Genomic DNA, 237,460 nt, shown 5'->3' on the forward strand with positions numbered 1-237,460 from the left:
GGTCGTGCTTTCACTGGCCGTGACTACCCTGTTGGATTTGAAGATTGGTCCAGCAAGTGTAGAGATTTGTTGGGATGGATACCTGACTCAGAAACCGAAACGAAGCACGGTGGTTTGTTGATGACGTCTCTGATCCACCAAGCGACGATGCCGTTGGGTGATGGGCTGCCTGTGTATGCATACATTCAAAGAGCACGCATACATGCTCTGATCCTGTTAGGGGGGCTTATTTTACCGGACACCACAGGGTGCAAGGTCCCCTTTATGTGGTTAAATGCCTTAGACGATCCGTAAGATGTGGCTAATATCAGTTGGGGTAGTGCTGCGTTAGCATACCTGTATCATTATTTGTGCGAGGCTTCTGTAGGCAGACAGAGAAGAGATGTGGGTGGACCTATGGTTCTCTTGCAGCTGTGGGCCTGGGAAAGAATGCCTACATTGAGGCCAGCCTTCTTGATATCGCCTATGCACACGCCGTATACCCCGTGCGGAGCCAAGTAATGTTTTTGTTTAAATTAACTCACATAATTATGTGTTTTGTTGATAACTTTTGACATTAATATTATGTATAGGTGGCACGGAGTTACTGAAATTGGAAATGCGCCCCGACATTCAGTAGCTCATTATCGTGATCAGTTATCACTGATCCGTCCTGGCCAGGTGAAATTTATTTGTGTTGTCTTAATTAATGAATTTACTTACTATAGTATGAAATTAATTGTGTTTTTTATTTTATTTGTTTGTAGTTTCTGTGGACACCCTATGCAGACTGTATCCTCCCTGAGTACTGCATTGATTCGACTGCATCCTACTTGTGCGATACTTATTTGGTGTGCTGGTCATTTGTCGAGGCACACGAGGCTGGACGCGTTTGTCGACAATTTAACCGCTACCAGCGTATTCCTCAGTACTGTGATAGGATGCTACATAGCTCCGGCCATTTGAGTAAAAGTCATCGCCGTGGGAGGAAGGGCGCTGATTGGGCTAAGGTACATAAGTTCTTCATTGATGAATGGGACTTGCGCCACGACAGGTTCCAAGCAACTTTTGACCACGCAACGGCGACACTAGATGGTCGCATTAATCCGGGTTATATGGCGTGGTACAATAGGATCACCGTGTCGTACCTAGTTCAACCTGGGACACAGTCAACTGACGGGATGAACGAGGCAGCCTCTTCTAATTTATTGGCGGTATGTGATGTTTTTGTATATAAAAACGTCTTTAGTTTAAAGTTTGTATTGCTCCACGTGGTATGATGTCATTTGTATTTTTGTTATCTAGGTTGAGACCCTTCAGGGGATATGGCATTTGACCTCTGAGCATGACACAAACCCTCGGTTCAGGCAGATTCGAGACATGGCTGCTTCGGCACTTCGTGCGATGAACCATGCTGATGCGATGGAGTATCCATCTTCTCAACGGCAAAATGTGGTCGTGCCGCCACGCCCACCAACTTCTCTTCGTCATGGACTGCCGGGTGTCCGGACGGGTGGGCACGGGATTACACGACAGCATAGGTTGGCGCAGCAGCAGCAACCGCAACCTGAGTATGCGGTACCAGAGCCCTTGAGTCCGGAGTACGATCCCCCAGGATGGTCTCAATTGAGTGGTGCAAGCATTGAGCCCTCGCAATGGGGAGCACGCGCGTCATGTGATTCATTCTTTGGAGGTGTGTCTGATTGGGATGCATCTCAACAAGGACGTGACACGTACTTTCAGAATTATCAATTTATGGATCGTGTGGGGGAAGAAGAGGGTCAGGAAGAAGAGGGTCCGGAAGAAGAGGGAGGGGAAGAAGAGGGTCAGAAAGAAGAGGGTCCGGAAGAAGAGGGCGGGGAGGAACATGACGAAGTAATATTCCGACCACCGACCGCGGGATCCTCACGATCATCAAGTACGATTGGCCGGGCTATGCAGAATGTATTCAGGGGCTTCTCAACAAGGAAGAACAAAGGGAAGGCTCCGACAAAGTTCACGCCTCCATCTAGATAGATTTCGGTCATATGTCAGTATTTGTGTCTATTGAAACAGGTTGTGGTTGATTATTTTTTATGTGATGCAAAATAGGATCAAGCTCCATGTTTTCTATGGTTGAATGAACAGTATTATGATTTTGATAAACAAATATAAACGAATATCAACATATGACCGAGCGAAGTATTATGATTTTGATAAATCAGTATTATGATTTTGATATAAAATTCGGTTACAAATATAAACGAATACCAAATATAAACCGTATTATGAAACAAATATAAAATTTTGAAACATAAAATCGCCCGATCGGGCATTTTAGGCACGTAAATCGCCCGACCGGGCGAAGTTTCTGGACTAAACAGTGCTGAACGAAATTGCTTTTGTGACGCATAACTATTATGCGTCTTTACTTGGTGACGCATAACTCTTATGCGTCGTTACTTGGTAACGCATAAGTGTTATGCGTCGTTTATTGGTGACGCATAATGCTTATGCGTCACCAAGTGAATTTCGTTTCTGCACTGAATTCACATTTTTGAACATTTTTTCCGGGTTGTGTGTGGCTTTTTGAAACACATAATGTTACAAAATTTTTAGTCTAGACATAATAAAACACATCATAAATGTCGACAACATCTCACAAATGTTGATACATACATAACATCTCAAATACACAAGTTCAGATGCAAATGGCTACCATGACTTTACTGAACGGCACCGGCTGAGCAATTTCTTCGGTCATGCCCCTCTATCCCGCAATTTCTGCAACGACGGGGAGCTCTCGGTTCATCCTCCTCCTGGACATCCATTTGATTAAGTATCCTCCTTCTTCTAACTCGGCCACGCGTTCTAGGAATCAACTGCTGAGGGGTGATGCACAATTTCCATGAAGGTGCAACCCAATACTCTTCATGTCTTGGTGCATCAAATGAAACTTCACTATAGTACTGTGATCTCCATGTACCTAGGTAGTACTTCTCATCTATGAGGTCAATCATAACATGACCTCTGTCTCTAGCAACCGCACAAGCATGCGAACAAGGGATTCTCCACATCTGCCACTTACCACAACTGCAACTCGATTCCAAATACCTGACTATTTGAACATTGTTGCCCTTTGACACTCCTTGTACGATTCTTCCTCGAGTTCGGACATGGTACTTCCCTAGATCTCGGTCAATGACAGTGATGTAATGTTTTCGCCCCTTTGAGTCATTCTTAGCAAGTCTGTCCCTCGCCCATGGGGTTAATTCACCTTCGGTGTGTTCTATTGTTGTCTTCTTCTCCGCCCACCATTTTACCGTCCTCCAAAATGTCAAATCAACCAACGCTCTAATCGGCAACTCTCTCACACCCCTCAAGACGTTATTGTAGCACTCCGACATGTTTGTGGTGGCCACCCCCCACCTAAGTCCACCATCGTAGCACAGTGACCAACATTCTTTTGTAATCCTATTCAGCATTCGAACCGCACCACTGTTGACATCATATAGTGCTCGACGTCTTCTGGCAAATTTACGTTCCTGAGAACTGACCCCCAACTTCCATATAATGGCCTTCACATTGGGGCCCTTGTGCTTCTTTAACACATTTGCCCTCACATGAAGCAAACAAAATTTGTGGTGTATCTGCGGGGCCCTAGTCATGATTTCAGACTCCATTGCATTCAAGAGTCCTTTATGCCTATCTGATATAATGCACACCTCCCTCTCGTATTTCACTACATGAGTTCTGACATGATCCAAAAACCACGACCAACTGTCATTGATTTCTTCATCCACCACAGCATATGCAATAGGCAAGCATGTCTTGTTAGCATCAAAACCACAAGCAACAAGCAACTTACCTTTAAATCTTCCTCGAAGGTGAGTCCCGTCCACTGTTAACACCGGTGCGGCCTTCTGGAACGCATGTATTGCAGGCCCAAATGCCCAGAAAACATAGTTGAACACCATTGTACGCCTCTGACTCAACAGATCGTTATGCTTCCACTCAACAATTGTGCCCATATTCTGTGACTGGAGTTCAAACATGTAGCTTGGCAACTGCCTAAACGACTCCTCCCATCCACCGTATACAAACTCTATAGCCTTTCTCTTTGCATACCACGCCTTCTTATAACTGATTAACACACCAAATCTGTCTTGAATATCAGCTATTATTGAGAAGACCTTGAAATCGGCACATTGTCGCACATGATGTCGAATCAACAGAGCTATCATTGGGGCTGAAAAGTTAGCATGATCTCTATTAGCACGATGGCCTATACAGGTATGTCGATTCTTCCACTTCCTAACTTCCCACATATCGTCTTGCGACCTTTGTGTAACTGAAACCTCCCACTTACATTCCCTCGCCTTTTCAGCGTCGGTGGTGCTGATGATGCCTGCCCCTGTGACTGTCGTTCCTGCTGGAAATTTGCATACAGCATGCCACCTTCTTAATTTGCTCTCGACAACCTTAAACTGTTTTTCATTCCATAAACTCCACATAGTTATAGCAGTTTTCACGTGTAGCTTGGAATCAAATTTTGTTCCCAACACAATCCGATGCGGCTCATTCTCATTCCAATACAAAAGGCTGTGTTCATTACCTCCCACATCATCCGATACTCCAGAAGGATGACTTGGTAATTCACGAAAGAATCTAAACCCATTAGGATTGTATTCCGGAAGTGGTTGTTCACCTTGCATAACAGGTTTACATGGTACTATCTCATCATCAGAACTAGCACCGACATCATCAGCACCATCACCATCACTGAGATCGGGGTCTGGATCTGTCTCGGATAGTGGCCTTGGCTCATCAAGATCATCTGCAGCATCTACCTCATCATTCAATCCAACACCAACATCAGCAACATCTACAACATCTCTCTGCTCATTCATTTGGTCCACCCTCGCAGATGATCCAATACCACACTCAAAACTCATTTGTTCAAACCTCGCAGATGCTCCAATACCATAATCAACAACTGGTGGGATTTCTTCACTCCTCACAGGTGAATACTCAACAAATAATTCAATACACCCACTTGAATTTTGAGCATTGTTGAACATAAACATTACACTATCATCATTGCGAATCACAGAACATGTATAACTCATACCGGAACCATAGACTATACATTGTCTCCATAATAATTCAATTGTGTGTTGGTTCATATCTATTCCCATCGCATCACAAATCATTGCTACCAACTCATAATAGGAAACACCTGAATTTAATATAATGGAGCTCCTCGCACGAGGTGGGTCATAACCAATACCCATATGTGGTAGTTGAACTACTCTACCACCCCAATACAAACTCACAAATACTTGCATGATTTCTGCATCAAAAACATATAAACCAACGACAATTATGGACATTTTCCTACAAGCCCTAATTTGTATAAATTGGGTAAAACTAACAAATGAAAGCACAATAAACATGAATAATGATGAATGTAGCTAAATTGATGAACAAATTACCGGATCTTATGGAAAAATCGCCGGAAATCGCCAGAAATCGTCGGAAATCGCCGAGATAGAGGAATTGAAAGTGTATGAAGGTGCGTTCTGTGATCTGCGTGTGACTGGAGGCAGATAAAAGCCGCCTTAACGACGCATAACCAATGTGCGTCGTTCATGAGCGACGCACAACCCTTATGCGTCGTTAAGCGACGCATAATCCTTATGCGTCATTAATTAACGACGCATAATGGTTATGCGTTTCATTAAGAACGACGCACAATCATTATGCGTCACTCCCTCAATTAGAATGAATCTATTCTCCTTCATTAAATTGGAATTCCATTACTCTCTTAGCACAAAAGAAGAAAGACCTCATTGTATTAGTTAGTTGAAAATTTTATTATAAATTAATTATTTTATTAACTTTTCAATTCCAAATTAATTTATTTAATACAAAATTCATCCAAGCGAAGTGGAGACTGTAGAGGAGATAAGGCATTCTTGTGTGAAAGACACAAATTTATCGTCAAGTTTTTTTACAGTTTGTTTTTTGCGATCAGTTCACGATTGCATGGCCAAATCATCTCCGATTACACAAATATTCTGTAGAGATTTCCCAAACTCATTGTAGTTCTTGGTAATCCGATTAGAATTGAACACTCATTGTAATTTCTCTTTTATATACTAAGAACATTTCATTCTTAATGTCTTGTTTTTTTTATAGTTCTCTTTAGTCTTGATCGATAGTATCCGCATTATATTTCTATAGTAAAATAATTTTCAAAGTTCATCCCATGAATTTTCCCAATATTGGTATTTTTCACGTCAATCTTAGTACCTTTATTTTTTTGTTGCATCACTTGGTATTCTCTAGTCCGTCCCTTCACTTATATTGGGGCATATATTCCCTTCGTCTAAGGCTGATATAATCCCTTCGCTTAAATTTGGGCATAAGATGCATGTATCTATCTGTAAGAAGCGGGCATTCTAATTCAACTTTAGGCATTTTCACCTATTTACACAATTAGTAACCTACCATATCAATAAAAGTACATTATTCATAAAATATAGTAATTGATAAGAAAAAAAATCATTTTTTTGATTAGCCAACAAGTGCGCCCTCTCTGAAAGCACTGACAAGAACAGAAGTAAAAGGTCCCGTGTGTACCTAAATTAAGTCACAAGTACTAAAATGTGCATGAAAATGAAATTCACCATGTATAAAAACGAGGCAAATGATTCCCATCATTGTACTACTACAAACAGGAGAGAGAGAGAGAGAGAGAGAGAGAGAGAGTCTCTATTGTTATTATACCGGAAGCGCAACATCGACAACAAAATATAACTACATTGATTCCGCCCATTTAAGTGAGGTGCATTAACTAGGATAAATTCTGCTGCTTTTTTTTCCGATTGATCTAAAGAGGATGGTAGGGCACACAGCCCAACGCAGCGCTCAAATTGTTAACCACATCGTTGCATCTCGTTAGAAGACTAAGCATCTGTTGCGAGATATCACCCGGCGCCATTTTCAGAGCCGGCGGTCTGATCCCTCCTTGCTCCGGAACAGGGAGCTGTCTGAATGGAGGTGCAAAAGTATTGCTGGACTGAGGATTAATATTTGGCAAATCCTTACTAGTTGAATGTATAGAAGAACTACCCGCTCCAAAACTAGCGATCTTGTTTATATTATTTTCATTTAACGGGAGACTGCTATCGTCCCCTCCCAACACAAACTTAACTCGGGCACTTTTAACAGCATCTCCATTCCCAGCCTCGTCTCCGCTGGGCTTCTTCAGGCATGACCTGAACTGCTCAGAAGCCGTTTTGGCCACCACCGGCCTTTGCTCAGTATCTTCTTTGTTCTGATGAGGCGCCTTGACCGGTTCTGACTCTGCCCCCTCACCATCCACTTCACGGATGTAGCATCTGACATTCGCACTTCCTAACAAGTTGCTACTTCCAACAGCAAACTTCAAAGCAGCCTGTGCATCTATCTTGTGTTGGTAGACCAAGCGGCACATGTATGACTTCCAGAAAACTCTCGTGGCGGACTGGTCCAGAGGCCCGAAACGGGCGAATTTCGCCTTCAGCTGGGGAATGGATGGAAGTGCCGCATCAGCCGGAAACTTCATCATGAGCATAGTTGGAGTCGCAGATCTTGTCATCTGCCCTGCTGCTGTCCTTCTGTTCGATTCTTGTTTCGCGGCCCTTATTTGTGGAGCAGAATCTCTCGCATCCCCAAACTGGGATTCAGAAGACCTCTGGATAATAACCTTTTTTTCCAGTGTCAATGATTTGGAGCTATCCATCTTCTTTCTCTTGGACTCCAGAGACTCATCCAACTCCTTTTTCTCCACTGTCAATGATTTATTAGAGCTATCCATCTTCTTTCTCTTTGACTCCAAAAACTCGTCCAACTCCTTTTTCTCAACCGTTAATGATTTGGAGCTATCCATCTTCTTTTTCTTAGACTCCAAAGACTCATCCAACTCCTTTTTCTCCACTGTCAATGATTTGGAGCTATCTATTTTATTTCTCTTAGACTCCAAAGACTCATTCAACTTCTTTCTTTTTACGCCTTGCGAGACACGGAGCTTCATTTTCTGGACATCATCTGGACGGTCATGTTTCTTTCCACCTTTGGTTGGATCATCGAGTCTTACTGAAGGTCTCACAATCTTGTCAGCAACCGCAGGCATTGGCACAGGTAATCTACTAGGATTACCTTCACTTCCCTCAATCTCTGCTGGTGGCACTACAACCAAGCTCTTCTGATACACAAGGGATCGGTATTTTAAGAAAACCTGCTTGATGACAGCTTGGCAACTCTTCTGCTCCCCATGAAAGGGATTGCAGGCAACAGCACGTAGATCCCTCACAAACATTTGAAGCTCTATTTTCACAAAGTCATCTGCTTGCTGTGATTGAGATGATGATAAGCCCACAGCTGCATCTATGTTCTGGTCATCCGGTCCACTGTTTTCAGAGGGATGAACACGGGCTGGCATTCCAGAGACATTCTCTGTAATGTTACGGACTGCGAGAGGTAACTCCTGACGTTCCCCACCAGTATCAGGGTTAATTACTTTCCTTTTCTCTTTCTTTACGCGGATTGCATTGTTATCTGTGGATTTCCCAGCGGGACGCTTTAGAAACTCAACTTTTTTGGTGCCACCTTCAACATCTTTCCTGGAACTATCAGAAGGTTTCATATAAATTGGTGCCTGCTGACTTATAGGTTGATGTCGATACTCAGTAGAACAAGATTCGGATGGCTGGTGCATGTGGTCTCTCACGCTAGAGTACTGTCTATTTACAGAGAATGGACGAGGGAAGTGACCCACCTGGCTTGAACTTGCTTTCTTGCTCTTCAATGGAATAGATTCCTCCTGTCGTCTAGAAAGATACTTGTCTTTCTCCACTTGACCTTTTGCTTTTGCAGGCTTCACAGAGATTTCCTTTTTACCAAGTATTTCAGCAAACACCAGTCGGCCACTCAAAGGAGCTGCAATATTGAACCAACAAGATCAATGAGAAGGAAAAGACAAATGGAAACACTTGAAAAAGAAAATGATCAGACAAAGGGACAAAAGTATAAGATGGTTTTATATATGTCGAACAAGGGCATCAACAAACTTCTACTCTGAAATTGTATACATAAAGCAAGCAATATTGGAAGAGAAAAACGGTACCAAACTAGCAACCAATACCAAAGATAAGGATAGTAAACAATAATAATCAAATCTCTTTTAACAATGTCAACTAGCATATCCCTACCGAGCACAATTAGTAATACAGTGATAATAGAGTGGGTTAGGTTAAACGTTTGAACATGTACAAACTTGCTGAATTACATTTCTAGAGGAAATTGGTCATACTGCTGGTACAAGAGGAAAGCTATTATTAAATTGACACAAAAACAACCATGCAATCGGAGAATGGTTTACAAGGATATTATTGTCTTTAACCCCAAGCAAGCACATTCTAAAGCACCATAAAAGAGCATTAAGGTAATGTGTTGTCCAATCGATTGCAATGAATCACTCCATCTCAAGATTATGATAGCTAGAATCAGTTCAGATTTCAGTGGTACATATCCATCCATACAATGGTTTTTTAATTTCCTATTCTTTGGCCAGCTTCAGTAGTTTCCTTTTAACGAAATATAAAGCTGGCTAAAAAAGCATAGTACCTCTGACGATTTCTTTTAGACAAATTCAGGATATTAACAAATTTCCGGCAGTTACAATTACATATACTTATAATACCCTTATTTAGTTTAGTGTTATCCTTCTCCTTAGTCATTGCTGCTGTTTCCACCACTGGAACTGCCATACCCTGATTTTTTACACTAATATTAGTACAACTATCATCACTTTCATCATTCTTTTAATTATAAATTGCATCTATAATGTTTTTATATGACTAATGAAAAATAAATGGCAATTCCAAAAGCTTATGACGCCATATACAACAATGCCTTTAACACTTCAATTCCGTCTGTTCATCAAGAAGTAGTTCAAGTGCCAAGCATGAGCACACAAAATATTCATTAGTCTTAGCATGTTACACATCAGTTTAGCAGACTTAGCACTCTGCTTCTTGATTATAAAACTAAAGACACCAGCTTAGCTTGAAAGGCCCCTAACCCCCTCTAGGACAAAGCATCCAAGTAATGTAGGGAATAGAGATTTGGCTGGGGTCATATCAGACATACTGGAGCAATTAAGAAGCAAAGGCTGTGAAATTACTATTATGAAACAGGATTTCCCTATAGCAAACCAAAGACAGGCTTGATCAGGATCAGGTGGTTAATAATTAGCAAACAATTTTTTGTACTACGATTCAGTAAGGTATATCTGAATCAAACCCCGAAAACGAAGGGACGGTGTGTAAGGAGGACAGTTGAAGAAGAATGAAGGAATCGCGCTGCATTTCAGCATCCACCTTCATCAACAACAATCCATAAAACAAACAATTATTATTATTAAATAAAAGTAGAAAGACTTGAAAAAATAGAAGGATTTTTTTTCAATATTCTTACTCCCTTCACAATCAATCATATGGGTGATCATTGGGCTAACTGGAGGCTTAACCTATTTGGTGGTGGCATATGGCAGTTTTGGTTATTACTGAGCATGCTCTTCCGTTGTTCAGTGAGAATGAAGAGGTAAAATGTAATGAAGAGGAAAAGGGGAGCAGCACATTTAGCAAATGAGAGAGTAGTAGCTAATCTATTCAGTCAAGGAAAACAATTAACAATCAAGGAAAGTTCAATATTTAGTTAGTACAGTTTACAATGTCCAAAAACACCAAACACTGATAAAAATTAAAATCATACACCATAAATACACCAAATGTAGAAAACCTAATCGTGCAAGTGATGACTACCATGAAAGATTAATTATATTGACTAGTCGGCCTAACAAAATGCTTCATCTAGTGCACTTCCAGTTCGAGTTACTTTCACTTGAGAAGAAATGGTACATTTTCCCAAGTAGCTATTAATTTAACTTCTCTATTTACAGAGAAACTTCAACAAAGAAAAGTATTACAGTACTACAAAGCATAACCCACTTTGAAGTTTGGCCCTATGAGATAAAGGTTTCTCTATTTAAGCTTGTCCACAATAAGAAGGAAGCAATCATTAATATTTTTTGGTGAGACAGCTGCAATCATTAATATTTTTTGGTGAGACAGCTGCAATCATTTTCTCATATTATGACATGAGAAATCAACATTTTTATTAGTATTCTGCACCACAAGTGAAAAATATTAGAAACTAAGATAATAAAACTAATTTCTTTAATGCAACAATCAAGTTTGTCTTAGTGTCCAACTGAAACTCAAATGCATTTGCGCAAGTTCTTTTTCCCCTAAAAGTACACCTTATTATCTCCTTAGGTGGTCGAAAATTCATCTCATCCACAGGCCAAGGATAAGATTACAACTAGTTCTATGAACAATTCATATTCACCCTTAAAGCTAGTAGCTATAAACACAAAGTAAAACACCTCATGCCTCTGAACTAAAAGTAGACTCATTAGATAGTACTCCCTCTGCCCCTTAAATATATGAACTATTTCCATTTTATTTCGTCCCTTAAAATTATGCACTTTCTATTTTAGAATTTTTTTTTCCTTTCTAATGAGATGAGATCCATTCTCCACTAACTATTATCAATCACTTTCTCTTTCTATCTCTCTCTTACTTTACCAATTGTGCATCAAAACCCATGCCCCTTCAGAGGTTCATAATTTTAAGGGATGGAGGGAGCACTTGTCAAACAAAAGGAAGCAATGCTCATTGCTCAATTCACAGCCTATGTAAGACTATGATCACAAAGGTTTTCCAGCATATAGATTCATGTAATACTCCATATATCAATATTTAGAGAGAAAAGTGCAACTCCAATACAAGCAAGATATAGTAGATGGAAAAGGCGTCATGCAAATGATTGTGCAAAGTACTAGGCAAAGGAGATATTCCTATTTTATATCTCATTATCACTTCTATTACCCATTATATAGTTATCACTTCTAATACCTGGATGTGAAAACAACATGAAAGCTACAAGATGAAAACATTTTACAGCATGCTAACTAACTCGACAAAATAAATATCATCTCTGTTCAAAATAAAACTGAGGAATTTCTCTATGCTCATTCACAAAAGACAGTGGAGACCAAAAACAAAGTCATTACAATGTTTTGCTTATGTGCCATGCCCGGAAGCAGCAGAGAGCCAAAAGCATGTATATGACGCATCAGGCAGTATTTGTTTTCACCATTACCATTAGCTACCTTCTTCTGTGAACATGAATGGGATTCTATATATTTTCTTTATTCTTTGTAGCATGTCATTATTTATTTTTTGAAACCGTATCAATTCTATTCTAGTTCATGAGATCAATAACTGTTGATAAAAAAAATTATCTCTACAATTGTTTTTGAGATTTTTAGCAGCAGACATGAAAGTAACATAGACAAAGAATGGGTCATGACATATAGCACCACAAATTTATAAATGACATCACACCATGGCATATTCTAAGAAGTTCACCACGAACACTACCTGTAGATGGATCCATGGTCGCAGGGGCAGTGGGACAAGAAGGGCGGAGCGGTTGAGTTCCAAAAGCCTGAGCATATGTCTCATCAAAATCCTCAAAACGCATCTTTCTAACAGCAAGAGCCAGTGCCTTCTGCTTGATAAAATCGACGGAAAAGCGCTCGTCACTCATGGGATTCAAGGCTACTTGATGCACGAAAGAAACTATGTCACTGGGTCGAAAACTATCATGGGCTTTACTTATCTGGCTCAAGCTATAAACCCCTGCTTCAGAATCGCCATTGTCCACAACAACATATCCCTCTACACTAGATGGCGAGAACTGATTTTTGCAGCGGCAGGCTAAACCCAAACTACTTCTTGTGGCTATCTCATCTGCAGCTTCCTCCACCGCCTTTAAGAATGACCGGGATGTAGTTTGCATCGACTTCTCTGCGAAATTCTCCTCAAATGGAATCAACTCCGCCGGATCAAACCACCCATAGCTGCTGTCCCCAAAAAACGCCACCAACACGTGGCCTTCTTGCTTGCCTCTCCGGACAGAACGTGGAACAAGTGCCTCATTATATATGTGGCCCGGCCACCACGGGTGGGATTTTACCTTCCCCCACACCATATCTCCGATTTGGAACCCATGTCCAACCGCTTCGTCATTTCCTTTAGCTGCGAACTTGTCGGATGCGGATAAAATAGAATCGTAATCCTCAGCTGCACTCGTATTCTTCCTATGTTCCAGTTTCCCGCTCTGCAGAATGCTTTTTTCACTGCCCCCGAGCAATCTACAAACGGAAGAACTAGGTTTATTTTCACCTCCTCCGCTACCGTTGAACCTGAATTCATCATTCTCAATCGCAACTCTAGAATCACTCACATTAGTGATAAACCTAGCTTCATCTGATTCATCGTAGCCAACTCGACCAGCTTCGACATTCGAAACCACTGCGCCAAATTCGAAAGCTCCGGAGGAAGAAATTTCGCTCGCTGAACCGGCGATTTTTTCTTCTTCGACGGTGTCTCTTCCCCGTTGTAGCGGCGGTACCACCCGGGCGTCGTTGCTGGAACTCATGAGCGACATCATCTCAGCCGCCTGCAAACGCTTCGAAGCCGAAACACTGAATAATAGTTTAAAGGAGAAATCACTAAAAACATATCTCAATCCAGAGAAAATGGCAAGTGACTACGAATTGGCGAGAAGCATGAACCCTAGAGAAGAAGATGAGGAGTTGAGCGTCCCCTTCTACTGAATCTGATACTGTGGGTTTTGAGCGCGTGGTTGCGCGCGTACAACGATGTGCTTTTTACGGTTTCCAGAGTTTAGAAATGGATGCATACATGTTTCACGTTTAAAAATAGAGTAGATAATTAGCTCTAATGTACTCTAAAATTAATTCTATTTTTTATTTTTGGGTAAAATTTATATATCTTTATGTTTATACTAAAATAAACATAAATTATTTTTTTAAAATTTTATGAGAAAAAAATATAATATAGAAAATATTTTTTTAAATTTGAGTTCAGTATTAATGGTTGAAAATGCTCTAATTCATATTCTCATTTTTTCATTTTAGCTTATAAAAATTAATCCATATCCATTTCTGATAAAAGTATTTTGACATATTTGTCCACTTTTCTCTTTCTCCCGTTTATTAATTATGAATTTATATTTTCTTAAGTTATTTGCATATAAATATATAATTTTCTCTCAAATTCTATTATATTTAAATCTTTGCAGCAAAAAAAGGCGATTCCTTGAGTTTATTTTTCTCCAAAATTAATTTTCTCTAAACTGAATAGCAAAAGCAATATTAAAACATCTTTTGAATAGAAAAGATAACTTGTTCTTAAATACACAACTTCGAAACAATATAGAATTTCTAAAACTTTTGAGATTTTGTGAGTTTTTACCACTTAAGTTGGGAGTAATACAAGTGACAAAATTTCATGTTGTTTACGGTATTTAGCCTAACTATTGCACCCAAATATCAGCTACATTACAATAGCTATCTTGAAATAATGTTTCAGAACAGGCTCCATTAGCCATAAGTTCAGACATGACTTCGCACCTGTATATACTCAGCAGCAACCCACTTGCAACGCCCGGATAAATGTTCTAAGCTAATAAACAAAGTGTTGTCTCACGGAGGAACTTTTCTAGGGTGGTTATCGAGCAAATGAGCCCCAGCATTTTCAACTTCTGAAGACCCTAGTTTTAAACTCTTGGAGCTGCAGCAAATACAAAGCAAGAAAGAAAATCAAGATATGAGAAACTTTAAAGACGAGTATGGAAAACGTGTAGATAACAAATGGTTTATCCTACCTCCACCAATCGTAGCTTCAGGAAGCCGTTCAATGGAATATTGGTGCTTTGTAATGTACATAATTGGCACACCAGGGATCTGAAAATCGACCAATCTCATCACCAAATCGCTAATATACGAGACATATCAATGTAGTAAATAGAATATTTTCTTAGTCCTGCACATGAGTTGAACTTTATCATACCTTACGGATTCTTCTCTTCAGGTCCCGATCACAGGTTGCAACAATGTAGCACTTGTGCTGTTTCATTGGCCATGATGGCAATCAATTAGTTTGTTTGCCATAAAAAACTCACAAAACATTAAATACAATTTGACAACAGCAAAATTCAGAAAATATCATTTTAGCAATTTTTCCAATGCATATAGTAGAAAATGTTGAAACAAGAAAGACCTTCAAGTCTAAATATCAGCTGAATATATTTTTTACCTGTGTAACCCTGTCAACAAGACAGTCATCAGCATAAGTTCCTTTGTGTATGCAGGGAAGCCTTTCAAATCGAGGATCCTTTGCAATTCTGTTGATACAAGAAAGAAAAACAAACAAAATTAACCAAACTTAGTAGAGGAAACAAGCCAATTCCAGCATACATGATATTCATCATACTGTAACAATGTTTTTAAGTCGGTGAATCGAACCGCGTCGCCAGAGGACCGATATATCGACTCAGCCGATATATCGGGCGACTTAGTCGATATATCGATAGTAAGTCGGGCGACTCACCAGACAAGTCGTCCAGGTCCCTCAAGACCGATATATATCGATATATCGGGCGACTTGCCTTTTACACATGTAAAATATGCAATATATACTTCAAATTACAACAGGAAAAAACACAGCATCATATTGTTCAATGATTTAGTCATGTTCAACGATTTGCATGATAACAACTAACAAGCAATTAAGCAAACTCAAAGCACAGCATCATCCACTTGGAAAGCCCCTGCAGCTGAACCTCCACCACCCTCTTCATCCACCTACCTGTCCGCCTGGCCCAATCTGGAGTGAAGCCCATTAAGTCGTCCTCGACTCGATCAGGCGACTAATCGGTCGAGTCGCGCGATATATCGGACGACTCGAATGTTAGTCGCCTAAGTCGCATCTGGGTGTGTATCGACCCTTGGCCTACCGATACAGGCGATATATCGCGATATATCGGACGACTTACAAACATTGTACTGTAACACACTTGCCACAAAATAGATATTGGGTATTTTGTGGGAGACCTTTGGGAGAAGAAGTAAATGCTCTGAGCACTTGCATTATTACTAATACTCATATTGCATTAATGTAGACTATCAGCTTAGGCTCACAAGCATTCTAGTACTCTCAACATCAGTGTGATAGAAGCATGAACTTAAACCTTCGAACAGAAGTTATATAACTTATAAACTATCCAAGATAAAGATAATTAAATTGGGTTAAAGAACATGCCTCAAAGCAACTCGGTATTTCTGACCTAGCTTCTCAAGCTCGGCCATAACACAATCTGTAATGCAAGGAGTGCCTACAGCGAGGAAGATGAGGCAAGTCATTAATACAAATACGCAACAGATAAGTGTACAAATAAGTTTGTGCAAAGAATGCTAGCATAACCTACATTTTGCGTACAAGCAGTCCATCATTGCTTTTTCCAAATCTAACTGCAACATATTTGGACAATCAATAAGAATAAGACAATAAACAGTCAGAACCTATAGTCTATCTATATTTAAATAATTGATAAACTAATATCCCTATATATAACATAAGACAATTTAGGTAGATTTTATTCTTTTTTCCAGCACACATGGAAAGGAGATGAGCAGAGAAGGATCGAGAAGGTTAAACGAATGAAGGTGGAAGAAGATTCCCTTAGAGAAGGTAGTTAAACTGTTGTGCAGCAAGGTTGTAAATGTTGATCATATTTGTAGTTAGATAGTTGTATATCAACTCTATGAAAGAGATCATGGACACTCGTTAAGATGTTTTCTTCTTCTACAATTCTTCGTTCTCATTTTCCCAAATCTGCAATTACTTGTTCTTTTCCATGTTAAGTCTCGACCAGAATCTCTCTGGCAACCATGGAATATCATTTAACTTCTCCATCCCAATCTAAATTCAATAGCCAGATAAAGGAACATCACAGAATTTCAAACTCCATAAATATCTCACAATACTTGTAACCTTGTTTTTTCATCCCACTTCTTTAGCGAAGTGTCACATTCACGCAGGCGAAAATAAAAAACAATGAAATCTAGAAACTGGCAGCACTCACTTTATTTTGGATGGAGAAATTAATGAAGTTAGTATCGACCAATACTCGGTATGGCGGCCCTAAAGCAGTATTGTGCTTGAAGTAAAGCGATGATGAAACTTGCGGCCTGCATCAAATACCAATTTGATATCAAATTCAATACCAATATCTAAACTGGACTAACGAACCCAGTATAATATGCATAAACACGGTTAACAGCACAATAGCAAAGTTCAAAATATGAAATTTAAGTTAGGAAATATGGAACTCACACATTACGGGGGAGTTTCTCCTTGGTCAAGTCTTTCCTGTTAGGGTTCAAGACATCCTCCTTGTACCTGCAATAACAAGTATAGGAATTGAAAATTAACAAAACATGAATTCACGAAAATATAGCTTTAACTGTGAATCGAGTAGGGAGGGATTTACTGTTTAATTGCTTTATGGGTGACGATTTTCTTCATGACAGCAAACTTAGGAGATTTCTTCGCTTTTCCCATCTTCAGTTGTGATTTGCAGGCGCTGGAGCCTGGAGATAAATTTGTTGTTGTGGTTTCTGCAAATAAAACCCTAAACCCCTAAACTGGAACTCATAAATTCGCAATTTAGACGGAAACTGTGCAATAGACCCACTTACATGGGCCGAATCGGTGTCCATTAATTTTGTTATGTTTTGAGGTGATAACTGTGAAAATCAGAAAATAGTATCTTTCCCAATTACTATAAAATACTTAAATTTATTTTAATAAAAAATTCATATTAAACTAGTAATTTTAATTTTAATTTAATTTAAAAAAATATTTTCTATCCGCTACTTTTTTTACTCACAAAATTTTAAAAAATAATTTGTAATTATTTCAGTATAAACTCAAAAATGAAATAAATTTTAAGAGTAGCATTGGGATTAATTGCCTATTACATTTTGAATTTTAGAATACCATTGAAGATGGTCTAAAAGTTTTTATTGATGAATATTTTTATATTTCATCAATAATATTAATTTATGAAATCACGAAGTTCGTAATTATATAAATTAGTGTCACACTCGTGAGATGCTCGATCAATTTTATTTTATTCGCACTAATTTTAAATTGTTAATTAGATAAAATTGAAAATATGAATACCCAACATAAATTTTATGCAGACAAAATGGTAATACAAATACAACATATAAATTTTATTTTGAGAATTATAATTAAATTATGTAAATAAAATTAATATTATAAATGTAATTTTTATTATAATTTTGTTTCATTTCATCGATCACTACGCTTATTTCATTTTATACAATAAATAGTCAGAATCACGAGTCTATAACAATTCGATAACACATTCAATATTACAAAATATTCTGCTCTTCTTCTTCGTGCAACTTTCTTGTCACATCACTTTCTCCTTCCACCCTAGTCCCTCCACTTTATTGTTGACAAACTACCTCTTGTAGGTTTCCTAGTTGGTCTGCCAGTCGTGGAGGGGTTGTAGCAAATGAATTGAGAAGCTAGAATGTGGTGGCAGATGACTAAGCATTTTTCTTGAAAAAGCTTTGAAACAATGAAATGACTTCGTACCTTAAACTCGTATACACCAACAAACTTGATGTCGAGTCGAGAACCGTTCAACACAATGGTAAAAATGGAGGCTAAGAAGTTACTCCCTCCGTCCACGAATAAGAGTCACGTTTTGTCATTTTAGTTTGTCCGTGAATAAGATTCTCGGTTCACTTTTACCATAAATGGTAATAGGTTCTCACCTTCCACTAACTCATTTCACTCATATTTCATTTAAAACTAATATATACAAATTGAACCCCTATTGCACTAACTTTTTTCCACCACTTTTCTTAACATTTCTAAAACCTGTGCCGCCAATAAATGAGACTCCTAATAGCGAAGAAGAGAGTATAATACAATTCTACAAATGAGAGAACAAAGAAATGTTTTGAGTTGTCATGTGATTATCAATAACCTAATTACTAGTACTATTATTATTTGTCAAAGTATAACATTTTGTACTTTCCGTTCATTGAAAATATGGAAATTTTTTATTGTAAGAAATGGTTTTTTTTATTTAAATGGAATCAGTTATCTACTAATAATATTGTAATTATTTTTTTTCTTTTTTAGTCTTTAATTTAATTAATTGTATATTATAACATGCATTACCGTTTTACAAGTTCATATTTTAAAAGGACAAAGAAAGTATCCGTAGCAAATAATTTAAATAAGAAAATTAGTAAAGTTAATTGACCTTCAAATTCACAAACTCTAATCTAATTAAATATTTCTCATGCACTTAAATTTTGTGACACCAGATTTAATATCTTCCATTAACTTAAAATTTGGTCAGAAAAAGTGGTACTATCAACTTATCTTTTATTGTAAATTTCCCATAAGTTGATAAATTATTGAGAAATTTACATAAATCCTAAGTTGATAATTATTACGATCAAATTTAAAATTTCTGAAAAATACTTTTAATATTTTGATCAAAATTTGTAATTTTAGGGATCAATACTTCTAGTATAAGCACAATTTCTGATCTATTTTACACATGTGTTACTCTACTCAACATCAAATAGAAGACATGTGGATCACCTTGTTTCACTAGTTGTCAGTTAAAAAGAAAAAGAGAAAAATTTAAGAAAAGGAAATTTCTCCCTACAAAACAATACTCTCGTCTCTGCAATGATCATTCGATACATACACACACACATTGAAACCACCGATATCGGTCGTTCCTCCCTAGCCGCCGTGGCACCTGCATCCGTCGTGGCGTCTAACCGGCCATCATCACCATCTTCCCCCTAATCTACTATCTTCTTAGCCATTTTGAGATAAAAAAATAAGAGTGAGCTAGTTTCTGATGGGCAATTGGGAGTAAATACCCTCCCTTTCACACCACAAAATTCACACCACACTACACAATTCTCATCTATATTCTCTCATTTCTATTCTCATCTATATTCTCTCATCACCATTCTCAATCTTTCTTCCACTCATAAAACATAACAATGTCCGGCCAAGGCGATCACCCTCCGGGCTCCCACGGTTGTAACCCCGATTGGTTCGGTTCACAACCGTTTCCTAGTCCGAAAACGGAATATTCGGCCCCTCCTCAAACCCAAAGTTTGGGCGTTCCAGGTGGCTACCGGCCTTACCCGATCAACGATCAAGATGCCCCCGAAGGGCTATACGGGTGGACACCCGAACCTAGACCGAGGTCGACCGCCCCCTCCCAAACTCCGACTCCTCCTACTCGCGGTATCCGCACAGCGTACACTCCGGCGGAGATGGAGCAATTGTTCAAGGCGTTCTTGTCAATCTCCGAAGATCCGGAGGTTGGCACGAACCAATCCGGTGATCACTTTTGGTGGCGCATTTATCGCCGGTACAATGAAAACCGACCGGAGGGAACAATCGAGCGCAACGAGAGTATGGTGCGCAACGCCATCTACAGAGCCAACGAAGAAATCCAAAAGTTCCAGGGGTATTACCTCCAGGAAGAGCGGTCGGCGGGAAGCGGCCGGAGCGAGGTCGACATCATCAGTTCCGCCATTTCGACCTACCAATCCATGAACTACAAGGCGTTCAAGTACCTCAACATTTGGCAGGAGACGCGGTCGCATCCGAAGTATAGGGGAGGCGTAACATCCTCCTCTAGCGGCTCCTCCAAACGGTCAAGGTCGGTATCCCTATCCGACGCCGGCTCCGAAGACGTGGTTAGCCAACTCGCCAGAGCTAACTTGGGTAGCCCCGACGCCGGCTCGAGCGGTTCCCAACGCCGACCGCAAGGAAGGAAGAAGGCGGCGGCCAACCCCCGTTGCGCCGCGACTCCATCCGGCGATGCTCCTGAACCCGCTCCCGTGCCCTATGCGCCACCTCCACCCCCACCAACTCGTTGTGGGCGATTTTGGCCCAACTCAATATGGCCGATAGGTCAACTATGACCCCATCGCAACTTCGATCGCACGAGGCCATGATATTGGGCCTCCAAAAATAATTGGGGGTAGTGCCGCCGGATGAATAGTCTTCCACGAGGGTATTTTTAGCTTTAATTATGTAATTTTTATTTTTTAGTATTTTAATTATGTAATTTTTAATTTTTAGGATTTTAATTATGTACTTTTTATTTTTAGGATTTTAATTATGTCTTTTTTATTTTATTTGTAATTTGTAATATTATTTCATTTTTTTAATTAATTTTAATATTATGGAAATGTTTTTATTTAAATTGAATAATAGAATGGTGGGACCCTTGTGCTCGTCCTTGCGGAAGAGCACAGTTGTGGGTGTTGTGCTCTTGCCTAAGAGTAGATAGAAATAGTGGCGCTGGGCCCATAACCGTGCTCATTGGCAAGAGCACGGTTGTGGGTGCTCTAAGGGCATGAATAACGCGGAAGGCCGGGCTGCAAATCGCGAGTCCCGGCCCGTCCTGCGCGTAAGAAAGGGGCGACTTGCGGCCTGGGCCGGTCCCGGGGCCGCGTTTGTGGCCTAGTGACGGTCACGGGGTCTGGCCCGGCCCCGCGTTAGCTGGTACGGGACGTGACGGAGGAAGCAATTTTTGCCAAAAATTGGAAGAGGAAGAAGAGGGAGGAAGAGGGAGGAGAGGAAGAAGAGGGAGAGGGAGATGGGTGACGGAGCCCAATTTTCTGATTTCTTGTGCAATTCGACGAGGAAGAAGAGGGAGGGGGAGAGGAAGAAGAGGGAGGAAGAGGAAGAAGAGGGGCGACAGATCCAATTCTCTAATTTTTCATTTTTTTGCATTTTCTTGCATTTTTTAATGTTTTAATATTTAGTTTTTTTTGCATTTTTTTGTTATAATTTTTTTTTTCACATTTTTTATGTTATAATTTTTGTTTTTTTGCATTTGTACTTTTTTTCTAGAACTTGTAATTTCTTTTTTCAAATGAACAATTTATTTTCCCGGTTTCAATTGTTCAGCGTATTGCATTTACGAGTCAAATAGGTTGAAGTTGTGAATAGTGTCAATTATTAGTTGCGGCCTGCAGGGTTAGAGCAGTTGAGGCCTGGGCCGCAACTGTAAAGGAATGATGACGTGGAGGGGACTTGAGGCCGGAAATGGGGACGAAGTTATTTATGCTCTAAGGCCCACTTCATTTCAATGGCCTAAAACTTGGCACCAAGATTTTTATGATAGCGACAGTGTGTGCAGTGTGCACCACCTTAAATATCTTCCATTTATTCAACTAGCAATATTGCCCAATGTTTATTATTCAAATCCTTATTTATATATTAAAATCACAGATATTTAGAGTATATTTTCAAACAAATTTATAGAATCTGATCCAAATAATCAAGAAGTTGACTAATCAGGTGAATGTTCAGATAGACGAGTCCTGATTTTTCTCCGCTTATAACCATTGGGCCATTGGCCAAGAAATGTGGTGAAAACAAGGCCGGCTGCTATCACTATATGTGTTGAAACTTGAAACAATCAATTTTCAATTTTCAAATTATCCGAAATCACAACACCTCCTTTTCCAGCAATGAATCTCCACTTCAATCAAACAAAATTCTCTCTCTCGTATATTCGCATCGCATAATTAAATACTGATCGCCAAATGCCAGCTTTAAACCATAAATAAATTTCAAACTTCAAAATCCATTGATTCTCAACCCTCAAATTTCCCCCCAATTCCGCGGTATGACGCTCCTCATTCACTCGCCCGAAATTTCATTACTCGCCGGAAGTGGACTGCCTGGCAGAATCACTCCGCCAATCAGAAGAAGAAACCGCAAGCTTTCCGTATCTTCGGGCATTAAGGATTTGGAAAAGAAAGAGGTTTCGAAATTGAGGAGGGGCGGCTACGGATACGAGGATTGTTTGCTGTGGTTGTACGGGCAGGTGAAGCAGGACGAGACGGTGTCGTTCTCGGTGAGCGAGACCACGGATGAGGAAGGGAAAAAGCAGGATTATTATGTGAATGCGGGTTACGCGATTAGAACTATCCGAGAAGAGTTTCCGGAGCTTTTCTACCGAGAACTAAGCTTTGATATATACAGGTATATATGAATTTATTGATTTTCCTATTTTCAGTAATTATAGCATTTGGATGCATTTGTGGTCGTTCTTTTAGACGATTACAGTGCATTTTATAGTTTATGATTGTGTTGTAAGTGTAGTGTGAATGATTGTGCTAATGCAATAGTTTGTGAATTAATTTACTGATTGAGTTGTTGCTAGTTTTGAATTACAATGAATTGATCATGTAGCTCACCTCTCCATGAAAAAATTGTGATTTGAGATGATTCTTGCAGAGAAACAATGAAGGAGAGGATTAGAATTGTTTTTGGTGTATTATGCGTGCAAATTTGCAACCAGGGTTCAAGTGTTGTAGTGATTTTGGAGTTGGTTGATGTACCAACTTCAGTAAAGGGTTTGATATCATATAAGTTACGTTGAGTGAAGGGGTGACATGCATACTCTATAGGTGTTCGTTTTTTCGACAATGCTCAGCTAGTAATGATCAAAATCTTCTGTTGATTACATTCACTCGGAACTGTTACTGTTACCTACTATACAAAATAGATACTCCGTAATTCTTTTGGAAGTTCTTGGTACTGATTGATCGAAATGATAAGATTAATTTATTACTTAGTAAAATAAAATGTCACAAAATGTTTATGCTTATATTGTACCATTGCTGCAGTTCAAATAGTTCAATATGCAAGACTACTTTTTGCACATTGGTTTAAGTCTGAGTGAATGATTTATGTGTAACATGCTTGTTTTCTGAGGCTATATAATCATTTGAAAAAGAACAACACAGAGAAATTTTAACGTTGAATAACTTTTGGTTAGTCTCGTTTGAGCAATGAAAATTGTTCCACAGATGGAATTCCTTAATCTTTGGTTTCTAATTATGTCTTAATATAGGGATGACATTGTCTTCAAGGATCCACTCAACACCTTTTCCGGCATTGAGAATTATAAGTCCATCTTCTGGGCTCTAAGACTTAACGGAAGGATTTTTTTCAAGGCCTTGTGGGTCGACATTGTAAGCGTGTGGCAGCCTGTGGAGAACCTGATAATGGTCCGTTGGACTGTCCATGGCATCCCACGAGTACCGTGGGAGAGTCATAGCAGATTTGATGGTACCTCTGAGTACAAGCTTGATAAGGACGGGAAGATCTATAAGCACAAAGTTCACAACATTGCGTTGAACGGACCTCAGAAGTTTCAAGTAATTGGTGTGGAGCAGTTGATTCAATCAATAGGTTGCCCCTCCACCCCAAAGCCTACTTATTTTAAACTTCAATCTCCTCCAGCGACAAATATTGTGCCCCTTGTGAAATTGTCTGCTGTTAAATGCTACTTAGCTTCTCTTCTAACCAGACTTAAATCTGAGGTCAAGTCATGATGCACTATGCAGTACCCTCTGGTCCGAGCATTGCAGGCAGGATTGGATTTTGTGGAATTGTAAGTGTTGATAGGAACTCGAGTTTGTGCAGTAAATATCCATTCTGTATAGGCTCACCACCATCAAGTAAATATAATGACCACCTAGCAGTGTGTGTTTGCGGCTTTTGCCCAAGTTTGTACATAGCTTCTGAGCTTGAATCAATGTATCTCAGAAATCAGAATAGTAGTAGCATCTTTTTCCTCAGCTGAATTCTGGATATAGGTCTGTTTGCATTGTGAGTTTTAACTCCTGAGTAATGATCAACTGAAATGGTGAAGAAGAATATGATATTGGAAATTTTAAAATTGGATACGCATTTACCAGCAGACTGCCAAGTCAGAAATTCAGTATTGCGATTTTTTTTAATAACAAGAAGAGGGCATCGCCCTAAAGTTCGAACACCGCCCCTACACTGGGCACATACGGCCATCACCATGGGTATACCCAGCCGGTCATTCAATAACAAATTCATCGCCTCAATCGGCGCCTCATCAAACACCACTAGCCTAGGTTGCACGTTCACACCCAAATTTGCCATAAAGTCTGCAACTTGATTGCTTTCCCTAAACACATGAGCAATCTTCACATTCCACTCTCTTTGCACGATACCTTTTATACTTTTGCACGATACCTTTTATACTTCTAGCGAGTGATAAAGCGCTGAAATCCGATTTCATGTCATTAAGCACATGAACAACTGTCATATTATCGCTTTCCACAAGTATATTTCTAAGCCCTCGTTGCCACGCCAACTTAAGCCCATCATATATTGTCCACAATTCAGTTTGCACTACTGAGCACATTCCCAGGTGCCTTGTGTAACCCAACATGTCACGACCGCATTTTCTAAGGATAGAAAACACGGTTGATCGCGACTAGGGGCGGGGGTATAAGAAGCGGGAAAGAAATAAGGGAAAATAAAATCAAACATTGGTTGCGAGACATGACTAATTAAGTGCTGATACATAGAAGAAAGATACTCGATCATGAAGACTCGAGTAATTATTTGTAAAAAAAATTTCAAAATATCAGAGTTTTGAACAAAATAGACCTGAGTCTTTTAAGATGCACAACGGAAGCAAATGAACGCGGTTCCATGTATGAAGACATGAACCTCCGAGAGTCGAGATCTGACTGAATTAAATTTCTTGTCTCAATAGCACTTCCTCCACCACTTCGCTGCTTAAACTGCACATTTAGAAATATATGCAGGGCTGAGTACAAAAAGTACTCAGTGAACACATTGCCGAAAATTACACATATACATTTGAAAATATTGTCAAGCCATTATCACAGTAACACTCGGGGGTGTTATTGAAAAAGACCCGAGCTTACTAAAAATATTCACATTGGACTGCAGTCCCTTTTTCCTGTACTTAGCCATATCTGATCACATTGTGCCGTCGAGATGGTGTTCTCGCACGGTCACCTTCTCTGCCCATCATGTCAGAGGTATTCTTGTGCCGGGAAGGTGGCCACCTTCCACGGTCACCTGCTCTGCCCAACATGTCAGAGGTAACTTGTGTACACTAGTCCGAGCGGGGACACCACCCTCACTGGGACCCGAATTCGACTTATATCATCATTCATAATTCACTTGGCCTTAGCCAAACAGATAGGCATCATACAAAAACATTTATGGCAAGGACAACATCACTTGAAACAACAGCGAACATAGGTTCGAGTTTTCATAACATATCACCTCAAAATAATTTGCATTTTTATCCACATTCGTATGTAGGATAAGAAAGTTCACCTTGATCGTTTAGTTTCCTTAACTTGGATCTTTCGCTCCGACTTTACTTGCGGACGTACCCTTTTGAAAATATCACAATACAATAATACACTAATTAGACTCAAGGACAAAACTACTTAAATTAGAATGCATGCACCCTCATTAAAGTCTTTTATCTCGTTTCTCGATTTTCGCGTATTTTTTATTATTCGGCGGCCGCCCAAGGCGTCGCTTGAGACGCCGTTCAGCCGCTTACGCTCATGATTCCTCCGTTGGCTCCTCGTATTTCCCTCCACGATATCGAAATAAAATCCTCAAAATAATTTAAAAGTGCACAATTAAATTATCGCAACCATTTCCTCTCGAACTATATTTATTTCGGACTTAGAATAAAATTATTTATCCTTCGAAATATTCCGGGATTAATTAAATAATTTTGTCACGATTAAATATCGGCCCAAATATTTATTTAAAAGCCCAAGACTTAATTATTTCCCCACCTTATATCTCCAATTTAATTAAGAAGCCCCAACAAAATAAAAAGAGCCCAAACAAAACATTTAATTAATGAGGCCCAAATCAATTAAATGGTGCCCAAATCAAATAAATCATCCTATTTGCTTTATAAGGCCCGATTTTTTTTTAACAAACAAAGGCCCAATTCAAAAGAAAAAAAAGTAAGTGAGCCCAAATATACTCCACCCTTCCACCACACGTATCATCTACTCTCTCTCTCACCTAATCCCTATTCACCTTCTCCCTCAATTGCACACCAAATTTCCCCAAAATAGAACTTCCGTCGCCTCACCCAACTTCACACCTCACGACGTCGACCAGCCATCCCTCCGGCGCCACCATCGCATCGCAGTCGGCATGTTTTCCTCCACGTCGTCCCTCTCTTCACCGCGCTGCCGCCGCTGCCACGAATCCGCCGTCGCGGATCCGCCGCCGTCCGGGTCGCCGCGGCTGCCCTCGTGGCCTCGCCGTCGCCGGTGGTCTCGAGGCAGCCCCTCGGCCTTAAAGCTAAGTTCTTTTACTCCCTTTCATTATTTAGTATTTTGTTGAGAATTTGGGCAGTAGCTATGTAGAGATGGAGGGCTTGAAAATTACTACTGTGTTACTGGAATGTGTTCATTATATTGGGAATTTCAACTGCTACTTGTTCTAAGAGTTGCTACAACCATGATTCTATCTTCAAAAAAAATATGCATATGCTTGTACGTAAATTTAAAGGAAAAGAAGGGTTTGGGATTCACCTTTTTGATGTGGAATAAAGGGTTGTTCGATTGTAGTGTTTGACTCTACGATTGTGTGAAATTCTCCTTCCTCGACTCCTCTATCCTCTATCCACGTTGGGTGTGTAGAGAGAATTTAGATGGTGATGGGGTGAGTGAAAGAAGGTGATATGCCTAAATGATTAGGCATACTTAAGGATTAAGGATGGCAAGTGGCGTGGGCAGCAAGTTGCTAACATTCCTATCTCTAATTAAATGTAGCATTAAATGCTCTGTTGAAAAAAAAACGATCCACTGGATCTGTTCTCTCTCTTTTTTTTATATTTTATTTATTTATTAAAGTAATTATTTAAGTATTTATTCACTTGTTCATTTAATTTGGTGTAGGTATGATCGGTTCAAGTTTGTGGTTGTCCGCATTAAAGTTCCCGATTTTTACTAGAACGCAGGATGTATAGATTAAATTTTGTTGGACTTTTGTTGGATGTATCGGACATCAAAATTTTGATTTTGGGATCTTATTTATTTATTTATTTATTTAAATTTATTATATTCATATAGGTGTATTATATATTTGCGTGTTTTATTTACTTGCCCAACGTCAAAACAAACAACAACAAAAATCTATCGTAGCTCGGAGTTAAACGCATAAAAGTTACTTATATAGATAATCAAGTTAATAATATAGTTTATAATAATATTGGCTTAGCGGGTCGTTACACAACACCCACTGTCCAGCTGAATCACGCAATACCCCTCCTGAAGCCGCACGTTCAGAATCATATTTCACAGCTCCATCACAATTTAATTTACACAACCCATCCGGGGGAGCATGCCATTGTACATGCTTCAACACCTTATTTATCGATTTGGCTAGCATTAGTTCATTACCATGGACCGATCTCACCCAAGCTCTACATTGTGCAATTGTGTTGTACGATGACACAATCTCTCCTTAGAACACTAGCTGATTTCTATTTTTCCATAACCTCCAACAAATCATACTGAAAATAGTGCTCCAACATATCTCACTAGCAATATCATAACATTTCAAATTATCCATCAACCAATTATCCAAATTCATCGTAAGAAACTGATTTAATTTACCTCGAGGGACGATAGTATTGCGATTTTTATCTGGTGACATTTTCTGAAAAATGTTGTAAGCTTTTTCTATGCATATCTTAAAGAGATTTGATCATTTAATCATTAGTCTTATAACCTTAATTTTGTCGTTGAGAAGAGATGGTGCAATAGATTTATTAGTTGAATATTTGAATAGTATAGAGGCTGGCACTGAAATAATACCCATGTGAACTGTTGGAGCTCACCAATCAAGATCATCCGCAACGCATCTCGCGGGCGTCTCGGTCTCGTCTCTGAGAGACAAGACGGCCGCGAGACAACGTTGCAGCCTTCCGTCCCGGTCCCGTCTCGCCGAGCGTCTCGTCCCGGAGGGACGGTTCGCGCGACAGCTCGCCACGCGCCAGTGCTACGTGGCACGCGCTGGCGCTAGGCGTGACGCCCACTCATCGGCCCGGGAATGGGCGTCGTCACGCTGACGCAATAAATCATTTTTTTAAAATTCAATTTTAATAATAAAAAAAATATAACGGTAATATTACCGTTTTTTACCATTGAACGGTAATTTTTTCTTTATTTTTTATTTTTTCTTTTTCTTTTTATTCTATAAATACTCTTCTTTCATTCTCATTTATACACACAAACACACATCTATTCTTCTCAAATCATCTCTCTTTCCTCTCTAATTTTCATCTCAAAACATTATTCTTCTCCCAAATTTAAATAATTTATGGATCCATTTGAGAAAATGCGTCGCATAATGGAAGAATCGCTAGCAGAAGATCGACGTTGGGAGGAGGAGGAAGCCGCGGCGCCTCCAAGGCGATCCCGGACTTACATCCATCGTAACCGGGAGGAAGCCGCCGCAAGGTTGGTACGCGACTACTTTTGTGACACCCGGTATGGAGAGAGACCTACTTCCGTTGCCGTTTTCGCATGCGGAAACGACTATTTATGCACATCGCAAATACGTTGGCAGCCCGGGAAGAGTTCTTCCAAGAAGGGTTCGACGCCGTTGACCGTCCCAGTCACACGACGCTGCAGAAATGTACTGCAGCAATCCGTCAGCTTGCTACTGGACAAATGGCCGATGATGTTCGACGAATACCTGCACATTGGGGAAAGCACTGGGAGAATGTGTCTGATAAACTTCTGCAAATGCATCCGGGCAACCTTCACCGACGAATTTCTCCGGAGGCCAAGCACGACAGATTGTCAGTTTCTGCTCCGACTTCACGAAGAAGTGCACGGATTCCCCGGGATGCTTGACAGCTTCGATTGCATGAATTGGCAATGGAAGAATTGCCTTGTGACGTGGAGGGGGTCATACACGAGCGGCCACAAAGACACCCACCCCACCGTTATACTTGAGGTCGTTGCCGACTACCGGCTATTGATTTGGCATGCGTATTTCACTGTCCCCGGATCGAACAACGACGTCAACGTGCTCAACCAATCCGACCTCTTCACCGAAATTTTGAATGGTAAAGCGCAGGCCATCAACTTTATCGCTAACAACCGACAGTATAAAATGGGGTACTATCTTGCCGACGACATCTACCCGAAGTGGACAACCTTCGTGAAGACGTTCAACCGGCCGGTGAACAAAAAACAGGCTCTTTTTGCGCAGAAGCAAGAGGCTGCTCGCAAGGATGTGGAGAGAGCGTTCGGTGTTCTCCAAGCTCGTTTCAACATTATCAAAGCCCCGATTCGTATGTGGTTTATGGAGAATATGGTCGACATCATGTATACGTGCATAATCTTGCACAACATGATTGTCGCCGACGAAGGACCTGATGCGGGAAATTGGTTCGACCCTGAAACCCCGGGAAGCTCTACCACAAGTAGTCCGCCTCGCAGTGGAGTGCATCTGTCTATGCAAGATCGGTTGTCTATTCGGGCAAGGACACGTGATTCTACCGCCCACGCCCAACTCCAAGATGATCTAATGGAGCTCCTTTGGGCAAACTTTGGCAACCAGTAGAGTGCGCGGAAGAAATTAAATTATGTATTTTAATATTTTTTAAAGATTTTAATTATGTGTTTTTAATTTTTTTTGAATTTTAAGTTGTAATTTTATTTTATTTTATTTAATGAAGTGTGTTTTTATTAATTGAATTTGTTGGAAATAAAAATAAAAAATAAAATTGAATGAATAGTTAAGGGATGAGATGGTTAAGAGACGGTTAAGAAATGGAGGGTTGCAGACGCTGTCTCTTAGTTAAGAGATGAGATGAAAAGTACAGTGAGACCTATGAATAGTGAAGAGATGAGACGGTTAAAAGACTGATAAGAGATAGCGTTGCAGATGGCCTAAATATTGTATGCACAATCTTATAGTTACAGACAATATAAAACATGCCAATATAAGAGGAAGGAACATCATTTTTGGTCCACGAACTTTGCCTAAGTATCATTTTAGGTCCGTGAACTTTGAAAATATCATTTTAGGTCCGTGAACTTTGAGTTAGTATCATTTGAGGTACTTTTTACTATTTCCAAGTTTTTTTGGATGAAAATACCCTCAATACCTTAAAGTGTATATATTTTTAATAAATTTATCATATACTCATAATTTTTTATAAATATCTTTACAATATATTTTTGACAAATTTTCTAAATATAATTTGACCTTAAATATTATCACTTAATTTTGTGACATGCAAGTAAAATTGCTTCTTCAATTTTTTATATTAATTTTTTTTAAAATTGAATAAAGAACTTTTCTTTAATAATAAAAAATTGTATAAAAAATTTGTCAACCTTTTGCCCCAATGTATTTGTGAGTTGGAGAGATTGATAAGGCTAATTTCATGCATAGGTCTAGGGCTTTAATTCGTGAATTTCTGGGTCTAACACACGTTTTAAGCCAGGTGTATGAAGATTTTCGCCAGATCCAGCAAAGGAGGGAGACAGTTGCATGGACCTAGGAAGAAGGCGAAAAAGTGGACATTATGCGGAAAAATTGCTCGACGGAGGAAGCCTCGGAGTTGAAGGGTAGAATAGAGATTTCTACGAAGACTCTAGAAGGTTATGTCCGCGTCTATAAAAGGGAGAAGCATGCACGCTGGAGGGATCTTCTCGGTTGGAGACCTCGCCAACAGCCTGTAGCTTAGTTCACTTTTTCTCACACTTGGGTTCTTTGGAAGTTCAGGGCGATCTTGGGGTTCACTTCTAGCTTACATACTCTTCAATCTGGTTGTAACACCGTCCTTCTTGAGGGCGAAGAAACAATTTATTTTCCGTTTTCGTTTCTGCTGCATTCACCGAGCTTCGCTGTTCGAAGCTCGGACCTCTTTGTTTTCTGGATATTTCGCTGTTTTTTTATGCAAGTTTCGTTTTCGTTTATGCCGATTGTGTTAATCTATGTTTGTTGATTATGTTTACTTGAATTCTGAGTTGGGTTGTTGGAGTTGGTTGTTTTCGAGGTTGTTTTCTGGATTATTGTAGGTTCGAGGTTGGATCTGGGAGAATGGAGTTTGTTTGTGGATGAATCGTTTTTTTTACTTGCTGATGTTGTATGGTTTTTTGTGATTGTTGGTATTTGGAGTTGATTTGAGCAGATCTGTGAGAATCGGAGCTATGGAGTTGATTGTGCTGGGTGTTGAGTTCGGATGGCTTGGATACGGAGTGGATTAAGCATTCGACGTGAATCTGAGTCGTGTTGGTTTAATTTTATGCCTAGCTTACGAGTTTTCGTTTCATCTCGTTTAGTTTATGTAGATCTGATGTACTTCCGATTCGTAGCAAGTTTCCGGCGTCCCGATTTCTATATTCTGTTCGAATCTAGGAGTGTGCTCTGTTTTCTTCATTTACGTTTCCGAGCTGGTTAGGAAACTGCATGAGTTTGTTAGTTGCAGCTTTTACCGTACTTGCTTTATTTGAATGACATGGTCCCCACTTTTTAATTCTCTCTGCCTAGTCATATTTAGTTAGTCATTTACACGGTCTAGTGAGTAATTGTTTCTTTCGGTGATGATGTCTGATTTGATAAGTGTTCGGTGTCCTAGGTCTAGCATTTAAATTCCGTGCCTAGGTCTAGTGGTAGTTTAAGCCTCAACCCTTTTGCGTGGCAGCAGCCGCTTGTTTCCAGAGTCTCTAAGCACTACTTCACGAATCCATCTTCGTGGGATCGACCCCACTTCCCTATACTAATTTAATAGTAAATTTGGGTTGAGGGATTAATTTTTGAAGGAGAGTCGAGTGTGTTCAACGACAAAAATACTCTGTGTCCCTTGAGTTCCTGGACCTAGTGATCCAGTGGATTTAAGAAGCGCGGTGTATTGACCGAGCAATTGCATTGGTTTTTCCCTGCATGCACAACAAAAAAAGCACACTAAGAACTGCAAAAGAACTTCAAATGGTGCCGTTGCCGGGGATGAATGGCGTGCTTAGTGTCAGTGTTCAGAGTCTGTGGTGTAAATAGTTTTGATTTGTTTCCTTTCTCTTTTGTTTGTAGTTTATGAGCAGAGGCTCAGGATCTACCTACTGGAGCAACTCGTCTGGAAGGAAGCACGGCCAGTTTAATTGGCGGGTTAAGGATACAGCCTCTACTGTGACCACCAGATCAGGGTTCACCACAGGAGATCCGTTTCCGAGTGAATTCACTAGCGACGACTCTTGGACGTCGTCAGGACGCGAAGATCCAGAATCTCCACCCGAATCAGAAACAGAGTCAGAAACAGGGGAAACAGAGAAGATAATCATGGCGCAGGTAGTTGATCCAGATCCAGAGATCGGCTCTCTCACTGCCCATTTAGATGGAGAGCCAGCACAGGCCATAGTGATGAATCCACGCCAGAGAACTATTGAGATCAAGACAAACGTGCTCGGCATCTTGCCGACGTTCTCTGGGCGTAGAAATGAGTGTCCGTATGAATTCTTAAATGAATTCAGTAAGTTGTGTGGTATTCAGAAGAGGCCGAATGATGCAACAGAGGAGGATTATCGCCTACGTGCGATTCCGTTTACCTTGAAGGGGGAAGATAACACGTGGTTATTAAGGTTGCCCCCGGATTCTATCCGCACATGGAGGGATTTCAAATTGGAGTTCCTAGATTATTTCTTCCCATCCAACAAAACGAATGCACTGAAGAAAGAAATATTAGAGTGTAAGCAGGATTACGACGAATCCTTGAGTCAGTTTCAAATTGGAGTTCCTAGATTATTTCTTCCCATCCAACAAAACGAATGCACTGAAGAAAGAAATATTAGAGTGTAAGCAGGATTACGACGAATCCTTGAGTCAGTATTGGTCGAGATTTAAGGGGTTATTGGATGCATGCCCGAACCACCGAATGATAGAGGCTGAGACCTACTCTCTGTTTTACGAATGAGCGACTCCTGAGTCAAATGACTTAATGAATTCCTCGAGTGGGGGGAATTTCACAAGAAAGAGGGGAAGTGAAGCAAGGGAAATCCTGGGGAAGTTGATCGACGCCAAGAAGGCGTACGATAACCCTAGGAATGCTGTGAGAAGAGGGTCGGTGCATGCCATAAAAGAGCAAGAAGATGATAAAGTGGAGGCAAGGATTGATAGGCTCGAGAAGGCTCTTTTGAACGCAATTGAGAAGGCGAATCCACTGACTTCACAAGGGAAGGAGAAATCTCCTGGTCTAGGAGATAGTCAAATTCAGCAATATTACTCTTGACGTTGAAAATTTGCATGCTATAGATGTTATTAACCCCTTGGTCCAGGAATATCTTGAGACAGAGTTAATGCAGGAACAGATCGAGAATTCTGAGATGAGTCATGCCATTGATATAGAAGTAGCCAGTTGGTGTCAAGCAATGAACACAAATGAGTTATCAGATGAGGAACTAGCGGAAGCAATCCTGGAATTCTGTGCAAATCCGGACCTAGCTAGGTCAAGGAAGACACCTTATGTGGCGAGCATGAACAGTTCTACTGAGTCTAAGAAGGGAATGACAACAGAAAAAAATCCCTTGCCCCAGGAAAAAGATGTTCCCAAGAAAGAATTGAAAACACTTCCACCTGGACTCAAGTATGCTTATCTGGAGGAGGACGAAAACTTCCCGGTGATTATTAACAGCAGCTTGACCGAGGGACAAGAAGAGGAACTGCTGAATGTAATCAGGAGAAACAAGAAAGCCATTGGGTGGACGCTCTCTGACTTGGTTGGAATCAGTCCAGATATGTGCATGCATCACATTCGTTTAGAAGAAGGAATAAAGGCCTGTAGGGATCCGCAACGCAAGTTGAATCCGAACATGAGGGAAGAAGTGCTAAGGGAAGTATTGAAGCTGCTATCCCTAGGAATCATATATTCCATACCAGACAGTGAATGGGTTAGTCCCGTACATATGGTACCAAAGAAGTCAGGAATACAGGTAGTTAAGAACGATAAGAATGAGTTAGTCCCCACTCGACTTGTTACTGGGTGGAGGATGTGTATCGACTACTGGAAGCTGAACGAGGCTACTAAGAAGGATCACTTCCCGTTACCTTTCATTGACCAGATGTTGGAGAGACTGGCGGGTAAGCAATATTTCTGTTTCCTGGACGGATATAGTGGGTATTTTCAAATATATGTGGATCCCGAGGATCAAGAGAAGACAACTTTCACGTGTCCCTTTGGAACGTATGCTTATAGGAGGATGTCGTTTGGTCTCTGCAATGCACCAGGGACTTTTCAGCGGTGTATGATGAGTATTTTCTCGGATCTCCTAGAGGATTGCATTGAGATTTTCATGGACGACTTCACGGTGTACGGGAATTCATTTGACTCGTGTTTGACGAGTTTGGATATAGTGCTGAGGAGGTGCCAGGAAAAGCATTTGGTTTTGAATTTCGAGAAATGCCACTTTATGGTCCCTGAAGGAATTGTCCTAGGGCATGTGGTATCGGAAAGAGGCATACAAGTAGATCAAGCAAAAAATCAATGTCATCTCAAAACTGCCTTACCCGACGAATCAGAAAGAGGTGAGAGGATTCCTAGGGCATGCAGGATTTTATAGGAGGTTTATAAAGGATTTCGCAAAGATTGCTCAACCACTCACTCACTTATTGCATAACGACGTGGAGTTTGTGTTCGATGAGGAGTGCAAAAAGGCTTTTCAGTTGTTGAAAGATAGACTAGTATATGCCCCCATTGTTAGCGCGCTTGACTGGAATCTACCCTTTGAAATTATGTGTGACGCAAGCGACTATGCCGTGGGAGCGGTGCTAGGTCAAAGAATTAATGGAAAAAGCTATGTGATCTTTTATGCATCCAAAACACTGAATCAAGCTCAGAAGAATTATGACACCACCGAAAAAGAAATGCTGGCGGTAGTATACTCATTTGAAAAATTTCGCCCGTACTTGCTGGGGTCGAAGGTGATCGTTTTCACAGACCACACAGCTATTAAGTACTTGCTGGCGAAGAAGGAGTCTAAACCAAGATTAATCCGTTGGATATTACTTTTACAAGAATTTGATTGGGAAGTTAAGGACAAGAAAGGAACTGAGAATAAGGTGGCTGACCACCTAAGTCGTATTTTTCAAGGGGAGACCGAGGAAGCAATTCCAGATGCATTCCCCGAGGAACATTTGTATTATCTGGAAGAATTTCCTAGACCCATCAATTGGGAAAAGCTCATGGCATTAATAGGTCTAGGGGATACCGAGAAAGGGAAATGTCAGACAAATACTGAGCCATGGTTCGCGGACCTGGCAAATTACTTAGTCACTGGAGAGGTGCCCAGTTCCCAAGTAATCTCCCGGGCCCAGAAGATGAAATTGAAGAGCGAGGCTAAGTACTATTTCTGGGATGACCCGTATTTGTGGCGAATGGGAGCCGATCAAGTAATCCGGAGATGTATCCCGGAGTGGGAACAAAGGGACGTGCTGAATCATTGCCATGCCCTAGCGTGTGGAGGTCACTTTGGACCTAGGAAGACCGCAAGGAAGGTGTTGGACAGTGGGTTTTACTGGCCTACGTTGAATAAGGATGCTTTTGAATTCTGTCAGAACTGTGTGAGGTGTCAACAGACCGGGGGAATCTCCAGGAAAGACGAAATGCCACAAGTTTCGATAATTGTATGTGAGATCTTCGATGTCTGGGGGATGGACTTCATGGGTCCATTTCCGTCTTCATACGGGAACACCTACATACTTGTGGCAGTGGATTATGTTTCGAAGTGGATAGAGGCAAAAGCAACCACATCGTGTGAAGCTAAAGAGGTAGCGAAGTTCCTTAGAGCTAATATTTTCAACAGGTACGGAGTGCCCAGAGCTATAATATCTGACAATGGGACGCATTTCCGCAACCGGACTATTGAAGCTCTAATGAGAAAGTACGGAGTTCACCATCGCCTTTCCACACCATATCATCCTCAGTCCAACAGCCAAGCAGAAATATCAAACAGAGAAATCAAGGCGATCCTGGAAAAGACGGTGAATCCGTCGTGGAAAGACTGGAGCAAGAGAATTGATGATGCATTATGGGCATATAGAACAGCATATAAAACGCCCATTGGAATGTCTCCTTACAGGTTAGTATTCGGCAAGATGTGTCACTTGCCGGTGGAAATTGAGCACAGGGCATACTGGGCGGTCAAGGAGATTAATATGAATCTTCAAGCTTGTGAGGGAGAGAAGAAACTGCAGCTCCAGGAGTTGGAAGAATTACGACTTGAGTCTTACGAGTCAGCAATGTGGTACAAGGAAAAGACCAAGTTGTGGCATGATAAAAATCTCCGGACCAAGGAATTGCAAGCTGGGCAGAAGGTTCTCCTGTTCCAGTCCCGGCTCAAGTTAATGCCCGGAAAGTTAAAGTCCAAATGGATTGGGCCATACACTGTTGTGAGTCTGCGTGCAAATGGAGCAGTAGAGATCCAAGGAAGTTCTTCAAACTCTACTCCCTTCCTTGTCAATGGTCATCGTCTGAAGGTGTTTAGGGATGCCTCGGAGATGTGTGTAGTGGACGAAGTGCCGCTACACGCATTTCTTGATATCCGCAAACGGGTCTAGGAAGGAAGTGTTCTTAAAGATTTCCTGGGTCGAGTGAGTGAAAAGTTTTTATACCCTGACCCGGGGAATCTTGAGAACACTTGAAAGAAATTTGTAAATATTTAATCGCTTTTCGTAAATCAAGAAAAACCCAAACAAAACAGAAAACATAATCTTCCAAAAATATTTTCGAAATGCCAGACTCTTTAGGAATGTTTTTGATACTGTCATACCCTAGAACCGAGGAGTCTGGCGTTTCAGTTTTTTTAATGTTTTTTCCTAAGTACGGTTTTGCAGAAGGAATTTGCTAGGGCAAGGAGTTGAGAAGCAAAATTTTTGAGAGAGAGTTGGCACCGGTTCGAATTTCAAAGGACACCTTTATGGGAAGGCGTACGGTCGCTTGCGTCATATCTGCAACCGCCTGCAAACCATCCTCTCCTATACCTATCGGTTGATAACCGTGTTCTCTTTTCATTTTTCCTTACTCACTCTCTCTCTACATACAAAATTCCCCAAAATTTCTCTCTAGGTTTTCTTTCTCTAACCCTAATCAAAGAAATTTCTGTCCAAGTTTTTGTCAAAGATTTCTACAGAATTCTTCATGGATAACAAGCGGAGTACCGGAAACACTTCAGGATCCGCCGATTCAAGTGCGGCGGCGTATATGGCGGATATACTACAAAAATTTGGGGGGCCAGAAAAGGCGATGGAGGCGTTTGCCATGTTCGCGGCAGTAATGGGGAAATCTGCACCAGCCGTTTCTACATCTGCCGTATCACAACCAGAAACTTCAGGGGTCTCAACACCCAAACCGGTGGCTGCCGCAGAACCCACCACCGCTGTACCAGAAGAAGCCGTCACTGTTCAAGAACCAACCGCCACAGACACTCGCGAAGAAGAAGCAGATCTGACCGCGGGGTTGGAGTTGTTGGCCGTAAGTGAGCCTAGGTTAGGCTCTGTCACTGAGGAGGTAAATCCTGTGTTTGCCGCCGTAGATTTTGTTGAGAGAAACACCCTGCCTGAATCTATGGGGGTGGATCTTTCTACTGTTACTGATAGCCGTACACAGGGGGAAACCCTTGTTTTGAAAGAGTTTACAGAGGGGGAAACCCCTATTTCGGAGGAGTTCATCGAGGGGGAAACCCCAGAAGTGGTTGAGGGCGCCGAAGCCCAATTTGTTAAGAGATGTCCGGTTGGGGTAGAAACCCCTATTTACATCGAGGGGGCAACCCCATTGATTGAGAAGAAAGTTGACCTCGCATCTGGCGAGGCACAGGAACCCGTCAACGACGGGATGACTCTAATGGTGGATCTGACTGATGTCCCCGATGAGACCGGTTTACCGGTAAACGCAAGGGAAGCAAGGGAAGCAAGGAGGCAGGCTCGTTGGAGTCTGCTTGATGAGATAGATGAAACCGTCCAGCAGACGGAGGAGGACATGCTGGGTCGAGAGGCCACAGCACCTGAGCAGGCAGATTCTCCCAGACCTGGCGATGGGGAGAGCGACGAGGAGGAGCGCCGACAAGCGGTCGAGAGGAAGAGGAAAGGTAAGCAGATTGCTCCTTCCTCAACCAAGAAAGCAAAAAGGAAGTCAGCTGACCACTCTCCCTCTCCACCTGCTAAAGTACCGTCCGATGCCGAGTCGGAAAGCCCTAATGAGTCCAGTGACTCCGAGGAAGAACAAGAAGTGGAGCTCAATTTTGAGCCGAAAGAAATTTGGATCACTAAGGAACTGCTGAACGCGATGGGAAAGTTTGAGGACCCAAAACGTACAACAATATATGCAGAGAAGAGTACCGTGGGGAAACATGCCAAATCTGGGAAGATGTACGATTCGGCCGAGCTTAAGGGGTCTCAAGCAATGACGAGTTTCGGGGGTATATAGAGGCAATCGGTTTTGACTGGTTGCTAAAGCATAGCACCTTTGAGGTTCCGATAGACGTGGCATGAGAATTTTTCTCGACTTTCCGTTTTAAATCCACCACCGATTTGGATGCCGATTCCATTAACTTCAGGCTCTTCAATGAAGAGCATGTGATGAGCATCAGGGAGTGGACTCTACGGATGGGTCTGCTGACGCGTATAGAAGATGACGAAGGATTATGGAATGAGAGAATGGTTGGCCCACCAAAGCTCACGCTAGGTTTCAAAGCGCAAAGCGCATGGGAGTTCTTGACTCACCCGAGGGTGGGTCAATTTAAAACTAGTTGTTCGAAGGCTCACCATATTGAAGACAGGGTTCTGAGGTTCGCCCAAACCTTCATCAACTACAATCTGATGGGCACAGCCAACACCGCCTTGACAACCGCCGACTTATACTTTACCTGGTGCATGGCCACGGGTGTGCGTGTTCACTTGGGCTACTGGTTAGCTCAAGCCTGCCACCAAGTAACTATCAATCCCTCCCGGCATCTATACACATGCCACCTTCTAGGAGCTTATCTGCAGCGCAATGTGATTATGAAGATCCACAAGGCTTGCCGGGAAGTGAAGATGTGTCTACCCCCCGAGGTTTTCAATATGGAGTACTTCTTCAACAAGGGACTGTTAATCACGCACAAGAGCGATGTCTGTTTTTACGAAGTTGGTAAGTCGGAGGCCCAGGTCAAACAGGAACAAGAGGTGGCGGGTGTGAAGGACGTTGCTGATGCAGGTGATGCCAAGAAGCCGGTTGTGGAGGTGGACGCAATGAGAAAGGAAGTCAGTTGGATGAGATCCGAGATTCAAAAGGTGATGGAAGGGATTGTGGCCCTGCGGGGTAGAGGGAAGGACAGTGGTGAAGCTGAGAGCGTAAGGAAGGAAGTTGCCGGAGTACGAACGGAAATGGAAGAATTGAGAACGGAGGTTCAGACGGTCAGGGAGGAAATGGTGGCCCTCAAGGGGCACGTTTCTGATCTGGTGGTAATGTCGTCCCGATGTACTGAGAAGATGACGGAGGGTGTCGCGTTGATAATGAGAATGATGAAGTGGTTTCGCGAGAAGTTCCCGGACACACCAATATTACTTCCTGGACCTAGTGGCGGACACAGGGTGCCAAGTCCGGGAGATCTATCTATCCGGAAGCAGCCACAAGTTACCAAGCCTCTAATCACCCCGTCCTCTACTAGACCCATGACCTTGAAGAAGACCATACTCGGTCAAACTGACGAAAGGAAGGAGAAGCCGGAATCACCGGCAAGAAAGAAAGCTAAAGTGACCCAACAGGCCGTGCCGCCCAAGTCTGGCTCCCGAGGGGGCCAGACCCCGAATTAATTTCCCCAACCCAAGTAACTTTTACTTTTCGTCTTTTATTGCTTTCTGTTTCTGTTTTTTTTGTTTGTTTTAATGTTCTGTGCCAGCATGCTTGTTCTGTACATATGTGTTGCTACTTTCCTCACTTAGCCCAATTTCTGGTCTAAGTGTGAGAAGGGGTTGAGCTGTTTTGCATGTTTGGTTTTGGTTGTTGTGCTTTCTCCCACTTAGCCCGGTGTACGGTCTAAGTGTGAGAAGTTGTTGTTTTGGCATGTTGTTTGTTTGTTCGGTGTTCTGTTTTATATGTTTGTACTTCCCTATTTCCCCCCTTCACTAGGATAGCTTGGGGACAAGCTTGAGTGAAGTGGGATGGGGAGGGAATAGGTGCAGTTTGTGACTGTGAGTCTTATAGTTTTTTTAGTTTTGTCTGTGTGTTACGTGTTGCATGAGCTAGTGGATACAATAAGGCAGAAACATTCCCTTAGTAAGAGCGATTGAAGATAGGATACACGTCAACTTTGATGCCCTCTTCCTTATTAAACTAAAAGCGGTTTGGATGAAGTGAGGACGATAGAGGATACCTTAGATGACCTAGCTGTGCAACTTTACTATAAAGAGAGTTATAAGCCTAAACAATTTGAGCTAACTTGTAAAAAAATGGGCAGCCACTTGATGCTTAGGGAGTAGAGTATAAAGGTAAAAAAAAGAGAAAATGAGGTATAAGCTGGACGAAGTCCAGGGAAAAAAAAAAGAAAAAGAGGTATAAGATGGACGAAGTCCAGGGAAAAAAAAAGAAAATGAGGTATAAGCTGGACGAAGTCCAGGGAAAAAACTGGTGGTATAAGCTGGACGAAGTCCAGGGGGAAAATAAAAAGAGGAAAAAGAAGCTTAATTATCTAAGGGCAGGAAGTAAAAATTATCTGACCGAGGAAATATTTGCCTAACCCAGAAAAGAGGAGAGATGATAAAAAGGAGAAACTCTCATAACCCAACGCATCAGTGGTGTGTCATTGACTTAAGAGTGAATCGATCCTAACGTCCCTGGTGAGGAATGAGTGATCGAGCGAACCTAACCGCTAGGAAATCCATATGTTTCTTGACAAACTGACGAACCGTTTGGGTTGACGAAGGAAGAAGGAGGATTTGGAGACTATAGACGATCAGAGAGAACTTAAGTTTGTGGGGACAGTCGCCTAAAAGTTGAAACTAGTGCATGTTTATGTGTGTGTTTTGTGTTCTTTGTGTGTAATTTTCTTTTCCGAGTCTGTAAGTTTTCTAGGTCTAGGTTTTTGTTTTTGTTAGATCTTGTTTGTAGAGTCGTTCTTGGGAACCGTGCATTGAAATTCGCCTTATTTCATTTTCTTGTCTTTCATACTTGAGGACAAGCATGGTTTAAGTGTGAGCAGTTTGATAAGGCTAATTTCATGCATAGGTCTAGGGCTTTAATTCGTGAATTTCTGGGTCTAACACACGTTTTAAGCCAGGTGTGTGAAGATTTTCGCCAGGTCCAGCAAAGGAGGGAGACAGTTGCATGGACCTAGGAAGAAGGCGAAAAAGTGGACATTATGCGGAAAAATTGCTCGACGGAGGAAGCCTCGGAGTTGAAGGGTAGAATAGAGATTTCTACGAAGACTCTAGAAGGTTATGTTCGCGTCTATAAAAGGGAGAAGCATGCACGCTGGAGGGATCTTCTCGGTTGGAGACCTCGCCAACAGCCTGTAGCTTAGTTCACTTTTTCACACACTTGGGTTCTTTCGTGGGAAGTTCAGGGCGATCTTGGGGTTCACTTCTAGCTTACATACTCTTCAATCTGGTTGTAACACCGTCCTTCTTGAGGGCGAAGAAACAATTTATTTTCCGTTTTCGTTTCTGCTGCATTCACCGAGCTTCGCTGTTCGAAGCTCGGACCTCTTCGTTTTCTGGATATTTCGCTGTTTTTTTTATGCAAGTTTCATTTTCGTTTATGCCGATTGTGTTGATTTATGTTTGTTGATTATGTTTACTTGAATTCTGAGTTGGGTTGTTGGAGTTGGTTGTTTTCGAGGTTGTTTTCTGGATTATTGCAGGTTCGAGGTTGGATCTGGGAGAATGGAGTTTGTTTGTGGATGAATAGTTTTTTTTTACTTGCTGATGTTGTAGGGTTGTCTGTGATTGTTGGTATTTGGAGTTGATTTGAGCAGATCTGTGAGAATCGGAGCTATGGAGTTGATTGTGCTGGGTGTTGAGTTCGGATGGCTTGGATCCGGAGTGGATTAAGCATTCGACGTGAATCTGAGTCGTGTTGGTTTAATTTTATGCCTAGCTTACGAGTTTTCGTTTCATCTCATTTAGTTTATGTAGATCTGATGTACTTCCGATTCGTAGCAAGTTTCCGGCGTCCCGATTTCTATATTCTGTTCGAATCTAGGAGTGTGCTCTGTTTTCTTCATTTACGTTTCTGAGCTGGTTAGGAAACTGCATGAGTTTGTTAGTTGCAGCTTTTACCGTACTTGCTTTATTTGAATGTCATGGTCCCCACTTTTTAATTCTCTCTGCCTAGTCATATTTAGTTAGTCATTTACACGGTCTAGTGAGTAATTGTTTCTTTCGGTGATGATGTCTGATTTGATAAGTGTTCGGTGTCCTAGGTCTAGCATTTAAATTCCGTGCCTAGGTCTAGTGGTAGTTTAAGCCTCAACCCTTTTGCGTGGCAGCAGCCGCTTGTTTCCAGAGTCTCTAAGCACTACTTCACGAATCCATCTTCGTGGGATCGACCCCACTTCCCTATACTAATTTAATAGTAAATTTGGGTTGAGGGATTAATTTTTGAAGGAGAGTCGAGTGTGTTCAACGACAAAAATACTCTGTGTCCCTTGAGTTCCTGGACCTAGTGATCCAGTGGATTTAAGAAGCGCGGTGTATTGACCGAGCAATTGCATTGGTTTTTCCCTGCATGCACAACAAAAAAAACACACTAAGAACTGCAAAAGAACTTCAGAGATCATGGGTCTGGTAAAACTGTAAATAAGTTGAGAAAGTGTGGATGAAAGATAAGTTATATAAAAATGACAAATAAATTACTCCATTTTGTGATTGAACTGGCAGCTTGAACACCATTAGACATAAGATCTCATTTATGTCAAATCGACCCCAACTTTTCCAAATATTGTGCAAGTAGACTTTCACATAGTTGAAAGTTGAATATAGCATAAGTGAAATTCGATCAAGAATTTGCCATTTTACCACTTCTGTATCAATTCATAGTTGGAGAAATTAACAAAAGTGTTGTTGGAATAAGGAAATCAATTAATTGGAGAACAAGAAGGCAAATGATGAAGTTATGGCAAGAATAAAGAAGGAAAACAATTAAAGATTATGGAAAATCAAATACAGAGGATATTAGTATAATTAAAATATATTTTCCATGTATAGCTAGAATTAGAGCCTATAAAAGGTTGTGTAACCATTGAGATAATTAATTCAAGTCATTCACAATGTAGTCTTTAAAGTTCTCCTCGTTTTTTACTTTCTGCAATAATCTTTTATTTTCCGCATTTTACTTTTCAACATGGTATCAGAGCAGGTTCGATCATATGGATCGATCACTGTCTCTATATAAAAAATAAAAAAATCCAAAAAACCCTAAACAAGCCTTCATCATTCCTTTCCGAAAAAACCTTTTCTTTTGCTCATTTTAAACCCTTTTTTTTGCTCATTCCTTTCCGAAAACCAGCCAAACCAAGCCAAAGCCCTTTCAAACACAGCCATGAATCAGCCCCAAAAATCTGTCCAGTTATATAGTTAAAACCATCCAAATATCCAGCCAAGAAACCTACAAACAAAGAAGATGGCGCTACGAGGAGGAGAGAATGAAGAGAATGAGGATGCTGGAAGAACAACCACAGGAAAATCCAACGCTGATCCTCGAGAAAGAGTGAGGAATCATCCGGCTGAGAGGGCGAGAACTTGACCAACCGGACAGCTCGTAATAGAAACACCCTTGGAGCAAATGACGGAGGAATTGGCGTAAGGGCACCAAGAAGATTGATGAAAAGAAAAGAGAAAGCACCCCGTCACTGTAGAGTATTAGTTCCCGAGAAGAGCGAGGCAATGATCAAGCAGAAACCAAAAGGAGTCTAATGACCAAGAGCTGGCCAGAGAGATGCCCGCCTTGATGAAAGAGTCTGTGGGTGAAACCTCAGGCTCGAAGACGTTGAGAATGCCGAGTAGGCTGAGTTGGCTAGAGATGTCGCCGCCAAGAATAGTTGTCCACAAACTGTGTGGTCATGTGCGGTCAGGTGGTCACTAATGGAGTAGCGACGCATAGCCGAAAATAGAGGAGTCCCTGATTTGTACGGTTGAGGGGGAGAGGAAGTATCTGACCGAACAATCTCTCTCCAAATTTATGGAAATAGGAAACTCAAATCTCTTTTGAGAGACCAAATATCCGTTCACAGCATGCATGTGTCGGCTTCAAGTAGAATCCGTCACAGGGGGAAGACTGTCACCGGAAAGCTGAGACTATGGAAATAGTCATCGAAAAGAGGACCAACGATGGTAGATAATCAGTTGGATGGGGAAGAGAACAACCGTGAAAGGAGAAGCTCAACACCCTAGCAGCTATTGGTGTGGCTGCGTTTGTTATTACTATGGGGAATGCAGCAACCAAGGAAGATGGGGAATTAATCAGTAAAATATTTGGAGCAATTGGGAAGGTTTGGACAACCTAGGAGAAGCTCAACGGACTGAGTGTCGTAAGAACCAGATCAATGAAGAAGAGTAAAGATGACTCCTAGATATGAGCAAAAACTGTCTAGATTAGCTCCTCGACATGAGTCAAAACTGTCTGATGGCTCCTAGATATGAGCAAAAACTGTCTGAATTAGCTCCTCGACAAGAGTCAAAACTGTCTGAATTAGCTCCTCGACAAGAGTCAAAACGGTCAGAATTAGCTCATCGACACGAGTAAAAACTGTCCGAATGAGCTACTCGACACGAGTAAAAACTGCCAGTCAGAAAAAAAAATGAAGTGGCTCCTGGATACGAGCTAAAACTATCTAAGATGACTCCTTGACACGAGTTAAAACTGCCAACCAAAAATTGAAGCTCCTTGGCACGAGTTAAAACTGTCTAAATTGGCTCCTTGACATGAGTTAAAAATGTCAGCAGATATTTGAAGAACTCCTTGAAACGAGTTTAAACTTTCAATGATGAATGAAGAGCTCCTTGAAACGAGTTTAAACTTTCAATGAAAAAAAAAATAACTCTTTGATACGAGTATAAACTATCAATGATGAATTGAAGAAGCTCTAGGATACGAGCATAAACTGTCAATGAAAATTGAAGAACTCTGAAATACGAGTATAAACTATTTATCAAACTAAAGATCGTGCAAGTTAAGTGTCGAAAAACTCAATACTTAACTTGAGGGGGAGTGTTGAAATAATGAAATCAATTAATTGGAGAACAAGAAGGCAAATGATGAAGTTATGGCAAGAATAACGAGGAAAGCAATTAAAGATTATGGAAAATCAAATACAAAGGATATTAGTATAATTAGAATATATTTTCCATGTATAGCTAGAATTAGAGCCTATAAAAGGTTATGTAACCATTGAGATAATTAATTCAAGATATTCACAATGTATTCTTTAAAGTTCTCCTCGTTTTTTACTTTCTGCAATAATCTTTTATTTTTCACATTTTATTTTTCACATTTTATTTTTCAACAAGTGTAACAAAGTAAAAACCAAAAAAGTGTCTCCGTTTGACCATTTTGATAAAGTGAATACATAACATTGCTTACTTACTTCAGAATGCAAATTTGTATACCTAAAAAGAAATGAAAATTCTTAAAGTCGACATCATTAAAAGGCACAAATGTCTGGAAAATAATTAGGGAAATGAGCACACAGCCTTTAGTTTATGTTGGTGATAATCAAAATTTGGGATCTCTACCATGTCCAACATTTTTTTTTTTACTTTTTGTCTTGTATATTTACACTTTTTTGGCTTTCCTTTGCGTTACGTCCCCACATATTGGGATACTTGTCTGCTACTTTTGCTCTTTTTATTTACACTTGTTTAATTTTTGTTAAATTTGTCAATCTAGCGAAAACAACAGAACAATCACAAGTATTGGAAGTCCATGTGCGTCGATTCCAACTAAAAAAATCGTCATGGATGCTAGATTTTATTCGTTTTAATACAACTTCACAGCAATAGCAGACAAAATAATATGAATTTGGACTCAGAGTATCTCCAACTATTTACCCAAAACTCAAACTTATTTTAATATAAATGTTAAATCACATAGTGATTTTATTTTCAATTATATACACCAATTAAAAGTATATTCTCCACTCACTTACTTCTTATATTGGCAAAATCGGAAAATGTGATTTAGATTTGTTCTAGTGTAAAGGTTTTTTTAAGAGGATCAATAATGGTTCCACGTCTATTCTATAGTGACCTTAAACACTCGAGCTATTCGTTAGATGGAATGCGTCTTATTCATTGAGTTGCACTTCATCGTCACTTTTTAAAAATACTATACGAGTAGAAAATAATGATATGCTCTTATGAGGGTCATTTTTTAAATTCAATTTCTCATCAACTTTTTTATACAATCAAATAAAAACTTATACAAAATGTATTTATATTCTTTTAATATAGAACTAAAATTAAAATGAGCAAAGTGTTTGAGATTAATAACGTTTGAAGAACATCACTAATTTAAATTTGTCAAATTAATTTAATACTAAAAGAATATATACTATATGCTATTATCATTACTAAATCACAATATAAATGATTTATCATCGAATTTCAAGAGTCGACATGCCAGCGAAAGATATACTACATGTTTATACTAGAATATTACCATCACTTATAATATGACGTGTACCAGTGTAAGTTTTGTGATGGATATCAAAAGCTTATTTAAATGTTTGAAGATGATGAATGTCACTGTCTCAAGCATGGTCCATGCCTTATTCAGCTGGCAACTAACCTTCTTAAAAATAAATACTGAATTAATAATGAGTTTGTCCTTACAGTATAATAGTAGAATACTAATGACAAAAACCAAGTACTGCTCCCATTTTTTCATTTCCGTCCATCCCTCAAAATTTGTCTCATTTCACTTTTTACCATTTTTTATAATGAACCTCATATCCCACCGACTCATTCCTACTCAAATTTTATTATAAAACTAATATATAAAAGTATGACCCACAATCCACTAACTTTTTCAACTAACTTTCCATTACATTTCTTAAAACCCGTGCCGGGTCAAAGTGAGACAATATTTGAGGGACGGATGTAGTATTATTTTGTTGAGTTACGATATTTTGTCGAGGACCCATACTTGTTTATAATCAATTTTAGACCTTCCGGGCTTGTTATAGTAAAGACTATCATTTTCAGGTTGTTCTCTATCTATATTCCAAATGCATTAGTTCGGCAGTATTTAAAAGTACTACTACTACTCCCCCGTCCCATATTACTTGCACATTTCATTTTAGGCCGTAAATTTGAGATTGATTTTTTAGTGTAATTAAAGTAGAATTTAAAGGGTAACGAGACATCACTTAATAAATGACCTCTTAACTTAATGTAACATATTAATTAAATACATTAATTCTAACTTCAACTAGAAATAGTGTAAGTAGTTTGTGACGACTGAAACCACTTTATACTGTTAATTACATCCAACACATGCTTGGTATGGCCCACTCACTAAGGTTGCCTCTTTCAATCATATCATAAGCTTTATATATGTTCTTAGGACAAACTCATGTCAAAAGAAAAAAAAATCTTTCGAAATGACTTATTGTTCGTGGCAGGCCACTTTCAGAAAACCTTATTCTCCTACTACTAATTAATTATATTAGAGGAAACCTATAAAATCACCTAGTTTGAACAATTTGTCTCACAACTTTCAAAATTATGAAGTTTCAAAAATTCTCAATTGTTCCATTTGACCAAATTTGTGCTACTATAGTGTTTAGTTTTTTAAGCTCAAAACAACATCAATTAGTCGTCCATATTGACATATTAATACACATTTATGTTTATATCCATTGACAACACTAAAATTTTACATAAGTGCACCATTTAGCAACGAATTTGTATTCAACAAAACTATCATGGGATAATCAAGAAAGTTTTGAAACTACTTAATTTATCATTTAAAATTTTAAAGGTGCGAGACAGAATTAAATTTGTCAAAATATCATGATTTATGAGGCAATTAAGTCTTTGTCGAGAATTGAACATTACGTGCACGGTTGCATAATTGCATTTCTTGAGAAAATTCCATCCTCGCCGAGGAGACAAGAAATAAAAATTAGTTGGACGAAACTCAAACATCTAAGTTAAAGAGAACAAAAAAAGGGAAAACGAGAAGCTAGAGTGCCAAACAATTATTCTCAAAAGCAACAACATATGGTATAGATGAGGGAGAAATCAAGAAAATATGTTCAAACATTGATACTCCATATTCTTCAAACATGTTAGATAATCAAGATTGCAATTTACCAAACTAGTGTTACACTGATTTGTGACAAGCCATGTGTTGTTGATGAAAAATCTATTATTTCCCCACATAGTATAAAATACAGTACCATAGTTGCAAAGTTTCCAATATTAAGAATTCCCACATTTTTCCACTCAAAAATTATAGTTTAAAAAACCACTACTTTCTCCATTCCTCTTCCCAAAACTCCTGGTAAATAAGTTCCCATTTCACCATGGAAAACTCCAAGCCACTAGCAACAGAGAGTTTCTCTTACAGTTGGTTAGTAGACAGACAACAACACTCTCTTGATGTCCTAACTGAGATCACCACACCCCAAAAACCATGTGAAAAAGATCAAAACTTCAACTTTGATGTTTCTTTGACAACATTCCATGCTTCCCTTGTTCATGCTGATGAAATATTTGCAGATGGGCAGCTCATGCCGGTCTACGCCTTGGAAAAAACTCCGGATTATGTCCCTCCGTCGCCTCTTCCCTCGTGTCAATTTGATCATGGAGGCAAGAAGCAGTCTTGTTTGGTTGAGAAGTGGAGGAGAACATCAAAGAGGATCTTGCACAAGTGTTTTGGATTCATTAGGCCGTTGTACAAAAGCTCGAGGAACAATAGTAGAGTCGATGATCTCGAGAGGAAGGTTTGTGAGGTTGAGAGGTGGACTAATTCTCTGCAGGCATCACCAAGGCCTAGCTATGACTCTGCTCTCATGAAGGCGAGGAGTTGGGTCGCTTCCCCACAAGCCTCGCCTAGATTGATCCCGTCTCGTGCTAGTAGTGCTTGGTGCGGTGATGAAAGCTCCATCCGCGAAGCAATTCTCTACTGTAAAAGATCAATAGGTAGTTGAGCTATTAAGTCCAACTGATTTTTAGTTTTCTTGTTTTTTTTGTATAGAAGTTCTTATAGTCTTGAACTAGGACTAATGATTTGAATATTTTAAAAAATTTCAGAAAAGTAGAGAGAATTGTCATCAGCACAGAGAAGAAAACAGGAATCAAACTCAAGAAATGTAGCCCTTTTCCTTTAGCCTCATGGTGTATTATTTAGTGTTCTATCTTTAGTAGGAAAAAAAAAGGGTGTGACAATTTTTGGAATTCCACTCAGGGCATTGTGCAATCTTTCAATCCTTGTGTTGTAAAATGAAAATTTCTCCACACTGTATATATAACTATCTGTTATCTGTCATGGAAAAAACAAGCATGTATGCACTTCTTTGATGAGCATATTATGTTTATTTTCGCCTTCATCTATTCGTTGCGATGAATGATTCATCGGAGAAGAATTCAAACGGGTTCGTTGTTGCAGAAGAAGATACCTTTGGCATCTTGTTAGCAAGATGCTTGGTTTTGTTAGGATGAGGTTACAAAGGGGGCCTCACATGATCCCATTTCTCCCTTTTTTGTTCCTTTGTGGTAAATTGTTTATTAATTTTCTGAGGTGTTTCAAAACAAAATTGATGCTTGGTCCACAACTATTTGGAATTTGATCCTTACAGTAAAAGACATTATCACATACTATTGCATTAGTTCTACCAGATTAAGATTTGTCTTAAATACTTCTGTTCCTATTATTACAAAAACAAACACATGCTGCCCATTTTAACAGTGTATGATGAGCTTCACCAATCATCAGAAAACACCAAACATTTACTCAAGAAGATTCATTGCCAACAAAATCCCACTATTTGCATTAACCTGCTATGATCAATTACAATTTACAGGGGTGATGCCTAATTCCTGTCAAGTTTGAACATTTTATGGACCATGAACTAAAGGATCTCAAATTGTACAAGCAACCGAAACCTAACACTTTTTTTTGGGAACAGCCGGGGACATGGAGGCTCCATCGGGGCAACATACTGCTAATGATAGACCATAAAACAACAACATATTTTTGTTTCTATCTGCACTTTTTTCTGTGTTTGCATAACCATTCCCTTCATTTGTGAAACAGTGCAATCTTGATTCGCTAACGTCTAAAACTTCAAGTTTCAAACACATCTCAATACCATCCCAAGATTGTGGGGGACCAGCCCCTTAAGACATCCTCCTATTCTTGTCTTAGCTCTTAACCAACCACGTGTATTTGGCGTTACTCCCATTTGAATTCACCAGAAGAACATGATGTGAAAAGGGCAAGGCTTGTGAATTGGTTGAAACCATGTAAGACATCAACTTGTCATAGACTTCTGGTAAGTTACTATTGTTGTCACCAGTTTTTATATTTTTAAAGGCAAATAAATTGTGGTAAAGAATGATTATTATTGGAAATATGTTAAGGAAACATAATAGAAGACTATGTAAATAGAGATGAACAGACAAAATCAGGACAAGAATGCAAGTTTTTAAGAGTTCATCATTTGGAAAAGCAAAGTCTGTTGGCAGGACTAGAAGGCTTAGAAACATCGCTATATATAGCATCAAGCATGTCGGAGAAGTCGGCTTTTAGCTCTTGTTTTTTACTTGAAAGGACAATACATAAAAGAGGAAGTCCTGCTTTTGCCGTTATGCAGTGCTGATTGTTAGGTCCAACGCTTTATCATCCTATATTCAAAAGAGAAATGAGGAGTGTTCAAAATGAAGTGAAAGCTTTGTAACAATGATATGAAAAGGATGCATGAGAGAGTTGAGTAAAACTAATAACATCCCTCTCTTTCTCTCTCACTAACAAACACAAACACAAACACAAACAAACAAACAAACGGATGATTTATAATGGAAAATCTTCATGCCAGGTGAAATTGTGGCTCCTGTTTCAATATTTGTGTAATGATGTTGTCAGCATTCAAGAAGTTGGTTGATTGTTTGTGACTGGGAAAGTTAAGATAATTTATGAAAGAACAATAAATAGTTGAAGAATGTTTGTTGTGACTGGGAAAATAAGATTATAGTAGTATATAAAACAGCAAAACATACTAAATTACATAAATGTCGGAGAAGTCGGCTTTTAGCTCTTGTTTTTTACTTGAAAGGACAATACATAAAAGAGGAAGTCCTGCTTTTGCCGTTATGCAGTGCTGATTGTTAGGTCCAACGCTTTATCATCCTATATTCAAAAGAGAAATGAGGAGTGTTCAAAATGAAGTGAAAGCTTTGTAACAATGATATGAAAAGGATGCATGAGAGAGTTGAGTAAAACTAATAACATCCCTCTCTTTCTCTCTCACTAACAAACACAAACACAAACACAAACAAACAAACAAACGGATGATTTATAATGGAAAATCTTCATGCCAGGTGAAATTGTGGCTCCTGTTTCAATATTTGTGTAATGATGTTGTCAGCATTCAAGAAGTTGGTTGATTGTTTGTGACTGGGAAAGTTAAGATAATTTATGAAAGAACAATAAATAGTTGAAGAATGTTTGTTGTGACTGGGAAAATAAGATTATAGTAGTATATAAAACAGCAAAACATACTAAATTACATAAATGTCGGAGAAGTCGGCTTTTAGCTCTTGTTTTTTACTTGAAAGGACAATACATAAAAGAGGAAGTCCTGCTTTTGCCGTTATGCAGTGCTGATTGTTAGGTCCAACGCTTTATCATCCTATATTCAAAAGAGAAATGAGGAGTGTTCAAAATGAAGTGAAAGCTTTGTAACAATGATATGAAAAGGATGCATGAGAGAGTTGAGTAAAACTAATAACATCCCTCTCTTTCTCTCTCACTAACAAACACAAACACAAACACAAACAAACAAACAAACGGATGATTTATAATGGAAAATCTTCATGCCAGGTGAAATTGTGGCTCCTGTTTCAATATTTGTGTAATGATGTTGTCAGCATTCAAGAAGTTGGTTGATTGTTTGTGACTGGGAAAGTTAAGATAATTTATGAAAGAACAATAAATAGTTGAAGAATGTTTGTTGTGACTGGGAAAATAAGATTATAGTAGTATATAAAACAGCAAAACATACTAAATTACATAAATGTCAGAAGTGGGATTTGAACCCACGCCCTCTCACGAAGACCAGAACTTGAGTCTGGCGCCTTAGACCACTCGGCCATCCTGACCTTTTGTTTTATTTCTTGTTACATTTTTATTATTTGCAAGTATTAAACTTCTAATTGATTTAAAAATCTATGCTTCTTAATCCTATTAAGTTTGTTTGATGCAACTCATACAACCGAATTTATTGGAAGGATAAAACGGCAACCAATAGAAATTCAATATGGGATGGTTAAACTAGAAACGAAAGGTACTTCTATAAATACAATACTATAAAAGATAGTTCTCCAACAAATAATAATCATACAATGACCTAGATTCACCAATGTCAGTCTGTTTGTTTTTTATGATAGTTGACCAATTTTGATTTGAGATGGTTGATTTATTAACTAAATGGTTTAATTGTACATAACTTGTTGTATAATCATGGAGTCTTTTTAGATTGAACATTTTATGTGTTTTGGAAATTTAAATTTCATTTTTAATTTGGAGACTTATAGTTATATATTAGTAATAAATTTATAATTGCTTATTTTTAAGAATAAATTAATTAAATAAAAGAGCAAAGGCCAAAACTAGTCCTGAACATATGCAAATTTTACGATTTTGGCCTTATACTTTATCTTTTGATTTTTTGCATCCAAACGTTTCAACTCAGATCACAATTGGTTCTACAGTAACAGTTCTGTCAATTTTTACATGGTCAACAGTTTTAACCCGATTTTGACCGATTAAAGCTGTTAACGGCGAATCAGGACTGTTCCGTTTGAAATCGAGGGTTGTGATTTCGTTTCGGGGCTGTTCAGGTTGGTTTCGGAGCTGTTCGGGGTTGTTTCGGGCTGTTGAGTGGTGACTATAGGCTGCCGAATGACGACGAGCAGCGGTGGGAGAGACATTCCACGGACGGCGTGACAACCCTGCGACGCGGCGGCTGGTGTGCGCGACGTCAGCGATTCCAGACCGAGGAGACAACAACGACGGTGATATCCGGTTTGAGGAGCCGTCGAGGTGGTGACGGAACGACAATGGCAAGTTATGGAGTGAGGATCGAAGGAGACCGACGACAATTGTGTTTCTGAAATTGAGGATCTATCAATTTGGGGATTTCTTCGAATTGGGGGTACGATGTAGCCTGGGTACAATCGCCGGCTGGAATCCGCAGGGGTGTGTCTGGCGGCGTCGACGGAACCGCATTGGTGAGGGGTCGGCGACGGGATGGAGAATTTGAGGGTGAATTGGAATGATGATTCTTACCGAGTTAAAAATCATATTTAAAGCTTTAATCAGTTAAAATCAGATTTAAACTGTTGACCGTTTAATTCATTTTGCAATTATTCATCCGTATGAAAATTAAATTATGAATGTTAATTGTTTTGCAATTATCTGTCTATTTTTTGGTGAAATCTATACTAATCTAAAGTGCAAGTTTGATGAAAAGTCCTTAATACCTTTTTGGAGGGAAAATGGAAAGATGAGATGTCTTCTATTCAAGAATAATTTTTTAAGGCAAAAACAATTGGACAAATAATAGCCCAATAAAATGCTAACTTCTTGAAGAAGTGTTAAAACACATTTAAATAGTGCACTACCGTTAAATTTTTTTTATAATTAAGTTATTAAATTTATATATTAATTAGCCTTTATTTGAGTTAAATTGGAATTGTGCTAGAGAGTTTAGTTTGTCTTCCATTTATTTAGGTTTAAATTGAGATTTAATCATTTATTGCAATACTTTTTAATATAAAGAGTAGTGTAAATTCTCACATTATTCAAAACAAACAAGATGCATAAAATATTATCGTTATTTTAAGTGATAGTAGTAATTTACTTTTTATATGTATATGTGGCGGGAAGTAAGAAATTTATTCTTTCCAATATAAAAAAATCATTTAGTCTTTGGAAATGTATATCAAGTTATGCTATGGTCTAAAATTAAAAAAAAGAAATAAACAGTCAACTAAAATGTGATTATTGGATAATACAAATTTTCTAACTTGACTTGTCAAAGAAGTTTTAAATTTATATGATTTAAATTATTCATATATTTAATGTGGATATGTTTAATATTCCATATATTTTTTTCAAATTAATTTTTTATAAATTAAGCTATTAAATTTATATATTAATTTACCTTTTATTTGGATTAATGACTTGCATAGCACTTTCAATAAACATCTCTACTCACACATATTTTCTTTATTTGTATATCTTATTCTAATTAATTCATACTCTTTGATCATTAGACACACATCTTATTTTTGTCATTAATTTTATTGTTTTTACTTCACTTAGATTATAAATTAAAATTGCATAAATGTTTCATTCACTGGGGAGTAGTAAATTCTTCATTTTGAGTGAGACAAGATAAGTACATTTCTGTTTTTTTAAATCTCCATATTTCTTTCAATTCTTATTTTTTATATATTTATTATTTTTTATATTCATTATTTGAAACTCTTATGTCCCGTGTATAGCTCGGGTGTTATAGTAGTAGAAAATAATGTGACACTTGATATTAAATATGTGGATAAAACGACGGTTGACAAAACAACAATAACGATTTAGTGGCCAATTTGGAACTTCTTTGGCATGTCAACTTGGATCTTGTTTAGCGGGCCTTATTGGAAGCCCACTCTAGAAATGAACCCAGCAAAGAATATGGCCCGCTTAGTATTTTTATTACATCACCCGACGAATACAGAGATGTGTAAATTCCAGGTCAGATAAAACTTTTTATTTATTTATTTATTTCCGCTCTCTCAGATCTACCAGCGTGCCTCAAAACCCCTTAATCAAATCGAAAATTCAATTCAATCTTGTCAAATTCCCCCCTAAGAATTTTATCCTCAAATTTTGCCAAATTCCAAATCTAGGTGAAGGGGAAAGAGGGAAATCGAGATTTTGGCGCGTAAATCTCGATGCCGATGTGGAGCTCGGTGGCGAATTTGAAGGAAAGTTTGAGTAAAATCGCACTGGATGTCCACGATGACGACGACGATGAAGAGCTTTCTATGTACACTCCTCCGCGGGCCGATCATTCCGACAAGGCCAGTTCAGGTTCGGAGCGGAGAGTTTCGCACATTTCCAGTGCACCGACTCATTCACCGATCGTCAATGGATTCGATTCCCCGTCTAATCACGAGGTATCTCCGATTCATTAGTTTGATCTCACTTTGGATGCTTTCGTGTGTGTGTGTGTGTGTGTGTTTGAACGGGGATGGTTAATGTGTATCTACTTCTAAATTTCATCTATAAGGATGTTTCTCTATCACCTGAAGTTACTGATGCATGCGCTTAGTATACCGGCTTTAACGGGATGTTTTTGTTAATTGAATAAAAAATGCATTTACTTATGGTGAAGGCAGCAATGTTGTTCTAACGTAGTCAGTTTGTGGAATGAGTAATTTATATTTATCTGAACATATCTATGTTGTCCTGAAAGATGCAAGGAGTGTTCTCATTGGTCTTGATCAAATGATACAAGTCATTTATTTGGGCACCTTGGACTTTTTTTTCCTATTCTGCTTCTTTGTTCTGAACAAATGCTAGTCCTAATAAGCGTCCGTTATTTTATCAGATCGAGCTGTACAAAACAAAAATTAAGAAGCTTCAGGAATCTGAGTCTGAAATAAAGGCTCTATCAGTTAATTATGCAGCTTTATTAAAGGAAAAAGAGGTATAGTCATCTTCTGCTATCAAATTATCTTCAAATTTGTTTCTCTATAGAAAGTATTGTTGAGAGATATTTAGAGTTCTATACAACGGGGCTTGATTTTATGTGCTATTGCCATCAAATTTTTGATGGTTATTGATGGATCAATTATAGTTTTATTGAACGTCATAGTAAAAGTGAGTTGTTGCCAGTTTTAGCCTGCTATCGATCTTGTTATTATCACATACATCCTGAAATTAGAAAATTCAGTAGACTTCTTGTCGCTTTCTCGCAAATGAACTCATATAAAATAAGTCAAGGTATGTCACGAGTGGTTGGATTCTTTTGTCGCTATGTCCAGGGCTTTCAAGTTTGATTGCCTCTTATGCATTCTTGATTTTGTTCTTGGCAGGATCAGATTTTGAGATTGGCTGAAGAAAATGGCTCACTTAAACAGAATCTCCTTAGTACAAATGGTACACCTAGAACTGTTCTTAAGGTGAGGAGACTACTTGAAGCTGATCATATTTCAGTTTATGAATTTTAGCATAATATCTGGATCCAATCGGACGTGGCTGTTCTTTTATGTCTTTTTTGTTCAGTTATTATTTATTATCTCATTGGCTCATTTGAATAAGTCTGGATCCGGCTTCTGTCTAGAAACATATCCTTTACTCGTGGAGATAAAAACCAATGCTGATATGATATTAGGCATTCTGAAAGCTGTTCTGGATACTAAAAACACTGCCTACCTTGTGTATATATACTATACCCTCCGTCCCGGCTAAGATGACACATTTCTTAGTCGGCACGGGATTTTAGGAGTTGTTGGTTAATGTGTTTAATTGGAGTGAGAAAATGTGAGTGTAAGTATTAAATGGAGAGAGAAAGAGAGTTGAATATTTATTTGGGAATAGAAAAAGTGGTTGGGTGTATTGATTGAAGAGAGAAAGTTTTCAAAAATAGAAATGTGTCATCTTGTTTGGGACAAACTAAAAAAGGAAACTGTATCATCTTAAGTGGGACGGAGGGAGTAGTTAGCTATAGGAGTTGAGCTGTGAGAAGAAAGACCATGTGATGACAGCTTAGATTGTGTAAATTTCCATCAAACTTCTTTGAGAGCAGTTTTTACTTGAATGTTGTTTGTTATTTGATTTTCTACTTTAACATCTCAGGGTAATGGTGATATTTCCCCTAATCGGTTTGGTAAAGCTGCAACAAAAAGTCGTGGTAATGGTATTGTGGCAAAGCATGATGGATTAAACAATGGGACAACTTCATCCAATTCAAGGGTAGGAGAACCATTCTTTTTCCCCAGTTAAGGAGGCTACTTTCCTTTCTCTGATGCTTGGCATTTGTTTGCTTCATAACTCCCAGTTTCGTACTCAATGTTAGGAATTAGTGGCAATCTAGTCTCTTGTTGTGTCTAGAAGTTTTGAATTCTAATGTGTTGCTCTTCACTAAATCAATGCAGCGAGTGAAAGCTTTTCTATTTCCTTGTAGGAACTCTCAGATGCAATGGAAGACAAAATTAGATCCTTGACCGCGATGCAAGCAACTCATGAATCTCAAATGAAACAAATGATGATGGAACTCAATAAAGAACGTGGCAAGCTGGCCAGCGTCCAGCTGAGGTTACAAGGTACAGATCTACTACTGGAGGATCTTGTTTTGGAGCAATGCACCATTGAATATTTGATTGAGTTATTTATTCTATTTCTAGAGGAGCAAAAGTTGAATGGATCGTTTCAGCAGGACTTGAGCTCGTTAAAAGATGAAAAAGATAAAGTGAGTGTTTATAGTTACCCTTTTTGCTATTGTGGTGCTGCTGGCCACCGGGTATCACTTAAAATAGTTGACAAAGTTAATATATTCGAAGTTATTTGAATGCTATTCAAAATATTATGTAAAATATTGTTTTTGATTTTATCAAGAAGTACTGTTTGATTATTGTTTTTTTTTTGGTGTGTGGTTTGATATGTACTGAAAATTGGAACCTCTTAATCATGTATTACTGTTAATGAAAGTTATTGACATTTTCAAAATTCTTAGATGTATTTTAGATTTTGGATATTATGGTATAGGTAATAACCTATTTTACTCCACTGTAATTAGAAAATTTCCATTAGGAATCTTTTGTGGTTATCTTGTTTCGGCCCTGTAGATCGTAATCTTACCCATTTCTACTTTTTTCCTTTATATATTTCAGATGTCGAGAGAGATAAACAGAACACAAGACGAGTTAAATCAGAAGATATCAGAGATAGGAAGGTTACAAATGGACTTGCAGAGAAGAGAACCAAACAACAGTGTAGAGAAGTTGAAAAACATTATTGCTTCTTTGGAGGAAGATAACAGAAATATTAAGGTCTATATCTTCCTACGGTTTTCCAATTATTCTTTCCAGTAATTGTTTTGCATGCTTCATGTGTGTTTTCAATTGTCCTTGTGTGTGGGTTTTGTTTAGTATAGTTATATATGTGTGGTTGTGTACACATTCACAAGCATTTTCACACAGACATTGAACCTTACCAATTTTTCATGGTAGAAAGAAAAAGCAGAGTGTGAGGCTGCGTTAAATGCAATTCGTTCTTCTCCAGTTCGCGAAGAGAAACCTGATGGCCTGCATCTTTCAAATAAACATTCAAATAGCATGAATGAGGTATACAGCATTGTATTGTCCGATGAACATCCCTTTTTCGTATATTGATTCATTACTCCCATGCTCAGTTATCTTTCATCCAAATAACACTTACTTATGAACATTAATCCCACACGTTGCAGTTTACTCATGCATGTTGATTAGTTGAATATTCATGCAATATGGCTTTACATGGATATCCATGTAATTTTTAAACTGTACAAGTTACAATGCCTTAGTCTAACCAATAAAGTCTCTGCAGGGATTGCTGGAGAATGAGAAAATGCAGAAGTATTTGCATAAATTAGAAAATGACCTTAAGGAAGCACGGATGCAAAAGGACAAAGCCTTGCACGAATTGACTCGTCTCAAGCAACATTTGTTGGAAAAGGTTTTTCCCATCTTCAAATTCTCTATAGGCTGACCATTATAAATAATGATCATTAGTACCACTCATGAAATTGTTGTTTTGTTATAAAAAATGTCTGCTACAATCTCTCTGACTTCACCCACTTGCAGGAATCCGAGGAATCAGAGAAAATGGATGAGGACAGTAAGATTATTGAGGAACTGCGAGGAATCAATGAAAAACAAAGGCTTCAGATTTCACGTTTGGAGAATGCTCTGAAACAAGCAATCTCTAGACAAGAAGTAAAACTGTCCAACAATAGTGAACTTATCAAGGCCAAAGAAGTTATAGACGATCTTAATAGAAAATTGACTAACTGTTACAACACAATAGATGCCAAGAATGTGGAAGTTCTAAATCTGCAAACTGCTCTTGGGCAATATTATGCTGAAATTGAGGCTAAGGTAAGCTCTTTCTCATTGGTGATAGAATATGGGGCTGTTCGGTTTGCAAGATTGTATCTCGAGATTAAATATGTAGTGTGTTCGGTTCATTAGATTGAATCCCATAACTCAATCCTAGATGGATAATCATGTGATAATTAGTCAAAGCCAACCCCCTCCAACTAAAATAATCTCACAACTTAATCCTAGATTATATCTTGGTACTATTTTATCTACCAAACCGAACATCACCTATGAGTAAGGGGAACATCATACATGATTCTTATTTTATGGATATCTGTTTTCCAGGAGCGTCTTGGCGAAGAGTTGTCAGTCACAAAAGAGGAATCAGCTAGACTTATCATGCAGTTAAAGGTTTAGTTTCTTAGCTTTGTTGTAATAGTATTAACATTTGTGTTTGAAACTCATTTTCTTTGAGTTATAAATGTTTATGCACTAGTCTTTTCTGGATTTATAATTCAGGCCGCCCTTGTAAATTCTTAAGTCTTCCGTTGATATGATTCCAGGAAGCAAACCAACTAGCAGAAGCATCAAAGAGGGAGGGGGAGGAACTTTTGGGAAAGCTTTCACAAGCTGATATTGTGATTGCTGAAGGAAAGAACAGAGTTAGGAAGCTTGAGGAAGATAATGAAAAACTCCGCAGAGCTCTTGAGCAAAGCATGACAAGATTAAATAGGATGTCTGTGGACTCCGATTTTCTTGTTGACAGGTGAAACTCTCATTCCCAGAGGATGCTCAATACTAGATTTTTGCTCTATTACTGGAGCACTAGCTTTTAAGAGTGGTAATAATATACTGTTACAACTGATGGTGTCATCTGCAGGCGCATTGTAATCAAATTACTTGTGACATACTTCCAGAGAAACCACAGTAAAGAGGTGCGTCTGCTTCATAAACTCCTGCCTTTCCAAAATATTAAGTGGGGCTCACTGTGAGAGAGTAAAGTTGTCCCAATGATAGCTTTAAAATTCCTAGTTTGTCCCCCTATTTATTGAGGTGTATTTCATGCTAAGACAGAAACAAACTGCTGTCAAACAAATCTTGATTTATATTTGATTGATCTTCTCCAGGTTCTTGATCTAATGTGTCGCATGCTGGGATTTTCTGATGAAGAAAAACAAAGAATCGGTGTTGCTCAGCAAAGGCCTGGCAAAAGTGTAGTTCGGGGTGTATTTGGCCTTCCAGGTCGGCTTGTTGGGGGCATCCTTGGCGGCGGTGCCCCTGAACCTCATTCAGCTATGACATCTGATAACCAGGTATTTTTTCTTATCCTCTGCGTTTACACTCTCCCCCTTATGTACCTAGTTGATATGCGAACATAGTTTTCTGATGTTGTCAATCTCTGATGAGTAATAGTTTTTTTGTAAAATATTGCTGGAAAAATCTCTCTTCCAGTCATTTGCAGATTTGTGGGTGGACTTTCTTCTCACGGAGACGGAAAGGGAAAAGAGGGAGTCTGCCAATAATTCAAATCAAGATCAAAACTCTACAGGAACCACACCCCCGTATCCCAACCCAAACCAAGTTCCCACATTATCTCACAGCAACTTGGGACGGGAACTTTCAGATTCGGAATTTTCAACAGTTCCTCTCACTTCATCAGAAAACAGTTTGCAAGGTTCGAGATTACCACCGAGATACTGATTATTAATGTAAGTTCGACTGTAAATACCCAAAATTTTCCACCAGCCTAAAATTTTCCAGCCGTGATATGCCTAAATGTTCTTTCAATTCTTTGTCTAACTTTGTGAAAACAAAGAGAAGCAGCATCCCTTGGGAGCGTGTATGTACGTGCATTTTAATAATCCCTGTATGAAGAAAGCTACACACACTTGAAACTTTTTGTAGACGAGATGGCACATATTTAGATAGATTTGCTAAAGAATATTACAATTTGCGTGAATTGTATATAAGCGCTATACAGAAACATAACACATCATTGTTCACTCTGCAACCCTTTTTTATTCCATGTAACAGCTCATTTATTGGATTCCAAGGTTCTACTCATGAATTTTTACACTAATAGTAGCATTTTGTCATCTCAATGACAAATCCATTAACGAAAGAAACATTAACTTAAATACTTGTAACGTTGTACACAAAATTCAACAATTTTGGTTCAAACGAACCTCAACTTTTGAAGAATGCAAATTGAGACTGGAAGCCATAAGGAAAAGCAAAAACCATATGCTCTAATTTCACCATGTTACTATGTCATGAATCTCCCTAAGCTCGTTTCTTGGCTAGTGCTATCTTGGGTATCTTGCTCAAGATTTTGTGGTTGAACACAGCATATGGCTTTCGGATCCCGTACATCGCTTTCTGTCTATATGGATCAACCCTATCAGCGTACTTCTCGTACAAAACAGGCAGAGTGTGCAACGAAACAAATACTATGAAAAATAAGAGATGACAAGGAAAGTCAGGATGGACGAATCAATACAGCCTGTTTATTTTTAGGTAAATAAAGGTGAAAGAGTTCTTACTTATGTAAGACAATGTCAAGAAGCTGCAGCAGCTGCCAACAATCGAGAAAAACCAAAGACCAAATACAACCTGATAATGAATTAAGGCCACAGACTCAACTAAGTAAACAGGGGGGGAAGAAATGCAGCAGTGTGGAAACCAGAAAGAACACAATTACAAATTTTGAGGCACAAACAATGATCCTTTAAAGGCTAACTAAATTAAAATCTGAAATTTAATGGCAAGATTCATCATCACAAGTTTGCAATTAAGTTTCTACACTAATTTCATTATAATTTACTTATACATAGCAAATGATATATGATCAAGACTAAAGATTAGCGCCCATGCCGGGGAAGATAATTCCTAAGGGACCAAGGTTCGATCACCAGCACAGGGGTAAATGTAAAACCATGAGAAAGTTATTTCACTCTAGGACTTGGAGATGCACAAAGAGAGAGGTCCAGTATCCAATTAATATTACCGTTAGGAATTTCTTAAGATGCCTGCCAGATGAGATTTCTCTCAACTCTGCGAATACATGATTGATCTCAGAAACGAGACCTGAGGCAATCTCCACAAACGGTTCCTGGGGGAGGCGAACTTCTGGAATATGGGGAGACAACCTGCAGACACATAAGAGATAAATCCATGTAACTGAGCACGGCATTTTCAGAGTAAGAACTAACAGCAAGACTGTTTCATGAGCTCACTTGTTGATGAAAACTGATGCATTAGACCATAAGAACGAAAGAGACAGCACGAGGATTCCAATGTGACAGACCAGAGTGAGTAAATGGTACTCAAGGAACTCGAAAAACACCCAGACTGCTGTTGCTACACCAAGCAGCAAGGCTGATATGTTCTTGTTCCTCCACAAGAACACATCAGCAGCTACAAAATAAATCACCATAAATTTGTTAGGTTTTATAAAAACACTAATCAAAATTGTATACACCATGAAAGGTCAAAAAATAACTCGAAAGCATAACGATGAACCTAAACTAAAATCTACACAATTATCAGAAAGTAATTTTCTAAATCAATCTAATCTCTACTTTGCACCAGAAGTAAATCATTAACAGCCATGGTGAAAGGCAAATCACAGAAATGCAACATCGATCTCAAATTGACCAAATAAAACCTAGCAAATTTTTGAAGCCTGATTGCAAATACACCTTAACATTGCATCAAACTCTAAAAGATAATTGCGAACTCTCATAATCAACAACAACACCTACGCATATAAAATCTCAGCATAACTCACCATATGCACATAAAAAACAATCAGCGAAAACATACAAAAAATTAAAAAAAATCACAGGAAATAATCTACAATAGGAAAAGGCAAAGCAGATAGAGGGGTGAACTAGTGAGCGCGTGATACGTACACATGCCACCACCAAAAACCTCGTGGACCGGCTTTTCGCGGCGGAACTCATGATTCTCCTTGGCGGAAGATTCCGATGCTATGTTGTCATCATCGTGGTCCGAGTCAGATGACGATGAAGAAGAACTCGTGTGGACGTCGCCGTCGCCGTGAACCCTATCGGAGATTTTATCAGTGAACGACTCAGTTCTAGGATCCGATATCTCCTCCTGTTCCGCCATCGCCGATCCAAATTCCTAAATCAAACAAATACTATTACTGAATATCGAAAATCCGAACGGTAGCAATGCGGGAATGATTGTTGATCGTGTGGATTTCAATTTATGTATGAAAGGTCGAGTTCGGAGTTAGACCACATGGAAGAACTAATCAGGAGTTTAACTCATTCAACTCCTTTAATTTGTATTTTAATGTATTCGTTTTTAATTTTCTTTGGGCAAATATTAAAAAAAATCAAGTGTGAGCAAATTCTCGCCTATTCCATAACTTTCAAAAATTGCCAATTAAATCATAATTTTGACAATTTTGTAAACTTTTACATAAACGCGCTGAAAGTATGACATGGAATAAATAATTAAACGATGTCGTCCCACTCCAGATTTACGTTTTTTTCCAAAAAAATAATGGATGAAATTGTGTTCCTTCCTTCATCTTAGCGATTGTTAAAGTAATGATCTAATATGGTTCAAATCATGTTCAAATTGCTCAATCATGTTTCCTACAAAAAAAAAATATATGGTTGAAATCGCATTCTCGTTGTTCATGTCACATTTAATTTGTTATTTCTAAAAGTTATGGGATAGACCATAATAGGATCAATTTTTTTTTCTCTTTGACTTTTTAATTTTTATATTTTTGTACTCGTCTCCTTGTCTGCCATTAGAAATTTAGAAGTCCTAGTATGCTATTTTGATGCGTCCACATGTAAGATTAATAATCCACTTTACTATAAATAATAAATAGATCAATTAACTAACATTTTTATCTATATTTATATTTAAAACTCGTGTCAAACAAACTAGAATTTCCAATCGTGTATTTATATTCTTGGGAATGGGTTGTGGTTGAGATGGTTGGATCGCTGGCTGGGCCAGATATCAATCTATTACAAATTTTAATTGGCCTACCATATTTTGGGCTAAGATTGACTAATAATAAATTCTATAGATATCTATACCTACAAGTAATACACTTTAAGATAGCAGTCAAGGATTATTACACAAGTATGAAATATTTATGTAAACCGTTTTCGATTCAGAATAGGAAGAATTATAGGACAAGAAAAGATATATTTTCCCTCATTATATATACTACCAGTCCTTGTAAACGAGGGCTGCATTGCATACTTGTCTCGGTTCAAGATGTCAGTAGTAGACGGTATGGATTTGTTCGCAAATATCCCACTGAGAAATCACCATAGATATTCTCTCGAGACTCCCCATAGGCAGCATCATCAAGGCCAAATTCTATTGGTTATTTTAGTGTAATTGGATTAACTTGATTGATCAATATTGTTATACTGAGACATCATATATAAATTTGGAAGTGTGGAGTGCACGCTTGTTTGAATTCATTATGATTAGACGGGGTTCGGGGGCAGCGCCCCCGAGTAGCGAGGTCCAAGGGGCGGCAGCCCCTGGCTGGGGTCAAGCTATGTAGAATTTTTTTTTATTTCGATTAAAGTTGTTGTGTAGAAAATTCATCAGGAAATATAATTTCTGATAGTCGAAAGACTGATTTGCAATTTTCGAAACTCCTTAAAACTGTAAAATCAGTTAAGAAAAACTAAGAGACGCAATGTTTCGTTTCAGGCCTCTTCTTATTGATCTTTTTTGGTTCAAAGTTTGATCGAGGATTAACATACGAAACTTCTAAAAACCTGAATTGTATCCGATCAAATATTGGTAGAACCACCAAATTGATTTGATCTGAAAGTGTTGTTCACGCCTTTCAGTATATCTATTTGTTCCCGTTTCAGTAAATCTCCCCAACAAATTCGTGGGCAAGGAATTCCGTGACGTCATCGAGAGCCCCGACTTCCATCTCTCCGAACCCCAACCGCACCTCCTCGTGATTCCGAACAACACCACTTCTTCATCCACATCTTGGCACGCTAATTTCTTGAAGTTGAAGGATGATACAATCGCCCCTAAGATGGTGGCCATCGACTTGTCCGTCCCCGGCTACACACCCCTGCTACTTAGCTTCGTCAACGGTTTGATCTTGCTATTGGAGGACCACGATGAACTCCCCCTTCATCATCTCTCCAATATGCAATCCCATCACCCGCGAATATGTCACACTTCCTAATCCTCCTCCTCCAGAGTATCAGAGCATCTACAACGCATCTCGCGAGCGTCTCGGTTGCAGCCTTCCGTCCCGGTCCCGTCTCGTCCCGGAGGGACGGCTCGCGCGACAGCTCGCTACGCGCCAGCGCCACGTGGCGCGCGCTGGCGCTAGGCGTGACGCCCACTCGCCGGCCCGCGAGTGGGCGTCGTCACGCTGAGGCAATAAATCATTTTTTTTAAAAAAATCGATTTTAATAAAAAAAAATTATAACGGTAATGTTACCGTTTTTTACCTTTGAACGGTAATTTTTTTTATTTTTTATTCTATAAATACTCTTCTTTCATTCTCATTTATACACACAAACACACATCTATTCTTCTCAAATCATCTCTCTTTCCTCTCTAATTTTCATCTCAAAACATTATTCTTCTCCCAAATTTAAATCATTTATGGATCCATTTGAGCAAATGCGTCATATAATGGATGAATCGCTAGCAGAAGATCGACGTCGGGAGGAGGAGGAAGCCGTGGCGCCTCCAAGGCGATCCCGGACTTACATCCATCGTAACCGGGAGGAAGCCGCTGCAAGGTTGGTACGCGACTACTTTTGTGACAACCCGGTATGGGGAGAGACCTACTTCCGTCGCTGTTTCCACATGCGGAAACGACTATTTATGCACATCGCAAATACGCTGGAAGCCCGGGAAGAGTTCTTCCAAGAAGGGTTCGACGCTGCAGCAATCCGTCATCTTGCTACTAGACAAACGGCGGATGTGTTCGACGAATACCTGCATATTGGGGAAAGCACTGGGAGAATGTGTCTGATAAACTTCTGCAAAGGCGACTGATGTGTAATTTTCGAGTTCAAATATCAAGTGCAAGATCACACAAGTTTAATAAAAATAATTCTAATATTACAACGATACTGCAAGAATACAGCGTCGAATGTAGTACTTCGAGTGTCGATCCACAGGGAAGGCAAAGATTATTTAATTCTAAAGTAAACAAAACACATACTAAAGAAGATTTCGATTTGAAGATTTTTTATTTCAAAATCATGCAAAAACAAACAAAGGAACTAAAACGAGAAAGATGTATCAAGAGATGAGATTGTTACTCCAAACATTTGTAGACAACAAGAGGATTTATCTTATATATTCGATTCTATCTCATAACATTAGGGACAAATAAAAGTAAACTAAGGTGTAGACACTAAACATGCTAAACACAAATGGTCAAAGAATAGCTAAACACATATTCTTAGAACCAATTCCACAATTCTAAAAATCCTACGGAAGCGCTAGATTCATAGAACCGTTTCAATTATGCTCAACATCCATTATCAATTTGTCATCTAAACGAGTTCAAATGATAATTCAATACTACTTTGGTCTATCTTATTTCAAGCTAAAGAGGCATCAAAATAAGAAAGTAAAACTATCACAAAAGATGCACCTTGAGGGATAATTTCATTCAATGTACAAGTAGCAAAGACGATCATGAAATAGAAACGAACATTGGATAAATCACGAAATTTATTTGTCTAACAACAAGTTTGGAGCAACACTGGAGTTCTTAGCCTATCATAATTAAACTAGGAACAAAGATAATGGAGATGAAAATCCTTGAAACCATGGAGCTTGGAGATGATGATTTCTCCCAAATCTTCAATAGCAATACGTCACTTTCCCCTTTCACTATTTTCTTCAAGTTTCCAAAATCACTCTAGGAGTCGTGCCTTCCAATTACCCAAATCAATCTCCTCAATTTTTAATCAATTGAATTCCTCCCAGATCGTCTATCTCCTTCTCTCGATTTTTCTCCTCCAGCACCGTCTACCCCCCTCTCTACACACGTCGTACTCTTTCTTTCTTCCAAGCAAAAACCGCTCCAAAAACTGCCGAGTTGCAGTTACAGATGAACCACCCGGGCGGGTGGATTTTGAAACTGAACAAATCACCCGGCCGGGTGATAGGAATTTCATCTTCTCTGGACTCTTTATGCTTTACGAATCTCCGACCGGGTGATTTGTTGGTGTAAAATTCACCCGGGCGGGTGGTTTCCATTGGAGTCTCCACGCAATGAAGAAGCGACCCGAGCGGGTGTTGGAATGTCCACCCGGGCGGGTAAGTAGCTTTGTTGAGTACAACGGCAGATAATGATTCATTTCGGAGCATTGGGCGTCATTTCCGGCTGGTCTCCGACAATCTGATGTCCTCCGCGCTCATCCTCAATGATTGTGGGATATGTATCTAGAGGTGAGATGGGGGAGACACAGAGCCTTTTTTACTTGGCCACTGAGAGGAATTTTGTGATGTGGACTGCTGTTATCTCTGGTTAAGGCTGCAGAGATGTGAGGATGCTTTTGCTTTGTTTCGTGAGTATGCAGCAGTGGATGCGACGACTCCAGATGGGGTGATCCTCGTCAGCATGCTTGTTGCATGTGCTGTGCAAGCTGGAGTTGATCCTGGGAAACAAATTCATGGGAAATATGTAGCACTTGGGGGAAAAATATAGAAAATATGCTTCGCATCAGCGATCGGGCAGCCTTCACCGACGAATTTCTCCGGAGGCCAAGCACGGTAGATTGTCAGTTTCTGCTCCGACTTCACGAAGAAGTGCACGGATTCCCCGGGATGATTGGCAGCGTCGATTGCATGCATTGGCAATGGAAGAATTGCCATGTGGCGTGGAGGGGGTCATACACGAGCGGCCACAAAGGCACCCACCCCACCGTTATACTCGAGGTCGTTGCCGACTACCTGCTATGGATTTGGCATGCGTATTTCGGGGTCCCCGGATCGAACAACGACGTCAACGTGCTCAACTAATCCGACCTCTTCACCGAAGTTTTGAATGGTAAAGCGCCGGCCATCAACTTTATCACTAACAAACGGCAGTATAAAATGGGGTACTATCTTGCCGACGACATCTACCCGAAGTGGCCTACCTTCGTGAAGACGTTCAACAGACCAGTGAACGAAAAACAGACTCTTTTTTAGCAGAAGCAAGAGGCTGCTCGCAAGGATGTGGAGAGAGCGTTCGGGGTTCTCCAAGCTCACTTCAACATTATCAAAGCTCCGGCTCATACGTGGTTTATGGAGAATATGGTCGACATGTATACATGTATAATCTTGCACAACATGATTGTCGCCGACGAATGACCTGAGGCGGGAAATTGGTTCGACCCTGAAACCCCGGGAAGCTCTACCGCAAGTAGTCCGCCTCGCAGTGGAGTGCATCCGTCTATGCAAGATCGATTGTCTATTCGGGCAAAGACACGTGATTCTACCGCCCACGCCAACTCCAAGATGATCTAATGGAGCACATTTGGGCAAACTTTGGCAACCAGTAGAGTGCGCGGAAGAAATTAAATTATGTATTTTTATAATTTTTTAGGATTTTAATTATGTGTTTTTTATTTTTTTTTAGAATTTTAAGTTGTAATTTTATTTTATTTTATTTAATGAAGTGTGTTTTTATTAATTGAATTTGTTTGAAATAAAAATAAAAAATGAAATTGAATTAATAGTTAATGGATGAGATGGTTAAGAGACGGTTAAGATATGGAGGGTTGCAGGTGATGTCTCTTAGTTAAGAGATGGGATGAAAAGGACAGTGTGGCCCATAAATAGTGAAGAGATGAGACGGTTAAGAGACAGCGTTGCGGATGACCTCACTACTCCCGAAACAGTAGTTTTGGACTCGGGGTGACTAGAAGGACCCGCCAATATAAGGTGGTTCGGATTGTCCAGCTTCATAGTAAAGAGTATGAATGTCAAATATACATTCTGGGACTGGGAAATGGAGGACCAATATTGCGGGGACCCCACCTGTGAAGTAAAAGGCCGTGTGTTCGTTCGTGGGTGAGAATCTTCACTGGCTAGTATGGAGTGAGAATAATGAGGATGAGGAGGTTTCTACGTTTGATCTTGAAACAGAAGTCTTTACCAGTTTGCCTGCTCCTCCTCGTTGGCACGACCTTACTAGTCATAGGAACCTCTATGTTTTTTTATGATTGCTTGTGTTTGTGCGATGATTCGTGGTCGACATCAAATGTTCAAATTGTGATTTGGTTGATGAGGGATGGCAAATCTTGGACTAAGGATTTTTCCATATATAAAACTTGCCACTATAAGCGTATATTTGGTTGTCTTTACCCCATTCAAAGTGTTGGAAAACGGTGACTTAATTATGTGGGACCGTACAATTGCGTGTATATTTTGCTACCCCAGCAAGACCAAATATCTCAAAGATTACACTAATTTTTTTAATCCATGTTTTGATTTCCAAAGCATTACGCTTCTTTATACCCCAAGTTTTCTTCCGCTCAAGACATTGCTCATGCAGGAGGATGTTCACTCCTTTTAATTTTTTTGTTACATATTTCGATTTGTACTTTTTTTATTACTACTAGTTAAGTTTATTTGCCATTTTAATCATTTGATAAATGTTCTCATTTCAACAAATCTCGACATCTTGTAATGTGTAGATGTTTCTGATTGTTGTTTCAATGTTTGTGTATTCGAACAAGCTTATGTTTCACAAGATTGAATATAATTAGGATTAATCAATTATATGTCCACAAAAGTAAAACCATGAAATACCAAATCATTGGAAAAGATGAAAATTATGAAAAGATGAAAATTGTGAATCATCTAAATGGCCTAGATGGTTTCTCCAAGACAGCAGAAAAGAAGACCTCTCTGTCATCATTCTTATCAAACTTAGGCACCACAATCCACTCATGTCTCTTATACCTCATCATCCCAAACACCCCTAAATACTCATCCAAATCCTCCTTCAAACAAAAGAAGCTATCAATCCACAGCAATCCCCCTGGCCTCAGCACCCTATCCCAATCATACACCACAAACTCCAGCAGCACCAGATCAATCCACCCATCCAGAAACCGAGTGGTGTGGATCAGATCCAGCGTGTTGTCGAAGAACGGCAGCCTCTGATTCACCGTCACGTACAACGGGACCAGCCCCCGCAGCGCGATCATCTCATTGAATGGAGCGCCAAGATTGACCGTAGCAGTCACTATAGTCACATTGTGCTCCCTCATCCGCGCTGCAAACGTCCCCGTCCCCACGCTGAAATCGAGCCCTATCCTTATCTCGCCGCGCTTCAATTCAAGAACATCGGAGATCATGAAATCCGAAGTCAGATTAACGTTAGGATTCTGGTACACTGGGTTGATCCACCTTGGAGATTCATGATCAACCAAATTGAAACACTCTGCACATTTGAAGAACCCCTTTTTTGTGACATTGCTAGCCAAGCATGTGAAGTTCTTGCAGCGGTAACCGCCCCATCGCACGTTCCGGTCGTCCGGAAGCTTCCAGAGGGACTCGTTCATCGGGAGCGGCCGCGTGTAGATCTGAGGAGCACGGGCGTAGCAGCGCCTCCGGGGCAGGGGATCGCAGCCGTGGATCATGAGTTTTTGAGCTAGTTTCCAGTCGTCGTTGCACACGTCGCCTATGTCGTAATCCATGTAGGATTCCAGCTCATCTCTCGCGGCAAAGCACCCGTGGCCGATGCTCGTGAACGTGCCATTGGCTCCCATGAAGTTCTGTTTCCCAAGCCTGTTGGGCTTGACCAGGATGTATTTCCTGATCTCCTCTGTCAGGAAATGGTCAGCAGGCGCGAACTGCGCAGTTCGCGCCTCCTGATCCGGATCCCTATCCAGGGATGGGGAGACAGACAGGGAGTCGCGGACGGACTCAATTAGGCCAAGCACGTCGGCCAAAAGAGGCGCGTGCTTGGAGCGCAGGGGCGTGTCGTGTGGCAGGACGCGCATTTGGTCGAGCTCGTGCCGGAGCTTGTGGATGACTAGGTTGAGAGTCTGCGTGATCTCTTGCTCGTTGACGTGGGACGGGAAGAAGGCGGCGTGGGTGCTGGAGGCGTCGGGGCGGAGGAAGGATTTGAGAGAGTAGGCTTTGGAGAAGGTGGCAATGCAGACTGCGGCGGCGAGGATCGATAAATAGAGGATCAGTTTGTTGATTGATTTGAATAGTTTTGGAGCCATCTTGATTTGTAGTTGTAGGAGAGATTGAGAATCTTGGTAATGTACAATCAAGGATCTAGCAAAGCTACAACTATGATATGATTACTGATGAGTCCGCGAATTTCCGATGTTAGTAAATGCAGGAAAATACAGATCACGACACAGAGAATTTTACGTGGTTCGATTTACTGAGGTAAATCTACATCCACGGGGAGAAATGGGGGCAGGTTTGTATTGCTTGATCTGAGAATTACAGCTTACAACACAGACTTGCTATATGATTATTTTCTCTCTAGAGAGCTTTACAGAAGTTAACAGAAGATCCCTTATCTATCTGACCTAGGTTCTATTTATATTTTGAACCAAGATCGTGGGATGCAGCATTTATTAGGTAGTGGATGTCGTGGAGATCGTGGCGACCTTGCATGAGTCCACTATCCTGCCTGAGTTAATGACTGCTTGACACCACTAAATAGATCGTGGGTGTAGTGGAGGTCGTGGAGGCCTTTCATGAGTCCACTAACTCCTAGTTCGGTCGAATGCTGAGACCGAACTACTGAATTATTGCCGAGCAGCTTTTGCCGATCTGAGAGTAGAGCTTGATGCCGACCTGAGAGCAGAGCTTGATTAGTTGGCTTTTACCGAGCTATAGGCTAGGGCCGAACTCTTAGGTTGTGCCGAACTGAACTCTTTCTTGGGCTTTGGGCTAGCCGAGCTGTCCCTGCTATTGGGCTTGTTTAGTTCGTACTCCATCAATTACAATTTACAAAACAGGAGACATTCATGAAATTAACACAGCAAAGAGAATCTAGAGTACTTGTTGATATGGTCACTGAAAAGATAGTTAAATTTGTGGAAAGAATCATCAAGTGTTAACTAAGAAATAGATGGGGATCAGAGTATGAATGAAGTAACTTGACATTAAAATTATTAAGTAGTAGCAATATTAGTAGTATTTAAAATCTTGGGATTAGACTCGCTACAGTGTAGGAGTTGATACCAAGCATTCCAATGGTAAAGTAGTCTACATTATCCGATCTATACTTCTGCCTAAAAAATATTGATATTTTAGAATTATCAAACTGTTACTGAATACTATGATGTGTCATTACATATTCGAAAAATCATAGCATTATAACAATAATCGATTTCATTATGTAAATTGAATCCACAACATTATTAAAAAAAATTACTCTGTATATACAATAAACCAAATTGTAGACTTTAAAAAAACAAACAAATTGTTAACTTACCATACAACTCTATGATGATAGTAATGTGAATTTACATACACGGTGAATTTTAATGTTTGTTTTTATAATAATAATAATAATAATAATAATTATTATTATTATTGTTGTTGTTATTATTATTATTAGTAGTAGTAGTAGTATTATAATGCTAAATTGCATATATGGTGATTTTTAACATAAAATAGAAAAACTAATACACAATTTGAAATATCAATAATACTAGTATAGTGGAGTACTATCTAAGACTAGTACTCCTTCCGTCCCACATAATTTGGGATACTTTGACCGGGCACGAGTTTTAAGAAATACTCCATCCGTCCCGCACTACTCGCACATTTCCTTTTGGGCACGGAGATTAAGGAATGAGTGATAGACAAAGTCAACAATTACGGCTGTAGATATAAATTGTTACTAAAAATGGAAAGAGTGCAAATAACTTGGGACGCCCAGAAAGGAAATAAGTGCAAGTAGTGCGGGACGGAGGGAGTATAATGAAAAGTGAGTTGAAAAAGTTAGTGAGGCGTGAGTCCTACTTTTATATATTAGTTTTATAATTAAATGTGAGGAGGAATGAGTTAGTGGAATGTGGGTTCCACTATAAAAAATGGTAAAAGTGAAATGGGTCAAATTATGTGGGACGGTCCAAAATGGAAAACTGAGTCAAATGATGTGGGATGGAGGGAGTATTAATCAAGTAAAATACTATGCACGTGCTGAGTAGGACAATGCGAGTATGGTCAAAAGTTGCTTTTATATGAAGTTAATTCAAGTTGACCACCCACTTTTTCAGTCTATTAAGTTCACATTAATTGTCATACCCATTTGAATTCTCATTTCTCGTTATTAACAAATACTAATAAATAAAAACATAAAGATTAATCTAATTAAAATAACTTACTTAATCTAGATTAATCTCATTAAAATAACTTACTTAATCTAGATTATTTCGTAAATTAAGTTGTGAAAAATTACGTTTACTTTATATGTTTCTGCTTCACATGCCTCATGCCTCATGCCTCCTTCCCCGCAGTGGCGGATCCAGGACCCGAAAATGGCGGGGGCGGAACTTATAGTTAAATATTAAATATTTAATTTAATATTATTTTTAATAATAAAATAAATAAATATTATATTAATATTTAAGTAGCACTAGCTTCATTAATAAAATATAAACATGCTTCAGCTTGCAAATATGTATTATTCATTTTAAAATAAAAATATATATAAATATAAACATGCTTTAGCTTGCAAATATGTATTATTCATTTTAAAATATAAAATTATTGTAAATATATGTACATTTTAAATCATTGTAAATATTATATACAAAAGTGATATAAGTAGAGCACTAAATATTTATATTTCAAAAATATTTAAAATGTTTATTTTGTTACATAGAGAATAATTAAGATGCATGGATCAAATTATAAGTACTATAGGATAAAAAAGACTTTAAAAAAAGATTAAAAATGATTTTAACTAAAGAATAAATATAACAACATAATATATGCAACTTAGTAAAAGTTTAGATTACATAAAGTATTTAAAGGTATTATTTTGATAATAAGAAGAAATATGAATGGATAAAATAAAAAATGAAAAAAAATATGTTTTTGTTGAGGATTGAACCCTAGACATCTTAGTTAAAAATCCAACAAACAAACCATTGAACTACTACATTTTATATGACACTTATTGAAAATAAAAATATTTCTACCTTCTACGGAGGGGGCGAATATGCTATTTTCGGCTTGATTCAATGAAAAATTTAGGCTCTCCGGACGGTCGGGTAGGGGCGACCGCCCCCACCTGGATCCGCCACTGCTTCCCCGTGTCGGCAAAATTCTTCACAATCAACAGACAACAAAGGAAAATGGACGATCCAAAGCAATTATACTGAAACTCATCTATGTAACAACGAGCCTTCAAGATTGATAAACTAGGTTTATCTCTCTCTTATCATGATTAAAATTTGTTTTATCTACATATAGTATTAACAAAAAAAGGGGAGTAGTAAAACGTTTTAACAACTCCACTAATATAACAAGGAGTATATTTTCATACTGTATTTTGTAATTGGAGAACACAAATAAAATTACAATCCATTAATTCACGACTAACAATAAAAATTACAAAAAAGTAACCCCCAAATATATGAGATTAGAAACCGACCGATTAACGCCAAAATACCCAAATCAACCCCTCCGCCCGTCGGAGTAGAGCGAGAGCGGCACCACCTCCTGCAGCGGCGTCGAGAGCGGCGTCGGGAGCGGCGAACTCCGGCACACCGGGCACGACGCGTTGAGCTTCAGCCACGCATCCACGCACATCACGTGGAAGCAGTGCCTGCAATCCGGCAGCATCCGCAGCATCTCCGATTCCCTGTACTCCGACAAGCAAATCGAGCACACGCCGTCGTCCGCCGCCGCGCCGCTCTTCCTCGTGAAGACGAATCTCGGATACGAGTTAATGACGGCCTGATCGAGGCCGACGACGGCGTTCTGGCCCTCGTTCTCGTCTTCCTCGCCGACGAAGATGATCCTAGGCAGGTAGACGCTGTTATCAGCGGAGCGGCTGCGGCGGCGGGCGGCGGCGGAGCGGTAGCAGATGTAGGAGGCGAGGAGGAAGGTGGAGAAGAGGACAAGGAAGCCTAGGGCGAGGGCGATCGCGTAGCCGATGCCGATGGATGTGAGGTTCTGAGAGAAGGAGAGCTTGGCGTTGGCGGCGGCTAGGGGCGGCGGAGGGGCGGTGGACATTGGGAGAGGCGGAGGGTGGAGGAGGAAGCGATGGCCATTTGAATGAAGGGGAAATTGTAGAGAGAGGGAGAGAGAGAGGGTGGGTGAGGGTGCTGAGCTGCACCATTTAATACACAGAGCAACTCACATTTAATTGCGGATGAATGAATTGATGGCGATGCTCTTCTAACATTTTTTTTATTAATTCATTTTTAGGGTCGTTTATTTAATCAAAAGTAAAGGAATTTGGAAATTTTGGAGCAATTCATTTAATAAGGATTGACAAAAGGTCGTTTGAGATACTGTATTCATTAAATTAAATTAAATTGCCTACCGTTTTAATAATATGAACTATACGACGAATGGAATGCATTAATAATTAGAGATCTATCTTCAAGCTATTAATCTATCAATTCTTAAAAGTTTATTCCCTAAAAAATATAACGACCATATATTTCATCGTGTTGAAGAATCGGGTTCTGGATTGGGATGTGACATGATTCGAAATTTCAAGCTAAAATAGACATTTTGATTGTAATGTAATATAGTACTATTATAGTATATGAAAAGATTAGCAGAACGCCAGTGTGATATTTCAACATTTAAATTTCAGACAGCCTGTTTGTGTGAGCATATACACGATGATATAAGGAAGTCCCTATTGGCTATCTAAATGTGTATTTTCAGTAAATTGTGTGAATTAATCTCATGTCTAATAAAAATTAGAATCCGAAACATTTTTTTAATATAGTACTGTATTAATTATGAGGGTACTGCAAATCATTGAAATAGATTCTTAATAAATTTATATATTAGCAATACTTTCTCCGCAAATCCAATCTCATCAATACTATCTTAACTTTGTCATATATAAATTTAAACAAATAAAACAAATGTATTTTTGTCCTGATTTCATCAAGTCAAAGGCGTCTACATTTATGAATAACTATTCCACTCGATGCTCTTTTTAACTTTTAAATGACTGTTTTTTCGTAAAAACTAATATCGAACAGTCAAATCCTTCAAATCAGTGTATTAAAAGCAATTTTCAATTATTCATACCAAATTTAAATTCATTTAGGTCATGTTTGGTTGACGGGAAAGTAAAGTTGGCAAGGAAAATGATTCCTGGAAAAATGAATTCCGAGAATATGATTTCTAGTAACTTTACTTTCCCGTGTTTGTAAAATATCAAGATTTGAAAGTATAAACTAAAAATATACTTATCATTTTTTATTTATAAAAAATAATAATACATATTATTTAATAAATTATTAATTACAAATGATAATAATATATTATTTTATTTATTATTACGATGGATAGTTTAAATATGGGTTATACATCATAATATATAATAATATAATAATAAAAAAGATTATTATTATTATTATTATTATTATTATTATTATATTTACTTAATTTTTAATTGAATAAATTTTATAATTTAAAATTTCACTACAATTTTATTGTTAATTACTAATTTATAAATTAATAATTATTATATTATTATATAATTATAATTATATTTAATTATTTAATAAATTGTTATTATTATTATTATGATAATAAAAATAAAAATAAATATTAACAATATAGTTATAATTATGATAATTTGAATTATAGTTATTTATTATCCTGAAATTAAGTATGGTTTATACTTTTAAATTATTTTTAAAACATTGTAATAGATGATGATGATGATGATGATGATGATGATGATGATGATGATGATGATGATGATGATGATGATGATGATGATGAATTGTACTATATTGCATTAAATATGTAAGAATCCTAAAACTGAGAAAAAGAATACCTAAGAAAAGTTAGGATTCAGAATCCTGGAAAGTTGTACTAACTTTCCTTGTTTCATGATTTTGATTACTTTCCCAATTTGATTAAAAACGGAAACAAACACAGGAATTTAAAATTTAAGGAATCAGATTACTTTCCCAGACAAATATTTATATTAAACTCAAACATGGAGCTTTTTTACTTACAAAATTTTAAAAAATATATTTAAATTTATTTTAGTGTAAACGTTATTTTACTCAAAAATCAAAACATGACTTAATTTTAGAGAACCATTGGAACTAACTACCTACTCCATTTTCATTTTTAGTGTACCATTGACAATTTTTAAGTTGAAGACTTGGGTCAATATTTAAAAGAGAACAAATTGTGGAATAAATTACGAAGGTTGATTATATTTTGGTCGGTCGCATATTTAAAAAGAGTAAACTATTTTAATAATCTCTGATTTTATCGAAAAATGCATTAATAGTCCACGAAATTTTTTTATAGCTTTTTTATACTATAAGTCTAAAATAACCTTAGACACCACTACTATGAATATTTAACATTTAAGGGTATTTTAGACCTTTCTACTCTACAATCATTACTTGATATCACCTCTATCTCTCTCATGTTCATCTTCCTTACCATAAAGAAAGCTAATTGACATCAATGTCTATCTTGATTTTTAATTCTTTTTTCATTTTACCTGAACTAATTATGATTTATTAACAGGACTAAGCTCATCAAGTTTTACGAACAATGCCGACAACTCGCTTTCTCAAGTTAATTCATAGTCAAAATCAGATCACGTATTGCAAAATATTAGTTGGTTCAAAAAAAATAATTAACGATTTTAGCTTTGGCAATTTTAAACTATTGGACACATATTTTGCATTGTTTGTAAATTTTTCGTGATTACACTCTCGAACAAAATTAAAATTACTTGGTAATCGAGCATGGATATATTTTCAAGCCATACAAATTCCCAAATCAGCTGTTGTTCAATACAAAATTTCCCTTCTCCTTAGCGGCGGAGAACAGCGCCTCTGGCCGCCGATCAACAACACCGGAGCTGCTCAGCATGCGGTGCGCGCCAATTTCAGAGCCATGGTGCATGAATTTACCGGGATCACCACGCCACCCTTCAACACCTCCTCTTTCCATAGGAGCAGCCTCGATTTATTTGGCTCTAGATCTGCCCACTTCGTGCAGCTGCCGCCCCTCACCCTCACCCCTTCTTCTCCACCACCAACACCACCGCCTCCACCTCCCAAATCTCTTCAACATCCCAAACCAAAACCAAAACCAAAACATTCTCACATATCTCCTCCAATTAAACCTCAAAATCAAAACATTATCAGTGACAATAGTAATATGCACAAATAAAGCATCTCGATTACACTTCAACTTATGCATATAGAAAAGTTAACATGAAATTAAAGAAAATGGGATAAGAAAGAGTCAGATGATGGATGAGTCAGCTAAAACATGCACAACTGAAAAGGTAATTTTGTGCTCGACCGAAAATGCCGTCCGTGGCATTTAGGGGATTTTTCAAATTGAAAGGGGTAAAAAAGACTGATAGGTACCAAAATTAGGGACCAAAAATGCTATAAAAAATTTTAGGGACTATTGGTGTATTTTACGACAAAATCAGAGACTATTAGCGTAGTTCACTTTTTAAAAAAATAAAACTATAAATTACCAAATTTGAATATTTTGTAATTATGGTGAAATCAAGATTGGTATCCAACCAAAATATACATGTGCACAAAACGACGAGATGACAAAATAACATTCTTTGGTAACATTATACCAAATAAATCACTAAGTTTAATTAAATTTTGGTTGACTACACACTTTTAAAATCACAATTATCAATTTTTTCTTAATTTGGGAAAAATCGAGACTATGTTAGTCAGAAATATCTGCGCAGGAAAAACGACGTCGTCGCACTCACGCTAAGACTCACTTCTCTTTCTTCTCTATCGATAGTGTCGGTTGGTAGAGAACATAGTGTTTTGAGGTAAAAGAGACAAGCCGCTTGCACAAGCGAGTGAGAACAAAATTCAATTTTATTTGGAATAATAGAATGGGAAGAATATTAATCCCTCTATCCCACTTTCATAGTCCTAGTTTTTCATATTAGTCCGTCTCATATTAGGAGTACCAATTAGAATCTTTCATAGTAATGAATAGACTTCACATTCTACCAACTTCATTCCACTTACATTTTATTACTCTCTTAGTCTCTCATTTTTTGTTTACTTTTATCATTTTCGTCTGTTCCCCATTTACTTTCCACTTTCGCTTCCTATCATAAATATTAATTAGGCCACACATTTTACTAACTCATTTAACTCATATTTTATTATATAATTACTCCATATATAAAAATGAGACTCACATTGCACTAATCTTTTTCACTCATTTTTCTTTATTTTTCTTAAAGCCCGTGCACAACACAAAGTGGACTAAAAATAGAGGAGGAAGGAAGTACAAAAATAATGCTATTAAATGAGGCAAACATTCCACTATCTTTTCACATTAAAATTCATGCACAATTCATCCGGAATTGCTAAAATAGAGACGAAGCCAAAAATGCAATCGCGTATAAGATAACTAAAGTTTGATCTTCCTTTTGCATTTATGGTGCTGAATCTCTCTGCTTGTAACGTTGATGCTCACATTGCTTCTCAAAAATCGCCCAATCGATTTTCCCGCCAACCCGCGTATCGCTGCTTACATTCACCAGACCCGACCCGATATCCGCATCCAGATCCGGCTGCGACATGATCTGATCCGCCATGATCACCACCGTCGCGCGACTCCCCGACCGCCACGCCGCGGTAGAACAGCGTCGTCGTCACGTTCCCGTACTCGATCGACGCGAAGTTCGGATTCTTCACCCACACGTCGGCGATCAGAGTCACGTTGCTGATCAGCCGGGAGATTCCGACGGTGACGTTTCCGATTCGGAAGATCGGGCAGCGGAGCCTGAACACGGTCGAGCCTAGGATCACGGCGACGGTGGCTAGAATGAGGACGGCCGCGGAGGCGAAGACGGAGCATTTGATGAGGCGGAATTTGCCTGCTGCGGCGGTGATTCTCTTCTGTTCGTCATCGGCGGCTGCGAGTGCTGGCGATTGCTCGGAATTCATCATCTTTGCTTGAAATTAGAGGTATTTTCTGTGTAATTGAATCGATCTGTGTGCCTCTGTTTAAGGTGGAATTGCTTGCAAACAATGTTTTAATCACACATTTTATCATTGTTTGGAAGTATGGTGTGATTCAAAAAATTGCTTAATTTGTGCAAAAAAGGGCATACATCGCACCTTCTGTTATTTAATGGGGAATGAACTTGTAACTAAAAGAGGCAGAAAAAAAGCTAGGTGTTGAACATTCAACTCATCTATTGCATAAGTTTTGGCAGTTAAGGTTGTGGAAATTGTTTGGTTTTCACTTTTCTGCCCAATGCTGCAATTTTAAGAGCATCCACAACCGTGCTCTTGCCAGCGAGCACAGTTGTGGGCCCGGACCCACTTTTTCTGCCTGCTCTCTTGCAAGAGCACAACACTCACAGTTGTGCTCTTCCGCAAGGACGAGCACAATTCAATTTAAAATTCAATTAAACAAAAACATTTCCATAGTATTAAAATTCATTAAAAACCTTAATAATATTACAAATGACAAATAAAATAACGACGACATAATTAAAATTCTAAAAATTAAAAATTACATAATTAAAATACTAAAAATTACATAATTAGACTCCTCAAAATTAAAAATTACATAATTAAAATCCTAAAATTTGAGATTGAGAGAGTTGTTTGGTATAATGTCATTTTTTTGTGTTTGAAATGAGACTATTTATAGATGAAAGTATGAATTTTGGGTAAAAATAATGAAAAAAATAAATTAAAAGTGTGGAAAAAATGGATATATTCTATTAGGAAGTGGGAAAATATTTTTTTTATTAATTTTGAATTTTTCAGATTTTTTCGATTTTTAAAAAAAAATTAAAAAAATGATAAATCAACGGGCCAATCAGAGCATGCCACGTCGACGCCTCGTGCTCTTGCCGCTGGTACGGACGTGCTCTTAGCTAAGAGCACGTCCGTGCCAGCGGCGGAGCTCGTCCTTGCCAGCGGCACGGACGGACGGACGCCGTCCGTCCACTGTTGTGGATGCTCTAATGCCATGATACATGTTTTAAGGGTTTCCACTTTTCTGCCAAATGCTATTTATTTTGGTCACAATAGCTATTTATTTTCATTTTCACAATGTAGTTACAGATGCAAATGCAAATGAAGGTGTATGCATGTAGGTTAGGAACGTGTACTGCCGCATCAACATTTTGCGCGCCAAATATTTTTTGTGAGATACTCCAATTTTATTATCAAAATATAAACGATTGATATAGTAGTAAATGATAACGGTGGAACAATTTTGGATAAACGCTTCCAATAATGACATTTTTTACCTTTTATCCTATACTATGACCAAATGGTCTTTAATTTCATTTTCGACATTTTACCCTGTACTTTAGACATTTTGGTCTTTGATTTCATAACATTCGTATTCTTTATTCATTAGGTCTTTGATTTCATAACATTTGTATTCTGACCTTTTTTGTAGTTATTTAATTTTTTTTAGAGGACTTTTTTATTCAACTTTTTTAGTATGATCAATAATACTTCTCCACTAACTAACTATCGAAACTTCTCTCTGTTCAATAAAGAAAAAACATCTTACTTTGTTTAAACACTATTGAATTCCCCTGTTCGACCTTTTCTTTTATAACGTCTAATTATTTTTCAGTGTTGCCTTAGAATCTGTAGTATATATATAACTTTTCAACGATTACAAATTTTACATAATGTTTTCCCAAAACAATGCATTTCCCTTGATTGGATTGACATTTGAGATGAAGAGGTAAACGTTGTTTTATTTTAAATGATCATCAAATTCACGAAAACGTAACTGCGAACGTTTCAGCTTAAGTTTTGTTTTGCCTAATAAGACGCATTCTTAAGGATATAATGGGTCGGATCGAAAATTACAGAAGATTATTAGCAACACTATTTTATAACACGAAGGAGAGTAGCTTTATTTTGTAATACAAGACAACATTCATATGATAATCACAATACACAGCTTAATACATATACTTATCCAAATTGGGTAGAGAATAGTTAATTAAGTAGAAGGGCGGGTTGCAATAAACATTCTAAACGCAGTCCTTGAGAGACGGCAATTTCATCTCACCCTTGTGCGTGAGCGGAATCGTGAAATTCCCAAACACGGGAAGATCCACGACTATTCCGATCTCGACGGTGTAATCCACGTCCCAATCGGCGCCGATGTCCTTGATCAAGCTCACCAACACACTGTGCGGAACCTTCATCCCCACCTCAAGGATCGTCTTGTCGTTCCCCTTCAGCGATCCCGGATCCGGTATGTTCCCCGACGCGATAACCCTACAAATCAACATTCCTCTAAATCAATCGATTCCACGCGATTTTAATTTAATTTAATTTAATTTAATTACCTGTCGACGCTTTTGAGAGTGTAGGTGATTTCGCCGACGGGAACGGAGACGCCGTAGGGATTGACGACGGTGACCTTCGCGAGATAGGTGATGCCGTCGCGGCCGACGTGCTTCAGATCTACGTCGTCCACGGACGCCGACGGCTTCTCTATGTCCGCCACCTTATCGGCGACGAAATCCTTTGCCTTGTCCACGTATTGCATCGCTGCTGTTTGATTATGGTGATGAGAGACAAGTTTTGGTTGAGGTGATTTTATGAACGTCGGGATGAAGTACTAATTATAGAGAGTTGTTTGCAGATTGGTTATGAACGCTGATGAATCCGCGAATTATTGATGTTAATAAATGCTGGTAGAGAATGAAGATTATGACACAAAGAATTTACGTGGTTCGATTTACTGAAGTAAATCTACGTCCACGGGAAAAAGGGAGGGCAAGATTGTATTGCTTGATCTGTTTTCTACAGCTTACAAATACAAACTTGCTATTTGCTATATGGTGTTTTATCTCTAGAGAGCTTAACCCTTTTCTATCAGATCTAAGTTCTATTTATACATTGAACTAGGATCGTGGTTTGCAGCCCCACTAACAAGATCGTGGGTGAGCAATAACTGCTCAATAACTGCTTCATACCACTAAATAGATCGTGGGTATAGTGGAGGTCGTGGAGGCCTTTCGTGAGTCCACCAACTCCTAGTTCGGTCGAATGCTGAGACCGAACTGCTGGACTTTACCGATCAGCTCTTGCCGATCTGAGAGGAGAGCTTGACTGGTCGGCTTTTACCGAGCTGTAGGCTGAGTCCGAACTCTTTGGTCGTGCCGAACTCTTTGGTCGTGCCGAACTCTTTGGTGCCGAACAGATACTCTTTCTTGGGCTCTGGGCTGATGGGCCGTCACTGTTATTGGGCTTGCCATTAGGGTTTAGTTCGTACCCCATCACTACCCCCCCCCGAAAAGCGAAGTGGATCACTTCGGCGAGGTGAGTCACTTCGGCATTCTGGATAACGGTAAGGGGGAGGCTGACGTCAGGGGACGTGCCTAGCGCATGCCTGCATTAAATGCGACAGTAAAATCCGGCCGTTGATTCCTGAAAAGGTGGGATTCGAAACGGCGCAACGATTTCGAAATCTTTCCCGTATCTGATAAATACGCTCTTTCTTCATCATTGAAGCACTTTTGCTGTTGCGTCTTCTATACTCTCTTTCTTGCGAAAATTCTCTCTCCGCTTTCAAGAATTTTTTCAGACTATCTTCACCTTCAAAAAGTAAGAAAAATGTCTTCTTCTTCTTCTTCGGAGTCGGGTAGCGTTAGGAAAGGGGGTAAGGGGTCTTCTAGCCGGAAAGAATCCGGGGAGAAGACCGTAGAGTATTTTCACAGTATCTTGAGTAAGGATACTGTGATATCCCTTTACGAAAAATACTCTTTTCCTGGGGGGAAGGCGGTGGTACCTGACGGTGATCACAGGGCTGACTCCCCGCCGGAGGGTTACGTCACCGTGTACGAGGCCTGCTTAGAATGCGGGCTTCGTTTCCCCCTCCCTTCTGCCTTTATAGATTTACTAGATTTTTTTCAGCTTCCTTTAGGCCAAGTGACTCCGAACTCTTGGAGGCACTTGTCGGCCTTCGCTGCCGAACTCCGTAGGTTAGGAAGGGATTTGTCTTTGAAGGCGATCCTTAAATTCTTTCAATTTAAGAGGAAGGGGTCTTGGTTTTACTTGATCCCTTTACAGCCCTTTAGAGCCTTTTGTAAAACGAAGTGGCCGAAGTGGCAAAATCGCTTCTTCTACTATGATAGGACCGCGGCTCCTAGTTTTCCCTGGAGAGGGCCGGAGTCCGTTATCCGTCACCCTCGGCCTGAACCGTTGGACGAGCTCGATGGCGAGCTCAACAAGATTCCCATAGTTAGGAAACAATACCCGGAGTCTGAGCTCGTCAAGGGCGACGTCGTGTTCGACATCTCGTCTTCGGACGAAGAGGCCGAGGGTGAGGATTTCTCTTTATCTTTATGCTCTACTGCTTTAACGAAGAAAACCTGACTTTGCTTTCTTGCTTTTTGGCAGTGTACATGCTGAGTAAGGCTACCCGAAAATCTTCGGAGTCCAAGGAGCCGGAGAGGCCGAAAACGACCAGCTCGGCGTCTGATGCCGAGAGGACTCCGAAAAGGCAAAAAACCTCTTCGGATCCGAAGAAGGCGGAGTCGACTTCGGCAAAGGGGAAGGGGAGGGCCCAGAAGCCCCCGAGAGTGCCAGAGAAAGATGTGGTCTTGGCGCCTCCTTCGGAACATATCTGTGAGCCGTTTTTATGGCCCACGGACTTCGCCGAGGTGAACTCTCTTCTTGATTTTCTGGCCTTGCTTTTTTTTCTGTATTTTTTGTGGCCCCTTTGTTGACTTTTTTCTTTATCCATTTTCAGAGGAACGATATGCTCTCCAAGCTCGTCGCCGTCGAACTCTCCAAAGCGTCCAATGACTATGCCGAGATGCAGAGGAAGTTGGCGGCTGCTTGTCATCGGGCCGAACAGGCTGAGGCTAACTTTGAGAAGGCCAGAGCTGCTAGGATTTCGGCCCAGGATGAAGCTCAGTTTGCCAAAAACCAGCTCGTCATCCAGCGAGAGCAGACGAAGCGGAGCGATGCTGCTGCCGTGGTTGCCCAAGGGGAGGCTCTCCGTGTTTACACGGAGAAACTCTTTTTGAGCAGCCAGTTCTCGGCCTTTGTCGGTAGCCTGGTAAGGCTAATTGCCGATAAGGGCGAGCAGGGGGCCGACGTCGTGCTGCCTCTGTACAGCCGAGAGATAGCAGCTCGGCTCCAGAATCTGCCGCTCCTTGAGGAGCTCGCTTCATCCTCGGTCCTGCTTTCTGCAGACCGAGTCCGGAGTTGTCGAGCTGATCGGGACGAGAACCTGGAGGCTATCTTTGCCTCCGTGGGACCCGTTTCACCCGCTTCGACTTACAACGGAGAGGGTGAGGCCGAGCCGCTGGAGCTGGAGGCCGAAGTCGAGCGGGCCGGGCATCCGGAGAAGGAGGCCGATCAGGAGGCGGAGGCGAGGCCGGCAGGAGACGAGGCCGGGGCTGAGGTAGTTCAGGAGAAAGAAGCTGAACCAGACCAAGGAGCCGGAGACGAAGCTGGCGAAGTATGATTTCGTCTCCCTTCTCTTAGTCTAGTTTCTTCCTTGTAAAATGGCCTTGAAGCCCCCCTAGTGTAAAAAATTTTCCTTGTGAATGAAAAATTCTCTACACTTGTCTTCGTATAGCTTTTCGTACTCGCCTTTATTCCTGTAGTATTTTACTATCTGCTCGGTACATCTGCCGAACTAATATAGCTGCTTTGTACTCAAGGAGATGGAGATACTTCACTGGAAACGGCTGTACTCTTCGGCTTTAGACGAAGCTGAGAAAAGAGCTATAGCCGATCAGACGAAGAATGACGAGCTTCTGGCTCGTTTAGTGAAGCTGGAGGCCGATAATAAGGACTTAGAGTCCGATAAGAAGGATCTGGAGGCCGAGCTGAATACGACCATTGCTGAGAGGACTGCGTACGAGGATTACATCCGTGTGCGCGGGGGCTTGACCATATCAGATGTTCAGAGTCGAGTTGACGAACTGTGGGAGGAATATCATGTACTCCGGAGGGACAATGCGCTGGAGAGCTCGGCTTGCCAACAAGTTGTGAAATCATTACGGCGCTGGGCTTCTCGGTACGACATTGTTCTTTCTCGGCGCCCCTCCATAGAAAGATTCCTTCGGCATGTCGTGCCAACAGATGCTCGCACTCCAGATCAAGCCTCTGGTTCCCTTGTTCAAAATCCTACTTCCAGTCATCAACGAACTCCGGAACAGCCGGAAACGTCAAGACGAGAACGGGCTCAGGAGCAACCGGAATCGTCAAGACAGGGACGGACTGACATTCGCCGAGGAGTTGTGACTATGAGCGAGCAAGATCAGCAGATGATTATTGCAGAGACTCTTCATCGCCGAGGTGTTAGGACTTCTCGGGCTCGGGGAAGAGGCGTTGGGTCGAGGATAGCATCTCGTCGACCTGCTTATTCTTCATCTGCTCGGAACAACCGAACTCGGCTTCCAGAGGATTTTGCAGATAGGTGGCTTAACTTCAGCAACCCTGGACAGTAGAATAGTCCTTTGTAATAGCGTAACGCCATTTTGTAGGGTAGCTGAGTTGTATGCCGAACAAGATTTGAAAAATGAAATTTTGTTTTCGCTTCTAACACTGTATTTACAGCTTAGCGAAAAAATTTCATCGTACTTGTCCTCGGTCTTATGAAGTAAACTTCTTTGACCGAACTTGGTCCTTGGTCTGATGAAATAAACATCTTTGACCGGACTCGTCTTTGGTCTGATGAAATAAACATCTTTGACCGGACTCGTCTTTGGTCTGATGAAATAAACATCTTTGACCGGACTCGTCTTTGGTCTGATGAAATAAACATCTTTGACCGGACTCGTCTTTGGTCTGATGAAATAAACATCTTTGACCGGACTCGTCTTTGGTCTGATGAAATAAACATCTTTGACCAGACTTGGTTTGTGTTCTAATTTGGCGATTTTTGTCGCCGGGATCGAACTTTCCCTTGTCCTAATTCGGCGAGTTTTATCGCGTGGATCGGACTTTCCCAGTTAACCGAAGTGGTCTTATGCAGTAAACCTCTTTGACCAGACATGGTCGTCCCCGGTCTTATGAGGTAAACTTCTTTGACCGAACTTGGTCGTCCTAATTCGGCGAGGTTTATCGCGTGGATCGGACTTTCCCTTATTGCAGTTCGTTTCAGACGAAGTGCTTGTTAAGCTGAATTGCGGTCTTGTATCCTCCTTGGAAGCTTGGACTCACAATCGTTGGCTTATTGCAGTTCGTTTCAGACGGACTGCTTGTTAAGCTGACTTGTGGTCTTATATCCTCCTTAGAAGCTTGGACTCACAATAGTCTTTAATAATCGATCTAAAAAGGGGATCAGTCTTTAAAGAACGATATACCTTGGTACCATTTGTAAGAGACGACAAGCACATAGAGACAAAACACATAGAGAAAAAATGAAAAAGACGAAAGAAAAAACTTTAAACTTTTTATAAAACGACAAGTAAAAAGTACAAGTAAAAACAAACAAATAAAAACATGTACCCCTATGACCGAACTAGACACAAGACAGACTGACCGGACTTTGTCTCTTACAAGTGGAACTTCTTGAGGTTGGAGACGTGCCATGTTCGGGGTACTTGTTCTCCTGACATGTGAGTCAATTTATAAGACCCTTTGCCGAGGACTTCTGACACCCGATACGGACCCTCCCATGTGGGTTCGAGTTTGCCCAGCTTTTCTGCTCGGCTTACTTCGTTGTTTCTCAAGACGAGATCTCCCACTTGAAATTGAAGCTTTTTCACCCTTTGGTTATAATACCGGGCTACTTGCTCCTTATACTTGGCTGCTTTTATGCACGCCAATTCTCTTCTTTCTTCGGCGAGATCTAGTTCGGTTCTCAGTCCGTCGTCATTCATTTCTGAGGAGAAATTTAGAGTTCGGGGACTGGGTACGCCGATCTCCACCGGAATTACGGCTTCAGTGCCGTACACCAGACTATACGGGGTTTCACCGTTGGAGGTTTTGGGTGTAGTTCGGTAGGACCACAGGACTTGAGGGAGATTTTCTACCCATTGTCCTTTGGCTTGTTCTAACCGAGCTTTTAACCCTTTCACCAGAATCCGGTTCGTTACTTCCGTTTGTCCGTTTGCTTGGGGATGGGAGACCGAAGTGAACCGCTGTTGAATGTTCAGCTCTTGGCACCAATTCCTGAACGTCTTGTCGGTGAACTGAGTCCCATTATCCGAGATGAGGATGTGGGGTATGCCAAATCGGCACACTATGTTCTTCCAGACGAAGTCTAATGCCTTTGAGCTCGTTATCGTAGCTAATGGTTCAGCCTCCACCCACTTCGTGAAGTAGTCCACGGCAACGATAAGGAATTTCATTTGCCGAGGAGCTTGAGGAAGTGGTCCCACTATGTCTATGCCCCATTGCATGAAAGGCCAAGGGCTTTGCATAGTGTATAGATCAGTCTGCGGCATCCTTGGGACATTTGCATGAATTTGGCACTTCGTACACTTCTTGACGAGCTGCACTGCCTCTTGTACCATGGTTGGCCAATAATATCCCCATCTCAGAACTTTTTTAGCTAAAGCTCTGGCTCCGATGTGGCTACCGCACGATCCTTCATGAACTTCTCTGAGGATGTAGTCCGTCTCTTCTGGTCCTACGCACCGCAATAACGGCTGGAGGTAAGACTTTCTAAAGAGGACTCCTTCATGAAGTTCGTACCGAAGTGCTCGGCATGTGATCTTCCGAGCTTCTCTCTTATCCTCGGGCAATTGTCCTTGATCCAGATACTGCAAGATCGGCGTCATCCAGTTCGGCGAGCTGGATACTGAATGTACCTCGGCTTCATCAATGCTTCGATGCATTAATTCTTCCGCCTTTGAGTTCGGATCTGAGGCCAACTTACTTAAGGTATCTGCTCGGCTATTTTCCGCTCTGGGAATGCGGATTATCCGAAAATAGGAGAAACTTCGGCTGATGCTTTGCGCTTTGTCCAAATACTTCTTCATTCTCTCGTCACGGGCTTCACTTGTACCCAACATGTGATTTACTATGACTTGTGAATCACAATGGACTTTGAGAGATTTGACGAGCAGACTTTGCGCTAACTGGAGTCCGGCCAGGAGGGCTTCGTACTCGGCTTCATTATTAGTAGTGGGGAATAGGAACCGAAGTGAGTAGGTTACCTCGTGTCCGTCGGGAGCGACAAGTAAAATACCAGCTCCACTTCCCATCTTGTTTGAAGCTCCATCTACGAATCCGCTCCAGCAGTCCGGCGGCTCTACTTCGGATTCCAAGGGCTGTGCTAGTTCGGCATTGGCAGAATTCTTCTGTTCGGCAATAACAGGAATTGCTTGATCGAACTTTGCTTCTGCAAGAAAATCTGCCAAGGCTTGTCCCTTGATGGCTTTCCGAGGTAGATATTCAATTGTGTGCTCTCCCAACTCTATAGCCCACTTGGCGATTCTGCCTGATGCTTCTGGTTTGGTCAACACTTGCCGAAGTGGCAGATCAGTTAGGACGCATACCTTGTGAGCATAGAAGTAAGGCCGCAGTCTCCTTGCTGCATTTACTAATGCCAGAGCAATCTTTTCCAGTGGTTGATACCTGGTTTCTGGACCTCTTAATGCTCGGCTTGTAAAGTAGATGGGAAGCTGCTTTAGGCCTTCTTCTCGTACAAGCACCGCGCTGATGGTTTGATCCGATGCCGCTAAGTATAAGAATATTACTTCGGCTTCGATTGGAGCAGAGAGAATAGGAAGCTCGGCTAGATAACTTTTGAGCTCGTCAAAGGCTTTTTTCTGCTCGGCTCCCCACTCGAACTTTGGTGCCTTTTTCAACACCTTGAAGAACGGCAGTTGCTTTTCGGCTGCTTGGGAAAGGAATCGATTCAGTGCGGCTAGACATCCGGTTAGCCTTTGCACGTCATGTATGGACTTCGGCATTGCCATGTTCTGAACGACTTGAACTTTTGAGGGGTTTGCCTTGAGTCCGTCCTTTGAAACCCAACAACCCAGAAACTTTCCCGAATCTACCAAAAAGGTACACTTTTGGGGATTAAGTTTGAGGTTGGCTTTCTTGAGCACGTCGAGAGTGGACTTGAGGTTGTGCTCGTACTCCGAGGTGCTTTTGCTTTTGACGACTATATCGTCAACATACACTTCGACCTCCTTTCCAATCAGGCGCCGAAAAAACTTGTCTACCATCCTTTGATAAGTGGCTCCGGCATTCTTTAAACCGAATGGCATCTTTTTATAAGCGAAAATGCCGAAATCAGTAATGAAGGCCGTTTTTGAAGCGTCAATCTCATCCATTAAAACTTGATGGTATCCTTTGTACAGATCAAGAAAACAAAAAATTTCAAAGCCTATCAAAGCTTCTACTTTTTTATCTATGTTCGGAAGGGGATAGCAATCTTTGGGACAGTGCTTATTTAGATCGGTGAAATCTATGCACATCCGCCATCCTCCTTCCTTTTTCTTGATCATGACAGGATTGGCCACCCACGAAGGATACTTCACTTCGAATAACACATCCGCCTTCAATAATTGACGGACTTCGTCATGGATGACTTGACTTCGTTCTGCCGCAAAGAGTCTTTGCTTCTGTTTTATCGGCCGGACTGAAGGATCAATATTTAACCGATGAGTGATTACCTCGGGGGGCACTCCGGTCATGTCCAACGGAGACCATGCAAAGACGTCTTTATACTCCTTGAGGAGCTGGATGGTTTTTTCCCGAAGTAGGGGCGTTCCCGCGAAGCCGATCTTAACCGTTCTGGATGGATCGTCTTCGTACAGCTGAACTGTCATCGAGTTCGGCTCCGGTATGACTTCGGTCATCGCCTCTGACTCCGGCTGCTGTGATTGCTACGCTTGGTGGTGCCGATCTGACTGCTCGGCACTTCTAAGCGCAATTTGCAGACATTCCTTTGCTCTCTTTTGGTCACCTCGGATGACTGCTATCCCTCCTTTAGTAGGGATCTTGATGGTGAGGTGATAGGTAGAGCAAACGGCCCGAACTGTGTTGAGCCAGTCTCTTCCCAGGATGACGTTGTACGGGGACCGAGCTTTCACCACGAAAAACTCAATCATCGTACTGGAGCTAGTAGGCGCTTTCCCCACCGTGATCGGAAGGCTGATAATACCTTCAGGGCGGGTGTCCTCCTGAGTGAAGCTCTTCAGGGGAAGCGGAGCCGGACTGAGCCGAGCTGGGTCCACTTCTAGTTTGTCGAAGCACTCCTTAAAAAGAATGCTGACTGACGCTCCTGTATCCACAAACACCCTGTGGATCAGTTTGTTTGCCACTCCGGCTTGGATGACAATGGCGTCTTGGTGAGGAGAGATGGCCGGGACGGGATCAGCATCCGAGAACGTAATCACTTCGTCCTGCTTCAGCCTTTTATGCGTTGGCTCCTCTCGATTGGAGCCTCTGCGCTCTGACTTCAGGGACGACTTGGTCTTCCCAGCAGGGAGAGCGTCAATAGTCAGGATTACTCCATCATATTGCGGCTCGTCATCGTCTTCGGGATCCGGCTGCTTTTTCGGATCCTGAGGGGCGCAGTTCGCTCCTCTCTGCTTCTTATTCTTCTTTGACTGCTTGCTTTGGTATTTTTTCAATGTCCCTGCCCTCACAAGAACATCGATACCTGCAGCCAAGTTTCTGCACTCCTCGGTATCGTGACCGTGGTCTTGATGGTAGGAGCAGTAGTTATCCTGGGGTCGGCGCGCGGCAGATTTCGTCATCCGCTTTGGCTTTTCGAACAGGTCAGAGTGTAGTTCGAAAATTTCCGCTCTCGGCTTGTTCAGCGGTACGAACTGAGCGGGCGGCTTCTCGGGATTGAGACGGGGTCCCAATCTGTCTTGCACCGGAGTCCTTTGAATCCTTTCAAAAGGAGTTCGGCGAGGATGTCCCTGATCGCCAAAAGGAGTTCGGCGAGGATGTCCCGGATCGCTATGATCGGGCTTCCTCCTGTCTCCTCGGGACGATGAGCTGTCTAACGACCGTTTGCGACGGTCTGCCTCATCGGCCCGGGAGTACTGGTCCGCAATGTCCCACATTTCCTGAGCTGTCTGCGGACCGCACTCCACGAGCTTTCTGTAGAGAGCTCCGGGCAGGATTCCATTTTGGAATGCCGAGATGACAAGCAGATCGTTGAGATCGTCTACTTGCAGGCATTCCTTGTGGAATCTTGTCATAAAGTCGCTGATTTTTTCGTCGCGACCTTGACGAATGGAAAGCAGCTGAGCCGAAGTGATTCGGGCTTCCGCTTTCTGAAAGAACCTCCTGTGGAAGGCATCCATTAGATCTCGGTAAGATCTGATGCTGCCCTGGGGGAGGCTATCGAACCACCTTCTCGCGTTCCCGATGAGCAGCTCGGGAAACAGCTTGCACATGTGGACCTCGTTGAGACCCTGGTTCGCCATGTTATACTGATAGCGCCCCAAGAAATCGTGAGGGTCCACGAGCCCGTCGTAAGTCATCGACGGAGTTCGGTAGTTCTGTGGTAGGGGAGTTCGGGTGATGTCGTCCGAGAACGGAGTCTTCAGTGCTCCGTACACGGCGAATCCGATATCTCGTCGGTATGGAGGAGATTGAGTTCTCCTGTGATTCCGGTACCGAGGAAGAACAGGAATATGTCGGGGTTGAGGATTCTTCTTCCTGGAAGACACGGCACTACTGCGGTAGTGACTTTCATGTCTGGATGAGGAAGGAGAATCCTCCGTTTTCGTCTTCGGCTCTTGGCTCTTTTGCAGGAAGGCTAAGAACTCATCCTGCTTCTCAGCCAAGAACAGCTTGACAGCCTCATTCAAATCAGGCTGCTGGGAAGACTCAGTGGGACGATTTTTGGAGCGGCCTGTTCCTTCGCCATGAGAACTGGTGGTGGATTTATCCCTAGGCTGCTTTCCAGACCTATGGGATGGATTGGCTTCCTCCTGGTTCTCACGAGCAGGAATACGGGTACTCTGCGATCTGGTATGCATTTTTTGGGTGGAAAAAATGGATCAAAAATTCGCTTTATCACAAATTTTGTTCTCTGTTTCCCACAGACGGCGCCAGTGATGAATCCGCGAATTATTGATGTTAATAAATGCTGGTAGAGAATGAAGATTATGACACAAAGAATTTACGTGGTTCGATTTACTGAAGTAAATCTACGTCCACGGGAAAAAGGGAGGGCAAGATTGTATTGCTTGATCTGTTTTCTACAGCTTACAAATACAAACTTGCTATTTGCTATATGGTGTTTTATCTCTAGAGAGCTTAACCCTTTTCTATCAGATCTAAGTTCTATTTATACATTGAACTAGGATCGTGGTTTGCAGCCCCACTAACAAGATCGTGGGTGAGCAATAACTGCTCAATAACTGCTTCATACCACTAAATAGATCGTGGGTATAGTGGAGGTCGTGGAGGCCTTTCGTGAGTCCACCAACTCCTAGTTCGGTCGAATGCTGAGACCGAACTGCTGGACTTTACCGATCAGCTCTTGCCGATCTGAGAGGAGAGCTTGACTGGTCGGCTTTTACCGAGCTGTAGGCTGAGTCCGAACTCTTTGGTCGTGCCGAACTCTTTGGTCGTGCCGAACTCTTTGGTGCCGAACAGATACTCTTTCTTGGGCTCTGGGCTGATGGGCCGTCACTGTTATTGGGCTTGCCATTAGGGTTTAGTTCGTACCCCATCAAACGCCAAAGCAAAAGTGGTTCGATTTCTTATTTTTCTTATATTTTTGTTATGGATAATGATGAGGGGCCGAAATCCGAATAAAATATCTTGTTTATTAAAGGGGAAAGATATTCAATATTCTATGTTACGCCTCTTTCGATTGAATATATAAACCCTTTATATTTAGGAATTATGGGTGATTAATCGCGTCCATTCATTTTTGGATTGGATGGTATAATCAACGTACCCCATTATTTAGGAGATATTATTCGAGATGCCACCTTAAGTCCCTGTTTAGAGACACGTGCTGATTATCACGTGATTGATGGGGGGATGTGTCAACGTGGATAAGTTATGGTGCGCCAACTAAAAAGAGCTAATTTTGCCGACTCTCTTCAAGTATTTTTCATTTATAATTTACTCCTCCCCTCCTTATAATTCGTGACCATTTGATTCCATACAAATATAATATAAACTGAATTGAAAAAATTAATAGTACATGGATCTTGATTTATAATAAAATATAAATAAAAATGAAAGATATAAATAGTATGTGAAATCTATTATTAAAAGTAATAAAAATAAAAGATAGATAAATTTTTAGGAACTGATAAAAATGGACAAGTTATAAATTTTCAAGGACTAAGAAATATATCTACTATTTAGATATATGACTGAATTTCCACATAGTTTTGAAAACATTCATGACTACATGATTATTTTCGTACTCCGAAATAGGAGTAGATTTCGATTCTTTATATTGATCCACTCGTCAATATATATGTGGGCCTGGGGTCCACTTAGAATATGTTTCGTTATAGTGAAAGTCATTTCACTCACATTCACATCTCGCATAACACCAATATGAATTATTGAATTGTAAAACTAAATGATCTAAATTCTGTTTTCGAATATATATTTTAATTTTCTATACATGAAAAAATTCAAATATTTACATGCATGCATGCATAAGCGTAGCTACATATAAACCCATATAATTGCAGTATATCTGTAATTGAATGATATAAATTCTGTTTTACGAATAAGTGCTGGTGCTAGAATTTTGTCACAGTGGCCAATTCATGGTTAACATTTGTAGATATTTATTAGTGTTTGCGTCATCAGAAGCAGAAGCAGTTGTGACATTAACGGTAGAAGATAAAGAGAGAAATAAGTGATTGAACTCTAAGACGTATTGTTAATCCTAGCTACAGATTGTCGAATGTTGGGAGAAGAAAAACAAGACTTGGAAATCGAAAGAGAATTTTATTCACCAGAAACGGAAGATGAAAAATTACTGAATAAAGCAGAATAACAAACTATTAAAAGCTCAAAACTAACTAACGGCTATTTTCCATCTAACGGTCAGGATTAAACATGACTAACTAAGTACATCCAACGGCTGTTGAAACGAGTTGTTATAACAGCCGAACTCCTCTTCATGTTTTGATCGTTCTCTCCAGACCACGGAGCTGCCGAGCTACCGAACTTGATGCCGAACTACCGAACTCTAACACCGAACTCGATTAAGCTCGTAACACCGAGCTCTGACACCGAACACCATCACCGAGCTCAAAAAACCGAACTCAACAGCCGAGCTCAAAACCGAAGCTATCACAATCTACCAACAAACTCCACCTGTGATAGCGGAGTCACCAACCAGAACTCCTCCTCTCCAGTCCCACCAGTTTCAAACATAGCAGAAACTTTTCCTTAGGTAATGGCTTAGTCAACATATCTGCCGGGTTTTCTGAAGTGTGAACTTTGAAGACTTTCACATTGCCTCTTTCAATCTCCTCCCTAATGAAGTGCAACCTCACGTCTATGTGCTTACTCCTCTCGTGATATACTTGATGCTTAGCCAAGCTCAATGCACTGTTGTTGTCACAACCAATGCTCACACTATATTGCTTTACACCAAAATCCTCCAAAATCCCCTTTAGCCACTTGCTTTCTTTCACAGCAGATGTCATAGCCATGAACTCAGCCTCTGTGGTTGATAATGCAACCACTCCCTGCAAGCTGCTTTTCCAGCTGATGACGGATCCATACAAAGTAAATAGGAACCCAGACTGAGATCTCCTGGTGTCTAAGTTACCAGCAAAATCAGAGTCACACCAGCAAACCAAAGCATCCCCTTCATGGTCTTCTCCTCCCTTGAACAGAATACCAACATCCGATGCTCCTTTCAAGTATCTCATCAACCACTTCAGTGCAGCCCAATGCTCCTTACCATGGTTGGACATATATCTACTTGTTACTGAAATAGCTTGTGCCACATCCGGCCTTGTGCTAATCATAGCATACATGATGCTACCAATGATGCTAGCATAAGGGATCTGTCTCATCTCATCTTCCTCAGCCTTACATTTTGGTTTCTGGTCTGCAGACAATTTATATTGTTGGCTCATAGGAACTGAGACTTCCTTGATGTTACTCATCTGGAACCTCTTGAGTATTCTCTGCACATAATCAGTTTGAGACAACACAATCTCTCTCTTCTTTCTATCTCTGAAAATAGACATACCCAGAATTCGTTTTGCAGAGCCTAAATCCTTCATCTCAAAAGCATTACTGAGATCAGCCTTAACTTTCTGAATTTCTTTCAAACTTGCTCCAGCCAAGAGCATATCATCCACATATAAGAGTAAGTATGCCACAGCAGCTCCACCTACACTCTTAATGTAGACACACTCATCATAGCTTGATTTCAGAAAACCACTCTTAACCATGTGATCATCAAACTTCTTATGCCACTGCCTACTTGCTTGTTTCAGACCATATATGCTCCTTTTCAACAAGCACACCTTTCCCTCATCACCTGGCCTCTCAAAGCCTTTTGGTTGTGCCATATAGATGGTTTCTTTCAAGTCTCCATGCAAGAAGGCTGTCTTGACATCAAGTTGTTCAAGCTCCCAATCTCTTCTTGCAACAATAGCCAACAAGATTCTGATACTAGTGTGTTTCACAACAGGTGAAAACACTTCATCATAGTCAATACCATGTTCTTGTGTGAAACCCCTAGCAACCAACCTTGCTTTAAATCTGACACTTTTACCATCAGCTCCTTCCAGCTTCTGTTTGAAAATCCATTTGCAACTCACTACCCTTCTACCATTGGGCCTTTCCACCAGCACCCAAGTCCCATTTCTAAGCAGTGAATCAATCTCCTCAATCATGGCTTGCATCCATTTTTCTGCATCTTTACTGTCCATAGCCTCTTCATAAGTGCTTGGCTCTGAGAACTCTATTTCCTCAGCTACTAGTAATGCATAAAACAGGAACTCAGCATCAGAGTATCTCTCTGGTGGCTTTCTGATCCTTTTACCTCGGTCTCTAACCAGCTTATAGCTTCCTGGCTCATTTGGTGTTGCTGCCGTCTGAGTTGGTTGTCCAAGATCAGAGGCATCAGGAAACTCAGATTCTCTTTCATCTTCATCCTGCTGCTCCTGTTGAACTCCCCCAATCTCCACCTCAAATCCAGAACTATCTACTGCAGTCTCTGAATTTTTCTTAAAAGGCATCTCACCTTCCCAGAAAGTTACATCCCTACTTATCACAACTCTTTCATTTTCTGGCTCCACACACCACAACCGATAGTCCTTCACACCCGATTGGTATCCAATCATTACACATTTTAGGGCCCTTGCTTCCAATTTACCTTGCTTCACATGAGCAAAAGCTTTACAACCGAAAGTCCTCAAGCCATCATAGCCACTATGCTTCCCATACCATCTGAAATCTGGTGTGTCCCCTCCAAATGCTGGAAGAAGGACATTTATTGATCAGTTTAACAGCTGTGGATGCAGCCTCTGCCCAGAACCGCTTCTTCATCCCAGCAGCCAAGATCATGCATCTAACTCTCTCAAGGATAGTGCGGTTTACCCTCTCGGCCACTCCATTTTGTTGCGGATTTAATGGAACTGTTTTGTGTCTTTTGATGCCTTTTGATTTGCAAAACTCATCAAACTCTTTGGACATAAACTCCAACCCGTTATCTGTCCTCAAGCATTTCAAACTCAGCCTTTTCTCTGCCTCAACCTCACTGCACCATGTTTTGAAACAGCTGAAAGCCTCTGACTTCTGCTTCAATATGTAAATCCAGACCTTTCTACTGAAATCATCTATGATGCTCATGTAGTATCTGCCACCTCCAATTGAATTCTCCTGTGCAGGCCCCCAAAGATCACTATGGGCATAATCTAGAGGCATTGTTGAAGAATGTGTGCTGTTGGGATATGGCAACTTCTTGGCTTTCCCTAACACACACTCCTCACATTGAGTTGTATCAGTCTGATCTGAGCATTGCAATACACCCTTCTTGACCAGTTCCTTTATACTACCAATTGCTGGGTGCCCCAATCTGGTATGCCACAGACTCAAAGAATCACCAACCACATTGTGTGCATGCCCTGAGTCTCTTCTCTGAACAGCAGCCATCATGTAATATAGACTGCCTTTTCTAGTTGCCTTCAAGATAGATCTTCCTGCCTTACTAACAACCATCTGCCCACCTTCAGAGACAAATCTGCATCCCTTTCTTTCAAGAGAGCCTAAGGATATTAGATTCCTTTTAACATCAGGAATATACCTAACATCACTCAGAGTCACCATACACCCATTCTCCATCTTCAACTTGATGGTACCTATGCCTTTTATCAAGCACACTTGGTTGTTGCCTAGAATGACAGTTCCTGTTGACTCTTTAATGTCTTCGAACCAGTCCAGATTCGGGCTCATGTGGAAGCTACACCCTGAATCCATTATCCAAGATTCCTTTCCCTTTTCCTCCATCACATTCAAAGCAACAGAAACTTCATCCTCTTCGCAATATTCTGCTGTGTTGACAGCTTTTCCTCCCTCAGCCGCTTGCTTTTTCTTCCACACGAAGCAGTCCTTTTTGAGGTGCCCTGGTTTCTTGCACCAGTGGCAGGACCGAGTTTCTTTCCCCTCCGAGCTTGAAGGCTTAAACTCATTATATTGGTTTTTCTTGAAACTCTTATTCTTGAATTTCTTGACATTGAGACTCTCAGCCTGTGTCTCCAATGCCTTCCCACCTGTCATTCGCAGCATCTCTTTCGCCATCAACGCAGCATGAACCTCGGCATATGTGATTGGCTTATCTCTGCCGTAGATTATTGCATCGCTTAGCTGATCATACGAACTTGGCAACGCATTCAAGACCAGTATAGCCTTGTCTTCATCCGTGATCTTCACATCCACGGACCCAAGATCATCAATGATCTTATTAAAATCTTCCAATTGTTCGACGATCGATTTTTCGGCTACAAAACTGTACGAATACAGTCTCTTCTTCATATAGAGCCTATTGGCCAGGGATTTTGCCAAATAGACCTCATCTAACTTCGCTAGCACCTCAACCGCCGTGGTCGCTTCTTGAACCTCCCTCAGAACTTTATCACTGAGACAAAGAATAACCGCACTGTGAGCTCGCTGTATCATTTCATCGAACTTCGCCTGTGCTTTCTCATCAAGAACTGGCGCATTCTCCTTATCTACCGGAGCCAAAACCGCCGCCAAACCACGATCGATCAGAATCGCTTTCATTTTCATCTTCCACAGACCGTAATCATTCTTGCCTGTGAATTTCTCAGCCTCAAGCCTTGTCGCCATCGAGATCGTTTGAATCATCCGCAAACCAACCTCCTTTCACCTCCTTCCCACAGACGGCGCCAATTGTTAATCCTAGCTACAGATTGTCGAATGTTGGGAGAAGAAAAACAAGACTTGGAAATCGAAAGAGAATTTTATTCACCAGAAACGGAAGATGAAAAATTACTGAATAAAGCAGAATAACAAACTATTAAAAGCTCAAAACTAACTAACGGCTATTTTCCATCTAACGGTCAGGATTAAACATGACTAACTAAGTACATCCAACGGCTGTTGAAACGAGTTGTTATAACAGCCGAACTCCTCTTCATGTTTTGATCGTTCTCTCCAGACCACGGAGCTGCCGAGCTACCGAACTTGATGCCGAACTACCGAACTCTAACACCGAACTCGATTAAGCTCGTAACACCGAGCTCTGACACCGAACACCATCACCGAGCTCAAAAAACCGAACTCAACAGCCGAGCTCAAAACCGAAGCTATCACAATCTACCAACACGTATATCAGTAAAATATGGTGGTTGTCCTTAAAAATGGCCCTAATTTACAAAATGGAGGGGACGGAATGAAGGATATAAAATCGCAAGGATTTGAATATGTTTATACTACAAGTACACATCCCTATTACATGTCCCGTGCTTCATGTCATTTCTTAATCTACGTAATAAAATTTCAAGAACAATATATTACAAGTAAAAATTTAAATGATTTGAGTTATTTAATTTTATTTACAAAGAAACAAAAAATAAATGAAATTGGAGAATACTTTTAAAAAGTAATAATAACTTGTCTCTTCCTCTGTGTTTCTGAATTATTACATTGATCGATTTATCGTTAAAAGATCAAATTCATGCTACTTGTAATTATCATGTTACAGCTGATCATGAGCTTAAATAGAATGATGATGCTGGTAATTTATGTCCAGCAGATTATAGATCAAATGAGTGTTTTGCTAGGCTTGATTGAGAAATAGAGTCACCCAAAACATGCTGAAATTCGGTAAATACCAATGTACCATATTTATCATACTAAAAAAATATCAACAAACATTATCGACAATATTGAAACTTTAGTATTATGGTTGAAAATATCGAAGTGCAATGTATGTAGGTATCGAAAATGGATCACAAAAGATACTGCCACTTTGTATTTCTTTCGGATCAATGTTGTAGCTGGACATGCATTCCTAGTAACTAAGGACTAATGTATATCATTTACATAGCGAGTCGCGAAAAAGGGGAATTGCTTCCTTTTATTCCTGTCAAGAAGAAGAAGCACACACGCCCCAACGCAGTTCACCTGATGCCAACACCAAAACCACATGAGATCAGCAGCAGCTTCGTGTTATTGAAACTTGATATATCGATACTTACCAACATTGTGATGCACCAAGCATATGGTGGAAGTTTAATTCGATGCAGCACCAGCAGCAGCACACGGAGCCTGTGTCTCTGTGGCTGGCTGGCTGGTGGTAGGGACTTGACTTGAGCCGTCCTCAATATTTCTCGACAATGTAGTTCTACTGTCTTCGGATACTTCAAGATGACCCATCATGTGAGATACAGTGGCAATACCTTGGCTAGACTCACGACGAGTTTCAGGTGTAGGCTGCTGTTCGGGCATATGACTGTTGCGAGTGAACAGTTTTTCCTTCCAACCTCTCGTGGTCTTCGTTATCGACTCCTTGTATCTGGAATTTATACAGTTACAACCTTGTGTTTTCGAGTAATTGGCACGCACAAGAACTTTGCACAATACCTCGTGCTAAAGCGGGATTTGAGAGTTTCAGAGAAGGAATGGAGACCTAATGGTCCGGCTCGATCTTGACTACCCGGAGGAGACCTACAACACAGACGAATGATGGGTCATGACCCCTTTATATCTGATCTATTTAGGGATAGAGCAACTCGAGATGATCGATAGAAAGTACCTATTGCTCGATGACCGGCTTGCAGCAGTAGGAGAAGCATTTGATGCGGATCCAGTGGCCATATGCACATCAGCTTGAGCAGACAAAATCCGAGGAATAAACTGGTCGGAATCTTCAGTGGTAATAAAAGGAGAGTTCGGGCCAGCTATCATGACCGAAGGAGGAAAGCCGCCTTCTCTTTGAGCAGCAGGTGAGGCAGCGGAAGCTCCATTCGGGTGAGTTGAGAAAACCACGAACTGAGGACGGCCTTGTGTGGACGACCTGTTCCGCTGACCTTCCCTCCTAGCAACGTGACGAGCCCTTCCCATAGCTGCGGCAGCAGCCAAGTGCTGTATAATTCGTTCCTCGAGTTCAGATTCACTTGCACTAACCGGCAACTGCAACGGAAGATCTAATGAGTGTCACAACAGGATGGACGAGTTTTATACACAGAGAGAAAGCAATAAGCCAAGGACGACTAACATATTGTAGCTCAAAGTCGCCTAGAGTTGGATGGTGGAAAATAGTGGAGTTTCTAGGAGGATTCATTCGGATATTTCTCTCGTGCTCCACACCTTCGAGCAACTCCTGGCTGCCAAAGCAGTCAAACACTAAGAGCCAGGATAGTATAAGCAAAATCTTGAAATGGAAATACGAATTATATTAAATAAAGAGGGCAATCGTGTCAATATATACCTGCTCCGGATCCTTCAACCTGATCGGCTGCCAGCACATCGGGCACTGTGAGCTCCTCTGGCACCTGTAGATTTGTTTCGATGAAATGACTGTTTTGATCCACAATTTGAATATTATGCGTATATCGCGTTAGGGGAACGGGGAGGGAAGATTTGTACCATTCAAGAATGCACTGAAGATGAAACTCATGCTTGCAAGCTATATAACACCGATACGCCACCCTGTTGCCGTATCACGTATCGGATACGTATCCGATACCGATACGCGACGGATACACCGTCGATACGTATCCTGGGCGTATCCGCGAGCTGGGCCGTATTGGGCCGGGAAACCTCAGATTCGATACGTATCCTTCGGCGTATCCGCGAGCTGGGCCGTATTGGGCCTTCATCCTCCTCTATCTGCAAAGATCTGAGGTTCTCCTCTTCGAAATCAACGTCCATCTCTGTCGAAGAACTTCGCAACTTTCAATTTACGAACTTCAATCCGATTTGGGAACAAAATTGACAGTTAATCGGATATGAAGAAGAAGAAGAAGAAGAAGAAGAAGAAGAAGAAAGGGGAGGCGCCGCTATTGCCTCAACTAGGGATTGAAGAAAATTGGAAATGGGAGAATGAATTGGGCAAGAAGTAGTCACGATGGAAAAGGAGTATATTTGGGGCTCATTTTTTGGGCCAATTTATTACTCCATTAACTTTGTCTAATTTTGTAACTATAAATAAATATTTTGATCAATATTATTGGTAATATGGATAAGTATAACCAAAAAATCGATGTGGTGTAATCGACCATAAAAGAAATTGACTTTAGCTTTTAATATTTTGTAATTTTATTATTTTTATTTGTATAATAACATTAGAATATCTATTTTGTAATTTATTATGCACTATTATTATTTATTAAAAAAATAGTTAAAACGTATCCGCGTATCGGGTTGTTTGGGAAAGAGCCGTATCCGCGTATCCGTATCCTTCGGATACTGATACGCGTATCCGTATCCGTGCCGCATAGCTTGCAAGTAGTCACCTGAAAATAAAATATTTGAACCAATCGTGAATAAGGTCGAATCCATAACGATAACATAAATAGGATAACACTTGCACCTACAGTGGAAGGATCACTGCCACAAAAGGCTTCGAGGCATATACTACACGAATCATCACACGCATCTTGAATTCCTCCTTCCACAATAGCTGCGGCTGAGGTCAGACCTTTCTCGGACACATTTTCCTCGCCCATCCTGTTATGAATGTAAATTGTGATTTAACATTAAGGCAAACATATATCTATGCACAAAAATCTACGTTTGAGAAGTTGAATCATCACTCAGTCACAAACATACTTAAAATGAACAGCATGGCGATGCAAAATGAAGCAAGGAAATCTGAATGCATGAAATAATATCCTGAGTGATCTTTCTTTGGATATCCAGGCTATTAATCACCGCAATCCTAGAGTGAAACTAAGATTTGACCAACAAATGTAGATTTACAATGTGACGATTTCAATAATGAAATAAAACAAAGTATTATCATTAAATTCAGCCAAGAAGAGCCAAATTTATATGACAGTAGAAAGGGAATCAAAAGCAACCGAACTATACAAAAATTCGACAACATAGCAAAATTGAAGAGATGTATCATGTCTAAAGCTTCGATTTTTGCTAGCAACGAAAATCAAAAAAGGGATTGTCATAAAATTCAGCCATTTAGATGACATAAGGGAAAGGGAATCCAAAACAACCAACCAATACAATTCGAAAACATGCGAATGTGAAGAGATGTATCGCGTCTGAAGCTTCGACTTTCGCTATCATTTAACACCTTCGCTCGAGCAAATGATCAATAACTTCTAGATATCAAATTTCATGATAGAAGGCACACAAAAAAACTGCGAGAATCTTGTTTCTACTCCACACATAACCCAATCAAACAATAGCCAACCGAATCCAGAGTATCTTTACACTAAGCTATAAAAACCTCCCAAATTATCCAAAAATAACAATCCATCAAGAAATAAAAATTGAATCTTTAACAAATCTTGATTCTGCTCTTCCATATATAAGTCCTAATCATTCAAAAACACGCCAAAATAACTGCACCTAAACAAAAAAAGGGATTCTTTTCACATCCAAAACACTGGATTGCAAATACCCAAATCAACAAATTTTAGACAGCAGATGCAATAGGCACCACAGATTACACAAACCCATCAATTCCACATAAATAACAATCAAACTCAAGAAATAAATTGAAAGACTTCACCTTTTCTGGGTTTATTGTAGATTATAATCCTCAAGAAATTGATCAAACACAGCAGCAGATCAAATCTAACCCGTGATTGAAAAAATAGGAGGGCAAGAAGAGAAAAGGACATACCTGAATGAGGGGGTTTTGGTGAAGGATTGAGAATGAAGGAGAAGAATGAGAGGAAATAATTAATTCTTTGGACTTTTCCTTTTTGTTGGTCTCTGGAGAATAATTATTTCATCTCCACCCTTTTTATTTTTCTTAACTCTTTGAAGATGGTGAGTCTGATCATCTGATGGCATGACTGAATCCACTAAAAAACACAGTTCAGACACTGACATACGAACACGTCTTTGGAAGAGGATTGAAGTTAATACAGTAATTTTTCTACTACTAAGAGCACCCGCAACGCGGGCCGTGGGCATTCCGCGTTTCGTTCCTTCGGAACGAAACCGTAGCGGAACGCGTTGCGGCGCTGCGTTTCGTCGCGGTTCCGTTCCCATGCCGTCCCGGGTGCCGTCGGCACGAGACGCGGCACGGTCCGTGCCGCCACGCGCTTCGGCGACGTGGCTCGCCCTGCGTCGTGCGTGACGCCCACTCGCCGGCCCGCGAGTGGGCGTCGTCACGCTGAAGCAATAAATTCATTTTTTTAAAAAAAATGAATTTTTAAAAAATATTTTTTATTTATAAAAATTGTTTTTTATATTTAAAAACAATTTTTACAAATAAATGAATACTAGAAATTCGTATTAGCCCATATATATTTGATGGGCTTGCGAATTTATGAAACTCATTCTTGGTTATCTCTATTTTATAGAGACATCCTTGAATGTTTTATGTTCCACTTTCGATGTGGGACAAACTCATTCTTGGTTATCTCTATTTTATAAAGACATCCTTGAATGTTTTATGTTCCACTTTCGATGTGGGACAAACTCATTCTTGGTTGTCTCTATTTTATAGAGACATCCTTGAATGTTTTATGTTCCACTTTCGATGTGGGACAAACTCATTCTTGGTTGTCTCTATTTTATAGAGACATCCTTGAATGTTTTATGTTTCACTTTCGATGTGGGACAAACTCATTCTTGGTTGTCTCTATAAAATTGTATTTTAAATTATGTCATTTTTTAATTTTTTAGGATTTTAATTATGTCTTTTTCTATTTTTTTGAATTTTAAGTTGTAATGTTATTTTAATTTTAATGAAGTGTGTTTGTTTTAATTGAATTGGGTTGGAAATAAAAATAAAATATGAAATTGAATGAATAGTAATTTAAGGAACGGTTAAGGAACGGAGGGTTGCAGGTTCCGTTCCTTAGTTAAGGAATGGAGTAAAAAAGTACAGTGGGGCCCTCAAATAGTGGTTTAAGGAACGGTATAGGAACAGCGTTGTGGATGGCCTAAAATACCACACATAAACATTAATGGTGATATTATTTTGTATTCTTCTAGTTAATTTTTATTTTATATTTATATTTTATTAAATTGAATTATAACATATTTTGTTGGTTTAATATTTTTCTAAAAAGGTTATTTGTATTTCTAAATTAATCATTTATACGCTTTTTTGCATTATAAAACTATGTTAATATATTTTGCATATTGTTTTGCAAAATTTTTGTTTCATTTTAATATATCAGTGATGCATAACTAGTAATTTACATAGTTTTTTCATTATAAAATTGTGTTAATATGTTTTCAATATTATTTTGTAGAATTTTAAATGTTGTGATGCTTCATGCATATTGGAGAAATCATTTGAAACCAAAAAACCAAAATATTTATATTGTTGTATGAGTAGGAATATTAAGATTCCTAACCATTTAAGTCGTAGAATAATATAAAAAAGTCTCTTGTCTATATTATTTTCTTTTTTATTTTCTTTTCTTTATTTTAATTATTTATTATTATTTTTTAAAATAAGCGTAAAAAATGAATGTGACCTATTTTTCATAGTCATCGGAGTAGTAATTAAACATTATGTCGAGCTTGTATTACCAGAATAGAATATTTAGAGCATCTCCAATAGCGGAGAGCGCACCGGTCCGCTCGCCGAACTATTGCAGTCGGCGAGCACCAAATCGGATAGAAAAACGGCGAGCGCACGCCGGTGCGCTGGCCGCTATTGCAGCCTCCCAATCGGCGAGCTGTTTTTTTTTCGAAACACTATATATACGCGATTTGCACGTCATTCTCATTCACACCACTTGTTTTAACGAGTACTCTCTCTATCTTAATTTCTGTACAAGATCAACAACACGAAATGGAGCACAACAACGAGCCTACTCCGGGGACGAGCGGGTCTCAAACTCCCACGGTACCCGTGGGAGGTGGATGGGGTCCGATGCCCGGGTACTACTACCCTTGGCAGCAGTTGATGCCCGGGATGGCACCAGGGGGTGGTACGCCGGGATGGCAGGGGATGCCGGGGGGTCCGGCGATGAAGGGCGGGTAGGGGGTACCCGGGGGTGGTACGCCGGGATGGCAGGGGTACAGGGGGGTCCGATGATGCCGGGGTGGGCACCCGGGATGCAGATGACGCAGGGGTACCCGGGGATGCAGGGGACGCAGGGGGTGGGGAGGGACAACGTCTATCGCCCCAGTTTTGATTTTGGTATTGCTTCTTCGCACACATCGACCCTAGTGGAGACGCAGTTCACAGGGTTTGAGACCTTCTCCTTAGAGTAGTTGGGAATAGATCTCGGGGATGCGGGCACTCCCGTTCAAACGGGGGGAGTAGGGCGGGGTCGGGGCGCGCCCAAGAAGAAAAAGGGGAAGAGGGTGGTCGACGAGTCGTCGCAGCCAGCCACGGAGGAAGTGGACGGACGCAGAGAATGTCGCGCTGTCCAAGGTGTGGGTGAGTATCTGCGATGACCCCCTCGCCTTGAACAATCAGAGGATCCTCAACTTGTGGGCTAAAATAGCAGCAGCCTACAAGGCATTTTGCCCGGCGGGGTGGCCACGCAGCGGGGAGGAGTGCCGGAAGGGGTGGGACCGAATCCGGTCTGGGGTCTCCCGATTTTCGGGCTTGTACACCAACGCCCTCCGAATGAAGTCCAGTGGCCAAACTGACAAGGACTGTAGGAGGATGGCGGAGAAAGAGTTCCCCTTGCCCGGGCTTTACAAGGAGTTCACCTACTGGAACTGCTATGAGGTGCTAATGGACTCCGAGAAGTTTCGGGAAGGTGTCGATGCTGGCTGGCCGAAAAAGCAGCGCCTGAACTATTCCGGTGATTACGCCGGTGGCAGCAGCGGCGGTTCCCACGACCTCACTGAAGATGCTCAGGAGACCCCGTCCCCTCCCGCGTTTACTCGCCGCACTCGCCCGGTTGGTCAAAGGCGGGCGCAACGGGCTCGCTAGAGGTCCCAGGAGGTCCAGTCGGCATCCCTCTTGTTGGCAGCTTGACAGCCGACCTCGTCTTCTTGGCGCGTCAACAAGCGCGGGCTCAGATGATCACGGTCATAGATCAATGGAAGAATGCAACTGGCCCCGAGGAGAAGAGTTTTTTTCACGCGGTGCTCGTGAGTATGCGAGAGGATTTGAATCCCGCCGCGGCACAGGTGGGGGGCTCTGACGCGGGCTCAGATGCCGCAGATTTGGGGGTCTCGGATAGCGGCGACGACGGCGACGACGACGAGGAGTGAGGCGGAGGTGGAGGCGGAGGCGGATGCGGGGGGCTCGTGCTTATTAGTTTTTTTTTTAAGTAATGTAAATTTTTTAATGGATTTTTTTTAATTAATGTACTTTTTAAAATTTTAATATTATTATTGAATTTTCCCGTATATGTTTCGTAAATTTAATTCTATATTTTGTCTGATTGTTAATTATTTGTTTTTAGTGCTGATGATGTGGTTAGGCTATGACTGAGCTATTGCTTGTCTAGTTGCTTGTCTTGATAATGTGGCATGGAGGATTTTAGTGCTGATGATATGGCAGAGAGTCTGTGGGTGAGCTATCATTGGGCTGGTCCACTTCCTACTATGGTCAACATAAAAAAAGAATTTTCCGAAATTGAAAGTTGTGCCTCGGTTCATTGCTTCTCCTCCAACTACCCAATCACTTCCTCTTTCCTGGCTCCTCTGCTCCCCCCACCGCTTCCATCCGCCGCCGGAAAGGATGTTTTCTTCCCTCTGTAAAACCCTCCGCAGCTCCTCCGTCACTAAACGCCGCGATTCTCCGCATTCCATTCTCCGCTGGCTCAGCAACGTCCCGGAAAACACCGTCTACGGCGGCCCGAAGCCACAGAACCCTAGCCAGCGCGTCACGCTCATTAACATCCGCCAGAAGCACAGGAATGGCGAGCCCATAACCATGGTTACGGCCTACGACTACCCCTCGGCGGTGCATTTGGACACCGCCGGCATCGACGTTTGCTTGGTCGGCGACTCCGCTTCCATGGTCGTTCACGGCCACGACACCACCCTCCCCATCACGCTCGATGAGATGCTCGTCCACTGCCGCGCCGTGGCGCGTGGCGCCAAGCGCCCGCTGCTCGTCGGGGACTTGCCGTTTGGAACCTACGAGTCCAGCACTCAACAGGTTATGGTTGATTATGAACACTAGGTGTTTGTGAAAATGTCTGTGAAAATTAAGTATGGGATTATTTAAACTAGGTTCGTCATCGCTTATTCGCTTGTGTGTTCAATTCCATGAGCATGTCCCTAGATTTATGTTCATAGTTATGACTCAGATTTGTTGTTTTTCAAGAGTATATGGTTGGTGATTTGCAGTTTGAATTATGCGCAGGCGGTTGATACAGCGGTGAGGGTATTGAAGGAGGGTGGAATGGATGCAATCAAACTGGAAGGTGGCGCACCTTCGAGAATCACAGCAGCTAAAGGTATCGTTGAAGCTGGTATTGCAGTGATCGGGCACGTGGGGCTCACACCGCAGGCAATCAGTGTTCTTGGAGGGTTCAGACCTCAAGGCAGAAACATCGATAGTGCAGTCAAGGTAGTGCTATTGAAGATTTACCGAGGGTAGCATGTGACATTCTCAACTGATTATCTTGATTCTACAGGTTGTGGAGACTTCAATGGCATTGCAGGAAGCAGGATGCTTTGCAGTAGTGTTGGAATGTGTTCCTCCACCGGTGGCGGCTGCAGCAACATCAGCCCTTCAGATCCCCACCATTGGCATTGGGGCTGGACCCTTTTGTAGTGGCCAAGTTAGTATAACCTTCCTTCATTTTTGTCGGAAGGCGTTGTGGGCCTTTTTCTTGAAATCATAATTACCCATGTTAATGTTAGATCAAATTGATCCCAGTACGTGTATAGATAAATTGAGACTTGTAATTGCCTATGAATTCCAGATTGTTTATAATATCAAATACTCATAAAAGTAACAACTGTCATCCAATGTCAAACTCAATTTGGTGGGAAGCAGGGGATGGATGGGAAGCTGTTGAATAACTGGTTTGTTCGAGTCATTAGTTGCCAGCTGACCATCATTCAAGTTATCTACTTTCGTGCATTTCTTTCATGCTTATGCTTCTAAATACTTTTAGGAATGGATAGACATTCTGTTGTGGTAGTTAGACCAGAAAAGCTTCTTCTCCTAGCCATTCCTAGGGTTCTTGTTCAGTGACTAGCTTGATATTGCGTGTCTCATTATTCAATTATAGATGGCTTGTGGAAACATAACACTTTCTTGTTATACATAGTGATGAACTAAACCCCAACTGTTTCAGATACAAGAGTATTATGCCATTTATGTTTGTTGCTTGTGACAGATATACAATTTGAACTTATTGTGCAGGTTCTAGTGTACCATGATCTTCTTGGAATGCTACAACACCCTCACCATGCCAAGGTTAATTCCTCAAAATTTGTTCGAAGTCTTCTCACTGCAACTACTTATTTTTGCTTAGGTCAAATGGGCTTCGTTTCTTCTGCACAGGTCACTCCCAAGTTCTGTAAACGTTATGCCCATGTAGGAGAAGCCATCGACAAGGCTCTTTCAGAATACCGGGATGAAGTAACAAGTGGGGCTTTCCCTGGCGCAGCTCACAGCCCTTACAAGATTGGAGCTGCTGACACTGAAGGCTTCCTACAAGCATTGGAGAAACTAGGTCTGGGTGACGCAGCATCTGCAGCAGCTGATGCAGCTTCAAAGATGGAAGCCCAAATGAAGTGATGGAAGAAATAGGCACAATGCACCAAGACTGCTTTCCTTCTCCGAGTAAGTAGTATGGGTTTCCTCTAGGGTTGGATTAATAAACAGAAGTTTTGGATCGTGTTGGAAATGCTTTAAGGGCAGCGTTCTTGTCCTAAAAAGAAGGTGATGCTCGCTTAGTGACATTCAAAGGTCACGGGTTTTGAGTCACCATAACACAGTCTTTATATTTGAATGCTAGATATTTCTTGACCTATATAGATGCTACTTGGAATGAAATAATGCACACCATTGAGTGCGTGGATATGAGAGTGGCTTTTCAGTACAAAAAGAAAGGTAGCAATTATTTCGGTCAATTTGCTTAGCGATTATGGTTGTGTTGATTGTAGTAGCACTCTTTGTGGATGTGGAGAAAATGAGCCCCCCTCTGTTTTATGAATGGCTGATATACTGCATTTTCTCATACAATTTGAGTTCCTTGAATCGCTCAAAAAAATCTTGATATAGGAATCTTTATTTTCAATTGCTAGTTCGCTACATAGATTAGTATCATAATGCTTCTAGAAATTTCCGAAGCCTCGGCATATTCCACTTCGTTGTAGGAAAAATTGGGTGACAGACCCACCCACACCCAAACCAGAAATCATCGAAACCCCATTTAAAGGTATGTGAAAAAGTACCGAATTAAGCATAATCATAAAATTCTTAATCATGATTTCATTACGCATAACAATAAATAACACCTTTTCTCATATATACTCCTACATGATTTTGAAAAACTAAATAATTTTACCCCAAAAAAAGAAGAAATAAAAAACACAATGTTATCTGTAGATTCTTTAGAGCATCCACAATAGCGCCTAGCGCACCGCCTAGCCGAGCGCCGGCGCTAGGCGGTGCGCTAGGCGATCTATTGCATCCGCCTAGCGGATTTCGCGAAAAAAAACCGCCTAGCGCTCGGCGGTTCCGCGGCGCTAGGCGATTCGCTAGGCGCTATTGCAGCGTCCGGATCGCCTAGCGCACCGCCTAGCGCGAATTTTTAATTTTTTTTTGTTTCCGAAACACTATATATACGCGACTTGCCTGTCATTTTCATTCGCATCACTTGTATCAACGAGTACTCTCTCTATCTAAATTTCTGTACAAGATCAACAACGGAAAATGGATCTCAACAACGAGCCTACTTCAGGGAGTAGCGGATCTCAAACTCCCCGATCCCCGTGGGAGGTGGATGGAGTCAGATGCCCCCATATTATAACATGTACCCGTGGCAGCAGATGATGCACGGGATACCAGCGGGGGGGGAGTCCGCCCGGGGCGTTTCTAGCGATGTCGGGGTGGGCACCCAGTGTCCAGATGCCGGGGTGGGCACCCGGGATGCAGATGATTCCCGGGGGGTACCGGCGACGCAGGGGACGCCCGCGACACAGGGGACGCCGTGGGACGTCTATCGCCCCAGTTTTGATTTTTCGACTGGTTCGTCGCACACATCGACGCCAACGGAGGCCGCCTCCGGCCCAGTTTGACACTTTCTCCTTCGATGACTTGGGGTTAGATCTTTCCGGTGTTCCGGATGCTCCCGTTCAAACGGGGGCGCAGGGCGAGGTCGGGGCGCCCCAAAGAAGAAAGGCAAGGGGGAAAGGGTCGGTGAGTCCTCGCAGCCGGGTGAGGACGACAACTCGGTACGAAGGAGGTGGACGGACGCGGAGAACAACCGGAGGATCGTCAACTTGTGGGGCAAGAGTTTGCTTCAAACATTGCTCCTGAGCATGCAGGAGGATTTGGAGGCGGCACGGAGGGAAGCCGACGGGAGTAGAGGCGGCGGCGACGGAGGCGGAGGCGATGGTGGCGACAGCGACGGAGGAGACGACGACGGCGACAAGGAGTGAATTATTGTACTTTTTTAAAAATTATTGTAATTTTTTTTAATTATTGTACTTTTTTTAAATTATTGTACTTTTTAAAATTTTAATAGTATTATTAATGTCTCCCGTATATGTCTCGTAAATTAAATCTCGTATATTGTGTGATTGTTAATTATTTCATTTTGTATATATTTGTTAATAGTGATGTGGATATTGTGTGGCTAGGCTATGGCTGGGCTATTGCTGGGCTATTTGCTTGTTTTGATGATGTGACTGGAGGATTTTTAGTGCTGATGATGTAGCAGTGGCTAGGCTATAGCTAGGCTATTGCTGGGCTATTCCTATTGTGGATAGCCTTACAACTCTGCCAACACCAGAAAAATAAAGAAGAATACTGTAGGGAGTAGTATAAAAAATGTTGACTTCTACACAATACTAAAATAAGAAGAAAAGCATCTAACTATTTAATCACTTCACCTCCGCCGGTCAACGGCCGCCGGCGGTGGTAGTGGTTTTTGCGCTAGTGGACAGCCACGGGAACTGCAAGTGGCCGGAGCCAGGCTCCGTCGCCGTGAAATCCTCCAAACCAGCGAAGAAATCGTCATCCAGAGCCATGTCTGCAACGCTAAATACGCCGTCGTCGTCGTCTTCGGCCAGCTCATCCTCTCTGCTGCTCTCCAACTTCTCCGGCACCGGCGAGAGGATCTCGGAGGAATTCTTGGAGGCGGGAGGGTCAGCCGGCTTGTGGCGGGTGCTGCCGGCGAGGGAGTTGCGGTGGGTGGGCATGGGGTGGTTGTGCTCCGCCGTGTAGGTCACGATGAACATTCCCGGGTCGGATTTATTCCGCTCCACTTGCTTTCTCGCCAGACAGCCTTTTGAGGTGCTGCATCTGTAATAACCCCTGAAAAATCAATAAAAAACACACATCTTTATCATCCAATTTTAACAATAAATAAAATTGAAAATAATACTAAATCCTTCTCTATCTCTATAAAAGTAAAAACTAAAAACGCACACCTTGGATATGGAGAGCCTTTAATTGGTTTCTGGCCGTACTTTCTCCACGACCACACGTCGGAAGATAGATTCTCGGCTGCCACGTGGCAAACCTTCTTGCTGAAGCACTTCCTGTAAAATACTCCATTTAGTAAGAAAACTGCAAAAAAAATCCAACTTGAAATACAAATCCAGACTAAAATACCTTCTTTTGGGCCTTGGGGTAGGAGTGTGAGAAGCAGGAATTTTTGGGGCATTCGAAACAGAGAAAGGCTGCGGCGGCGGCAGATCTTGCGATACTAGGCGGGAGGTCGAAATCGGCAAAGAAAAAGGGATTTCGGATTTGGGGAAAAAGGGTTTGTAGAGATCTTCTCGAACAACGTCGTTTCGTCTGGGCTGGAGCAGATCTTGGAAGGAAGAGACTGAGAAGTTGCAAGGCGCCTTCTTATGAGTATGGAGAGATTCAAAGGATCTGGTGTTGTTGTTCGTTGCTACGGTGGGGGAGGGGGAGGGGGCGGTGAGGGCGGCGCAGCCTCTGACGATGGCGTGGAGATCCCAGTCATCCTCCATTTCTTTGCTTCTTGGTTTATGGTTGAGGGACAAAAGGAGGCGCTGACTTTTGAGAGAGAGAGAGGGTGGTGGTGGGAATATGCAAATGAGTGGAAAGGAATAGCAAATCTATTATTTAAAGAAAGAAAGTGGGTGAGCAAAGGAGGATGAGAGAGGGGGAATTTGGAGGCTCACGGAAGATTTCTTGCTTTTCTACATTTGGGGTGTTAAATAAATAAATATAGTGTAGTGGGTTGACTTTGGCGATTGTCAAAGGGGCGTTATAAAAGAGAAGAGGTCCACGCGGTTTTGTATTCACTCAGTTGGCACGTGAGAGAAGGGGCACCTGCCGACGGAAACAAGGCACGTGGTGGAGGCCACCACCTCGTTTCTCTCTCCCTTTTATTCTTTCTTCTCTTAAACCGCGCCTGTCACTGTAGCTTGCCGGCGAACACAGGCGCTGTCTCCTATCCACGATTCACACTCACACTCAGCACCATCTCTCATCGCTCTCTTTTACTACCATACATGCATCAATCGTGGTCGCCGCCACCACCTAGGCATTGGGATGGCCTCGGATAAAGATAAACCAAATGGACTAGTAGTTTGCTGTCTCCACTCTGTAAGATCATCATTAACTCCGTCCCCAATTTAAGCCTCAAGTCCACCTCAAGTCCACCTCAAGTTCCCTTCACGTCATCATTCCCCTAAATTTAATTCATATACCACAACTTCTCTAACTTTGCAGGCCTCATCCCATGCCATAATTATTAAATTGCATTATTCACAACTTCAACCTATTTTACTTGTAAAATAGTATACGTTGAACAATTCAAACCGAGAAATTCATTGTTCAGTCGAAAAAAAGAAAATTACAAATCCTAGACAAAGAAAATTAAAAATTCTAGAAAATGAAAATTAAAAATCCTAGAAAATAAAAATACAAGTCATAAAAATAAAAATAAATGAAAAAACTACTTCTTCATTTGTGCGCGAAGGTAGGCGATTATCTCATGGTGCAACTCGAGATCGAACTCTGACATTGTCGAGGTATCCCTCGATGTCAACTCCGTCAGCTGGCTCATCCACCGGGTAATACTCATCTCTGACATAGAGTAGGATATCTTATCCAGAGAATGATTGGGCGGCGGTGGCGGCATAGCGGAGTGGCTCGCAGTTGCCTTCCCCTTCGCTTTCCTCTTTGTCATCTTTGTTCCCATCGGACGGCTTTGAGTACTAGGGGATGAGAGGAAGACGTCGTCGTCTGTCACGTTGAGGTCGATTGCTGGACCTCCTTCGCTCGAAGAGTAGTTTCCGGAGGCGGAAACTTTGGTTCTCTTCGGCGCCCTATTTGGCGCCAGTTCTGCCCCACCGGTGTACTTCGGACTCTTCTCGACAAGCTTCCAAACGTCGAAGTACTTGAACTGCTTCTTCCCGTTAGAGAAGAACTCCGCCCTGGCTTTCTCCACGAGGTCCATCTCGCTGTGCCCGCTCTGCCACATCCGGAGTACATTGGTCCACTTGCCTTCCACTTGTTCATCTCCTTCTGGACCAGACCCCAAGGCTTGCGTAGCTTCACGTAGCTATGCTCGAACGACCCTCTAGGACGACCAACGTTGTACTTCTCCGCAATCCACTGCCATAACACTTTGTCGCTCTACTGGTTGCCAATGATAGGATCATCGGAGACGTTGACGAAGTTCTTGGCTAGCCACAATGTCTCCTGCGGACTATACTTTTTCGGCCCCTCATCATCCGCAACCTTGTCCTTGCCCTTCCCTTCAGCAGGCTCCATATCACTGATTTCGTACTCATCAGTGCTAACTAGCGATGTTATTTCTATATTGGTAGCCACCCCCGGACTAGGCGTCGCATCCGGGTTGGGCGATGGCGGCACGTACCATTTGTTGGTGTTGACGAACTCGTTCATCTGACATTCGTCGCTGTTAAACCACTCCATAGAAGCAGAAATTATTGTAATACAAGAGGATTGAAATGGGCAAAGTGTGGAAGAATGGTGCACAAATGAAGTATATATAGGCAAATAAAATGAAAAAAAAATAAATGTTGGGGACTTGCGGCCCGGCCCGGAAGACATCCAACGTCGGGCCGAGACGCTGGGCGTGCGGCACGGGCACGATTAACGCTCAGTCGGGACGGGCCCCGGGCGCGGCCCGGGGCCGCGACTGCGTCCCCTGGACCGACCCAGGTTGGAAATTGCTCTCCTCCAACGCATCGTGACGCGGCGGTCCGGCCTGCTGCGTTAACGATGCTCTAAAGCACCCGGGGCCGCGACTGCGTCCCCTGGACCGACCCAGGTTGGAAATTGCTCTCCTCCAATGCATCGTGACGCGGCGGTCCGGCCTGCTGCGTTAACGATGCTCTAAAACCCACTCTTTACTAGTATTAAAAAATAAAGAATAGCTATATAATAAAGAATAAATTATCCAAAACAATGAAATTCTTGTCGATCCACGTCTTTCAAAAAAGTAGTCAATTATATTAATATAACTTTAATATTTTTTTCTTATTTTATCCCATTAAATTTGATTTGGGAGAAATTATTAGTCGCATTATTTAAAGGATGAAATTCATGATTTTTGCGAATTTGTATATCGCTCACAAAGACATTAACTTTAATATAAAAAATACTATAAAATACTATAAATTTAGGATTATGTATTTTGGCTTCCAAATTACTATATAGTAATATATTGTTTCCTCAAATTTTAACTAAAGTGAGAATTGAAAATAATGTCAAATTTATAATATAAGTAATTAGCTATATTTTAAAATTGCGGGATTAACCATAATTTGATTAAACTTCATAAATTTTTTGGTATTTTTTTGGAGTATCACTTCTCTTTTTTTAATTATCCCACGAAACAGAACATATCTATAAAATTAATTAATTAACTTCAAACATTTTTTTAAATATATTACTTTTTTACCAATTCATTGACTCAGTTTTTTTAGATATGGGGTTGAAATTTTGATACGATTTAATTAAAATTGACATTTATAAATAAAAATTGAATTTTCAAAAAGTTAAAAATGGTGTGGCCACTGCCCCCGCTAGTGGCGCTGCATCTAGTTCGCGAAAGCGGCTCTATTAGGCCATCCACAATAGGAATAGCCCAGCAATAGCCCAGCCATAGCCTAGCCACGGCCACATCATCAGCACTAAAAATCCTCCTGCCACATCATAAATAGCCCAGCCATAGCCTAGCCACATCATAAATAGCCCAGCCACATCAATAGCCACATCACTAATAACAATTATATAAAATGACATAATTAACAATCACACAATATACGGAATTTAATTTACGAGACATATACGGGAAACATTAATAATACTATCCACATCACTATTAACAAATATATACAAAATGAAATAATTAACAATCACACAATATGCGAAATTTAATTTACGAGACATATACGGGAAAAGTTTAATAATACTATTAAAATTTAAAAAAGTACAATAATTTAAAAAAAGTACATTAATTTTTTTAAAAAAATACATTAATAAAAAAGAGTGACATTTCACTCCTCGTCTCCGTCGTCGTCGCCTCCGTCGCTGTCGCCTCCGCCGCCACCATCGCCGTCGCCTACGCCGCTGCCGCCGCCACGGGTCTCCCTCCGTATAGCCTCCAACTCGTCCTGCAGGCTCATGAGCAAGGTTTGAAGCACGCTCTTCTCCACTGGATCCGTCGCCACCCGCCATTCGGCCATCGTCTTGATCAATTGAGCGCGCGTTTGGGCGCGAGCGAAGAATTTGAGCTCCTGGGTGGATTGGCCAAGGGGGGATGCCGACTGGACCTCCTGGGAAGCCCCGGCGTTCCCTCTCGCCGCCTGCTGAGCGCGCTTGCGCCCAATCGGGCGAGGTCGGCCACCGACCGAACGCGGCGTGGGGAACTCCTGCGTCGTCTCGGGGAGGTCGTGGGAACCTCCGCTGCTGCCGCTGTAATCGCCGGTGTAGTTCAGTCGTTGCTTCTTCGGCCAGCCAGAGTCGACACCTACTCGGAACTTCTCGGACTCGCTCAGTACAAGATAGCAGTTCCAGTAGGTGAAGTCCTTGTATAAACCCTTCAGTGAGAAGGCTTTCTCCGCTATTCTCCTGCAGTCATCCTCCGTTTGGCCACTGCTCATCATGCGGAGTGCGTTGGTGTACAAATCCGAAAATCGGGAGACCGCCGCCCTGATTCAGTTCCAGCCCTTCCGGCAATCCTCCCCGTTGCGGGGCCTCCCCTCCAGGCAAAATCTCTGGTAGGTTGCTGCTATCTTGCCCCACATGTTGACGATCCTTTGCTCGTTCGAAACGAGAGGATCGTTGCAAACACTCACCCACGCCTTGCTGAGCGCGACGTTCTCGTCGTCCGTCCACCTCCTCCGTACCTCCTCCTCACCCGGCTGCGACGACTCGCCGACCTTCTTCTTGCCCTTCTTCTTTGGGGCGCCACGCCCCGGCACTGCCCCCCCTTGAACTAGAGTCTCCGGAGCTCCGAGAGTATCAAACCCCAACTCATCTAAGGAGAAACTATCAAACCCCAAGGGTGTTTGGGTCGATGTGTGCGAAGACCCAGTCGAAAAATTAAAACTGGGGCGATAGACATCCCCCGCCGTCGCCGGGGACCCCCCAGGAGTCCCCTGTGTAGCCGGTACGACCCCCGGAGTCCCCTGTGTAGCCGGTACGACCCCCGGAGTCCACTGTGTCGCCGGTACGACCCCCGGAGTCCACTGTGTCGCCGGTGCTCCCCCGGGCATCATCTGCATCCCGGGTACCCACCCCGGTATCGGCGGAAACCCCCCCGGCGGACTCCCCCTCATTGGGGCCCCGGGCATCATCTGCTGCCACGGGTACATGTTGTAGTACCCGGGCACCTGACCCCATCCACTTCCCACAGGGATCGTCGGAGTTTGTGACCCGCTACTCCCGGAACTAGGCTTGTTGATATCCATTTCCCGTTGTTGATCTTGAACAGAAATTAAGATAGAGTGAGTACTCGTTAAAATAAATGGTGCGAATGAAAATGACGAGCAAAGCGCATATATATAGTGTTTCGAAAAAAAAAATTAATTTTCGCACTAGGCGGTGCGCTGGGCGATCCGGGCGCTGCAATAGCGCCGAACGGACCGCCCAGCCGACCGCCCAGCGCCACATAACCGCCTAGCGCTGCGCGGTTTCTCTCTCCACTCAGCCGCTGGGCGGCTGCAATAGACCGCCCAGCGAACCGCCCAGCGCCGGCGCTCGGCTGGGCGGTCGCTGGGCGCCTATTGTGGATGGTCTTAAAGAATAGACATGGTCTTACTATGCGTCAATTTTCATATTTCAAATTTAAGGTCAAAGTTAGTTAGGTAGAGTATATTATTAAGTTGGCAGTTTTTTATTGTGAACATTTAATAGTAGAATAATATTGTTATTGAGAGCATCCCCACCCGTGCTCTTGCCAACGAGCACGGATGTGGGCCCAGACCCACTTTTACTCTTTGTCCTTAGGCAAGAGCACAACACCTACATTCGTGTTATTCCGCAAGGACAAGCTCAAGGGTCTCACCATTCTATTATTCAATTTAAATAAAAACATTTCCACAATATTAAAATGCATTAAAACTACCCGGAATACTATAACAAATTATAAAAAACATTAAAAATTACATAATTAAAAATCTAAAAATTAAAAATTATATAATTAAAATCCTAAATATTAAAAATTACATAATTCAACTCCTAAAAAATAAAAATTACATAATTAAAGGCTAAAAATACCCCCGTGGAAGACTATTCATCCGGCTCTACCGCCAATGTTCTTTGGAGATCCCGTATCATTGCCACATGCGATCGAAGTTGCTCGGGGGTCATAGTTGACCTATCGGCCAAATTGAGTTGGGCAAAAACCCTCCACAACGAGTTGGTGGGGGGTTGAGGTGGCACAAAGGGGGCGGGATCGGGGGCAGATGGAGTCGCAGCGCGACGGCGGTTGGCCGTCGACTTCTTCCTTCCTTGCGGTCGGCGTTGGGAACTACTCGGGCCGGCGTCGGGGCTACCCAAGTTAGCTCCGGCGAGCTGGGTGCACACCTCATCGGAGCCGGCGTCGGATAGGGATACCGACCTCGACCATTTGCTGGAGGAGTTAGAGGAGGATGATACGCCTCCCCTATGCTTCGGATGCACACGCACCTCCTACCAACACATTGAGATACTTGAACGGTTTGTAGTGTTGGGGTTGGTAGGTCGCCAACACGGCACTGATGATGTCGACCTCGCTTCTGCCGCTCTCCGCCGACCGCTCTTCCTGGAGGTAATACCCCACTAACTTTTGGATTTCTTTGTTGGCTCTGTATATGGCATTGCGCACCATACTCTCGTTGCGCTCGATTTTTTCAGCAGGGCGTTTTTGATTGTACCGGCGACAAACGTGCCACAAAAAATGGTCCCTGGAATGGTTCGTGTCAATTTCCAGATCTTCGGAGATAGACAAAAACGCTTTGAAAAATTGATCCATCTCCCCCGGAGTGTACGAGGTGCGGACACCACGAGTAGGAAGATGAGGAGTTTGAGAGCTGCCGCTCCCTCCCGCTCTAGGTACGGGTGGTTCGGGTGCCTACCCGTATTGCCCATCGGGGGCATCTTGGTCGTCCACCGGGTAAGGCCGATAGCCACCATAGGAGGGGCCGAAAATTCCGTTTTCGGACTAGGAAATGGTTGTGAGTCGAACCATTCGTGGTTCCAACCGCGGGAGCCGGAGGGGTGATCGCCGGAGCCGGACATTTTTTTGTTGTAAGAGTGAAAGAAAGATTGAGAATTGTAAGAATGGAAATGAGAGAATTTAGATAAGAATTGTGTAGTGTGGTGTGAAATTTTTTGTGTGGAAGTAGGGGTATTTATAGATGAAAATGTGAATTTTTGGGGAAAAATTGAAAAATAAATTAAAAATGGGGAGAAAACGGATATAATTTTTTGGAAAGTGGGAAAATATATATTTTTTAATTAAATTTTTAATTAAAATCTGATTAAAAAAAAGAAATTCCAACGGCATTGCCGTTGGCCAATCAGGCGTTGACACGTGTGCCAAAATAAATTCCAAGGGACGTGCTCCATGCATCGAGCAGCGCCGCGTCAGCGGCGAGCAGGCGGTACCGCGCTGCTGGCACGGACGGACGGACGCACCGCTGCTGATGCTCTGAAGTTGTTATGCGGTTGTAAAACTATTAATTGTACATTTTTTTTAGAATCTTGAGATAAGGATATTATCATGGCATCGATTGATTATACTTATTGCGCTTACAAAACCATGTCTATTGCACATAGGTTTACGCTCAACATGTTTGCTTCTTCTTCATTGAAATTTCTTCTTTTTGTTCTTATACTTCATAAATTTGCCAAAATGGTGAAAGTTCGTGATATTTTCCATAAGATTTTAGATGTGAGAAATATTAGAATTCGTAAAAACTTGGTGATATTAGCTCCTATTAGCCATTTATTTGCGTTGGTGATGAAAATTTATAACGACTTTTAAATATATCACAAGATTCACGTGGACTTACAACAAAGAATTTGCATCGATGTGTCATGCGTTGTAATTATATCTTTATTTTCTTTTGGCAGCTTGTTTCGCCAAATTGCATTTATTTTATGAACGAATTATAAACAATTAAACACCCACAATTGAGTTTTCCAAGACTTCACCTACTTTATTTCTATAAATACTAGTATTTCCGAATTCACGTTCCATGCTTGATGCTACGTACTATATAACAAAGTAAAATATGGTATGTATATGTATAGATTCCAAAAATATTAAAGTAATTAAATATGTGGGTAAGATGTAGTATCATACTAGTGGATAGACAAGAATATGCAAGGGTGTAATCCACAAATAAATAATTAATACAAATGAGAATGATTGCGGTGGAAGCGGAGCTGTCGTGGGATTGGAGATGGATGGAGGAATATGCACAACACAAAACATTTACTCCATTTTAAATTAATTTGGATGAAAAAAAAAATGTTAACAGGAAAAAAAAAGTAGAGTAGTGAAATTACTACCCAATCCATTTGTGCCAAACCGCAAATCCTTCCATCAATATAATGCTACTCAAAAAATGGGTGAGCCCAAGGAAGTAAAGCAAAATTAGAAATGCGAAATATGATTAGTAGACCTAAATCAATATGATTATGGATATAGACTGGACAGTTAGGTAAAGCATGTCATTGTTATCGACCTTTTGGCTAAGATGGATTATAGATAACTACCATTTTCCTCCACTATTAGAGGCACTCTTGAATTATTCAATCAAATCAATCCCATCAATTTCTTATCTTTATGTTATGCATTATTAATCTAACATGCTACTAGTACTAGGTAAATATGCATCTTCAATATTTCTCCATCACAAGCTTACTTCACCTTTTGTCATTCAAAAAAAGCCTTTGATTTCGCTCCACAGAATTATGTGGTAGCTCATCATGCTAATGGCTTCGTGTCGAAAGAGGGATCTTTAGTGCAGATTGTCGCTTACATTCCATTTAGATTTAAATTAAATTAAATTACAGTTATGAAGTGGATTATTACTTTTGAATTAGTAATTACTAAATTTTACTTTACATTAAAACTGAATCAAAATTGTTATTACATTTTTAAGTGGATCACAATATGTTAAATAGGCTCAATATATAATTCCTTTAACTAAAATCACGTGACACTAGTTATTAATATGGCCCAAAAGTAAGCCCAGCTTAAATTGGGCCAACGTCTCATCCATAAAATTTCAACAATTTTCCAAAAACAATAAATCAAATAAAGTGAACTTCAAATTTTATCTCTTTAAAAAGTATTTTGTGTTCCTTTTAGGTCACTGAACTCAAATGAATATAGCCCTATGTCTCTGGGAGATGCAAACTATAACTCGATGTCATTTTTATTAACCCCGAGCCTTAAAAATGAACTTATTTAGATTGAAATTCGTGTGCATTTAAATGGAAAGATTGTAGTCCATATCTTTCATCCTAATTTTTATCCAAACTAGTTCGGTTTCATGGGCCAAATTAAGCTTGAGTTACCAATGAGTTTGACAGTACTTGGTTCATCAAACTTAATGCCTAATCTAAATTAGTTGAGGAGCTCCAATATGATGAGACAAAAGTAGATTTTGGATTTCATGGGGTCTAAATCGAAAGCAAATTGCACTATTTTTGTAGTATCATGGAAATGTATTTTTAAATTATTTTCTCTATTGAGCTCAAAGGTATGTCGCAAGCCAATGCCTTTAAATTGAGGAAGAGAACAATGAAGTTAGTACATTGGAATATAGAGAGTACATAATTATAGGAAAAATTACAGGGGTAGCACATTTTCATAGCAATTGAATCTCAATTACCGATTAATTAAACAATTCGAATAATTTGTTTTATGCACTATCATCGTAATTTGTTAGTACTATATTTCAGTTATCTGTATAAATTAATTGGAGAAATATATTATTGTTGATGTATATGTATGATGAAATAAAATGTACATGATAACATAATAAATTATATCTCAACTAATTCAGTGGTGTGCGGGTTTGTCTTTATCATTATTAAAGAAGAAAAATATGGCAATTATTTTGTTTACCCTTCGTTAATCTTTTGCATTTGAAGCCACATGATAAAAAAAATATTAATATAAAATTGTTATTGCTTGCCACGTCAATTATCATGATTACTATAAACAATGACTCGGTTAATTAATAATGTATAACTCATACTATTATAATTAGTTTCGTACGTGGTGTGATGATATATTATTAAACTTATAAGATATAATATAAGAATATTATTAGTTGCGTAATATATCCATGTAATATCCTAATCAATATTAGTGGGTGAAAATAATGTAAGCATATTTTAAGTTGTTTTTTGTTCGTTTTCAGAGGTATGGCTGCATAATTGGTGGAATAAGTGAATTTATGAATATGAATGTCAAGAATTTAGATTTAAATTTGTATTTTGTATGTTAAATTACCAACAAAAATGTACTAGTAATTATCATATAGGAGATTATTAGATTATAATTTGATAAAAGTTACTCCATAACACTACAGAATATGATGAATTCTATATGTGTATTATAAGTCAATTTGAAAATGTCACTTTAGTAAACAAATCTATAATCACTTTTTCGTTAAAAAAGTGATGCATCTATTTTATACTCCACTGTACAAATCCCAACCATTTAAGAGCTGAAAATTAATTCACATGTAATTATGGATTATTGAAATGATAAGAGAAGAATTGAAAATAATTCAAAATTCCTATTTTCAATTGATTCTTATTTTATCCAATATTCCATATACAAGATAGTATACAAGTTACAACCAATATCAGTAAAAGTTAAAACCAATAGTTTTTTTAGCTAGAATTTTTAAAAATGGTTATGTGTCGGTGACCTGGCAAGATGCCAATTCGAGTGTTTGAAAGGCCATTATTCTCTTGATGAACAATTTTACATTGATTAATTATCAGATGGAATACTTGCAGTGATAAGTCTGAACTCTACGACATAAAAATAACGATATAGTCAGGAAAATAATTAAACTGTGATTGTGTCATGCCATTATTAATTTGTCGATAATAATAATAATATCAATATTAAATTATTAATCCATGTGAATGCAGATTCGATTCTTTCTAAATCTGACGCCGACACAACAATTCCATACCTGATTCTGCGGCAATAAACTGATCACAGGTATATTTGCCAAACTAGCCTCACCGCCTTCTTTTACTAAATTACTACTCCCTCCGTCCCGGGCTACTCGCTCATTTCCTTTTTGGCTCGGAGATTAAGGAATGAGTGTATAGGAAAGTAAAAAATGACGGCTGTAGGTGAAATTTTTTACTAAAAATGAAAAGAGTGCAAGTAACTTGGGACGCCCAAAAAGGAAATAAGTGCGAGTAGTGCGGGACGGAGGGAGTATTAATTATCCAAAGATATCAAAATAAAATGTCACGAATCTTTTCGCAATAATACCATTTTTTCATTAAATTGAACTCGACATTTCAACATTCAGGTAATTTTTTTTGGAATTGGTACATAACTTATAAACATTTTTTTCAATTTCGAAACAATTCATTTTACCTTATTATGAGTAATATAGATGTGACCATATAAATATGATATGGAACATCTTTCCAGCTATCCTTATTTCATTGAAATGCAATGAGATATATTCCACGTCACGTCAAATGGTCATGTAGACTTACATGCTAGTAATTGCTAGAGTGTTGACTATAGGAAAATTTATATAAAAGTACGTAACATTATTAAAGAAAGAAAACGTTGCAAATTTTATAATGTCTAAAATACAATTAATAGTATGAGATAATTGAATATATCCGAAAAAGCATATAGTTGTGATCATTTATAACATCATTATACCCACACAACACGCATTGGTTTAAATTTGATATATCATGCCAAATGCAATATGGCTAAGTGAACGAATGTTGTATCATTTTCTATTTTATATGAAATGAAATGACACATGCCCTACTAAACCGACCATTTTTTGTACTCTTATATGTGCACCCATCCACCGTTAAAATCGATTCTATTTATTGACACAGTATTATCATTTTTAAATTTATGCCCAATCTACATAAGTATTTTGAGAACAAATAGTTAGGAGCGAGATACAAAAATGTTACACTATATTTATTTTGTCGATATAGTGTAGGCTTAACCATATTGTAAATGGTTAAATTTGAAGTTGTTCTTTACATAGGATAGCATATTCAATTTTTGTCCACTTGCAACCATTTATAATCTACCAAAAATACTTCATTGTCTCGTGATAATAATTCCAATTTGCCATCTTTATAAAAATTGTGCATTTTCATTTATTGACTTTACCTGAGTAATATATTATTCTCATTTCTTTATCCTTTTAAAGCCTACTCTTATAAGGATGAAAAAGTATATTTTTCTCATCCTGATCCATATGGATAGCTACATTCAATTATGCCAACTCTTGAGAAGGAAAGAAGATGTACAGATTTGTTCCTCCAAAAAATATATCCCCTTTGTATTAGTAGAGTAGGCAATACTTGCCTTTTTTACCTTAAAAAAGAGTGTCATTAGTTTTAGAGAGAGAAATAAGATCTGACATAAAATGATTAAAAATAAAGTAAGTAATATTATTTTAGGTAGTCAAATTATAAGAAAATATCATATTCAGTACTAGAGAGCGATAAATATTTTATTTAAATCCAGTACCTAGATATAAAAATTTAAAAATGTGATTCATGCCTTGGTGGCATTTTGGGTTTATAATTGTGATGAATAGTGAAAAAGTATTATAAATGTGATTACGTCTTAGTTCATAGACTACTTATGATATTTTTAAATTTTAGGTATTATTTATATGCAAAACGTATAATTCGGTGAGTAATTGACTCTAAAACTATATTAATTGCTTCATAAAAATGGAGTACTCCATAATCCATATCCTCACGTCCCAATACACTCAAAATCTAAACCATAGGGATTGGTAGTCAAAATACTACAACTAGACAACTAGTCTACTTGAAAGCCGTCACCACGGCTGCTTCAAGCCTGAATATCTTGACATTTATTGCACAACTTGCATTAACAGATTTTGATATCCAAGACTTGCGAGGAATTATTCCCCTAAAAACATCTGAATCATCCATATACCATCTCGATTATATCAAAATAAGAAATGAAACATGATTATTGATTTTATAACACAGAAATTCGAATATTAACCATTTGTAGGATAGATAGTGCTCACATGTGTAGTAGGAATTCATCAGTTTTGTCCTTACATATAAACCATTTGGATGCCACTTCAAACTCTTTTGGCTTCATATTTAGCAATATAGAAAATTTTATATTACACGATTTTGCACCTTTCCAGCTAAGCTCCCAACTAGGGAAACCAAACCTCTCTCTACCACTTGCCATCAAGAATAAAAACTAAAATTCATACACAAAAATGAGGACCAAAATCAATATTTCAACTTATTATATGTACATAAACATCAAAATGATTTAGCTTCAACCCTAGATGGCAAGGAACGGAAAACGGAAACGGAAACGGCACGGGGCATGATCACCTTAGCTTATAATGCACGCGTTCGGGTTCTCTTCCATGCTGTGGTGCACGGGGTAGTATGTGGGCGCAGGAGGATAGTAGGGCCGGTAAGGCCTATACGGCAATCCAGTGCCAATCACCTGCATCATTTGATGATGCATCATTTCCGGCTCCGGCTTCTTCTCCTCCTTTTTAGGCTCTTCTTTCTTTTCTCCTTCCTTCGCCTCCTCCTTCTTCGCCTCTTCTTTCTTCGGCTCCTCTTCCTTCTTCACCTCCTCCTTCTTTGGCTCCTCTTCCTTCTTTGCCTCCTCCTTCTTGGGTTCCTCCTTCTTAGGCTCCTCCTTCTTCTTCTCCGGCTCTTTGGCTGGCCCCACCGAGATTATCTTGGCCGGCCAGCTCTTTTTGCGAAGTTTGCTAACCACGGATACTGGGTCGACCGTTCCAATCACGGTTAGCTTCTTCCCCTTTAGGTCGATGGAAATTTCATCGATTCCTACACATTTTCAAGAATTGTTACATAATTTATGTCATAATCACCTAAAATCTCAACCATGAAAGAGAAAGCTTCAAGATTACACGACAACGATTTTCTACCTTCTGATTGTGACTGCACTGTAAAACTCAATTCCAGCAGGGAAAGCAACATATGTTTCTAGAGTTGTTAGAGAAATTGACCACTTGCACTGAAAAATGATGATAAGATCGCTGAACTAACTATATGCAATTTGCTATTTGTAATCATGGCATTTTTAATGAATCTCCCAATCAAAATCACCAATTTAATTATGTCTCTAGTGCTAATATGATAAATAAATCATCTAAAACGATGATCTTCGTTCACCTAACTTGAATAATATTATTTCCATAATTAGCCCCATTTTCAGATGATCATACTGCATACACCACTAAGTGCCTAATCTTGATCTTTTCATAATTATCATTAAAATAAATGAAGCGTTAATCAACTATGCAAATAGGCCAACCTAAAGCAAAAACAGAGAAACCAATACCACTAATTTTTTGCCATTTTCCTCCTAACACTTTACATACATACTCAACCTGCAATTAAGAGTGGGCGGACTTGTCGATCTAACGATGGAACGACGACGTACCAGAAAGAGTTGAGATCGTCTTCAAGGCCCTTCTTTGTTGATCTTTGTCATTTTGCAAATCCAAATTCAACACAAATTTCTGCATATAAAACCAAGAAAGAGGTGTTAAAATAGGAGTAATAATTTAAACCACAACAAACGCCAAACCATTGATTTATTTAATATTATTACGGAATATTCGAAATTCCCAGCAATATCTTCATGATATCAGACTCAAAGCAACAATCATTTTCGAATAAGAACAGTTTTCCAGATCCAGAAATAAAAGTAAACCACAAAAAAGTTGAGTAGATTATGAGGGAGGAAGAAAGAGCTGCATGTACATAAAAGGATGATTGATTTCCAATCTAAAAAAACACACATGATAAGAGGAGAAAATGGAATCAAACCTTCATCTCTCAAAATCTGAAAGATTCTGACTCTACTGGGAAAATGTAAGATAACAGTGAAGGAAAGCAGAGAGAGACAGAGAGAGCGCTAGAGAGAGAAGGAATGGGAGAGAGAAGGGGTTATATATATACACACAGATTGAAAAAAGTTTCATCACAGCACACCAAAAGGGAGAGAGATAAGAGCAGCCTACCTTTCCTCTCTATCTCTCTCTAACCTTTAATTTATCCCTGTCTACAACTACACGCATGTGTATGTGTATGTGTATGTGTATGTGTATGTGTATGTGTATGTGTATGTGTATGTGTATGTGTATGTGTATGTGTATGTGTATGTGTATGTGTATGTGTATGTGTATGTGTATGTGTATGTGTAGAGAGAATGAGAAGCTGGGCACGTTTCTCATCGACGGAATGTGACATCAGTGGAACTTCATCCTCAGTTTATATTAACAACAAAAAAATGATAAAGGAAGACTTCTTTTTCACCTTCAAAAAATGACACCTTATTAGTGAAAGCTTTAGAGATAGACTCCATAAATAGAAGCACAGAAAGAAACAAATATTATCAGAAAGAGATATTTTATTGCTCATTTGTTCAATAATACATTAGGAATTTATACAAGATGAAAGAATGATCTAAAAAGTGACAACAATGCTAATCGTCCAAAGATTCCCAATTCTGTTGGGATCTCTTCACAGAGGCTATGCAACGTCGCCACGTTGCATATTTGTATTATCTTCTTCAATCTTAACTCTATCACGCCCCCGCAATTCGAGCGTAGATAGCGAATAAATGCCGAGTTTGTTTCGTAATCTAGCGAAGAATTGGAGACTGAGAGGCTTTGTGAGTATGTCCGCCACTTGGTCGATTGAAGGAACATGACGTAGGTCAAGTTGCTTAGCTAGGACCTTGTCTCGGACGAAATGCACACCCAATTCCATGTGTTTGGTGCGTGCATGAAGGACGGCAGCATGTTAATTTCAGAAAGTAGAGACATGATCCAAGTGACCTCAGATGCAGCGTGAGCAAGGCTGCGATATTCAGCTTCAGTGCTCAAGCGAAATATGACATATTATTTCTTTGAGCACCAAGAAATAAGATTACACCTAAGAAAAGTGCAATATCCAGTGACTGACTTCATGTCTTCAAGATCCGAGGCCCAATCTGAGTCACAAAAGGCACTAACCATGTTATTCGAGCGACGAATGTGAAGACCGAAGTCAATTGTGCCAGCCAGATAGTGGAGAATGCGTTTCACAGCCTTCCAATGAGTGTCAAGAGGAGAGGCCATGTATTGGCTCACTTTGTTGACAGAATAACTTATTTCAGGACGAGAAATTGTGATATATATTGCAGGGCGCCTACTATGCTTCTATAGAGTTTCCCATCGGGAATGGGATTGCCATCTGGCTTGCTGAGATGAGGAGAGAAAATCATGGGAGTGGATATTCCTTTGGCATCTTGCATGCTGAGTTTGGACAAGAGCTCTTTTATATATGTTGACTAATTAAGGTGAATCCCCTGATCAGTTTTGCTCACTTCAATTCCCAAGAACGTCTGCACCTCGCCTAGATTCTTCAAAGAAAAATGAGACCTCATTTTGTCAATGACATCTTGTATGCATGAAGGAGAATTCCCAGTGATTAATATATCATCAACATAGATTAAAAGGTAGATCACTTTGCCATTTGAAGACCTGTGAAAGAATGAGGCATCTGCCTTAGATTGTGAGAAGCCAAGAGAGATCAGAACTGAGTGTACTGTGAAAAACCAAGCTCGTGAAGCTTGTTTCAAACCATAGAGTGACTTGTTTAATTTGCAAACAAGGTTGGGAGAGCCTTGTTCGAATCCCGGAGGCTGCTTCATGTAAATTTCTTGCTCAAGATCACCATGAAGAAAAGCATTATTTACATCAAGGTGTGTGACGCTCCAATTGGCAGAAGTGGCCAAGCTTAAGATAATTCTGATGGTGTTTGGCTTGATGACGGGGCTGAATGTCTCAAAGTAATCAAAACCCGGCTGTTGGGAGAACCCTTGAGCAACCAATCGAGCCTTGTGCTAAGCTATAGTACCATCAGAAAACCTTTTAATTCTGAAAATCCATGTGCATCCAATGAGATTTTTGTCGGGTGGCAGCTCAGTCAAAGTCCATGTATGATTTTTAAGCAAAGCTAGAAATTCATATAGCATTGCTTGCTTCCAAATGGGTATGAGTAAAGCAATATATGCAGATTTTGGAAGTAGAGATGAGGGTAGGACAGTAATCAGCAGCTTGGGCTTGAAGACACCAGCCTTTGCCCTGGTAATCATTGGATGAGTGGAAGATGTGCCTTGAGCTGAGGGGGAATCACTGGAAGGTATGTGAGTGGAGGGTAGATCAGAATGGTGATCATGATGCTCAATAGGAGGATCAGGGATGAGAGTAGTTTGTGGAGGAATGAGAACAGGTTGTGGGTGATTGCTGACAGTGAGGGGGATTTGAGTGGGAGGATTATCAGGAGGTGAGTTTTGAGCTGATAGTGTATGATCGTTAGATGAATTTTGAGCTGAAGTTTGAGGTGTGGGATGATTTTGATGTGGAAAGCTAGCAGGTGGAGTGTGGAGAAAGAGTGACTAAAGGGGAAGGAGGATAGTGAAAAATAGAGTGTTTATCAGTGATGAGAGGAGATGAATGAGTTCTCTGAGGGAATTGCAGCTCATCAAAGACAATATCTCTTGTAACAACAACTTTTCCATTGGGCAATAATGCTTTGTAGCCTTTATGTGAGCTGCTATATCCCAAAAAAGTTGCAAAATCAGATCTGTATTGCAACTTGTGCTTATTGTAAGGTATAAGGAATGGGTAACAAAGACATCCAAAGACTTTTAGAATGTGATAATCTGGTTTCACATTAAAAAGTGTCTGATAGGATAAACAAATTGCAGTACCTTAGAGGGTATCCGGTTGATGAGAAACACAGCAGTGACAAAAGCATCGTCCCAAAAGTGTGAAGGAAGAGCTGCTTGACCGAGCATAGCAAGTCCCATTTCAATAATGTGCTTGTGCTTCCTCTCAGTGAGACCGTTCTGTTGAGGTGTGTAGGGACATGATATTTGATGATGAATACCACGCTCCTTAAGAAAACCAGTAAGTGACTGAAACTCCCCACCCCAATCTGATTGCAGAACCTTAATTGGCCGCGATAATTATTTTTCAGTCATAGCTTTGAATTGAGGGAAAATGTACTTTAGCTCAGCCTTTGACTTCAGTAAATATAATCAAGTGAATCTGCTGTACTCATCAATAAAAGTCACATAGTAGGAGAAACAATTTCTTGATTTGGTGGGAGAAGGACCCCAGAGGTCACTGTGAACAATAGAGAAGGGTGCAGTGCATGTGAAGGAGGATGAAGTGTAAGGAAGTTTATGTGATTTAGCAATGCAACAAGGATGACATAGAAGACTTGAATTCATTACTTGAAAAGAGATGTTACAGTTTTGGAGTGCCTTTTTCACAACATCATAAGCACAATGGCCTAGCCTTCTGTGCCATAACTCTAAACTAGTAACAGACTTGGAAATAGAGGAAACTGTAGCAGAACACACAATGGGTAAGCCACTAGAGTGATTATTGAAAGCAGGAAACACAACAGGCTTTGAGAGGGAGTTGAGATGCTTGGGTGGTTTGTGAAGGCAGAAGCGGTAGAGTCCTTGGTCAAGGGAACCCTTGAAGATGACTTGGTTGGTGGACTGTTCCTTCACAAAACAAGGCGATGGGTGAAATTTAAAAAATACTCCATTATCCTTAGCAAACTGAGATACGGAAAGAAGATTTTTAGTGATGGAAGGAACATGTAATAGATCTTTAAGAATGAGAGGTCTAGACAGAGAGGTAAACTGGGAGGAATTGAGAACAGTATGGCCAATGTGAGTAATACTAACTTTGGAGCCATTACCAAGATGATGTTGCTTACCACCATGGTATTCTAAGCTTAAGTGCAAGTTAGAGAGATCATGAGAAACGTGGTTGGTTGCCCCTGAGTCCTGGTACCATGAAGAGGCTGATTGAGAATCCAAACTGAAATCAGATGGAAGGGTAAAAGATGGAGGGGAATAGGTGGGAGGGCCACGAATTTGAGCTAGATGGGCAGCTGGGTTGGAGTAGAAATTAGAGTGAGAAGGAGCAAAAAATTGATGATATTGTCTTGGAGGCTGGGAGTGTTGAGGTGTGGTAAAATTTTGGTCGAACCTGTACCAGCATTTCTCGGCCATGTGACCAGGCTTGTGACAAAGTTGACAAGAGAGGCGATTAGAGTAGTAACTCCTTCCACCACGACCTCTTCTACCACCTCGGAAACTACCTCTGTCACCATCACTTCTTCCCGGATTCTGCTGACTTTGTTGAAAGGTGGATTTGTCCCTTTGATTGGAGGTATGGGCAAGATTCAGGGATGGCTGAGATCCCTCAAGGCTCCCTGCAGCGGGCATTTCAGATTCTTCTAGCCTAGATTCAAAAGCAGAGCACGAGTGTCTTCAGCAGAGTACGCATCAGTTTTTGAGGAAATTGTTACAATGACAGGATTATAATCCTGACCAAGACCAGTAAGGATATAAAGGATATGACCTTCCTCAATGATTTTGCATCCAACAACATTGAGAAAATCACAGCAAGCTTTCATTTTGTTGAGGTAGTCGAGCATGGGCATCGATTCTTTCTTCGTCGAATGCAGGTACATTCTATACTGTATAATCTTGGCTTTAGATTGGCTTGCAAAACTCTTTTCGAGCGCCTTCCAGACATCTTTAGCTGACTTGAGCCCAACGACTAGAGCCATGATACTTTCTGACAGAGATGATTTAATCCAGGCCAAGAGAAGTTGATCCTGCCGACGCCATGCCGAGAATTTTGGATTTATAATTTCAGATCCAGATTCTGGATCTGTGATCAATCGTTGAGGTGTTTCTTCTTCACTAGTGAGAAAACCTTCAAGACCATGACCTTCCACAATAGCAAGGATCTGTTGCTGCCAGATCAGAAAATTGGAATTTGTCAGCTTGATTCCGAGATGATGGTTGTAGTTGATGGTGGGATAAGGAGATGGGGAAAAAGATGGTGGATTTGGGGTGAAGGTTGACTGATTATCTGCCATTGCTATCTGGAGAGAAACGATAGAAAAAAATAGGTGTAGAGCCAGGTTAGGAAACCTGCTCTGATACCATGAAAGCTTTAGAGATAAACTCCATAAATGGAAGCAGAGAAAGAGACAAATATTATCAGAAGAGATATTTCATTGCTCATTTGTTCAATAATACATTAGGAATTTATACAAGATGAAAGAAGGATCTAGAAAGTGACAGCAATACTAATCATCCATGAAGGATCACAAGAGATTCCCAATTCTGTTGGGATCTCTTCACAGAGGCTATACAACGTCGCCACGTTCCATATTTGTATTATCTTCTTTAATCCTAACTCTATCAATTAGCTTATTGCTTGTGGACTCACCTGAGCTTTTTTTCGTAGAGTGCCATTCATGCAATTAGACCGACCTGGTAAATCTTTCATTCTATTCTATTTTACTTTTTGTGGAAAATTACTTGAATTTTGGTCTAAATTGTTGGAATTTAAGGCTTGATCTTTGGAAGTTAGGCTGCAAAGCTTTTTGGCCTTTCGATTACCCATAATTTTGCATCGAGTATTGCTGTTACTTGTTGACATGACATAGTACAAAACATTCAAAGAATTTAGACATTTAGTTATTGATGAAATGTTGTTTTTCATACAATTTGGAAAATACTACTATATGTCAAACGATATGATAAATATAATAAAAGGCAAATGTGAGTTGCAACAAAATAGTAAATTTATAAACTATCTATTTGGAAATTATTCTGACATTGAATGGCACGTTTCCTTCGCTTTATGTGTAAGCTATTAAGATGAAAAATAAAACTGTAGCCGGCCTATATATATCACTATTTTATAGCGATTTAGTAGGAGTAATATTTATGGGCCACACACATACGCATGTTTTGGGCCACAAATTATTTCGTTCATGGTTCATTGTGCTTTATCTTTCTATGACAATACACGAGTATTAGTGATTTGACAGTGATTACTAGTATAATTATATTTCAATTAAGAAAGTATTGCATGTGGATGTGGTACATCGGTACAACGTGCATATCTGGAAAAAGTAATCCCCGAACAAAATTCATATCAATCACCATTAATTATTGGGTTGGCCGTAATAGCTAAGTAACCAATAATAGGAATGAGAACCTATTGATATATTTTTATTCAAGTAAAATATTCTGATAAAAATAGTTACCATCATTTTCTTATGTGATTATTGATATAATATAGTAGTAGTTCTGACTTCTGATAGCCGATCTCTTCAAAGAAAACGCATTTTCAAAAAGAATTCCCCTTACTTATTACTTTACCACTAATTTCTTTAAAAACAATTTAGAATTATTACACTCCTATACTCTCTATAGTAATCAATTTTCTTTTGGAACTTATGAATCGAATTATTGCTTCGGAGATACTCTCCTTTTGTTTTAGAGTGAACTACAAAAATGGTCTTTGGACTATGAGTTTATCTCGCCCATAGTCCCTGGACTTTAAAAATATCGTCAGACATCCCTGGATTAAGGATTTATCTCGAAATTGGTCATTTTGCCATTTTTTTTATACGAAAAATACCATTTTGAGGGTTTGAACAGTTTGATCTTTTACACTTTTAACATTTTAAATCCGATATTATTTCAGTGATGTATTAAATCTGATATTAAATCTAAAATTAAAATTTAATTTTATAAAATTAAATTTAATACTAAAATAAAGAAACAAAGTGAAGGATGACAAAAGGGAAGAAGAATGGTAATTTTGAAATAATATCAAATTTAGTATATCACTGAAATAATATTAAATTTAAAATGTTAAAAGTGTAAAAAGATCAAATTGCCCAAACCCTCAAAATGGCATTTTCGTATAAAAAATAGCAAAAGGACCAATTTCGAGATAAACTCTTAGTCCAAGAATGTCAGACGATATTTTTAAAGTCCAAGGACTATGGACGAAATAAACCCATAATTCAGGGACCATTTTTATAGTTCAATCTTTGTTTTATATTCAGATACATAGAATATATGGATGAATTTATATCCATATCAAATCAAGAGAATCAGTCACTGAGCCTTTTGAAATCTGATTTCATTATTTTAAAATCTATTTTTCTTCTTGTGTATCCAAATTATGCACACTATATATTATTTTGTAAGAAATAAGAAAATAGTAATAGTATAATTCTGCATATTCATCACATTTATGTTTGAGATTTTATTTTTGAGACTATCATACGATGAAATTTGTCGCATTAAATACTCTTTGTGAACTGGACATTTTATTAGTAGTGTGTTAACATATTAACGGACAGATCTATTTAGTTGCATCCACGAATAATCTTAAACAAAGAAATAGATTTGTCTAAATGCGACGTGAATGTATTATCCTTAATTTCTTATCAAATAGGAGTAGTATATGCTGTTTAATTATAGATCATTTTTTCAAGTAATCAATCCCTAAGAAGCATTTAAATTTAGAAAAAAAATCAAGACCGGTGAATATAATTTTTGAAGAGCTCAAGGACTGATATGTAATTTGATTCCCTTTCATATTTGCTGTAAAACGGTTACTCACTCTTCTCCATCTCTGTGATAAGACATTAACACACAACAGATCCTTGCACACTTGAATTTCTCTTCCTCCAAGGTACATTCGTCTCATCCTCTTTGTGATTAATTCGTTTGGTATTGATTTTGATTTCTTATCGTTTTTTTTTTGTATTTCTTCGGTATCACTATGCGTGTTCGTTCGAGCATTGCACTTATAGGATTTGTGCGTTTTATTTTTGGGATCTGTTATGGTACATGTGATCGGATATGTATTGGAATGAATGTTGGTGAATTTATCGTAAATATGTTGTTTGAAGTTCCATATTTCACAAATTTGTGGTTTAACTCGTTTTTTAAAGAATTTTAGGTCAGATTCTGTTGTTGTTGAGCTGATTTACGAGTCATCCACTTTAGATTTTTCAGTGTAGTTGAAATGTTGAATTATTGTGGGTTTTGTTTCTGCGAATTTTTTTTAAGTATTGCTGATTTTGGAGTTATCCACTTCAGATGTTTCAGTATTGTTTCCTGGATTTAGTTTCTGTGAATTTAATCTCTTATTTTATCCTCTCTTACTTTATCATCTCATTTACTTGTCTACTTTATCCTCTCTTATTTTAAATCATTAAACAACACTTTCTTAAATCTCGTTCCGAAAAGAAACGCCTCGATTAACTTGGGACGGGGGAGTAGTAGTTTTGGAATATTGAATTACATAATGATAGGTTGCTAAAGTAATAAAAAGAATGGTGTGCTAATGGTGTTTGTTATAAACTGCGATGCATGGGGAGTTGTTAGTATGGCTAAATAGTTTTAATTGGACTTGTTCAATGGATTCTGTCGATATAAGATTTGAAAACTTATCCTCTTTCCAACCTTTCAATTCATAGTTGAGGAATAGCTGAAGAAGCCTTTTTCTGAATCTGGAGTCGTTATAATTTCGTTTCTTTACATGCTTTAATTGTGTCTCCTTTTCTGTTGTGGATAGTAGAATGTCTATGTCAATGTTATGAGACATTTGGTGGCATAGTGTTTTGTAGGTTTTTCTTGTCAACTGGTGTTGGGAGAATATGTCAGGTGCTGAGGAAAGCAAAGAGCAAACAGAAGTTGTTATGGAGGATGGTGAGAAGGCCATTCCATCACCAAAGCAGGAAGTTGTGTTCAGATAGTTTTCTACATTACATTAGTTTTTAATGTATATTATTGTATATTTTCAAACAAATATTGCTTTACCCTTGCAGGAGGAATCTGTGAAGAATAAATATGGTGGGTTAATGCCAAAGAAGCAACCATTGATTTCTAAGGTACTATCAAGCTTCTTCATGTCATATGTAGAGTTTGAGAATGCTCTTTGATAGGAATTCTTTCAAATATCAGGATCATGAACGTGCCTACTTTGACTCTGCTGATTGGGCTTTGGGAAAGGTACTCACTTTCGTATTTGCATCCTTTCTGCCCAACACTAACTTCAACGTTTTTATTTCCACAGCAAAGTGGACAGAAGCCTAAAGGACCGCTGGAGGCTCTCCGGCCCAAGCTACAGGTAGTTAAAAGAGGAAGTAATATACTAGAATTAAGGATATTGTTCGATTCAAAATATATACCAAGAGTCATATTTTGCATATCATCTTTCATTTCTCTGATTCACATTTTTTTCTTTCTTTGTTTGGGTTGTTTCAGCCAACTCATCAGCAAACAGGCTACCGCAAATCTCCTTGTGCACCATCAGAAGGTGAAGGTATGCATATCCTGTCAAGATTTACTGAGATGCATAGTTTCTTAAGTTAGTTCCACTATTTGGTTTTTGGATAACAAAAGCTCGACAAAATGGGGTCTTATCTCCCACTGCACTCACAAAAACAGTAATTAACACCATCATTTTATTTTTCTCGTAGATGGAAGCACTGCCCAAGGGGAAGATGCAACTCACAATGAATAAGAAGCGAAGCTCTTATCGATCCTGGGAAAATTGTCCGACATTGTCTGCATCGTTGATATTGAAGTTTCACCTTAATAAAAGGCGTGCAAAGAGGATGTTTTAGTCCCTTAGATAAGGGAATATGCAGCCGTTGAGAGGTCTTCCAGAGCTTATTCCAATTGTAGATAAGTTTGAGCTTTCACGTTATTTCCGGACTATAAATTTGGAATTTAATCTGACTCTTTTATCGTGACAGTAGTTTGGTCTGAATCGCAGCCCATGCTCACATGTAACTGTCACTAGTTTTGTTTTAGTATTAGATAATCTTTGCTCTAAAATCTAAATTTGTGCGTTTTGTACATCGAACTCTAAAATTTTAGGAAGTGTTTAAAACCGCATCCAGTCTGAACCCACACGTGTAGTTATACAATACAGTGATACACTACAGGGTGTCTAATTATCAATTGGATCCATCAATCCACTATACTAATGGGATTTGAGTTGATTGGGTTTTAATTTATTGAAATTATAAAGTTCCAAATCATAATCTTAATCGTTTGGATTTTGTATTAGTCCAGCTACTAATCGGGATAAAAAAACTAAGAATATTAATCTATGCATTTTTTTATTCTTAAGAATTTTATATTTAAAATATATAAATATAGCATATTAAAACTCATTTTTATATAAAAACTAAAACTACACTAGAGCCCCAACAGATTAAGATGATGAACCACCTAAATTGCACCATATTGCATATTTATATGATTCAATATATAGAAAATAAGGTCATCTACAACTATTTACACCAAACTTAAACTTGTTTTCGAGAATAAAATAATTAGAGAAATTGAAATAAACCAAAAAAATATGAATTTTAAAGTTTAGTACTGTAAGTAATACGGAGTATGATATAGATATCATAGTTTAGTAATCTTTATGAAATCAACCAAACTACATCTACAAATTTCATGAAAATATGTGAGGAAAATGTATTTATCCCAAAAGTTAAGGCACCTAACGACAAATACTAATATCTGCAGAGAAGAGTCATCGGGAAAGTTGAAATTTCATCTCGATTTCCAAAGAAGCAGCAGTTGACACTTGATGGTGCCAATCTGCTGCAGCAATGGCTACCCGTAGGCCGTAACAGCTTCGCTCACCAATCTCAACCGTTGCCGCTAGTAGTGGCGCTCAACTGCATCTAAGACACATCCGTCGAGCACGTGCCGCCGTCCTCATCCACTCCCTCGCCTTCCTCCCCTGGCAGTTGATCCTCTGCCTCGGCCTCGATCGGCTGGTCCACGTCGACGTCAGCCGGTCGGACACTGTTATGGCGCTCGTTTTGGGGCTACTGCGGCGCACGTCGAGGAATGCGGCGCTGCCGGGGAATGGTGTTGGGAATTGTGGGGAGGTCTGCTTCGGCGACGTCGATGGCTAGTAAGAGCTTGGCGTTTCTAAGATGAGCGTGCTCTATTTTGACGTGCTAGAGATATGGTTAAGTAGTCTTGTTGATTTCACAATTATATTTTTCTATTTATATCTTCTTAGTTCATGTTCCACTAGTGATTATTATCCAGTTTGATCCACTTAAGGCAATGCTATACATTATTTATTTATTCTCCAAAAATAAATTGTACAATACTGAAATATGTTGTTTTGTGTCTGCCAATGATTTCAGTGTTTAACTTTAATAATGACATTCGTGTTTTTTGCTACTTTCATGAATTAAGTTTGGTGGAACTGGAGCTAATATTGAATATTAAGAAAAAAATAAGTATAGTTATCCATAGGCTTTGATTTTGGTGTAACCTGTGATTATATCTGGTTTGGTGCAATTGTTGAGAAAAGTGAGGTTGAGATTATTGGTAATTGGGTTATACTATACTATTTGCACATTTTTTTATTTTTTTTTTGTAACCTGCTTGTAATTGAGGTTCTGGTTATCAGATTTCATGTGAGAAATTAAATTAATTGGATTTCGGGTAGCAATTTCTTATAGTTCTTCTTACATCTGTGTGTAGGGAAGTGTCTACGTTAGCATTCCCACCTGCTTCTAGAAGAATGGATACACTGAATGACTTGCTTGCTGCAAGTGATGTTATATCACTGCACTGTGCTTTGACTGAGGAAACGATTCAAATTATGAACGCAGATTGTCTACAACACATAAAGCCTGGTAATTAAGTGTTACAAATATTGATTGATTTTTTATGCTTTGTTTGTTTGATCTGTCTTGTTCTGAGGATTCTACTGATGCACAGAGTCATTTCTTGTGAATACTGGTAGTAGCCAACTGCTGGATGATTGTTCTATAAAGCAATTTTTGCTTGATGTCACACTTGCAGGCTGTGCTATAACAATGGATGGAAGCATGGGTACGAGTAATAATAGTTTGAGTATGAATGTGATATACAGAGTTAGTTAAGAGGATGACTTACTTCTTTTATGAAGAACTGTCCTGAAAATGCAAACTATTTGCTTGAGTTTTTGCTATGCAACCTACTTAATGAAACGAGTCTTGTCTTCCCTTTTCAAGAAATTAAGCAATATAGTTTAGTTTGTTTAGTTGCTTTTTACTGAGTTAAGCTCTAAAACTATGTATTATTCGTGCAAAATGTTCATTTGTTATAGACTAAAACAAATGCATTTATTTTGGAGTTAACTAGTATGGGAGATTATGTATTATTATATGAACTGACTTAGGCGATTATTATTTGATCATAACAGTGCGAAAGCAACGCGTACCAACCATAGTTTTGCTTTCAATTCAATAGAAATCACACTATGACATATTTGAGGTTAGAGAGAGGCCCAATGTTCTGATACTGCCCCAGAGTGCGGATTATAGTGAAGAAGTGTGGATGGGAATAAGGGAAAAAGGCAATTTTCATGCTGCAGCAGTTCTTTGTTGATAATGTCGTTCCTAAACATGATGTATCTGACCAGGAAGAAGATGAGGAAAATGGGATGGGTTATGAAAGATGTCTCTCAATGGATAATGAAACTTCACAGCAAGACAGAGTAACTGGAGATATCGAGATACATGCTGAAAGCTCCCACCCAGAAAAAGGCTGAACCAGGTTAAAGATACCAAGGTTTGATTTTGTCTCAAACTACATCTAACAGATCAGAAGTAAAGCCAAGTAGATCGAGTATGGTCACCATATATCTCAGTCTAAAATGACTTCTGGAAAAGAAAGCTTGTCTTACAGAGAAGATGACGCTAGTATGAGTTCTACTTCACCTTCTGCTACTCCTGATGAATCAAGGAATCATAGGAAGACATCTCAAAAGAGGAATTAACTCCTGCACTTCTCTTAAAACCAAGGATAGAACTTGGTAAAAGAGTGTGCGAACTGCTTAAAGATGGTTATATTATAGCTTTGCATTCGAGAGATCAAAAAGAGATCCTGCAGCGCAATTCCTGGTTGTTTCTAGAAGCAAGGTGCGGTGCACTATGGTTCTCAAGGAGCTTCTTCTTTCCTATGACTTGTACTCCCTCCGTCCCGCACTACTCGCACTTATTTCCTTTTTGGGCGTCCCAAGTTACTTGCACTCTTTCCATTTTTAGTAAAAAATTTCACCTACAGCCGTCATTTTTTACTTTCCTATACACTCATTCCTTAATCTCCGAGCCGAAAAGGAAATGAGCGAGTAGCCAGGGACGGAGGGAGTACATCCTAAAATCTTTAATAAAAACTGAAGCAAGCCAAGTGTGATTGCTATTGGCAAGGAAAATTCATCCGGAACTGTGGTTGGCGGTGGCAGCAGGTTCGTTTCCGGACAAAATGGCTCCGTGGTTGGCATCGGTAGTAGGTTAGTTACTGGAGAAATGGCTGTGTTCCAATAACCGTAGATGTAATAGGATTTTGTATAACTTTGATAGTTTTAGGATACATGAGAGTTTGTTTTATAGGGTGATCACATTGTTTCAAGATAAAGAATTAATCCCTTTCTTCTAGCTAATCAGTTACTCCATGATAGATCTTCTATTCTGATTTTCAACTAGTTGTGCTCTTATTTTCAACATGATCCATCTTATAAAACAAGGGCTACAATTATACCCAAAACAAAAAGGTTAATAACCCATTCTTGCATTCAAGCGTTGGTGGTCCAGTGGTAATGTTTGTGGTTGAAAGTATTAAACCTTTTTAATTTGTAGTACTACTACTAATAAGCCATTTATTGCATCGTAAGTATTAATTAAGAAACTATATTTCAAATTTAAAGTGATAGCTTTGATTCTCCTCAAATAAGACTGCATCAAACAAGTCTTAGAGAAATCCTAATTTAGAATTACAATTTACTATATTCACCCGGGAATTCGAAACTCCTGGAAGCTTCTCATCCAAAGTCTCATGGTTCTCAAACTTTAACTACCCATCACAATTATTCGCCACGTGTACGGTCCATAACACTCCTCTCTGATACACACCTCCACCACTCTCTCTTGTGGAATAACTGACATCAACCAGAAAAATAAAGACGAAGATTTCCATAAATTTTGACGAATTTGTAGTAAACGAGCAAAAAAAATTTCAAATCTTTGTGTGTGAATATATCTTTCTCCCGATTGAATTCGAACTCCTCGATTTTTATAGTTGTTGAGCTTCTACAGCCGATCACATATGGTTTCTGTGCACCCGAATCCCCAAACGGGTCAGGGTTTTACCCATTTCTACAATTTCCATTTGGGTGGGGATCCGGCGAAGGCAGCAGACAATAACACGGCGTCGTACTGGAGCGTCGCCGCTGCCGCCGTGGATGAGCCCGGAAAGAAGGTCCGAAAGCCTTACACGATCACCAAGTCGAGAGAGAACTGGACTGAGATGGAGCACGAGAAGTTTCTAGAAGCTCTTCATTTGTAAGTCTAATCATGGCTGTTTTGTTCGTCTATATTCAGTTTGAAGATTTGAAATTTTTTAGTACATTTGGTTGAGCCGTTTTCTCACACAAAAAGTTGCATTACTTCTGATTTACTTTCTACTCCCAGATTTGATCGTGACTGGAAGAAAATTGGGGCTTTTGTTGGCTCAAAGACAGTAATCCAGGTAGTTTCAAGTTGATTCTCTTTTTCCATGTGTTATGCATTAAATGATTATATATGTCTTGTTATCCTGTTAATTTCTGATTACAAGCAGTAGATAATCCTCCAACATTTTTATTGTACTTCGACCTTAAAATATTTGACTTCATGAATAGTCTCATGTCATGATCAAGAAAGAAATTTTTAGTTCCATGTTTATCAATAGTACAATTTATCTGTATAGGGTTTCCGTTTAGATGATAAGATGCTATATGATCCCTGGGTTTTTCAGAAAATGGGTGTTGCACATTGCGCTTTGTCGTGTTGCAGATGCTAAAACGTTACATTTTGCAGATTCGCAGCCATGCTCAGAAACATTTTATGAAAGTTCAAAAGAATGGTGCGAGTGAACATGTTCCTCCCCCGCGGCCAAAGAGGAAAGCAGCTCACCCTTATCCACATAAAGCCCCCAAAAAAGGTTAGCACTTAAATGGTTGTATCTATGAGTATCCCTTTGTCGTTCTTCCTCCGTGAAGTATTTTCTCATCGGTTGTTTTACTTGTATTTCAACCCGTGCAGTTGCATCCCAACCCTCAGAACCGTTGTCTTCAGCTCCTCTTCTCGACCCCAAATATGCTGTGGGGCTGCAATCAGTGTCAGTGCCCAGAAATGTAATTAGCAGCAAGTCTTTGTATCATTGCACTCCCCCAGTGCCAACGGGCTGTTCATCTCCTATATCAAGTGGTATGTGTTTATGATTGAACATACCGATCTTCTATAGTATTTTTTAAGACAGTGGTGAGATCTTTATTTTGTTATCCCAGATGAATTTGCATTGTCTGGTGGTGCCATGAACTGGAGTAGTAGCAGTGATGACGTTACTCCTCGCAGATGGGCGTCAAATGAGACGAATAGCCAAGTAAAAGAGAAAGTGATAGGAAACAGAGGTATGCTTATTGCTTCTATCTTTTGATTGGTTATTGTGTTGGACCTGATTACTACCAACTCAGAGTGTCCATTTATAAAATTTAAGCCAAAAGTCGACCATTCACTTGCTCTGTTATGGGTGTACAAAGCTCATCTTTAGCAATTTCTGGTCTTGAGACTTAATTGATCGGTTATGTAACTATGCATTTGTTACTCCCAATATATCTGCTCTACATACAGCTAGTTATATCGAGAACGTTCTTATCGGATTCTTGCCCGAAGAGTTAGTCTGACCTAAAACAAGTGTTTTAATGATTTTTTATTTGCATAATATTGCATTTTATCTCTTGTAGTCTTGTTTGTGTTTATCAATTTTACTACTTCCATTTCCGCTGCAGCTCTACCAGACTTTGCTCAGGTTTATCGCTTTATTGGCCGTCTATTTGACTCTAGTGCCAAAGATCACTTGACAGAGCTAAAAAAGATGGACCCCATAAATATCGAGACGGTTAGTCAAACACTGTAACTGTCTTCTATAGCTTAGTTCACCTTTTTCTAGATTCCCAATTCATGTCAGAATGTTTCATGCAATTTTTTTCATTTAAAAAAGATGATGGGTTCTCCATCCTTTAATCCTTGACTTCAGATATAATTATGTCATGTATCATTCGCTTTATTTTTTCTCTACTTTCCTTGGAATTTGTTGAAGATTTTCATGTGTCTTATCCACCTTACTTCAGGTGCTGATGTTGATGAACAATCTCTCAGCCAACTTGATCAGCCCTGAATTTGAGAATCATGTAAGTTCCTAACACTCACCCAGTCTTGTACTCTATTGCTTTTGTGTGGATTATGTGTGTTTGCATTGCTTCTTAGCAAGACGTTGATAAATTCCTAGCACCATCTGAAGGATTGTTCTGTTGACTATTTAAATTGGCTCATAGAAACACTGACGTTCTCGAAAAAACATTATCACTTATGCATCAATTTCTGTTTACTGTTTTTTAGTCAGAATTCTGTAAATGTATATTTGCTCCTCTCCATCCCTCATAGGATTCTTGCTCTTATCTCAGCATCCTATCTTGAAAGGTGCCTTATCATTGAAATAGATCCAAACAAGGCTTCCTATAGATGTATGTGTTGTGGTTATATTTTGCTAATTTTTCTGTCATGAAATATTACGATTCAATTTATGTAGGGGTTAGCCATTTGCTTTGTGGCTTAGGATGTAGTATTTGACCAAAGTTATGTCCACGTGTGCCACATTTTACAGAATTCATTATTGGAGGCTAGTGTTATTTCAGGTGCTGTTAATATGGTTTCTTCTTCTTCTTCTTCTTCCCATCGGATAGTCTAGGAGCTAAGTTTTTGTGCCATTATTTCATTGCTATGATTTATAGTCTTGTCTCAGTTGTTTAGCTATCAACTTTTCTTGATCAAAAGTGTAACTATTCTGAAAATCTCTGAAAGCTGGGGTAATTTGTTTAGCAAATTAACTAGTGTTGTTTAGTGAGATTTGAGGTGAAAGTGTGAAGTTCCTAAGCTGTTCTTGTTGCAGAGGAAGTTGCTGTCAATGTACAATGTTGATGCCGAAAATGACCAGACGAGCAGTGAAACCTCTTGGTAGGGTTTTTGGAAGGTAATGAGGCGCTAGTGTGAGCGTCCAAGCTCCTTGTTATGGATGGAAGTAAATAGCAATGTCAATGTGCATTCCCTACTCTTGTGTGTGTGTGTGTGTGTGTGTGTGTGTGGTTACTCTAAACTTCACAGATGTATTTTTATCGCATCTTATCTTCTGGGAATGGATCAGAGTGCAATGTGTGTATGTATATAAAGTGAGACGGGCAGTTTTGCGATCATCAAAGAAGAATTGAATGTCTTTCTGCTCCAATGTCCAAAAGTCCAACTGAATTTCTCAGCTGCCATGTGATTGATCCAAACTTGCTTTTCTTTCTAACGGATAAATAGAAATTTTAAGCATCCAAAACTTTGGAATTTCATGCATTAACCACTCTAGTGGTCCCTCCGTCTCATATTAGTCGCATCGCACTTTCCGTTTCAGCTCATCCCAAACTATTTACTCTATTTATATTTAAAGTAAGAATTAAGGTATTTAAATAATATAGTATAGTTAATTAAGTGATTTTCCATTACACTTAAAATAATATATTAAAATTAATCTCAAATTTACGACTGAAAATGAAAAGTGCAAGTAATATGGGACAAAGTATTTTGTTAATAAATGACGACAAAAACTATGCTTTTTTTTAATCAACTTTTAACAGTTTCGTATTAACTATTCTACAGTAGTTCAATACACAAGCCACATCTAAATTAGCTTTTACTGATGCTTAGAAATCATCGCCTCGACTAAAGTAATTTTCATAATGATTGATTATTCCGTTACTTTTATTTTTAGTAGAAAATATTAATCGCTAAAAATAAAAATATGAGTGAGCATAATGGGAATATATAAAATGTTCGAATTGACTTACTAGTGAGTGTGAAAAGCCACTCAAGGAAAAGGTGATATTTTGGGTGCTTTGGAAAAGTGGGATATAAATTTATAAATACTGAGATTGAGCAAAATCTTGAGATGCCTCTTAACCTTTAAAATATGGCCTAATTTGAACAGCATTAGCACACAGAGTGTCACATAATAAGGAAAGTAAACCACAGGGGGAGAGAGAGAGATGAGAGAGTAAAACTGTTCAAACGAGCATGCATGTATGTATCCATAGCCGAGTCAGGAAACAAGCCATTTACATGATGGTTCTCCCACAATCTCATTGAGATCCTGAAATTACAGTGAAGCAAAGCTCTACATTCCCCAGACCAAGTCACTGGGAGGTATGCTTGATCTTTTCACAGAAACGAGACAGCATTTTCTTCCACGTGTAATTGCACCTGACTATCGGTATCTGGACTCCAAGTCTAGCTCATGACTGTATATTCCTTGGTTGTGACTAGGATGGCCAAAAGGGTGAATCTGCTTTGAATTTGCTCGGAGCTCCATTTCAACTAGCCTCTGGAAAGCATCCGGAGGGGTACCACCTACACAATTCATAATTCAATCACAACCAACTGCATAAATATACTCATCTCAGATTACCAATTTAAATCAATTCATTCCTAAAGCAAACCTACATGCAACAGCAAGCGCAACAACAAGTTGTCAAGTTAAAAACAACCCGTAAGAATTAGAAACTTAAAAAACTTTGGAAGATACAAAAAGTTTCATGTTGATACAAAAAGTTTCATCATTATATCATATTGGTACAAAAAGTTTCAAGTTGGCAATTTAATACTACAAAACGTTTCATTCGATTTCATTTTGATACATTGCGTTATCGGGTGTCTGCCAGCATCAAATTTTGTACCAACGTAAAACAACGGTGAAACATTTTGTATGAATAGTATAATTACCCTTTAAATTTCTCTCAGCTAATTAATATTAAAATATTAATCATAATAATAGTGATGCAAAATGAATATCTCAATAAAGTGGACATAGAAAAGAACTAATTTCTGGGATTGTTGCACTTGCATATACCATGAAGTGGGGTCAGTAGATATATATGGTACATCCATAAACAAGGTTAACTTAAACAGTTTTTACCTGGCATCGGCAATCCACTGCCTCCCATGTTTGGTAAGCGGGGCCCAAAAGGATGACCTTGCATTTGATTCATTTCCTGGACAAAACCAGTTGGTTGGTTGCCATGATGGGGGACTGGACCACCCCTCGCAAACTGAGGATGGTTGCCTGACATTTGCATCTGATGCAACATTGGGTGTTGCGGAGGAGGAGCGTCAAATCCAGAAACCCTAACATTGGGGTTGTGATGGAAAGACGGACGTATCATAGGCGAAGAGAGTTGGTGATTGACCGGAGAATTGTGACCAAAAGCGCGCTCTGGACTCATGAACTTCAGGTGGGAGCTCATGTGAGCAGGATGTGATTCCAAGTGGTGATACATTGACCTTCCTTGGGCAATTTGTGGAGGCTGAAAATGTTGAGATGATTGCTGCTGCAACTGGAGATTAGAATAGGAAATATCAGGTCCCCTCTGTTCAAACAAGTCGTGTGGAAAGGGCATGCCTTCTGAACCTCCCATGCTATGCTTATCTTTAGTAATACCACCAAAAACTGCCAGTTTCTCTGCAATGTTGATAGGCATACTTGAAGAGCTATTTACACTGTTAATTAAATTACCGCCTGGCAATGTTGGGAGCAACCTGGGATCGTGAGTATCACCTGCAGAAATCAAGTTTTCTTCTTCAGGCAATTGATAGCCAGCATTCCTTTCAAATCCACCAAGTTTGTTGAATGATTCAGTTTGCCGCTTCGGTGAAGAGATTCCAACTGAAGAATCACCGATGCCAAGCCAGTTATCAGCCCCACCCAATTTTGCAATCTGTCTATGGTTTGAAGAGACATTATAGTCATGATTTGGTCTCTGAAGTCCTCTATTTTCAACTGTTGATGAAGAAATATCATTGTCACCGACTGGAAAAGGAAACGCATGAGGCTCTGGGAGATCAACTTGAGTAGCACCAGTTGAACCTCTTTGCGCAGAAACAGGGGCTCCAACCGACTCTAGCTCCTTCATGAAAGCAGTTCCAAAGAGAGCTTCCAGAGTGAGTGCCTTCCCCGAATTACCATTTTCTTCCTCTTTAGGTTTATTCACCACAGTGGTCCTATCATGTTCCTGAGAAACTACTTGGTTATCGGCCAAATTGATATTAACGGGGTTTACGACTGTATTAGTCCGGTCTGAACTCTTTTGCAACATTGATAGCAGGTGCAGAGATGCATGATTATCAGCATGTCCACTTGATTGTGCAATAACACCTTCAGTAGCAGTCCAGATTTTCTCATGTGGCTGCATGTTGGTAGGCTTTGCACCATACTCTGACATAATAGACTGTTCAAGGTCTTCACATGTAAGAACAGCTGGAACAGAATCCTCTTTGCTGTTACTACAAGCTTGATCAGATATCCCATTAGCTGCAGCTGGAATGTCAGGCTTCACCATATTAGATATATTTGTACTAAAAAGGAGAAATCATGTTAGGGCATCCGCAACGCGTCTCGTTGCGGTCCCTATCTCGTCTCGGAGAGACAAGACGGCAGCGAGACAGCGTTGCAGCCATCAATCTCGGTCTCGTCTCGGCGGGCGTCTCGTCCCGGAGGGATGGTTGGCGAGACGTCTCGCCACGCGCCAGCGCTAGGCGTGACGCCCACTCGCCGGCCCGGGAGTGGGCGTCGTCACGCCGACGCAATAAATCATTTTTTTTTAAAAAAAATCAATTTTAATTAAAAATAAATAAAAAAATGAAATGTGTTTTTTTATAATTTAAAAAATTGTATAATTCAATTTTATAATTTAAAAAATTCAATTTTATAATTTCTATAAAATTGTATTTTAAATTATGTAATTTTTATTTTTTTTAGGATTTTAATTATGTGTTTTTTTTGTTGTTTTTTTGAATTTTAAGTTGTAATTTTATTTTATTTAATGAAGTGTGTTTTTATTAATTGAATTTGTTGGAAATAAAAATAAAAAATGAAATTGAATGAATAGTTAAGGGATGAGATGGTTAAGAGATGGAGGGTTGCCGGTGTTGTCTTTTAGTTAAGAGATGGGATGAAAAGTACAGTGGGACCCATGAATAGTGAAGAGATGAGACGGTCAAGAGACGGATAAGAGACAACATTGCGGATGGCCTTAGTTGCTCCTAAAGCATAAAAGTTATACTTGCCTTTGTCACTGCCGACTATTAATGACAGCAAATTGTTTTGCCCTGCAGATGGGACATCAGCAGCAGCCTTTGCTTCTGTGAAATGTGCTTGAAAATTTAGAGCCAAAATAAAATAAATAATTAAAAAAAAAAAACTGAGAACTTTTGCTACCATTCAATGTATAGCACATATTGTTACCTTCCTCAGAAAACCATTGAGCAAACTTTGACGAGTGGGCACACTTTGGGCTCCATGTATCATCAGGTTTATTATTGTGAAGCTATATAAGAACAAAATTGATGAGATGGCAGCGATCAATACAATTCATAAGAAGAAAAATGATGTGGAAAGGCTAGACTAAATGGAAGCACAAGAAGAACAGCAGGAGGCATATGTGATTTGGATACTTGAACATAATCAGTACTACCCATGGACCCTAAATATGTTGATGTGATTACTACAGATAGACAGGATACCATATTAACTAAGTTTCTCTTATAAAGAGTCATTTTGGATTTCAGAACTCATCCTGAATTTAAAAAATCTAGTCATTATATTTTTTAAAAAAAACAAATAATCTGGTGCAAGATTCCAGGCGCACATTGAGCAGTGAAATTGACCAATCTGGTAAATACTACACATATGATTGGACAAATGACAGCCGTCTTTATCAATTAAAATGAACTAAACCAACACGATCACATAAAGTCTTCAATCAAGTTATAAGAAGATAATTTCGAGTCTAAATGAGACAAGTGTAACTGGTAAGACTGATTAAGTAGATGCCACATTGGCAAGGAAGAAGCACACTCACATAGAGCAAGGGCTGGGAGCAGCACAAGTTGAAAATGAATGTATTTAAACTTAAATTACCTCAACTGAATCGGGGTGGCCATCATTTTTCAAAGATAATGTGCTACCAAAAATCTTTTCTAATATTGATTCTGGGTGACTTCTGCTAGAACCACCAACAGTTTTATCCTCCAATCTAAAATCGGGACCATCCATAATTCCATGAGTCTGTAAACGACTGGAAATGTGGAATAATTGATCTTCTATGATAGTTTGCTTAGGCCCATCTAAACTAACATGTATGTTAACATGTTCCCCCTTAGTCTTCGGGAGTGTCTGCTGTGTCTTCTCTGTGGGCTGCCCGCCAAGTAGACTGATTCCTTCAGAGAGCCGACTCTCTAGTCCATAATTAGCATTTTGAGTGAGGTTGGGGTCAGCATGTGTGGTGCTCTCATTTGTTGCAGGTTTCACCACCTGTAAGAGTTTAAGATATCTTAGTAATTTGAACAATTGAAGGTACCTTTGCAAAGGGATGCTAATGTAGCAATCAACTACAACGTAAAATGAGATTTCAGGAAAAGTGAAGTCATCAGCAATAGAGCTGAAGTCAGATAATTTGCCAAGATGCTCTGATTTCCATTCTGAAATAGAGCAAAAGAATTACAGTGTGTAACGTATGTCTTACGAACAATCATATGTGAGTTTACTGTTCTTGAAAACAGCTTCTCTCAAGGTGTTTGAGAATTTTCTAAATCAGAAAGTGCTGCATTTAGTCGATGCAAATCTGTTGTTCCTAGGTTAAAAGGCATACATGCATCTATAACCAAATGCATTCTACGCCAAAAAAAAAAATAAGTAAAAATGAAAGTCGCGTACCTCTGACAGAGAAGATAGAATCAACGATTTCAAGCCCGAGCTTTTTTCTAGGGGATTGGTTTTAAAACCTGGTGGAACAAGCGGTCTTGGAACAGGAGCTAGTGAGGATAAAGATGGTTTTTCTAAGTCATTGCTTAAGGCAGGAATTGCAGCAGAAACCTCTAATTCATTATTCCTGATAAAAATCCCCTTTTCCTCTTTGCTACCTACCAAGCCTTCACATAGGCTCAAGACATCACCAACTTTGCTTTTCCCTGAATTAGAATTTTGTTTCTCCTGTAGAACCTTGTGCTGTTCCTTTCTCATCATCTCAAAAGAGGCTGAAAAGAAGTTACATTAAAGATATAGCAGCAATAAGGAACAAAGAGTTTGGAATAACTAGTAGTACCAGGAAATAGGAACCAAAAACACCTTCAATGAGAATGAGTGAATACCTCTTCTTCTTCTCTCCTGCTCTGCTCGATCTTCATTAGTAGACTCGATTGAGCCAAAAGTCTCATCATTGAAGGCGTCGGTATCCTTTCTTGAATGAGGTACTGCCTGAATATAGTTGCATAATGAATTATTTCAGTGATTTCATGCATTTCATATTGCCGCACGTTGACTGAGTACGATGTGTTTTTCAAATAAAAACGATACTGAGCTAACAGAACTTCATTATGATCTACGTTGTTCGGTTGACCTTGTAAGGACGTGGAGGATGATATGGTTCATTGCTTCTGCTTAGTTGATTTTGCTCATTTGGTCGCACCTTAGCAACAGAGATCCCAGCAGCATATCCAGATGGTCTTGGAAACGAACCACTCCCAAGAAGCCCATCATGCTCAGGGGTCTGCCATGAACGTCGAGATTGATTTCCGAAACGCCTTCCAGAATCTACAGAAGAGGTTGAAAATCAAATCAAATCAAATCAAATGGTAGTCGGGGGGTGGGGTGCTAGGGACAAGCAGAAGCATAATCGAGACAAAACTTATAAGAGTTATAAAGATACAAAAGCAGTACACACATCAGGGATTCCAGAGGATTTAGTTCCCAAAATAATCTGAAGGAAGCCAGGCACTATACAGAAACTTGGTGTATCTTACTTAACATAACACATTTGTCCCAAGTGCGTACTAATACATAAAGATCAGAGACAATATCAAGATAATAGTATTATTTTCTCTGCAGGGAATGAGTTCAAAATTCCAGCAGAACTATGAGAATAAAGGTAAAAAGGGTCCAAGAAAATTTGTTGAGACTGGTGTGGTCCCAGTCCCCTGGTACATACAATGTAAAAACTTAAGTAATCACATGTTAGCTCATTAGGTGCTCCCTTCTTTGAATGCAACTCATAGCCAGAAGGGTGGGGGGGGAGAGAATATAAAATTCACCCTCTGTCAAAAGTCCAACCAAACAGAATGAATAAGCATTACTAGTTAATGTAAATTTAGAATTTCATAACAGGGTTTACTCCTTATTTAGCTTTTTCAATCATTTAAGGCAGAAGATTAACTCGTCATTAATCTTAGACATTATTGCCATTGTAAGGTAAGATCAGCAGATCAATTACACAAGGACAATCTATAGAGAAGTTACCGCTCTGACTAAAGGAGAAAAAGTGAATCAGCTAACAAAGATTTGGATTTCTAAAATAATTCACTTCAACTAGATCGGCCTACAAATAACATACATGTGCCAAGCCTACAGAAGAATGTTAAAGATAACCTGAGTCCTTGTCGGACTGAGAATCACTGTCTCGATCACTCCGGGCAGAAGAACGGTTATCCCATTTCCCATAAATGCCTCTAGAGCAGGTACCAGAATCCCCCCGAGTAGGAGGTGATGAGGAATACTCATTTCTTCTAAAACCTTGGTACGGCAAGCCCCCAGGAATTCTTGTTTGATCCGGCAATCTCAGCAGTGCTTCTTCCAATTCACTGTTGAAAAAACAGCAGGTGAGCATACTAAAAAATTGCAGGACACTTCTAAATATATCGAAGTGTTAGAAGATGCCAAGAAAGCAGCTCAATAAACTTCCTGGAAACAAAAACAACACAGCTGATATCACAATAACTTCTTTGGAAGGCATCCTGTATAACATTATCAATCGAGCACCAATTACCTTGACAGTGATTCCTCAAACCCGCTAGGCAACTTCTTGCAGATATCCGAATTGCTTATCGACAGTAGAAACTCTCTTGAATAAAATATTTTCGGCTTCCTAAAATCAACAAAACAACACTTTTCTTCATCTAACAATAAAGCCGTATCAATTACATGAAGATAAACAAACTTATTTAACAAGAGATTACGTTGAAACATGGTCATTAGCTTCAGAATCCTTGTCCAAGAACATTCTATCTTCATCTTGTGAGCTCATTCTGCAGCTCCCAATGAAATCTAACTTCCCCCCAAAGCAAACACCGCACTCTAAATCGTACAAATTTCTCCACCTCGCTGCAACCTGATTCAACCATGCATACACCAAACAGAACAAATAACTCAAATCAAACACACCAATTTTAAATATTCCCAAAGTCTAACTCTCCCAATTCATTGAACTGATCCAAGACGTACCCAAGTCAATCTAACATTCGAGCTCAAATCCAGTTGATTGATCCAGCTCAATCAAAATCCATGCCCTAATCCACCAAAATCCAATGCTAAAAAAACAGAAATTAAGCACTCGTTTGCCTCGATTCCCGATATACTAAATACTCGAAATCCCTCTATAAATGTTGCACCCTTCGCTTCCTCTACCGCCTAATAGCAAAAATATCTCTGTCCGAACATGGATCGAGATATAGAAACGAAAATTGGAAAAAGGTTAGGGTTTAAAATCCTAGCAAATTTGTTTTCCTATTCTCCGATCAACCATCTCTTCGCGGAGAGAGATACATCCGGCACATATAGGTATTTCAATTTCACGCATATAAAACCGTACACATACATATATAATTGTAACTATATGCTAATCATACACACAACTCATATGTATATAATATACGTAGGTGCGCGTATATCTGTATTTTTTGTTATTAAAAAAGAAATAAGGGAGAAAGAAATTCTCACATATTTGAAACGCCATAGCAGAGCACCGGAAATTAGAGAATTCTATACGCGCTGTGTGTAAGAGTAACAGCACGCGCTAGCTTCAGTGGTGGATGGCGTGGCTGCGGTTTTCCAGTTGGTACGTGTGTTATACTGCGGCTTTTGCGAGCGGTAAACTGAGGCATCAAAATAGGTGTTAGGATAAATGATAAAAATTGTATTACTACAAACGATTCAATGATTAAGCATTTTGTCAACTCAGAGACTTGTGTTCAGTAAAATTCTTTACCAAAAAAATAAAATTAAGAAAACAATGTACGCCTAAAATTGTATTTTTCGGATGTGTTAATTTTAATGGAAAGTGTCAAATTCAACTTTACACACATATCAATAGTTGACCACATAGTATTTCCATTCTTGAAAAATAAAAACTTTTGAAATAACATAGAATTTTAATGCACAATAACATATCAATAGTTGACCACATAGTACTTCCATTCTTGAAAAATAAAAACTTTTGAAATAACATAGAATTTTAATGCACAATAGATAAGTAAGATAGATAAGTAAGAGTAATAAAGAAAATTTGATAAAGTAAAAAAGAGGAGGAGAATAATGAATAAAGTAAGAAAGAAGAAGAAAAAAGTTGTGGAAGTAATGCTAGTGGATTTTGAGTCCATATCCTAAAATAGAAAGTTTAAAAAGATTTTATTTTAAGTGACAGTCCAAAATGGAAACAGTTTTATTTATAAGGGAGTATGAGATTATCTAAACTAAAAATATTATTTCTAAACAATTATCTTCATCCCATTAAATCGCATAATCAAATTGAGTTACATGGGATCGAGTGTATGAGTCGATCAATACCCTCTTAAACTGAATACATTTCAGGTATCAAATATCCACTATCCATAAATATTGAAATTGGGTAATTTGGGGTCATGGTCGAATACTCGATAAATGTTAAAAATACATGATCTCAATATCTTGACTCGATTGAATTTAGTTAAGGTTCTACTTTTTTTTCACATTTCTACCTGCATGCTTCACTCAAACACACAAACACCACAAACACATGCCTCGCTCCGATGATGATCATTCCAGCCGGTTGCGCCTTACCAGTTGCGACCCCACACACCCCATTCACAAAAGACCAATCTGACAGGTGATGTGCTTTTTTCTTGATCGGCTCATCAACTTGGGACTTCCTAGGACTCGTGATTTTCAAGGGGTGAGAGCATCCACAACCGTGCTCTTGCCAGCGGCACGGTTGTGGGCCCGGGCGGTACTATTCATGCCTGCTCTCTGGCAAGAGCACAACACCCACAACTGTGCTCTTCCGCAAGGACGAGCACAATTAATATAAAATTCAATTACACAAAAACATTTCCATAATATTAAAATTCATTTAAAACCCACAATAAATATTACAAATGACAAATAAAATTAAACATTGCATAATTAAAATCCTAAAAATTAAAAATTACATAATTAAAATCCTAAAAATTAAAAATTACATAATTAAAATCCTAAAAATTAAAAATGACACTACTCGTTGCCGAATTTCGCCCACATGTGGTTGATTAGGTCTTCTTGTAGTTGATTGTGGATTCGAGTATCGCGCATTGTGTGTCTTGTCTCGATCCTCTGGCCAACTGTCGTATGCGGTATAGTAACCCATGCGGTATATATTTCCGTTGATGGTGAAGTCGATCGCCGGTGCTACACCATTCATCACATCATTGAAGAGTGGTGACGAATATAGCACATTCAAGTCGTTGTTGGATCCAGCAACGCCGAAATATGCATGCCAAATCCATAGGCGGTAGTCGGCGACCGCCTCAAGGATAAGCGTTGGGCCGCCGCCTTTGTGACCGCTCAAGTGTTGCCCCCTCCAAGCAGTCGGACAATTCTTCCACCTCCAATGCATGCAGTCAATGCTGCCAAGCATTCCGGGAAAGCCATGGACTGATTCATGAAGACGAAGCAACCGTTGGCAATCATCAGTGGTGGGTGCTCGAAGGAATTCATCCCCAAAAGCAGAACGAACGCCCTCGCAAAAATTCTTTAAACATAGGATTCCAGTGGACTCACTGATATGCAAATACTCGTCGAACATGTCGGCCGTTTGCCCAGTAGCGAGTTGTCGGATGGCACACGTACACTTCTGCAACGCCGTGATACTTTGCCGGCCGGCTGCATCTACACCTGTTTGAAAGTATTCAACACGTGCGGACAATGTGTTGACAATTCGCATGAACAAGCGCTTTGACATGCGAAAACGGCGCCTGAAGTAATCTGCCGGAAACCGCGGCTGGTCGGCAAAGTAGTCGGCAACGAGCCTTTCGTGGGCTCCCTCCCGGTCACGATGGATGTACCGTCGATTTGATCTGGTTCGTTGAGGAGGAGGAGCAGGGGTATTCGCCGCGACATATGCTTCGTAAGCGGCACGATGTTGTTCGTAGTATTCTTGTTCTTCGCGTTCCGCTTCCGCCATAATATGGGTGAAATCCATTTGAGATTTTGAGTGGGGGATGAATGTGTTGATAGTTTGTATGAGAATTATGAATGAGAGATGAATGAGAGATGATTTGATGTGATAAATGGATGATGAATGTGTGTATTTATAGATGATTTTGGGGAAAAAAAAAATAAAAAAAAATCAAAAAAATTCAGAAAAAACGGGAAAAAAACGGCCATATTTTTGGGATTTGGAAAATATTTTTTTTATTTTTTAGCATTATTTATAATTAAATACCGATTTTTAAAAAAAAAATAAAAAAAAGTTTAAACACAACGGCTATGCCGTTGACGAATGGGAGCGCGCCACGTGTGCGTCCGCTGGCACGGACGTGCTCGATACATCGAGCAGCGCCGTGCCAGCGGCGCGGCTGCAGCGGCGGCGGTTCTGCGCCTTGCCAACGGCGCGGACGGCGGTGGCGTCTTTCGCCACCGCTGCGGATGCTCTGAGCGCCAACATCATTGATGGAAATAGCAACTACAGCATTGACTTCCGCGAGCAGACAATGCATGTTCCCAGAGCTCAGCTTTCACATACTTGGTAAGCCGAGGGGCATGGATGTTTGTATAAGGACGACAACTAATACAGATAAAGAAGCTCATAGATTGTTGGCTCTCATGGGGATGCCGTTTAGAGAAGGTGCTAGTGGCGGCGGTCCTCCAACCACAATGTGCAAGAAGAAGCTGAAGGCTCATCACTCTGACTCGAAATCAAAATCGAGGTTGAAGCAGAAGTCCAAGAAGAGATAATAACTCCTCTATTGTTAATGATTTTTGTTATCTGTATTTAGGTTAGAAACGATGATGATTTTGAGTTTCATGTTTGAAATCTAATTTTGTTTTTCCGTTATTCTGATGTGGACCGGTCTTCTTATTTATGTTGCATGCTTTTGTTGTAAATGCCAAAATTGGTCCTGAACATGTCTATTTTACGATTTTTGTCTTAGACACTATCTTTTGAATTTTTACATCCCGAACATTTCAACTCGGATAACAATTGGCCCTAAACTAATAGTTCCGTCAATTTTTAAACGGTCAACGTTTTTAACCCGATTTTGACCAATTAAAGCTGTTAATACCAAATTATTTTCCACCCCAATATACTCGACCCATCGGTCTTTCTCCTCTTACAAACTGAAACCTTGCAAAATCCATAATTTAAAAGGATGAAGCAGCAGTTGTTCCCCTTTCACCCTTCTCACTTTTCTCTGGCGAATTCGCCATTCCTCGGCGTCGCCAGAGCTCGCTCACTCCTCTAAAATCTCCTTCATTTCTCTTCCTCATCACTCCTCCTTCATCCCCAAGATCTCTAAACGTCCTCGTTCGAAAATGGGAAGGCAGCGGCGCCTCACGTCGGCATCCTCTCCTAGCACCGTCAGCTCCGCTCTCATCTTTCAACAAAACGGAAGTTCCCATTCCATAAGAGGCAGTGGCGATTCTCCTCTTTCACTCTCCTCCGCCGCCGACCAGATTCGCCGTAGATCTACCGGCCCTCTCTCTCTGGTGAATTTCGCAGAGGAGTTCTCGGCCTACGTCTCCTCCGGCGGTTCACGCCGTCGCCCATTTGTATTTTAAATGATAATTTATTAAAATAATTAAGAATATAATTAGGGAGTAAATAAAATCATATTTAACATCTTTAATCGGTCAAAATCGGGTTAAATACGTTGACCGTTTAAAAATTGACGGAACTGTTAGTTTATGACCAATTGTGATCTGAATTGAAATATTCGGGATACAAAAATTCAAAAGATAATGTACAGGACCAAAATCGTAAAATGAGTATATGTTATGTTGGATCATGTAATTAAGTACGGTAATTTTTCACGTTTGGCTCCAACGTGTTACATGAAATTTTAGGTGCCGAATTAATTTTTAATTTGGCGCTCTAAGGTTGAGGACTCACCCATTTGTTGGCTAAGTAAATTTTGAACTCCATTTACATGTTTGAAAAATTGTACTACAGTGCTAAATATCACAATTTTAAGTCTTCACTTCACGTTATTGTTATCATTCTTTTTGTGAATGGAAAATTTCTTGATTACCCGACCCACTATTGCATGTAAAAACTGCTTCCTTCGTCCTCTATTAATTGTCTACTTTTATCATTTTTATTCTTCCATTATTAATGGTATATAAGCTTCACATTCAACTAACTCATTTAACTCACATTTTATTACTCCTTCATCCCACAATAATTGTCACTCTTATTGTGGGCACGAGTTTTAAGAAATATAAAGAAAAGTTGGTTGAAAAAATTAGTGGAATGTGAGACCCACTTTTTTTATATTGACTTTATAATAAAATGTGAGTGAAGTGAGTTATTGAAATGTGAGACTTACTTACCATTTATGATAAGAATGAAGCGTGACTATTGTGGGACGGACCAAAATTGAAAAAAGTGAATTATTGTGGGATTGAGGGAGTATAAAACTAATACTCCCTTCATCCACCATTTAAAGAGTCATTCTGACTCGACACGAGTTTTAAGAAATTATTTGACTTTATGAAAAAAAGTAAAGGGAGAAAGTAAGTGGAATATAAGAGTGGAACTCTTTTACAGTATTAGTTTCATATTAGATTTTGAATGTAAGAAGTTGGTGGGATGTGTGGTCCGCATTCTAAAAGTGGAATAAAGTAAATGATTCTATAAATCGTAGACAAACCAAAATGGCATAAGGGTTCTTTAAATGGTGGAAGGAGGGAGTATATAAAAATGAGATTCATATTTTATTAATTTTTCAACCCACTTTTTTATATTTCTTAAAACACGTGCCGGAATCAAAGTGCATAGTGCATAATTAGGGGGGCGAAGGGAGTAATGTGTTTCCGGTGGGAGAAGGATCTAAGAGCACCCACAACCGTGCTCTTGCCAACGAGCACGATTGTGGGCCCGACCCCACTTTTTCTGCCTGCTCTTAGGCAAGAGCACAACACCCACAGTCGTGCTCTTTCGCAAGGACGAGCACAAGGGTCTCACCATTCCATTATTCAATTTAAATAAAAACATTTCCACAAAATTAAAATACATTACACATACCCGAAATAATATTACAAAATACATTAAAAATTAAAAATTAAATAATTAAAATCCTAAAAAATAAAAATTACATAATTAAAATCCTAAAAATTAAAAATTTCATAATTAAACTCTTAAAAATTAAAAATTACATAATTAAATTCATAAAATTAAAAAACCCACTACTCGTGGCCGAATTTCGCCAACACGTGTTTGATTAGGTCTTCTTGTAGCTCAACGTGGGTTCGGGTATCACGCATTGTGTGCCTTTTTTCGATCCTCTCACCCACCGTCGTATGCACACCTCGGCGTGGGGGAGACCTCGCACTTGAGCTTCCGGCTTCATCCTCATCGTAGAAGCTAGCCGCCCTCGGTCCTTCGTCGTCTATAATCATATTGTGTAAGATAATACACGTGTACATGATGTCGGCAATATTTTTCACGTACCACAGCCGAGCCGGAGCCTTCACAATGTTGAATCGGGCTTGAAGGGCCCAAAAGGCTCTTTTGAAGTCTTTCCGCGCGGACTCTTGACGCTGCTCAAAAAGAACCCGTCTCGGGTCTTGCGGGTTACTGAGCCTCTTCACGAAAGTCGACCACCTTGGGTAGATACCATCAGCGAGATAGTAACCCATGTGGTATACATTTCCGTTGACGGTGAAGTCGATTGCCGGTGCTACACTATTCAACACATCATTGAAGGGGGGTGAAGAATGCAGCACATTCAAGTCGTTGTTGGATCCGGCAACACCGAAATATGCATGCCAAATCCATAGGTGGTAGTCGGCGACCGCTTCAAGGATAACTGTTGGGCCGCCGCCTTTGTGGCCGCTTAAGCTCCAAGCAGTCGGGCAATTCTTTCATCTCCAATGCATGCAGTCAATGCTGTCAAGCATTCCGGGAAAGCCATGGACTGATTCGTGAAGACGAAGCAACCGTTGGCAATCATCGGTGGTGGGTGCCCGAAAGAAATTTATCACCGAAAGCTGTACGAACGCCCTCGCAAAAAAATTTAAGACAAAGGATTCCAGTGGACTCACCGACATGCAAATACTCGTCGAACAGGTCGGCCGTTTGCCCAGTAGCGAGTCGTCGGATGGCACACGTACACTTCTGCAACGCCGAGAGACTTTGTCGACCGGCTGCATCTGGTCCTGTTTGGAAGAATTCAACACGGACGGACAATGTGTTGACAATACGCATAAACAAGCGCTTTGATATGCGAAAACGTCGCCTAAAGTAATCTTCCGGAAACCGCGGCGGGTCGGCAACGAGTCTTTCGTGGGCTCCCTCCTGGTCACGATGGATGTAGCGGCGAGTTGATCTAGTAGGTTGAGGAGGAGGGGCGGGGTTCGCTGCGACATATGCTTCATAAGCGGCACAGTGTTGTTCGTAGTATTCTTGTTATTCGCGCTCCGCTTCCGCAATGAGATGGGTGAAATCCATTTGAGGTTTTGAGTGAGAGATGAAGGTGTAATAAGTTGTATGAAAAATATGAATGAGAGATGAATGAGAGATGATTTGATGTGAAAAATGAATGATGAATGTGTGTATTTATAGATGATTTCGGGGAAAAAAATAAAAAATAAAAAATACAGAAAAAGGGCAAAAAAGCGGCCATTTTTTTGGGATTGGGAAAATATATTTTTTTAATTTTTTGGTATTATTTTCAATTTTTTATAAAAAAACAAAAAAAATGATTTTCTAACGGATATGCTGTTGGCCAATCACACGCTGCCACGTCGCCTGGTCGCTGGCACGGACGTGCTCGATGCATCGAGCAGCGCCGTGCCAGCGGCAAGAGCGCAACGGCAGATAGCGGTGCCGCGCCACTGGCACGGACGGACGAACGAGCGCCTGCTCTCCGTTGTGTATGCTCTAATCATCTAATAAGATTAGTAATATTTCTCAGACATGAAAAACAGGCATAAACATGAATCAAGCAATTGAGAAACACATAAATTTTATAAATAAAAGATGAGTGAATACGAACCTGAGTATAAATTAAAAAAATACTTGTCATTTCAAATTTACAGTATACACAAATGTGAAATACAGTTGGTGCCATACTGCTAGCTTTATTAATTACCCTTTTTAATTTAAATTGATTTGCTATAGAATACAGTACTGAATTAAAAATAATTGGAAATAAATGATAAAGACACGCATATCGTTATTTTGAATTTAGAACTTCGCATCTGTTGACAAAGTCCGATGATTATTAATATAACGGCGGCTGGCCACCATTAAACAACGGAGTACTCAAAGCACTAATTACACAGAGCTTGATTCCCTCTTAATCTCTCAATCAAGATACTTTGCCTTCAAAATCTTATCGCTTAATTATTATCCGATATTAATAAAAACTATTGGATATATACGCACATTTTAGCAATTATGATTTCGTGTGCAGTGGCGATCATCCCAATGGCTAAGCCCTCGTTTATCAGAGCAGAGCAACCGCTCGCTTCGGATCTCGCCGCCGACTGTATGGGCGGTGGCGCCACCTCCCGCCGCCGAGACCTCGTCTTCGTCGTCAATCCTCGAGGTCTCGGCCGATTTTTTCTATGCTCCGGTTTGATTTTTCGACGCACACACGGAAACACAAACACTGCTGCGAATTGTGGCGATTTATTCGTGATATGTGCTTATACTGTTATAGAAGAGTCCGCGGTTGTTGAAATCTAGTTTTGTGTGAATAGTCGTTTCCTTTTGAGGATTCAGTGTTTTTTCTGCTAAATGCTAAGCTATTAGTCTAAAATGGTTGAAACTGGAGCAGGAGCTAATGGAAGGACTGGCAAGGAGTGGAAGAAACTATTGCCTTTCCTGAGGTCTCGCCTTCGTTCTGATTGCAATGTGAGTAAGCGTTTTGATCAAATAAATACTCCGCGATTTGAGTTTTGGGTGCTCTTGGAAGGTTATTTGGTAAATTTAATTTGGAGATTGAACGTTGCATTTACGATCAGTTAGTTCTGATAATTCGAGACCAATTTTGCCAGTCTCTGTTACTGGATTATTGGCAATTGTGTTTTTAGTCCTATTCTCGACATAATGCATATGAATATTTCGATAAACCTATCTTGTTGCATTCTCACTTGGCCTTGTTTTGTTGCTAGCTCTGAATCAGGGAATTTGCTGTTTCCACTGTCTAATAGTACTAGTATATCTTATTCAATACATTTAATTTTATCATTTTTTGATATTTCTGGGCAGATATGCGAATCTCTGACTTCTGGTCCGTGCCATGCCATTGATATTACAAGGGAGGTGAGAAAAACTAACTACAGTATTATATTTGACTGACTGCATTGGACAAAAAATATGGAGTCTGAGTCATATTCTGTGGTTAGGCCATACGTGAGGGTGCTGATGCAGTGATTGCAGTAGGAGGTGACGGAACCCTTCATGAGGTGTGTTTTCGTCCTTTACCATTAAACTGGTATCATCGTTATATAAGGTTTGAGGGAAACTACTAATTACAAGCTGCATATTCTTCTGCTTGCACTGGCGGATACAATAATGTGCCAATGTAAGAGGAGTTATATGATAACTCAACTGGTGATTAGATTATAAATGAGATATCTGAAACTATGTGAGATCAGCTTATATTGCAGATCATAATTCTTGAAGTAGGTAATACAGTATTTCTGCTATAATGTGAAACTTCAGTAAGTATATCCTTGTGAGTTATAAGAGGCTCATCCAAAATATAAAATGTTCGCATTTTGCACACTAAATATTGGCCTGCTGTCATTCTCCTGAAATATTACCCAACTGATCTTAAAACTGCAGGTCGTTAATGGCTTCTTCTGGGGTGGGAAGCCAGTTTCTGATCACGAACAATCTGGCCATACAACTGCTCTTGGTGTAAGTGAATATAATTTTCTTATAAATGCATCATAATTTGTTCTTATATGATAAGTTGAATTCATATTTTTGTTTACCTTCATTTTTCTCTCTACAGCTTATTCCCTTGGGAACTGGATCTGACTTTGCTAGAACATTTGGCTGGTCAGCTCAATCTCCCGATTTTGGTTTTCCTAGAGGAGGTTTCTGTCACTTATAAAATAACCTTAGACTAGCTACTAATGTGATTCAATTTTCTTTGTTTATATCAGGAAAAATGACCCTTATGAAGCCATTGAACGCATTTCGAAAGGTAAACTTGCTACTTGTTGATCCTTGGGGTACTTTTTCACCTTGTCGGATTTTGTAATTGAATGCAACCCTATAACACTAAGTGCTTTTATTTTCTCTTCTCGTGTATTTTCAGGGATAAGATCTCGCATTGATGTTGGCGTTATTACTGGAGAGAGTGCAGAGTCGCACTATTTCATAAATGTTGCTGATGTTCATTTGTAAGCATAACTTTGTTGGCAATGCTTGATTTCATTTGTAAGCATAAATTTGTGGGCAACGCTTTGTGTCCTTGAATGTATATCATGGCTCTTTACCTCTAGTTATGGCAACTTTGCAGGAGCGCTAAGGCCGGTTATTATGCATCAAGATACAAGAAGTTTGGTAATTTGTGTTATGTTATAGGTGCTTTGCAAGCATTTTTTGGCCACCACAACAAGGATCTTAGAATAAAGGTAATCTTAATGTTTTTCTTAGTTAAATTTATCTTGCCCTGTGTATCAACTTTTTCATAAAATAATCTTCCACTCTCTGGCTATGTCGCAAAGGTTGACGATGGTGACTGGGAAGTTTATTCCCAGGTAACAGCTCTTTGCATTGGGAATGCCAAATATTTTGGTGGTGGAATGAAGATTACACCAAACGCACATCCGTCTAGCAGGAATTTTGAGGTGCAATGGATACATATTTAGCTAGGGCTATAAACAACCCCATCCCAACCAAATATATAGGCTTAGATTTCGCTCAAATCAAAAGTATTAACTCAGCAGGTGGCTAAACCTGGTTCATAAATACTCATTTATCAACTTAAATGACCTCAGGCTTGTACAGCATGCAAGTTCAAGAATGAACTGAACTTAGGGTTCGGCAATAACCAATAGGCTTGAAAAGTGAGTAGTTCGTGAGCTGACGAGCCAAATCTATTGTCCTCGAGCTCAGCTTGTTAATTATTCAATGAGCCTTTTCTTTAGCCACAACCTGAACTGAATCCCAGCAAGATGCAATAACATAAAGTAAAATAAAGAAAAGGAAGTAATAGCCCAAACTTGCTTTCTTTCAGGTGGTTGCTCTTCAGGACTTCAAATGGTATGATTTCATCCTCAAGCTGCACAAGCTATACAATGGAACACACTTGTCTGTGAAAAATGTATCTTCTAAAAGGTAAACTATGTGGGAATTATTTTCCCTTTCTCATTAATATTTCACTTATTAGCTGCAATCCCTGGTTTTGGAGCTTCAGCATATCATAGACCTAATACTGTAATCAAATTTTAATACTCCATGAAATTGGCCACATCAATGATCCAACAGAAATTAATCTCATGTTTCTGAACATAAAGAGTGCCGGATGTAAGTCTGCAACTTATGAAGAGGGGGGGGGGGGGGGGGGGGGGGGGGGGGGGCTATGCGACTAAGTGCCAGCCTAAATATTGTCTTCTATCCTACTTTTCCCAGTTTACAATTTTGCTTGCTTATATCTGTTTATGATCTGCCAAATGTTATGTTCTTTACATGGAATATTCCTCTGTATTCTTCCAGTGCATGTACAATTGAAGTCGAGGAGATTGGTGGCAGTCGCAGTATATTTGTCCAGTCGGATGGGGAATATTTGGGATTCCTTCCAAGAAAGTTCAGCAATTTGCCTAGTGTAATAGAAATGATATCCTAGCACCTTACTCAAATACGAGAAAGTTATATGCTTAAGAAAAAGCTGATCCCAGTGTCATTAAGTTCCAGTTTTGTCGAGCGCTGCCATCACACTCACTATGGAAAAGAAGAGTCCAGCATATCCCGCCTGAAGAGAAAGGGTTTTCCAGTATATTCGTGCTAATACTGCGGGTAAGGATGTAAACTAGGATTAAGGATAGCTTTTTTGGGAGGATGCATGTATTATTGGTTTTTCCCCAACAGCCATCCAGCTTATTATCGCCTTAGTTTCTTAAGCATATTTTAGATTTATCCTAAAAGAATGGGAATCTTATTTGGAAAAATAACGAGCTTACGAATTTTCTGTTGGTTTAAAAAGTTGTTTGGGAGCAAAGCAATCATCGTTTACTAACAAACAATTTTATATGCATATCGGTTTGTTTCGTCTCGAGTCGTGTGGTTGATCAAAAGAATTTCTTGGTGATTTTAATGGACATGGAAAATTTCAAGCTGTTTATTTGCCACTTTGGTAGAATGAAGGTGGTGGAGGGGGGAATACCCCCAACCACGATTGATTTACCACTTCATACCTTGTTTGTTTTGACGTTATAAAAAAATTGAATAGACTATGAAATTTCGAATAACTCATTTTTCCAGGTAAAATGCATTTGCGGGAGAGAGTGATAAACTTATAGTACTAGTATAAATTTTGGCAAAAAGTTAAAAATTTATAGTACTATTGATCACATTACTCGAAGGAACAAAATACAATATGGATAATTTGGTCATTTTGTACTTTAATTTTATGCAAAGTCCCTTCTCAAGTAATCAATTTTTTTTGGCCTATGGTTTAAGAAAACGATTTTTATTGAGTTAAGTAAAAAATGAATAATACTCCTTCCGTCCTACAAGAATGTGCATTCTTTCCTTTTTAGTTCGACCCACAAGAATGTGCACTTTCTAATTTTTGACTTTTTTTCTCTCTAATGAGTTGACACGCATTCTCCATTAACAATACTTTATTTACTTTTTCTATCTACCTCTCTTTTACTTTACCAAAGTTGCATTACAATCCGTGTCGAACCTAAAATGTATATTCTTTGGGGACGAAGAGAGTATAAAGTACAAAGAGAATAAAATAGTAGAATAGTACGTAGTAGTAAGAGAAAATGGAAATATTGCTCTTTAATCACGGACAGTCAAAATTTTAGTGCGATAAGTGTAAAATATGATCATTGAAAATAGTACTACTATATATGATTTGGTAGTCACTTTGAGCAAACACACCCATATTCTTCACACTTTTGTTAGGGCATCCACAATGGGACGGACGATAGTCCGCCACTGTAGCCATGCGGACGATGACACATCCATCGTCCGCGCCCTATGCTTCGTCCGCGGACGATAGGGCTTCGACCATGCATCGTCCGTGGTATCGTCCGCCCAATTGCGGGCGAGGCGGATGATACCGCGGACGATGCAACACGTTTTTCTTTATATTTTTTTTATTTTTTTTAATTCTTCAAAAATTTTATATATATACACCACCATTCCTTCCACTCTTCAACATTTCACTCTTTCATTCATCATTCCCTATTTCACTTATATAAAATGAATCCAGGTGATTACCCAAGTCCGAATAGTCCGATGTTCAGTGGTGATGCACGGTGGCCAGGTGCAGACTCTGAATACCGACCCTTTGACTCCAACACCCAGTACGATCCCGATTTTAGTACGAATTCGTACGAGCTGTCAGACATGGAGCCGTCCCCCACCCGCTCCCCCGCCCACCCCGCCGCGCCTCTGCCTCTGCCGTCGTCGCCGCCTCGGGCTCCGCCACCAAGAAGAAGCGGAACAGGCAAAGGGCCCAGAAGTTGTTGTTAGGGTTTTGTATACTAGAAATCACCTTTCGAGTGATTGCATACTGTAAAACTCTAATGGTTATTTTCCAATAAATGCAACAGATTATTTTTGTCATAATGTTGTTATATTTTACATTTAATAGTTGTTTATTGCATATTTAAATGTATAAGCAAACGTAACAAAGTCTAAGTCTTTGTTTTAGTAGACCGGTTGTGGGCGTCGTCCAATTTAAGGTAACACGGTGGATTCTTCTTTCTACACTTGTGTCTTCGTATAGCTTTTCGTACTCTCTTTTACTCCTGTTGTGGTTTACTACCTGCTCAGTAAACTGAAATGCCGAACTGACATAGCTGCTTTGTATTCTTAACTCTTAAGGAGCTGGAGGTACTTCACTGGAAGCGGCTGTACTCTTCCGCTTTAGACGAAGCTGAGAAAAAAGCCATAGCTGACCAGATGAAGAATGACGAACTCTTGGCTTGTTTAGTGAAGCTGGAGGCCGACAATAAGGACTTAGAGTCCGAAAAGAAAGATCTGGAGGCCGAGCTGAATACTGCCGTCGCTGAGAGGACTGCGTATGAGGATTTCATCTGCGGACGCGGGGGAATGAGCATATCTGAAGTTCAGAATCAAGTTGATGAACTGTGGGAAGAGCTTCATGTACTCCGGAGGAACAATGCGCTGGAGAGCTCGGCTTGCCAACAAGTTGTGAAATCATTGCGGCGCTGGGCTTCTCGGTACGACATCGTTCTTTCCCGGCGTCCTTCAATCGAGAGATTCCTTAGGCATTTCCCGCCAACAGATGCTCACACTCCAGCTCAAACCTCTGATCCACTTGCTCAAAATCCTACTCCAAATCAGCAACGAACTCAGGAGCAACCGGAAACGTCAAGACGAGAACGGACTCAGGAGCAACCGGAAACGTCAAGACAAGGACGGACTGAAGTTCGTAGAGGAGCTGTGATTATGAGTGAGCAAGATCAACAAATGCTTCGTGAAGAGACTCTTCGCCGCCGAGGTGCCAGAACTTCCCGGACTCAAGGAAGAGGCGGTAGGTCGATCAGAGCATCTCGTCGACCTGCTTATTCTTCAGCTGCCCGGAACGCCCGAACTCGGCTTCACGAGGATTTTTTGAATAGGTGGCTCAACTTTAGCAACCGTGGACAGTAGAATAGTCCTTTGTAATAGCGTAACGCCTTCTCGTAGGGCAGCGGAGTTGTATGCCGAACAAGTTTTAATAAATGAAATCTTCATTTCGCTTCTATCACTGCGTATTTACAGCTCAGCGAAAAAATTTCATCGTGCTCGTCCTCGGTCTTATGAAGTAAACTTCTTTGACCGGACTCGTCCTCGGTCTTATGAAGTAAGCTTCTTTGACCGGACTCGTCTTTGGTCTTATGAAGTAAACTTCTTTGACCGGACTTGGTCCTCGGTCTTATGAAATAAACTTCTTTGACCGGACTCGTCTTTGGTCTTATGAAGTAAACTTCTTTGACCGGACTCGTCTTTGGTCTTATGAAGTAAATTTCTTTGACCGGACTAAGCTTGTGTCCTAATTTGGCGAGTTTTATCGCTCGGATCGGACTTTCCCTTGTCCTAATTTGGGGATCGGACTTTCCCTTGTCCTAATTCGGCGAGTTTTATCGCGTGGATCGGACTTTCCCTTTGTTGCAGTTCGTTTCAGACGAACTGCTTGTTTCTTAAGCTGAATTGTGGTCTTGTATCCTCCTTAGAAGCTTGGACTCACAATCGTTGGCTTATATATGTTCTAAAAAGGGGATCAGCCTTCGAAGAACAAGATACCTCAGTAACATTTGTAAGAGACGACACGCACATAGACAGACAAAACGCACATAGACAAATAAAAAGACGAAAAACAAGTAAAAAACAAAGAAAGCACATACCCCTAGGACCGAACCAGACACAAGACTGACTGACCGGACTGTCTCTTACAAATGGAACTTCTTGAGGTTGGAAATGTGCCATGTTCGGGGTACTTGTTCTCCTGACACGTAAGTCAATTTGTAAGACCCTTTGCCGAGGACTTCTGACACCCGATATGGACCTTCCCATGTGGGTTCGAGTTTGCCCAGCTTTTCTGCTCGGCTTACTTCGTTGTTTCTCAAGACGAGATCTCCCACTTGAAATTGCAGCTTTTTCACCCTTTGGTTATAATACCGGGCTACTTGCTCCTTGTACTTGGCTGCTTTTATGCAGGCCAATTCTCTTCTTTCTTCGGCCAGATCTAGTTCGGCTCTCAGTCCGTCCTCATTCAGTTCTGCTGAGAAATTAAGAGTTCGGGGACTGGGTATGCCGATCTCAACCGGAATCACGGCTTCAGTGCCGTACACCATCGAGTTCGGCTCCGGTGTGACTTCGGTCATTTTGCCTGCCTCTGACTCCGGCTGCTGTGATTGCTATGCTTGATGGTGCCGATCTGATTGCTCGGCACTTTTAAGCGCAATCTGCAAACACTCTTTTGCTCTTTTTTGATCACCTCGGATGACCGATATCCCTCCTTTAGTGGGGAAGGAGTTCGGCGAGGAAGCCTCTGATCGCTATGATCGGGCTTCTTTTTTTCTTCTCTAGATGAGCTGTCTAAAGACCGTTTTCGACGGTCTGCCTCATCGGCACGAGAAAACTGGTCCGCAATGTCCCACATCTCTTGAGCTGTTTGCGGACTGCATTCCACGAGCTTTCTGTAGAGAGCTCCGGGCAGGATTCCATTTGGAATGCCGAAATGACAAGTAGATCATTGAGATCATCTACTTGTAGGCATTCCTTGTGGAATCTCGTCATAAAGTCGCTGATCTTTTCGTCGCGACCTTGACGTATAGAAAGCAGCTGAGCCGAAGTGATTCGGGCTTCCGCTTTCTGAAAGAACCTCCTGTGGAAAGCATCCATTAGATCTCGGTAAGATCTAATGCTGCCTTGGGGGAGGCTATCGAACCACCTTCTTGCGTTCCCGATAAGCAGCTCGGGAAACAGCTTGCACATATGTACCTCATTGAGACCCTGGTTCGCCATGTTATACTGATAGCGTCCCAGGAAGTCATGAGGATTCACTAACCCGTCATAAGTCATCGACGGAGTTCGGTAGTTCTGTGGCAAGGGAGTTCGGGTGATATCGTCCGAGAACGGAGTCTTCAACGCTCCGTACATGGCGAACCCGACATCTCTTCGGTATGGAGGAGATGGAGTTCTCCTGTGATTCCGGTACCGAGGAGGAACAGGAACATGTCGGGGTTGAGGATTCTTCTTCCTGGAAGACACGGCACTACTGCGGTAGTGACTTTCATGTCTGGATGAGGAGGGAGAATCCACCGTTTTCGTCTCCGGCTTTTGGCCCTTTTGCAGGAAAATTAAGAACTCTTCCTGCTTCTCGGCCAAAAACAACTTGACAGCCTCGTTCAAATCGGGCTGCTGGGAAGACTCGGTGCGATGAGTCTTTGAGCGGCTTGTTCCTTCTCCGTGAGAACTGGAAGTAGATTTCTCCCGAGGCTGTTTTCCAGACCTGCGGGCTGGACTAGCTTCCTCATGGTTATCACGGACGGAAGCACGGGTATTATGTGATCTGGTATGCATTTTTTTGGTGGAAGAGGATCAAAAACTCGCTTTTATCACAGATTTGGTTCTCTGTTTCCCACAGACGGCGCCAGTGATGGTTGGGCGAATTTTTGATGGTAGTAAATGCGGGTAATAAATATAGATCACGACACAAGGAATTACGTGGTTCGATTTACTGAGGTAAATCTACGTCCACGGGAAGAAAGGAGGGCAAGATTGTATTGCTTGATCTGGTTTACAGCTTACAAATACAGACTTGCTATATGATATTTGATGTCTACAGAGCTCTTTTTCTCCCCCTTAGTCTATCTGATCTAAGTTCTATTTATACATTGAACTAAGATCGTGGCTTGCATCACCACTAACTAGGTCGTGGCTTGCATCACCACTAACTAGGTCGTGGATGTCGTGGAGGTCATGAGATCCTGCATGGGTCCACTATCTCTTTGTTTGGTCCGCTATCCTGCATGAGATCCTGCATGAGTTGACACCACTAAATAGATCGTGTAGTGGAGGTCGTGGAGGTTCTGCATGAGTCCACTATCTCCCAGTTCGGTCGAATACTGAGACCGAACTGCTGAACTATTGCCGAGCAGCTTTTGCCGATCTGAGAGTAGAGCTTGATTGGTTGGCTTTTACCGAGCTGTAGGCTGCGACCGAACTCTTTGGTTGTGCCGAACCGAACTGAACTCTTTGGTCGTGCCGAACTGATACTCTTTCTTGGGTTTTGGGCTAATGGGCCGTCACTGCTATTGGGCTCGGCATTAGGGTTTAGTTGTTTAGTTCGTACCCCATCACTACCCCCCCCCGAAAAGCGAAGTGAATCACTTCGGCGAAGCGAGTCACTTCGGCATTCTGGATAAAGGTACGGGGGAGGCTGACGTCAGGGGACGTGCGTTGCGCGTGACTGCATTAAATGCGACAGTAAAATCCGGCCGTTGAATCCTGAAAAGGTGGGATTCGAAACGGTGCGATGATTTTGAAATCTTCTCCGAATCTGATAAATACGTCCTTTCTTCATCATTTGAACACTTTTGCTATTGCTTCTTCTGTATTCTCTCTCTTTTGCGTAAAAATTTCCTTCCGCTTTCAAGAATTTCTTCAGAATTTCTTCAGACTTTCAAAGAGTAAGAATCATGTCTTCTTCTTCTTCTTCTTCTGAGTCAGGTAGCGGTAGGAAAGGGGGTAAGGGATCTTCTAGCCGGAAAGAGTCCGGGGAGAAGACCGTAGAATACTTTCACAGCATCTTGAGTAAGGATACTGTGATATCCCTACACGAAAAATATTTTTTTCCTGGGGGGAAGGTTGCGATTCCCGACGACCTTCATAGGGCTGACTCGCCGCCGGAGGGTTACGCCACCATTTATGAAGCCGGCTTGGAATGCGGGCTTCGTTTCCCTCTTCCCCCTGCCTTTGTAGAGCTGCTTGATTTTTTTCAACTCCCTTTAGGTCAGGTGACTCCGAACTCTTGGAGGCACTTATCGGCCTTTGCTGCCGAACTGCGTAGGCTAGATAAGGATCTGTCTCTGAGGGCAATCCTTAATTTCTTCCAGTTTAAGAGGAAGGGATCTTGGTTTTACTTGATCCCTTTACAGCCCTTTAGAGCCTTTTGTAAAACCAAATGGCCGAAATGGCAAAATCGTTTCTTTTTTTATAATAGGACAGCGGCTCCGGGCTTTCCCTGGAGAGGGCCGAAGTCCGTGATTCCTCATCCTCGGTTAGAACCGTTGGACGAGCTCGAGGGCGAGCTCAATAAGATTCCTATGATTAGGAAGCAGTACCTGGAGTCTGAGCTCGTCAAGGGCGACTTCGTGTTCGACTCCTCGTCTTCGGACGAAGAGACCGAGGGTGAGGAATTCTTTTTTGTGCCTTACTGCTTTTGTGGCGAAAACTAACCTTGCTTTCTTGCTTTTTGGCAGTGAACTTGCTAAATAAGATTAGCCGCAAATCCTCTGAGCTTAAGGAGCCGGAGAAACAGAAGGCTACCAGCTCGGCGCCTGATGCCGAGAAGAATCCGAAGAGGCAAAAGACCTCTTCTTCGGATCCAAAAAAGCCGGAGTCGACTTCGGCAAATAGGAAGGGGAAGACCCAGAAGCCCCCAAGAGCGCCGGAGAGAGACATCGTCTTGGCGCCCCCTTCGGAGCATGTCTGTGAGCCTTTTGCATGGCCAACGGACTTTGCCGAGGTAACTTCTCTTCTTGATTCTTTGGCTTTGCTTCTTTCCTATGTTTTTTTGGTGGCCCCTCTGTTGACTCTTTCCTTTTTCCATTTTCAGAGGAATAGCATGCTCAGCAAGCTCGTCGCAGTCGAACTCTCTAAAGCGTCCAGCGACTATGCTGAGATGCAGAGGAAGTTGGCGGCTGCTCGTCACCAGGCCGAACAGGCTAAGGCAGACTTTGAGAAGGCCAGAGCTGCTAGGATCTCGGCCCAGGATGAAGCCCAGTTTGCCAAAAACCAGCTCATCATCCAGCAAGAGCAGACGAAACGGAGGGATGCTGCCGCCGTGGTTGCCCAAGGGGAGGTTCTCCGTGCTTTCGCGGAGAAACTCTTTCTGAGCAATCAATTTTCGGCCTTTGTCGGTGATCTGCTGAAACTGATGACCGATAATGCCGAGCAGGGGCCCGAAGTCGTCCTGCCGCTGTACGGCCGAGAGATAGCAGCTCGTCTCCAGAGTCTGCCGCTCCTTGAGGAGCTTGCTTCGTCCTCGGTCCTGCTTTCTGCTGACCGAGTTCGTAGTTGCCGAGCTGACCGGGACGAGAATATGGAGGCTATCTTTGCCTCCTTAGGGCCAGTTTCACCCGCTCCAATTTTCCACGGAGAGGGTGAGACCGAGCAGCTTGATCAGCAGACCGGAGACGGGCAGGCCGAGCAAGAGGTGCTGCAGATCGGTGATGGGGGCACCGAGCAGGCTGGGGGGAGCAGGGAGGCCGAGGCTGAAGCTGAGGCAGACAAGGAGAAGGAAGCTGAACCTCACCGAGGAGCCGGAGACGAAGCTGGCGGAGTATGATTTCGTCTCCCTTCTCTTAGTTTAGTTTCTTCCTTGTTGTAAAATGGCCTTGAAGCCCTCCTTGTGTAAAAATTTTTTTCTTATGAATGAAAAAATTCTTCTTTCTACACTTGTGTCTTCGTATAGCTTTTCGTACTCTCTTTTACTCCTGTTGTGGTTTACTACCTGCTCAGTAAACTGAAATGCCGAACTGACATAGCTGCTTTGTATTCTTAACTCTTAAGGAGCTGGAGGTACTTCACTGGAAGCGGCTGTACTCTTCCGCTTTAGACGAAGCTGAGAAAAAAGCCATAGCTGACCAGATGAAGAATGACGAACTCTTGGCTTGTTTAGTGAAGCTGGAGGCCGACAATAAGGACTTAGAGTCCGAAAAGAAAGATCTGGAGGCCGAGCTGAATACTGCCGTCGCTGAGAGGACTGCGTATGAGGATTTCATCTGCGGACGCGGGGGAATGAGCATATCTGAAGTTCAGAATCAAGTTGATGAACTGTGGGAGGAGCTTCATGTACTCCGGAGGAACAATGCGCTGGAGAGCTCGGCTTGCCAACAAGTTGTGAAATCATTGCGGCGCTGGGCTTCTCGGTACGACATCGTTCTTTCCCGGCGTCCTTCAATCGAGAGATTCCTTAGGCATTTCCCGCCAACAGATGCTCACACTCCAGCTCAAACCTCTGATCCACTTGCTCAAAATCCTACTCCAAATCAGCAACGAACTCAGGAGCAACCGGAAACGTCAAGACGAGAACGGACTCAGGAGCAACCGGAAACGTCAAGACAAGGACGGACTGAAGTTCGTAGAGGAGCTGTGATTATGAGTGAGCAAGATCAACAAATGCTTCGTGAAGAGACTCTTCGCCGCCGAGGTGCCAGAACTTCCCGGACTCAAGGAAGAGGCGGTAGGTCGATCAGAGCATCTCGTCGACCTGCTTATTCTTCAGCTGCCCGGAACGCCCGAACTCGGCTTCACGAGGATTTTTTGAATAGGTGGCTCAACTTTAGCAACCGTGGACAGTAGAATAGTCCTTTGTAATAGCGTAACGCCTTCTCGTAGGGCAGCGGAGTTGTATGCCGAACAAGTTTTAATAAATGAAATCTTCATTTCGCTTCTATCACTGCGTATTTACAGCTCAGCGAAAAAATTTCATCGTGCTCGTCCTCGGTCTTATGAAGTAAACTTCTTTGACCGGACTCGTCCTCGGTCTTATGAAGTAAGCTTCTTTGACCGGACTCGTCTTTGGTCTTATGAAGTAAACTTCTTTGACCGGACTTGGTCCTCGGTCTTATGAAATAAACTTCTTTGACCGGACTCGTCTTTGGTCTTATGAAGTAAACTTCTTTGACCGGACTCGTCTTTGGTCTTATGAAGTAAATTTCTTTGACCGGACTAAGCTTGTGTCCTAATTTGGCGAGTTTTATCGCTCGGATCGGACTTTCCCTTGTCCTAATTTGGGGATCGGACTTTCCCTTGTCCTAATTCGGCGAGTTTTATCGCGTGGATCGGACTTTCCCTTTGTTGCAGTTCGTTTCAGACGAACTGCTTGTTTCTTAAGCTGAATTGTGGTCTTGTATCCTCCTTAGAAGCTTGGACTCACAATCGTTGGCTTATATATGTTCTAAAAAGGGGATCAGCCTTCGAAGAACAAGATACCTCAGTAACATTTGTAAGAGACGACACGCACATAGACAGACAAAACGCACATAGACAAATAAAAAGACGAAAAACAAGTAAAAAACAAAGAAAGCACATACCCCTAGGACCGAACCAGACACAAGACTGACTGACCGGACTGTCTCTTACAAATGGAACTTCTTGAGGTTGGAAATGTGCCATGTTCGGGGTACTTGTTCTCCTGACACGTAAGTCAATTTGTAAGACCCTTTGCCGAGGACTTCTGACACCCGATATGGACCTTCCCATGTGGGTTCGAGTTTGCCCAGCTTTTCTGCTCGGCTTACTTCGTTGTTTCTCAAGACGAGATCTCCCACTTGAAATTGCAGCTTTTTCACCCTTTGGTTATAATACCGGGCTACTTGCTCCTTGTACTTGGCTGCTTTTATGCAGGCCAATTCTCTTCTTTCTTCGGCCAGATCTAGTTCGGCTCTCAGTCCGTCCTCATTCAGTTCTGCTGAGAAATTAAGAGTTCGGGGACTGGGTATGCCGATCTCAACCGGAATCACGGCTTCAGTGCCGTACACCATCGAGTTCGGCTCCGGTGTGACTTCGGTCATTTTGCCTGCCTCTGACTCCGGCTGCTGTGATTGCTATGCTTGATGGTGCCGATCTGATTGCTCGGCACTTTTAAGCGCAATCTGCAAACACTCTTTTGCTCTTTTTTGATCACCTCGGATGACCGCTATCCCTCCTTTAGTGGGGAAGGAGTTCGGCGAGGAAGCCTCTGATCGCTATGATCGGGCTTCTTTTTGTCTTCTCTAGATGAGCTGTCTAAAGACCGTTTTCGACGGTCTGCCTCATCGGCACGAGAAAACTGGTCCGCAATGTCCCACATCTCTTGAGCTGTTTGCGGACTGCATTCCACGAGCTTTCTGTAGAGAGCTCCGGGCAGGATTCCATTTGGAATGCCGAAATGACAAGTAGATCATTGAGATCATCTACTTGTAGGCATTCCTTGTGGAATCTCGTCATAAAGTCGCTGATCTTTTCGTCGCGACCTTGACGTATAGAAAGCAGCTGAGCCGAAGTGATTCGGGCTTCCGCTTTCTGAAAGAACCTCCTGTGGAAAGCATCCATTAGATCTCGGTAAGATCTAATGCTGCCTTGGGGGAGGCTATCGAACCACCTTCTTGCGTTCCCGATAAGCAGCTCGGGAAACAGCTTGCACATATGTACCTCATTGAGACCCTGGTTCGCCATGTTATACTGATAGCGTCCCAGGAAGTCATGAGGATTCACTAACCCGTCATAAGTCATCGACGGAGTTCGGTAGTTCTGTGGCAAGGGAGTTCGGGTGATATCGTCCGAGAACGGAGTCTTCAACGCTCCGTACATGGCGAACCCGACATCTCTTCGGTATGGAGGAGATGGAGTTCTCCTGTGATTCCGGTACCGAGGAGGAACAGGAACATGTCGGGGTTGAGGATTCTTCTTCCTGGAAGACACGGCACTACTGCGGTAGTGACTTTCATGTCTGGATGAGGAGGGAGAATCCACCGTTTTCGTCTCCGGCTTTTGGCCCTTTTGCAGGAAAATTAAGAACTCTTCCTGCTTCTCGGCCAAAAACAACTTGACAGCCTCGTTCAAATCGGGCTGCTGGGAAGACTCGGTGCGATGAGTCTTTGAGCGGCTTGTTCCTTCTCCGTGAGAACTGGAAGTAGATTTCTCCCGAGGCTGTTTTCCAGACCTGCGGGCTGGACTAGCTTCCTCATGGTTATCACGGACGGAAGCACGGGTATTATGTGATCTGGTATGCATTTTTTTGGTGGAAGAGGATCAAAAACTCGCTTTTATCACAGATTTGGTTCTCTGTTTCCCACAGACGGCGCCAGTGATGGTTGGGCGAATTTTTGATGGTAGTAAATGCGGGTAATAAATATAGATCACGACACAAGGAATTACGTGGTTCGATTTACTGAGGTAAATCTACGTCCACGGGAAGAAAGGAGGGCAAGATTGTATTGCTTGATCTGGTTTACAGCTTACAAATACAGACTTGCTATATGATATTTGATGTCTACAGAGCTCTTTTTCTCCCCCTTAGTCTATCTGATCTAAGTTCTATTTATACATTGAACTAAGATCGTGGCTTGCATCACCACTAACTAGGTCGTGGCTTGCATCACCACTAACTAGGTCGTGGATGTCGTGGAGGTCATGAGATCCTGCATGGGTCCACTATCTCTTTGTTTGGTCCGCTATCCTGCATGAGATCCTGCATGAGTTGACACCACTAAATAGATCGTGTAGTGGAGGTCGTGGAGGTTCTGCATGAGTCCACTATCTCCCAGTTCGGTCGAATACTGAGACCGAACTGCTGAACTATTGCCGAGCAGCTTTTGCCGATCTGAGAGTAGAGCTTGATTGGTCGGCTTTTACCGAGCTGTAGGCTGCGACCGAACTCTTTGGTTGTGCCGAACCGAACTGAACTCTTTGGTCGTGCCGAACTGATACTCTTTCTTGGGTTTTGGGCTAATGGGCCGTCACTGCTATTGGGCTCGGCATTAGGGTTTAGTTGTTTAGTTCGTACCCCATCAGTAGTATACGAGAGTTCATTTTGTTAGTGGAACTTAATTCTACAATCTCATCCTTTAGGAATTGTTAAGTTCAAAAAAAAGTTACTAATTTTAATATTACTTATCTATCAAAACTAACACGTTACCTATATAGTTAGTTTCACACCAAGTTGGATATGAATTTAAATATAAGATAAATTGTCGGAAAATTTACAAAATTTTATCAAATTCTAATCAATCATGTAATTTCAAAAAATACTAATTTCTAGTATATGTATAATTTTGACATTTTTTAAATGATTCTTTTTATTTTTATTTGGAGAAATTGAGTATGATGTTGAAGCCGAAATCCATAATTTTTACATTTTTCTCAACAAACCCATTCATTTGTATTTGGAGAAATTATGTATGATCTAGACGTTGAAATTTATAAAAAAAAAATTTATCTATATATCACTAATAAATGTCATTAATTTTAGTGATAAATATAGAATAGAAGACTAGGCTAAACAACTATTTTGGCTTTTCAAATTATATGTAATACTATCTCTGAATCTGAATGAATATAACAATCGATAAAAATATGAAAATTAATTGTATTTAAAAGTTGCAGAATTATAGGAATTTGATCATGCTTTAGTATTTATGGCATTGTCGTAGAAATACACAGTATACGAATTTAAATACATGGGTGTAGATGGTATATTTCGTTGGAGAAATAAAAGCACCCGCAACGCATCTCGCGGGTGTCTCTTATCTCGTCCCTCCGAGACGAGACCCGCGCGGGACGCGTTGCAGCGTCCCGTCTCGTCACCATCCCGCTGAGACGCCCGTCCCATCGAGACGGATGGCGAGCCAGCTCGTCACGCGCGCGCGACGTGGCGCGCGCTGGCGCCACGCGTGACACTCACGCGCCGGCCCGCGAGTGGGCTTCGTCACGCTGACGCAATAAATTATTTTTTTAAATTCGAATTTAAAAAAAAATCAAACGGTAATATTACCGTTTTCGACCGTCTTTTCTTTTTATTTTTTATATATTTTTTTATTTTTTTACTCTATAAATACTTTTATTTCATCCTCATTACACATACAAACACACATCTATTCTTCCCAAATCATCTCCATTTTCTCTCCAATTTTCATCTAACCTCTCCAATTTTCATCACAAAATGTCCGGCGACGGAAACGAGGGCGGCTCCGGCAGGTTTGACATCAACGCGTTTGGCGACTGGGGGGCATGTACAATGTATTGGGTGGTTCGGGTTCCGGTTCGTCGACGCCGGGCACCCAAGGCTCGTCGACGCCGGTGGGGTACCAACCAGCCCATTTTGATGTGGATGCATACGCTCGTCCCTCCGCCCTGAGGTATTCGCATGGATTATCCCAAATTAGGGAGGATTATCCAGATGAACCTACTCCGGAAGGAGGACGAGGCGGTGGAAGCTACAGGGCATTCGACGCCGTGGAGGAATAGGCGGAGGCGGCCGAGGAGGATGAGGATGTAGGCCGATATCCGTACAGCCGCAAGGACACGATGGCTGTGTACAACGCCTGGATCAGAGTCTCGTACAATCCCATCGTCGGGAATCAACAAACCCGGAAGTGCTTCTGGGAAAAGGTCACCGAGGCCTACAACGAGAATAAGCTGAAGGGGTCCCACCGCCGCACATTGAAGATGCTCCGCGCTCACTTTGACTGAGTCGACAGAGAGGTCAAAAAATCCTGCTGCATCTACAAGACTGAAGCGGCTCATTACCAAAGCGAGTCTATTTCGACGACACCGGCAAAGAATTCAAACATTTCGATGTTCGGGAGGTCGTCAAAGACGAGGCAAGGTGGGCCGGCGGTGCCAGTCCAGCACAGGCTCGACCTCGAAGCGCACGAAGCACACGACGGGTGGCCAATACTCATCTAGTGGGGGCGGTTCAGGCAGCGCCGCACAAGAGGTTACCTCGCAGGAGGTCGAGGGCACGGCGGACGATGCAGGGGGTGGTCCTCCAGTGGGCGCCGTCGGCCGCAAGGGACCAAGGAGGCGAAGGCGGCTAGAGGGAGGAGGGGCCGAGGCGAATCAAGCCAGACGGGCTCCCAAGGGCCGCCCTCCTCCTTAATGTCCATGTACTTCACCGCCACGATGGCGGACACTTCCCGCATGACGCTTGGCCAATTTCAAGCCCATCATGCCGGCATTGTGTATCTGGCGGGACAACTTGGTATTACGCCTCCACCGCCTCCGGGGAATGATTCGCCGGCGGAGTAGTTTTTATAATTTCTATAAAATTGTATTTTAAATTATGTCTTTTTTTATTTATTATGCAACGAATTTAATTATGTATTTTTTTATGATTTTAAGTTGTAATTTTTATTTTATTTAATGAAGTGTGTTTTTATTAATTGAATTTATTGGAAATAAAAATTAAAAATGAAATTGAATGAATAGTTAAATGATGAGATGGTTAAGAGATCGAGGGTTGCAGGTTCTGTCTCTTAGTTAAGAGATGGAGTGAAAAGTACAGTGGAGCCCATGAATAGTTAAGAGATGAGACGGTTAAGAGACGGATAAGAGACAACATTGCAGATGGCCTAAAGGCGGTGTTAAATTTTGGAGGTAAGCGTGGGGTGTGGTGGGACCCACGGAACGGTTGCCTGTGAAGAAGTGGGTCGGCAGTTGTGGAAGAGGCTCACGGGATGGAATCATGGAAGCACACACACTCAATTAGACCTGCCCAAGGTTTACCGAACCGGCGGTTAAAACTGAAACCGAAACCGCCGGTTATGGTTCCGAACCGAAACCGTCAGAATTTACCCGAATCGAAACCGTCGATTTTTGAACCGTGGTTCGGTTCAGGTTCAACAATTTTCGAACCGAAACCGTGCCGAAACTGCCAGTTCCGGGCGGTTCCAAACCGGAACCGCGAAAAACCGTCGGAAAACCAAGCCGGAACTGCAAAAAATCGACAGTTTGGAACCTTGAAAAACCGCCGGAAAACTGCCGATTCGGAACCGAAACCGGAACCGACGGTTTTGGAACCGGAACCGTAACCGCTAAACACTCTCGCGGTTCGGTTCCGGTTTGACAATTTCCGTAACCGCCGGTTCCGGAATAGTGGCCACCTCTACACTCAATCACTCACTCACTCACTAGTTTTTTCTGGGACCCACTAACTACTTTCCAACTGAAACAAAACAAACAAATTCCTGAACCACCCTCATACTGCTCATAATTAATTTTTTATTTAAAAAAAAAAAACTAAAACTCATCCTTTCATTTGCTAAAGAACCACATTAAAATGAATATCCCTATTTAATATAAACTAAAGGTTGTATTTATAAACCATCCCTTTTATAATAACATTCGTATTAAAAGTTTTTAAGCAATCACAAATGAAAGTGCATTTTTTGAAATGAATTACTGATATTGATAGAGACAAAGGTTGTGTGATATACTCATGATTGATTAATTATCTCTATAAGCTTGAATTTCCTTAATACATTTAACGAATTTACGATTTAGTTTTTGTTTTAAAACCACGTGAAGAAAGTATGTACGTCACATTCCTCATGAATCAAAAACTAACCTATCTAAAATTCCAAACTGTATTTACTTTACCAAACAGTTAAAGCTTGTATAAATATTCGATACACCAACAAAAGAATTCCTCATTCATTCAGCAGATCATCTTCAAATTTATCAGGTAGCCTAAATTTGATACACTACATCGATACTTGATTTTGGCGGAGTGGGAGATGGCGCCACGCTCAACACCGGTGCCTTTCAGCAAGCGGTCGATCATCTCAGCCAATATGCACCCGAGGGCGGAGCTCAGCTCGTAGTTCCGGCCGGGAAATGGCTTACGGGGAGCTTCAACCTCACCAGCCATTTCACTCTCTATCTCCACAAAGATGCTGCTGTCCTTCTTGCTTCTCAGGTTTGTTAACATGCTAATATTATTCCAAAGCGAAACATTTCTTTTTCATCCTAAGATTTTAAAGAAGGGACAACTCTGTTATCATTTTTAGAAATGTGTCAATACTGATTGAGACGGATGGAGTATTAAATTGGAACGAGGATTTTGTTACAGGATATAAAGTCGTGGCCGGTGGTGGATACGGCTGGTGGGAGGTATATCAGCCTTATATTTGGGACTAATCTCACTGGTAACACATCCAAATCCATCTATCTCTTCATACATTTTCTTTGATCTTGCAAAGGGGGGTTGGGTTGTCTAATTTTGATGTTGAATTAGGTGAAAATGGAACAATTGATGGGCAGGGTGATCGGTGGTGGCAGCAGTTTCACAAGAAAGTTGAAATACACTAGGCCTTATCTCATTAAAATCATGCATTCAGACACAATTCAGATATCCAAACTCACTTTTCTCAATTCTCCCTCATGGAATGTCCATCCAGTCTATAGCAGGTTTCTTCTCTCTCTCTCTCTCTCACACACACACACACTTCCACAAACACACACTCTTCCCATACCTAATCAGTTTTACATCTTGGTAGGAATGTCATCATCCAAGGGATCACAATTCTTGCCCCTGTCACTTCTCCTAATACAGATGGGATCAATCCAGGTATATTGACTTCAAAAGGTTTCAATCTCTCTACGAGGGTTTGTCGATGCACAATGAACTTGCATTAGTATGATATTGTACACTTTGGGTTAAGCCCTTATAATTTTTTTCCTAGGACACTTCCCAAAAGCCCTCGGCCTAATACTAATAGAGTATGGGTAACACTTGTATATTGCTTACACATTTTCTAATTATTCGGAAGTAAAAAGATTTGATTCCCCAACACTCGCTACATCATGTCTTAACAAGTTTCCTACTACCCAGATTCTTGCACCAACACAAGAATTGAGGACACCTACATCGTCTCTGGCGACGACTGCATAGCAGTGAAGAGCGGGTGGTGGTGGGACGAGTACGGGATCAGCTATGGCATGCCCACCAAGAAGCTCGTCATCTGCCGCCTCACCTGCATCTCCCCTACAGCGCCGCCATCGCCCTCGGGAGCGAGATGTCTGGGGGCATCCAGGATGTCAGGGCACAAGACATCACAGCCATCAACACAGAATCCGGGGTCAGAATCAAGACAGGAGTAGGCAGGGGAGGCTATGTCAAAGATATATGTGTAAAAGGCATGAGTCTACACACAATGAAATGGGTTTTTTGGATGACCGGAAACTACGGCTCCCACGCCGACAACCACTACGACCCCAACGCCCTACCGGAGATCAAAGGGATAAACTACCACGACGTCGTTGCTGAAAATGCCACAATGGCAGCCCGCCTCGAAGGGATCGCAGGGGATCCCTTCACCGGCATCTGCATGTCCAACGTGACCATCGGGTTGGCGGCCAAGGCCAAGAAGTACCCGTGGACGTGCACGGACGTCGCGGGGGTTACTGGAGGTGTGGTGCCGCCGCCATGCCAGCTCCTGCCAGCAGCAGGAGAAGGAGAAGGAGAAGGAGAAGGGATGTGTGATTTCCATGCAGACAATCTACCTATAGATAATGTAGAACTACAGACATGTTCATATTAGTGTCCTGCTTCCTTGTCTGCTTTAGACAAGAATTATTGTGTAATGAAACATGCAGTTAAACTCAAAGCATTATCAAATGAGGGTTATTGAATCACTAAAAAATTTACCATGTTGCAAATATTAAGGTTGAACTTGAGCTTTTTTTGTAAAACAATATACTGAACTGCAAAGATAATAGACAAATAAGTATCGACTACAATTATTCCTCAGTGAGTTGGGTCGGGGTTGAATTTAACGGACTCCCTCCAGATGAGCTCTTTGATATTTTCTTCGGTGTAGGATGGCAGCTCAAAGTCAAAAACAAAAGGGCGGGGGCAGACAGGCTCCTCGTTGATGTCGTGTAGAGGCGCCAAGTACGGATGGCAGAGAGCCTCATCAGCTGTATATGATTATCGAGCTTTCATAGTTACAGAAAGACTCTTGTGGGAATATATAAATGAAGGATTTGAGCATAGAGCTGTACCAGTAATACGCTTGCTTGGGTCGAAAACGAGCATTTTCTCTAGTAAATCCAGAGCGCTAGCTGTGTTGTTGGGGAATCTGGTGGAGAATTGCTGCTTCACGTACTGCGGGAGCTGCCTTACGTATCTTCGGGCGTTGTCGCTCCTGAGGAAACCGAGGCTGGCATCGTCCGGAGAGCCTATGAGCTTTCACAAGAACAGCAGACAGTAGAAAGCATCAGTATCCAAGACACCAGAGGAAAATGAACATAGAAAAATCAAATTTTTGTTTTTTTGGGACATTATTATCTATTTGCAGAGGAAGTAGGTACCTCTGTGATGAGTCTCAACTGATGGACATAGTCTTTCCCAGGAAACAGGGGTTTTCTCGTCATCGTTTCGCCAAATATGCAGCCGACAGACCAGATATCGATTGCAGCTGTGTATTCTGAGCAGTTTAGGAGCAGCTCTGGTGCTCGGTACCATCGAGTGACAACATACTCGGTCATGAAATCAGTCTCAGATGTCGTCCTTGCAAGCCCAAAATCTCCGATTTTCAGATCACAGTTAGCATTGAGGAGCAAATTACTCGGTTTAAGGTCACGGTGCAAGACATTTGCGGAGTGAACATATTTAAGTCCTCGCAGTATTTGGTAGAGAAAATACTGCAAAAGTTACATGGATATCAGCTATCACATCCCACAACATTGAAGCTAACATAACCACACCTAAAATCCTTTACAGAATAATGAAAGTAAGAAATCGAGGCCAAACCCGACAGTGGTCGTCAGTCAATGTTTGGTTGGACTGGATAATATGGTGAAGATCAGTGTCCATGAGTTCATACACGATATAGACATCGTTGAAGTTCTCCTTCTGAGGTGGCCGTATGATATCTTTGATTGCAATTACCTGCTTATATGTAAAAAATGAAATACATTGTCATGTTCCAAACATAAGTATATATATGTATGCTCTCACATTGTCATGATTCATGTGGCGCAGAAGTTTTATTTCTCGCAACGTCCTCTTTGCATCGATCCTGTTATCAAATGCATTGCCAATCTTCTTAATGGCTACCTCTTCACGTGTCTCGGAGTTTACAGCAGCGCTGAAGCAAAAAAGATAAGTTGCTCCAACAGAGAATTAAAGTAGAACAGAAAGACATAACCTTCTCAGAGGCCTTAGTATAGAACTCAGAAACTTGGACAAAATATATGAGTAAATGTTATACTACAAGGACCTCCATAGGCACATGTAACACTACACAACATAGAATTGCAATGAACAAACCAGATATATTAACCACGTTGTTTTGGACAATAGCCGTGACAAATTCTGTTTCGAAAAATAGAACTAGTATTCAAATCTACCTTGCTTGTATGTATGCCTAACCTCCTTAAGTAATAGTAGTAGTTTTTCCACTTGAGAGGTTATTTAGGTTGACCTTTTCTCCATAGTTATCTAGAAATATGCATTTGATTATTACTGTAATTGATACCATTTTCAAGCATGTAAGAGTTAGAGTAGGCCTCATCAAAGCAAGACATCCATAAAACAGAGCAAGACAACATCGACGCATGAAGTTCATAACCAAGACAAGCCAGAGATGATCATCATTCCAAACCAAGTTCAAATTCACCATTTTCTATAAGCCTAAAAGCATTGAACTCATCCAAAGAGGCCCAACAAATTCAAGACTCTGAATTTTGCCAAACATATTAGAAAAGGAGAGTTATTACCAGACAATGCCATAAGCACCACGGCCGACAGGCCTAAAAGGAACATACTTCCTCGAAAGCTCAAACAGATTTCCGTAGACGTTGTACTGCATGTATCTCCCACCATGAGTGGCCACCCCTTTGATGTTATGCCCGCCGTGATCTGCTGAACCACAGCTCGACTCCACAGACATAGCCAAATATCAAACAATAAATTATGCTAAAACAAATTCAACAATCCCAAGTTCAAAGAAGATATGCTTCTTTTTGGGTTTTCCTGATCAAAATGTGAGCCCTGCCGCATTTAATTATGCCGTCTGCTTTTTTGTTACAAGGGTGGTGAATCTTAACTTTTATATAACTTGGCATGCTTTTTTGTCAAATTTCTAGAGAGAGAGGGCAGAGGAGCTTGTGAACTTTTGAACTGGAATGACTCCAGATTACCCGTGAACAAAATTGGCTTTTCTGAGGTGGATGGCTTTGCATCCATCTTTTGCCATACACCTGGTTGCAGGTTGACTCTACAAACATTGTGATTCTGACTTGCCTTTCTTTCCCCTTTTTCTTCTTAAATCTAATACTACTATTGTTAATTTCTCCCTACGTATGGTAACAGATAACACCACACGTCATCACTATTAATTTATTTTCAGGCAGCAAATATCACGAATCCAAAATTTATTTCAAGAAATATCTGATAGATTCACTTAAAATGCGAATTATCATTGACATTACAGTAAACGAGCCTTGAATCTTATCATGTTAAGATCATATTCGAATACTCTTCTTACAAACCACGAACAGTTTTTTTGACTGAAATCAAACTTGTGCAAAATTTTCAGTTTTTCATCGAAATTTCCATCACCTGGAATAAGTATTTAATTGACCACAAATATTGATCAGAGCAGAAGCAATTTAGTCAAGTCAGCCATGTCTACCTTCCAAATCCCAGATTTAATTCTATCCTTGCACCATATACATAAAACCTGTATAGAAGACCAAGAAAAACCACTTTGATCAATCAATTCAACAAACATTTTGACATCCAACAATCAAAATAATTACTCTTTGAAAAAAGAACTCGAAATAATTACTGCAAAAAAAAAAGACCATAAAAAAAAATTCATACAAAACATGCTAGCAAGAACTGTTGTAGATATAATGCCATATTTATATTTCATTAATACTAGTACTCCTATTACATAAAGGTTCAACCATTTATCGATTATATGCCAGACACACACAGAGCACAACTCACATACATTTAGTAGATATTCAAACAGAAAACACAATGCTCCTAAACTACACACTTGTGTACAAAGGAGTGCGTTTACATTTAACCATCACCTAACCATGCCTCCTACTTTGATGTTAACTTGATGCACTCTGTTAGATGCATTACCACCGATCCTAAGGTTACCAAGTAAAGCGTCACGTCCCATTAGAACTATCTGGAAGAACGTGTCTACGTCCTTTGCGAGTAGATCAAGTCCTTGTGAGAGTTTTTCTGCCGATTCTCCTAATTCTGATATCGAGTTTTCCAACACTTGAGCTTCAACCAAGTTCCCCCCTTCTTGCAAAATTGGGTATAACTTCTTCACATCTGCGTCAACAACTTCTAGCTCCTTCAGTATCGTGGTCCTCCCATTCGAATGCAGGCTTCTAATTTCAGTATTTACAAAGGCCTGGAGCTCAGAAAACGCCGATGCCCATGAAAAAGTTTCGGGAACCCGTAGATCCAACAACTTCTTTGTGGAACCAGAGAATGCAGCGGCAAATATCCTACATACCAAGAGACTAACAACCTTGACTCCATACATTGCTTGCATCAAGATCTTTCCCTTGGCAGAGTTCTTGATTTTTGGTAAATCCAGTTTTTCAGCCAGGACATCCATGGCAGAGAAGCAGTTATCAAATCTTGGATTCTTCTTAGCAACATGTTGCTTCCATCCGTCTGCGGAAGAACGGGCCCGTTCAAGCTGTTTTGCGGGGGCATCACCAAAGTTGCGCAAAATACATTTAAGAAAGAGGTGGCCCTGTTTCAGCTGAGATATCTCGGAGCTGAAAGCAATGCAGATATCAAGCAACTGTACACTATCATCTAGATATGCATCTATCCATTTGTCATCCCAATCAGAAACAGGGAGTTCAAGAGCTGTAATTAATGCTTTCACGTCGGTATGAATTTCACACAGTGTTTCCATTGCAAACCTCATCCACGATAAGCGCAGGACATCATCCCTACCTACTGGCCTAAGATTTTTAATCCTACCCTGCAATGTCTCTTCAAAGGTATTCAACAAAGCAATAAGTTTAGGCGACAGGTATGAACCCTTTGGTGACATCCTACGGAAAGGGTTTCCAAAGGGGAGGAAAGGCCTGTGTGGTTCTTGTGGGCGGCTCATTCTATTACACTAACTGCAAGAACATTAAAAAGAACCAATAGCAATAAGTAAACACTCAGCCGAAAGACAATGGAAGAAAAACATAGTAATAGGAAAGCAACCATGCACGTGTAGTTACGCAACACTTGTAGCAGCGAAAACAGATCAAAGCCGCACATCAAAATAAGCACATAGTCTATGCATGAATGTAAGTTTTAGTAACTTCGCTCATATTTGAAAATAAGATAACAGCAAATCTTATAGGAATCCTGCAAACATCATGGCTATCCAAAAAACAAACAAATTTCTTCTGAATAAGCAATTCAATCTGCACCAAGTTGATCATATCCTACCAATTACCATGTCGAAATAACATACATGGAACCATTATTATTTCATATAGTAGAAATAAAATTCAGCAAAACCAGAAATACCTACTTGTCGAATATAATAATAGCTCAAACATAAATTTAGTTCCTTGTGCGTGCTCAATTGTTTGAACTTCTCCTTTTAATTTACAAAAAGCGGTCCTAATTCGCCAAGGTACATGGATTATCCTTAAAATAATCAAAACTCGTAAGTTGTAAATTATCAGCACGACAGGACACCTTTCATGTGATATGAATGATCTATTACTAATTCCATTCACTCAAACTCAACCCAACAAAATTCACCAGATTTTGGGCATAAAATGCAAATTAGACATGTCCACAACCCAAAGATGAAGAAAACATAAACATTTACCCAGATCTAAAATTTTAACCGAAAATACTGTTTTAGCACTCATTAAATTATACAAATCAAGCCAACAACACAACCAAGAACAAGAAAGCCATGAAAACTCTCAGATCTTCACCGATTTAAACAGTCAACGCAGATAATTTCCCTCAACCGTCACATTCAAACTCGAAAAAACATGAAGTCAGGACTCTTAATGAAAAACTACAAATCAGGAAACACAAAAACAATCACAACAACAGTAACACAAAACATCAGCCAAACAAGTCATAATCAAGATAACTCAACATACTTTCCAGAAATCCAGCCAAACTCTATCAGATACTCACCCATACTCCGGTCAACGGCTCATATCATCACTGATTATCGCAAACCATAGCCATACCATAAATACACATAAAAATCATTGAGGAGCGAGCAGAAACAGGCATACGCAAACACATGAATTCGATCTCGAGGTAAAAAAGCATTTCTGTACCTGAACAGAACCCAAAGACGCGTAGAGAATTGGTAAAGCTTCGCAGGAAGTCTTCGCAAAATGTAGGATGTAGAAACTGAATTGCAAAATTGCAGAATGCAGATAATCGTAGTATAATTGTGAGTGGGAGCTGTTGGAACACGTGGCCAACTCTGATTGGATACCGTATTGCCGGTGTATTTTATGTAGGGTGGGGGTGAATGTAGAAGATTAAAGTACGCGAAATCTTGCCGTTGATTAAGGCGTGTTTGATTATTCGATACTTCTACGGATTGTCAAAATTGCACTCATACGCCAGTCTCTCTTGACCCAAAATATTCCAAAAAGAGAGAGATAATATACGAGTACCATTAATCGCTTTTAAACTCCCCATTTCTCTTTCTTTATCGATCAAACTCTATTCCAGCATTTAACATGACTTTAATTTTTTTATAACCCCTGAATACTTTTTTGATTATTAATGAATTTACGTAGGATTTTAACTTCAAGTTACACTCATTGCAACATAACACTCTGAGTTTCATCGTATATAACGTCACTCTTACTTAAGACTTACTAAAGCATCAACAATAGAGGCACAACCGTGGCTGCTGAATTGTGTGATAATATAACTTCGAGTTGATCTCCTTTGCTCGTGCATTGGGATATATGGGATCCAATCATCCATAACTGCACACTACTTGGACCGGGTACATACCACACCAAATACTTAGGACGCGTTCAGTTTTCATGAAATGCCCATAAATGGGTTCAATTAAGGGTAATATCTGTTGTTCACTTGCTTAGATAAATTTCTACCAAGCCCTCGAATTTTGTCAAGGCCCGCACTGTTGAGATCACAAATAGCCAAAAACAAATCTTTGGTTGGAGGCGGTTTTCAAATCTGGGACAATTAGAGTGTCCACAATGGTGGCCCTTGAAGGCCACCATTCATGGCTCTCATGTGGCCCTCCGCAATGGTAAAGTAACAAAATTAACAAGGGCCACCAAGTGTGGCCATCTATAAAAAAAATTAATTTGTTTTCTTTTTTTAATGTTATTTTTAATTTAACTATATTAAATTTTATTAGACTTTAAATTTATGATATTTATAAATTTAATTAAAATAAAATAATTTGGATTGTAAATAAAAAAATTCACAACCTAAAACCAAAATGTAACAAGAACTTCGTTGTATTATATTAAAATAGGAAAATTATACAACGAATGTTTTCTAATTTAAAAACAACAACCCGAAAACTCATATCACTCTGCGGCGCCCCTTCTACGGTTCCAGACCTCTTCAACCATATCAGCCTGCAGTGATGTATGCGATATTTGGCTCCGCATATTGGTGTACCGCTGGATCAAGTATTCATTACTACGTGGTACACCCATATGCAGGGGCTCCATGGCAATACCCAAGCTCGAACTAGCACCATCTTCCGGTGTCCATCGCTCTGCAGTAACTCCTTCGTCATCTATTATCATATTGTGCAATATGATACATGCAGTCATGATGTCTGCGACAGTTCCTCCACTCCCAGTGCATGCAATCGATGCTCCCCAACATCCCTGGAAAATGATGTGCAGTCCCGTGCATATCAATCAATCTCTGGCAATCATCGCCCGATGGCTTCCGTAGATACTCCCCTTTGAAGATATCCTTAATGCCCCTGCAAAACTGCCTCAACGTCTGTAGGGCAGTCGTTTCGCCCATCTGTAGGTATTCGTCGAACATGTCAGAGGGCCCGGCATAGGCAAGCTGCCTAATTGTCATCGTACACTTCTGGTATGTCGACAAGTCGGGTCGACCGGTGGCATCATATCGCAAGTTGAAGCACTTGAACCGCTGCGCCAAACACGTCGCTATATGGACGAAGAGATTTTGCGACATTCTGAATCGCCTACGGAAAACCTCTGGCGGATAACGGGCGTTCTCGTTGAAGTAGTCTTCCATCAACCGGCGGTCAGCCCCGGCATGATCACGGTCGAAATACCGCCGATGATAGAATGGCGGAGGGACTGCCACCGCCTCCGCCGCATCTTCCGCCTCGTCGGCTTCACGTTGCACCGCTGCAACTAGGTTTTGGAACTCCAGATCTACCGCTTGTTGGAATTGTTCATCGTCGGAATCCATAGTTGCAAGGTTGAATCAAAATTGGAAGGAAATATTGGAAAGATTGGAGGAAAATGGAAGTAAAATGAAGTTGGAAAAATGGAATGGAAGTGTAGTATTTTATAAATAATTTTCGAATTTTTTTAAAAAAAAATTTAAATTTCGCGGCCCAGCCGCGAATGGCGGCCCGCTGCAGTGGAGGGCCGCGGCTCACACGGCTCAGCCGCGTGAAGGCCGCGGCCGCGGCTCGCCCTTGGCTCTCGGCCCTGCGCCCCACCTCTCGGCTCTCTGCAATGGGGGGCCGCGCACCGAGCCGCGGGCCGCGGCTCCCCCATTGTGGACACTCTTAATTACACCAAGAAATGGTGGCTTAGTTACAGTTGTACCCCTCACCTTCCATCCCCCTCTTTTACCACATTCACAAATCAATTGAACTCTAGGTAAAACCCATGCATGCCCCATCTTCGACGGCGCTGTGGAGAAGCGAGGAGAGAGATAGAGAAGAATGTTGGGTGCTGGGGCGAGCCGGTGGCAGCCGCTAGACGCCGACTGCCGGCGAGGCGCCACAACAGACGAAGAAGAGTGAGATCGAAATGGGAAGAGTGAGGGAGTGGGAGACCGACGAAGGCGACAGTGCAGCAGCAAGACTAGTGACCGTCAGGGCGGAGCCAGGATTTCACGGATATTTTTTATATATTTGAAGAGAGGCAATTGGTATAGTTTTATGTATATATTCAAAAATTTGCCCTTAATATGATGGTTCCATATTCAAAATCTCATAGTCATTTACATACATTCCAAAACTTCAAGGATGTTGACTTTCAGTGATAAGGAACAAATAGAAATAAATCTGGATCAGATTTAACTGTATGGGGCCCACATAATTGAAACTAAAAACAGGGGTTCAGTGTTCTAGATTTAAACCTAGTTTTGGCTGCTAACAATTTATTTATTTATTCCGTTTGATGTCTTATGACGAAAATGACTCACTAAAACTTTAAAATTCCCAAATAACAAGCAAGACAAAGGCAAGGCATGGCGATCAGCCTCGGCAGACGGGAACGGAGGTGGCGACAGTGCTGAATTTGGAGGTGGCGAGAACAGCCAGCGTTCCGAGAGGGAGAACTGGACGGAGAGAGAACAGTGGGGAGTCGGTTGTTGTCCATCGAACGGACTGCCGAGCGGCGATGGCTCAGATCGTGATGGAGACGGTGAGGAGAAAGGCTGAGGGCAGCGCTGATGGGGTACGAATCCGACGGTAGTGTGGAATCTCTTATAAACCCAGATTCCACAGCAAACTAATCGCAGATGCCGCCGTCTCCTCCGCGCCGCCCCTGCTCACCTTCGTCCAGTCGCTCGGGTCTGCCCTCTCCCTCTCGGCTTCGATTCAGCACCGTCAGTGCTTGAATCGCGTGACTTGCCATTTGCCTGGTCTCCTTACCGTTGCTGTCCGACTTATCTCCTCTCCCTCTTCTATTCGGTCTCTCTCTCATCTCCTACACTAACATCTCACCGCCACCGGGGGCGGATCTAGCATGGTTGAAGGTGGGGCAAATGCCCCTCCTCACTCCTCCTTCACCTTTATACATTTATTGCAAATTTTTGAATATATACATAAAATTATACCAATTGCCCCATTTCAAATATATAAAAAATATCCTATATTATAATTTTGTCCCTCTTACAATGAAATCCTAACTCTGCCCTGACCGCCACTAGTCCTGCTGCTGCGCCGTCGCCTTCGTCGGTCTCCCACTCCCTCACTCTTCATATTTTGATCTCACTCTCCTTCGTCTGTTGTGGCGCCTCGCCGGCAGTCGGCGTCTAGCGGCTGCCACCGGCTCGCCCCAGCACCCAACGTTCTTCTCTATCTCTCTCCTCGCTTCTCCACAACAGCGTCGAAGATGGGGCGTGCGTGGGTTTTACCTAGAGTTCAATTGATTTGTGAATGTGGTAAAAGAGCGGGATGGAAGGTGATAACTAAGCCACCATTTCTTGGTGTAATTAATTGTCCCAAATTTGAAAACCACCTCCAACCAAAGATTTGTTTTTGGCTATTTGTGATCTCAACAGTGCGAGGGCCTTGACAAATTCGAGGGCTTGGTAGAAATTTATCTAAGCAAGTGAACAACAGATATTACCCTTAATTGAATCCATTTCTGGGCATTTCACGGAAACTGAACGCGTCCTAAGTACGACGAAGGGAAGGGAAAGGCTTCGTAGATAGAATAGCAATGTGCATTAGGCCATCCACAATAGGAATAGCCCAGCAATAGCCCAGCCATAGCCTAGCCACTGCCACATCATCAGCACTAAAAATCCTCCTGCCACATCATAAATAGTCCAGCCATAGCCTAGCCACATCATAAATAGCCCAGCCACATCATAAATAGCCCAGCCACATCAATAGCCACATCACTAATAACAATTATATAAAATGACATAATTAACAATCACACAATATACGGAATTTAATTTACGAGACATATACGGGAAACATTAATAATACTATCCACATCACTATTAACAAATATATACAAAATGAAATAATTAACAATCACACAATATACGGAATTAAATTTACGCCACAAAAACGAGAAAATTCACTAATAATTAATAAAATTTAAAAAGTACATAATTAAAAAAAATTACATAATTAAAAAAAATTACATAATTAAAAAAAATTACATTAATTAAATTTACAAATGAAAATTTAAAATAACATTACAACTTAAAGTTTAAAAATAAAAAAAAGACATAATTAAAATCTTAAAAAAATAAAAATGACATAATTTAAAATACAATTTTATAGAAAATCCTTGAATGAGTTTGTCCCACATCGAAAGTGGAACATAAAACATTCAAGATATCTCTCTATAAAAGAGAAACATCCTTGAATGAGTTTGTCCCACATCGAAAGTGGAACATAAAACATTCAAGGATATCTCTCTATAAAAGAGAAACATCCTTGAATGAGATTGTCCCACATCGAAAGTGGAGCATAAAACATTCAAGGATATCTCTCTATAAAAGAGAAACATCCTTGAATGAGATTGTCCCACATCGAAAGTGGAACATAAAACATTCAAGGATATCTCTCTATAAAAGAGAAACATCCTTGAATGAGTTTGTCCCACATCGAAAGTGGAACATAAAACATTCATGGATATCTCTCTATAAAAGAGAAACATCCTTGAATGAGTTTGTCCCACATCGAAAGTGGAACATAAAACATTCAAGGATGTCTCTATAAAATAGAGGCAACCAAGAATGAGTTTGTCCCACATCGAAAGTGGAACATAAAACATTCAAGGATGTCTCTATAAAAGAGAGACAACCAAGAATGAGTTTCATAAATTCGCAAGCCCATTAAATATATATGGGCTATTACGAATTTCTAGTATAAATTTATTTATAAAAATTGATTTTTATATATAGAAAACAATTTTTATAAATAAATAATATTTTTTTATATTTGATTTTTTTTTAAAAATTCAAATTTCAAAAATTCGAATTTAAAAAAAAAAATCGCGCTGGGCGATCCGGGCGCTGCAATAGCGCCGAGCGGATCGCCCAGCGCACCGCCCAGCGCCACGAAACCGCCCAGCGCTGCGCGGTTTCTCTCTCCAATCGTCCGCTGGGCGGCTGCAATAGACCGCCCAGCGAACCGCCCAGCGCCGGCGCTCGGCTGGGCGGTCGCTGGGCGCCTATTGTGGATGGTCTCGACGTTTCTAAGGACCCATTGATAGGCAACAAGAAAAGGATCCAAATTATTTGGGAGAAAAATACAACGTCAACAAATCAAGTTGGACATTGATCTTTGCAAGCACTGAGCCAGATTCCATTGGATATTACAAAATTCGTTAACAATTTGCAGAAGGTCTGACTGAGTCTGAGTGGCGCTAGTTGGGACAATATTCACAGCAAGGCTCACGCCGTGCCAGCTCCTCCCAGCAGGAGGAGAAGGACAAGGGATGTGTGATTTCCCTGTAGACAATCTAGATATAGATAATGTAGAGTTACAGACATGCTAATATTGGTGTCATCCTTCCTTGTCTGCTTATGACAAGAACTAGTGTAATGAAACATGCAGTTAAATTTACCAAATGAGGGATATTTAAGTTTTATCACTAAAAAATTTAGCATGGTGCAAACATTAATGTTAAATTTCAGCTCTTTTGTACAACAATATTGAAAAGATAATAGTCAAATAGACTAATAAGAATCCACTACAATTATTGCTCATCTCCTCTTATGGGGACTACTTACGTTGTTCAACTTTGTTCAACTTCAATACATGTTTCTACATCGTACGGTTACATTCCTCAGTGAGTCGGGTCGGGGTTGAATTTTACTGATTCCCTCCAGATGAGCTCTTTGATGTTTTCTTCGGTGTAGGATGGCAGTTCAAAGTCAAAAACAAAAGGGCGGGGGCAGACAGGCTCCTCGTTGATGCCGTGTAGAGGCGCCAAGTACGGATGGCAGAGAGCCTCATCGGCTGCATATCATCATCGAACTTTCATACTTATAGAACAAATCATATGGGAAAACATAAATGAAGGATTTGAGCACTAGAGTTGTACCAGTAATACGCTTGCTTGGGTCGAAGACGAGCATTTTTTCTAGTAAATCCAGAGCGCTAGCTGTATTGTTGGGGAATCTGGTGGAGAATTGCTGCTTCACGTATTGCGGGAGCTGCCTTACGTATCTTCGGGCGTTGTCGCTCCTGAGGAAACCGAGGCTGGCATCGTCCGGAGAGCCTATGAGCTTTCACAAGAACAGCAGACAGTAGAAAGCATCAGTATCCAAGACACCAGAGGAAAATGAAAATGAAAATAGAAAAAAATCACGAAATTTGTTTTTTTGGGACATTATTATCTATTTGCAGAGGAAGTAGGTACCTCTGTGATGAGTCTCAACTGATGGACATAGTCTTTCCCAGGAAACAGAGGTTTTCTCGTCATCGTTTCGCCAAATATACAGCCGACAGACCAGATATCGATTGCAGCTGTGTATTCTGAGCAGTTTAGGAGCAGCTCCGGTGCTCGGTACCAGCGAGTGACAACATACTCGGTCATGAAATCAGTCTCAGATGTCGTCCTTGCAAGCCCAAAATCTCCGATTTTCAGATCACAGTTAGCATTGAGGAGCAAATTACTTGGTTTGAGATCACGGTGCAAGACATTTGCAGAATGAACATATTTAAGTCCTCGCAGTATTTGGTAGAGAAAATACTGCAAAAAGTTACATAAAATCACTTATCACATCCCACAAAGGGTATTCTAACTTGAGCAACAACCACACACCGAATTCAACAAACATGTTCAAATAATCTATTGTATGACCTAAAATCCATTACAGAAGAATGAAAAGAGAAATCGAGGCCAAACCCGAAAGTGGTAGTCAGTCAATGTTTGGTTGGACTGGATAACATGGTGAAGATCAGTGTCCATAAGTTCATACACGATGTAGACATCGTTGAAGCTCTCTTTCTGAGGTGGCCGAATGATATCTTTGATTGCAATTACCTGCTTAGATGTAAAAAATGAAATACGTTGTCATGATCCAAACATTTGTATGATATAAGTATGCTCTCACATTGTCATGATTCATGTGGCGCAGAAGTTTTATTTCTCGCAACGTCCTCTTTGCGTCAATCCTGTTATCAAATGCATTGCCAATCTTCTTAATGGCTACCTCTTCGCGTGTCTCGGAGTTTACAGCAGCGCTGAAGCAAAAGATAAGTCAGGCTCACACAGAATCAAAGTTGAAAAGAAAGACATAACCTTCTCAGAGGCATTAGCATATAACTCAGAAACTTGGACCTCCATAGGCACATGTATCACCACACAACATAGAATCTCAATGAACATACCGGATATATATTGGACAGTAACCGTGACAAATTTTGTTTCCAATGATATTCAACTCTACCTTTCTTGTAGAGAGGTTATTTAGGTTCACCTTTTCTCCAAAGTTATCAAGAAATATGCATTTGATTATTACGTAATTGATACCTTTTCAAGCATGTAAGAGTTAGAATAGGCCTCATCAAACCCAGGCATCCATGAAACAGAGAAAGACAACATCGACACATCAAGCTCATAACCAAGAAAAACCAGAGGTGATCGTCATTCCAAACCAAGTTCAGATTCACTATTTTCATTAAGCCTAAAAGCATTGAACTCATCCAAAGAGGCCCAACAAATTCAAGACTCCGAATTTTGCCAAACACATTAGGAAAAAGGAGAGAGTTATTACCAGACAATGCCATAAGCACCACGGCCGACAGGCCTAAAAGGAACATACTTCCTCGAAAGCTCAAACAGATTTCCATAGACGTTGTACTGCATGTATCTCCCGCCATGAGTGGCCACCCCTTTGATGTTATGCCCGCCGTGATCTGCGCTCGACTCCACAGACATAGCCAATTATCAAACAACAAATTATGCTAAAACAAACTCAACAATCCCAAGTTCAAAGATGATATGCTTCTTTTTGGATCAAACAAGTGGGGTGTGTGTCGCAAAGCAGAATGTGAGCCCTGCTGCATTTAATTATGCCGTCTGCTTTTTTATTACAAGGGTGGTGAATCTAAACTTTTATAAAACTTGGCATGCTTTTTTATCAAATTTCTAGGGAGAGAGGACTTAGGAGAAGGTTTTGCGTGTGAACTTTTGAACTGGAATGACTCCAGATTACCCGTGAATAAAATTGGCTTTTCTGAGGTGGATGGTTTTGCATCCATCTTTGCCATACACCTGCTAATATTGTGATTCTGGTTTCTACTTAATCTCCTTCTACTATTTAATATTGTTAATTTCTCACTACGTGTGATAGCACCACACATCATCACTATTAATTACTTTCAGCAAATATCACGCTTTCCAATTTTTATTTCAAGAAATATCTGATAGATTTAAACCTATGTTCTGTAAAATTTCCAATGTTCTTGAAGCGGACCATTTTTTTCATCGAAATTCCCATCACCGAGAATAAGTATTTAATTGACAACAAATATTGACTAGAGCACACAAAATTTAGTCATCCATGTCTGCCTCAAAATTCTCCAAATTCCATATTTAATTCCATCTTTGCACCTAGAATAGAAGACTAAGAAAAATCAAACTTGACCGATCAATTTAACAAACATTTTCACACCCAACAATCGAAAAAATTACTCTTTCCATAAAAAAAAACTCAAAATGATTACTGCAAAAAAAAAGACAATAAAAAAAATTCATACAAAACATGCTAGCAAGAACTATACACTTGTGTACAAAGGAGTGAGTTTACATGTAACCTTCACCTATCCACTGAGACTCCTACATTAATGTTCACTCGATGCACTCTCTTAGATGCACTGCCACCGATCCTAAGGTTACCGAGTAAAGCATCACGTCCCATTAAAACTATCTGGAAGAACTTATCTACGTCCTTTGCGAGTAGATCAAGTCCCTGTGAGAGTTTTTCTGCCGATTTTCCTAGATCTGATATCGAGTTTTCCAATACTTGAGCATCAACCGCGTTCCCCCCTTGTTGCACAATTAGGTACAACTTCTTCACATCTGTATCAACAGCTTCTAGCTCCTTCAGTATCGTGGTCCTCCCATTCGAGTGTAGGCTTCTTATTTCAGTATTTACAAAAGCCTGAAGCTCAGAAAACGCCGCTGCCCATGAGAAAGTTTCGGGAACCTGTAGGTCCAACAACTACTTTGTGGAATCAGAGAATGCAGCGGCATATATGCTACATACCAAGAGACTAACGACCTTCACTCCATACATTGCTTGCATCAAGATCTTTCCCTTGGCTGAGTTTTTTTTTTTATTTTTGGTAAGTCCAGTTTTTCAGCCAGGACATCCATGGCAGAGAAGCAGTTTTCAAATCTTGGATTCTTCTTAGCAACATGTTGCTTCCATCCGTCTGCGGAAGAACGGGCCCGTTCAAGCTATTTTGCGGGGGCATCACCAAAGTTGCGCAAAATACATTTAAGAAAGAGGTGGCCCTGTTTCAGCTGAGATATCTCGGAGCTGAAAGCAATGCAGATATCAAGCAACTGTACACTATCATCTAGATATGCATCTATCCATTTTTCATCCCAATCAGAAACAGGGAGTTCAAGAGCCGTAATTAATGCTTTTACGTCGGTATGAATTTCACACAGTGTTTCCATCGCAAACCTCATCCACAATAAGCGCAGGACATCATCCCTACCTACTGGCCTAAGATTTTTAATCCTACCCTGCAATGTCTCTTCAAAGGTATTCAACAAAGCAATAAGTTTAGGCGACAGGTATGAACCCTTTGGTGACATCCTACGGAAAGGGTTTCCAAAGGGGAGGAAAGGCCTGTGTGGTTCTTGTGGGCGGCTCATTCTATTACACTAACTGCAAGAATATTAAAAGGGGCCAATCTCAGCCGAAAGAAAATGGAAGAAAAAGTAATACTATCAATTATGCTTTAATAATTGTTTCTATTATTTTCTAATTTTTTAAATTTATATACAATATACATGTATACATATTAATAACATTTTACTTATTTATCGACCGCCATATCCCATCATGCTGATACGCCATATCCCTGTGGCGGTTTTCGGGCGGACCGCCATACGCCATTGACAACATTGCCTACCATGTCGAAATAACAAACATGTAAACACTATCATATCATATAGAATTCAGCAAAACCAGATATACCTACTTGTCGGATATAATAATAGCACAAACACAAATTGAGTTCCTTGTGCTTGTTCAATTGTTTGAAGATTTCCTTATAATTTACAAAAAGCGGTCCTAATTCTCCATGTTACATGAATTCTCCTTAAATAAAACAAAACTCGCAAGTTATAAATATCAGGATGACATGACACCTTTCATGTGATATAGATGATCTATTAGTCTATTACTAATTCCAGTCACTCAACCCAACAAAATTCACCAGATTTTGGGCATAAACAATGCAAATTAGGCATTTCCACAACCTAAAAAGTAAAAATGAAGAAAACATAAATATTTACTCAGATCTAACATTATAACCAAAATAGTATACTTATATTTTAGCACTCAAATTCAATTCAATTATACAAATGGAGTCACAAATAACAAGAAGTCATGAAAACTCTCAGATTTATACCAATTTATACAGTCAACACACATACCTCAACCATCACATTCAAACTCGAAAAACACGAACTCAGGACTCTTAATACCAACTACAAATCATGAAACACAAAAACAATCACAACAACACTAACACAAAACATCAGCCAAACAAATCATAATCATGATAAATCAACATAATTTCCAGAAATCCAGCCAAATTCTAACAGATATTCACCCAATACTTCGGTCAAAAGCTCATATCATCACCGATGGGTTTTTTCTTTTTTTGTTCTGGACTGCACTTATCATTCCTCGTTTGTACTGGACTTTTTTTTTATTCCGGCTTTAGGAGAGACGCATCATCCTCATGCGTCTCCTTTTAATGAAAGGCACGCGTCTCTTAATTTTTTCGAATTTTTTTTAACGACGCATGACGCTTATGCGTCTTAGGGAGTGACGCATCACCCTCATGCGTCTTTTATTTTTTTTAAATTTCACGGACGACGCATGAGCGTCATGCGCATGAGGGGAAAGACGCATGAAGCTCACGCGTCTCTAATTCTCATGAGCCTATGTGTCTCTCCCTAAGAGACATGAGCCCCATGCGTCTCTTCCTAAGACGCATGACGCTCATGCGTCGTCCGTGAAATTTAAAAAAAATAAAAGACGCATGAGGGAGATGCGTTACTCCCTAAGACGCATGACGCTCATGCGTCGTTAAAAAAAAATTGAAAAAATTAAGAGACGCATGTCCCTCATGCGTCTCCCACAAAGACACATGATCGTCATGTGTTTCATCATGCGTCTCTCTCAAAGCCGAAATAAAAAAAAGTCTAGTACAAACGAGGAATGATAAGTGCAGTCCAGAACAAAAAAAGAAAAAACCCCATCACCGATCATCACAAACTATAGCCATACCATAAATACACATAAAATTATTGAGCAGCGAGCAGAAACAGGCATACGCAAACACATGAAATCGATTTCGAGATAAAAAAGCATTTCTATACCTGAAACAGAACCCAACGACGCGTAGAGAATTGGTAAAGCTTCGCAGAAAGTCTTCGCAAATGTAGGGTTGTAGAACTGTGAATTGCAAAATTGCAGATAATCGTTGTATAATTTTGAGTGGGAGTTGTTATAACACGTGGTGGAAACTAAGTGGATACAGTATTGCCGATGTATTTTTTGTATGGTGGGGGTGAATGTAGAAGATTAAAGTTCGCGAAATCTGGCCGTTGATTATTAAGGCGTGTTTGATTAATAGATCTTCTACGGATTCTCAAAAAAAACAAAAAAAAAGTCTCCCTTTTTCTATTTATCGTTCAAAATCTTTCCAAATTCCAAGCATTTAACTCCCGTGATTATAATCTTCTTACAACTCATGAAAACTTATGATTTTATTAATGATTTATAGTATTATAGACAGCTATAGATTGTACTAGGAAATTCGATACATATATATTAATAATGTGGGTAGAGGGTCCACTAAACTTAACAGATATTTGTATGAAGAAATTCATTTTATAACTTAACTATTTGTATCAGGGCACCTATACCAGTTTACTGTAATGCATTTCCTGTAACAACTAGCTGGTTTGTACCCTTCCAAAGGCATACTCCCTTCGTTTCACTCTATTCTTTTAGTCCATCTTATAACAGTATGCATCGTTTCCTTTTTAGTCCGTCCCACAAAAGTATGTATTTTTTAATTTTGAAAAGTCTTTTCTAAAAAGGTAAGATTCATTTGTTATCATCAATACATTAATTATTTTTTCTTTATATCTCTCTTACTCTATTAATTGTGCATTGAAACTCATGTTCAACCAAGAATGCACACTCTTGTAGGACTGACGAGTATATTATTGACATTTTTCTATTCAATTGGTTACTTATTAAATTAAATCATCTCTAAGGATAATTAAAGTCAGCCTCACCATGCAGGTGAGACCAGCTCTATCCTCATTAGATTCACAACTCATAAATAACATACTATTGTTTTAACTTCGAGTTACACGCCATTACGCGGAGTAACGGAAGTACATGATATATAACCTCGCTCTTAGAGCATCTCCAATGCACGGATGTCTCACTCAGACATCCACTAGGACTTCCCAAAAACAACTCCTGCCACGTTACTAGGACTTCCCATTCCACTGTCACGTCACTAGGACTTCCCCTGCACAATCCGCCCTTCCCATCGCTCTTCTCACTAGGACTTCCCGCAATAAAATAAATAAATACCGGACGTCCGACCCACGCACAATGGCGGACGTCCGCCCTCCCATCGCCCGCACGTCCGAGGACATTCGACGTCCTTACGGGACGTCCGTATCCGAGTTGCCCGTCGCGGATGTCCGACCGGACGTCCGCCATTGGAGATGCTCTTACTTGAGAAAGCATCCACAATGGAGCCCGAACTGGGGCCATTGAGTTGTGTATAACTTCAACTTTGTCTCATATGCACGTGCATTGGGAAGGGATCCATGACTACACTACTTGGACTAGGCTCCAAATGTCTGCGACACAGACACCATGAATGTCCGACCTTGAATGCCAACACCATGAATCCATATACACTAATCAAGCTCCCAAAGAATATTTTCTAAGGAATTTAGTTTATGTGTTTTTATTTAATAATTATACTATAGTTTTATGTCTCAATTAATGGACCCATACTTTTCCAACCTCAAGTCACCGGAGGAAGAGTAAATTAGTTGATTTAGACAAATGAAGATACACTTCATTATGAATTGTCACACTCAAAATGATCCCAAGGATAGCACGCAGACGGCGTGGCTATACTATACTCGTTTGGTAGAGGCAAGATAGAGAACGTCACGCCTAAAACGAACAATATTATGCATTGCAGTTCCAGAATAAGTGCTATTGTGAAAAAGATGAAGGAATTATATGTAAGTTACTATATAACAGGAAAGAATGAATCCTTCACTTACAGAGACTACATGGACCATTGAATAATTCATGCAACTATATCGGGATTAAAAAATGGTGATGAATGTACCTGAACTTAGATGCAATAACTATCCATATTTATTATACAGCTATCTCTGTATATCTCTGATTTTATTGTTTTCTCCTTCACTAGTATCATCAGATATGCATTCATTGCTTTCTTCAATGATTATACCTCGATGACTATCTTCACCGATGGAACTGGAAGAGTTCCGGCCGATTTGACGCTCCTGATGTTACAGGAAAATATACGGAAACAATTCAGAAAGATCATCCCCTCTTTTGACTCATTTAAACATTAAATCAAGAAATACTGGAGGAAGAGTGAGACTTCATGTTGTACCTCAAGAGATAGGAAGTCTTCTGATTCCAGCATGTGTACGATGTATCCCATCTTGGGCCGTTTCTGGGCATCAGGATCAACACACCGAAGGGCTACCAAGAGCAGGCGCTTCAATGCCATGGAGGCAGGCCGTTCAGGCAACTTGGGATCTGCTACTTCCTCAGATTTCATGCTTCCAACCATCATCTTTAGCCAGTCAACGAGATTGGCCTGCATTGTATTTGTTGTCAGTAAGAGTTGCAAGACAACAAGTATCTGGTTTGCAAGTTTTGCAGTACCTCTCCCTGTGGCTGCAAATAATCAGCCGGAGATCTACCGGTGATGATCTCCATGATCAATACTCCAAAGCTATAAACATCACTCTTCTCGTTCAGCAGACCAGTGCACACATATTCTGGAGCGACATAACTAGCAAAACAATGAAGCAAGTCAGTTCCCCGCAAAAAGCAACTCAATCTCACAAGAGGTTACCCAAATGTTCCCATCACTCGTGTTGTTACGTGAGAAATCTCTGAATTCATAAGTTTAGCTAGCCCAAAGTCTGACAGTTTAGGATGCCACTGATGATCAAGCAGAATGTTGCTGGACTTGATGTCACGGTGAACAACCTTAGGCTCCAAACCATCATGAAGATAAGCCAAGCTACAACAAAGAAGAGTGTTAAGATACAAATAGAAGGAACATATTTGAGCAGGTCACAATGATTTAAACTACCACACCCTTTTGCAGTTCCAATTATTATATTCACACGAATCTCCCACGTCAAAGGGCTGACTTCTCCAACATCTCCATGAAGCCAATGGTCCAAATATCCATTTTCAACATATTCATAGACAACCATCCTATATATAAGCAAATATCAGCAATGGAAAACAGATTAAGCTTCTATGTTTGATGCATAGTCGTAGCAAAAACTGAAATTCATTTATGATACCTGGAGGCTTCTTCAACACAGTAACCTAGCAACCTGACAAGATTCTTGTGACTAGCACGTCCAATTGCATCAACCTCGACCTTGAACTCGTTTTCAGCTTGTTCCCTGAGAAATGTGCAAGGGAAAAATATTCACACGAAGCTCGTTCAATACAATCCCTCAACCTTATCACAAGAACTATGCATCAAATATAACAATTTGAGGAACCACTTTACCTGTTGTTCAACAAATTCTTTACAGCTATTCGGGTGTTATCAGTTAACTCTCCATAATACACAATGCCATATCCACCTTCACCAATCACATTCTCATCAGAGAAACCATTACAAGCTGCCTCAAGCTCTCTCAAAGTATACAACCTTCCCCATCCCAAATGAGACACCTCTGGCAACGACCCATTGCCTCTATACGATCCCGTCTCAGCCCTACTAGTAGCCCTGATCTCACTACTTGATCCCGCTCTATCAGAAAACACTACTCTGTGATCCACCTTCCCCATATCTATCTGTATCTCTGGCCCAGCCTGAGATTTTCAAATCCATATAAAATAAATCATTCCTCTTAGAAGTCTAGACCTCGCTATCCATGTGGTATAACACTATTGAAAGGCATTAAATAAGTCATAGTTTGGCTTTTCCAATAAAGGATATTTGTTTCTGTGCAAGGAAAATCAGTTTATACAACATCTTTAATTAAATTCTGATAGACACAACAGAGTAAAATTTATAAACAATTAACATAAGAATATCAAGTTAACGAATCAACTTCAGTTAATAAGCAGAATTCATAATTCATGGAACAAATGGTTAAATATTTAATAGACATGTGAGCTAAATGTGATTTTCTCAGTCCAACTCGAATCTCTCTACTCATTAAGCAGTCAAATAAAATCACAATTTATGAACTAGATAATAATTTCTCCCTAATTTACGAATCAAAGAACCTGAAAACGTACCTGAGGTGCGACGGAGCGTTGATCGGCGGCGGAATCGTGGGTGATAACCTGTACCTCCTTGGATACGGCCGGCCTCGGGTCTCTTACCGAGCGGCGGGGTTTTCCTTTGGTTCCGGAGCTGCGGCTTCGGCTTCGGCTTCGGCGGCGAAAGGCGGGGACGCAGAGCGACAGGAGGAAGACAATGAGCAAAATCACTGCTCCGATTACTATTCCGATCAATACCCATAGCTGCAGCCCGAAGATCGATGTCCTGTTAGAGAGCTTCATGTTCCCCAACAATGTATGTAAAAATGACATTTCTGCTGTGATTAAGATCCGAAAAATCTACCGAAATTCCACGTATCTATGTACGAGAATTGACGAATGCTAACTCGGTGTTTGAGAGCTAAGGTGAAAATTAGTCATGCATGGAGAAAAAGAAGTGGTTGTGATAATTGAGATATGAATTAAATGTATTTGTGTGAGTAAGCAGGCTGCTGCAGTTGTTGGTTTAATGGATTTGTATTCAATGAATTCGCATCCGCCGGGGAATTGGTTTTCCGGCGAGTGTGTGTAGAGAGAATCGGTGAAGTCGAGTGTTGAGAATGTGTGTGTTTGTTTGCCACACTACGTGATTTTAGATTTGATTCTAATCCGTGGTCTAAGTCTAAAAATAAGTAGACACATGATTTGTTTGCCAGAATTATATAGTATTGATCTGTATTTTTAAATTTCAGTGTTTATTTAATTTTCAATCAGATAAGGAAAATAAGAATTCTGATTACTTATTTTTTTCTTAGATACTTATTCCTTTTTCCAAACTTATGATTCTTACATGTTTATAATTTTTAATATACTTTTAATTATTTTATACTATCTCCGTCTTTGAAAAATAGAAATTTTTAAAATGCCACTGATTTTAATGCACAATTGATAGAGTAAGAGACAAAAATTGGTAAAGTAAAAGATATGAAGAGAAAAAATAACAGAAGTAGTGATGGATTATAAGGTCTACGTCCTAAAATAGAAAGTTTCTATTTTCAAGAGACGGCTCAAAATGAAAATAGTTTCTACTTTTAAGAGCGGATGTGGTACAACAGAACAACTATAATATTAATTATAATAATTATTATTAAATTAATTATTTAATTAAATATTACTATAGTATAATTTTAAAATTATGAGTCATACTTAATAATAATAATAATAATAATAATAATAATAATAATAATAAATATTGTACGAATTATGTATGTGGTGATTTTGTCAATGAAGAATGTTTGAACAAATAAGCAGCTTGTGTAGAATAGTTTAAAGTGAAGCACAATGTATTATTTGATTCTTTCTTGTTTTTCCAATAGTTGAGTTCTCTAATATCGATTTGTTTAATTTTTATGTTTTGATACATATGTAATGAGATCGAAAATATATCTGACTTCATCATACTATTGTTTTACATTCAATAATGCCTCTTATCACAATAATACGTATTTTTTTCTTCGCAAACTTTTGTCTACAATCTCAACATGATCGATCGATCAGTCCTTAAATCTTGAACCTGATACAAATTTTGTGTAGATCCTAGTTAATGGAGTAGTGGCTATCTTTCTCTCTCTAGAGCTCTGTCCATCTAGAAGTGGAAGGAACAATTCATCATAGATCTCAACAACGAAAGAAAATTTTATTTAAAAATAATAAGGTAAGAGATATTTTTATGCACATACATTGTTTACTGTAACTTCTGCAGAGGCTACATTCCATGATGATAGCAACACATACTTGAACACTCTTGCTGCAATATCCAGAGGCGACCAAAGAGTCTTCTTCCAAGATACAATGGCATGACATATTCATCGATCTTCGGAAGGTTTTCAACTAGGCCATGATTCAGATTTGAGTAGTTGCAAAGCTTTGTGTCAAACCAATTTCGCAGGGATTTATATGATCAGTTAGCTCATGTATCTTCAGTGTATGCAGTTAACGAAAGCCTTCCCTCCAGCTCTTCCAACAAGTCATGGTATTCAGCAAAAGCTTCATGTGCCTTAACATTTCATGCAGCAAAAGCACGATAAGTATAACGAAAGATTAGGTGCTCCAGTTGAGATATGTGAACTAAGACCGTTACCTGTATCGTCCGGCTGTATGCTTGCCACAACTGCAAATTATGCCTAAATAAATCGTAGAGAACCTGAAGGCAAGGTAAGTGAAATGCGTCAACATGAATCAGAAAACTGGATGCAAGAAATGGCATTCCTGTTGTTTTAGAACAATGACATACCTCTGAGCGCCTCAATAATGTGGCCAAGACCACAATCCATTCCTTAAATTTGACTGAGCACATATTTGCCAAGAGGAATTCTGCATCCAAACGATTTTGCAGTGTTCCCATATGCAGCTACACGAGAAAGCAACAAGATGATGAAGAATACTAGTTACCAATTACTTGGATAACTGAACTGTATCCATTTGTTAATCTGTTCATGCAGGTTGCATTTACACATGCATACACAAGAATCTAACAAACATCAAGCAACTTGAATTAAGAAAAACATTTTGTTCTATTGCACTATCAATTTAATCTAGGCAGCAATCAACTAGACATCTAACAAATACTACCAATTAACAGAGAAAACTGAATAATACACTTAAATTTAGAGAACTGGGGATATAAGTATCGTGTATCAACCAGAAAAAAAGGAGAATATGCAAGATGTTCAGGATAGCCCGGCAGTATTTTGAATTTGCGCCAAGATAGACATTATAAGTCCATAAGAGATAAAAGCATTTAAAAATCGCAGTCAAGAGTGCTCTATAGAAGGATTACCTTCTGCCCAATCATTTCAAGCCCTGAGGCAAAGTCCTCCAGACGAGCACTTCCATATCTTTCTCGTTGAAGATACTCCTGTAATAGTTCTATCATGTTATATATCTCAAAGATTGATGAGAAGAGCCTTCAGACAATATAAGAGGAGGAAGCATACCACTAGATCAAACTGTGTGCCTTTGACAAATGCAACAAGTTCTGAAAGCTCCTTTCCAGACATCAAATAGCTGGCATGGCTTTCAAGAATATTTTTAACAGAAGCAATATGTGCACTCGGCTCTTTCGACGAGGGGCTGCCATACGTTAAATGAAAAGGAAGTACATAGGAATCAATATGGCTGATCAATCCAGACAAGTGGAATTATTATTACAAAACACCTAATTTATTTATTAAAAATGACATTAGTTACCCAGCTTACCTTTTTGCATCATTTGATTGCTTCCTGAAACTGGACGGGAAAAGAAAATATCCTAAGAGTCTTGGAGAATCTCTCTCAGAATCTGTACTAGAGTTTTCATATTCTCTTCCAGACCTAAGTAGAAACCTCACCTAAAAGAAGAGGGTTAAGCATTAGAGAAAATTAGAGGGGAAACAAAGATTCAATCCTTGAGAAATCACACAAGGTAACGCAGACACTTACCAGCTCTCCAGCCAGTTCGTACAAAGACTCGTTAAGTGTAGCCTAAACAATTGATAAGCCCTCATCAGAAATGTATTGAATACACTCAACTACTCAACAGGGAGAAATAAGGAAAGCTCTGGCATAGCAACGCAAGGAATGATACACAAGAAATTGTCGGAACATTTAGCAATATTTTAAGTATCTAAAAGGGATGGAGCACATGTTATTTATTTTGGTACAACTAGATAATATTACTAAGCATTTCCATGTACTTATTCTTTTGAGTAGATACAGACAAAATACAATCACCTGTAATAAATTCAAAGCACAACATTGACTCACTGCAGGACCTTCAAGCTTAGCAATGACCTGTTAAACGGAAGTGCGGTTTCAATCAGCACAATACTATCATTCTCTATCATCATATCTCAAGGTGAGGATGATGGGCCAAAAACAACTGCATACAATGCACAGATGTAAAAATGACCATGAATATGCAAAATCCCTTATAGGTGATGCACGAGAATGATGTGTGACATACATATCAGACTGACTATCATGCGTTAAAAAGGAGATTACTCCGTGAATAAACGAATAACTCTGGCCGGGTGACTGGTGACAGCCAACACCACATATGCAAGCAGATTTCTCACATTCCTAACAACATTTAAGACTAAGGGTCTATATAAGAATAAGCAGACTGGAAGCAGGAACTCTTTTCTTTAACAATCAAGGGAAAACAAAAATGATGCAAGGTAATCAGAAAATCAATACGTGCATAAAGCAAACAGAAGGTAACTGGAAGGTACTTACAAGTATATAGCATGCTGCAGTGCGGTACCATCTTTGCCGAACACATTCGTCAAACAACCTACAATGTAAAATACTTCATTCTCAATGACCAAATGTAGGCGGACAAAGTGTTTAATTTGACAAAATTTCTTTAAGAACAATCAAACATCTCTGTACTAGTGTACTTCACAACTTCTAGTACTCTCTAGAGTGATAATTTTAACAGGCTTCAGTAGTTGAAAAGAAATATGACATAGTTAAGATTCCCCTTGCAGACAAGTTTCTGCAAAATTGTAAAGCAAGCTCAAAAAAATAGAGTATCATACTCAGTTGATCTGCCGGCAGCAGAAAATAAATTAGCCCAATGTCGACCATCAGTCTTGCGTGCTACACTAACAACAACATCGTAATATTCAGGGAAGTTTCTGATCAATTCACAGCTCTTTTCCAGAAGAGAGGGAGTGTGGTTAGCTACAGCACCCTGGTTTTTGCTTGAATACTGTCTGCAGAAAAAGGTAGCATATTTAGAACTGCATATTAATTGAACTAATTTGGTTAAGAGCTTATGCATGCTCAAGCAGCAGTGAACTTCATACAAGTTCTTACAATTCCTCTTTAGCATGCTTGTATCAGAGGAAATATATTTACAAGATAGTATAGAAAATGGAAAGAGAAGAAAGCCATGAAAAAAAAAATATGTTCTGCAAGACTCTTAGGTTCTTTTTGTTAAATAAAGGGCAGTGAAGCAAGTCACCAGCAGGTCGGCCGATCTAGATATCTAAAAAAAACACGCTTCAAGCAAAATTATATAAACTCAGCCCATAAGATGGACCTAATTACCCTTAAACTTCATATTCAGGTTACCCCAGACGTAATTAGATTAAATATCATACTAACGAGATGAACAAACAAACACACACACATAAATAGAGAAGAGTTAAGATTACAAACCCCTTTTAAACTAGAAACTATGAACCATGAATTCATTCATGGTTGAATATGTATGAATTTACGTAACTCTCTCTCTACTCAAAATTATCATAAAACTTTGAATTTACGTAACTCTCTCGATTTAAATTATTTTTTCGTAAAAAATATTATCAAATTAAAGGCAATTTTATAAGGATTCTAACGAGATCCAATTGCATCCGTTCCGACTATAATCGGATGATGAAATTTTATACTTTTATTTCAATTTTCGTATATATTGATAAGCAGATTTTATATCACTGAATGCATCAAAAAATTTCAATATAGTGCATGCGCAATCTCAATAAAACTGAGTTGAAGGTTTCGTGTACGTATGTTGAAATATTTATATCATCGTGTTGATATTTTACACTATGTTGATATCAGAAAAACCTCAAAAATTATCATATTATGACAGATTGACGATTTTACCGTTTTATTGATATTTTGTCTATTATTTATTTCTCATGAGATTTAATCTCATCCACTCATTTTAACATCTAATGGTGTAGTATTGGTCTTAGTTGTGTATTGGAGTACTATCATCTATTTTAACATGACCCTATAACTATATATATATAAATCCATGAGACTAAACATATCTGAACTCTTGCCAGGAAAAGAAGCCGAACTAAGATGAGTTCCGAATGGCTTGTATGGACATATATGAATTGACACATATCTAGATGAGTTACCTGGAAATTTCAGCATCGAAAACTGTAAATAGAAGCCATTCCAGGCAATGAGAAAAATGTGGCTTCTCTGCTGATAATTGTGCTAGGCGTAGAGCTTCTTCCCTCTTGTCCCTCTGCAGTAATACTCATAATCATAAAATTTTTGATATAGAGATACGTGACATGAAGGAACTACTCCTAAGTTTTCTGGAAAATAAGTTTACTTCACAAAAATAATAAATCAAACTAAGATCAACTGATCAAGAAGCACAAGTTAAAATCACCCTAGGCCAATACATCAGTGGAAACAAAGGTTATGCCCTTCTGCAGCAACATTCTTTAACATCATTCAGTTTACTGCATGCTAAAATTTTCTATTGACTGATGTTGAGCTTGTGTTAGTAAAAAAGAATCATGATTGTTCAATAAGATCACAGTTTTGCCTCTCATTTTAAAGTGCTACATCAGAAAAGAAGTGATATGCCATTATAGATTTCATAAGAAGTGATATGCCATTATAGAAAATCTCATGTATTGAGAAGCCAACATTGTTCACTTATTTACCTGAAGAAGATGTCGAAGTAGACAGTGTAATATGGTTTGAGCTTGAGGAGACGGCTCAAAACATGGGAACTCTGTACATACTGAAAACGACATTCTCTGGGAAACACCAACTACTACACCAGCATTAGGAAGTAGACCAAGAGGATATACCTCACGATCGAATTCCAGCTCCGGATCCAACTAGTATAACGTCAAACAACATATTTTAGGTGAGATGCACAAAATGATAATGAATAACTTTAAGCCTTGCTATAGGATAAAACTTAACTAAACACCCATGAGTCATGACCACTGAAGAAAATACAATTAAACATTAAGAGACATAATTGATGTACATATCAAAGTAGATGCTAAAAACCTTATACATGCTTGGTCGTTGAACATGAAGCGTTTAATCGACGGTCCAGCATATATGTGCGGTAAATTAAGTGCCCAGAAAACTACTAGCCACAATTACCTGTAAAAAGTCTTCCTGTTTAAATGGATCAGCACCTAAAGATGGATACCAAACCTGCAGGTGAGCTTCTACAAAAATTAGCATCAGAAATATCAAGTAGAATGCATAATCTTTGTTTAAGAGGCATAATGCCTGCAGAAACCAGTACCTGCATTCCCCGATGGCCATAGTCTAACCAGGAAACTTCCTCAATTAAGTTAGTTTTCTCCCCCAATTGACCACAGGTAACCCAAAATAACTCTACAGAGTGAGTGAGCTCTCTTTCCCGGCCATCATCCAAATCAAGTAGTGAAAGGTCCCCATTAATCCGCAGTATTAAACACCTAAAGGAGCATGCAAGCATTCATCAGGAGAACCTTAACAAAATAGCACCAGCAATTAGAAAGAGAAGGATAAGTGCATACTTAGAAGGCTCATGCGTTGATGATGTATCACTTCTAGACATGTCATCATGTGGAAGCTGATCAGGAATAAAATGAATAGCAGCAGGATGGCTCTTCGCAGTCATGATCGAAAGTTCTCGTACTGTAGAAAGCTGTTTGTCATTTTATCACTTAAAAATGTATGAAGAATATAATACAGTCACTATACTGTCATTCAAGAGAAATCCTAATTCATTTGACACTGACAGAACTATAAAAGTGTTTGTCAGGCAACATATTTTTAACAACTATTCAACAAATTTGAAGCATTTAGTTACCTGTAAATCTGGAGAGCTTGAAGGTGACAATTCCCCAGTTATTTTCACATGGTATATATGAACATCAAACGGGTGGTAAGTGATGAGCAAATAATCTTGATAAACATCCATGACCATTGGATTTGTAAGCAATGGCTTCCGGCAAAGTAGTGAACTTTGATCGAGGTGATATCTTGGGTAGAAAAGCAATTCATATCTACAAATACAAACAGTTGTGACAAAACCACACGTCAATAAATGAAAATTTTGGGAAAATTGACATAACAAGTTACACCGGAAACATGAAAAGAAAGAGATTGAATCTAACTACCAGATAAGTTACAGACCACATAATGCAGTTGATTTTTTCTTTGATAACAAAATTCTGTATAGAAAATTTTCTCATAAGATAGCACATCAGAACAAAGTAAAAATGAAACACCACGCTCTAATAAGACTAGCAGCCACAAATCAAAATGCATAAGACACGAGCATATAAAATGCAACGCTCCATAGACCCTTTTAACAGCACCAGGGTCAGAGAAATTGATCCATTAGCAGTGTCCAAAACAAGAAATTAGAAACGAATTTTGGGGACTAGTGATTGGGTTTAAAATTACAAGAATCCCCCAACTCCATGCGAGGTTTTAAATGTAATAGATTTCTCACGTGTTCGAAGATTCCACGTAATTGCAGACCACAACAATTTTTCCCAGCCATAACAATCCCCTGCACTGAATCTGTTGTTCCTGAGTAATGTCTCCAAACACTCTCCACCTCTTTAGTCGAATGTCGTATAAGATTAAACCATGAAGGCCAGCAACAGCCAAATACATTCCGTCCTTACTGGCAGCAACATGAAGAATAGGCCAATTTTGTAAAATATAAGATACCTGGAACATCCCAGAGTCAATCAGAACTTCTTACAAGTAAAGGCAGGGCAGAACCCCAAAAGCAAAAATAAAACAAAGCAGGCACTAATAATCACAAGTGATACATAACTGGAAGATTGAGGTGCAAGATCTTAAGTTCATCGGTATCTTCAGACTGTACAATAAGCAAGCGGTCTTCACCATAAATAACTTGGCATACATAAGTTGTACCAGAAACACCCCTATTTAGGCAGCATTTTCCAAAAGAAAATGCAATAATTCTCTCTGAAGATCCTTCTTCCATAGCATAAAGCCTATATCCATGTTCATCCCAGTGCATCAGCGATGTGCCTCCCATAATGGGTTCATACTTAAAATCCTGATTTGGCTTCACCACAGGAGAAGATACAGAGCTCAAACCTATCTGGCGGATTGTAGACATCAAACGACAGCCTGAGACAGACCAAACAGTAAGTCCCCTTAACTTCCATCCAACTGCGAAAGCAGAATTATCAGGTGTCCAAGCAATACAATTGACAGGGCCAGTATCTTCCACAGAATATCTGTGATGATCAATCCAAAAAGAATGCATTCAGTTCATGAGTATTACAAGGAGACGAAAATCTAAAACAAATGCAGGGAGCAAACTGAACTTGGGAAACAATAGCGAATAAATTGTAGTTATGCAAATTTATATTCAGATTCAGCCTAATAAAAGAGATTAATCAAAAAGCTATACTCACAAATTACGACAAATATCCAGTACCCCTTAGTCCCTCATTTGTACTTTTTTCACCATTAGCCATATTCAACTACTTACAAATGGCACATGATTCCTTGTTGAAAGAAAAAATATCCTCACCTCCGGCCCAAAATAATACCATTAAATTGCTTGTGCATGTACGTACACACTGACAAGTGACATCACCCTTAAGGGAGGGAGAATGCAAGTTTATTATTTACTCATAAGACTTCTAGGAAAGGAATAGACATGGTTTGCCATCAACATAACTATTGCCACTTCACAAGTTTCTCTGAATTGATGAGGCTTACCCCCAATCATGCAATGACACGGAGCGAATAAGTGATGCAGAATCTGCAAGGTCATACAGCTCAACAGCACCTTTTTGAGTCCCAACAGCAAGCATCTGTTGATCTGGAGCCACTGATGCACATACAGCTTCCCCTGAAGCAAATCGCTTTTCAACTATAACCGATTCAGCATGTTTTAGACCCCTCTTGCTCACAGAACACTGAATTAGATCCCCATCAGAAAACAGCACAAAAAGTAACCGCAAAGTAATGGAAAATTCAAGATGGACAATTCCAGAAGTCTGAGATACGACATGGTTCGTGTGGTTGGGACCATCATCCATTTGAAGTCCACTGGCAACAGTACCATTGCTATAGTGATTGGATAATTTATTCAGATCATTGCCATCATTCGGCAACATATCAAGGAAAAAGGCACCACCGAACTGTACAAAGATCAAGAAAGCTGTTTACATCCCTCAATCCATCCAACTAAGGTAGGTAGGAGTAAAACTTTTTTAAAGAAGGGAACAAACAGGGGTATTTATACTGCCACCAATATTGTTAAATACTTCTACTATCCAATGAAACATATAGAATCAAGGACATAGCTGAATAGTTTTGTTGAAAAAAAGGTTCCCAGGCCAAAATTTACATACCTCACCCTTCCAAGATATTGTATACAGTGATCCATCAGATAGTCCAATCAGCATGTGTTTGTTGTCACAAACAAAGTTGCTCCTGTAATCCAAAGATAAAGGCTCAATATCATTCTACTATTCTAGATTAAGAACTATGCCAAACTGAGAGTTACTCCAAGACAATCAAAATCATATTGAGCTCAGAAGTCAGCATGGATAAGTGTTTTCTGTGATTATGCCGTCAGTAGTTAAGCTGGCATGCTTCACTATTTAACACAATAAAACCTTTTAACTTATCCTATTCAATGCCCATGCACACTTGGCATGTAACTAACATAAATTTTATTATAAACTTCTATCAGTAGGTCATTTAATTAGAGAATATAAAAGCATAAAGTTCCTCTAAATTTATATATGCAACCAATTATTTCTCATCCCAAACTCAGTGCTCTGAAATTATTTGAAAATAAGCAAAAGCCTTTCAGAAGAAAATAATTGTACAGATGGTTAAAGAGACTACCTAACTACATGCATAGTTAAAGCTAAATGAAATGAGGCAGTAAAAAGTGGAGTAGTTGGTTAGAGGCATTATTGCTTGAACAATGTCAGCACCAAAGTGCCATCCAAAAGATACTTACAATGCAGGAAATGAAGCCATTGACTCAGTAGAATAAGACAGGATGGTTGCTTACACTGTCAAATTCTTGTTCGCAAATGGAACTTGTTCACTGAGAACTAAGGATATGTTTGAGAGAAATAAACCAGTTGGTTGCTTGCCACCAATGTATATTTTTGTTGCTGCCCTTTGAACCTTAAAAATGTGAAGATGAAAGGACGATGTCTGCAAAACAGCAGCAGAACCAGATAATCTATAGCCAGCAACAAGATTAACCATGTACTAAATTACATTCATGATACAAGTAACTTAGTAGAAGAAAACTATAGATTTCACATTTCAAATATATCTTCCTGTAAATAAAGTTGGTAATATTTAGCGGATGACCAAGAACACGCACATAGCCACATACATATATGATTTAGTTCGACGATACCCCTTTGAACCACATTTTACTTCGGCTACATACTCGTAAGTTTCATTTACAATAACTATCGATTTGTTCTCTCGGTCTAGTAAACATGATATTACTGACGCAAAAAAAATGTAGCAGTAATTGACACTAAGCTCGTTGCTACAATAACTACCAGTCATGACATAAAATAGCTACTCCTCCAGTTACAACATAAAATAACTAGTGTAATGTAGGTGCAGTAACTACCGGTCACAACATAAAATAACTAGTGTAATTTAGTGATAGAATACTAGCTACTCCTCCAGTATAATTTACTTTCCTACACTATTTCCGAACAACTCATCATTCAAAACAACACGATGAGTTTGTAAAGTAAACTCTAAAATGCAATTGCATGTTGCATGGCAGCCAATTTATGCTAGAGCTAATATGCCGCATTACACAGTTGGGATTGAATAAGCATCCAGTGTATCAGTTCAGAACTGGACAATGTGTCACGTAAACATGTAAATGTCACATGAATGCTTGCACTTTACTCAGGAATTCAATACTCCTTACAAGAACAGCAATGAGCTTGGTGTCGGGGCTCCAAATTGCCCGCAAATTCTCCCCCTCTCTTTGAATAGAATCCACATCTCTTTTATACTTCCCCAACCTCACTCTGTGCTGTAAAACAAAATCAAAAAGAAGAAAAAACTATAACATGCAAAAAAACTGATCTGATTCGGCACGGAAAACCCGAAATTCACAATTCCACCAATAAATTAGCAATGTCAATGAGCAGAGGTACCTGAGAAGACGACCAGAGCTCGATGTGAGTCGGCGCCACAACAAGGAGCAAGCTATTGACGACTTTAAAATACACGATCTGCTGTGTGGAAGGACAGTTGGGCAATTCGAGAGGGATGACCTGCGGCCATCCATAAGCCATATACATCTTCGAGAATTCGCGCGCGGATAGCGAGAGAATGATGTTCAGAGCGAGGAATTCATGGAGTGTATAGAGAGAAAGCTAGGGGTCTGAAACCGGAATTGGATCGGAGATTTGGAGGGTGTGATGCAAACCATTTCTTAGGTAGAAGGAGATCTGAGAGATTTTCAAAGATTGTCCCGGACTAAAGTTATTTTTGCACTCTGACCCTCGAATTTCTGTATATTCTGAATCTGATCAATCATTTAAACAATTCATAAGTTTTATATTTACTCAAAAAAAATGCTCCTTCTCTCCTAGTACTTTTCAATTTTATGCCATATTTTTTTTCCAATTTTATAGTACCATACTTTTTTTATGAAATACGATTTCTTAATTTCAATATATACACTTTCAATTAATTATTGTTTCATTTTCTCTCTAACTATAATATTCTCCTTTTTTATTTATTATAGTCTCTAACTTATAAACTTAATTATTAAACACTTTTAGAAATCTTAAAACACTTAGACCATATCTGGTTGACAAGAAAGTAAAATTGGCAAGGAAAATGATACCTGCGAAAATGAATACTACGAATATGATTCCTACTAACTTTATTTTCTTCTATTTTGAAAATATCAAGATTTTAAATTTTATATTTAATTTAAACACAAAACTAAAAATATAATAATATTTTTTATTAATAAAATAAATAATAGTTATAAGAATATATTGAGATTTTCTTAATAAATCATTAATTAAAACAATAATGATAGTATATTATTGAAATTTTATTGTTACGATGGATACTTTGAATATGGGTTATCCATCATAATAATATACTATATAATTATAGTTATTTACTGATATTATTATCATAATTTATAAATGATATAATAATAAATATAGTGATTAGCTATTGTATTATTTACTAATATTATAATTGAATAAAACTACAATTGTGTTGATTAATTATTAAATTATAATAATTGTTATTATTTATTATTATACTATTCGTAATTTAATTGACTATAAATTACTATTATGATGATGATAATAATAAGTAATATACTTCATTAAATATCTAAATACTTAAGAATTCTAAAACTTTGAAAAAGAATACCAGCTAAAAGTTAGGATTTAGAATCCTTAAAAATGTACTACTACTACTATTTTCTTTATTTTCAGGATTCTGATTACTTTCTCAGTTTGATTAAAAAATCTAAACAAACACATAAATTTAAATTTTAAGAAATCGGATTATTTTTCCAGATAAAATCATGAGAACTAAACTTGCCTTATAGATTTTTTATTAGCTTTCTATGAGTTTTTTAAGTTAATAACTTCTTTGAAACAAGCTTCTTAAACACCGCCTTAATTATGATTTATGAAAGGCCTTTATAGTGTTTCACAATAAAGCCCAAATAAAATTTCAAATTGAATTTCATTTGTTACTATAAGAGTATCTGATATTTGCATTCGCATGTTGAGGGAAAATAGTTTATATTGGAAGATATCTATGATATCTACCGCAATTGAAGTGGGGTTTAATATTAGAAGATCACCTACAAAATATAATACGTCTAAGGCCTCAATTTATAAAATGTTACTCTTTCCGTATCATTAGAAGATCATCTACAAAATATACGTCTAAAGCCTCAATTTATAAAATATTATTCTTTCCGTCTCATTGTAGTGAAATGTATTCTTTTTTGACCGTCCTATTACAAACAACTTTACTTTCATGGTAAAAAAAAAATAACATTTTACCTATGTATTACTTTTTCAATTTTTCTCTCTCCTACTTATTCTTTCTTCATTTCACCACTAAATACCACTACCTAAAAATCTGGATTCAATAAAAATGTGTCACGTGTAATAAGATGGAGAGAGTATTATTAGTTAGAAAGAATATAGACAAAACATCCAATTAAAAATTATGAACGAGCAAGAAGAACTCAGTAAAATTTTAAAGGGAAAAATTTAAAGCATCATTGATGATAAAATTTTGTGATCATGGTTTCTATGAAGGGGCGAAAAACAATATATACTACAGACTAAACAGGAGAACTCAGTCCAAAAGACTAGTATGATAGGAGAGAGGGTTCATTTAGTTTATATACCAAACACCATTTATTCTCACAATCGATGTGAGTATTGAGCCCATAACATTTGACCCTTCTTTAAGGGCCAACGTTCTCATTGATCACGGGTGGTTCGTTGTTGGCCACCACTCCGAGTTCTCGTTGGTCACGACGGATTCTTTGCCTGACCACCACTTCGGACTGCTTGGGCTCTCAATGAAAGCATCAATTGATACATACTAAACCGGAAAACTCAGCCCAAAAACTAGTCTGGGAAGAGAGCGAACTCATTTAGTATATTTACCACATACCAGTTGTTCTCACAACCGATATGAGAATTGAGTTCGTAACACAATCACAAACTTTATAAAAATGATCCGCCACTGCTCTTACTGGTGTTATGTGAAATTTTCGATCCACACCTATACATAGGGGGGGGGGTCGAAGTTCCTCTCCAACACGGAGAGAGATTTTCCTATTACTCAATTATTATACATTATATACTTGATCCACACATATTTTATCGAATAAGGAGTTTGGGAAACAGAATACAAAATTGGTGTTAATGTACAACGATTTATGTAGAGAAAAGAAACATGACGGATGATGAATTTCAACTGCAATTACCAAAGAAAAATGGCGAATAAGGTCGTATACAAAGTTTGGAATTGACATTCATCCATCTCTAGAACTACATTGTTGACAATTACCCTGCCATGTTCCATTACAAATCTTAACCATTACTTTTCCATATCAATGGTTTGAGCTCAAAGGAATTTGATGGTTAGGATTTTGCAACGAAAATGCAAAAAATAGTAAGTTGCGCAAACAATGCAAAGTCAATTAGTTCGAATCCAGGATGGGGCTTGCCGGGACCGAGGATCCACGCTCACTATAAACCTATAAGCGTGCTTGGATTGTAATATAGCATGATCTAAACGATATTGATTATCTATAAATAAATATCTTGTAAATATATTAAACTGAAATCTATGAAAATTGGGTCCACATCGTACCCAAGCCCCTTGCTCTGCATCGTACGAAAGCCCGGGTAAATTGAAAATGATTTGCCAAAATTTTATACTAAAATCAAGGAAAAGTAACGAAGAAAAATTTTATTTGGTAAATTGAAAATGATTTGCCAATTTTTTATACTAAAATCAAGGAAAAGTAATGAAGAATATTTTTATTTGGTAAAACGTCACTGGTCACTAGAAGCGCGTGCCTCACGCGCTGCCACTGCAGTTGAATCTATAAACAGCAGTCAACCGAAAATCTAGGGAAGACTCTGAGAAATGAGTATAATAATTGTTTACTGCACATAAAAGTCTTCAAATATTTGTCATCAAATATAAAATCATACTACTATAATTCATATCCCTAATAAATCGTTTAGAGATCATCATGAATTTCCACATAAAACATCAACTTTTAAAGTACAGCAGACATACTTCATGAACACAGTTACCAAGAATTGTTCCACCTCTGAATCTAGAATCTTAATTATTTGGAGAGAGGGAGAAAGAAGGAAATACAGAGATGGGAAAGTGGATTCTTGGTCAATTTAATATCTTTATGATATTTTTGCTGTGTGTTTATGTGTGTGATTCACAAGAACAATCGTTGAATACATACACTATTTCCACCTCTTCATACGCTAGAACTGTGCTCAGACCTTATGACTGGCGCTACATTAGAGGTAATAATTTTACTCCATTAATGTATCTGCTGTTTCAAAGCTAGGATTTTTCTACTGTATGCAAAGGTTGGGATATAGAATTACTTTTTTTTTTAATTACTTTTCTTGTGGGATTCAGGTTTGAATTATTATCTCGAGGATTTGGGGTTTTTTTTGTGAAGAATTCTGAGCTGGATTTTAGGGTTGTTTTAGTCTTGACTCTTGAAGTTCCCAATCAATGTATGAATCAAGATTGAATTTTGAATTGATAACTTTGATTGATATCTTCTACTTATTGGATTTTTTGATGAATGCGAATTCTCTACAGTTGTTTGTAATCTGAATGTCTTGATGATTTGATTGCTAGTATCTTGTTCAATCAAGGTAGTTGATTTGGATTGTGGCGAATCCAGAAAAATGTAATTTCCAACAACCCCTATATGAATTCATAGGAATTATATCATTTCTAGTTTGTTTGTTTAGTTCATAACATCCTACTTTTCAGCTGAACTGAAAATGCAACTGATGAATATGTATATTGTAAATTACGAACCTTATGCATTTTTAGGAATAAAATTCTGTGATTTTAGATAATGTGATGATCCAAAATCTTGGGTTTTCTTGCCTCATTGCAGTTGAATTGCCACCATGGTTCTCGACAATGTCTCTAGCCTTGGAGTCGGATACAGACGTTGTAAGTATACGTGAAGATTGCCTGATTCCGTAAACATACAATTAGTTTGTCTTTGATGAATGGTGGATTTTGCTTTCACAATTATTCTTGACCTGTTACGTTTGAGGTCAAATTATACAGCTTGAATGAACTCAGTTCACTCATAGAACGTCATGTGTAGGATCTTCGTGGCATAAACAACGGGAGCTCTCTGCCAATGATATGCTTTCGAGAAGGGAGCCCACCTATACCTGATGTCTACTACACTTCTTTAGCGGGTTTAAGTAAGAATTTCGTAGTGGCTGAAACAATCATAGCAGATAATTAGATTGAGCAACTGTTTCTTTCCGTGTCTCCTTTAATATTTGATGATGGAATGATTTTTATTGCAGTGACAGAGTACATATCTAATGGTTCTTTTGTTGCGTCGCATAGTCTTCAAAATTCTGAGAAGTGCTACCCAATGCAGAAGAATATAAGGCTGAGTGTGACAAATGAACAGGTTTGCTCAATGGTTTTCGCTAGTGATGAGTTAGGATTTAGAGTCATTTGAAATATCTCGTGGCATGAATTTTTTTTCTGTACAGATTACTCCTGGTACGTGGTTTTTTGGACTATTTAATGGCATTGGACCTGTGAGGACACAGTCAAAAATGGTACAGTTCTATAGCACTATAGTATGATTGTAGAGAGTTATGATAATTTGTTTATTTAAAATTTCTTGAAGTTTTGAAATTGGATATATTTGACTCCATTGTTTATGGTTTCAGATTAATCGAGGCTCGGAATACTCTTTTAGTGGGAATATTACTGTGGAAGGCTGTACGACGCCAACAATGCGAGGCCAATTCTGCAACCAAACCGTTAATGTCCTTTCATGTAGCGAGAGCTATAATTTAACTGGAACTGGTCTTGAAAATGGATCATTTAAAGGTTTGAATAATAATGCCATTGCCTGCAGAAATGCCAATGGGATTGTTTGTTACGAAGAAGTGCCGGATATCTACTCATTAGACGTGATGGGCATGGTTAAAGAGATATCCATTGCAGTCACCAATCTGACACTCAACGAGACAAACCCTTCAAACATGGCAGGAAACTTTTCCTTGATGTGTTATGCCAGACACGCCGCAGTACCACTTAAATCAGTTTATGATTTTTCCATTGACATAAGTAAGGCCCCTTTGGTTATCGATTTCCCAAAAGCAGGTCGTTGGTATATTACTGTTCAAGCAGTCGATAACTCTAATACAAGTGGGATGGGTCAGGGGAGTAGCTTCAAAACATGCTATTTGTTAGTATGGCAAGTGAACCGTTGCCCTCTGGATAGAGGTGGATTAAATTGCACATTTGAGACTCACAATCTTCAGGTAAAACATTTTGACTTTTTGTGCGGTTATCTGCTATTGCATATGATGATGAAGAGTGATAAGACGAGAAATGAGGAGAGAATGACATTCTTTTATAGGAAAAACCATGCGTACATCCGAATATACCGTGAATCCACCCCATTAGGGTTAATTAACCATAATTATAATTTAGCTGAGGCAGATGCACCGGAGTGTACGTCTTTATACATACATTATAAGATTGGTCTTGGTTCTACATTTAAGATTGGTTCTACATTTAAGAATGGTTCTATCTTGATCACAACCCTATATATATATATATATATATATTTTCTTGTAGCTCTTGGGAGTGATTTATACTGACTTTGCAAACTATTAGTAAAGATGTCCTCTCAACTTTTATGATCATTCGGCGATTCGTGAACTTATTGCTAAGGGTTTTCATGCAGACGGTTGTTAGGAAAGACTCATCTGTACCTTTTGAGTCGAACTACGTGCCGATAACTCAAGAGGCATCAACAAATTCAAACGGTTTTCCTCTAGAGCCATTTCTAAGCAACCACTCGACTGGAGAAAATGATGATGGAGTGTGGACCTATTTCCTCCTCGACGTCCCTTATGGTGCAACCGGTGGAAACATCCACGTCCATCTGAGTGCTGACTCGAAGATCAAATACGAGCTGTATGCAAGATACGGAGGGTTGCCATCTCTCAGTAATTGGGATTACTTTTACACAAACAGCACAAACAACAGCAACGGGTCCATGTTCTTCAAGCTGTATGACTCGAGTGAGGAGACAATTAGCTTCTATATGTTATACGCTAGAGGAGGAACTTGGAGCCTTGGGTTGAGACAACTAAATCCTGCTGATTCAAGTGGTAAAACTGACATCTCCTTATCGCTCGAGAGGTGCCCACAGAAATGCTCTTCTCATGGGTCGTGTCAGTCCAGTCTAGATACAACTCGACTTATGCTGTACAGGTTTGCATGTCGTTCATATACATTTCTTGACGTGACATATAAATTAGCTAGGATAAGTCATACCCTGTCACGTTCCACATTTGCAGTTACTGTGCTTGTGATAGGAACCATGGAGGTTTTGATTGCAGTGTCGAACTTGTGTCTCATCGAGGTAGGTTTGTTTCGTTCTCTAGAGCTGAACCCTCACAAGTTTTTTTCCAAGCTTAAAACGCTGGAGCTTTTCTTCTTCCATTTCTCAATCTTGAAAAGCTTATGCTTTGAATTTAGTTCTTTTGTTCAACTGAAAAATGTTGGAACTTATTATGTAGGACACATTAAACAATCGATTTTCCTTATAGCATCGAATGCTGCAGCAATACTTCCCGCCTATTGGGCCCTCCGTAATAAGGTATGAGGATCTACAAATATCGAGCAGAAATGTGCAATTCATTGCATTTTACGCATATCCTTTTATATCAAATAGTTCCTTTTTTCAAGGCATTTGCAGAATGGGTGCTTTATACGTCGAGTGGCATCTCTAGTGCGTTGTATCATTCATGTGATGTCGGCACATGGTGCGTACTGCCTTTTCGTGTCTTGCAGGTATAGAGTCTGATAGCCTTTGGCTTCTCTGAGGTTTTTTTCTTTGCAAAAGCTAATTCTTGATTCTATGCTTCCAGTTTCTTGACTTTTGGCTTTCTTTCATGGCTGTCGTGAGTACTTTCATATACTTATCTTCCACTAGCGAAGTTTCAAAGAGGACGATCCACACCATTTTTGCAATTGTAACAGCTCTCTTGGCTGAAACGGGACCAACAAGGTATTTGTGTAATACAAGATGCTCTCATCTTACAATGCTATCGGAGTTGATCACCGTAGGTTTTTGCAGGTCCAAGAACATCGGTTATGTCATAAGCCTAGGAACTCTTGGTCTTCTAGTCGGATGGGCTCTCGAGTTCTTTGCTCGTAGACGGACATTTTCTCTCTCCCCAGATTTCCATTTAAATCTTCTTGCTAGGTAAGTGAGCCATATAGTGATGTCCTCCCTTGGAAACACGTTGCCCTCTTATCCGGTTTGATGTTGCATCTCATGTTACATATTCCTATCTTCGCCTCAGTAACACTAACTAGCTTAACCTCTTGAGTAATTTAGATGGGAAATCATTAAAGAATGGTTTCGTAGCGTGATCAAGACGCTCATAAAACGCTTTCGCTGGGGATTCGTCATAGCAGGATTTGCTGCATTGGCAATGGCTGCAGTCAGCTGGAAAATGGAGAGCACTCAAAGCTACTGGATTTGGCACAGGTATGTTCCCTTCCTCTCTCTCTTTCTTCCCTCTCTCACTCTCTCATGTATGGTGCAAAATCGTGTGCAGTTTGTGGCACATATCTATATACTCGTCTTCCTTCCTCTTCCTCTGCTCGAAAGCAAATACTACGACGTGTGAGAGAGATGGACCGTTGGATGGCAACTACGAGCTAACTAGACAAAATTCATTCAACAGAGATGAACAAAGGATTGAAAGATAGACGCATTCTTTATATTTATTCTCCTTTGCGCCATAGGTTAGATATTTAGGCAACACTGCTGTATTTATGTATTCAACATATATAGTTAGCTATTTTTTGTAAAATTTGAAGAGAATGGTTCAATATAAGAATCTTTACTCAAACAGAGTTGCTTACTTGTCTATCCTTTTTTTTTTTTTATATGTTTTAATTTGCTAAAAATTCTGAGAAATTAAGATGTGTATGTATCTTTTGTTATTGAAGAAAAAGTATATGTATTTGCAATATTTTTTTCTGCTCTGTGTCTACAGAATTACTCTGTGTATATAGACAAGCCAAATACAAACTAAAAAATAAGTAAACCACCTTAAAAAATCTCCAAACTTGCTGTATGATATATTGATATGAATGTACAATCACCATTTGACTACCCTGTGACAGTGGCTTCTTCCTCGGCATCTCCTCAACACTCGAAAACAGCAATGTTTGCATGAAAAATGGATTCAGCTAAGCATGACATGCTGCAGCCTGCACTCTGATTTACTCGTGGATCACATCCGAAAACATCTCCTTGTAGTCCTTCCTGATGCCCCAAAGAGCCTCTGCGCATTTCCTCATACTCGGCCTGTGCTTCCGGTGGGGAGCCAAACACTGCAATGCCAACTCGAAAATCTTCTCGAGGGCAAAGGTATTTGCAGGAGACCTCGCAACCCTCGGATCCAAAGCCATAATTCCATCACCATTTGCAAACTTCTTCACTGCCTGCAATTTGACATACTCATTTCAAAACACACTTTCCTCTCTCTCTCTCTCTCAAATGCAAATCATAGGAGATGAGTGAAGAATGTGTACCCATCTGGCAGTGAGGCGCTCCTTGACTTCTCGTTTAGGTTCAATGGGGCGTCTGCCTGTGATGAGTTCAACCAGTAAGACGCCGAATGAGTACACATCACTCTTCTCCGTGAGTTGGTAAGTTTTGAGATATTCCGGATCCAAGTAGCCAGCAGTGCCTTTGACTTGAGTGGAAACATGCGTAGCTCCCATCTCACTATCAGCTGCCAGCCGTGCAAAACCAAAGTCGGCCACTTTTGCTCGTAGATTCTCAGTGAGGAGAATGTTGGAGGACTTGATATCTCTGTGTATGATAGGATGGTCTGCAACACACAGATATACAGATATATGGAAACTGAGCTGCATCAAATTTAACATACAAACATGAACTAATGGCAAACCTGTATACATATGCAGATAAGTGACAGCATGCGCCACATCAATTGCAACATCTAACCGTGCAGCAAAATCAAGAATGTTTCCGTTCACACCTGCAAGATCAACGACACGTTCAAAGAGACGAAGGATTTAAGCAAACCAGCCAAATGCAAGAGAAAACGGGGCGAAAGAACTCACAGTCCAAGTGCTCCCTAAGAGTTCCATTTGCAACATACTCGACCACAAGAATCCTCTCATCTTCATGCACCAAATAACCATAGCATCTCACTAGATTCTGATGTTCCACTTTTGCAAGAGTCCTAACCTCACTTTGAAACTCAGCTCCTAAGTGTTTATCATACGCAATCTGCAATCACACAAATCTTATACTATAAACTGACAATACAATAGCAACATCCTAGTAAAAACATGTGTTTTTCATAACTTGAGCAACAAAATATCATTCTGACCTTCTTTGCGCGTTTAATGGCAACTATTGTCCCATCTTCAAGATGACCCTTGTAGACCGTTCCAAATCCTCCTTGTCCGATCTTTAAGGTGGGCGAGAAGTTTTTGGTTGCCTTAAGGATTTCTTGAATGGTGAACTTCATACTCCCCGGCTCTCTCCGGTGAGTTGAACTGTTGGTGCTCCCATATATCGATTGATTTGAATTACGCCTCTGCCTGCTTCCGGAACTTGATGCTTCAGACAGATCAACAAAATGATCAACTACATATATCTTTTTTTATTCAGCCAGAAATCGTCTCTCATTCAAAAAGTAAAAAACAATGTCAATGTATAATTGATAATCTTGTCTCCAGTTCAGGCCACATTCTATAAGATAAAATTAGCTATTGAAAACACTGTCACATTGTAATTCAATCATGATTCAAACTCCAATAATCATCATCGTTGGGAGAAAACATATCTTATGAATGCACCACCTAGTTTAAATTAAATGTAGTACATTAGTATTCTGTATTTTCATAGAATTGCACACAACCAATGCTACTAAATATTTTTTTCGTCCATTTTTTTTCTAGTAGAAGTACTATATGTTTGCAAATCTACGTATGCTACAATAAACTAGAAATTAATCAGAATGTGCGGAAGATCAAAACTTTCTCCATCCAAGATCTCAACCTTTCAAATAAAATTTCTTCACACGTGTGCGTGCAGGTGCAGCCATTAGTGATCATGAAAAAGGATGTTCAAAATTGGAAGATAAAATAGGTAAAAAAAAATGATATCTTTGACGTACCAGAAGAATCATTGAAGGTGTTGGTGGAGTTGTTGCTATCCGGCTCCGGGGGAGTGAAGCAAGCGACGAGCGCATCCGCGATGGAGCGAGCGGCGGCGGTGAAGGGATTCCTGGTGTCGACGGCGGCGGCTGACCTCCGAGAAATGGTGGTGGAGGCTGAGGAGAAGGTGGACGTGCTTTCCGAGTGAGACAAGTTGACCGGCGTGCCGCCGTAGGAGCCCGAGCGCCGGCCTCCGAAGAGAGGACTCCTCATGGCTAGCGATGCTCCTACGTCTCACCTGTTTTTTTTAAGTGGTAGAGAAAGAGGAGAGAGAGAGAGAGAGATGGCGCGCACCACCGGCATTGGTAGCTTTGCAATAAATTGCAACTTGTGAGTGACGATGACTTGACTTTTCTTCATTGAGTCTTTTTCTTGTATTTTAATGTTTGTGCGGGAATAATTTCTTGACTCAAGAATGCTACTACTAGAATTTTTTAATTTAGCCTCGACTATTTTTAATTGAGTATTAATGAATATGATGTTTTTTATAAAAAAATGTGAATATGATAATTTGTTATGAGAAAAAAAGGAAACTTAAATGCGATATGTTATTTTAATTTCAATTTTACTGTATGTGTATTAATTCCAACAGTTTTCGAATTGACCTCTATAGGTGGACTAAAACTAAACCTATTTATACTTCAATGATTGGATGGCTTAATTATTTTAATTAGATGTAATACGAGAGGAGGTGTCAAAATTCAAACCAAACAATCCATTGTTTTCCATGCCTCATAAGTCATAATATTTAATTTAGGTAGTGTAACTACATAACACGTATTAACGTATAGGTTGATGTAGAAAGCCAGTATAATGATCGAGAAATTATAAATCTGAAACTTATCATACTGCTGTACTTATTATTTTTTCTGTTAAATAATTGTATGCGTCTACTAGCAAACGATGTTTGTTAACTCCTAAATAAAATAGATAAGATGTCACTTTATGCGGAAAACGTAAGTGTAACTTACCTTTGGGGGTACTTCTGGTCGGTGACAATAGGTAATTATAGCCCTTTGATTAACGTCACTTTGGCAATAAATATACAGTAGTTAGTTGCCGATAACTATTTCATTTAGTAAACTCCATATTTGCTGCCAATATACCAATAGACTCAAAAAATCTACAAGTCCAGTTCAGCATAAATGTAAAAGTCTAATTTCGTGATTTTATATTTATTCTCTGATAAAAAGTTCTACAAGGGCATTCGCTCAGGAAAACAGAAAAATTATGTATGTCCGGTAGTTTTAATTAAGATGACGAATTTTTGCATTTTCAGTCCAAAATATCACTAATAAATATGGTTATGATAATTTTCCTTCTTATTATGGTAATAATTTTTTGGCGCTCATTTATTTGTCTCTCTAACCTAATTTCAAATAGTTTGCTCCTTCCAAATTCGATACCACCAAGTCACCAACCACCATATCACATCTCCGTCACCACGTAAAGCTACTCTAATGTGGGTTCTGATTTCATTCAAACTCACATCTTCTTCGATCAAACGAAGCACTTCCCATGGCAATGGCTTCCAATGGAACTGAAGAATGTTTTTCATATTGGCGTTATCGTGTCCAAACCAAACATTAGTGGTAGTAGGAGTATTATTCCTTGTAGCTTTTATATTTTAAAAAATGGTATACATTCAAATTGACAGGCTTTAGTGAATTCGAATGGTTGAAGATAATCCAAGATGTTTTTATTGTTGGAATCGTGTGCCCGGTCAAAGTTTTTTTACCAAAAATAAATTTAACGAGACATTTAATTTTATGAAATTAAATGATATAGTCTAGGGGTGGTCCAGTACGATATATGTATCGAAAGTTACGGTATGACAAAACACCATACCGATACCGTACAAAAATTTTCGGTATAAGGTAGTTTTTGATACTGTTACCATACCATGTTTTCGGTATACTGTACTGCATTTCGGCATACCGAAATGCGATACGGCATACCGTAATACCTGTTATACCGGAAAAAAATCTATTATACTAAAAATATTCAAAAAAACAATTCTATTTTTTATTTTTGTATAATAGAGAATCTATTTTTAAATTTGAGTATAAATATAACATAAATATATAATATATATGTTTATATATATAATAATTAATAGGTATACAGGTATACTACGGTATACCGAAACGTCTGTATATATTGGCGATTCGGTATGCCAATATATAACGGTAACCGTGGTAGCGGTATAGAAAATCTAATACCGTTACCGTACCGAATTTCGGTACGGGATGATACCGTACCGAAAACTACGGTATACCGAAAAATCGGTATTTTCGGTATTTTTCGGTACGGTAAGGCCGGTATTCCGATATTTCAGTATAATTCCCCACTCCTACATATAGTGTCGATCTACGTTCGGAGTAGATGATCGTGATATATTCATTTTCTCAAATCCGATTCCCGGTGAGTGAAAAATAATGGATAAAGTTGGGCAAAATTGTGAGCTAATTAAATGAGCTATGAGAGAAACTATGTGATTCATGAGCAAACCTAGACGCGCAGTGTGTCCCGACACGTCCGTCCAGGATCAGTCTCTCCAACTTCCGTAACGGCTTGTAACGTCTGGCAGTTACAGACTCGCAATGATGACAGACATCAAGGTTGTGTTGACCCCTGCAGTGGACTAAGCCTATAAATTAATAGGCTAGTCATTCCATGCATAATACACATAATACAAAGCATTCTTCATCATAATCTCTCTCTCTCTCTTTTGCATTATTCTTCTGTCGAAACTCTGCCCTCACCTCCATCCAGTTCGCTGGAGCTCTACTGATAGCGGTGTTGCTTCATCATAGATGAAAATAATTTTATCTTTGGGGACGACACGTCAATCCGAGAGCACTACCAGACGTATCTCGTCTTGCGGAAAAAGGCCTCATCGACCTGGCTTATTACTACATTTACGATTTACTATTTCAATTTTATTATTATTATATTTCATTTCAGTTTTCTTTTTGTATTTCTCCTTTTGGATTGTATTACCCCTGCTGATTTCTTGTAATCCCGAATCTACATTTATACGAAGTTTGATAGTGAATCTACATTTATACGAAGTTTGATAGTGTGCTGTACATTTTTATAGGATATTGATGGATTTGTATATTTTTTTTAATTTTGTAGACTGTGGTATGATGCAGTATGAATCAAATGAATACATGCCATGTTTCCAAACATGCATGTCAGCATATGTGGGTTGGTATGGTAAGCATAACAATTTGAACTAATTGATACTGTACATATAATCCCTCAATTTCATGTTAAAGGAGTCATTTTTCTATATATTTTGAGAAGTTCCAAGTTAATTGAGTCATTTATATTTTTATTAAAAAGTAATTATTCCTTTTACTTTATTATCTCTTTATCTCTTTTATTTTATTCTCTCCTACTTTTTTCACCATCTATTTAATACACTCTTCTTAAACTCTGTGCCAAAAAGAAATACTTATATTAATATGAAACGGATGGAGTATTAATTAATGGTGCGTTGAAAATGCCCAAAAATTGAGATTTGTTCATGATTTGTTGTCTTTTAAAGTCTGATCTCTTCCAAATTATAAAAGTTCTCATCTAAAGCTCTATTTTGAGACATCATAGAGTATCCTACCCATTCATAAAAACTAGAAAAAAACTCATATTTTACCGGCAAATCTTAGCAGCGGATAAAATTTGTCGCTATTAGTAGCGGACTGGCAGCAATTAACATTAGATTTCCGATGAACTTTGGCACCTTGATCATGCACCATAATTATTAAAAATAAATACTAAAATGTTGTATACGTTACAAATTCGATTTGATTAAAATAAACCAATAATTAAATTAATGTTAAAAATAAAATATCAATAAAATTATTGAAATATAAGTTTGAATTTCAAAACTAGCATAGCTCACGGCGAAATATTCACAAGATGGATTATCATTTTAAATATACTATGCGTATTATTAATGATTACAAATGATTTCCGCTACTAATTGTTAATTAGGTCATTAATTATCCCTCGCCTCCCCCACACCTCACAAACTGCACATGATAATTTACACTTTACCGTTTACAGATTTTGATCCCCCCCCCCACCGCCGCCGCTTCCCGTCGACCTGTTGGTCCTCCCTCTCACGGTCTTCTCTTTCTTTAGTTTTGCTTCTGATTTAACTTATAATTAACCTCTATTTTGTTGCTACACTACTTGGCTTTGTTACTTTTACAAAATATGCATGCTAGTTGATCATCAGAAGACCTAACTTGCTTTTTTTTACACACCTACCCTAATTTTATCCCAATTGTTAGTGGAATGAAAAGTAAAGACGTTTGTAGTACTGTAGTAGATCTACTCACATGGGTTTGAGAAAGTAGTGGATCGGAGCAGTTCGCAGTCGGCCAACTTGTAGGCTTAGTTACTCAAACCTAATGATGTAACCTAGTTTCCTGCTTGCAATTATCTGAGTCTGATAAAGTTAGTAGCTGTTTCTAATGTTAATATGCATTGCATGTGTCGAGCTTAATCGTGTTCTCATTATCATTATCAGTATCCTGTTACTCGTTGTTCCCTCTTCTGTTTGAATCACACGAATATCTGATTTGTTTCGATGATATATTCCGGAAAGGATCTACTACTCCAACACCCCTACTTCATTCATACTCCAACACTCACAACATAATAAAATAATGTTATAAAATCTCACCATCACTTCATGTTTATAACATTATTTTATTGTGCTGTGAGTGTTGGAGTATGAATGGAGTAGGAGTATTGGAGCAGGAGATCCGCATTGGATATATTCTGATTTAAGTATTTGTTTGAATGTTGATTAATGCTATATTATGCGTTTGAATGCTAATTAGTTATTCTGATCCATGAATTATTGATTAGGAATTACAATAATGAAAATCACATTATGTTGATGTTTAGTTTACTAGAAATCAAGTTATTTGTATTGGAAAGATAATTTGCAGTTATTTATATAGTTAATCTCGGATAGCTTATATGTCAATAACATACATAAATCATAAATGTGTAGTTTTGTTGAATACTTGTTTTACATTGAAAATATTTCTAACTAAAAGAGTTTTTTTTTTTAAATCTCCGTTCGTTTAACAAAGAGAGGGAAATTTTATTTATTTGTTTTTGTGTTGTGAAATTTTGCGGATTGTTGTGTCGGAGGAGATGATGAAATTAGATCATTAATGTTTGTACGTGTTTTACATATGCATCGTCGTCGTTGTGCTCATACTCATACTAACAAATCCTCTCGCGCGGGATCGGTTGAATAAGATATGCATGCGATGATTGGCCAATATTGCCTGATAGCAAGAAGAAATTTCAAAGAGATATACATTCTAGGTTTGTTATATTGGTTATTGATTATTAATTACGTTTGATTTTATTATAAATTAACTAATGTTCAAATGTTGTAGAAAATTAATTGTTCATTGTTCGATGTCAAGAGATATTATAACGGTATTTAAGCGCAGTCCTATTGTAACAGGTTTTAACTGAGCTCTTATCCCAAAAACGAGACTAAGGAGACTTACTTTGAGGAATTACGGTTAAATATTATTTTATAGAAGTTTGTTTTTCTTAAAATAATACTATTCTAATATTTTATTTTTTAAAACAAAGCATATTTTTTATCTGATTTGTAGGAGCATGATGTGTTGACACTTTAGGAGATGAGACTCGTCAGTAGATTCTCTTCCTTTATTACCTATCCAAAGAGGATGAATTATAAGAAGCGAGGAAGACTGAGTTACATGTTGGAAGTGAAGTGGAACAAATTATCTTATTACTGGACAAATCTTAAGTTATAGCAAAGTCGAATATTGCTATGAAGGTTGGATATTCCAAATGAGATGGACTCGAGACTAGATACAAGATGAATTATGGAGGCTCATCATTTGTCGCAGTAAGACCACAGAAGCTGGTAAGTTTAATATATGATGACAAATGATGAGCCTCCATAATTCATGTCTTTTCCAGTGTCATGTCCATCTGGCTAGTAATATCTAGCCTTCTTTGTTATATTCAACTTTTCTATAACTTTAGATTTCTTCTAGTAATCAAGTAATTCATTCCACATCTCTTCCGGCACGGAATCCGACTTTCCTCACTTCTTATCATTCACCTTCTTTAGGTAAGTAATTAAGGATGAGAATATAATTTTGGCTCTTTTCTCTCTAAATGTCTTCACATCATGTTCTCAAGAATCGGGCCAAAAATATGTTTTCTTTAAAATGAAATATTATTGTTGGAAAGTAATCTCAATAATCCATAGCCGTTGGATGCAAAGGAGGTGAAATCAAGGGCCGAGGATGGCTCGGTGGCTTCAATCAACTTAAGCAGCTGGAGTTGTTAGTAACGGTTTTAACTAACTGAGCTAGCCTTTCCCGAGAGCCGTTGAAGGATGAGGGAAGTGATATAAAACAGATTGAAGGCTGCATTTGTATCATTCAATCACTCAGTTTGTTCTTCAAGAAAAGAGTCTCCAAAATCATTCACTTGATTAGTTCTTGGTTTAGAATTAGATTCGAGGCGTTGAGATTTGGAGTGAGTTCTTGATTGATTGTAAACCTCTGCATATATCTCAAATATAGTGAATCATTTGCCCTTGGCCGTGGATGTAGATCTTACGATCGAACCACGTAAAAATCCCTCGAGTTCTTTTCATTTGTTTGCTGTTTCTTATTGTCATCAATCTTCACCTTTTCATAACAGTTATAGTATTATTTTAAGAAAGCAGACTTCTATGTAATTAAACTACTAATATTTATTCGAAATTCCTCAAAATAAGCATCTTTGGTCTCATTAAGGGTAAGAGCCTAGTTAAAACCCATTACGTTGGGACTTTGCTCAAAATGTTGTTGTAATCTGTCTTGACATCGAACAATGGATCATTAATTTTCTATAACATTTGAATATTAGTAGTTAATTTACTATAAAATTAAATTTAATTAATTATCAATAACCAATACTTCCTCTGTTCTAAAAAATATAGACTTTCATTTTTTTGGTCTGAATCTTAAAACAGAAACTTTCTGTTTTAGCAAACTTCTTTCTCTCTAATGAGGTAGACTCATTTTTTCTATTACTTCATCAATTTTGTATTAAAAAGCATATCGTTCAAAAGTTCATATTTTTAAGAAATGGATGAAGTATAACAAATCCAATATGCGTATTCTTCTTAAATTTCTTTTTTCCGATTAGGCGGCATTGGCCCATCATCACCCGTGAGATCGACATCATTAGATGCCGTGTGCATATCTTGTTCAACTGATAATGTGCAAGAGGATTTGCTAGTATGAGTGTGA

The 237,460-nt window shown here is 39.8% G+C and overlaps 25 protein-coding genes, 1 long non-coding RNA gene, 1 other non-coding gene and 5 pseudogenes across 39 annotated transcripts; 11 read left to right on the plus strand and 21 right to left on the minus strand.

Moving 5' to 3' along the window:
• Positions 1–2,684: 2,684 nt before the first annotated feature.
• On the minus strand, positions 2,685–3,365 carry LOC121779086. Its single transcript, XM_042176428.1, has one exon. The coding sequence runs from the start codon at positions 3,363–3,365 to the stop codon at positions 2,685–2,687; it is 681 nt and encodes a 226-aa protein (XP_042032362.1).
• Positions 3,366–6,628: 3,263 nt separating this feature from the next.
• On the minus strand, positions 6,629–13,812 carry LOC121792424. Its single transcript, XM_042190365.1, has 2 exons — positions 12,513–13,812; positions 6,629–8,943 (listed from the first exon to the last, which is right to left on the minus strand). The coding sequence occupies exons 1-2, from the start codon at positions 13,585–13,587 to the stop codon at positions 6,854–6,856; spliced, it is 3,165 nt and encodes a 1,054-aa protein (XP_042046299.1). The 5' UTR covers positions 13,588–13,812; the 3' UTR covers positions 6,629–6,853.
• Positions 13,813–14,363: 551 nt separating this feature from the next.
• LOC121765461 (rRNA-processing protein FCF1 homolog) lies at positions 14,364–17,673 on the minus strand. Its single transcript, XM_042161639.1, has 9 exons — positions 17,494–17,673; positions 17,337–17,402; positions 17,086–17,191; positions 16,429–16,471; positions 16,263–16,335; positions 15,258–15,345; positions 15,012–15,068; positions 14,827–14,905; positions 14,364–14,732 (listed from the first exon to the last, which is right to left on the minus strand). The coding sequence occupies exons 1-9, from the start codon at positions 17,562–17,564 to the stop codon at positions 14,719–14,721; spliced, it is 597 nt and encodes a 198-aa protein (XP_042017573.1). The 5' UTR covers positions 17,565–17,673; the 3' UTR covers positions 14,364–14,718.
• Positions 17,674–22,478: 4,805 nt separating this feature from the next.
• Positions 22,479–24,691, plus strand: LOC121765469. The gene is made up of 2 exons (XM_042161649.1): positions 22,479–23,087; positions 23,962–24,691. Exons 1-2 carry the CDS (start codon positions 22,729–22,731, stop codon positions 24,443–24,445), a joined length of 843 nt encoding a protein of 280 aa, XP_042017583.1. The 5' UTR covers positions 22,479–22,728; the 3' UTR covers positions 24,446–24,691.
• A 925-nt stretch (positions 24,692–25,616) lies between these two features.
• On the minus strand, positions 25,617–27,920 carry LOC121771384. The gene is made up of 3 exons (XR_006044016.1): positions 27,479–27,920; positions 26,244–26,303; positions 25,617–25,675 (listed from the first exon to the last, which is right to left on the minus strand). It is a non-coding gene; the product is annotated as an uncharacterized LOC121771384 (long non-coding RNA).
• Positions 27,921–49,327: 21,407 nt separating this feature from the next.
• Positions 49,328–50,459, plus strand: LOC121768740 (probable membrane-associated kinase regulator 6). Its single transcript, XM_042165282.1, has 2 exons — positions 49,328–50,075; positions 50,187–50,459. Exons 1-2 carry the CDS (start codon positions 49,457–49,459, stop codon positions 50,192–50,194), a joined length of 627 nt encoding a protein of 208 aa, XP_042021216.1. The 5' UTR covers positions 49,328–49,456; the 3' UTR covers positions 50,195–50,459.
• A 2,709-nt stretch (positions 50,460–53,168) lies between these two features.
• Positions 53,169–53,252, minus strand: TRNAL-CAA. Its single transcript has one exon. It is a non-coding gene; the product is annotated as a tRNA-Leu (tRNA).
• A 2,684-nt stretch (positions 53,253–55,936) lies between these two features.
• LOC121792425 (golgin candidate 4-like) lies at positions 55,937–62,267 on the plus strand. Of its 2 annotated transcripts, XM_042190367.1 has the most exons (16): positions 55,937–56,330; positions 56,765–56,863; positions 57,252–57,338; positions 58,015–58,131; positions 58,343–58,481; positions 58,563–58,627; positions 59,049–59,207; positions 59,388–59,501; positions 59,743–59,871; positions 60,000–60,293; positions 60,582–60,647; positions 60,800–61,002; positions 61,117–61,171; positions 61,364–61,549; positions 61,689–61,945; positions 62,053–62,267. In XM_042190367.1, the coding sequence occupies exons 1-15, from the start codon at positions 56,106–56,108 to the stop codon at positions 61,935–61,937; spliced, it is 2,187 nt and encodes a 728-aa protein (XP_042046301.1). In that variant the 5' UTR covers positions 55,937–56,105; the 3' UTR covers positions 61,938–61,945; positions 62,053–62,267. The 2 variants fall into 2 exon arrangements, with proteins under 2 accessions (XP_042046301.1, XP_042046300.1); XM_042190366.1 differs by having other exon boundaries at positions 55,938–56,330; positions 61,689–62,267.
• An 82-nt stretch (positions 62,268–62,349) lies between these two features.
• Positions 62,350–64,522, minus strand: LOC121792427 (reticulon-like protein B5). 2 transcript variants are annotated; one of them, XM_042190369.1, is made up of 5 exons: positions 64,151–64,522; positions 63,473–63,653; positions 63,244–63,385; positions 62,780–62,849; positions 62,350–62,619 (listed from the first exon to the last, which is right to left on the minus strand). In XM_042190369.1, exons 1-5 carry the CDS (start codon positions 64,368–64,370, stop codon positions 62,561–62,563), a joined length of 672 nt encoding a protein of 223 aa, XP_042046303.1. In that variant the 5' UTR covers positions 64,371–64,522; the 3' UTR covers positions 62,350–62,560. The 2 variants fall into 2 exon arrangements, with proteins under 2 accessions (XP_042046303.1, XP_042046302.1); XM_042190368.1 differs by having other exon boundaries at positions 62,350–62,686.
• Positions 64,523–71,092: 6,570 nt separating this feature from the next.
• LOC121779092 (probable methyltransferase At1g29790) lies at positions 71,093–72,472 on the minus strand. Its single transcript, XM_042176436.1, has one exon. It carries the CDS (start codon positions 72,470–72,472, stop codon positions 71,093–71,095), a length of 1,380 nt encoding a protein of 459 aa, XP_042032370.1.
• A 3,268-nt stretch (positions 72,473–75,740) lies between these two features.
• Positions 75,741–76,575, minus strand: LOC121765478 (RING-H2 finger protein ATL67-like). The gene has a single exon (XM_042161660.1). It carries the CDS (start codon positions 76,458–76,460, stop codon positions 75,900–75,902), a length of 561 nt encoding a protein of 186 aa, XP_042017594.1. The 5' UTR covers positions 76,461–76,575; the 3' UTR covers positions 75,741–75,899.
• Positions 76,576–83,308: 6,733 nt separating this feature from the next.
• Positions 83,309–95,183, minus strand: LOC121770107 (desiccation-related protein PCC27-45-like). The gene is made up of 3 exons (XM_042166907.1): positions 95,078–95,183; positions 83,791–84,104; positions 83,309–83,719 (listed from the first exon to the last, which is right to left on the minus strand). Exons 2-3 carry the CDS (start codon positions 83,991–83,993, stop codon positions 83,470–83,472), a joined length of 453 nt encoding a protein of 150 aa, XP_042022841.1. The 5' UTR covers positions 83,994–84,104; positions 95,078–95,183; the 3' UTR covers positions 83,309–83,469.
• A 6,553-nt stretch (positions 95,184–101,736) lies between these two features.
• On the minus strand, positions 101,737–105,884 carry LOC121792428 (annotated as a pseudogene).
• Positions 105,885–109,562: 3,678 nt separating this feature from the next.
• Positions 109,563–112,098, plus strand: LOC121792429 (3-methyl-2-oxobutanoate hydroxymethyltransferase 1, mitochondrial-like). Its single transcript, XM_042190370.1, has 5 exons — positions 109,563–110,084; positions 110,292–110,498; positions 110,566–110,712; positions 111,303–111,356; positions 111,444–112,098. The coding sequence occupies exons 1-5, from the start codon at positions 109,662–109,664 to the stop codon at positions 111,678–111,680; spliced, it is 1,068 nt and encodes a 355-aa protein (XP_042046304.1). The 5' UTR covers positions 109,563–109,661; the 3' UTR covers positions 111,681–112,098.
• A 1,808-nt stretch (positions 112,099–113,906) lies between these two features.
• Positions 113,907–115,291, minus strand: LOC121792430 (WRKY transcription factor 22-like). The gene is made up of 3 exons (XM_042190372.1): positions 114,726–115,291; positions 114,542–114,652; positions 113,907–114,425 (listed from the first exon to the last, which is right to left on the minus strand). Exons 1-3 carry the CDS (start codon positions 115,088–115,090, stop codon positions 114,011–114,013), a joined length of 891 nt encoding a protein of 296 aa, XP_042046306.1. The 5' UTR covers positions 115,091–115,291; the 3' UTR covers positions 113,907–114,010.
• A 12,629-nt stretch (positions 115,292–127,920) lies between these two features.
• Positions 127,921–129,883, minus strand: LOC121765488 (heavy metal-associated isoprenylated plant protein 39-like). 3 transcript variants are annotated; one of them, XM_042161668.1, is made up of 3 exons: positions 129,675–129,883; positions 129,286–129,364; positions 127,921–128,666 (listed from the first exon to the last, which is right to left on the minus strand). In XM_042161668.1, the coding sequence occupies exons 1-3, from the start codon at positions 129,678–129,680 to the stop codon at positions 128,197–128,199; spliced, it is 555 nt and encodes a 184-aa protein (XP_042017602.1). In that variant the 5' UTR covers positions 129,681–129,883; the 3' UTR covers positions 127,921–128,196. The 3 variants fall into 3 exon arrangements, with proteins under 3 accessions (XP_042017602.1, XP_042017610.1, XP_042017617.1); XM_042161676.1 differs by lacking the exon at positions 129,675–129,883 and having other exon boundaries at positions 129,286–129,370; XM_042161683.1 differs by lacking the exons at positions 129,286–129,364; positions 129,675–129,883 and adding an exon at positions 128,768–129,279.
• Positions 129,884–134,203: 4,320 nt separating this feature from the next.
• Positions 134,204–134,297, minus strand: LOC121793219 (annotated as a pseudogene).
• Positions 134,298–137,302: 3,005 nt separating this feature from the next.
• Positions 137,303–139,663, plus strand: LOC121765828. The gene is made up of 7 exons (XM_042162083.1): positions 137,303–137,434; positions 138,365–138,488; positions 138,576–138,638; positions 138,712–138,759; positions 138,824–138,877; positions 139,015–139,072; positions 139,230–139,663. Exons 2-7 carry the CDS (start codon positions 138,405–138,407, stop codon positions 139,271–139,273), a joined length of 351 nt encoding a protein of 116 aa, XP_042018017.1. The 5' UTR covers positions 137,303–137,434; positions 138,365–138,404; the 3' UTR covers positions 139,274–139,663.
• A 537-nt stretch (positions 139,664–140,200) lies between these two features.
• Positions 140,201–142,180, plus strand: LOC121765509 (C-terminal binding protein AN-like). Of its 4 annotated transcripts, XM_042161701.1 has the most exons (4): positions 140,201–140,749; positions 141,277–141,431; positions 141,517–141,630; positions 141,983–142,180. In XM_042161701.1, exons 1-4 carry the CDS (start codon positions 140,715–140,717, stop codon positions 142,027–142,029), a joined length of 351 nt encoding a protein of 116 aa, XP_042017635.1. In that variant the 5' UTR covers positions 140,201–140,714; the 3' UTR covers positions 142,030–142,180. The 4 variants fall into 4 exon arrangements, 3 of the variants coding, with proteins under 3 accessions (XP_042017635.1, XP_042017627.1, XP_042017643.1); XM_042161693.1 differs by lacking the exon at positions 141,983–142,180 and having other exon boundaries at positions 141,517–141,888; XM_042161709.1 differs by lacking the exon at positions 141,983–142,180 and having other exon boundaries at positions 141,601–141,888.
• LOC121779123 lies at positions 142,039–143,221 on the plus strand (annotated as a pseudogene).
• Positions 143,222–143,657: 436 nt separating this feature from the next.
• LOC121792431 (protein REVEILLE 3-like) lies at positions 143,658–147,099 on the plus strand. 2 transcript variants are annotated; one of them, XM_042190373.1, is made up of 8 exons: positions 143,658–144,119; positions 144,249–144,306; positions 144,636–144,759; positions 144,861–145,025; positions 145,106–145,228; positions 145,604–145,716; positions 145,949–146,008; positions 146,767–147,099. In XM_042190373.1, exons 1-8 carry the CDS (start codon positions 143,884–143,886, stop codon positions 146,833–146,835), a joined length of 948 nt encoding a protein of 315 aa, XP_042046307.1. In that variant the 5' UTR covers positions 143,658–143,883; the 3' UTR covers positions 146,836–147,099. The 2 variants fall into 2 exon arrangements, with proteins under 2 accessions (XP_042046307.1, XP_042046308.1); XM_042190374.1 differs by having other exon boundaries at positions 143,660–144,119; positions 145,607–145,716.
• Positions 147,100–147,902: 803 nt separating this feature from the next.
• On the minus strand, positions 147,903–155,611 carry LOC121792432. 2 transcript variants are annotated; one of them, XM_042190376.1, is made up of 12 exons: positions 155,182–155,611; positions 154,917–155,068; positions 154,727–154,825; positions 154,330–154,541; positions 153,305–153,498; positions 153,057–153,162; positions 152,623–152,942; positions 151,828–152,220; positions 151,153–151,234; positions 150,975–151,049; positions 148,828–150,219; positions 147,903–148,262 (listed from the first exon to the last, which is right to left on the minus strand). In XM_042190376.1, the coding sequence occupies exons 2-12, from the start codon at positions 154,982–154,984 to the stop codon at positions 148,120–148,122; spliced, it is 3,084 nt and encodes a 1,027-aa protein (XP_042046310.1). In that variant the 5' UTR covers positions 154,985–155,068; positions 155,182–155,611; the 3' UTR covers positions 147,903–148,119. The 2 variants fall into 2 exon arrangements, with proteins under 2 accessions (XP_042046310.1, XP_042046309.1); XM_042190375.1 differs by having other exon boundaries at positions 148,828–150,225; positions 155,182–155,610.
• A 7,802-nt stretch (positions 155,612–163,413) lies between these two features.
• LOC121765533 (sphingoid long-chain bases kinase 2, mitochondrial-like) lies at positions 163,414–167,376 on the plus strand. The gene is made up of 12 exons (XM_042161725.1): positions 163,414–163,742; positions 163,974–164,050; positions 164,408–164,461; positions 164,545–164,604; positions 164,987–165,061; positions 165,159–165,205; positions 165,313–165,353; positions 165,468–165,552; positions 165,672–165,786; positions 165,880–166,002; positions 166,392–166,492; positions 166,871–167,376. The coding sequence occupies exons 1-12, from the start codon at positions 163,592–163,594 to the stop codon at positions 166,998–167,000; spliced, it is 1,059 nt and encodes a 352-aa protein (XP_042017659.1). The 5' UTR covers positions 163,414–163,591; the 3' UTR covers positions 167,001–167,376.
• A 15,944-nt stretch (positions 167,377–183,320) lies between these two features.
• On the plus strand, positions 183,321–185,167 carry LOC121779131 (annotated as a pseudogene).
• A 53-nt stretch (positions 185,168–185,220) lies between these two features.
• On the minus strand, positions 185,221–190,985 carry LOC121792433 (mitogen-activated protein kinase 4). Of its 2 annotated transcripts, XM_042190378.1 has the most exons (8): positions 190,913–190,978; positions 188,251–188,298; positions 187,334–187,475; positions 186,573–186,702; positions 186,366–186,503; positions 185,924–186,256; positions 185,615–185,798; positions 185,221–185,530 (listed from the first exon to the last, which is right to left on the minus strand). In XM_042190378.1, the coding sequence occupies exons 3-8, from the start codon at positions 187,423–187,425 to the stop codon at positions 185,358–185,360; spliced, it is 1,050 nt and encodes a 349-aa protein (XP_042046312.1). In that variant the 5' UTR covers positions 187,426–187,475; positions 188,251–188,298; positions 190,913–190,978; the 3' UTR covers positions 185,221–185,357. The 2 variants fall into 2 exon arrangements, with proteins under 2 accessions (XP_042046312.1, XP_042046311.1); XM_042190377.1 differs by having other exon boundaries at positions 187,334–188,298; positions 190,913–190,985.
• Positions 188,463–190,785, minus strand: LOC121792434 (protein BPS1, chloroplastic-like). Its single transcript, XM_042190379.1, has 2 exons — positions 190,764–190,785; positions 188,463–189,730 (listed from the first exon to the last, which is right to left on the minus strand). Exon 2 carries the CDS (start codon positions 189,715–189,717, stop codon positions 188,656–188,658), a length of 1,062 nt encoding a protein of 353 aa, XP_042046313.1. The 5' UTR covers positions 189,718–189,730; positions 190,764–190,785; the 3' UTR covers positions 188,463–188,655.
• A 6,123-nt stretch (positions 190,986–197,108) lies between the features above and the next one.
• Positions 197,109–203,292, minus strand: LOC121792436 (mitogen-activated protein kinase 4-like). 2 transcript variants are annotated; one of them, XM_042190381.1, is made up of 7 exons: positions 203,126–203,292; positions 199,272–199,413; positions 198,609–198,738; positions 198,401–198,538; positions 197,912–198,244; positions 197,594–197,777; positions 197,109–197,508 (listed from the first exon to the last, which is right to left on the minus strand). In XM_042190381.1, exons 2-7 carry the CDS (start codon positions 199,361–199,363, stop codon positions 197,336–197,338), a joined length of 1,050 nt encoding a protein of 349 aa, XP_042046315.1. In that variant the 5' UTR covers positions 199,364–199,413; positions 203,126–203,292; the 3' UTR covers positions 197,109–197,335. The 2 variants fall into 2 exon arrangements, with proteins under 2 accessions (XP_042046315.1, XP_042046314.1); XM_042190380.1 differs by lacking the exon at positions 203,126–203,292 and having other exon boundaries at positions 199,272–200,048.
• LOC121792437 lies at positions 200,202–201,385 on the minus strand (annotated as a pseudogene).
• A 1,829-nt stretch (positions 203,293–205,121) lies between the features above and the next one.
• Positions 205,122–207,620, minus strand: LOC121779139 (probable serine/threonine-protein kinase At1g01540). The gene is made up of 8 exons (XM_042176474.1): positions 207,324–207,620; positions 206,584–206,891; positions 206,369–206,473; positions 206,154–206,276; positions 205,906–206,076; positions 205,713–205,842; positions 205,435–205,644; positions 205,122–205,321 (listed from the first exon to the last, which is right to left on the minus strand). Exons 1-8 carry the CDS (start codon positions 207,618–207,620, stop codon positions 205,181–205,183), a joined length of 1,485 nt encoding a protein of 494 aa, XP_042032408.1. The 3' UTR covers positions 205,122–205,180.
• A 1,338-nt stretch (positions 207,621–208,958) lies between these two features.
• Positions 208,959–219,599, minus strand: LOC121792438 (guanine nucleotide exchange factor subunit RIC1-like). Its single transcript, XM_042190382.1, has 23 exons — positions 219,251–219,599; positions 219,019–219,126; positions 218,122–218,270; positions 217,448–217,529; positions 216,810–217,234; positions 215,887–216,319; positions 215,554–215,777; positions 214,906–215,101; positions 214,610–214,740; positions 214,354–214,528; positions 214,206–214,259; positions 213,749–213,928; positions 213,206–213,318; positions 211,868–212,044; positions 211,563–211,620; positions 211,059–211,118; positions 210,768–210,809; positions 210,546–210,676; positions 210,284–210,419; positions 210,127–210,204; positions 209,581–209,697; positions 209,428–209,490; positions 208,959–209,343 (listed from the first exon to the last, which is right to left on the minus strand). Exons 1-23 carry the CDS (start codon positions 219,395–219,397, stop codon positions 209,257–209,259), a joined length of 3,366 nt encoding a protein of 1,121 aa, XP_042046316.1. The 5' UTR covers positions 219,398–219,599; the 3' UTR covers positions 208,959–209,256.
• A 3,205-nt stretch (positions 219,600–222,804) lies between these two features.
• On the plus strand, positions 222,805–227,791 carry LOC121792439. Its single transcript, XM_042190383.1, has 14 exons — positions 222,805–223,156; positions 223,771–223,829; positions 223,990–224,092; positions 224,201–224,310; positions 224,396–224,464; positions 224,579–225,178; positions 225,607–226,139; positions 226,226–226,290; positions 226,448–226,527; positions 226,617–226,721; positions 226,799–226,938; positions 227,008–227,136; positions 227,272–227,424; positions 227,495–227,791. The coding sequence occupies exons 1-14, from the start codon at positions 222,997–222,999 to the stop codon at positions 227,646–227,648; spliced, it is 2,460 nt and encodes an 819-aa protein (XP_042046317.1). The 5' UTR covers positions 222,805–222,996; the 3' UTR covers positions 227,649–227,791.
• Positions 227,792–227,903: 112 nt separating this feature from the next.
• Positions 227,904–230,582, minus strand: LOC121792440 (calmodulin-binding receptor-like cytoplasmic kinase 2). Of its 2 annotated transcripts, XM_042190385.1 has the most exons (6): positions 230,099–230,578; positions 229,307–229,539; positions 229,035–229,203; positions 228,860–228,949; positions 228,480–228,781; positions 227,904–228,389 (listed from the first exon to the last, which is right to left on the minus strand). In XM_042190385.1, exons 1-6 carry the CDS (start codon positions 230,349–230,351, stop codon positions 228,168–228,170), a joined length of 1,269 nt encoding a protein of 422 aa, XP_042046319.1. In that variant the 5' UTR covers positions 230,352–230,578; the 3' UTR covers positions 227,904–228,167. The 2 variants fall into 2 exon arrangements, with proteins under 2 accessions (XP_042046319.1, XP_042046318.1); XM_042190384.1 differs by having other exon boundaries at positions 228,480–228,949; positions 230,099–230,582.
• Between the last annotated feature and the right edge of the window lie 6,878 nt (positions 230,583–237,460).

Source organism: Salvia splendens, chromosome 2, assembly GCF_004379255.2.
Source record: "Salvia splendens isolate huo1 chromosome 2, SspV2, whole genome shotgun sequence".
Lineage (NCBI taxonomy): Eukaryota > Viridiplantae > Streptophyta > Magnoliopsida > Lamiales > Lamiaceae > Salvia > Salvia splendens.

Excerpts from the sequence above, each read along its gene's own strand:
- LOC121792433 (XM_042190377.1), bottom strand. The coding sequence starts at position 187,506 with ATGTCTGTGGAGTCGAGCTGTGGTTCAGCAGATCACGGCGGGCATAAC. Across the intron at positions 186,703-187,333 it reads GGTGCTTATGGCATTGTCTG|CGCTGCTGTAAACTCCGAGA; the intron begins GTAATAACTCTC and ends TTTTTGCTTCAG. Across the intron at positions 186,504-186,572 it reads GCCACATGAATCATGACAAT|GTAATTGCAATCAAAGATAT; the intron begins GTGAGAGCATAC and ends ACATATAAGCAG.
- LOC121792434 (XM_042190379.1), bottom strand. The coding sequence starts at position 189,717 with ATGAGCCGCCCACAAGAACCACACAGGCCTTTCCTCCCCTTTGGAAAC.
- LOC121792427 (XM_042190368.1), bottom strand. The coding sequence starts at position 64,370 with ATGGCGGAACAGGAGGAGATATCGGATCCTAGAACTGAGTCGTTCACT. Across the intron at positions 63,654-64,150 it reads GGTTTTTGGTGGTGGCATGT|CTGCTGATGTGTTCTTGTGG; the intron begins GTACGTATCACG and ends TTTATTTTGTAG. Across the intron at positions 63,386-63,472 it reads GCATCAGTTTTCATCAACAA|GTTGTCTCCCCATATTCCAG; the intron begins GTGAGCTCATGA and ends ATGTGTCTGCAG.
- LOC121792436 (XM_042190380.1), bottom strand. The coding sequence starts at position 199,435 with ATGTCTGTGGAGTCGAGCGCAGATCACGGCGGGCATAACATCAAAGGG. Across the intron at positions 198,739-199,271 it reads GGTGCTTATGGCATTGTCTG|CGCTGCTGTAAACTCCGAGA; the intron begins GTAATAACTCTC and ends CTTTTGCTTCAG. Across the intron at positions 197,509-197,593 it reads CCCAAGCAAGCGTATTACTG|CCGATGAGGCTCTCTGCCAT; the intron begins GTACAACTCTAG and ends GATGATATGCAG.
- LOC121779092 (XM_042176436.1), bottom strand. The coding sequence starts at position 72,472 with ATGGCTCCAAAACTATTCAAATCAATCAACAAACTGATCCTCTATTTA.
- LOC121765828 (XM_042162083.1), top strand. The coding sequence starts at position 138,405 with ATGTCAGGTGCTGAGGAAAGCAAAGAGCAAACAGAAGTTGTTATGGAG. Across the intron at positions 138,760-138,823 it reads CTGATTGGGCTTTGGGAAAG|CAAAGTGGACAGAAGCCTAA; the intron begins GTACTCACTTTC and ends TTATTTCCACAG. Across the intron at positions 138,878-139,014 it reads CTCTCCGGCCCAAGCTACAG|CCAACTCATCAGCAAACAGG; the intron begins GTAGTTAAAAGA and ends GGGTTGTTTCAG.
- LOC121792440 (XM_042190384.1), bottom strand. The coding sequence starts at position 230,351 with ATGAGGAGTCCTCTCTTCGGAGGCCGGCGCTCGGGCTCCTACGGCGGC. Across the intron at positions 229,540-230,098 it reads CACCTTCAATGATTCTTCTG|CATCAAGTTCCGGAAGCAGG; the intron begins GTACGTCAAAGA and ends ATCTGTCTGAAG. Across the intron at positions 229,204-229,306 it reads CCATTAAACGCGCAAAGAAG|ATTGCGTATGATAAACACTT; the intron begins GTCAGAATGATA and ends GTGTGATTGCAG.
- LOC121792438 (XM_042190382.1), bottom strand. The coding sequence starts at position 219,397 with ATGTATATGGCTTATGGATGGCCGCAGGTCATCCCTCTCGAATTGCCC. Across the intron at positions 216,320-216,809 it reads GTGTCATTGCATGATTGGGG|ATATTCTGTGGAAGATACTG; the intron begins GTAAGCCTCATC and ends TGATCATCACAG. Across the intron at positions 209,344-209,427 it reads CATACAGCCGGACGATACAG|GCACATGAAGCTTTTGCTGA; the intron begins GTAACGGTCTTA and ends TGAAATGTTAAG.
- LOC121765509 (XM_042161693.1), top strand. The coding sequence starts at position 140,715 with ATGAGCGTGCTCTATTTTGACGTGCTAGAGATATG. Across the intron at positions 140,750-141,276 it reads TTTGACGTGCTAGAGATATG|GGAAGTGTCTACGTTAGCAT; the intron begins GTTAAGTAGTCT and ends ATCTGTGTGTAG. Across the intron at positions 141,432-141,516 it reads TCTACAACACATAAAGCCTG|AGTCATTTCTTGTGAATACT; the intron begins GTAATTAAGTGT and ends ACTGATGCACAG.
- LOC121792429 (XM_042190370.1), top strand. The coding sequence starts at position 109,662 with ATGTTTTCTTCCCTCTGTAAAACCCTCCGCAGCTCCTCCGTCACTAAA. Across the intron at positions 110,085-110,291 it reads ACGAGTCCAGCACTCAACAG|GCGGTTGATACAGCGGTGAG; the intron begins GTTATGGTTGAT and ends AATTATGCGCAG. Across the intron at positions 111,357-111,443 it reads AACACCCTCACCATGCCAAG|GTCACTCCCAAGTTCTGTAA; the intron begins GTTAATTCCTCA and ends TCTTCTGCACAG.
- LOC121792430 (XM_042190372.1), bottom strand. The coding sequence starts at position 115,090 with ATGGAGGATGACTGGGATCTCCACGCCATCGTCAGAGGCTGCGCCGCC. Across the intron at positions 114,653-114,725 it reads ACCCCAAGGCCCAAAAGAAG|GAAGTGCTTCAGCAAGAAGG; the intron begins GTATTTTAGTCT and ends AGTATTTTACAG. Across the intron at positions 114,426-114,541 it reads AAAGGCTCTCCATATCCAAG|GGGTTATTACAGATGCAGCA; the intron begins GTGTGCGTTTTT and ends TTGATTTTTCAG.
- LOC121779086 (XM_042176428.1), bottom strand. The coding sequence starts at position 3,365 with ATGTCGGAGTGCTACAATAACGTCTTGAGGGGTGTGAGAGAGTTGCCG.
- LOC121792424 (XM_042190365.1), bottom strand. The coding sequence starts at position 13,587 with ATGATGTCGCTCATGAGTTCCAGCAACGACGCCCGGGTGGTACCGCCG. Across the intron at positions 8,944-12,512 it reads GACCATGGATCCATCTACAG|CTCCTTTGAGTGGCCGACTG; the intron begins GTAGTGTTCGTG and ends TCAATATTGCAG.
- LOC121792439 (XM_042190383.1), top strand. The coding sequence starts at position 222,997 with ATGGGAAAGTGGATTCTTGGTCAATTTAATATCTTTATGATATTTTTG. Across the intron at positions 225,179-225,606 it reads TTGAGACTCACAATCTTCAG|ACGGTTGTTAGGAAAGACTC; the intron begins GTAAAACATTTT and ends GTTTTCATGCAG. Across the intron at positions 226,528-226,616 it reads ATTGGGCCCTCCGTAATAAG|GCATTTGCAGAATGGGTGCT; the intron begins GTATGAGGATCT and ends CCTTTTTTCAAG.
- LOC121792431 (XM_042190373.1), top strand. The coding sequence starts at position 143,884 with ATGGTTTCTGTGCACCCGAATCCCCAAACGGGTCAGGGTTTTACCCAT. Across the intron at positions 144,760-144,860 it reads ACATAAAGCCCCCAAAAAAG|TTGCATCCCAACCCTCAGAA; the intron begins GTTAGCACTTAA and ends CAACCCGTGCAG. Across the intron at positions 146,009-146,766 it reads GCCCTGAATTTGAGAATCAT|AGGAAGTTGCTGTCAATGTA; the intron begins GTAAGTTCCTAA and ends TTCTTGTTGCAG.
- LOC121765533 (XM_042161725.1), top strand. The coding sequence starts at position 163,592 with ATGATTTCGTGTGCAGTGGCGATCATCCCAATGGCTAAGCCCTCGTTT. Across the intron at positions 164,051-164,407 it reads GCCTTCGTTCTGATTGCAAT|ATATGCGAATCTCTGACTTC; the intron begins GTGAGTAAGCGT and ends ATTTCTGGGCAG. Across the intron at positions 164,605-164,986 it reads GTGACGGAACCCTTCATGAG|GTCGTTAATGGCTTCTTCTG; the intron begins GTGTGTTTTCGT and ends TTAAAACTGCAG.
- LOC121765478 (XM_042161660.1), bottom strand. The coding sequence starts at position 76,460 with ATGTCCACCGCCCCTCCGCCGCCCCTAGCCGCCGCCAACGCCAAGCTC.
- LOC121765461 (XM_042161639.1), bottom strand. The coding sequence starts at position 17,564 with ATGGGAAAAGCGAAGAAATCTCCTAAGTTTGCTGTCATGAAGAAAATC. Across the intron at positions 17,192-17,336 it reads GAGAAACTCCCCCGTAATGT|GCCGCAAGTTTCATCATCGC; the intron begins GTGAGTTCCATA and ends TATTTGATGCAG. Across the intron at positions 16,472-17,085 it reads ATTTCTCCATCCAAAATAAA|TTAGATTTGGAAAAAGCAAT; the intron begins GTGAGTGCTGCC and ends AATATGTTGCAG.
- LOC121792425 (XM_042190367.1), top strand. The coding sequence starts at position 56,106 with ATGCCGATGTGGAGCTCGGTGGCGAATTTGAAGGAAAGTTTGAGTAAA. Across the intron at positions 58,132-58,342 it reads CAACTTCATCCAATTCAAGG|GAACTCTCAGATGCAATGGA; the intron begins GTAGGAGAACCA and ends ATTTCCTTGTAG. Across the intron at positions 59,502-59,742 it reads ATTCAAATAGCATGAATGAG|GGATTGCTGGAGAATGAGAA; the intron begins GTATACAGCATT and ends AAGTCTCTGCAG.
- LOC121765469 (XM_042161649.1), top strand. The coding sequence starts at position 22,729 with ATGACGCTCCTCATTCACTCGCCCGAAATTTCATTACTCGCCGGAAGT. Across the intron at positions 23,088-23,961 it reads CTAAGCTTTGATATATACAG|GGATGACATTGTCTTCAAGG; the intron begins GTATATATGAAT and ends GTCTTAATATAG.
- LOC121779139 (XM_042176474.1), bottom strand. The coding sequence starts at position 207,620 with ATGTCATTTTTACATACATTGTTGGGGAACATGAAGCTCTCTAACAGG. Across the intron at positions 205,645-205,712 it reads ATTTGCAGCCACAGGGAGAG|GCCAATCTCGTTGACTGGCT; the intron begins GTACTGCAAAAC and ends AATACAATGCAG. Across the intron at positions 205,322-205,434 it reads AAGACTTCCTATCTCTTGAG|GAGCGTCAAATCGGCCGGAA; the intron begins GTACAACATGAA and ends CTGTAACATCAG.
- LOC121765488 (XM_042161668.1), bottom strand. Across the intron at positions 128,667-129,285 it reads GACGATCTCAACTCTTTCTG|GAATCGATGAAATTTCCATC; the intron begins GTACGTCGTCGT and ends GAAAATGTGTAG.
- LOC121792432 (XM_042190375.1), bottom strand. The coding sequence starts at position 154,984 with ATGAGCTCACAAGATGAAGATAGAATGTTCTTGGACAAGGATTCTGAA. Across the intron at positions 151,235-151,827 it reads GCCACCCCGATTCAGTTGAG|CTTCACAATAATAAACCTGA; the intron begins GTAATTTAAGTT and ends GTTCTTATATAG. Across the intron at positions 151,050-151,152 it reads TCAATGGTTTTCTGAGGAAG|AAGCAAAGGCTGCTGCTGAT; the intron begins GTAACAATATGT and ends CACATTTCACAG.
- LOC121770107 (XM_042166907.1), bottom strand. The coding sequence starts at position 83,993 with ATGCAATACGTGGACAAGGCAAAGGATTTCGTCGCCGATAAGGTGGCG. Across the intron at positions 83,720-83,790 it reads ACTCTCAAAAGCGTCGACAG|GGTTATCGCGTCGGGGAACA; the intron begins GTAATTAAATTA and ends GTTGATTTGTAG.
- LOC121768740 (XM_042165282.1), top strand. The coding sequence starts at position 49,457 with ATGGAAAACTCCAAGCCACTAGCAACAGAGAGTTTCTCTTACAGTTGG.